Source organism: Neofelis nebulosa, chromosome 4, assembly GCF_028018385.1.
Source record: "Neofelis nebulosa isolate mNeoNeb1 chromosome 4, mNeoNeb1.pri, whole genome shotgun sequence".
NCBI classification, from domain to species: Eukaryota; Metazoa; Chordata; class Mammalia; order Carnivora; family Felidae; genus Neofelis; species Neofelis nebulosa.
This window is the reverse complement of record NC_080785.1, coordinates 7693206-7981563: the sequence shown is the minus strand read 5'-3', so window position 1 is coordinate 7981563 and position 288358 is coordinate 7693206. Positions and strand designations below refer to the sequence as shown.

The 288358-nt window shown below is 45.3% G+C and overlaps 2 protein-coding genes and 3 long non-coding RNA genes across 20 annotated transcripts; 3 read left to right on the top strand and 2 right to left on the bottom strand.

Moving 5' to 3' along the window:
• Positions 1-48436: 48436 nt before the first annotated feature.
• Positions 48437-51046, bottom strand: LOC131508799 (uncharacterized). Its single transcript, XR_009260156.1, has 2 exons — positions 49697-51046; positions 48437-49092 (listed from the first exon to the last, which is right to left on the bottom strand). It is a non-coding gene; the product is annotated as an uncharacterized LOC131508799 (long non-coding RNA).
• A 14611-nt stretch (positions 51047-65657) lies between these two features.
• LOC131508798 (uncharacterized) lies at positions 65658-72972 on the top strand. Of its 2 annotated transcripts, XR_009260155.1 has the most exons (5): positions 65658-65953; positions 66059-66340; positions 66743-66841; positions 67585-67653; positions 72565-72972. It is a non-coding gene; the product is annotated as an uncharacterized LOC131508798 (long non-coding RNA). The 2 variants fall into 2 exon arrangements; XR_009260154.1 differs by lacking the exon at positions 66743-66841 and having other exon boundaries at positions 72565-72968.
• Positions 72973-92708: 19736 nt separating this feature from the next.
• Positions 92709-207124, top strand: CUL1 (cullin 1). Of its 3 annotated transcripts, none has more exons than XM_058723939.1 (22): positions 92709-92821; positions 135601-135901; positions 163770-163944; positions 166079-166246; positions 169868-169918; positions 170380-170470; positions 171697-171860; positions 177231-177393; positions 178254-178384; positions 193091-193198; positions 193286-193392; positions 196057-196105; positions 196476-196607; positions 197752-197869; positions 199014-199090; positions 199491-199622; positions 200615-200707; positions 204183-204230; positions 204310-204392; positions 204878-204983; positions 205559-205672; positions 206599-207124. In XM_058723939.1, the coding sequence occupies exons 2-22, from the start codon at positions 135762-135764 to the stop codon at positions 206677-206679; spliced, it is 2331 nt and encodes a 776-aa protein (XP_058579922.1). In that variant the 5' UTR covers positions 92709-92821; positions 135601-135761; the 3' UTR covers positions 206680-207124. The 3 variants fall into 3 exon arrangements, with proteins under 3 accessions (XP_058579922.1, XP_058579921.1, XP_058579923.1); XM_058723938.1 differs by lacking the exon at positions 92709-92821 and adding an exon at positions 92962-93100; XM_058723940.1 differs by lacking the exon at positions 92709-92821 and adding an exon at positions 95076-95099.
• On the top strand, positions 154501-162742 carry LOC131508797 (uncharacterized). Its single transcript, XR_009260153.1, has 3 exons — positions 154501-157634; positions 161514-161702; positions 161813-162742. It is a non-coding gene; the product is annotated as an uncharacterized LOC131508797 (long non-coding RNA).
• A 4512-nt stretch (positions 207125-211636) lies between the features above and the next one.
• On the bottom strand, positions 211637-276745 carry EZH2 (enhancer of zeste 2 polycomb repressive complex 2 subunit). 13 transcript variants are annotated; one of them, XM_058723945.1, is made up of 21 exons: positions 276566-276698; positions 252639-252762; positions 251952-252080; positions 241256-241303; positions 237752-237868; positions 234474-234594; positions 233512-233655; positions 232546-232648; positions 231671-231834; positions 223626-223717; positions 222024-222261; positions 221053-221222; positions 220578-220672; positions 218907-218947; positions 218333-218458; positions 217205-217383; positions 216037-216132; positions 215319-215400; positions 214630-214710; positions 214380-214464; positions 211637-211966 (listed from the first exon to the last, which is right to left on the bottom strand). In XM_058723945.1, exons 2-21 carry the CDS (start codon positions 252753-252755, stop codon positions 211906-211908), a joined length of 2289 nt encoding a protein of 762 aa, XP_058579928.1. In that variant the 5' UTR covers positions 252756-252762; positions 276566-276698; the 3' UTR covers positions 211637-211905. The 13 variants fall into 13 exon arrangements, with proteins under 13 accessions (XP_058579928.1, XP_058579925.1, XP_058579930.1 ...); XM_058723942.1 differs by lacking the exon at positions 276566-276698 and adding an exon at positions 276392-276527; XM_058723947.1 differs by lacking the exon at positions 276566-276698 and adding an exon at positions 276392-276527 and having other exon boundaries at positions 251979-252080.
• Positions 276746-288358: the final 11613 nt, after the last annotated feature.

The following is a 288358-nucleotide window of genomic DNA, read 5'->3' as shown; positions in this document are numbered from 1 at the left end:
TCAGAGATGTTCTGCAAAAGTGGTATTCGATGACCAAATAAGTTTGGGAACCATTGCATACTCTCACGTCCCTCTGAAAATTTAAGGGATGCCTGGGTGGCTCAGTTGGTGAAGCACCCGACTCTTGATTTCGGCGCAGGTCATGATCTCACAGTTCGTGAGATCGAGTCCCTCAACAGGCTCTGAGCTGTCTGAGGGGAGCCCACTTGGGATTCTCTCTCTTCTCTCTCTCTCTGCCCCTCCCCCCGAAATAAATAAACTTTAAAATTCACATCAGTATGAAAAACTGCATCAATAACAAAATTCGTTTATCTTTGCTTAACCTAGGATTTTCAAATGTTAATATTCTCACACCGACTCTTTTTAAATTAATTAAAAATTAACATCACCATCGTCATCGTCACCAGCCCTGGGCATTACTCTTTTTAATTTATAAATTTTCTAGGAAGGAATGGCATCTCATTGTTTTAATGTGCATATCTTTTGATTCCTAATGAGGTTGGAGAGGTTTTCATTAGACTGCGACCACTGTTATGTCTTGTAACCATTTGTGACTTAGTCAAGTTTTTATTGACCTCTTACTGGAGTATTTACCTATTCCCAGTTTGCATGAGTGTGTTATGTAATCAGGACTTAACTCCTGTGTCACTTACATTGGAAACATTTTCCCTGGTTCTTCATTTACCTTTAATTTGGCTTAAGGTGCTTTTTGGTATATAAAAGTTTTTCATTTTCAAGTAATCAAATCCACTGGTCTTTCTTCTTGTGGGGAAAATCTTACATGCTTAGAAAAGTCTTCCTTTCATCAAGATCTGGTAACGTCTGATAAATATTTATACATATTTCCTTCTGGGCCTTCGCTGGTTTCATCACGTACATTTACCTCTTTAATGAGTATGAAATTTGTGTGGGTATAGGGTGTAAGTTAGAGAGCCAACTTAACTTATTTGCAAATATTTAATTATTCTACTATCTTTGTTATTTGCTCCATATAGGTCCTTCATGTTTAGAAGATTATTTCCAGATAGTGTAGATTTTTGCTGCTAGTGCAAGGAAGATTTTTTATTTCTATTTTTTTAATTTCTATTTACTAATTGGCTTTTCTTTAAAAGAATAGAAGCTATTATTTTTTTTGAGACACTAATTTTGTAACAAGCAAGCTACTAAACTTTCTAATTTTGAGTGGTATATCAGTCATCTGTCTTGGATTTTCTAGATATAAAATTATATCAATTACAATAATGATAATTTGCTTCTTCTTGTCTAATCACTCTGACGTTCCCTTTTATTGTTTTATGCATTCACTGAAACATTATTTTTTTAATGTTTATTTACTTTTGAGAGAGAGAGTGAGTGGGGGAGGGACAGAGAGAGAGGGAGACACAGAATCCAAAGCAGGCTCCAGGCTCTAAGCTGTCAGCACAGAGCCCGATGCGGGGCTCGAACCCATGAACCGTGAGATCATGACCTGAGCCGAAGTCAGACACTTAACTGACTGAACCACCCAGGCACCGCTTCCCTAAAACATTATTAAAGAGTTAAATAAAAGTTATAATGGACTATCTCATTTCTGATTTTAATATAAAATATGAAATATTTATTGACTGCCTGTTGTGTGTCAAGGACTGTTCTAGGTACTGGGAATACAGTAGCAGACAAAGAGAATAAAAACTTGAGCCTTCATATGTTTGCAATTCTAATAGTATTTGTACTTATTTTAAGATAGATCATTCTTTATAGAAAGAATTTTTGAACATCCAGAATTCTCCATAGATTCATGGATTGTCTCATGTGGCCTTGGCTTTCTGATATGTAGAAGTGTTCACCCATAGAAAAGACACCTCTATGCAGGAATGTCCTGGAAATGATTCCAGCATTGGACGGACGGTTGGGAGAGACTGTTTCGTTTAACAAGCAATTATTAAGCATCTGTCATCTGCTAGCTATAAGAGAGATAAATAGAACATTCTCTGCCCTTCTTGGTTTCAGAATGTAGTCGGGGACACAGTCGTATGGACAAATAATTGTAGTCATGGGAATTGTGGGATAAGGGTGGTTTAAATAGAGTTATTCACAAACATGAAAAGAGAAATGAATAGTTACCTCGCTCATATGAGAAAATGAAGGTGGCATTCCAAGACTAAGATACAGCATGTGCAAAGTCAAGATCATAATAGAACATGTTCATGGTTAACTACAATGTTTCCGTGTCACTGGAGCACAGAAGTTCCCTTGGAATCCTGAGATTATATTATCCACTGTTAATATAAATGTTGTTGATGTTAATATATATATTATTCATTGTTACACGAACGTGTGGGGTGTTATATTTCAAATTCCTTACTAAGCTTCTTTTCTCAGAGTCTTACTGTGCGAGCCTATGTGGTAAATCTCTAATTATGAAATATTTGCTTAACACATACAAGCTATTTGCCTTTAAGAGGAGTTACAGAGTATGAGGTAGCTAACAAAACAGGAAAAATATACAAAGATGAATGAAGTCAAAATTCTAAATCAAAACCACATTGAAAGAGGCCAACAAATGTATCAGTCATTTGGATGTGTGTGTCCCCAAAGTACATTCTGTGGAACTGAAATGGTGGCCGCCGGTAGCTGGGGGTAAGGGACGTCAGTAGTTACTAGTTACAGAAAGTTTGGGAAAATGGAAAAATGTTCGGGAGATGAATGGTGAAGGTAGTTGCACAACGCTAAGGTACTTAATGCCACTAAAGGGGACACTTGTTAAGATGGTAAATTTTATGTTAGGTGTACGTTTTATCACAATAAAAAATATACACACTTTATGGACCACCAATACCAAGAAGAGTTCATAGATGTTCTAGGGGGGGAAAAGGGCCTTCTCCTCAAATAAACTGGGAGAAAGTTGGACTGACGTGACACAGGCTTGTTTTCTACAGACTTCTCTGAGCCTTTTGTATATGAATACGTATGGTGAAATGTGGTATCCAGGAATTCCCAATTGCATGTCAGCACAGAGTGGGGCTCACTTTCACGGAGCCCGCTCAAGGCGACGCTGGTATAGGGAATAGGATATCTACTATGACTGATTATTAAATCTACTGTCGTTTTTTTCTTGACAGCTGAAACAAAAAAGAAAATATAACCAGTTATAACTCAGAAAAGGAAGCAAACATTTTTCTTTTTCTTGTGCAAAATACTTAAAAGAAGTGATTATGTGATCCTTCTATGAAAAAACAAAGCATGGGACACCTGGGCGGCTCAGTCAGTTGAGTGTCTGACTTCAGCTCAGGTCATGATCTCACGGTTCTGAGTTCAAGCCCCGCATCAGACTCACCACTGTCAGTGCACAGCCCGCTTTGGATCCTCTGTCCCCCCTCTCTCTGCCCCTCCCCGACCCGAAGTCAGACACTTAACCCACTGAGCCACCCAGGTGCCCCAGGGTTTTCATATTTTGCTACTTTACGTTATGCTGTCCCTTTCTTCATAATTTTCAGTTATCACTTTTTTGCGATAGGGAACATAAAGACAGTATTATGATGGTTTTTGTTATAATTGCTTCTAGAAACGGAAGGATAACAGTCCAGTATCTATGCTGATTTTAAATATTCTCCCATCTGAGATGCATCCAGAGTCAGCTTTTAATTGCTGCCTCTGATAAACTTTACCTATCATCACTTCCCCAAATTCTCTGACAAATTAGCTTGGAAACTCCCATTCAAAACAATCATTCTTGTTTCTGAGCCTTTCCGACAGACCAGGCTGGCTAATTGTGTCATAATGTATTGCTGTAATTAGGCATCTTGACAGGAAAGAGACGTGTTTATGTTCCTAGCTAACATGCCCTGCTAGGTTTCACACCCTGAAGACTGAAACTGAACAGAGAAGCATGAAAGAAGCAGACAAATCTTTGGAACATCTCATCCATGCATCTCTGCCAGATCCCAGGTCCTGAGACTTTCATGTTGACCTTGCCTGTACTTACTGTGACATCAACTGTATGGATCCAGAAAGCGATGAACTAACACTGTTTTAAAAGGCAGCCGGGTTGGACATTCACCTTCTGCATTTCCAATCTTGGTTAACAGTAGAACCATCCATCTGGTCAACCAAGCTAGATACCTTTGGTCAACCTTTGTCTCTCCCCCTCCTTCACCTTCTATATTCAATCCATCACATGTGCTCTCAATCCCATCTCAGGAAAATGTCTGGACAAAATCTGTCTTTATCCCCACGATCACTCTCAATACTTTGGGCCCCCAGCTTTCCTGGACTATTAGAATATTTTCATGATTTTGGTTAGATTCTTTTGCGTATTCTTTAACTCAACTTTTAATCTGCTGCCTGAGTTATTTTTCTAAAACATCTCTCCGGTGATCCTACTTTTCCTAAAATCCCCTAATCACCTGCAACAATATTTCTCTCAGTGAGGCCTGGGGAACACAAACACTATCAGACTTTGTTTAACAGGTATTATCCCAAGGGAGGATTTTAGATGGCCAGCTAACTTTGGGAATGCCACATGAAAAGATGTGTTCGCTATTCTTTACTCTAAAATTTCCCGGAGCCTTTGAAGTGCGGCCGTGCCTCATGAAGCTTCGAGATGCTGGACTATGGTTGTGGGGCTTCATAAACACATCAGACCTGGAACTCTTTTTCAGGAATATCTTGTAGGAGTGTGATTCTATGGGGCACACCTCAGGAGACCCTGACCTAAGGGGAAATCCTCACTCCTCGGTGAGACACCGTCATCTTCAAGATGTGGCCCCACACCGCCCATGATGACATCGATTGGGATATAAATGACTAGCGGTTGGTTCCTGTTCTCGGTCCAGCCCGTTCTCAAGCACGGTCAGAGGGACTCCTTCTCGTCAGGTCTTGTCTTCTGGGTGGAGGCGTGATTATCAAGTGACTACCTCCTGTGAGATGAAAATGGTGTCAGCCTCTCCCAGGAAGCAACGGGATACCTGTCTGGGAAGGCTTAGCAAATGGAAAGGTTGAGCTGACCAAATGGCTCTCTGAAGTGAGAGGGCTGCCATAGGGCTGCTTGTTCATGGTGACAACGTGGACACTGGGTGCCCTGACCCCAACCAGCCACCAGAAACCAATGAGGGTTTTTCTATCGTACCAAGTCCAGAAAACCTGCCGCCGGTGTCCTGTATCTGAAACGCTTTCAGCTCTTACTTGAGGCTATCCGTTCCAGGTCCATCAAGGAAGAGGCCCCTCCTGAACTGACAGTCACCCCCTCCCCACCGCATTGGATCACCCCCCGATGTGCAGACATCTCAGCAGGGCTGATTCCAAATGTTCTTAAAACCTGTCTTTGACGCCCTGCTTGTGAACACCCGAGAGAGAGACTGCTTACGCCTCGGTGGAGGAGACCAAGGCTGGAGAGAACAGAGCGTGCGACAACTCTGATTATATCGTTCTCCACTTCGAACCTTCCATGGCTCCCTATTATCTAACCAAGATGACTCAGCCCGGCAACAAGGACCTCCATGAGGACCCCATCCCCCAACTATCCCCCTAATTATTGGGCGGCACAGTGATTAAGAGTGAACACTGGAGGCTGACTCTCTGATTCAAACCCCACATCCATTTCCATGGTTTTCCATGGTTTCCAGGTCTGTAAATAAGAGAAAATGGTAGCAGCGGCGTCCTACTCCATGATCATTTGAGAAATTGAGGAAACGCATATCGAGTCCTTGCACAGAGTTCGTTTGTCACACGGTAACTATTCGGTAAATCAGGACTGGCAAACACTGGCCACTGGCCTGTGGGCCAAATCCAGCCCACTGCCTATTTTCATAAATGTTGTTGGAACTCAACCACACCCACCTGCCTGTGACTGCTTACACGCACAAGAGCAAAGGTGAGACCCTGCTGTCCACAAAGCCTAAAATATTTATTACGATCTGGCCCTTTACCAAAAAAACCTCCCAGCCTCTGAAGCAAATGCTAGCTTATTATTTTATTCCACTCACACTGTAACCACTCACCGTTCCTTGGATGAACGCTGTAATTTCCTCCTTTGGCCTTTGCTCAGACGCTGCCTTTACCTGGCACACCCTTTCCACCCACCTAGAGGCGTAAAACCCCTAACTCGGTGCCTGACTCAAGCAGTGCTCAGGAAATGTTTCTTCCCTCCCTTCCCGGCTCTGAAATACTACGGTTCTAAGACTCTGTTAAGATTCTATTACAATCGAAAGCAGTATCTTCTGTGCGTCTATTGCTGTAATACTTCATTCATGCAGACTTACGACACTTCTCAGCGACAGCTTTATATGTCCCTGTACCTTTAATTTTTCAACAGGACCTCAATAAATCTTTGCCGAATGAATGACAACCACCTCAGAGAACAGGTTTCTGTGCTCTTGGACGTGCTGTCCTCTGGCCTTCAGGGTCCAGCTCAAGCACCAGCTTCTACAGGAAGCCATCCCTGAAGCCCACCACTGGGAAGGGTGAGTAGTCTCAGTCCAGCATCACAGAGTCCCAGTCTGACCTGGGGGTATAAACTGGAGTCCAGAGCAGACATTGCAGAAACGGTACAGACATTTCTTTGTTACTCCCCGAAGATATCCACTCACACTGTGCTGATTGCAACTCGTATGGGGCCCAAAATACCACTTGGTGTCTCTCCTCCTCCTCCCCCTTCTTCTTCTTCTTCTCTTTCTTCTTTTAATGATGAAATAACATCATAGAGCAATTACATACGCCTACACATGTGTGCAAAGAAATACTTTAAAAAATATATCATTCAATAAAGCAAACACTCAGCTTGGACAGTGGAACACTATCAGTGACCTCGACACCCTCTGCCTGCCCGTCCCCGTCATACCCCCACACCCCACAACCTCCACTCTCCCAGTTTTCATGTTTCTTAGTTTCTAACCTTACTTTCAGTTCTACCCCACATACTCAAATCTCTAAACTGTATTTCTCATTGACTGTTGGCCTGGTGTTCAACTTTATATAAATGAGATCATACTGGATGCATTCTTCTGCGTCTTGCTTTTTCGTTTTGACTTTTGTTTTTAAAAATGCCTGATATCGGGGCACCTGGTGGCTCCACGGGTTAAGCATCCAACTCTTGATGTAGACTTGGGGTCACGATCTCACGGTTCGTGGGTTCAAGTCCCGTTTCAGGCTCCGCACTGACAGCTCAGAGCCTAGAGCCCGCTTCAGATTCTGTGCCTCCCTCTCTCCCCACCCCCCCACCCCCATTCATCTCTGTCCCTCTCTGTCTCTCAAAAATGAAAAAACATTAAAAAAAATTTTTTTTAATGAATAACAACTACGGAGCATCGGAACATATAAATCCTGAGTTAAATGCCAGAGAATATGTTTGCCCCTCACTTGTTTCCCTGCGCCCGTAGACAGACAGGGGTGCCGACTTACTGGAAAAGCCATCGGAACGCGAAGTTCCAAAGCAACAGGTGTGAGGCTGTCAAAGGATGCTGCCCAATGAATTCCCGTCTTTCATCAGAGACCACAAGAAAATGAAATGGTTACAAACCAACTGAAGCCTGAAAGGGCGTGCGTATAAATGCTTCTCTGGCAGGTGAGGTTAGACATGCCATGTCAGGGGTTCGAAACGGGGAGAAGAGAAAGGAAGAGAGGTGGAGGGTCGGAGGGGGGGAGGGAAAGGGTGGGAGAGGGAGGCGGGAGGGGGGTTCCCAGCTTGCAAATGGGAAGGAGTAGAGTGAGCCAGTGCGATGCTGAGCTCAGTGGAGGAGGAATGTGAGAACCAAGTATCACTCACTGCACCCTCTTGTCTGAATCTCCTAAACATCCTCTGCTCGCGGCTTCTCTCGGACACCCCCGTCCAAATCCAAGCCCACATCCTCTTTCTCTTGGAAAATATGGCAGCCTCTGAAATAAGTCCCCTGTCCAAAACGCGGGTCAAACCAAAACGGCTCTCCGGTGCCTACAGCACACAGTCAGAATTGCTTAGCGTGGCCCCCGAAGTTCCCTTCTGACCTGACCCTGCCCTGCTCTCTCCAGCATGTCCTGAGCGTGTTCTACAGGTGACCAGATCAGGATATTAATGGGCACACCCCCACATAATGGTTTCTCGGTTCCATACCTGGGAGGAAATGCTGGATTAGACCAAGTTAGCCCCAGGATTTCTCAGAGCCTTTTAAATGCTAATAAACATTCCGGATTTCCAAGAGGGTCTAGTGAATGCTGTGCTGCTCCAGCCAAAACCCCTCTTCAGGGTGGATGATGACCCATCCCCCAGCTTCTGGGACCCTGGGCCACTGACCACACACCGCTGACACTCCCAGCTCTTCTCCTCACCGAATGACCCTCAGCCTCGGAAAACAACCTTTTCCAAGGATATATATGCCTCCTCTAAGAGCTGCTCACAGCCGGTGATTGGCTGAGGGGGAACACCAAGGCCTGGCCCTCTTGCCTCATTGGAACCATGGTGAGAGGCCAGCCCAGCCCCAGGGCTCTCTGTAAGGTAGGATGAAGCCTAGGTGCCAACTACACTAGGGATCAGCATGGCAGCCAGGAGAACGTGCCTCTCAGAACTCCAACCCCTGAGAGCATGATTGGCCAAGGACCCGGGCGCTACGCTTTGAAATCTCTTCCATGTTTGCACCGCGGCCATCCTGCCGTGGGCCCCTGCCAGTCAGCCACTGCGGGTCAGGAGCACACAGACAGAATTCCTTTGCCAACAGACCTTCCTGAGGGCAATCTAGATGCTTCCACCCATCTTCCCCAGCTCCAGTGATGTTGGGTATAAGTGTTCACCAGCCACGTGAGTTTATGGTAAATTGCGCAAGTCCGCACGTGTAACACGCAGTTTTCAGGTAACGAAATATGCAGTACCATTTGTTGTCGGTCTCCCGTGGACACTGATCCTCACAGATGGCTCTCGATGATTGTTGCTGAATCCTGCCAGTGATCAACCTATGGTCCTGAGGGATGATGGAGTACAGTTCCAACAGGAGTATCAGTTGATGCTTTGTTTCGGTGAACGATTAAGGCAAGGGTGAAACAAGAAAAAGGAGTATTAGAACTTGGCTTGTTGGTCAAGGACCGATGAATTCTTTGTTAAATCTAATAAGGGTTTTCAAATACTGGGAGAAGAGTTCCTCAACTTGTGTGCTATTCTCAATGTAACAGCTGTAGACCTGACACGCTTTTAGGCTTAATACGTATTATTTGTGTTTCTTCCAACACCGTCTTAAGCCCGACGGTCAACAAAACAATGAATCGGGCCTTGATTACAACATTTGTCCTTATGTGGTGCACATGGTCACGATGGCTGATTTTAAGCTGCCAGAAGATGGTCACGGAACGCAGGTTGCGAAGAGATGTGTACAAGCCCGCCATTCTACAGCATTTCCATCATTTGGTTGCAACAGACGTAAATGACTTCAATGATGGAGAATAGTAACTTATAGTAAAATAAGTAGGAGGCAATGACCTTTGCTCACAACCAAAGATTTTTTTTAATTTTTTTTTATATTTTTATTTATTTTTGAGAGAGAGAGACAGAGCACAAGTGAGGGAGGGGCAGAGAGAGAATGAGACACAGAAACCAAAGCGGGCTCCAGGCTCTGAGCTGTCAGCACAGAGCCCGGTGCGGGGCTCGAACCCACAAGCTGTGAGATCATGACCTGAGCTGAAGTCAGACGCTTAACCGACTGAGCCACCAGGAGCCCCACAACCAAAGATTTAATAGGGAAACAGAAGCACTGGGGTTTACCGACTCTCTTACACCGATATGACTGTCTTATACTGAACGAAACTTGGAATACTGGTTTCTAGACCAGCCTGTGAGTCCTATTTCATACCAATGATTATTGACGACCTCGAAAATCATCCAAAGCTCGGCTGGTCCTGACGACAACATGTTCCATGATGGTGGAAACAAAACTAATGTGCTTTTAGGTTCGTACCCATCAAGATACTTTTAGAAAATTACTTAAATTTCCAATATAATGATGACTGTTTATTCTCCACTGCTTTCCTTTAAAATAATCAAAACAAGCTAAAAGTACAGATGTAAAATATTTCTCTCAGTGCTGTGCCATTTTGATGGAAGCTGACAGATTAAAATTCTTAACAAATACACCCACTGTGGAATGCTAAAGTATACTTTCGGGCAATTTTTCAGAGCCATGAATTCCATTTATTCTTGTCACCATAGCAACAAGAGGAATCGCTCCATTATTTTCATTGTAGCATTTCCAATTATTTTCTCTCACGGTTTAGGCCACAGACAAAACTAGAAAGAATGGTGTTGGCCACAAAACAAGCCATAAAGTCATAATTTTCTCTCGGGGCTCGAGGTTGCTCCTGGGTAGCTGATACCTTTAGGCCATTATGGGTCTTATACTAAAGTCCCAGATCTTTGGAGAGGAAAAAAAAAAAAAGATTTACTTAAAAACTTGTCAGATTACCTCTGTTGAGTTGGGGGAAGCAGAGGAGGAGGAGACATTTTACTGATTATGTAAACTAAGAATATTTAAAACTAATTTTCGGAGGGCATTCCTTTGGGGAGGGCAAGTAAATTACACTCCCGCGACTCTGGACTCTCAGAGTTGAAGCAACATTCTGTTCTCTGCACTTTGCTTGTCCAACGTGGTATAGTGGGTGTTAGACAACACGGCAACGATATACCCCCGAAGTCAGAGCATCAGACCTTGGCGCTCCACACAAGACACGTGGGAAGAGGAACAAAGAGCAAAACCAAGCAGCACTGGGCTTTGCCACAACACAGTACTATTTGACCCCTTAAGAGGAATGTGCTTGGGGCACCTGGGTGGCTCAGTCGGTTAAGCCTCCAACTTCGACTCAGGTCACAATCTCGAGGTTCGTGAGTTCGAGCCCCGCATCTGGCTCTGCGATGACGGCTCAGAGCCCGGAGCCTGCTTCTGATTCCGGGTCTCCACCCTCTCTCTCTGCCCCTCCCCTGCTCACTCTCTCTCTCTCTCTCTCTCTCAAAAATAAACATTAAAAAAAATTTTAGAAGAATGTGCTTGCTGAATGGCCCAAGGTAAATCAATTCCTCCTGCAGAAACGAATGCAAATGATTTTTCTGCACCTGCAACCAGCACGCTTGGGGTATACCTGAGGTATATGCTGAGGTATATCACAGCACTGGGTATAAAATAATGCAACAGTTTCAGTCCTACCCATCGGATTTCAGGAATCACACCCACCTTCGGTCTCTTCTCCTTGGTGCTGCTGGCACATCTCAGTTTATGGCACAGTGCGGCCTAGAGTTGACCCGAGAGGTACCCTTCTTTAGCCTCCTCGTCAAGTTGCTGATGTGTTTTCCTTCCTGAGAGCTTTGCCTTTTCCAGAATGTCATACAGATAGAATCACGTGGCCCTTTGGGTTTGGCTTCTTTTCTTTAGCTAAATGCATTTGAGATCCTTGCATGTTATTGCACGAGTCCGTAATTCTATTTGTATTTACTAATAGGATCAGAAGGAGAAAAAAACTATAAAATAAAACCCAAGAAGATATTCCAAGGGGCTCCTGGGTGGCTCCATCAGTTAAGCGTCCGACTTCGGCTCAGGTCATGATGTCACAGTTCGTAGGTTCGAGCCCCGCATCGGGCTCTGTACTGACAGCTCAGAGCCTGGAGCCTGCTTGGGATTCTGTGTCTCCCTCTCTCTCTCCGCCCCTCCCCTGCTCATGATCTGTCTCTCTCAAAAATAAAAATAAAACACTAAAAAAATTTAAAAAAAAAGATATTCCAAGAAGTGATGCGTAGAGAAACCTGGTAGAAACCACCTTAAACCAAGCGATCAAAATGATCACCAATAACAAAACAAGTCGCCATCACTAGGATAGGCTGAGCTCTAACTAAAGATGAGGTATTTGAGTTACGTTTAGGAGGCCGGGAACTTCCTGATTACCTGCCTGGGCTTGAATTCTGGATCACAGATTATGATCACTCTGGCTTCCCCAACAATTTTAAAGATACGCCTTTATCTCTACCTCTGCATTAATTGTCATGGCTTGAAAATCTGAAGCCTTGAAAACAGTTCCTAGAAGGATTTCCCCAATGCCACATTTTTAGAAATTCAGTATTTTTGATCAGAAAGAGATAGTCATTGTATAAATCTGGAAAGGATGGGAAAATAGAAGATTTAAATCCTGCTTTGCTGTTGACTTTGACAATCAGACATGCCCACTCAGTATGTGTGCCGAGCTCTGGACCACTTCCTGGCCCGCTGCATTTTTCTGCAAGAGAGAGAAACCCTTTCAGCTCCACAGCGATGGCTGTCTTCCCCACGCAGCTTGATTTCTGTAGGAAAAGTCACAATGCACAGCCCTAGGCCTTGTGACGGCCCTCTCTTATATAGAAGTATCAAAGCTAATTTTCAAAAGGTTAAAACCATGATTCACGCACAAATAGAGACTGAACACTTGCCAAAGATTTATTCTCCTCTTAATGAAAGAACCAGCGGGATGGCAAAGTCAGTTCAAGGCGTATTGGCAGAAGTGAGTATTTTGGGGCATTTGACAAAAGAATGTTCGAGTGAGAGTTCTAGGTTATGCAACACTGGTTAATGTCCCACAAAGCAATAAAGCAGTGACCTTTCCAGTTACCTGTTCTACTGCTCAGAAATTATTTGCATCTTTTCCAGACAACTATCTCAAGATAACATGTAACTTCATAGACGCTGGCCCTTTAATCATTAATAGATAGCAAGACAAACAAGTACTTGCCCTAAATATTTAAATAATCCTCGGGTAGACTTGTTAAATAATGCTTTAAGAATGACATTAAAAGAGGAAGCCCTCCTCTTTTTGCCTTATTTCCAAGTTTTGATTATAAAATTCATTTTAAATCTTTCGGAGTCTCTTTTCTAAATATATTTAAATATTCTAAACTAGCAGACAAATAGACTCTTTGACAGTAACATACACGGTGAGTTTTTCTACATACGGAGATAGTGCTGATGCCTTGAAAAAGCCTTTATGGTAGGGTTGCGGGTTCTGCAAATAAAAATACACCCAGGGGTGCCTGGGTGGCTCGGTCGGTTAAGCGTCCGACTTCGGCCTGGGTCATGATCTCGTGATTCGTGAGTTCAAGCCCCGCATCAGGCTCTGTGCTGACGGCTCGGAGCCTGGAGCCTGCTTCGGATTCTGTGTCTCCCTCTCTCTCTGCCCCTCCCCTGCTCCTGCTCTGTCTCTCAAAAATAAATAAATGTTAAAAATTTTTTTAAAAATGTTATTTACGTTCTGTTACATGTGAATTTCTGATAAACAGATAAGCAACAGATCATTTTTAATATTATGTAAGTATAGTAAACACATAAACGAATAATTTTTAAGTAGGTCCCAAATATTGCATGGCTGTGCTTTATTACTTCTTTGGGCCCCACCAGTTCTAATAGCCTGTGAAACTATCCCCAGCACAACAAATCATGAGCATAACACATGCTTTCTGGTTTCTCAGTGCATTTTGCATCCGTCCTGATTTTCAGCGAATCATGTCCTACAAATGCGCTGTGTGTTTGAATACTGCATTCCATTTGGTTGGCTGTACAATGAGCAACTTAAAATGTCAGGGGATCCCAGGGTTAGATGATACAGGAAGACAGTGAGGCAGCTTTTGTAGCCTTACAACACCTGGGGTTTGGTTCTCGGTGAGACAAACGTGATCACAAATACTCACTTTGTTCCCGACCTTCCCGCGCCAAGGACTTGAATAACCCCCCCTTGTTTACACTGACCTAATTCAAAGTTCTCTGCAGCTTACCTCATGGTACTTACTGACAACTGGTCCCCCGCTCTAATTTGGCTTTTGCTGCTTCTTCTGAGTCTCCACAGTGCTGGGAAGTTTCCCTGAGCCTTTTTGATGAAATGAATTTTTCTTCGATTTTTTTTTTTCAGGCTCACCTGGGAACCTGGTGCATTTTACCGCATCTCTCTTTAATAAGAGTGACAAAAACTGCAGTAAACATTTTTTTTTTCTGTGCCAGAAGTTGAAATTGAATGTGTGTACCATTCCACAAAACAAAAGAATAGCCCAGAAACTAACATCATTATGACCAGGGCATTGGTACACTCCTATCTCATTCTAGAGTCGAGCCAATGAGAAAACAAGCTCGATAGTCAGTGATGGATCCATCTCAGAGGAGCAGAAATGCATACATGTGTTGCTCTGACCACAGATATATCAAGAAACCAATCCGAGGTGCTGTCGTATTCGCCAGCTATCCCAGGGTCATGCTGTCTGAGATTCTGGAAAAATGCAAACCGTAGAGACGGTTACTCCAGCCTTGGGTGGAGTAAGAAATAAATAGTACATCGTCTACAGGGTGCCTGGGTGGCTCAGGCTGCTAGCGCAGAGCCTGCTTGGGATTCTCTCTCTCTGCCCCTCCCCCACAGGCACTTGCGTGTGCTTTCTCTGTCTCTCTGTCTCTCTGTCTCTCAAATAAACTTTAGAAATAGTGCATCATCTAGAACTCAGGGTCCTTATTCAGTTTCTGTATCTGGCGGCGTGTCCTAATTAGCTCAACCATCAGGATTCACCTTTCCCCAGACTCACCTAGTAGATTACTAACGGATGTACACCAGGTAGAGGTAAAGCGATTCAAGATAGGATTGTCTGAAATATAAGAAGATGCGAAGAACAAAGAAAGAGATAAATCTGCAGACTAATGTGAATATGGACTCCCTGACTGTCTGTAAATTAGTAGCAGCAATGTCCAGGGGCGCCTGGGTGGCTCAGTCTGTTAAGTGCCTGACTTTGGCTCAGGTCATGATCTCGCGGTTTGTGAGTTCAATCCCTGCATCGGGCTCCGTGCTGGTGGTGCAGAGCCTGCTTGGGATTCCCTCTCTCCCTTTCTCTCTCTCTGTCCCTTCCCCACTTGTGCACACACTCTCTCTCAAAATAAATAAATAAACTTTAAAAAAAATGTCTAGTGAGACTTAAAAAAGAACTAAAGCACATGACAATATGTAAGTCAAGAAGACTAATACGTTACATTAATGCTCAATACATTAGAAAAACAGTATTAAATATAAAGCCAAAGAAATAGAGCCAGCGGCGGGGCGCCTGGGTGGCTCAGTCGGTTGAGCGACCGACTTGGGCTCAGGTCATGATCTCACGGTTTGTGAGTTCGAGCCCCACGTCGGGCTCTGTGCTGACAGCTCGGAGCCCGGAGCCTGCTTCGGATTCTGTGTTTCCCTCTCTCTCTGCCTTCCTCCGTTCATGCTCTGTCTCTCTCTCTCTCAAAAATAAACATTTAAAAAATAAAAATAAAATAAAATGGAGAAGAACGTTGCCATGATCCCTAGGTGAGGTTAAGCTAAAAGAAAAACCAGCACAAAACCAAAGCAACTGGGGCGAGGTTTTCCATACCTTTGTGCCTCCATGTCTGAACCACGAAAACAAGTCACTGAGGAACAGCAACCAGCTTAACTAGCATCCAGGCATTACAAAAAGGGCATAAAAACATATCTGAAAAAGAACTCGTAGTATATTCATAGCATTGCTTTTTCGTTTTAGCAAGGTCTGCTAAATACATTTGGAAACTTTCCTTGGACTCGTCTTCTGCAGACTCTGGGTTTCGCCTCTCTGGGCGGAAGATCACTGTTCCACACCTACCTTCCCGTTCTTTTCATTCTCAAACCACTCAGATATTTTCTTTTTTATTACTTGCTATAGGAAGTACATAAAATAAACGTCCTTAAAGTAGGACTTAGGTTTATTCGCGTTTTAAAGCATGCTTAAGTCTCGTCGAAAAGTTTTTTGTATGTGAAAGAGATCGTTTGTTTTCGAAATATTTCAAATAGGGCTTCCTATGTGTAATTACATTATAATTATGGTTCCATTCATGTGCTTACTTGGTCTGTTTTTACAATATTTCTGAGTGACTGTATAAAAACAAGTTAACACATACAACATGCACGGTTTGGTGGGGAAAAAAACTGTTGGCACCCTTCGCCTAAAAATTGAGGCACTGATGGGGCACCTGGGTGGCTCAGTCTGTTGAGCCTCTGACTTCAGCTCAGGTCATGATCTCACAGTTCGTGAGTTCGAGCCCCACGTCAGGCTCTGTGCTGACAGCTCAGAACCTGGAGCCTGCTTCGGATTCTGTGTCCCCCTCTCTCTCTGCCCCTCCCCTGCTCATGCTCTGTCTCTCTCAAAAATAAACTTAAAAAACTTTTTTTAGCAAAATGTTTAAAAATTGAGGCACTGAGGAACAAATTTGAACGTTTGATTTTTTTAAGGTCCCTTTAAATCTTGACCAGTATAACTATCAAATAATTTAAATAAAATTTGTATTTTCAGTGTTTTCCCTGTCAGTGTTTCTGCCTGTAATTCCTTCTTCGCCTCCCCGGAGGAAGCGGAGCCTGTAAGAATATTCGTATCCAGCCCCCACTTTGTTATAAAATCAAACACCCGAGTAAATAAAGAGTAGTTCTGCTTTACGCTGAGAAAGCTGTCATCACGATCAGACGGCAAAACAAATTTACCAACGAAAAGCAGTGAAGCTCGAAATTCTTGTCGACATCCTTGCATCTCCTAAAGCAGTGCTTTATTCTGTTTCCTACAGTTAGGAAAATGCAGATAAAATTTCCACTACCTGCTATTATAATAAAATAAATATTGCCCCACTTCGTTTTCTGAATTCTGTCCCCATTCTCTTCAGCAAGACTGAACGCTGTGCTTACAAAAACAGACACACCTAAGAATATATTTAGCTAGATGGCATTGGGGCTCCTGGGTGGCTCAGCCGGTTAAGCATCTGACTCTTGATTTCGGCTCAGGTCATGAGCTCGCTGTTCTACAGGTTCAAGCCCCTCAGTCGGGGGCTCTGCGCTGGCAGGACAGACTTGCTTGGGACTGTCTGCTGTCTCCCTCTCTCTCTGCCTCTCCCCTGCTTGTTCTCTGTGTCTCAAAAATAAGTAAATAAACATTAAAAAAAAAATGCTGCAACTAGACACTAGACTGCATTGATCCCACCTTTTAATTTCAAGGTGAGATTTCAGATTTTAAAATTGTAGATTACCAAACTGGGGGTGTAATGATAGACTACATTTATGATTATTGATGTATCTTTTTATAGATTCATTTTTATGTGGAACTACTTATTTTATATGCATTGATGAGCCTAATTGTAATTAGTTGTCTAGCTGGGTAAATGAGTAGCTGAGATAATTTATGAGTGTTTCTAATTTTTAGTTCGGAGTTGGCATTTTGATATTGACTTAAGTTTTTTTACATACCTAGCTGGATACATTTGATAACTCACATTTACAATGAAGGAGAGAGCTACGGATATTTATAAACATAAAGGTAAGCCTTGAGTTTATCCATTCAGTGCTTATTTTCTTTAAAGTGTAGTCAGGGGTGCCTGGGTGGCTCAATCTTTAAGCAGAACCTGGAGCCTGCTTCGAATTCTGTGTCTCATTCTCTCTCTGCCCCTCTCCCACTTGTGCGCGCACGAGCACGTGCTCTCTCTCAAAAATAAATAAATATAAAAGAAAAATTAAAATTAAAGAAAAGAAAGAAGAAGAAAGAAAGAAAGAAAGAAAGTAAGTAAGTAATGAGCTTCTCCAGCCCAGAAAGGACTCTCCAGCCTGGGAAGGAATTCCTAACAATATTTTTTCTCAAGTTAAATGTATTAGAGTTATAAATTGGAAACCTAATGTCTTTTAAAGCTTTAAGCTCACTGAGGGCCCCTGGGTGGCTCAGTCGGTTAAGCATCTGACTTCGGCTTGGGTCATGATCTTGCAGTTCGTGAGTTCAAGCCCCGTGTCAGGCTCTGAGCCATCACCCCACTCAAAACCCATCTGGTATTCCATCCACCAATCCAAGTTCCTTAGCTAGGTACTGAAGTCATGTAATGCTACAGCTTTATCAGCCACAACTCTCCCAAGCTCTACTTCTGTAAGTTAAACTATTTATTGTCCCTTGCCTATGTTCTCCATACCTTTACTCATGCTGTTTCCCCCAAATGCTGTCCTCCAAACATCTTTTGCGAAAACCCTTATTAAAGCCCATTTCATATTCCATCTCCTCCCCAAAGGCTCTCCCATCTCTCTAAGAGAACTTTGACCCTTTCGCACGAGCTTAGCACTTTGTGCCTTGTATTGGTGTATCGTGTGCTTGTCATATTCCTTCCTAAACTTCCTAAACTGTAAACTCTTTCAAAGATGGTGGGATTTCAAGGAAAGGTCTTCCTTATGCCTTTTTCTCTTGCTTTTAGCAAACTGCCTTTCATACAAGAGGTGCACGGGAAATGTTTGTGGGAAACAGACCAACCAGAATTGATTCCTTGTCACTCATTAGTATCTGTGGCATTATTAGCCCAGTCAAGTTACTCTCTCAGGTCTCAGCAATCATGATCTTGCAGTTCGTGAGTTCGAGCCCCGTGTCAGGCTCTGTGCTGACAGCTCAGAGCCTGGAGCCTGCTTCGGATTCTGTGTCTCCCTTTCTCTGTGCCCCTGCCCCACTTGCATTCTGACTCTCTCTCCCTAAAAAAATAAAAAAATTTAAAAAAATTAAAATAAAGCTTTAAGCTCAATTTCTAAATCTTGCTATTTCGTTTGGAAATCTAACAAATTTTATATAAAAAACAGCAGTCGCTTTGATTTGTTCCTTTGTTAGTGTTTCAGTGAACTCAACTGACCAAATCATCCTTATGCATTTAACATTACTTAGAAAATTAAATTCCCTTAGACATTTCAAAGTCTAATAAATGCTTCTCTCAAATACTTCCAGCACCTAAGAAAATGTCTTCGGTTGGGTTCACCAATAGCACATTCCTTGACAAAAATTCATGTAAATGTGATTTATTAGGGAAAACATTGGTGGGGGAAATGGAGAATCAGGAGCAGAAAAAGGAGGCCATGTAACAGGCCTGCAAACTGCCAGGTAGGGCAACTTTGACTCAGTCCCACACAGCAGTGCCACAGGTCACGCTCCTAAATTGTCCTAATTAGGGGTTCCTGGGCGGCTCAGTGGGTTAAGCATCCGACCTCGGCTCAGGTCATGACCTTGCAGCTCGTGAGTTCGAGCCCCGCATCAGGCTCCGCGCTGATGGCTTAGAGCCTGGAGCCTGATTCAGATTCTGTCTTCCTCTCTTCCTGCCCCGCCCCTGCTTGCCTGCTCATGCTGTCTCTCTCTGTCTCTCTCTCTCTCTCTCTCTCTCTCTCTCAAATATAAATACTTAAAAGTTTTTAATTGTCCTAATTCACAGCCAAAAAGCCAGAATGCTGTATCCAGGCCTGCACCCAGCAAAATGGAAATTCTCAGACGCTTCCCGATTTGGCGGCCTGAGGGCAGCTCTCCAGCAAGGGGTCCTACCCCTTGAGAGTGAAAGCCTGCCAGGAACCAGAGCACGCCAAAATGGTAAAGGGATCTGAGGGCACGTGGGTGGGTCACCACTCAGAGCCATCCATGCCCCTCCCAAGGTCACTCCACTCGTACCTCCTTAGCTTTGGGTCACAGTTCCAAGAAAACGGTTGGGGGACCTCCGTCTGGTTGGTCCTCAGGCTGTAATAGACTTTGATCTCCCTCGTCTACTCTCCCTTTGAGATTCCCCTCATTCTAGGCAATTATTGGCTGATGAGGTGCCCCAGACCATCACCTCCGAGGAGTCCGAGCCCCTTGTCCCACCATAGTTGCTATAATTGCCTATTCGCAATTCAAAATCTAGAGCACAAAGAGATGTCCCAGAGCGTGACATACTCCTCTCTGCCCCCACTATGTGGCAATAAGCGGACCTCCTCATGATAGCCTGTCACTGTATTAACTCCCTCTTTGCCTGCCGGTCCGCCGTCAGGAGACCAAAAGGACCTTGACCAGGCGGCACTCACAGCTTTAGGTAGAGGGGAAATGTTATTCCGTCCTGCTAGAGAGCGTCCTCTCTCCAAACCCTCACCATCCCACCAGACGCAAAGTTGCAAGGGCAGGAAGCACAAATGACCCCAAGTGCATCACCAAGAGTGATGACGAGGGGGGCCACTCGTACCTTGGGTTCCCAGGGACAGTGCGCATATGACGGCTATTGGTCCCAAGGTCTATACTGCACCCTGAGGCACTCGAGCTGCACAGGGGCTCATCTCCAAGCTGATGCCTTCGCTGTGTTTTTCAGAGGATGCTCTAATGTTCTTTCGGGTCGGGAGCTGGACCTCATTCATGCCTCAGTTAGCTGAAAACAGACCGCTACTGTTCTACGACCTACCCGAGGCGTGACCCTGAAAATCGGTGGTGGGGAGAAATCCACACAGCAGACGCAGCTTTCCATCCTGTGTGAAGAGGAAAGTACCCTGAGAGGAAGATGAGACGACACATGGACTTGGTGGGGTGGCCAGGACCTTGGAAGGACCAAGACTGGATGACTGGGGAAAAGAGGTTGGGAAAGAAGCTTGTGACATGGGAGAGCCTGCCAAGTGGAGTCCTGGGGACCACCGTCGCACCTCCTTAGCAGTAAAGAGAGCTCTTGGTGCGAGGCAATGTTTCACAAGACCCCGTAGCAGTATTCTGGGCGTTTCTGTGTGTCCTTGGCTAGTGGTGGTGACTGAGACACTGAGGGCAGAAAATTATACCCGGGGGATATGCCGGTCCTGGTCGCAAACAAATCACTGCCACCTACTTCCAGGGTAGAGAGTGTCTAATATAACCAACTTGCCACCAAGTGGCTAACTGGTCTCTTCAAGGGATTTTAGCAGACCCAGAGCCCGGGATTAGCCTCTGCCACTAGCAGGCAGCTCAGTAGCTAAATTAGCCTTGGTGAGGTATGCGGTTCCATGTGGGGCCCATACGTAGCCTCAGCCTCTGCCACCAAAGCTATTCCATTCGCCAGCCCTGAACACAGGGTTGGCTAAGGACTGGGGCCAGCTGCCACCTGCAGCCTGAGGCGCGTTATTTGCCTGGTCATTTGTGCCTCCTCTGTAGTGGGTGCTCTCTGGTGAGGACCAATATACAGCACCCAGACCCTCCCACGTTGGATCCCTTGCACCCACACGCCTCTTCCCCGAACCTCCGGGCAAAGAACTTCTTCCAGGGCCCTGACCCACCAGACGTCCCTCCGCTGCTGCTCAGGGGTCCATGCGGGTCCTTACTTGTCTCTCCCCATGAGGCGGAATCTCTGTGCAGAAGGCATTTCCGCTCACCCCAAATTCCAGGGCCATTTCTGAGCAATGTCGTATCGCAGCGAGAGTCCATTTTGGACTTGCCCCAAGATCTGAAGACAACTTCCACATGAACCAGGCCCAGATTTTTGTCCTTCATCAGTTGGCCCTAGGGAGCCCCTATGAGGCCGTAGGTATAAGCTTGGGAGAAGAATGAATGCCAGAGTGGTCAGTAAGTGATGGGGTCTGGACCCACTTTTTGTGGAACTTAATCATGCCCCCTAGACATGCTCAGGCTCAGTCCTGGGCACCACTTCCATTTGGTCATGAACCTCTGTTTATGACTTGGTGAGTCTGACAGCCCCCGGCACCCCATTCATCATAGGCAACTCTGACCACGTATCAGTTGATATCTCTTTGTCAAATGCTCAGTGCCCAACAGCACCAGGGCAGGGGGGCTTTCTTCCAATGGTGGATGGTTTTCTTCTACTGGTGGCATGGCCTGGCTTCCGTCCCAAAGGTGTCTGCACAAGGACTCTTTGATTGGGGCTCGTCAGGGGCTGTGTCTTTATCTACCAAAGTTCCCTCTGGTGTCATGGGACCTTCTAGCTGTATGTTCTGCAGCCTGGACTGCTGCATGGCTCCCTCTCTTGCTCTGGAACCCATGCAACACTGATAGCTTGATGGCACTGTCCCATAGGCAGGTCCCCTCTCCTGGTCAGAGAGAAAATCACCGGGCACAGTGTGCCTGAAAATGGTAAAGGGCTCAGAGGGGAGGCTCAGAGCACAGCACTGACAGCGCCTCCCAGAGAAGGCAAATGCTCCCCGAGCTCATCAGTCATTTTTGTTAATTCTGATCAATCGTAATTATACATTTAGCAGATCAAATTGTCTTCAATGTTTCCATTGCGCCAAAATCAGAAAATATACTCAAAAAATTCAAAGATTTTCACCGCACCTTGTAAACATTATCTTTAAAATGTGAACTTTAGGGGCACCTGGGTGGCTCAGTCGGTTAAGCCTCTGACTCTTGATATCGGCTCAGGTCGTGATCTCATGGTCTGTGAGTTCGAGCCCCGCGTGGGGCTCCACGCTAACAATGCGGATCCTGCTTGGGATTTTCTCTCTCCCCTCTCCTGCGCTCTCTTTCTCTCTCTCTCTCTCTCTCAAAATAAATAAATAAAATGTGAATCGTTTCTTTATCATCTCTCCTCCCCCCCCAAATACCTTCCTAAGCAAACAGTGACTTTTGAGCAGCTATGGTTAATTGTTTCCAAAGGAACTCCAGACCATTAGGGGCAAAGCTCTGAGGAGAGCCTAACAAAATGCACTCTTCACATGGAACCCACTGAAACCATCACTTATTTGCCAGGTCAACGGACTTTCCTCCCCTCGTGTCCTTCAGCTGGGTTTTAAGCAATCACATAAGTTTCTTGAAACTTAATTCCTTTCCCCAAATGACCCATATTTTTTTAGATAATAGGGACTTCCTAAAGTCCTTAGGTTTCACTTCATCTTGCCAGTAAAACCTTTTCGTGTGACCTCCTGATTTAAGGCCTGGTGTGTGCTAATATGGCTTGAACTTAGTCCCTATTCTATCCTCTTTCCCCCTTATTAGTTTTATGCATTTCATTGGCCACCATTCTTTGGCTTTGCTAATACAAAGAAGTAAAACATATCAGTGTAATTTCGCTATTATGCTTCATACTGTCTAAAGGCGTCTATGTATCACAAAGACTATCATACCTGGAATATAGCCAGTCACAATACAATGGTAACACTTCTTGTTGGGAATACTTTGAATGTGTAAAAAGGCAGCCTCCCTTGGATAAGCACCTGAAGGTTCCCATCTCTTTATCTCCTTTCCTCTTTCCTTCTCCATCCTTTGGTTTCTCCCTACAGAACCCTACAGAGGTATATCTTGCGGAAGCCCCTGGGGCCCCGGGCTGGTAAGTACCACTCTCACAGTGTGCAGAAAACCTCTTCACACCGGGCGGGACCTTGCATGTTGTGCCCAAGGCCAACAAGGCTCACTCCCTTTGATCTCCTATACTTCAAAGGGAAGCGTTTTTGAAATTTCTTTCACAGTCATTTTTATGGCAGGCAGAAAGGATGCCTAGACAAAAGATAGGAAGTGATAACGGGAAGAAAAGACCAAGAAGCCATCATGTCTTTAGCTACATCTCTCTACATCTCTCGCTGCAGCCGGGACCTCGTCACTCCCAAAACACCTACCACAATGACAAGGCTCACGGTCCCGCTGCCTCTCCGCTGTGATCATTCTGAAGTGGTCCAGCTTCACAAGGTAAGAGTAAGAAATCAAAACGGAGAGCTGAAACCCTCACATGGCCAGATCTTGCCCCTAAGTATTTCGAATGATCCCTCCTAGGGAGTTTGCATTTGTGGATTATTCCAACAGTATATTTTATGGACTTGGGACTTGTCGCCAATCTGAAACTCCTTGAGGAAACTTGGGACTTTTATTTTCCTGCCTGTCCCCAGTTTGTTCCTCCCTGGCAAAATGTAAAACACTGCTGTGTAATCGAAATGTCGCCTGGCCTCACTGCTTGGATATCTACAATGACAATTAGATAACATTAGCTTTTTTTTTTTAAGAAATTTTAAAAATATTTATTTATTTATTTATTTAGAGAGAGGGTGATCAAGGCGGGGGGCGGGGCGGGGGCAGGGAGAGAGGGAGAGTGAGAATCCCAATCAGGTTCCTCGCTGTCAGTGTGGAGCCCGACACTGGGCTTGATCTCTCTACATGTGAGCTCGTGACCTGAGCCGACATCAAGGGCCAGACGCTTAACCCACGAGCCACCTAGGCGCCCCAACATTAGCTTCTTTTTTTTTTCAACGTTTTTTTTTTTATTTATTTTTGGGACAGAGAGAGACAGAGCATGAACGGGGGAGGGGCAGAGAGAGAGGGAGACACAGAATCGGAAACAGGCTCCAGGCTCCGAGCCATCAGCCCAGAGCCCGACGCGGGGCTCGAACTCACAGACCGCGAGATCGTGACCTGGCTGAAGACGGACGCTTAACTGACGGCGCCACCCAGGCGCCCCTACATTAGCTTCTAATGCCCAAATTATTATAATACCTAAGGTCTTTTACTAGGTTTTCTTCTATAGGTATTTTGAAAACTGCAAAGAATAATAACATGCCCCCACCAATCTATCCAGTTTGAAGCTTGCTTCCTTCACTGGCAATCTGACTTGGGATTACTGTCTCCTACTTCCCTGCAGATTACTTCCTGTCGAGTCTGTACCTGTTTCCCTAAGCTGTGGCTGTTCTCCCACTATGCACTTTACTCCCAGGATGGGTACAGACCTTCCTGAACATCCCACAGTGATGGATGAGACGTGGCTTATACATTTAACAAGATATCTTCAGGAACAAAGGACAGAAGCTCCGATTAAAACTGACAATCCAGAGGCACCTGAGTGGCTGAGTCAGTTAAGCATCCGACTTTGGCTCAGGCCATGATCTCATAGTTCATGAGTTTGAGCCCCGCGACTAGGCTCTGTGCTGACAGCTCAGAGCCTGGAACCTGCTTCAAAATCTGTGTCTCCCTCTCTGCCCCTCCTCTATTCGCACTTTATCTCTCTCAAAAATTAATAAACATTTTTTTTAAAAAGTGAAAAAGAAAAAAAAAACAAACCCGAATCCAAAAAAGAAATTTATTGCTTCACAAAACTGAAACACTGCAGGCATATTCTTAGTTTGGGCGTGGCTATATTCAGAGGCTCAAAAATGTCCTCAGGATTCAAACTTCCCTTCTAGACTGTTTTGTCCTGTACACTTTAATCTCCCATGGGCGGCCCCCAGCAGCTCCAGACTTGTTCACCCCAGTTTTAAGAGGATGACTTTTCCACACTTGAGCCGGTAAATTCTAAGGCTGGCTCTGATTGGCCCAACGTGGGTCATATGCTCAGTCAGGAGCCAATCACTGTGGCCAGGGAGGCACAGCACTCTCACTGACCAGACCTGTGTCACATGCACAGCCCTGAAGCTGGGGGATGGGGGGCAGCCCTGGCTGAGACCCATGGAATATGCGGGGAACCCAACTGCCTGCAGAAAATAGAAGGTGTTGTCCCCGGAAAAGGGTAAAATGAATATTGAGAAGGCAAAACAACAGATGTCCACCACTCTTGGGGATAGTAGAAGGGAGATGCAGTAGGGCAATCCTTTAAAACTTCATTCTACAAGTGGCTGCTTTCAGAACTTAGAGGCGCAGATCAGTCCACATGCATTGGACTCAGCCCCGTGAGGCCCAGGGAGAGGCAGTTTCTGCCCTCTTCCGGGGTAGGGCCGACCCATTCCCTGTCCCAGGATTAACCTCTTCCCAGGATGAACTGGTGGCGGGAACAGCCACTCCTTTCAGGGAAAATTCAAGTCCTGCCGATGGTGTGATCTGGCCATAGGATTCCAAGACATTCATCTGCAAACTTTAGATTTCCCAACATCTGACTTATTCAGCCTGAACCAACACCACGAATGGGGCACAGCATTTCAGGCCACATCGGGCTTAGCCAAGGCAAGCCTGGTTCCTTTTCTCCCGATGAAGATTGGGCTTATATGTCTTTCCTTTCCTCCAAAGCTATGGGATCAGCCGCTCCACGAGGATGCCATGTTACCCAAAGAACAAGCTATAAGTTGTGCGTCTGGAATGGTCTAGCTGAAGTTGTGGATAGTTTGTTGGGGGGGGGGGGGGGGAATAATTCACTCGAATCGCTTACCACTTAAGAGCTCAAGAAATATTAGCTATCGGTTTTTTCAGGGACAGTGACAATGTTCTGGGCAGGGGTTACTGCTGTGGTCATGTTGAGGCAATGCTGAGGGTGGAAAAGGCCTCCAGCTGGGAGAATGGGAGGGAGAGGGGGAGGAGGCAGCAAGGCCACTGCCCTCCAATACAGCGAGCAATCCCATAAGGAAAGGTCCCGAAGTGGCTCTTGAAGCTTTGTCCGTCCGTTTGGAGGAGGGTTCCCAGCCAGGGATCACGATCCTAGAGACTGCTGCGCCTTGCTTCTGCAACAATTCCTAGACTTGGTACATTAAGTTCATCAGGAGAAGCAAGTGACCGTAAACCTTTGTCATATTTCTCGCAAGACAAAGATCAAAGTTCTCGCGACCCCATCGATGAGAAGAGGAAGTGTTTCCGGTGATAAAAAGTGAGGGCTGCTCCTAAGTGTGTTTCAGTTTGACTTTAAATAGCTCAGCCACGATATGCTGAGTTCATCTGTGGACTTTGGATACCCGGTGAACTCTGGCACCTGCTCATGGGGCTCAATCGAAATAGCCACCAATGGCAACCACGGCATTTCTCTTTATAGCGTGCAATACCATATTGGGCCTTTCTGCAAAAATCAACTTGTAATAATGTATTACTAAACGGTGACAGCATGGGGGCGCCTGGGTGGCTCAGTGAGTTAAGCATCTGTCGGCTCAGGTCATGATCTCACGGTTCTCAGGTTCGAGCCCCGTGTAGGGGTCCGAGCAGACAGCGCCGAGCCTGGAGCCTGCTTCGGATTCTGTGTCTCCCTCTCTTTCTCTCTCTCTCTCTGCCCCTCCCCCACTCACACTCTGTCTCCCTCAGTCTCTCAAAAATAAATGTTAAAAAACTTGTAAACAATTACAGCATAAATATTAACTAGTTGCTAATTTAGGCAAAGAAACACCTCTCTTCGAGTAACAGTGAAGCACACACCATCCCAGAGCCATCTACTGTTGGTAACAACACTTACTACAGCCCTGGTTTTCCCCAGTCTATTTTTTTTTTTATAAAAAAAAATTTTTTTAGTGTTCATTTACCTTTGAGAGAGAGAGTGGGAGAGGGAGTCAGAGGCTTAACCGACTGAGTCACCCAGGGGCCCCTTCCCCATTCTACTTTAAAGGGAAACCTCAAACTCTCCCTTTCATCAACAAAACTTTGTCATTTGGGAGTCCAGAATGTTCCAATGATCATGTTCCTTAAAATTAAATGGCAGTCTTCGCTTTTCTTAGAGTCAAAAGCTTTCCAAACTTTCTCACAGAGAAAGAGCATTGATTGCCCTTCTCAAGTCCTCCAATTAGCGGTCTTGGGATCTGCTCCCTCGGGGCCTTCTGTGCTCTGTGCGAGCAGAGCGTCTGGTTTTCTGCTGGAAGAGTTGCTTCCAACCTTGTCTCCTGCCCACAGCTTCGGTTCTCTGCGTGTTCACGGCTGGACAGCATGGGGAGGTCACGCATATGCTGTAAACAAGGAGGTTTACTGCCCAGTTTCTACCAGGACTACCGAGATCTGATTAATTCAAGGGACATAAGGTACACTTCTCACCAGTAGACCAGTCATTGTTCAGATATTTAAATTTCACAATCAATGGCCTGGTGAGGCCGTTGTGGCTTACCCGGAGAGCTGGGCCATCTGTCGCAACACTGACACTTTCGGGCATTTTAGGTGACAGGGTTGCAGGATCTTTCTGTTGGTGGGTTTCAGGATAAAGTCTTCCACTAGGGGCCGCGTGACTCAACCAGGTTTGGGTTCCTCATAATGTGCCCAGATGGGGCCCTGGCTAATGAGACCCCATGCCACAGCAATGAGAAGATCATCTAGTGTAAAAACTGGTTCAAGAGCGAGAGGCAGTGTCCCTGGGGAAAGAGATTCAGCAGTGGAAGAGAAATCCAGATCTCCGTTCTAGAAGCAGAGATTTTTAGTTTTCCCTAAGAGGTCTTGGCAGTTCCCGCTCTCGGTTATGACCTGAGGAAATCTCAATGCCAACGTACCCATCACAGAAATGCCCAGATACTCCCTGAATCCAACTTGGGTCATTAAAACAAGTTAGACTTGTACCTTGGCTCGATGCACCACTGCAGTGACCAGTTGTCTCAAATCCAGGAGTATTTAGGAATAACGTCTTCCACCGTAGGAATTCTCTGACTTAACTCTCCTCTGGGACCCACTGGTCTTGACCAACTGTTAGGTGCTTGCAACCTAAGGTGTTAACCTTTTTAGAAACAGCTTGGGAAATACAACTACGAGGTTTGTCCATGGCTCTGGTGGCCAAAGACCAAGTAGCCAAAAGGCAAAACTGGAGTCAGTGTTGTTAGCTGCAGGTTCAGGCGTCCACAGAAAGTTCTTGGAGCCCCAGCCCTATCTGCTACAGGCAATCACGACCCCTGCCATCCACGGAAGCATTTATAGAAAAAAATATTCTCCCCTCGCTTTCCCTGAGGGCAACGTTGAGCCCGTCAAACTTTCCCCAGTTAGTACACAAAGTAATCTAGGGGAAAAAAACACCCCAAATTCTCTTCTTTATGTTTCTTCAGATGGCCCTAGGGCACAGACGCTAATCAGGTTCCAGGAACAGACTTAGGTATCCCATAATTCCCCAAGGTGGGTCTGCAAACTCGCTTTCATAACAACACTGCCTTGTAACGAGTCTGCCTTTCTTATAATGTTAACCTTTTTGGCACTTCCCGGAAATTCTAACATTTCTACTATTTTGACTCATCCCAAGGGATTAAATCACACTGCATGATCTTCCTGCCAAACAAACAGCGTTTCAACCGGTAACTTAGGAAAAACAGATCTTCAGTCTATAGGCTGAGCCCATCCCTGGTGATTTATGAAACTGTCAGTCCGGGTGGAGATTCTTCCATTAATTCCTCAAATTATAAGAGCAGCAATGGAGGGAAAAACCATTCGATCAAGTGACAATTCCAATGTGTACATCTTACGGTATCTTTGCATTTGTGACGTGATCCTACACGGAAAGCGCAACTTACCTAATCTAAATGAGACTTTTCAGGATGCAAGTCCCAGCATTTTACTTTTGCCTCTTGGTTTAGCAAACCCCCAACCACTTTTTCTTTAAAAAACAAAAAAAAAGTTTCTCATTAGGATCCGAGCCATTAATTCTGATTTTAGCGGTTTTGGATCATTTCCTCTAGGTGTTAATCAGTTCTGGCCATATGGTGAGGGTGAGGTAATTCATTATTACTTTGCAATGAATGCCCTTAATTACATTTTCAGTAGTAATATTAGTCCTTCTGTTTATTTGAGTTTCTAGGCGCTGCAGGCAACGTGATCCGAATTCCATGGAGGATGAGCCCCAGCTGACTTTCTGTAAACTCGCATTAGGATTCTAATCTGAGAAGACAGGAGCAGGTGGGGGTAACAGGGCCCACGAGCCTGCCCATTATCCCGCCCAACCGGCCCCTCTTTCACCTCCAGTTCGCTGCAGGCATTTTGTACTTAGCCGTGACCTCACTCGCAGGCATGCCAATCTGGTGGTCAGGAGAGGGGCACCGTCCTGTTTCTGAATCTTCCAGCTGCCCCTGGGCCGAGGGGTGACTCGATTTCAATTATTGGTGGGGGATTGTTGCCCTCCTTGGCAGCCTCTGGGAAAGGTCATTACTTTCCCAAGAGGCTAGTGGGAGCTCACAAGCCTCAGCCTTGAAAAGTGGCCCTGGGAATCTCCAGGTCCTGAATGGGAATGGGAAGAGCTCTTGCCCGACGGGGACAGGCACCGGAGGGACCTCCGCCCAGGGGGCGAGGGCAGCTGCCGTTTGGGTCTCTGGCCGTGGTGAGCCAGGTGGCTGTCACACTGCCTCAGAAGACGTAAGGTAAGTTTATGATTCTAAGATGGACCGACTGCTGTTGTAGCCGGAATCATGCAGTGACTCCATTCGTCTGTTCACTGGGCTGACGGTGTGTGGCTGTCAGCCGTGTGTCTGGGCACCGGGCTGAGGGGCATTGAAGACAACAGCGACCCATTCGCTTGCCCTCAAGAGCCTGGGGATCTCCTCTGGGAAAATGGTTCTCACGAAGCCACCCACTCGGTAGTCTTTTGCTTAACCCCTGAGTCATGGTGACTTGAAATTTTCCAGCATAAAGACTGTGTATTTGGACCCACTAAGGTAGAAGGAGTAGTGCTGTGCCGTGTCCTTCTCTGGCCAGGAACCAGGGCTCGACTCCCAGACGAGATCCTGCCCGGGACGGAAGTCAGTAGCAAGCCTCCGTCTCGGTCGCCCTTGGGCACGGGGCCAAGTGCCTTCCATACACAGGCCTTGTGCCTCTTCCGGATTTCCTTCCTAGTCCCTCTCTGTAAAGACCCAGACTTGGACCCATTGCTTACCTTTATTTTTTTTTATTATTTTTTTAAGTTTCTGTATTTATTTTGAGAGAGAGAGAGAGAGGCAGGGAGAGGCAGTAAGAGAGAGAGAGAGAGACAGAATCCCAAGTAGGCTCTGCACGATCCACGCAGAGCCCAATGTGGGGCTCGAAGTCCTGAACTGTGAGATCATGACCTGAACAGAAATCAAGAGTCTGGATGCTTAATGGACTGAGCCACCCAGGTGCCCCTGACCCAGTGCTTACCTTTGACCCCTCTCACCTCATCTCTCAGGCTTTGCCATGCCTGACTCCCCACACCTCTCCCTGCTGCCAAGCATGCATTTTTGGAGCCAGTATGAGCCCTCTCTGGATCTGTCTTGATCCCATGTGTCCAGTTCAATGGACAGGCTTTGTCATCTAGCTTCCTGCCTTTTTCCAGATATTGGCCCTTTCCAGTCACCCACATTCTGTGGCATATCGCCCCAAACCGACACATGCCACAGGCTCAGAGTATCTTCTGGGCCAGTCATTAGAGGGCAGAATAACTTAAGACCTTCCCTTGAAAACAGCTGCATGAACTAAAGGGTCAGCAAGAGAGAGAGAGATCTGCCCACCAATAAGGGCTCAGCTGAGGGCAGCCATAATTGGTCTGCTCCCAGTGTCAAGGAAAGCCCATCAAAAGAGCAAAGAAAAGAAGAAAACACCTTCTAGGCCAGGGGTGTTTTGATGTGAACCAATGAAATTCGTCTTCGAACTATGAATACGAATGATAATTAAATGACATGTGTGTTGAGAAAAAAAAAAAAAAAAAGATGAGGAAAGGGGTGCCTGGCTGGCTAGGTCAGAGGAGCAGGAGACTTGATCTCAGGGTCATGGGTTTGAGCCCCACTTTGGGTATAGACATTACTTAAATAAATATTTTAAAAACTAAATAAGATAAATTTTAAAAAGTTAAAAAGATGAGAAAAGATGATCGCTGCCCAATCCCATCTTTTGAAAGAGGCCTACAAGTGGATGGGTGGCATATATGGGGTAGATCTGATTGAAATCTAATTAAATCACTGGAATATACATCACAACCTCAACAGTAGTTGTCTCTGTATGCCACTGTGGCTTCTTTAAGACTTTTCCAAAATTCAGATTATTCTCAATTTTTAAAGTTTTTGTTTTTTTTTTTTTTTAGCATTTGTTCATTTTTTTGAGAGGCACAGAAAGATAGCATGAGCGAGGAAAGGACAGAGAGAGAGGGAGACACAGAATCCGAAGCAGGCTCCAGGCTCTGAGCTGTCAGCACAGAGCCTGACGCGGGCCTTGAACTCAGAAACCACGAGCTCGTGACCTGAGCCGAAGTCGGACACTTAACCGACCGAACCCCTTTTTATTCTGAATTTTTAAAGTAAAAGAATATAAATACAATCAACCCTTGAGCAACACGGATTTGAACGGTGCACGTCCCCTCAGATGCAGGTTTTTTTTCAGTAAATACACTGCAGTACAGTAAATGTATTTTCTCTGCCTTACCATTTTCTTAATATTTTCTTTTCTCTGGCTTATTTTACTGTAAGAATATAGTACATACACAAAATAATATGTTAGTCGACTATTTATATTATGGGTAAGGCTTTGGCTGACGGTTTTGAGAGTGTCAAACGTTGCATGCAGATTTTTGACTGCACGAGGCATCAATGCCTCAGCCCCCGTGTTGTTCAAGCATCAGCTGTGTATATGTAGGTGTGTGTGTGTGTGTGTGTGTGTGTGTTACATGCATAATAAGATTTTTAAAATTACCTTTTATTTAAAATGTTAATTAGGGGCACCTGGGTGGCTCAGTGGGTTAAGCGTCTGACTTTGGCTCAGGTCATGGTCTCGGAGTTCATGAGTTCAAGCCCCGCGTCGGGCTCTGTGCTGACAGCTCAGAGCTGGAGTCTTCTTCGTTCGGATTCTGTGTCTCCCTCTCTCTCTGCCCCTCCCCCATTTGTGCTCTGTCTCTCTCTCTCTCAAAAATAAATAAACATTAAAAAATTTTTTTTGAAAAAATAAACATTAAAAAAGCATAAAATGTTAATTGACTTATTTTTTTTTTTGACGTTTATTTATTTTTTGAGAGACAGGATGACATCTATGCAAATGTCACTCCCATCTCTGTGCCACAACAGAGAGGAGGAAGGTCACTCCCCACTCTAGACACTGCCTGGCCCTGCAACTCATCAGGGGCTCCAACAGGAGAGGCCGGGCAAGTCCCGGCCACATAACAATCACTAGTCAGGTTTCCAGGGTTATTTTCTGAACATTCATCAGGTCACTTTTGGTTGGATGCTTGTTTGCTTGCTTGCTTGCTACTTTTTTTCAGTATTTTTGACTTCTTTACCTTCTTTTAGCCTTAAAGCTGTTTAGATTCAGTATTACAAAAGGAGACTCTGCCTTAACCAGGTCGTGACCATCCAAGATTTACCTTTTCACAATTTAGTGAAAATACTGGCAAGAATTAGCAATCACAAAATTACAATGGGACGTGTGCAACTTAACATTTTTTTTCCCAAATAGATTTTGTGTTCACATGAAACATTCCAGAGTTATAATCTCTATTCTGTGGTTGAGGCATTTGGGTTTGAAAAAAGAATGAACTTCTGCACAGGAATGTGGATTTTTAAAATACCTTTTTCATGAACAAACTTTGTTTTTAGAGCAGTTTTGGGTTCACAGCAAAATAGAGCAGAAAGCACAGAGAGTTCCCATACACGCAGCCCCCCACCGTCAACATCCACGCACACAGCCCCCCACCGTCAACATCCCCCACCAGAGTGGGACATTTGTTACAGTCTGAGAACCCACACTGACACATCATTATCACCCAAAGTCCCCAGCCTACATTAGGATTCACACTTGACGTTGTACATTCTCTGGCTTGGACAAATGTGTAATGACACGTAACCAGCCTTAAAATAGCACACAGAATTGTTTCACTGCCCTAAAAATCCTGTGTTCTGCCTGTCACCCTCACCCCTGGCCACGATTGCTCTTTTTCACAGTCTCCATAGTTTTGCCTTTTCCAGAACGTCCTAGAGTTGAAATCATACAATACGTAGGCTTTTCATTTTGACTTGTTTCACTTAGTTACCCACGTTTACTTTTCTTCCATGTATTTTCATGGCTGGATAGCTCGCCTCTGTTCGGTACTGAGTCGTATTCCATTGTCTGAGATACCACGTAATTTATCCGTTCACTTCCCGAAGGACACGTTGGTTGCTTCCAAGTTGTGGCAGTTGTGAATAAAGCTGCAGTAAAGATCCGTGTGCAGGTTTTGGCGTGGACGTAAGTTTTCAGCTGACTTGGATAAATACCAAGGAGCATAAATGCTGGATTGTATGCGTGAAAATAAAATATCTGTTTTACAGAAAGTGCTAAGCCGAAATTAAAATTGAAATACTTCCTAAATGTATTTTTAAATGTTTCAGACAGAAAGACCCAAAATAACAAAACAAGAATCTTGATCCCCACTACCCAGCATACTTGACTGGTGATTCCTAATCTCCCTCCCCCACGAAGCCACTGTTCTCTTGGATTTCTTGTTGACCCTTGGAATTCTTACACTTTGACTACTCATATACATATCCCTAAATGACACGCAATGTTTTCTGCATGTTTTCAACTCTATAAAGTGGCATTACAGAGACATGTAATCTTTTCCCAGCCTGTCTTCCTCCCCTACCAGTACAAGGCCTATAAAACTCATCCATATTGAAAAGTGCAATTCTGAGTCATTGACTTTCATCGCTGTGTTGTGTTCCATCCTGTAAACATACCACCATCTGGTTTTCCATTCTCTTGTTGTTGAACGTTTAGGTTGCTCCCAGATTCTTGCTATTACAAACAATGCTGTTGGTAAACATTCTGGGACGTGACTTTTGGGGCATGTTGGCAAGACTTTCTCCGGGGCAGCACTCCTCAAAGCACGGTCCAAGAACTGTTTGTCTCGGGTACCTCAATGTCTTGCTTCCTTCATCGAGAAAGTCTTGCTGTGAAACAAATTTAAGCTACACTAAATAGTTTGCTTCATGATAAAGTTGATGTACTAAAGCTCTTTTTTCTTCCTGCAGAACTGGCTCTCTGAATACCACTGCATATATCTAGGAATATATCTATCTGGGCATATATCTAGGAATATGGTCTACTCTGTAGAACAGACCTGAATGGTCTACTCTGTAATCACCGCAAATTGTTGCCCAGAGCTTAATACCTACCAGCAAAGTATGAATTCTCATAAATCTGAAAGGCTAAAATAGGTCTACCTCAAACATTTGCCCCAGGGCCTGGGGCAAAAACGCAATTGGAAACCCACATACCGTATATCCAAATATTTATAAATTTATGTTAACAGATTATTAAGTAGGTCCTATCACCCAACCTTGACAATTATGCCTTCATAGCAACCTAGGTCCAATGCAAGTTTAGAATTCTTGAAGTCCCTAAATTTCACTCTGTAGTGTGGGTGGTTAGGGAGAGCTGGCCCCTGACCTGCAGCCAACCTTCCCCTCTCCCCATCCCCTGTGCCATCTTGAACCTCAAAGAGCCTCCTATGCTTGTGTATGGACACTCCCTCTCCAGTCCCACAAACAGCCACCCCTGGGTCACCTTGAGAGAACAGGCCTGTGTGCGGGAAAGAGCCCACTCTAGCCCTGGAAGTAAACTCAGACAGAGCTTGGACAAGAACTCTGCAGCTCTCCTCCTTGGTCTAGCAGGAGGGGACAGGCTCCAGTGGATGCATCCTCTGGTCTCTGGGTACCCCCTGGCCATCTGGGGAGAGGCAGAGCCAGAAGAGGGGCACAGTTGGGCCCTCCAAAGCAGGGTCAGGGTAGGGGCCCCTCTTGCCAGGATATGAGGACAATATTGGGAATTTGTTTCTTTCAAAAAGGTTTTTAAATGTTCCACGTTCTGTTGTTTATAGTACTCATTAGGAAAAATCTGATACTCCTGCCTTCCTTTTAATTCTTTGTCTCTTGTCATCTTTTGTGTTTTCTTGATCAATCTTGCCCATGTTCTATCTTCTTAATTTTTTCAAAGGACCACGTTTTGTTAATCGCCCTCGTGTTGCTGTTTCCTCCACTGCACTGACCTCCAAAATCCTAAAAAGATAGCTTTGTAGGCTCATTTTGTTTAAATTTCCATGTTGCCTGGTAAACTGATTTTGAGCTAAAAATTTTCCTCTAAATTCTGCTTTGGCGATTTCCCACAAACTTTGACAAATAGTGTTTTCACTGTAGCCTAATTCTACATATTCCTTATTTTTATGATTTCCAAGTCCTTCTCAACCCCATGTTTCTTTAGTAACGTGTTGTTTTCCAAGTAAGTGGGCCTCTTTAAGCCATCCGTTGGTTATTCCTTTTTAATTTTACTGCAATGTGGTTAGAAAACATCCTGTTGGATATTGATCCTTTGAATGTATTATGGCTTTCTTTAGAGCTTATCATGTGACTTACAGGTTCCTTGAAAAAGTTATCTTCCTCAAGGAGGACTTGGAAGGGAGAGGCACATTTTGAACAGTGAAAAAAGAACACCAGCAATGGAAATTAAAGGTCCAGCAGAAACAAAGGAGTCCTATAATCAAAGATACACTGACCTTCCCCAGCACCAAAATGTAGGAGTCATTTTTTTTTTTAATTATTTTTTTAAAGATGTCGGCTTTTTTTTTTTAATGTTTATTTTGGGGAGAGAGAGCATGAACGGGGGAGGGGCAGAGAAAGAGGGAGAGGGAGAATCTGAAGCAGGCTCCGTGCTGTCAGCACAAAGCCCAATATGGTGCTTGAACCCGTGAACCGTGAGATCATTACCTGAGCCCAAGTTGGATGCTCAACCAACTGAGCCACTTAGGCGCCCCAGGAGTCATTTATTTTTTTTTTATTTTTTTTATTTTTTCAACGTTTTTTATTTATTTTTGGGACAGAGAGACAGAGCATGAACGGGGGAGGGGCAGAGAGAGAGGGAGACACAGAATCGGAAGCAGGCTCCAGGCTCCGAGCCATCAGCCCAGAGCCCGACGCGGGGCTCGAACTCACGGACCGCGAGATCGTGACCTGGCTGAAGTCGGACGCTTAACCGACTGCGCCACCCAGGCGCCCCAGGAGTCATTTATTAAAGAACCCACACTTCGCTGTACCAACAGCAAGACTTCCTGGACTAAGGAACCTGGTAAGCTACTCAACCCTTCACTCACGCCTTGGACACGTGCACTACTGCTGATCAAGAAAGTGCCAAGACACTCCCATACACAGAAACAGGCCGACCAACTCCATCCCAAGCTACCGTTAGAAGAACACAGTGAGAGTCCAAATTTACCGATAGAACATTTTTTAAACAGAGGAAACAAAAACATTGTAACACGTTTCAACATGACTTACATATAACTAAACAAGCAGCAGCAACTCTGACAGAATGCGGTGAAAAAGAAACTCTGGACAGAGAGAGACAAAAAGGATGAGTGAAACGGTTGAACTCAGAGAAAAAGTAAAGAAAGAGCACCTCATAAAACGGGACCAACTTTCAAGGTGTTCAAAGGGAAAAACAGTGAAATGAAAGTATCCAAAAGAAGGAGTGACACAGACCTCATCTGGCTATGCCAGAGTGCACGTACAAGTTGGGGGGGGGGGGGAGGGGAGGAGAGAGAGGGAGGGAATGAGTGGGGGAGGGGCAGAGAGAGAGAGAGAGGAAGAGAGAGGGAGAGAGAGAGAGAGAGAGAGAGAGAGAGAGAGAGAATCCCAAGCAGGCTTTGCACTGAGCTGAAATCTAGAGTCGGAAGTTCAACCGACTGAGCCCCCCGGGGGCCCTTGAGAGATGAGTTCCATGAAACTGTAGAACTTCAGAAGGAGATCAGACCCTTCCTGCTTGATTTAATTTTTTTAACGTTTATTTATTTTTGAGAGAGAGCACAAGTCGGGGAGGGGCAAAGAGAGACCTGCTTGAGTTTCGGCAGTAAATGCTCATTGTCTGACTGACCGGGACACCACAGCCTTTGGATAAATATAACCTAGACAAATCTGCTGCTTCTAGTTTTTGGACCGTTCATTATTTTGACCAGACTTTAAAAAAAAAGAAAAAAAGAAAACAACAACAACAACTCCTGCAGGATATTTCCACTTAAGCAACCACCAATAAATGTACTGTTTGTCCGTGGCCTTGTAAAAGTGACTCAGGTTTGAAGAGGTTTCTTTAATTGTTCCCTGGTGAGCCTTGAACATCCGGACCTATTCCTATATTCTTCCCTGCTCTGAATCCATTGTTTCTCTCCCTTTTTTCATGGCTCCAAGCCCCTTCATTCTACCCCTCTCCTAAAAATTATTAATGAGTTCTTTCAATTCTTCAGCCACAGGTGCCCCCAATGAAATGCCCTTCAGTTCTTGCTTCTGCTTCCAATGGGTTCTCTCCCATCCCCTCAAACTCCAGTGAAAGGTTTTTATCCATTCCTACTTAATGAGATAGGTGGAGGAAAATGAGATCTTTCTCCCCAGAAATCCAGGGGCTTGGAACTTATGAATAAGGTAACCAGGACACGTGTCAATACCTAGCTCTCTCCCCTTGCCTACAGAATGCCTCCAATAATCACTCTGCGGACTGAAATGGACACAAGAGCGGGTTTGACTTCCCATGGAGATCGCAAAGAAAGGCAAAATAAATCTCACTGTGAAGCTGGCCTGTCCCTTTACGACATAAATGGCTCTGTTTCCTGCCTCTGACGCGCATCAAGTCCTGCTAAGGGTGCTGCGTAGAAGGTTCCTTAGGTAAATATGGCTTTGCTTTGGCAAATGCTGTTGTTGATCTGCCCTAGCTCGGAGCTTAAGGGCTTAACACTCCTTCTTAACCTTGAATGAGCAAAGGGTTCTTTGTATGTAAAGAAAAGAAAACATCTTGAAAATTTTGGAGACACTAGAAAAAAAAAAAAGGTCCAATGTAAGGGGCAAGAGGCAGTGCATAAGCAGGACCCTAGAATGAACGGAGAGCAAACCCTCAGCCCCCAGAGACTAACTGCCATAGATGATCTACGATGTTCAAGCTTGACAGGGTCTCTCTGGTATAAATTATTCTTACAATTCTGGGCCCGGGGCGAGTGTAAACATTCAGAGGGCTCTTCAGTAACCTTTGGGCTTCTGTAACAGAAGAAGTCAATGTGTGTGCCTGCTTTCAGACACAGAGTAACAGCAAACCCCACTCAAAGATCCTTCCAAACAAGGAAATACATTAGTCCCCAGGAGGAGAAGTTCAGAGATAAAGACGGGCTTCATTCAGGTCGCCCTCAGTGATGTTAGCAAGGGCCCAGTTCTTTTCAAATCCCTGCTTTGCAGTCCACGCTGACATCTCCATCGTCGAGCTGGTTCTTCTCTTCCTAGTTATAAAGTGGCTGCCAGGAATAACTGGGGCTTCTCTCTAAAGAGGGAGGCAGGACTCCCTTGGACATCACAAGCGACCCCTCTTCAAGGATCTGTGGCCAGAACTTGGTCCCCTGTCCATTCTTAAACCAGTTCCTAGAGAGGGGAAATGCATTTCCCTTCAATTATTCTAGCCCGGGGCAAGTTTCCCCCCACCCCCACCCCCGTGTTTGTCTGTGTGGGGGATGGAGGAGGCTTTGAGCAAAATCAGGGCTCTGTTAGAGGAAGAAGGGAGTAATGCCAATTAGGCCACCCACAGAGTCCCCCACCTAGGGACAGAGTCTCCACTGAGTAGGATCATAAAAATGGCTACGTTAAAAATGGAAAGATAAGGAGGACCCTTCCGACTAGCAGGTTCTGAGAAGCCTAGATAAGTCCTCATCCTCAATCCATACGTTCATCAAATATTAGCCAAGGTGCTGTCTGGAATCAGGGCTCTCTGTGCGGGTCCCACAGAGACAGGAAGGTGAATGAAAATGGTTCTGCCTCAAGAGTCTGTTAAACAATGAGATAGAATTGCCAAATCGCTCTGTCGTAAACTAATATAACGTTATATGGCAATTTAATTCAATTCAATTCAAAAAAAAAAAAAACCATAAAGAAGAAGGTGGCGTCTGCTTTGAGGTTTGTGAGAGCAAATTTCACACACAAAGGTATGGGGGACGGGAGTTCCTGGGCACAGGGAGAGAAGGGGGGTCAGTAAAGACAAGATGGAGGGATCACCTGTCTTTTTTTCCTTCTTTTGTTCTTCCTTTTTTATTTTAGAGAAAGGGAGACTGCTCACGCATGCGCACACGTGAGCAGGAGAGGGGCACAGAGAGAGGGAGACAGAATCTGAAGCAGGCTCCACACCTGACATGAGGCTTGATCTCAGGGTCATGATGTTCAACCAGCTGAGCCACCCAGGTGCCCCCAAACTCCGTTAGACCCGTTAACAGACACTTCGTCCGAATGTGTCCTGGACGAAGGCCCAGAGGGTGATGATGCCAGGCCTGGGGAGGGACAGCCAGGCCACATAGCTCCTGCCACGACGTCCCCTCCCACCAGCGCCCCCTCACCTGGCTGGCAGGGCAGGTCCCTGCTGGTTCTACCCACAACCGAGTGATTCTCTTTTCAAGCTGGACACGTGCCCCGTTCAACGCCAAGAAACCTAATGAGTTTACTCCTACGAGTCGATGTGCTTCCGAGATGAGAAGGGGCACAGCAATTCAGAGTGTTCCAAGAAATGAGCTGTCAAGACTATGCTGAGACACAAATGGAAATAGTTCTTTGTGCGATCGGCTTACAGGTAAGACGCCTCACGATCATTATTTTGCATTTTGAGTTAATCTCGTTACGCTGTATTTTCCACAAACTACTTTTAGACCATACACCGGGCTGATGCATGGCAGGCTGGGTTTTGGGCTCCCGTTCCGCACCTGCCGACATTCAGATTGCCGTTGCCAGGGCGACCCGTGACCTTCCTGCTACCTCCTCCTTCCTCCGGCTTGTATTTACTTTTTAAAAAAATTAATTTATTTTTTGCTGCAGTGGTAGTCTTGTAACATAGAATCAACTTTTTTTTTTTTTTTTGGAGAGAAAGAGAGAGAGCATGAGCTGGGGAGAGAGGCAGAGAGAGAGAGAGAGAGAGAGAGAGAGAGAGAAAATGAATCCCAAGCTGGGATTGGAGCCTCCATGCCGGGCATGGAGCCAGACTCAGGACTCGATCTCAGGACCCTGAGATCGTGACCTGAGCAGAAATCAAGAGTCAGGTGCTTAACTGCCGGAGCCACCCAGGTGTCCCCATATCCAAGCACTCCGGTCACCCCCGGAAGGAGACCCCAGACCTATTAAGTGGTTGCTCCCCTTTCTTGTCTCCACCTGCCCTCGACCACCGTCAGTCCGTGTTCTGCCTCTGCGGATTCACTATCCTGTAGAGTAAATGTAAATGGAATCATACCGTATGGGATCTTTGGGGACTGTCTCCTCTCACTTGGCACGTTCTCAAGGTTCGTCCGTGTTGTAGGCTGTGTGTGTGCGCCTCATTCCTTTCCATGGCTGTGTAATATTCCGTTCCATGGCTAGTCTTCATTTTGTTTCTCAGTCCTCTGTGATGGACATTTGGGTTGTTTTACCTTTTGGCTCTGGGGAATAGTGCAGCTATGAACAAGTTTGCACAAATTTTGGGCCCCAGATCTCGGTCTTCTGGGTAGGCACCTTGCAGTGGAATTGTTGGGTCTTACAGCAACTCTATGTATTTACTTAATTTTTAAGTTTTTGAATCCTTATTTGCTTTTTTTCAGTGAAGAAGTAATAACACGTACGTTAAGAGTGCAGATAGAACATTGGGGCACCTGGGTGGTTTAGTCGGTTGGGCGCCCAACTTCGGCTCAGGCCATGATCTCACTAGTCTGTGGGTTCGAGCCCCTTGTCGGGCTCTGTGCTGACGGCTCGGAGCCTGGAGCCTGCTTCAGATTCTGTGTCTCCCTGTTTCTCTGCCCCTCCTCTGCTCACACTGTCTCTCTCTGCCTCTCAAAAATAAACAAATGTTTAAAAAAAAATTTTTTTTAAAAGGAATTCAAGGAAAACAAAAAGGAAATATAGGAAAAGGTAGGCTCTGTCCCACTGTGACCCCCAGCCTCTTAGAATAATTTCTGGCTCCCAGGGTTAACAGCTTCCTGTGTATCCATCCATGCAGTTTCTTTCTTTCTTTTTTTCTTTTTTTAATGTTTATTTATTTATTTTAAATGTTTATTTATTTTTGAGAGAGACAGAGCACAAGCCGGGGAGGGGCAGAGAGAGAGAGAGGGAGACACAGAATCCGAAGCAGACTCCGGGCTGTCAGCACAGAGCCCGATTTGGGGCTCGAACCCGCAAACCGCGAGATTATGCCCTGAGCCGAAGTTGGCTGCTTAACCGACTGAGCCACCCAGGCGACCCCATCCATGCAGCTTCTACGTGCCTACGAATTCTATCCCCTTCCCTGTTTTACATAAACAGGAGCAACAATGTTCCCCCACTGCACAATCCACTCTCCTTTTAGGGACAGTTTCATCCATGGGGGGGGGGTGGTCTGCACCTGGAACCGGTGGACCCCCAAACATGGGGATGCCGTGTTGCCGGTCCTGGGTCTCTTCTCCCAGCCTTTCCTTCATGTGTTTCTTTTTCTTTTTTTTTTATTTTTTTATTTTTTTATGTTTATTTATTTTTGAGAGAGAGAGAGAAAGAGAGCACAAGTAGGGGAGAGGCAGAGAGAGAGAGGGAGAGAGAGGCAAAGAATGTGAAGCAGGCCCCAGGCTCTGCACTATCAGCACAGAACCCAAAGAGGGGCCGGATTGTGACCTGACGCTTAACCGACTGAGCCATGCAGGTGCCCCTCGGTCACCTCTTTCCCAGTCGATGCTGAATGACGCTTGCTCGGCCTGTCCGCACAGCCCTGCCCCGAGCGTCAGCCGGGTGGCCCTCCACTCTGCCCTCTGGGCGTGTGGCAGCAGGCTCAAGACTGCGTAATTATGCCGTGGAATGTGAGCACCCAAGACGCACTATACTCACTTAGAAGTCACTCAACACGCAGCGTTTGTTTGACCTACTTTTTGAAGAGCCACCAAGTAAAGGTGAGGGGCGGTGGGCGGTTCGAAGAGCTGCCTTTCCCAGGGAATCTCAAAGAGTTGATCAAAACATCCATCAGCTTGTGAACTCCTTGAGGGCGGGACTCCCTTCCCCTCGCATCTGTGAACGCCACACCCCCCCCACCCCGGACGATACCTTGAAACGGAGCAGGTGATCAGCACGTGTCTGTTGTACGGCCAAGGAGCTTTGCTTGGAATACAAACAACCTCTTGAGGACACGTTTAGATTGAAGATCCGGAGGTCAGGAAGTAAAGGTCCGCATAGCCTGATATTAACAAACAGGAGAACAGCTCAGGTTCAGAATGCGGAGTAGCAGAGCCAAGCTCCCAGGTTAAATGTCAGGACACCTTCACTCACAAAAGCTGTGGGAGTCAGATGTTCGGACGGGACATGAATTGGGTGGGAGGATCAGGCAGGCCAGAGCCTCTTGTTAATGTACAGCTTTGAAACGGAATGAATTTCCTCCCTCCTGACAACCTGTCCTGTACCTTTACTTTCCTCTTTGGTTAAGGCTATCAACGTCCTCATGATGTGAAGAACCAGAAACCTTGGAGATATTCTAGAGCCTTGTGTTCTCATCCGTATCCAGTTGGTCACCAAGTCGCTCCCGTTGAGTCTCTGCGAGGTCCTTGAGCTGGCAATTGCCCCAGCCTTGGGTTGTGATAATACCATTTTTTCTTTTCTTTAGGCTGTGGACACGTTTCTGGGAATGTCTCTGGCTGTCTCTGGTTTTGCTGTATTCTAGTTTAGCCCACCCTAAAACTCTGATAAATCTAACCCCCGCCCCCAAACTTAAAGTATTCCACAGCTTTCGTCATGGCAGGATGGCTGCATAACGTCTTTTACGTAACAGCTGACAGAGACAGCTGTTACCAGTAACAGGTGAATTACAGCTGTGACTTCAGTAACAGGTGAATTCCAGTGCGATTCAAGTATAAACCCTAGGGTCCCATCACTGGGGACACACCTGGCAGACGACGGTCAGGGAAACATGTCTGTCCTGGCCCTGTGGAACCTTTCTGTCCCTTACAGCCTGGTTCTTCATCAGTTACTGTACACACACCTGTGGTCACTCACCACTCCGATTTCTGTGGGTGCAAATGCATTTCGATCGGCGTAGAGCTTTAGGATTTTCCATAAAAAGATTTCATGGAAATCTTTCATCCTGAAGATGTGGAGTGATGTGGACAATAATAATTTTAGGGCAAACCTGCTGCTTCATTGCCCAACAGTATTTGCAATTTTTAGGTAAAGGTAGATGATATGAACGCTCAAGTTGATAGAATTTTTTTTTTTTCTTGAGTTGGAAGTTCCCCAGAGATACTCTAGGTGGAGGCTCTGATTTTCTGGAGCTATTTGTGCTGAGTGATTTCCCCAAGGTCACATAACTACTGAGGCCCCTGGCTTCCCATAGTGTCCTCTTTCTACAGCACCAGGCTAGCTCAGGAATGTTATTTGCATAAACAAGTTTCGCTATATGAGCTCAGTTACTGAACTCCTCTTTTGTTAAAGTCGCCATAAGTTCACTTCATAACAGCAGTTATCATGAATACAAAGAAGAGGGGCAGGATGTTAATGAGATGCTGTGGGAGGTCGGTAAAAGGTGTTTTTCTTTCATCCTAACAGAAGACACTCTGGCAAAAAAAAGCTTGTGATCAGTTCTGTTTCGTGCTGGATCTTTGAAGAATTAGGAAATACCAGGCGTGCTAGAAAGAAGCAAGCCCTCCAAGTCTTAATTTGGGGGAAGTTTCAGAGGATCCCTGAGATTTTCTTAAGCTCCTAAGTTCCAACACCCTTTAGAATTTATGTTTAGGGATGAATCATCTGCTCTCCTCTCAGGCTTCCAGGGGTTACTCACAAGGGGGGAGGTAATTGGAGGACAGAATAGAGGCTCTTCACAGAAATGTGCGACCATCATCCGGTTAATTTTAAAACTTTTCATCACCCCACAAAGAAAGCCTGTATCCATTAGCAGTTACTCCCTATTTACCCCCAAGACTCCCAAGGTAATCACTAGTCCACTTTCTATCTCTATGGATTAGGTTGTTCTGGACATTTCATATGAATGGAATCATACGATATGTGGTCTTTTGTGACTGAATCCTTTTGCTCATCCCGTCTTCAAGGTTCGTCTGTGTTGACATGCGTATTACACAGCACATTCTGTGTATCCATTCATTAGTTGTGGACATCTAGGTTGTTTCTACTTTCTGGCTATTATGAATAATGCCCCTACGAACATGTGTGTGCCAGTGTTTGTGTGAACACATATTTTCACTTGTCTTGGATGTATACCCAGAAGGGGAATTGCTGGGTCCTATGGTAACTCTATGGTTACCATTTTGAGGAAGTGTCAAAGTGCCTGGCACCTTTCTGCATTCCACTGGCAGTGCATGAGGGCTCCAGCGTCTCCACATCCTCCCCAACGCTTGTTATCTTCTTATTATCACCATCTTAGTGGGTATGAAGTGATAATCTCATGGCGGCTTTGATGTGCATATCCCAAAGGCTAATGATGTCGAGTATATTTTCATGTACTTACGAGCCGTTTGTATATCTCTTTTGGAGAAATGTCTGTTCATATCCTTTCCCATTGTTTCCGGTCCTGTGGATTGTTTTTTCACTTTCTTGATGATACTCTTTGCAGCAGTTTTGATGAAGTCTAATTTTTATCTAATTTTTCTTTTGTCTCTGGTGCAATTCCAACATTTTGAAAGATATATCTAGTTCCTCGGGGAAGAGGAACTTATAGGTCTGCTGGGAACTTAATTATTATTATTATTATCCTTATTATTACTTTTTAAGATTTTATTTTTAAGTAATCTCTACATCCAACACGGGGCTCGAACTTACAACCCCGAGATCAAGAGTCACATGCTCCGCTGTGAGCCAACCAGGCACCCTGGGAAGTGTATTATGGATGTGACCCTTTGGAGATGAGGAAACAACACTTAGAACCAAGATATACGAAAAGAGTGGACAAAGGAGATTAAAAAAAAAAAAAATCAGTGGCTAACTTCAGTTGACTATGAAGTTCTCTCTGTTATTCACGATCCTGGCGGGAAGCAGATGGGCTACTCCAAAGAGGTGACTCTGGGGAGTTTAAGGAAAGGACTTTTATATGAAGGTGTTGACAGTGTGGAGGGAAACCGACAAATGATGACAAAGCAGCCACAGCTGGTCCTGCTGGGAAGCTGCTAACTCAACTCGGTGAACAGGGAGAGCAGTCGCTGGAAACGAGTTGTAGGGAAGGGCTGCGCATGGGAAGCCGAGACTTTTAGTAAAGGAATGTGGCCACTGCCAGCCTATGGGGTGACAAGGAGGGGACTGGAAGCATAATGCCTCCAGGTCTGTTTCCTTCCGCTCTGTGGTCTCCAGCCCATTCCTTCTTTTAGTTGAACCCAACTAAGGGTCAGAAGCAAGGGGACCTGGTTGATGCAGTTCATAAAAGCCAGCCACTGGGGCCACCGAACCCGATGGAGAACCATGGGAGATGGAGACAGGGTTTGAAGGAGAAGAGCCAGTGTAGTCATTAGAATGGCGAGGTGGACATTTTGCTCCCTTCCGTTGGGGGGAGGGGAGCAATCTACAATAAGAAAGGAAGAAAGGGGCGCCTGGGTGGCCCAGTCGGTTAAAGCATCCAACTCTTGATTTGGGCTTAGGTCATGATCTAAGGGTCGTGAGATTGAGCCTGAGCGTGGATATGCTGAGGATGAAGCCTGCTTCACTTTCTCTCTCTTCCTCTCCCTCTGCCCCTCCCCCCGCTCATGCTCTCTCTCTAAAAAAAATAAAACAAAATAATAACAATACTAATAAAGAAAATCTTTTTTAACATAAAGGAGTTTGTCATACTCTTCTTGAAACTCTTCTGTAAGTTTGAAATTTTTCAAGATAAAAATACAATGAATGAATACTCTAAGAATCTGCCCCAATCCTTTTCTAAACTGAGCCAGTTTGGGGCATTGTCGCCCCTGATGAAGGCCCCTGCCACCTCTCAAGGAGACGGAGACGTTCCTTGGAGCTATCACTGGCACTCGGGGCTCAACCAAACCCGCTTAGCCCCAGACCTTCCCTGTCCAGAAACAGACCCCTCACGCTGCCGGGGAAGAGCGAGACGCCCCTGGATGGGGTGGGTGAGCACCTGCCCCACGGGCTGCCCTCTCCCTCCCAGCACCGCGGCTGCCTGCTGGCTCCCCGGAGTCCCCCACTGCCACCAAAGCCCTCCGACTGGCTTCTCCTCTAGTAGAAAGTGTCAGCTGAAGCTTCCTGGTTGGAGTAACTGAGCGTCGATCTAGCTTTCCGTCTGGAGCTGCCCCATCTCTTTGTCCACGTTCACACGTCTGTTGTCCAGGCTGTGGTCCCGTCTGCTAGCGGCTGGCTCACCTGACTGCTGACTTCTAGCCCGGCCTCCTCTGAACTTGCCCTGCGGCTCCTGGAGATTCCCTGACTCCCCATTGCTCTCTGCCTTTGACCTACCACCCCCTGAGTGCCCTGGGGTTTTCCGCCTGCTTGATTCCACTCCCTTGAACCACCTATATATTAACGTTAAATTAATGTTTAAAAAAATCAACAACTCAATAAAAGGAATTGACAAAATATAAGAATGGACAGTTTACAAAAAACAAAATGCAAATTGCTTTAAGACACATAAAAGATGTTCATGGGGCGCCTGGATGGCTCGGTCGGTTAAATGTCCAACTTTGGCTCAGGTCATGATCTCATGAACCGAGGTCTCACGTTTCATGAGATCAAGTACCACATCAGGCTCTGTGCTGACGACTCGGAGCCTGGAGCCTGCTTCAGATTCTGTGTCTCCTTCTCTCTCTGCCCCTCCCCTACTCACACTCGTGTGTGCTCACTCGCTCTCTCTCTCTCTCTCTCAAACATGAATAAATGCTTCAAAAAAAAGACATAAAAGATGTTCAGCCTCACTCATAAAATACATATGCCAGTTAAAACTACACTGAGGGGTGCCTGACTGGCTCAGTCAGAGAATGCTTCTCTTGACCTCAGGGTTATAGGTTCGAGCCCCACGTTGGGTGTAGAGATTACTTAAAATCTTAAAAACAAAAAAACAAAACAAAACAAAAAAACCCTACATTGAAACATCACTCTTACCGCTCAGTTTGGCAAAAATCAGAGTTTGGTAACACACGCTGTTGCCAAGGCCATCAGCAAACAGACCTTCTCGTGCATTGCTGGTACAACAATAAACTAGTAAAACCCCTTGGGAGGGTAATTTGGTGGTCTCTATAAAAATTATAAATGCATGTACATTTTGTTTCAGTAGTTCTACTCCTAGGAACTTTTCTTTAAAGATTTTATTTTTAAGTAGTCTCTACACCCAACGTGGAACTCGAACTCACAACCCCGAGGTCAAGAGTCACATGCTCCACCCACTGAACCAGCCAGGTGCCCCCTTCTAGGAACTTATTTTATGAATAGTCTCACCTTCAAAAAAAAAAAAAAAAGTGAATGTTCTGACCTTAGCGTGAAATGATGAGGGATCAGTTTATTCCAAAATTGTTTGTCTAGAATAATCAGAATACATCCAATGTTTAATAAAAGTGAAAAGATAAAAAATTTTGAAGACTTTTTAACTTCATTGCTGCAGGAACGTTTAACAAGATCTACCCTCTTAACAAATTTTTAAGTGAATAATATATTGCTGCTGACTACAGGAAGACTCTATTTTTAAAATAATAAGTGAGGGGCGCCTGGGTGGCTCAGTCGGCTAAGCAACCGACTCTTGATTCCGGCTCAGGTCATGATCCCAGGGTCGTGGGTCAAGCCCCACTTTGGGCTCCGCATGGAGCGTGGGACCTGCTTAGGATTCTGTCTCTCTCTTCCTCTGCCCATCTCCCCCACTCATGCTTCCTCTCCCTAAAAAATAATACAAAATTAAAAATAAATTAGCAAGTGAAATAAATTCTGAGACTCAAGAAAAAGGTTTAGAGAGTTACACCTCGAAATGTCGTGATTGTGCCATTCTGGCCCTACATCTGGGTCTGCAGATTTTCAAAACGCATTCCTCACAGAAGGAATTTCCCACAGGGTTGGTTATCAGCACTGAAAAGCCTACATCTCCAAAAAGCTGCGTCCCTTGACAAGCAAGCTCGCTCCTGTGGTGACCCACATCTCTCTGGTTTTTACTACTGTGTGGACAGTGTGGTATAGCCCTGAAAGCACAGCCACACGGGAGAGAAATCAGCCAGTGAAAAAGATGACCAAACCTCCCTCTCCGAAGAGATTCCTTTTGATTCTAGTAAAACGTGATGGAGAAATTTTAAAAAACCACAGAAAATGAAACATTCACAGCAGGTGCGTTGCTACAGATGAGGGTTTGGGGCAAATATCACAACTGGCCGTGGCTACAACGAAAAACCTTTTAAAGGCTCCCTGGAAAACCCGGTCATCTCAATCTTTCCAGCGACAGAGAAGAAAAGACAACACCCTTTTAACAGTCTTCACCTCCCTAAACGGTTTTGTTTTGTTTTGTTTTTTAAATTCAGGATGCAATTAATTTGAAAGCTTGAGCTAAATGTAAATTGAGTGGATTGGTGTGGAAATGTAATTCGAGACACCTCAGATTAAAGATAACTAAAAGAAACGGAGTGACCTATATATTCAGAACATTTTGATAATGGTTATGTGTCTCTTTGGCTCAGTGCTAGAGAAAGAAGTGGCTGGAAGTTGGCAAAATAACCACAGGGACGCTGTAAAACTGCCTGTCTGAAATCTGTTCCTTTTTGTGGTTATTTGGGCCAGGAGAGCCGGTGCCCTCAGCATGCTGGATGCACGGCCCGTCACACGCTGATCACATGCACTCCGCCCGGCCAGCCTTCTTCTCCTGGTCCGGATCCCATGACATAAGGGCGACCAGCTGATTTGGCGTGACAGTTCCCATAATTTCTCACCTGGAGACTGAAAACAAAAACAAAAACAAAACCCGGGCACTTGCAAAGAGCCACTTTTAAAGAGTTATAAGCAAGCACGAAGAGGCTTTCCTGTCTCGTTAGCAGATCTCATTCTGCAAAATACATCCTCTGGAGGCTTCTTGTTTAAGGAACAACTGCGCTAAGTCCCATGTTAAGAAAAAGCTACCAACTACCTTTCACGGTTTCAAAGTGGCCATTTTCCAATTGTCCAAAGCCAGAGTTGCTGTAACTTCTGAACATATTCTTCTAAAGTATCTGTGAAAATATATGGAACAACATATGGAAAGAACTTCTACGGTTAACGGGATGAAGTTCCGTTCAGCACCAGTTCAACACGCTCGGCCTAAATTTTTTCCAAACTGTAAAGTTTTCCCTCCTTTAGGCAGGAAGTTAGAAAAGAAATGAAAACTAGAGCAGTTTTACTTTAATTACTGACAGGAAACCAAGGTCCCCCCCCCCCTTACTTCTGGAATATTCCATTCCGTATTGGCAAAACACATATTTCATAACAAAAGCAGAAACGGAAGAAAAGGATCGTGGAAACAACGCCGATGCTAAGTTCCAAGGCTCCCTTCTACAACACTATGTACCTGTTTGTTCCCTCCCATAATGCAAGCTTTATTTCCGGTAAACCACACTGAGCCTCATCTCTCTCCTCACAGAAGGGCAGGGTTCTTTCCAGCTGTTGGTGTCAGGCAGGAGAAACAAGGCCAGAGGCAGGTTGAGCTGAGGTCAGGTGCTTGGAGACGCCAAAGAGTAGAAAAGCAGAATTGGGGATGGGTGGAGGTCAGAACGTGAGCCAATCGCCAGAGACACCAAGTTCAAACTAGGACAAGCCAAGACCAGCGTCTTGGGGGCAAATCTAAGAACAAATCAGGCACGGATGGACGAATAGGCAAGCTGAAAGACACTAAAGAAACATATGAAATAGGTGTGGCTAGATCGGCACAGCCATTCACTCTGCTCAGTGTCTGGTCGGACTTCCTCTGCAAACCAGCTTCTCCTGGACTTAAAGGAGCCGTGCTCTGAAAAGAGTAGAGAGGAGACCAGAAGCGATGAATGTAAGGTGGAGACGTTGTTATGCACAAACATGCACCACCACAACCCCCAAAGGAAGAGCTGTGAGAACCACACAAGCTAAAGATTGGCATCACTTGTTAGAACAATAAATTACACGTAAGGAAGCAGTAGCTACCCTTGAAATACAAAGAGGTTAATACTCATCCCATGATTCACTCGTTAAAATACTGGGTGAGTACCTACAGCTGGACACTGTGCTGAAAGCCGAGGATAAAAAAAGTCAAACAAAATAGAGTCTGTGCTCCCACGGAAGTCACCGAGAAAGAAACAGAAGAGTAAATAAGCAATTTCAGGACAGTTGGTGAATACATTGCCCGGGGGAGGTTGTGGGGCGTGAGATCAGATAGAAGGATAATGGTCGGTTTCCAGAGGAGATGAAATCTAAGCTGAGGACCGGGGGAGTGATGCAGGAGAACCTCTCTCCTGACTTGTGCCCTGTGTGTGATTCCTCTCCAGAGCCACGGAGAACGGGGAGGACTCAGAAGAAGACAAAACAACGGAAGCCCCAAAGACGAGACCCATCTGCCAGGAGTGAAGATAGTAGCCCGGTGTCACCTTGAGTACATTCAAATGTGTAATTCTCAAAGTGCCAAAAGGCATATACGGAGAGCATATGTCAGAGTTTCACTTAGCTCACTCCTGAGGGAACCAACAGAATGATTCCAAGGCAGACACAAGAAACGGATGTATATACAGTCCACTAAAGAAAAAAAGACCAGGGGCACCTGGGTGGGTTTGTCAGTTAAGCGCCCGAGTCTTGATTTCGGCTCAGGTCATGATCTCAGTTTGTCAGATCGAACGGCACTTGGGGTTCTGTGTTGACAGTGAGGAGTCTGCTTGGGATTCTCCCTCTCTCTCTCTCTCTCTCTCTCTCTCTCTGCCCCTCCCCCCCTCACTCCCTGTCTTTCAAAATAAATGAATTAACTTTAAAAAAGAAAACACTAGAATAAAAGTGTTGAATTAGAGGGGTGCCTGGGTAGCTCACTTGGTGGAGCACCCAGCTTCGGCTTAGGTCATGGGCTCACGGTTCACGGGTTCAAGCCCCGCGTCTGGCTCTTAGCTGACAGTTCAGAGCCTGGAGCCTGCTTCAGACTCTGTGTCTCCCTCTCTCTCTGCCCCTCCCCCACTTGTGCACACACATTCGCACTCTCTCTCAAAAATAAATAAATAAACATTAAAAATGTAAGTGTTGAATTAGATACAAAATTCATTAATATCGATGTCAATTCATCAGTATCACAGGGCAATAAACTATCATCTCCATGGTTAATTTCAATAGCGACGAGAAATCATTTGCATTGTTCTTGCAGAAAACTGATTCTTTATCTTACTCATTTCTTACATATTAACTTCTAACTTGTGTTGCGAAATGTCTGGGCCCTATTCTTTAGTAAATAGTAAGTTAAATAAAGTTACATTTGCTGAGAGTCAAATGATCCTTAGACAGGCTTACTAAGTGATGTCCTAGCATAACAATAAAAAACTCAAGGGCGCCTGGGTGGCTCAGTCGGTTAAGCATCCGACTTCAGCTCAGGTCACGATCTCGCAGTCTGTGAGTTTGAGCCCCGCGTCGGGCTCTGGGCTGATGGCTCAGAGCCTGGAGCCTGCTTCTGATTCTGTGTCTCCCTCTCTCTCTGCCTCTCCCCCGTTCATGCTCTGTCTCTCTCTGTCTCAAAAATAAATAAACGTTAAAAAAAAAATTAAAAAAAAACCTCACACCACCAAGTTTTGGATAACCTTTTAAATAGTAACCCTCTGTAATGTATCAAATATGAAGACATCCCATGAGGAGACTTGTGACCATCCTCAGTCTGCACAAGTGCTAGAAGTTAAAGTTACAGAAAAAGAAAACTTTTTTCCTACCTGATTCTAAAGCATACAGATAACCATCTACATTGCAAGCGCTGTTTTTACACTGGTTTTTCTCATTTAATCACCTCGCCCATCCTGTGTAGTAGCTTTTACTGTTTTTAATTTCTGCGGTGGAGGAAAGAAGGGGGCCAGAAATTAAATAACTTTCCCCAAGTATAAATTAGTAAAGTCGTTTGGGAGGGCAGTTGTACAGAGTCAATCCAAATCTGAAATGTTCATATCCTTTGACTCAGTTAATTCTGTTAGAATCTATTCTAAAGAAAGGTTTGCTGCTTAGTACAGAATGTTTATATTGGCAAAGGAGAAAGAAGGGAGGGAAGGAAGGAAGGATGGAAGGAAAGGAGGGAGGAAAGAAGAGAGGGAGGAATGAAGGGAAGAAGGACAGCCTATGAGTCATCAAAAGGGAAGTTGTTAAATAAATTAGGGTATATCCATATTGTGACATACTAAGCAATCTTAAAAATAAATGAGGTAGACCCATACTGACCTTCAGCAAAAGGAGCAATTTACAGAATAATGTATTATGTAAAATACAACTGCTCATTAAAAGGCTGTAAAGGTCACATATCAGCTGTCAATGGTGATTGCCTCAGGCAAGGGGAGCAGGCTTGGGGAAGTAAAGGAAGATGAAGGCGGTGAGAGGAGAATTTTCTATTTTGTTCTGTATTTCTACATTCCTGGAACCATTTATAATGGAAATTGATTACTTACACAATTTTTTAATAATAACAAATGGTACTGGTTCAGGAAGGATAACTTGCCGGAGATTACCCAACTAATAAAAGGGATTCAAGTTACAACTCAAACTCAGGTCTGGCCAACTTAAAAGCTGTGGGCTTTGCAAATTATTATTCACCTCACCGATCACCCATGATTGCATTTACTCAGGGATGTTATTCAGGATTGGTCCACCACATCTGTCGGCCAGAAAATTCCTTAGGAGTTAAGGGATGGGACCTGCTTGAATCCTTCTAAGACATTGGTGTGATTTGATTGCTTCCAGAACCATTCTGTGCCACAACATAACTGCTTTTCATCTTGATCACCAAAAAACTCAGAGCCAGACCCAGCACCTAATTCCCATATTCTGGTTTCAAGGTAGACACCCAGTTTCAGGAACAAACTGGAAGTTAGTTAAATTGGGATCCAGGTCTACAAGAAAATGTGGCCACGGAGTCAGACCCAGCATGTGAGGCTAGGTCTCCTTCAGTCACCTCCACAGAAAGTCAGGATATGTTCTAACAGACAGATTATCACACTTGAGTGTGCCTAAGAATCACCTGACGTTACTCATTAAAAATACAGATTCCTGAGCCTCATCCTTGCAAAAAAATTTGGACATGAATGTTCATAATAACCAAAAAAAAGAAGAAGAAAAAAATTAAGACAACCTAAATGTCCATCAACAGACGAAGAGATAAACTGATGTATTCATAGAAAGTTGTCTCTGGTCATCTGTAGGAAGTAGGTAGGTGGGTAGGTCTGCTGCTACATATATGTACCGAATGTCTGACACTTAGGTGACCCACTAGGACATCTCTTAGTGCCCTATGCTGAGTTTTAGAGGTAAAGTGGCAAGCAGAGTAGACACAGTCTGCGAAGAACAGGGTAACCAGAGGCTGGCACTCTTCAGGGATGAGTCAGGATCACTTAACTGAACAAACCATTAGATCAACAGGAGTGCTGGCCCAGGGACAGAGAAATCTATAATGGGTTGCAGGGGAGAGGAATGATGAGCATCAGTTATAGCCTTGCAATCAACTATAACATCAGGTACTGTAGTTCATACTACTAACTCTTCCCTTATAAGTTCCCAGGAAATAAGACTGACCGGAATTCTAGAGGAGCTATTCCTAGATAGGTCAAAGTTGCCTTAAGAAGGGAATGGAGCTGGGGCTCCTGAGTGGCTCCATTGGTTGAGCATCGACTTTGACTCAGGTCATGATCTCCCGGGTCGTGAGTTCAAGCCCGCATCAGACTCTCTGTTGTCAGCACAGAGCCCACTCCTCTGTGGATGGAGAGGGGGATCCTCATCTCCCTCTTTGTCTGCCCCTCCCCTGCTCACACTTGCTCTCTCTCTCTCTCTCAAAAATATAATTGAAAAAATATTTTTTTAAAAAAGGGAACAGAGCTGAGCAGCTCAAGGGGTGGACTGTAACGGATACTGCGGCACTCACTCAGGTTCCCTCTTCAGAGCCCGTGCATCTATCCTCCAGCTGCTGGAAGGATGAGCTGCTGAGGGCTTGCAGCTGTGCCCTTCTTTGGGAATTGCTCTCAGCCACAGGACACTAACCTGCACAGGTGGCCATCTCTTCCCAGGGGGTAGCCCATGCCAATAGTATGACAGGCTCGTAGCTGTCAGTCTTTAAAAAAAAAAAAAAAACTAAAAGCTTCTCTCTCTTTTTTTTTAAATAAATTAAAAGGGTCTCTTTTTCAAATAGGTTTCTGGATAGATATTCTCAGGCTTAAGCAAGGACATGGGCTAACTAATTACGGTGGAGCATAGCGGGGGGGAAGTGGTTGTCTCAACACTCAAGCTTGAGTTCAAAGGCCACATGGGCAGATGTTTCCAGCTTTTTAAGATTCTCCCAGTTCATGTTTGCAGCTGCACACCCTCTGCCCCAGCCCACCAGCCTTGCTAGCTGGGGTTCTCAAAAGAAGGTGCCCTGCCCTGTCCCCCTCCCTCCTTGTCTGCTCAAATCCTGGCCCCGAGGGTTTTGATCCTGACCTCGTTTACTTGATCGTCCTCCTCATCTCAAACCTTCTGACTTCTTCAGTTTGCAAAATGAGAGTCTCTGCTTGCTTGGTCCATCTTCTGAAGCCTTTCTTCTTGGGGGTTAACCGTCACGTGGCTCCTACGTACATCTGGAGCATAGTCTTCCCTCTCTCACTGGAGGAGGGTTTAGATGACGGTGATAAGGGACACAGCATAGCTTTCAGCTGTGCTGGGTAGCTTTTCAAAGCCATGTGTGGTCCAGTCCCCACAGGTGCACACCCCTGGGTCTTAAAGTCACAGTGCTGTGCTCCTAACCCCACATCCAACAAAAGATTGACAGCCTTAGAGATGCCCAAATGCCTTTTTCTTTTCAGGCAAATGACTCTTGAGAGTCAATCTACCAGCCAAACATAAGGAACTGAAGAGCCCCGACCTCAGAGGGATAATTATTTAAAAGCTGGAGCTCATGCCATCTTTAGGATATGTCAGGATTCCCTTATCTTTGAGGTAAGTAACTTAATTAGCTGGAATTCAATGAGTTTAATGGGTATAATCGAAACAAAAATAATCACTAATATGATTGCTTAGAGCCTGATTTGAAAGCCTTGCTCTGCTCCTTTTGAACTGTAATTAATTCGTATTTGTTGTGAAATATGAGTACATTTTGAGTACATCAAAATACGTTAGAGACCTGAAAACGCACACTGCAGTTGCAGGGAGGTATGACAGGGGGCGCTCTGGCCCAAGGCTTGTGTTTTACTCTTAAATCTGTTTTTGGGCAAAGCGGGTTTTGCATGAGATTAGTCGGGAATTTTGTTTAAACATAAAATACTGTGACTGAGGACATTCTCTTTTCTTTGCACACATCCTATTTTTTTTCTTTTCTTTTTTCTTTCTTTTTTCTTTTTTTTTTTAACCTTCTATGCATGATTGCCCTATCATTTCCCCCTCACCTCCTACACTACTTTTCCTCTTTTTAATGTTTCTCTCCCTCTTTCTTTGGTAGCTTCTCTCTTCATGCAACCTTTCTCTCCCTAAGTCCAGTACCGAGGACTGAAATGCACATACCAATTATCGTCAGGGAGGGAAACCCCAAGAGTCCACATGCTGGAATGGTTATCAATCAGCATGCCTGGGGACCCCCTTTTCTAAGCCAAAAATTGAGATATGCGTTCTGATAAGTATGGGGGTACATTTGAGAGCAGCCAGATAATATTTTTGGAATTGAGCCTGTTCCATAAAGTTCAGATCACGTAGGTGTGGGCTTTTTGCAGAGAGGACCTCAAGCGCACAGCCTCATGTACTCAAGAGAAACTCCCCATATAGACTGACACCAGTGGTGCCTTCTCACTTCTTGGATCTAAATCTCCTAACGTTCATGTCCTAACTCTGGAGTATACAAGAAAAATTTGCATCACGTTCACAAAGCCTTTATTAAATTGCACATAGTAGCCTGGGCAAGGAAGAACCAACTCCTTGTTGGTTCGTGGGCATAAATTGGCATGCAATGGTGTCTCAAAAGGTACAAGAGCATCTCTGGAGCATAGAACTAATATGTATTAACAAGAGAACAGAAAAGACAGGGAGCAACCAGTAGCAGAGAAAAAGGCTCGGCTAGTTGGGGTACCTAACCCCAAAACCAGGAGTGAGGAAAGAAATCTAGCTATGGGACAGGACCGACGTGGTCCCAGAGAACACATGGCTCTTCTCCTGGCCAAGAAGCAAGAAAGACGTTTACTTGTTTTTCTAGTTTTCCCTCTCCGTCTCTTTCCAAACATCTTCACCTGCCCTCATTTTCTCTTGGCTCTCTGCCTTGGAAAAAGCAGTCATAGATTCACAGAAATATGGATCTGGAGAAGGGATTTCCAATCATCCTCCCAATCCCCTGAATAAATAATCAATGAGCCTGGAGCCTGCTTTGGATTAGATGTCTCTGTCTTTTTCTGCCCCTTCTCCCCCTCTCAAAAGTATATAAACATTAAAAAATAATAATAATAAAGAAGTAGCACAGGCATATCTTGAATGCAGCCCAAGAATCAGGGCTTTTTCCATCGACACCAGGCTGCCTCTCTTGAAGAATTGTCAAGACAATGAGAAAATAGTAATAAAACACGATACTATCAAGAGAGACACGAGGAGAGAGAGCAGGTGACTTATAGAAAGAAAATAGGGATGTGGAAGAAAGTAATCAGTAGAAAAGGAAGAAGAAAAGAGAGCAAATAAGATGGATGGAGGGGTAGAGGCATGAGGTATTCTGAGCTACAGTGACATCACCATCTAGTGCTAAATTAAACCATTTAAAATCCCACTGTGGGTTCCATTCCTAGGTATTTACCCAAGAGAAATGAACACATATCCACACCAAAAAATTTGTACAAGAATGTCCGTAGCAGCTTTATATATAACATTCAAAAACTAGAAACAGACCAAGGTGCCCATTAACGGGAGAATGAATAAGCAAACTATGATATATCCAGAATGCTGGTCAGAAATACTTCTGATATTCACACGACCAGGAGATGGCTCTCACAGACATTACGCTGAGCAAAGGAAGCCAGACAAAAGAGTATATACTCTTTGATTCCATTTTATGAAGTTCTAGAACAGATGAAAGTGATCAGTAGTGGGAAAAGTCAGAGCAGTAACTGCTTGGGAAGGGGCAGATGATGGTGAGGATTAACTGGGAAAAAGCACAAGGGGAAGGTTCTGGTATGATGGTAATGCTCTATGTCTTATTAAGGGCTTGGGTTACACAGGCATGTGGACTTTGTCAAAATTGATGAAAAAATATACCTAAGATCTATGCATTTCATTGGATGTAAATTTTATCCCAAGAGGAAAAAAAAAAAAAAAAAGAGATACTAAACCCTAGTTAATGATATACATGCCCACGTGTTTAGGAGAAAAAGGATAAGACAATTTACTTTGAAATGCATCTGAAAAATAAAGGAATTGATCAATGGAGAGACAGAAAATATGTGATAAAGCAAACACAGTAAAATATTAATTGGGACAGTCCAGCTGGTGGGTATATGGGTGTTCACAATAAAGTTCTTCCAACTTTTCTGCATATTTAAATATTTTCATCAATGCATTTTGAGAAAAACTCACTAAAGGACACACTATATTAAAAAAAAAAAAAAAAGGAAAAGACTGGGGTGCCTGGGTGGCTTAGTCAGGTAAGCGTCAGACTCTTGATGTCGGCTCGGGTCATGATCTCAGTTTGGGGGACGAGCCCCACATCGGGCTCTGCACTGTCCGCACAGAGCCTGCTTGTGAGTCTTTCTCTCTCTCTCTCTTCTCTGCTCCCCCGCACACACGCTCTCTCTCTCTCTCAAAATAAGAAAAAATAAAAAAGAAATAATAAAAAAAAGACTAAGTGGTGGTGCCTGAGGACTTTCAACTGGAATTTTCCCCGAATACGGGTGTGTGGAAGGACAGCGAAGAGAGAAAGAACGTTCCTTGGTGTTTCCGGAGGTTGCATGAGATCCCATAAGCCAGGCTGTTCCAAGTTCCCCTTCCAGTCCCCTCCTTCCTACCTACGTTTCCTGCCTTTCTCATATTCCCTACCGATCAGAGTCAGATGTGCGAGTGATACGACCTTAGAATTCATCCCTTGTCACAATCCTGCGTCATTCACTTTTTCAAGAGATCTGCGTGTCACGTCCAGCTCTGCCCCAGCCAGACACTGAGCTCCGGGAGCTGGTGGCAGAACACGATGTGTGCCTCTGAACCCAAGCCGGGCAGTGGTGGGGTCTGTTGGGCAGAATAATCTCGTGGGGTGGAGCCCTGGGGATCAGGACCCTCAGGGCTCACACAAGGATGGCACGGTCGCCCCGGCATTGGCAGGTGTTGACTTATATTCACAAGAGTTCGAGTTCGTGATGGTGAACTAATTCAATGGACTTTACATTTTACTTGGTACAACATTATTTTTATTTGAAAATATCTGGTAATGTTTCCGTCACATTTGGCCGATAGAAGGCCCTGAAATACAATGTCTCTTACCAAAAATTGGCTGAAAACCCCACATATGTTTATGATAGAGTTCATGGGAATCACATACGTGTCACTAGAGCAAGCAAACATGTTGTCTGGCCCCCAGCCTGTGACCTTCACTTGTGGGAGGCCCCACGGAATCCTACCTGGAATGCCGCAAGGTATAAACAAAGACTCTTCGTGACCTGCTATTATCCTCTGTCTCTGCCAAGAGTGAAGCCACACCTTCCCTCTGATTGGTATTTTTCTTTTTCACTGTGAATCAAGACAGCGATACTCATTTCTACAAACCAAAGATAAAAAGCATCCCTTTTCTTTACAAACTCCTATAGCTACTTATGCGTATTGTAAACATTCAATAGTCACCCGGGTGATAAAATTCAGTGTAAGTGGATAACGGATTCTCACCATTAAATCCCCTTTTGAAACGTGGCCCTACCACGTAGTGAAAAAGAATCACTAATGGCATAATAACAGAAGGCAATTTTTGTATGGATCGCGGTAGCAAATACAGCAAAACCTGGGACTCCAGGTAGCTGCTTCTGGGAGGGTTCCAAAAGACAAGCACACATTTCTAAAAAGTTGCAACTTGATAGACGAGCGATGTCTTGCAATACGCATGGCACATGATGCCGAAGGTCACATGGTCGCAACGGAACAAATGGTTCTTGAAAGTTGCTTTCGATATAGATGAGTGCTTTGGATGACGAGCATGTTTCTGGAACGAATTGTGCTCGCAAACCAAGGTGTTACTGCAATTCTCATGTTTAAATATTTGGTCTCCTGACTCTGAATACCAGAAGTGAAACAAACACTTGGAAGTAATTCGTACAGCCTACATCCCATGGATGACGTGGTTTGTTTCTTTCCAGTAGGAGTCCAGTCAGATCCCTATGTGTGGAGGCCGTAAGGCAAGTCCCCAACTCCCTGAATGCCTGATCTGTCCAAGACAGTCCTCCGCCCTGCCTCATTTTACACACAGCAACAGGATCATAATCTCACCCACCCTACAAGGTGTAACTCATTATCTCGTCCATAGCGGGCAACAATCAAGAGCAGAGTGAATGAGATGTCCCAGCGTTAATCATAACTGCAAAATTCACAAAACCTTCCGCCCCACCTTCTCCCAGACCACGTTAGTATCTTTCACTCCAGCACGGAAAGAACGGCGATCACTAAAGAATTTCCCAGCCTCACATGAAAGATAAGAGGGGGGCTACGCGGACCACGGATGGCTGTGAAAGTCCCACACGCTGTCCTGCTGTACTGGAGTATCCTGGTTTTCAGGAGCCCCAGGGAACCTTGTGCCCACCCAAGTCTCCAGCAAAAGTAAGCAGGAGGCGAAGCTGGCCTACGCTCGCTTTCCTCTGCGTCTCGGCCAGTTCCCTCTCCCCCCATCATCGAGGTTTACAGCCAAGGACGTATACTGGCAGCCGAACCACAAACTTGTTTTGTTCACACCAGGATTTTCATGTTTTTAAGTTGGCTGCCTAAAGAGTGTGCAGTGTCACATGAAAATTCAGATGAACTGCTCCTCTTGGAAAACGAAATCTGGACAACACCCCTCATTCTCCTGTGGCAGTGGTCAGCTGAGCGGAATGAACAGGGGTCACCGCTAACGGGGCATGGTCTCTCCAGGGTCACAGTCGCCTGCTTCACTTATTTGTTTTACCTTCCAGAAGCATCTGAGCAGGTGCCTCCCGGTGTAGAGGAAGGCCCCAGCGCGGGAAGCCTAGGGTTGTGTGCCCACCCGGGTTCAAGGCTTTGGTTGGCCACCCTCATTCTTCTACCAGACCCCACGGGGGTCTCACGCAAGCCGTGGCCGTCTCTGGGCCTCAGTTTCCTCATAAGCTAGCTGAGGATACCTCGACAAGTTCACACAATCTCTTACTAACATGCCCCTATAGTTGAAAGTTCTGAGTCCACATCCGAATACCTTGCCCTGCCTGTGAACTTTGTCGGTGATGGTTGCCCCTCAAAATGGAAGTTGTAGAAACGTAACCATTCTTGGGCACTTTGGGTGGCTCAATTCATGGAGCGTCCGACGTGGCCTCAGGTCATGATCTCACGGTTCGTGGGTTTGAACCCTGCATCTTGTTCACTGCCGTCAGCACAGAGCCCGCTTCGGATCCTCTGTCCTCCTCTCTCTCTGCTCCTCTCTCTCTCTCTCTCTCTCTCTCTCAAAAATAAATAAACACTTAAAAAAAATGTAGCCATTCTCCAGTGGCACTGCTCATTATCCCCAAAGGCATTAGGAGGACACTGTCAGCCCCTAAGTATCTACTAATCTCCCGTCTTTCCTCGGTCATCTGCCTCTGCCTCTGAAGTCTATTCATTATCACTCCCTCCTTGAAACACTGTGCTCACTTGGCTTCCATAAATGTACATGCTCTGCACAGCCTGTCCTCTCCAACTGCTCCTGTATTTTCTTCCTTTTCTCTTGTACCAAACGTAGAAATTCCCTAACGTTTCAGTCACTCCCTCAGCCCTCGTTGCCCACGGCCACTCTCCCTTTCGGAACACATACCCACGACGGTGGTCCTCACCGCAGCCTCTGTGTGGGTGACCTCCCTCTCTTGTGCGCCGAACCCAGGCTATCGCCGAGCACTCCGTCGCCACACCTTCCCCGCACCCCAGCCGTGACTCGATGTTGACGTGTCCAAACGTAAAATATACAAACCCAAACTCGCTGGCGTGGGTATCTCCTGTTTCTGTCTGCCCCGCGTCTCGGTTTTCGCTGGCAGACTACTGCCTTTTCGTCTAGTGGGACTGCCAGTCGGTTTCCCCGCTTAGCCCGACCGGGAGGAGGCATGACCAAGCTTTCACCGATGGGCCGTGTCGCATCTTCCGGCTCACACCGATGGGACCAAAGACTTAGCACCTGACCTCAGCAGGAGTTGGCATATGGGTATGGAGAGGCAGCTGGAGGGTCTCTTCTTAGGTCATCAACTGTCGGGATGGCATAACCGCCTTTCCCGGCCGCACAGAAAACATGGAAGGAAGACAAGACACACAAAGGAAGCTAAGCCAAGACAGAGGGAGGGTCAGGCACTAACAACAGCCTCTGAGCACCTGAAACAAGGGCTGTGGAAAATCGGTGGCTCCCCCCCCAACCCCGCCCCTGGATTTCACAATGACATCAGCTAACTGACTTCATGTTTCCTGAGCTAATTTGAACTGGGTTATTTTTGTCACTCGTAGTCAAGAGTCCCCTTTTGGTACCCCATCCTCCTGGTTAACATGTTAGAAAAATCTAAAACACCTCTAGTTCCCTCTCCTCCAACGTTCAGTTTGTGACCAAACCTTGGGAGTCGCATTCCCATCGCGGAGGCCATATCCCTAGCCTCTTCTCCACCCACATGCTACTCCCCAAGCGAGTGTCGTCAGCTACCCTTCCGAAGACAAATGCGATAGTCTTCTCACGATCTCCCGGTCTCCAGGCGCTGCATCCTTCCTCCCCTTATATACCATGGCTACACCTGTTTCCCTGAAGCATAAGTTTGACTATGCAACTCTCCTCTTTAAATACCCATTGCTTTGAAAATAAGAAAAAAAAAATCCCATTGCTAGAGCTGCCATAACGGCGGCTTAAACGGCAGAAATTCATTTTCTCATGTTTCTGGAGCAAGAAACCTAGGATCAAAGTGCTGGCAGCGTTGGTTTCTTCTGAGGCCTCTGCCAGGCTTGTAGATGGCCATCTTTATGCCGTATCTTTGCACGGTCGGCCCTTTGTGCATGGCTATGTCCAAAACTCTTCTTCTCATAAGGACACCAGTCATATTGAATCAGCCCCCCTCCCCCAATGACCTCAATTTAACCTAGTTACCTCTTTAAAACTCCCATCTCTGGGACGCCAGGGATGCTCAGTGGGTTAAGCGTCTTGATATCAGCTCGGGTCACGATCTTACAATCCGATCCGTGAGATCAAGCCCCACGCTGGGCTCTGCACTGACCGCACGGAGCCGCCTTGGGATTCTCTCTCTCCCTCTCTCTCTCTCTCTGCCCCTCCCCTGCTTGTTCTCTCTCTCTCTCTCTGTCTCAAAATAAATCAATAGACATTTTTTAAAAATTTTTAAAAATCCTATCTCCAAACACAGTCACATTCTGCGCTATTGGGAGTGAAGTCTTTACCATATGAATTTTTGCGAGGGACACAATTCACTCCATAACAATCCCCCACTCAGATTTCTTTCTGTGGCTCCAAAGTCCGCCTTTTTAACCCTATCAACCTTGTCTCCTTCCCCGACTCCTATACTAACCTCTAGCAAAACCGTTCTCAGATAGTTTCTGAGAGTCTCATATTACCTGTCTCTGGGCCGTCAGCACCCAACCTCTCAACTTGCCTGGTTTCTTCAACGGAGATGTTCTCATTCCTCCTGAGCAGGCGTTAGCCGTTTTGTTCACCTCCACCCACCCCTACGTTCCTGTACTTCCCCTCTTCTCAGGAGCTCGGCTTCTCCCCCTTTCCATTAGGTCTGCTGGAACTTCCAAGTAGAGAAGCTTTGGCTATAGGTATCATCATGTGACCCAAGCTTCGCCAATCAGATCCAACCTCCTGAGGCTTTTCTCCTGAGGGGTAACAAAGCAGTCGGAGGGTGGTTGGAGCTGAGTCATTTGGTCACCACACTCCTGGATTCCTCCTGTCGCAACCATCACCACTGGCCTGGTTCCCATTATTCTCAAAGCATCTGTTAAGCTCTCCCTTTCCTCTTCAGCGAGCTACCCAGAATCCTTCGAATGAACCCCGTGTTTTTCTTTTCTCCAGTTAGCCAACGTTCATTTCTTCCCTGTGCAACTAAATATCTCCATTGATTCAGTTTGAATCCCAGAGCCCAGCACTCGTCCATCTCGTAACACACCCTATTTCTGCCTTGTATGAAATGGGGCCCACGGTTTCCCTGAATTCTTTTTCCCCTTTGCTCTTCTCTACATTCACGCAGCAAGTCCATTCCGTGTTCGTTGCCTTACAGGGATGTGATGGAGCAGAAAAGAGAGAGAAGAAGAAGCTTCCTCATGTGACAAATGGCTCGCGGCATAGACCAAAAATTTGGAAGCACGTGTAATTTGTAATAGCGTAATTCCTACCATGCCTGCCCAGTCTTCCCACACCAGAAGATTCTCAGGGCTGGAAGTAAGAAGGAAAAAAGGAGGGCAAGTGAGGAGAGGAGAGCCCAAATGTCAATTGGTCCTGGAGGGACATTTGATCTCCTGTTCCACATAGGATGTTGGGGGACGTAGTAAGATCCTCTGAGGAAAATTAATGGAGGGTGTGTGTCTTAGTCTTTTCGGGCTGCTATAATGAAGTGTCATAGACCGGGTGGCCTATAAACAACAGAAACGTATTGTTCAGAGTTCTAGAAGTTGGAAGTCCAGGATCAAAGCACCAGAAGATTTGGTGTGTGGCAAGAACCCAACTTCCCGGTTCACAGATGGCTGTTTTCTCAATGTGTCCTCACGTGGCAGGAGGATTGAGGGAAGTCTCTGGGATCTCCTTTATAAGGGTGTTAATCCCATTCATGAGGGCTCTTCCCTCATGACCTAATCACCTCCCAAAGGCCCCACCTCCTGATGCCATTATTTTGGGGGTTAGGATTTCAACACAGAAATTGTGGGAGTAGAGGGGACACAAACATTCAGTCCATAATGGTGTGTTTAAGCATGCCGGGAAGAGTCCCAGTGATTACCATGTAGCCCAGAAAGGCCTAGAAGTAGCAGAGAGAAACAAAAAGTCCTTAAAAAGTCCTAAAGGGACCATGCAGAGCAAATGAGTATGTCCCTACGGACACCTGCATGAACTGATAATGTAGAACCACAGGGGGGCAATGGATGTTTCAACAGATAGTGCTGACAGATGGTATTGAGGACCATAAGGCACCTCATAACTGATGCCTTAAGATATGTAAGTCCTGAGAATTAGTCATGACCCCCAAAATGGTGGGGACCCCCACTGAGTTTATTCCAATCTGGTAAAAAGCAGGCTCAAAACAGAAATTACGTTGTTAGAGAGAAATATAGAAAGAAATGGTTTCCTGAGTTGAATACAAAGATTTACATCCCAACACATTTATTTCCGACCGGTCTTATTCTTCCTCCTAGACTATAACAGGGCAAGGACTGTAGCTCTCTTTGTATCCCCTGCAACTGCTGTCTCGGTATCTCATGCAGCACAGACACTCATCGATCTGTTTTTAAGTTGAATCTAATTGAATCAAGTGCAGATTGGGAAGTACACAGCAGGGCTGGATCACCAACGTCCCTGAGACGGTTAGGCTTGATTTAGGGGAAGGGCCCTGAGCATTTTTCATCTTTGCATGAGAAAATTAAAGAGTTGCATCGATGGTCTAGAAACATTAATGGAATGTGCTTCTCCAGCATAGTGCAGATCGTTTGACCCCGGTGATTAGAAAGAACTGGCAGCTGTTTCTCACTCATGGTCTGAGAGTGCCTGCATTTTTGCAAAATTGAACCGCAGAACTTTGGAACTGGGAGGGATATTGACCAAACGAGCCAACACCCTCACTCACAAGCGGCGGGGGGGACCGAATCCCAGAGATCTGTGGCAATTTGCCCGAAGTAACAGAGTCCATGAGAAAGTCAGAGCAAGGATCTGTCCCGTCGCTCCCTATTTTCCCCATCCAGCTGAGACTCCACGATCTGCCCCCTCAGCCAGGCCCTCGCAGACCCCCACCTCTCTTGCTCCGTCGTCTCGTATCATCCACCCTCCCCAAGCACCCGGAAAAACCTCACCTCGGGTCATGCCACAGTTTCTGAGCTCTTTGTACACCTGGGCTGCTGAACTCTGCTTGAGAAGATCAGATGACCTCGCAGACTGGTGCCACCATAAATTCATGACTGCCAGACTCCACGGGGCCCTCCGTGTTGCCTGCGATCTGCTCTCTCACAGGGCCGCTGCTCCAGTTGACTCATGCTTCTCCCCCCTCACGCTTCTGACCTCAACACACCTCCCCTTTATGAAGTCAATGCCTCTAACAGGAAAGCCCTTGACCACCCACCACCAAGCCTGTGGACACATCCGCCTCCGCACCCACCCCTTCCAGCCGGACTCTAAACTCCACCTCGTCTCAAAGAGCCCATTCTTTGTTTGGTCCCCTCTCTGCTCCATCTGTCATTTTTTTCTGAGCCATCTCCTTACCGTCAGCACCCGAGGAGAAGAACACAGGTGGTTCCTGTATTTAAAAATCAAACCAACTTCCTCCCCCTTTCCCCGTGTCCCCTTCCCCAACCACCTCGCTCCTACGCTCATTATCTTCGTTCCCCACCGCAGTCCGCCTACTACCACTGGTCCGCTACAGTGTTCTCACCAGGGACCTCATTGCTGTTAAGGCCAGTGGAGTCCTCACCTTGCTGGACAGCACCTGACCCTGCCCAGCAGTCCTCGACTTCTGGAAACATCATCTCGATTTCGATGATGACCAAGTACTCTGATTTTCTCCGACTTCTCTGGGTACATCCTGTCAGTCTTTTTCAAGTCACCCATTCCCTACGTGTTGGAGTCTTCGGGGGGCACTAAGCTATCTTCTCCCGTCACCATACACACTCTCGCTAGGTAAGTTCGTCTACTCCCTTGAGTCTAATTACGATCAGGTTGAGAGGACTCCCAAGTCTACACTTCCAGTCCAGAACTGACACTGGAGGACTAGATCCGTAATTCAACTGGACACCTCCCCCTCGCCCCCATCCCCCACCACCCCCCCCAAAAACCTTCCATTCTCCTCCCATTGGAAGGCAATACCACCCCCGCCCGGGCATCATCCTTCCTCATGACTCCGAACCGCAGTCACTGAACGCTCTCAAGTCCACTTTCTCAATATCCCTCTAATGAGCCTCCCTCTTGAGAGAGATCTGTAGGGAAGTAGTTAAACTTGCAGCCAGCTGAAGTAGATTCAAGTCCCACATCTACCACTTGGTTATGCGAGTAACTCAGCCTCTCTGGTTTCCTCATTTACAGAACGTAGGTGGTAATAATAGACCTTCCTGGTGAGGATGCTACGAAGATTCAAGGAGATGGTGCATGTGAGCACTTAGAAGAATATTTGGCACAAGGAAGGTACTGGCTCTTGTCTTAGCTCTCGCTGCCACTCTCCAGAGCCGGCCATGTGCTGTTGTCTCTTCCCTGGCTGAATCCTGATGCCCTTCCTATCTGGGGTCTTGTCCCTCCTCCAACTCCCATCAAGAGGATCTTATGAAACAAAATTTGCCCAGTCACTTGGCTACTAAAAACTCCACGGTGGCTTCCCGCTGCTCTGAAAATAAATTTCAAGTTCCTGAACGCGGTCTACAAGGTCCCGCGTGATCTGGCCGGCAACACTCCTTCCTTCCCTCCACCTCAAACCCCCACCTACATTGGCTATACCAGCTCCTCCTCAGCCTTCGGGTCTCAGCTCAACATCACTTGCTCTGGAAAGACAGCCTGTCTCCTCTCAATCCTCTCCTTGTCCAACAAGCTCGCCACGGAGCTTTTCATTGCCTACTTGTCTGTTTCTTGATGGAGTAGGAATTCTGCTGGCTTTTACATTCATTGCTTTATCTTTTCGTTGCCTCCCATTAGGTTATGAGGTCTTTGGGGGCAGGGACTTCATCTGGTTCACTGCTGGATCCCAAGAACCCAGAAATCTGTCTGGCACACAGGATGTGTTCAATAAATATTTGTTGAATGAACTAAATGACACCAAGGCTATCATTTTCTCAATACAGATGTTAGGTTTTTAGGAAGCAGACAGCATTATGATCCATTTGGGAAATCGAACACCAGCAAATCTTCTTAAAATAATATAATCTGTTTTTGTTCAGATACCTCTCACCTTGGGAAGCCTGGTGTAATCTTCTCAGACAACTTCTACACACTCCATCATCTCTATGGTAATATATCTCACGGAATAGGCTCCAAAGACCCTTAACCTTGAAGAAACCTTAGTTCTTCTTTTTATGGAGAGATTTTTACCCTAGAAAAGCCTGTGGGCTACTTCAGCATGAAATAATGGCCTTAATCACATTGGACAACCTTTTCTACTTAAAATTATTTATGAGATTCAAGTGAGGAGTTAGTAAATTAATGACAGATTTAACTTTAAACGGTCCTTCCTTCCTAATGCTTTTGCCATAATGACTTTCAATACAAGGTAGCCTTTGTTGGTTTTAGAAAACAGAAAAAAGAGTGTCTTTCATTTTAGAATGTTCTTTTACAATATCTTTCCTTTAGGTGAAAACAGATGAGATTTTAAAAGGGTGTGTGTCATTAACTATTATGATTAAGCATTTATTCTTCTCTAATTAATGTGTGAACATTTTTTGGTCAACCCTCCTCTCTTTGTTCTCTCCCTTCCTCTTCTTGAGGAAAAAGAAAAGAAAAAATAAGAAAGAGAAAGGTATACAACATACACACATATATATGCATGTGAAGGGAGAGGGATCCCACAGGATTCTCATATATTGAGAAAGAAGGGTTTGCATATATGCGTATGTAATCTATTAATATATGCATGTATATGTGTATGTTTGTATGTATGTGCATATATATATAAATACTTAGTATGTCCCAACATGTTTATTAATTTCCAAGGCCATCTTCATAAATGGGTAAAATTTCCACATTTGCATATGAATATATGGATGTGTATATAAGGATACACACATATATACATATTATGTATGCATAACATATGTATATTCTGTAATATATGCATGTGATATACACATATAAATAACATATTCATATTAATATATATGTCCCATATGTGAATGCATATATGTAATATATATGTAACAAATATGTATTATATAAATATATAGGTATATATTTGTATATATATGTGTGTGTATTACATATGTATATTATGTATACATAATATGAATATATGGCCATATGTTCCTATGAATCTATGGAAGCTTTACCCATTTATGAAGATGACCCTGGAAATTAATACACATGTTAGAATATACTAGACATTTATGTCCCTTATGAAGCTACACTACTGTATATATTAATCCGATTTTTTTTTTAATGTTTATTTATTCTTGAGAGAGAGACAGACAGAGACAGAGTCTGAGCTGGGGAGGGGCAGAGAGAGAGGGAGACACAGAATCCAAAGCAGGGTCCAGGCTCTGAGCTGTCAGCACAGAGCCCGATTCAGGGCTCGAACTCACAAACTGTGAGATCATGACCTGAGCCGAAGTCAGACGCTCAACTGACTAAGCCACCCAGGCACCCCCTTAATCTGAATTTTTAATTCTTAGTAATCACCAACCTTGTGGGAAGTGTTGGTAACCTTTTTGTTTGATCTAAACTTGATTCATTTCCTTTCTTCCAAAAACTGCCATACTTCACCAAAGTAAATGAAATGCATTCTGGATTTGGGGGTAATTCGGTGAGATCACGTGAAAAACCCAGAGACAAGAATGTTCCAGAGGCAGGCCCAGACATCCTAGTGAGGACCACCTTGTGCTTCTTACATTGTATACTGTCCACTTGTCTCGGACAGTTCTCCATGCAGCCACCACGCTGGGTCCCTGTCCCAGGAACAGAGGGCCTTTCCAGAAGAAGCGAAGGTTCTCCTCATGTACCGCTTTTGCAGGAAGAAATAGAGAAGCCAGGTATCTTAATGCCTGACCAGGGGCCGGCCGTGGTCCCTCCGCTCCCCATCTGCTAGAAAGTTTCCACACCCACTGGTAGTCCAGCCTGCTGGGAACCAGGGTGGACCTTTGAGTGTTTCTGTGGACTAGAAGACCTGAGTTTCCCCTGAATTCGATGGTTAATTAGCTGTGCGATCCAGGGCACATCACTCTCCTTCTCTGACTCTCACTTCCTCTCTGTAATTAAGGAATTTGGACTAAATGATCTCTTAAGTTCTTTTTAGCTGCACTGTTCTATTCTCACTTTCTAAGTTGCCATTTATAGATGTGGAAAGGTAGGGGCACCTGGGTGGCTCAGTCGGTTAAGCGTCCGACTTCGGCTCAGGTCATGATCTCACGGCTTGTGAGTTCGAGCCCCGCGTCGGGCTCTGTGCTGACAGCTCAGAGCCTGGAGCCTGCTTCGGATTCTGTGTGTATCTCTCTCTCTCTCTCTGCCCCTCCCTACTCACGCTCTGTCTCTCATAAACATTAAAATAGATAGATAGATAGATAGATAGATAGATATAGATGTGGAAAGTCTACCTATCCCTCTAGTCTCAAATCCGTGTGGTAAAAATGTGGGCCAGTCTAATTAAAGTATCTTCTGTACCAAACACAAAATTAGGATTTGGGGAAGTGCTAAAAGTGACTTTCACAGTAGGTCAGTACTAGGAAAAAGGAAGATCTTGAAGCTTAATATTCCTCTACTAAAGATCTTAAGTGAAGGAAAAGGAACTAGGAAGCCCGTTTACAGAATAGCTTACCTCGTTTTTTTCATTAACATTTTTAAACACTTATTTATTTTTGAGAGAGAGAGAGAGAGAGAGAGTGCGAGGGGGAGGCCCACACAGAATGGGAGGCAGGCTCCAGGCTCTGAGCTGTCAGCACAGAGCCCGACACAGGACTTGAACCCACGAACCGTGAGATCATGACCTGAGCCGAAGTCAGACACTCAACCGACTGAGCCACCCAGGCACCCGGCTTCCCTCACTTTTGAGAGTTCTAGTAGCAACAGAGGCTACTGTGACCTTGCCTTCCTGGCACACTGATCGTTAGGACAGGCGTATAGAAACATCTGGAGAGCGAGCGCTTGGCTGGCTCAGTCAGTGGAGCGTGCGACTCTTAACTCTAGGTTATAAGTCTGAGCCCCGCATTGGATGTGGAGATTACTTGTAAAAATGAAATCTTAGGAGCGTCTGGGTGGCTCAGTCGGTTAAGCGTCTGACTCTTGATTTTGGCTCAGGCCATGATCTCACGGTTCATGAGTTTGAGCCCCGTTATCAGACTCTCTGGTGACAGCGTGGAACCTGCTTTGGATTCTGTCTCTGCCCCTCCCCTGCTTGCTATCTCTCTCTCCAAAATAAATAAGCTTACGAAAAATGAAATCTTTAAATTTTTTTTTCAACGTTTATTTATTTTTGAGACAGAGAGAGACAGAGCACGAATCGGGGAGGGTCAGAGAGAGGGAGACACAGAATCTGAAACAGGCTCCAGATTCTGAGCGGCCAGCACAGAGCCCGACACGGGGCTCGAACTCACAGACCGCGAGATCGTGACCTGAGCTGAAGTTGGCCGCTTAACAGACTGAGCCACCCAGGCGCCCCCAGAAAATGAAATCTTAAAAAAAAAAAAATGTCTGGAAGAGACTGGGAGGGGTGGGTGATGGGAGACACTCATTCCTGGATTTATTTATTTACTTACATTTACTGGATTTATTTATTTATTACATTTGACGAGTTAAACCGCGTGCTCTCCTGCTCTCCTTGAATCCAGGAAAAAGACAAAATTTACGAAATAAAAGGTAAAAAAAAGCTCACTGGTAAATATAATTAATTACCACAATGAATTTTGATCCAGCTCCTATAGGGTTTACTTTGCTCCAGTGAGAGCTCTCCAGGGTGCCCCTGTCTCTTCTCCATGTCCACCGGGGAGACTCCGTATCTTAAAGTGACATGTAATTAAGTGCACGATCACAGGCCTGTCCCATCTGCCAAGGAGAGGGGGAAAGCCACAATCCTTGTCTCAGGGAATTCTCTCAGCGTGTCCTCTGTGTTCTCTTCAGGGCACTCGGCCCACCTCATGGCATCTTCCTTCTCCCAGGCCCTGGGTTGAGACAACAGCCATTCTGTCACCAAGGCGAAAACCAAGGCAGGAGGTTTGCCTAGTAAAAGAACAGTCAGCGTGACAAACAAAAGCATAATTGAAATTTACCAACTAGTCTCTCAACGAGAGCCTTAAGCAAATGTGCCCTGCACAGCGTCATTTTGTTGATTTAAATTAGTTACTGGCACTAACCATACTGAAAGGGGAGGTGGGTGGGGAGGGAGGGGGTGAGGAAGGGACTTGCCAAAGTTAATGTTGCTAATATCTCTGCTACCTGGTGTAGAAGTTCTAGCTTTCCCCAGGATCTGTTTCACCCATCTTCTTTTTTTTTTTTTTTTTTTTTTTTTTAAATTTTTTTTAATGTTTATTTATTTTTGGGACAGAGAGAGACAGAGCATGAACGGGGGAGGGGCAGAGAGAGAGGGAGACACAGAATCGGAAACAGGCTCCAGGCTCCGAGCCATCAGCCCAGAGCCCGACGCGGGGCTCGAACTCACGGACCGTGAGATCGTGACCTGGCTGAAGTCGGACGCTTAACCGACTGCGCCACCCAGGCGCCCCTCACCCATCTTCTTAATGTTTATTTATTTTTGAGAGAAAGACAGAGACACAGAGCGCGGGCAGGGGAGGGGCAGAGAGAGAGGGAGACACAGACTCCGAAGCAGGCTCCAGGCTCCGAGCTGTCGGCACCGAGCCCGACGCGGGGCTCGAACTCGTGAACCATGAGGAGACTGTGACCTGAGCTGAAGTCGGACACTGAACCGACGGGGCCACCCCGGCGCCCCTGTTTTATTCGTCTTCTTTAGGAAGGGTCACCCTGGGGCCCAAATCCAGCCAATCGCCTGTTCTCATAAATAAGGTGGCATTAGAACGTAGCCACGAGCGTTCATATGTGTAACATCTGTGGCTGCTTTCACACACAACAGCAGAGTTAAGTAGCTGAGACAGAGGCCATGGGCTCAGAAAGCCTAAAATATTTTCTATCTGGCCCTTAACAGAAAGAGTTTGCCCTACATTAATAGGCAACTATATTAATTATAGTTTGCTCTACATTAATAGAACACGCAATTCTGAGCTATGTGCACGGCTGCCTGGAATAGGGACCTCATGTCCCCACCTGCTAGTGATGATGTCATGTGGCAAAGCGTTGCCAGTAAGATATAAGAGGAAGTTGGGTACAACTTTATCTGGAACCGTGAGATCAGCCTGAGTGCAGAGGCCGAGCACAGCAGAGCAATGAATTGGGAAGGGCCTGGTCTGGACACCACGGAGCGCCTTCTGGCAGGACTCGAACATTCTGCCCCGATTTCTAGATGAGCGGGAAATAAATCCTTAATTTGGATTTTTTTTTTTTTTTTTTTTTGTCTCTCACAACGAAATCTAATGATAATATATCAGGGTATGCCCATTTTTAACATAAAATGTAGCTACAGCTAGGATTTTTTCAATGTATCTTCCTCGAACAAAAACCCAGGTATCTGCTTTCAGATGGAATACGAGATGTTACTAGAACTTCTTAAAATGACTGCCGATAAATGACCTCCAGACCATTCAGGAAAGAGCATCATCACGGAGAGATGAATGCGTTCCTTGTTTGTATCCGAAGCTTTATTTTTATAAGCTATAATTTCTCAATTTATCATACTCGTCCTTAATTGGGTGAGGACAGGATGTTATTTCTAGTAATTACAGTAACTATTAAACAAAACTGTCACGCCCTAAATAATTGAGAATTGTCAAATTCAAAATGAGTGTTTTCCTAATGTGTCATCCCAAATTAATAGGCATTTGTTGGGGAAATCAGGGACATATTGGCTACAATTCGACTTCTCCCTCGCGCTATTTGCTTTTTGCCTTCATTGTTAAGCAGTAAAACTGTTCCGTCACAACAGGCAAGCAACCTGTGCCTGGTGACACAGCAGGTGTGGGGCACATGTTTGAACAAAATGCCTTTTTATTAATTTAATTAGCACCTGGCCTCACAGGCTACTGAAGGAAGAGTGAGAAGCTTCCTTCCCGCACAGCAAACATCTCTCAGGCTCTTACTCTCCGTCTTCTTTCAGGGTGAAGCCTCTTGTCGTGTATTCCCGTTTTCACCTCTTAGCACTTTCTCCTGGGTTGCAAAAAAAAAAAAAAAAAGGAAAGAAAGAAAGACAATATGAGCCTTTCTAGACTGTGACAATTTATCCAAGGATTTTGTTTGCTTTGATGAGAGAAGATTTGAGAATCCTACAACAAATACTTTGTGCTATGTGGGGTTTTTTTGATGTTTATTTATTCTTGAGAGAGAGAGAGTCAGAGCACAAGCAGGAGAAGGGCAGAGAAAGAGGGAGGCCCAGAATCAGAAGCAGGTTCCAGGCTCCGAGCTGTCAGCATAGAGTCTGACACGGGGCTCGAACTCGTGAGCCGTGAGATCATGACCTGAGCTGAAGTCGGATGCTCAACCGACTGAACCACCCAGGTGCCCCTGTGCTATGTGTTTAAAATGCAATCCTAGAATGTGGGGTAGTGGAAGGTGCTACCGAACTCATTTAGCCTCAGCATCTTAATCCGGAAAAGGAAACTGAGGCCCAGAGAAGTGAGACGTTTTGCCCACAGTTGTGGGAAATTCTGAATTGGAAAACAAATCCCTGGGTTTCTAACCCAGGGATCTTTCCACAAATTGGGTGTAGTCTTTTAGTTTCAAGTCTTAAAAATGTTGAGGAATTGGGGCACCTGGGAGGCTCCATCAATTAAGCACGGACTTCGTCTCAGGTCATGATCTCGCGGTCCGTGAGTTCAAGCCCCACGTCAGGCTCTGTGCTGACAGCTCGGAGCCTGGAGCCTGCTTCGGATTCTCTGTGTCCCTCTCTCTCTGCCCCTCCCCTGTTCACGCTCCATCTCTCTCTGTCTCTCAAAAATAAATAAACGTTAAAACAAATTAAAAAAAAAAAAAACCAGAAAGAATCGGTTTCCATCTTTCCACCTTGCTTTCTCCTGTGTTGGTTTCCTTCTCAGCCAGTCTCTCTGTGGTGACAAACAGGCTATCACCTGCTCCTAACTTACATCCTACTAACTTAGGGACGCCTAAGGAATAGTTTCTGCATGCTGTTCCGGGCTTGTCTCCATTCCTGGGGCGGGAACACGTGGTCCCACTACTTGAGCCACATAAACTGAGCTGGGCACAGTGGGGGACACCCAGTGCTGTGCCGGTAAATATTTGGCAACCGGTTCTGGGGGCGGGGAATAGCGTCCTCATTTGTAAAGCCTAGCAGTTTCCACGGTAGATCTCAAGCTCTCCCCAGGTGGTCCCAGAGCACCGAGTTGGGACGAGATGTGCAGGAACACCCATGAGGTAATATTTCTACCGTACAGACAAATAAACGTAAATAACCTGGAGATCAATGACAATAAAATGCAGTTAATTAGTACCTTACGAGTTTTGAGCACGTGCTGCCTTTGTTTGAAATATAATGTATTTAATCTCAAGTGTGTAGAATTTAATGGTAAGTAATGGCTGTGTCCGACCACGAGCTGGCCAGATTCCTGATATTTTCATAATTCGGCTCTTGTGAACCAGTATGAGCCAGCTGTAGCATACCAGTGGGCAAATACTGCAGAAGGAGAGGTCATCTGTTACCAGAATTAGGGAGAATGGATGCTGAGCAGCAAAGACAGTAGATGTCTCTTCCAAGCGAGAGGGAAGATTTCAGTGCAAATGGAAAATTGGTTATATTGTAGCAGAGGAAATGCAAAAGAAGAGTTTTGTCCTTGCCAAAAACGTATTTTGAGAGGAAATCTTGGAGCATCAGGAGACACATAAATCGTGTGTGTGTGTGTGTGTGTGTGTGTGTGTTTATGCCCCATGGTAGCTGGCGGTAAGAGTTCCTGAGTACTTCTGCAGCCTCAGTCCTAAGGGTTGGTGGTTTGGAACAGAACAGCCCAGAGGACATCCTGAAGACCCCAAGGACTTGCAGGGATGGAAAGGGCCTTCTGAGTATTTTGCTCCTATCTTGGTCCTCCAGAAAAGCTGATCTCAATAATTAGAATTAAACGCAGAAAAGTCCTTCGCAAACTGGTGCGAGTCTAGACTGTAATTTTTTGTTTTGATGTTTATTTGTTTTCAAGAGGCACAGAGAGACAGAGCACGAGCAGGGATGGGGCAGAGAGGGAGACACAGCATCCGCAACAGGTTCCAGGCCCCGACCTGTCAGCACGGAGCCCAACGCAGGGCTCGAACTCACGGACCGTGAGATCATGACCTGAGCTGAAGTCGGCCGTTTCACCCACTGAGCCACCCAGGCGCCCCGAGACTGTAATTTTTTTTTTTTTTACTTTTTTTTTAACGTTTTATTTATTTTTGAGACAGGGAGAGACAGAGCATGAACGGGGAGGGTCAGAGAGAGGGAGACACAGAATCTGAAACAGGCTCCAGGCTCTGAGCTGTCAGCACAGAGCCCGACGCGGGACTTGAACTCACAGACCGTGAGATCATAACCTGAGCTGAAGTCGGCCGTTTCACCCACTGAGCCACCCAGGCGCCCCGAGACTGTAATTTTTTTGAAAGGACTGAAGTTGCCTTTTCATCCACATGGCAAGCATCCTCCAGAAAGCCTGTCCGTCCTCACTACCCCAGAGCACATGGCTATTTCCCACTTGAACTTCTGCCGTACTTCATCACAACACCATTTACATACACTATGATTATATACTCTCTCATTTTGTTACAAAAATATTCATGGGAGAGAGCTCTATCCTGCCAAACACATTATTGCCTCCTTAATGTTTATTTTTTTTATCCCCAACAATGCTGAGCATAGTATTAAGCACATAGAATGTGTTTAACAAACGTGTATTGATGTGAAAACTGACATACAGTGGCAAATTACTAGCTACTAAAAGAACTTGTGTGTTTTTTTTTTAATTTTTTTTAATGTTTATTTTTGAGAGAGAGAGAGAGAGAGAGAGAGACAGTATGAGCGGGGGAGGGACATTCTGTCTCTAGAGAGAGACATTGTGTCTCTAGAGAGGGAGACACAGAATCCAAAGCAGGCTCCAGGCTCCGAGCTGTCAGCACAGAGCCTGACTCAAGGCTCGAACCCACGAACTGCGAGATCATGACCCGAGCTGAAGTCTACATGCTTAACCGACTGAGCTGCCCAGACGCCCCCCAAAGAAATTGTTTTATGAAAAGACAATGGTGATGTGATAACCAGGATAATAAGATGTGTGTAAATGGTGTTTCTAAGCCCTTCAGGGTGTGACCGGAAATTATTTCTTCACCTTGAAATCTTATCAAAAATGCTGACTTGGTTTTCACAAAGACGGTGCCATGGTAAAAGGCAAGTTAGGCCCTGTGCAAATTAATCAGGTCCAAAAGCTGAGATTGTCCTGTAAATAAAATTCATAGTGACAATTGTCTCTCAGCCAGTCCTGTAAGCTCATTGCCCACAGCATGAACGCTGGCCAAACTTGATACATTCACAGAATTTTGCAAAGGTGACTTCCAAGGAGGTGGCCTCAGTGAGCCAATGCCTTATGTTGATTATCGGAAGAGAAATGACCAGAGGCTAAGGCAGCACCTTCATCCCAGAGGCAATTTTCAAGTTGAACGTGGGGATCCATGTTGACACGGTTGATGCCATTTTACTTACCTTTAGACAAAAGTCAGCTTTCTGGTAAGAAAACTGAGGCATTTGTCACTTAATCTTCTTAATTGTTCACACTACATATTTGAAAAGTTGTAGGGTTGCAAATGCTATAATTATAGTGTCTTATTCAGACTTCAGCTGTTCCCCCAGACAATGCCCCACCCCTCACCAAAATCGCTTCTTAAAATTATGCTGTTCAGCTTCTGGTTGGAGTTTCCCAGTTTAAAGGAGATTTAGACCATAGATCTGAAGGCCTCTTCTTTCGATTTTTATTTCCCAGTCTTGTTGGGCCAGCTGCCTTCAACAGATGGAAATGTGGTCCCTTTTGAAGGCAGCATCTGCTATGGTACCTGCTGGCGTCATTTTTTCCCATTTCATGTGGAATCACATACGTTTTTGCCCATGGCCTGCTCTAGCCACACTTTAAATTATACCTAAATTTAATTTTAATTCCAAACACAATCTCTCAGAGCAGCAAATAAAAACAAGTAATTAGAAGTATGCAAGTTTCTGATTTGACAGCAATTTGAAGAAACAGAAAAATGGTGTCAATGTGGAACTTAAGAAAGGGTACGTGAAACTCACAAATGTTGCTAAACCTGTGCGCGTGCACGCACACACATTATTATTAAAAATAGTCAAATTGCCCCAATATCCAGAGGACATAGACAATGCAATTTGGTACAGCCGACTTTCCCCGACGGTTCAACAGGGATGCCTTTAAGAATCAAAACTTTGGGTGGCTCGGTTGGTTAAGCGTTCAACTCTTGATACTGGCCCAGGTCATGATCTCATGAGTGAGAAGAATACAGAACCCCAGTTTTGTGGGTTCGAGCTCCCCATCGGGATTCTGCTTGGAATTCTCTCTCTCTCTCTCTCTCTCTCTCTCTCTCTCTCTGTCCCTCTCCCACTCACACTGTCTCTGTCTCTCTCAAAATAAATACATACATACATACATACAAACTTTCCAAAAATTTTAAAAATTAAAAAAAAAGAAAACTTTAAAATCACAACGACTCTCATGTCAGTGCTTTGAGGGGTGTATTACATTCAGTTTATAAATATAATTTCATCCACTTCGTAATGACTTATTGGCATCCTTACGAACATTTGTCACCACGCTCCGCTGTTGTGACAGATAGTGTGTCCAGGACGAAAATAATTCTTATTCATCTCCATTCAGTACCACAAACGTTTGTGTGTTTGCCCTGTCCACACCAGAAATGATGCTGAGTCCTAAGAATAGAGATGAACGAACCTGGTGTTGTTTCCAGCCTCGCTCTTTCCCACTCAAGGAAAAACGAGAGGGCAGGAGACACACGATGAGTCGTCACGGACAACTGGCCTTGGAGGTGAGCAGGACCCGGATCGTGAGGGAGTTTGAACTTGGGCAGTAGGAAGCATGGAGCAGGCAGATGGAAAAGTGGACACAATGAGATGTCTGCTCTGGTCCAAACAAGAAATGACACAACCTGAGCCGGGCCAGTAACGGCTCAAAGAGATAAAACCCACAGGATCTGGTGTCTCCCTTCATGATGGAATAGAGAAGGAGAATCTAGGATGATCCCTAAGTCTCTTGCTATGGCACCTGGGGGATGATGCCATTAGCCAAGATGGGAAATTCGGAAAGAATGGGCTTGAGAAGGAAAGGTACTGAGTTTGGCTTTTCATTCATTTCTTCAACAAATATTTATGGGTCACCTAGTGTGTGCCAGTCACTGGGTTGGCACTGTGGGTACAATGGTGAGCAAAAGAGGACATGATCATGGCCTCTTCTCCGAAGGTATCTCATCGTTCTTGGATTAAACACCAAACTTCTTACTTGGCCTATAGGCAGGGAGCATATCAAAAGCTGTCCAGACACTTAACAAGTAATACTACACAGGTACTGGTCATCAGAACAGATGCCAGCATCTTGGATCAGCATTTTAAGAATCTGCATTTCCTGCCCCCTTATGCTAGGCATTACTCTCTGGTTACTGGATCACGGGGAAAATCCAGAGGAGGGGCTGGGCAGAGGGACTCATGGAGGGGGTGGGGGAACACTGGAGTAGCTCAGCGTAGCAGCTATATTTATCATCTGTACAGAAGTATGTTACTGTCTTAATGACAGCATGGCCATATTGGTACAGATTGGCTGACCATCGGGCCTGCTTCCAAGGCCTTCTGTGGTCTGGCATCTCTCCCCTTCTCTGGCTTTGTCTCCTGCCCTCGCTGTTCTAGCCACACTGGCCTTCTCTGAGTGCCTTGAAAATACCACACTCCCACTATGGAGCCCCCAGCCGTTGTTTCCTCTGCAAACAGCCTTCTTGCCCCCCCACCCCCTCAGCTAACTCCTCTACATCCTTCCTTCTCGACTCTGACAGATCCCTCAGGAAGCAGGCCTGACTTCCCTGAAGAGGGAGGCCTCCCTCCACCCCCACCGCCAATTCATCACCCAGTAATAATCCCTCACAGCACCGTGTCCTTCTCCCTTGCCATTATCACAGTTGAAGTTTACAAATATATTTATGTGGTTACTCAGTTCACCCTCTCTTGTAAGCTCCAAGAGCGGAGAGATCGTGTCTTCTTTTGACTGGGGCCAGGGGATCTGTTTCTGAGATGGTGCCCTCACGTGGCTACTGGCAGGAGACCTCAGCTTCTCACCACGTGGAGCTCTCCTCACAACATGGTAGCCAACTTCCCCCAGATCAAGCCATCCAAGAGAGCGAGAAGAAGCCACAGTGGCTTTTGTGACCTAGTCTCCTGAGGCTCACCGTGTTGCTTCCAATTTATTAGAAGCGAGTCATTATTAAGTTGAGCACACACTTGGAGAGGAATATGGCTCCACCCCTTAAAGTGAGGAGTATAAAACACTTTGTGGACGCATAGTAAAATCATCATAAGGAGCATTAACTCTGAGGACTGCTACAGGTCAGAGGTTGACACCTCTTTGAATGCAGAGAAGTGACGTGAAAGCAGATAAAATATTATACAATCGTACCCATATAGGTAATGTGTGTTAACGGATGACCACTGACTTTGGTAAAAGCCACATCGCTGCTGACTTTCACATTAGACAAACTCTTTGCATTCTTACTATTTTCTTTGAGAATACCAGTCACGATGAAAAATTAACATTCAGAAAATTCATCTCTCAACAAAGTGATATTTTCAGATAATCATATTGAAAATAATCTTAATATACTCTATGTCATGATTTATAAAAAGTATTCTAAGCATACTGAATATCATATTTATAGCTGTAATTTGGAGTTTTCTTTGTACATTATTTACTAGCATATTGAATTCTCTGCCCATTAAGTGTGTATATATTTCAACCAGACTAAAATACAGCATTGCAACCCAGACTAAAGTTGCCTCAGACATTCAGAAATTCTTGAGAAATCCTTTCTGTAACATTGTTTTCTTGTTTTTTGCATTCCTTTTGACACATTTCAATCACCAGTTTCTAAAAATTACTTGTTAAGATCTGATTTAAAAGGTGCCTGGGTGGCTTAGTCAGTTGGGCGTCCGACTTCGGCTCAGGTCATAATCTCATGGTTCACGGGTTTGAGCCCCGCATCGAGCTCTGTGCTGAAAGCTCGGAGCCTGGAGCCTGCTTCGGAGTCTGTGTCTCCTTCTCTTTCTGCCCCTCCCCCATTTGCACTGTGTCTGTCTCTCAAAAAATAAATAAACGTTAAAAAAAAATTTTTTTAAAGATCTGTTTTGACATCATGCTTATCTTATGACAATTATTCTATACTCAGAAGTTTGGGCCAAAAACACATTTAATGTGTCCCTGTTCTTTCACATGTATGTATCCTTAACTAGTTGACCTTCTAAACAGAAGAAATCTTTTTTTTTTAATTTTTTTTAATGTTTACTTATTTTTGAGAGAAAGAGACAGAGTATGAGGGGGAGAGGGACAGAGAGAGAGAGAGACACAGAATCTGAAGCAGGCTCCAGGCTCTGAGCTGTCAGCACAGAGCCCAACGTGGGGCTCGAACCCACGAACCGTGAGATCATGACCTGAGCTGAAGTCGGACGCTCAACTGACTGAGCCACCCCGGTGCCCCTAAACAGCAAGAAATCTTAAATAATGTGAACACAGCAATGTTCCTTCTCTAATATTTCCATTATATTTAGCTTCCTTTTCCTTGTCTTTCAAATAAAGTCAAGAATCATTATTTTATCTGTTATTGGGAGCGTATCTGTTAAAGTCTTTGGGGAGAGGCAGCATTTTAGATGGATGTTATGCCAGGGAGACTGCTTCTGTGCTATGATTTTGGAAGAAATCCTCCACTCTTCCTGTGTTTGAAATTTACCCAGCAGGAGTCATGGTGTTTCACTCCATGGTTTGTCTTAAGGTTAAATGAAAATGATTTCTAGTTGTTTGGAACATCATAAGGAATGAACCCTGTCGTACGCACCTCGCCATTTCACCCGCACATCAAAGCCGTGAAGCACGATCATCAGAGTGTGTCTCCTGCTAAGGTGCAATGGATAAAGTGACTTGACCAAGATGGCCCGTGTCCTGTTGAATATTGCTCAACGAGTAAATGGTAGGGGCCATACTGAAACTCTGGGCTTTTTATTTCAAGGTCCTGGAGCTTTCCACCATAACAGGCTGACTTCACTCACACCGATGCGTAAGTTACAGCTCTCAGAGCTATGACTAGGAGCATTGTGGCATAAATGGAGAAGGGACCCCGACAGATGTCAGTCGTGGCTGACCGAGTGTGCAGTCTGGGTCTGCTCAGGAGATAGAAGCCACAGGGTAGGTTAAACAGGGAAGCTGAATATAAAGAATTATTAATTGTGATGAAAGGGAGGCTGTAAGATAGAAGGAAGCTCTTTGTGGTGCCTCGGCGGAAGGGAGAGGACCCAAGGAAGGGCAAGCTTGGAAGGCGTTCGGATCTTGTTGGAGAAGGTGTGGTTCGGCCCACCCTAAGCATGATGCATAAGAGGACAGTCTAGGGGCGCCTGGGTGGCTCAGTCGGTTGAGCGGCGACTTCGGCTCAGGTCACGATCTCACAGTCCATGAGTTCGAGCCCCACGTCGGGCTCTGTGCTGACCGCTCAGAGCCTGGAGCCTGTTTCCGATTCTGTGTCTCCCTCTCTCTCTCTGACCCTCCCCCGTTCATGCTCTGTCTCTCTCTGTCTCAAAAATAAATAAACGTTAAAAAAAAAAATTAAAAAAAAAGAGGACAGTCTAATGCACTGCACATCATCAAAATTAAAAACTTGGATGACCAGGTTAAGAGGATGAAAGATGGGGAAGCCTGGAGGCTAGTGCGGCAGAAACACAGACTCCAAGAATCCACGTCTATCCCAGAGGCGCAGGCAACGTGCTTAGAACACAAAGGAGAAGGAGATTAATTTCAGCCAAGGGGATCTGAGGAGTCAGAAGAGGTGATAAGTAAACCGGGATTTGAAAGGCAAGCAGGATTGCAACAGATGGACCCAGAAGTATGAAGAGCATCCCAGGCAGAATGAGCAAAGGCCAGAAGGGAAAAAAAGTGCAAGAATGTTTACCCGGTTCGTAGCCCGGTGCGTGGGAGGAGCCAAGTGGGAAGTGAGCCTGGGAAGGTGGGACAAATAGTGCAACCGAGTGCCCTGCGCATATAGCCCCTGTGCCCAAAGCCCGCGAGGCCAGAGAAAATGTTAAGTACAGTAAGAGGTGCAGAGAACCCTGGCGGGGTGCGGGGTCAGGGGGTGGGGGGAGCTCTGGACCTAGGTAAGAAGAAGATTATTTGGCCAGGGGCCATGATGCAAGATGTCCATCTGTTCTGGGGAGCATTGCCCGAAGGGGAGCAGGAGGGAGGAGCTACAGGGCCCCTTCTGGAAGCTTTCCTGCTTCTGTGCCCCCATCTTAGGCCCAGGCTGGGACACCTGAGTCTGTCTCTTTCCCACGGGCGTCTCTTCCTTGCGTCTTCCCAAGACCTTTCTCAGACTGAGGGCGGGGCTGCAAAAACTCACCTGCTGTAGTGTTTCAGGGGGATTGATCCGCCGCGGATCCCCGCTTTGTGCAAGGGAAGAGCCACCCCTGCTTCCCAGGTCTGAGCTACGGGGTAGTATTTTAGCCGCAGGGGGAGAAAGTAGGTCAGTTAGCAAGTGGTTTGTGAAGTGCTTCCTCAAGAAACACATCACCATAAATGCTTTACTCTGCTTTTCAAAACCGTGGATACCCTGGGATTTAAAAAAAGCTCAGTTTATTTTGACCATTAGAGTTTTACATCCACTCTTTACATCTACTGACCTAATTCTATCAGGAAAACTGAAGGGTCTGTGGTTCCAAGTATATTTCATCCCATTGCCAGTTTCTTTCAGGCGGTCTTGCTGGTAGCTGGGAGGTGGCAATCCTTCTGCTCCGTCCAAGTAGCATTTGCTAATTTAAAGGCACACAAGTCAGCAGTCTTTTAACAACTAGGGGAGCACATTGCTGGACATTTACCGAGTTCTAATCTTCTGGTAAAAGGTGAGAACGGTTAGAGGGAGAAATGAAAGAAAGTATCATTGACGAAAGAAAGAACGGGAGAGAGAAGGGGCGCCTGGTTGGCTCAGTCGGCTGACAGTCAGTTGACATTTGATTTCAGCTCAGGTCATAATCCCAGGTTCGGGGGATCTGGGATGGAGCCCTGGGCTGGGCGTGGAGCCTGCTGGAGATTCCCACCCCCAACCCCCTTTCTTTCTCCCTCTGTCTCTCTGCCCCCTCCCCCCACCCCCAAAAAAGAATGGAGAGATGGATGGGCTTCCTGAATGGGAGGAAAATCTGAGTGTCTATTTTGGGTATTTAGCTGTTGCTCCCCAAGCAAGTTATTCTGGGGGGCGGGGGGTGTCTGTAATTCCTGTTCCATCCCAGAATTTCCCTTGATTAACCCCTTAAGCTCACAGAGCCACACTTGCCCCAAGTCTCTGCGACATTATCAGCAAAACTGAACTGTAGCCCTTCACTCAACAAGAGTTTGGTTTCTGAACTTGATCTGCCAGCACGACTGCCCCAGCCAGGAACTCCTCATCCAGATTCCAAGTCTAAATTAAACACACGTTCTTAAAAAATGGTCAGAGGGATCATGCAAATTCCAAAAAAGGTCTCTTCACTTGCCGTTCCCCAGAGACCATTCATGGGCAGGGGATTATTTCCCTCATAAAATGGCAGTCTAATGTCTTTGTTGGGTATTCTCTGTCCTTCGAGGACTCCAGGCTGCAGCCTCCTTTAGCTCTTTAGCGTCCATTTAGCCCTGATTTTTTCCTCCCCAAAGCGAATATGGAGTCAAAGCAACTGGCCTCCCAGACCCAGAAAACCAGGCTCTAAAGTCATTGGAATTTCCTAAATTCTCTGTACATGTTATCTAACTACAACAGCTGTTCTTTAAAATATATCATATAAACAAATGGTGCCGATGGGCTCTCAAGTTTTTCCTGGCGCAGACATCGTATGACCTGGAAAACACACTCCATCATTCACGACTAGAATGTCCTCTCCGATGTAGGCCAAGAAAAACTTGGAATACTCCAAGATACGCTTTGTACAACATCCATTACATACGAAAATACAGGAATAGTGGCTCAGCACTGAAACCCCACTGCTGGCAATCAAAAAAGAAAGTTCGGGGGGAGAGGAGATTTCTCAGAGGACTTGTGGCCAACGTTCACGCAAAAAACATCAGGACACAGAGAGGGTAGAGAAGAGGCTGAGGGGGCCTCATAGGGAAGATGGCATGAAATCAGGGACCTGGGGAGTGATTCAGCTTTCTTCAGGAAAGAGGAAGGAAGGAGGACACTCGCACCAAAGAACCCTAACAGCAGTCCCTAAACTTCCCAGGGAGATCTGCCTGCTTGGGGAGTGTGGCTGTAGCCCAGGGTCGGGGAGATGTGGCTGGGGCTGGGGTGGAAGCCGGGAAGGGAGACAGAGGGCACGTCGTGAAGATGATTGCCGAAGCTCTTCTTACGGAACATGAGATCATCGGACGTGTGTCACAGGAGAGCCACACAGCGGCGACTTCATAGCAGATGCTTGCTCTGGGCCCGATATCCCCCACTCTGGCACACTGTAACTTATTTCTTAAAACCATCCTGGGAAGTGTGTGCTCTTCCCATTTTACAGGCAAAGAAACGGAGACGTCAGCCGATGACATAACGTTTGCAAAGCCAAACGGCCGCGAAGCAGTGGGGTCAAGATTTAAACCCAGGGCGTCCAGCTCCAGAGCCCGTGCTGTTTTGCTTCCCGAGGAAGTCATTACCTATTTTAGAAAGATAATCCCGTGGCCCCGTGGGGGATGAATGAGGAGAGAGACAGGAGGCAGGGAGGCCCGCACGGAGGCCACCACAGTGGTCCCAATGAAAGCTCACACAGGCCTCAGGTTGATAGGATTTAATAAACAAGTGGATATAGGGGTGAAAACAAGGGGGCAGAAGGAAAAACTACTGACTCATCTCCCTTGAATGACTGGGTGAGTGGCGCTTTCAGTTCCAGAGATGAGAAACACGGAAGATACAGGATGGGTCAGGGGGAGAAGAAAGAAGAAAGGGTGGCTTTGTCCGAGGCCAAATGATTTCACACAGGAGGGACATTCGAGTAGAGGCGTCTGCTCACAGGTGAAATAACCGACTTGGATCGCGGGGGACGTCGAGGCTGAACACAGAGGCGGAGGTGGACGTTCCTGAAGGTCGTGAAGTTTTAGCTTCGGGGCTTCTCCCATACGTGAACCCTTCAGGCCCCTGGCCTCTTTATAAAGACCCCGCCTCTTTATTATTCGTGGGGTCAGGTGTGTTTGGGAGCCTTTCAGAGGTAGGTGGTTGGAGCTGACATTGATCCAAACCGTGACTGTTACCTTCTTCCACCCCTCCTCCTTCCCACTGACATTCCCCTCAGATCCAAGGGCACCAGAGTGCCCCAGGCATGGGGTGAACCTGTTTAGGAGGATGCCGAGTTAAGAACACCCGTAGTTGGGGATTAATGGGCTACATCTGGACGGCTTCAGTGTCTAGTTAAGTTACTGCTAGCCATCTTAGTACAGAAATTTTGTAAAAGAACACCCTCCCCCCCCCCACCAAATTGCATAAACATCAAGTCTCATAAACCTCGGTGTATCCCTGGATTGAGTTGGAGGTGATAATTTGATACAGTTGACCACTGACGCCCTGGGAATGACAAGACTGCACAAAGAGAGCAGGTAGCAAGAAAAGACCACAAGGAATAAAACCTTCGGGAACTCACGGTCAAGGGGCGAGTGGAAGGAGCCGGATGAAGAAAGTTACCATGAGACTATAGGGGCTTGGGAGCCAAAGAATGACTAGTTTCAAGAGGGGAGGGCAGGCAATTCAAGGAACAAATGCAGAAGAGAAACTGTTGAACTAACTAGGTGGGTAGAATAAATCGGTGGGTAAAAGTCGCCTTGAGGAGTGCCTAGAAGTAAGCAACTAGAGGCGATGAGTCTAAGCTATTTTCTAAAGATATAAAAATGGCTATTTGCTCTGTGCAGGACACCCTGCTCAGTGCTTACAAACGTTACTTTCACGTGTCAACTTGGCTGGGCCATAGCACCCTGATATTTAGGCAAACGTTATTCGGGATATTTCTGTGAGAATATTTTTTGGATGCAATGAACACTTAAATCAATGGACTTTGAGTAAAGAAGGTTGCCCTTAGCAGTGTGGGTGGGCTGTGCTCAAGGTAAGGCTGGAGGGTTAGCAGTGGGTAAGGTATTTGGGTAAGCAGTGACCAGGGAAAAGCAATCAAAAGGGAAAGCGTAGTTGCATGAAGAAACGCCCGGAGCCTATTTGGACATTTGCAGGAGCCCAGGCTGGATTCAGCCCAGTATGCCTAAGAAAACGGAAAGGACAGGTACGGATAGATCCATGGAAGCCAAAGCGTAGAGGGTGTTTTAAGGTTAGGAATGAGGTGCGTGTCATTCTTTTAGCAGGAAACAGAGAATTATTTCTTTGAGCAGGAAAGGGGCATGATTGGGTTTCAGAGTACAAACTATCCTAACTAATCCATGAGTTAGGCTCCTATCATTCTTTCTGTATACCATGTGCCAGGCACTAGGCTAAGTATTGTAGATGTGGTAATAAAAACACACAGTCTCTGAATTCAAGGAGCTCACAGCCTGGGAGGGAGCTGGAGATAGAGAAGGAGAGAATTATAATGCAATATTGATGAATTATTTAATAACAGTTAAGTGTATGGTGGAAAAGAATCTCACAAGGGGCGCCTGGGGGGCTCAGTCGGTTAAGTGTCTGACTTTGGCTCAGGTCATGATCTTGCAGTTTTGTGAGTTCAAGCCCTGCGTCAGGCTCTGTGCTGACAGCTCAGAGCCTGGAGCCTGCTTTGGATTCTGTGTCTCCCTCTCCCCCTGCCCCTCCCCTGCTCGCGCATGCTCTTTCTCTCAAATGTTTTTTAAACATAAAAAAAAAAAAAAAAAAATCACCCAAGAGAGGCACCTAATGCCCTGGGTTGTCACAGAAGGCTTCCTGGGAGAGGTGATTCAGGACATTTTTTTGGAACTCCAAATGATTGTCTCATAGAGGTTAGGTCGGATCACCTGAACATGAGTTGTAATTTAATGCGATCCAACCTCACAGAATGTTACAATGGGGGGCAGGTCTCCCAGGTCAGACCTCGAAGACCTTCATACCTCATGACTACCTTACCACGGTATTTTCAGGCTTATGGGTCCCCAAAGTAAGCAGCCTAGGACTTCTCAATATGCAAAATCTGAAGCTGGACGGTTTTTAAATACTTCCATCTTGTTTTCCCTTTCTGTGCTTTTGCTTAATCTCCTCTCCCCAAAACCTCTGGCCTCAAGGCCTTCGGCCCTGCTGCAAGGTGCTCATTGTTTCTTGAATCCTGATTTGCCCAAAGCTTTCCCTTCTTGAGGTGCTACTGACTGATCCGTGTTAGAAAAAAAAAAAAAAAAAAAAAAAACCAACCTGATTGAAGTAGTTAATCCTTACGTGCGAATGACTCTTAGAGCTATTTAAGTCTTTAAGAGCCGGATCCCACAAATCTCTGGTGGACTTTCAGGTAATAAAAAAACAAGGCCTTTGTGTATTTGTTTATATAGGTCATTTATAAGTCAGGAGTTGAGAAGGTGGGGCTACCTCTCCGATGTTTCCCATTCAGACTTATTTAGTTTGCCACTTGGGTCAGTAAATTTCTGCTTCTCGACTTATATACACTTACATTTAGCATCTTTTCTCATGAATTACAGTAGTAGAGGATTTAAAAATCTGCTTCTTCAAGGATGTATGACTTGTCCTCAGTGGAAGAAATGTTGATATCATTCCATCTCTTTCCTGCTTCCTTTGAAAACTGAGCTGGTTGAAGCTGTATAGTAGTTACAGCACGTGTGTAGTTATTTTTCTAAGAGGAACCGGTATTTCCAAAAAAAAAAAAAAAAAAAATCACACATCATATACATCTCATGATTTGGATTAAGTAAACGAATTTCATTGAAAAGTGTTTACTTGGCTCCTCTGCCTTAAAATACGCTCTTTCGAAATAAGACTTATTGGGGCGCCTGGGTGGCGCAGTCGGTTAAGCGTCCGACTTCAGCCAGGTCACGATCTCGCGGTCCGTGAGTTCGAGCCCCGCGTCGGGCTCTGGGCTGATGGCTCGGAGCCTGGAGCCTGTTTCCGATTCTGTGTCTCCCTCTCTCTCTGCCCCTCCCCCGTTCATGCTCTGTCTCTCTCTGTCCCAAAAATAAATAAAAAACGTTGAAAAAAAAATTAAAAAAAAAATAAGACTTATTGTAATATGTCCTAATGCTAATACCAGAAGTTTTAAGGTCATACAATTTGACACGTTAATGTTAGATCAGTGGTTCCCAAACTCAAGTCACCAGATTAGCTCTGGGCAATTCTTTCTTTTTTCTCTTTGTCGTCATCATCAGCATCATCGGTTATGTTTATTAAGTATGTAATTTACAACAACCTCCTATGAGAACATTTATCACCACCTTTTCATAGATGAAGACACTGAGGCACAGAGAGATTAAGTAACCTGCTCAAAGTCACCCACATCATAAGTAAAGCCAGGATGTAAACAAACTCTGGCAGTTTCAAATTCCCTCCCTGCCCCTGCCCACCCAATTTGGACTCAGTCGATCTGGAAGGAGCCCTAAAATCAGTATTCAAGTCCCCAGGTGATTCTGAAGCAAAGGCAGTTTGGGGAACCATCCCATTAAGTGAACTTACTTTGCACTGGATGGCTAATTCCTTACGCATGTCTTAGAAATAATAGCTCATATGGCTAGTCCAGTGGCGCGGTACCCTTTCATTGGATCAGTAAACATATATGTTTGAATATTCTTCAGTGTTCTTTAGGGACAATGCTGAGGGGCCTGGTGAACTTTAAGAAATACTGCATGACCCAAGGCACAGACCATCTAGTTTAAAGGCACTTGTGAGAAGTTGGCCATTAGGAAGAGATCACAAAAGCCTGGGTAGAAGGTGCAAACTAAGGTTCCTAGAAGGGGATGTGAGCTCAAAATGGGAGCAGGGTTTGCAAACGTATGAAAGGAAGAGGGAAATTTTTCTGTTCAAGGAGGAAGCAAGCCCTCAGAAGTAGTGCTTTAAGGCTGGTATTTATGGGCCAACAAATAGGCCCAACAAGACTGGATGAAGTTAGGACTTCCTTTTGGGAGGTGGCTGGAAATACATTTGGAAAAGTAAGTTAGGACAAGATTCTGGTGAACCTTAAGTGCCAGGTCAGAGCAACCCTGTGAACAACGGAGGGCGGCAAGGGTGTGTATTAAAAAGTTTGAAAGGACAAAATACGAGGGCAAAGCTATCAGCCAGGAAAGAACAATCTGTAGCCAGTCACTGCGCAGGCTGGAAGGAGAGAGAAGAGATCAGAGCCAGGAAAACGATGTTGAAGGAACATTCTAGCATGGGAAAATATCTTAAAGAGTGGATACACATGGACCGGGGAGTCACTGGATCGGGTTATGCCATTGACCAAGCTGAGTGATTTGGAGCAAATTGCCTACTTTCTAAGTCCTGGGTTTCTTCGCTGGAAGATGGGTATGATTATGATAATTCCTGCTCTCACAGACTGAGCGAAAATAGACAAAAGATTTCTCTAGGATGGTGCCCGGGATGGTGACAGATCAGAATTTTGAGTTTTCAGGTCCCTGTGACTTAGAAAATGGAAGACATTTTATGGAAGACAAGGAAAGAAAGGGAACCAATACTTGGTGTTTCAAGAATTATGCAGGAATTATAAACGCATTACCCTTCACAACAACCTTAGGAGGTAAGTATTTTTATCCCCATTTAACAGTTGGCTTAACTAGAGGAAAAGAGAGTCGTTTGGGTATAAATCAGGGTCTGCCTGAATCGAAAACTTGGGCTTTTTGAACTTCATCATATGGCTTTAGATTTGTAAAGTTCTATTTTACTTCACTGGTTTATACCTAATGTTCTAGTCCGAGACTATTTTGAGGTTTGATTCTGACATCTAGCCAGGTAATCATCCCTCCAAACTTCGTGTCATCTGAAAGGCGGCCATCGATTTTGCTGAGATGGGGGAGAAAGATGGAGGAAGGATTTTTTGGAGTGGAAAGAGAGTAGACGCCCTTGATCTATTAGGTATAAGTCAAGGTTACCCGCCTCAAGTAGATGTGTAGACGCAGCCTGGTCGTAAAGTGGCTATAAAAGCCAATGGAATAGTTTAACCGGCTGAGAATGATAGCGCAGGTGGGTGGCAAGTAAACGATACAAGCCAGTTAACCACGAGGCACCGAGGCAGGGAGAAGTAGAGAGGGTGGTGTAGGTGGATGAAATACTTCCACCAAAGAAAAGTAGAAAATGGGAAAAACGAACAGTAAACGGAGAGTTGGCCGGTATATTAGCGGTGGGAGGTCAAAGACAAGGAGAACATGCTGAATGCTAACATTGAAGAACACAGGTTAGGAAGATGGAAATGAGATAGACCGTTGTCGGAGGAAAGCACAGGCTCCAGTAAGGGGAAGAAATGATATCAAAGAAGCCATATAGGTATAGTGGAAACCATCCTCTGCAGGATCAAGCCTCCCAGTTTTAGCGTCCATCTTACGGCAGGCCCACAAAAAGTTGTTAAATACATCGAAGTGTTCTTTTGACGGGGTAATCTATTTATTTTATTATTTTTTAATGCTTATTTATTTTGAGAGAGAGAGAGAGAGAGTGCAAGTGGGGGCAGGGGCAGAGAGAGGGAGATGGTGAATCCCAAGTTGGTGCTGCCCTGAGAGAGCAGAGCCCAATGCGGGGCTTGAACCCACAAACCGGGAGATCATGACCTGAACGGAAGTGGCACACTTAACCAACTGAGCCACCCAGGCGCCCCTACAGATGCGGTACTTCTGAAGGTACTTAGATGTTGACAAAAGACCACATTTTGAATAGAGGGAGCCACGCGTTACCAGTGGGATACTTCTAAGAAAAACCCATGTTACTCAGGACAAACTGTGGACTCTGAGGGGCAGCTTTTGCTCGGGGCCTAGGATTTCGACCCCAAGGGGGTCCTAGAATCTCCGTCCTGTTTTGGTTTGAAGCAAAACGGGAAGTGACATGAGCCCGCATCTTTCACCCAGCTGGGATCATTGGAAATCCTTTCTTGGTCATGGAATCAGCCAGCTCTCTGGTATGTTGGGAACCGTGATATTGAAGCAGGAGCCCCTCACTGAGCCCAAGTCCATGCTTTCTCCACCCTCTCTCAGCAGAGGAAGCCCAGGGGCTCTTGGTGCTCCAAAAATTAGCGTTTAGCGTGTTTCAAGTACCCAAGTGACAGTTAATCCCGACTGAATGCCATTAACGACTCCGGGTTACACCTGAAAACAGTATTTTTTTAGTCGCCTCACCCCATCCCCACCTGTCAATCCTTATTCTGTTCTTGACTGGCCCCCCACCCAGATTAATGATAAGGTGATTCTCGGTCGTTTGCCAAAAGAGACTTGGTCAAAGAGTTGACCTAGGGGAGCCTCGCTAGCTTTTCCTTTAGAAACGATTTTAAAGAGAGACGCACACACAGAGAAGCGCAGGCTTTCAGGCGCTGCGGGCCACGGCCTGAGGGGGCAGAGGGGCTGGAGAACCCACGACACGTTTCTCTGAAGCCTGTGCCCGGTTTTCGGGGCCTCTTGCCCAGCCCGGACTTGCTCGACGGCCCGTCGGGGATGTTGCGGGGGTGGGGGGGGGGGCGTCTTCTTAACCGGGTGTCGTGGCGGTGGTGTTTCCATGCTGGTTCGGGGCGTTGTGTGGTGTGTGCGCGCACAGCGGAGGGGCGGGCGGAGGTGCAAGACCCTCTCTTCTAGGGTGTTCTGGGGCGGTTGCTCCGGTGCCCCCAACCTAAAAAAGGTGACCCCCTCCTCGCGAGGTCCGAAGTGGCGGGAAGCCGGGTCCTCAGAGGCTCCCGAGGGCGAGGGAGGCTCTAAAACCCGGAGGAGGAGCCGGTGCGCAGGGGCCGGGGAGGGTGCGGGCGCCCAGGGGAAGGGGCCGCGGGCTTTCAGGTAGAAACACGCTCCCGCTCGCGGGGCCCCGGCCGGCGCGGGGGGCGACCCCGGGGCAGTGGCCGCGCCGGGCGGGAGGTTTCCGGGCCCCTCCCGCGCCTCGGGCTTGTGGGGAGATGGCGGCGACGGTTTCCCGGCTCCCCCACCCCGGACGCCGATGGCGGTGCGTTCCGGCCCTCCCCCACCAGCTTCTCCCCCACGGTAGCCGGAGCCGGTGAGGCCGGGAGGGCGGGGAGCCGAGGACGAAAGGCGAGAGGGCGGAGGTTGCGTGGTGCAGGCGGCGGCGGCGGCGGGAGGAGGGCCGGCGGGCGGGCAGGGGAGGAGGAGGAGGAGGAGGAGGCGGGAGCCGTGTCGCACGCAGCTCCAGGCGGGGCAGCCCCGGCGGCTGAGGGACGCAGCCAGACCTTGGCGGGACGGGGATTTAACCGGGGCCCGGGCTCAGCGACCAGGTGGAGACGTCGCCCGAGCCATTTAGGCACCAAGGGAAATGAGGGTGAGTGGCGGCGGCGCCGGGGCCGAGGGGAGGCGGCGGCGGCGGCGCAGGCCCGGGCCGGAGCCGCGGTGTCGCAGTGACTGGGGCCGCGGCGGCCGAGCCCAGGCGCCCGGCGAGGCCTGAACCGCCGAGCCGCGCCGCAGCGGGGCGGAATGGCGGCCGGGGCCGGGGACTCGTGGGCGGAGGGCGCTGGGGCGGGAGGGGAAGCGAGCGGGGCCCGGTCCTGAGTCACCCCGGCCGGCTCGGGCCTGGCCGGGCCGCGGCCCCGGACGCGGACTCCGAGCGACCAGGCCTGGACTACGCACTGGAGGGGGTGGGGGGGGAAGGAAAAAAAAAAAAAAAAGCCCGATTCATCGCGCCCGAGGCGGCGGCCTGGTAGCGCCGGCCTCTCTCCTGGCCGCGACCGGCCTTGGGCTGCGGGGCTGGGCGGGCGAGCGAACGGCTCGGGGCAGCCCGGGCGTGCGCGCCTCGCCCCCCCCTCGGCCCCTTTCGTACGGCGACCCCGCGGGGCGCCCGGGCTGGTGCCCCTCCTCCCCCCCCCCCCCTCGGGACCGCTAGTCCCCCGTGCGGCGCTTTTCCCCCCGACTCGTGCTCTCAGGAAAGTACTGGGCTCGCGCGCAGGAGGAGCCGTGGAGCCGGGCTGTGCTTTCCGGTTCCCCGCCCGCAGGCTCTCGGGGTCCCCGCCTGCATTGTTGCGACTGTGCAGGACGCTATTATTGGGTCACAGTCGCCCCTTTGCCCCGTTCTCTCGGGGGAGCGGACCGGGGAGGGGCGCAGGGATGCGAGTGCGGCGGCCGAACGGGAAGGAGGCCCGCCCCCCCCCCCTCCGCCCCGGTGCCCGCGAGTCGGGCCGGGCCTCGGCGCGCCCCCGGCCCTGCGCCCGGCGGGAGCGCGCGCTGACCCCGCAGGTAACCCGGGGCGCCGGCGTGGGGCGGGGTCGCCGGCCGCCTGGTTCCGCCACCTGTGCCGCGTTGGGGTCCCTGGACGGAACGGCTGAGACAGAGGGAGTTGCTTTAGGAACATTCCTTGAGACCGATCCCCAAAGTTAAGGGTTTTCTCTCTTTAGCGAGCTCTTTGCCAAAACCGGGATTCTCTTTTCCGATTGGATCGCTGTTGTTGCTTTTAGTTCGTAGCTGGCGTTAGTGGTAAGTGTGCAAATACGGAATTGCAGTTAACTTAACTCAAGTTATTTATGTGCTGTGTGTAGTTGCCCTTCCCCGAAGTGGCATTAAAACAGTCAAAGTTAGGAGTGGAGTAAAATGGTCACGCTGTTTTTGAAATGCACTTATTCCGAGTGGCAGAAGGGGAACTAAATTCACTTTTTTAACTTTAAGCCCTGAGTTTTTAGGACCTAAACTGTGTGCAGTTTTAAGTTTAAAACCTCGTTTTGTGGCCACCTTGCCTACCTGATTTTCTGAGATCCTGGAGAATTTATTATGGCTTGTGTAGCAAACTAGGAAATGTTTGAAAAGCAAAATCAGTTTTGTCAGGGAATTTGGGGGTCGGATAGGAGATTTTCTTTGTTTAAAAAGGTTCTTGGATATTAGAATTTTTTGGTTTTTTGTTTTTTTTTTTTTACTTGGCAATGCTGTTTGTTGCTTTCCCTGGTAAGAGGAATCGCATTTCCAATTCCAAAGCACACAAACTTTAACCCTAGGGTGCCCATTTCGGGGGGTTTCTGGAGAGTGCTCATTAAGTTTGAGACGGGTGGCTGAATTACTCTCTGAAAATATTAAGCTTTTTTTTTCCGTGGTTGGCGCCATCTTTTAAAAACAATTTTGCCAGAAAAGAAAAACACGGTAGTTAGCCTAGTATTTCAATTTCTCATGCCTCCCCTCCGAGCCATGCTCAGCTCTTTGCAGCAGTGTCTCCCAGTCCTAATGTCTGGGAGACCACATCAGGAGGCCGAAGGGACACACGAATGCCTCAGCTGATTCTGCAGTTTCCTTCCACCTTACAGCCCCTAAGACTCCTTTGCGTCTTGCTGAGTATCCACGAGGTAAGTAACTTAGTGTTGATTGTCATTACAGCCTTCACACTTTTCAGACTATGAAGTCCTTGAAGGCAAGGGATATGCCTTATTTGTGCACCCCCACAATAGGATAGACCTCGGCCGTGGATACCTCGGTTGTTTTTTGAATCAATAAATCCAAAACAGTTCTGATCCCCGGGCTGTGGCCACTTCTGATGGGGGCTGCAGAAAGCACTGCGCTTGTGCTGGTAGGAATGCAAATTTCATTACAATTGCTGTTAGCCCCAGGATCGAATACAGTGCCCCAAAGGAAGAATGCCCGGGTTTTCTTTGTGGAAATCCAGGAAAGTGTTAAGAAAACAAGTGGCAAAACTTTAATTAGCATTTTTCTCCCCTTCAGAACTAGTTTTAAGGTGCAGCTTTACAGTTTTTAAAAAAACTTCTTATTTATTTATCAATTGATCGATTGCAACAAGATTGAAGTATTTTCCGCCAGGTTAAGTATTTGCAGCCTTGCCTTTGAAATGAAATCCCTTGGGAGCTGAGGCCCTTCCCTGTTGAAGAGCTGAGGTGCGCCCAGCGGAGGTACTGGAGTCTGATGTGACCTCACCTCTCCGAAAGGCTATTCTTTCCTTGAGGCCCTTTTTTGTTTGTTTTTTTGGTTTTTGTTTCTGTTTTAAGAAACTCCCTCCTAGTATCCCCAGGAGGCACAGGGGGCCTTTCTTTCAGCATCGAAAATTAAAATGAAGGTACTTGAAATTTTTTTATATTCATTTTTGAGAGACTGAGACAGAGGGTGAGGAAGGGAGGGGCAGAGAGAGGGAGACACAGAATCCGAAGCGCCCCCCCCCCCCCCCCCCCCCCCCGACCTCACAAACCACAAGATCATGACCTAAGCCGAAGTCAGATGCTCAATCGACTGAGCCACCCAGGTGCCCCAAAATGAAGGTACTTTAAATTGAGGGGCTGTTACTTGCCATTCTTCAAGTTAAAAATCAGGGCCCCCAGAAACTTAGGAATGTATCTGTGTTTTTCTTCTTTGCTGTTTCAGCCCCACATAGTTCCCAAAGCCCCCGGCCTTCTATCTTCAGCAGTAGAGTCAATCTGGAATATGAGGTCTTCAGGGGAGCATTGGCTTATTTCGAACTTCTCATTGAGATGTACCTAGAGAAAAGAGTGTCCCATTTTTAAGGGCCAATTCTGGGTTCACCTTGCTCTTTTTACTGATACCTGGTACTTTGTCAGTAAAGTGGTCATTTGTTTTTCAAAACTGAGGGGCAAACATTAAATGAAGAGTAAATGAAATTTGGAAGGAAGGCCCTTATGTTTATTAATAAGGACTTTCAGCTCCCTGTTTATAACACGTATGTTCAATCATGCTTTAAACAGAATTATGATGCCTAATGATGTTAAGGTTTTTTATTCACACAGATATTTTCCCACCATATGTATGTTATTTATTCACTTATTTTTGCCGAGGACGTTTTGCATAGAACATTTTGCTTGGTAGAGAAGACCTGGGGTCTGATTCCAGCTTAACTTTGCTGGGCCTGTATTTCCTTATTTGTAAAATAAGATGGTTTTTAATTGATACTATTTTAAGACTTCTTTAGGCCTTCAAAGTGTGTGGATGCCATGGGAATGTCACAGCTTTTAACAGCATTTGAAAAACTGTCCTCTAAAGCATAATCTTACTCATGTGTGAAAAACAGACTTGTGAAACCTCAGTTTGATAGTCATTTAAATTTTTTCCTTTGGGCAACTTGGATCAAGTAAGCAGAGTCCCCTCACTGGCTTCCACTCCCTACTCCAGCAACACTATGGCCGTTTCCCCGTGCTGGGCTTTTGTCCCCTGCTTTTGCTCGAGCTTCCCCTCTGCCACCTGACGGACTCCTGCTCCTTCAAAATGGTTCCACTTAGGCCCTGACCTCTTGTTCCATCCCATCCAGGGCAGGAGTCCCCCCGCACTCCTCCCCCCCCCCCCCCCCCCCCCCCCACCTTTCGCCATCCCATGAGGCCTGGCCTGGGTCCCTGTCCCAGCAATTTACCCTCTGATTGGACTGGGTGGTTTCTCCCCCTAGATGGACCTCCGTCAGGGCTGGGAACGTATGCCATCCATCTGTCCCCTGCACCTAGCACCCTGCCTGTGTCTACATTCATTTAACTCCTACTGTGTTTAAGAACAGACTCCCGCCTGGAATTTTTACCAGACTTCATAAAGTGTGGGTACCGCTGCCTAATCTACTTTACAGCATAGAGCTAAAGAAACTGAGGCTCTGAGTACGGAAGGTCAGACCTAGTAGGTGGTGAATCAGCCTAGGACGAGGCAGAGAAGACTCCGGAGCTCAGGACTGCAGACAGCTGCTTCCTGAGTGTTTTCTATGAAAGAGGAGAAGAGATCAGAATGGAAGTGCTTTAAAGATTGATAACCCATCACGACAACTGAATTCATTGTGCAGAACTCCACTTGACTGCCAAGAATGCTTATTCTTCTTGGTCTTTCAGCAACTGGTGGGCACAGAAGGAGAGTCATTAGGCACTAATGGGATAGAAGTGAACAGTTCAGGGGGCACCTGGGTTGCCCAGTTGGTCAAGCGTCTGACTTTGGTCAGGTCATGAACTCATGCCAAGTTCAAGTCCTACATCGGGCTCTCTGCTATCAGCACAGAGCCTGCTTCAGATCCTCGATCTCCCTCCCTCTGCCCCTTCCCCTTTTGCACACCGTCTCTCAAAAAAATAAAAAGAAAGAAATGAACAGTTCTGGAACTTCAGGACTGATAAATTGGATGTGATTCATTGGCCTTGCAAAAACGTATAAAACCATTTGAAGACTGTTCAGATCTAACAAGTTGTGATTTTTAAAAAGGCCTGTGTCAGAAAGTATTTTGGAAGACCTAGAATGAATGTGTGCAGCCATTTAAAATCTTGTGTGCATGAAGTGTGTAGGCACTGGTGAAAATATTTAAAGTAGTGCAAACTGGTTGTAATTCTAGGGTGGTGAACTCGTGTGCTTTTTAATGTCTTCCCAAAAAACGTTTTAAGAAACAATAGATAGAAAAATTTTTTAAGAAACCAAATGATCTTAAGATGGCGAAAGCCTCTCCCAGCACACTACCGAAAGTAGGAACTGTAAGGGAAAACGATTCCTGTAAAGGAAAAAATCAGAATAATTAAGTTTCTGGATGTTAAAATGCCAGAAACAGAAGGACAAATGGCAAACAGAGAGATGTTATAAACTTACAAGCAATTTAACTTTCCTTACAGAAAGAGGACTTGTAAACCAATAGGATATAGAAGGCACCTTCCTCTGCCATGGGGAAAAAAAAAAACCGTGCAAACTAGTACTTTCTAAAAGAAGGGGCAGGAAACACGGAAGTTTCAGCTCCACCAGCAGAACTCCTAGAAATGCCAATCAGGGAGATCTTGTTCTTAAAAATTTTGGCATAGAAGAAAACATAAACCGCTTCAGGTGAGGATATGGAGAAACGAGCCCACTCGTGCGTTACTAGAAAGAGTAATTTAGTATGACTTTTCCGAGAGAAATCTGTTGACACAAGCTTACAAACTATGTGTGCCCTTTGAAATCACTCACTCTAAAATTTAAGAGCGGAAATGATGAATAGATTGATGCTCTCATGAGGACACTTATTTAACACCCTCATTTGAGCGTTTGTTGTCAGTGTTTTGCTGTTAAGGACAATTATTTCATCATTTTTAGATAACTTTGCATTTCTGTAATTCTGTATTAATGATTATTCCCTGAGCATCAAGTGACAGAAACATGCTATAAAACCATTTGTAGGAGCGCCTGAGTGGCTCAGTCGGTTAAGCATCCGACTTTGGCCCAGGTCATGATCTCGCGGTCCGGGAGTTTGAGCCCCGCGTCGGGCTCTGTGCTGACAGCTCAGAGCCTGGAGCCTGTTTTGGATTCTGTGTCTCCCTCTCTCTCTGACCCTCCCCCGTTCATGCTCTGTCTCTCTCTGTCTCAAAAATAAGTAAACGTTAAAAAAAAAAAAATTAAAAAAAAAAACCATTTGTAATGTCTAAAATTTTAGGGTTGTGGTATGTGAGTACATACCTTAAATAAAAAGATGACAAACCAAAAAGTCATAGTGGTGATCTCTGAGCAGTGGATTTATGGGCTATTTTTAGTTTAGTTTTTCTGGTTTTCATTTTTTCCTCCCGTTTTCTACAGTGCACGTGTATGTATAATACAGTGGATTGATTTGTAAAAACGACCACAGAAAGAACAGTGGAGCTGGTGGGTCTCCTTGGAGCGAGGCGGTTCTGCTTGGTTTTGCGTGGAAATGGCCTTGGTGTTGGCTTTGCGCGCCGGCGTGCTGTCACTGACGGTTCAGTGTGTGCGGGGAGGGCTGCCCGATTTCCCGTTCTTTCCCCCACACCTTCATCCTTCAGCTACTTCAGGTCCCCTCACGGTTCATGCTCTCCCTGAAACCACCTTAATCTCGTGAAACTCATAATTTTGAGATTTTAGTAAATTCTCACACTGGATTCGTTACTGACCGGTTGTCTTCGGTGTGGAAGCTTCCTTTTCTTGGTGATGCTGTGAGCTTCCTATCCTTTTTTGCTGACTTCATAACTCCTAGTAATGGGTGCAGTTTTAAATTGAGTGTGTATTCTAAATGACACAAATGAGGAATGCAGTTGGACTTAGGAGAAAAGAGGTACATAGAAGAAACATGGCACCAAATGCCAGCACTCAAATGCCTTTACTATGTAGGCGTTAGTTAACCGTGTTGTGACTGAAGTAGTTAAGTGTGCCCGAGAACCAGCCGGAAGTCAGGACATGGGGGAAAGGCCGGAGCCCAAACCTCCCTCCCTGCTGGATGGAAGGAGGCCTGCCTTCCTTCCGGCCCAGAGTCCAGTTGTGCCGGACCGGAGAGAAGTCGAGTGCTTCACCACCTGCGGGAGGGTGGAGAAGAGGAAGTCCCAGAGTGGTGTTTTCTGACTTCCACCATGTGAAACATTCAGAATCCAGGAGGTTTCCTTGTGGGTTCATCTTAGGTGTAGTAACACCACTTTTTACTCAGCATTTACTCAGCGCCAGAGACCAGGCTGGACCCTCGTTGGTGACTTTGGAGGTGCTCTCCCTTGGCTTTCTGCTCCTTGGAAATGCCTCACTTGGGACGGAAGCCTGTCCTCCACCTTCCTGGTTGATGGTGAACTTGGACGCAGTGCCGGGACATTTTACCCGTGTTCAGAGACTTCCCTGGTCAGCGTCTCCTATTTGACACAGTGAAGAAAGAGCACCAACAGGGGCCTCAAAAGACACAAAGGCGGGGTCGGGGGGAGGCTTAGTGATGCGGTAGATACTCAGCCTGTTGAGCAATTTGCCCAGTCTTCCCTTCAGTGGTACTTTGTAAATGTTCTGTGTGTCGGTGACTTTGCCGCGTACGGGTTGTTTTTTGATGTCTGTAGGTGAGCTGGGGCATTCTTCTGGTGAGGCATGTCATACAATCAGCTTGATATTGTGAAGCTTCATTTGCTTTTGTGGGGTTTTGGGGCGTCACTTTTATCACGAAGGTGTTCCACTTTACACGTTTACTGCATTTTCACTGTTTTCATTTGGAGCCGTATTTGTCCATCTGTGTTCTGTGACATGTAAGTGACGGGGGTGAGAGAGAAGATCTGTGAATAAATTAGGAAATACTTGGTTGCACACTCAGGGACCTTTGACATGGTAGTATATGTTGCTCTTGTCACAGGGAGATCTAGATCTTCCAGGGGATATATGTCTTCCAGGGTGTGTATGTCTGTGTCCGTATAAGGTGGACCCTTAATACAGCCTTTGAGGGAAGAAAACCCTTCTACCATATTAAAGAATGTGTTTTGTTTTGTAGAACACATTGATTTTAGACTCATAGGTGACAACATGCCTTGAAGTAGCAAGTGATCTCAGTAAATCGACGTGTTCATTTTTGTGTCTTTGGCAAGCACCGATAATGGAGTCTGGAGGCACTTGTGTTCTTGGGAGCACTGTGTGCGAGGTGCCGTAGAGCCTGGGATCCTGACGAATACGGTTAGGTGTAGAGTTGTCTAGAAGTGATTTCTGCTTCACTTTATTCCGTGTCTGAATCCTAAATGCTCTTACAGGAAGTATCTTAAAACAATTTTTTTAAGCACATGGATTAGCATTAATTTATAGTCAGTGCTGAGGAACACCAACACAGTCAAAGCGTGCGTCACCCGACGTTTTCTTGGTGGGGTCCTGCTAAAAGTACTTTTTAAACCTGGAAAATACTGGTTTATGGCATTCACTACAAAGATAGGTCAAAAATTTTTTTCTTTATAACTTGAAACTGCCTGGACTGCAAATTTCAGTCCGTTGAAAATCAGAAGTGGTGTCCCTTTACGGCCTTGGATTCTTCCCTGCTCTCTCCCATGGGTTCTCCTGCATTTCGAGCTCGGTGGTTTCCAGAGTGTGAACAGCGTTCTCAGGAGGTGTTAGGCCGGATTAGTTTGGGAAGCATAACCAGGTCTGTTTTCTGGAGCATTTTGGCCTTTTTCAAGGAGGGAATTTAACAGGCAGTGATTCCCAAAGTTTTCAGCCAGTTCGCCCTTTTTTTTTTTTTTTTTTTTTTGCTTGAAAGATCTCTTGACATGAGCTTCTGCGGAGAATATGTTGCTCTTCTAGTTGTATCTTTTCTTTTAGTGGACGTTCAGGAGCTCTCTCCTGACTTGATTCTCTGTTCCAGTTTATTTTGCTGTGGGGCTTCCCGGTTTTGCTTCCGCGGAGGTAGTTGTGATGCTTGTGACCGTTGGCTCACTGGCTCCTGCCGAGCTCCAACCACACTGACCTCCCGACCCGTCCTCAGGGCTTTCGGTCAGCTGGACCGGCCCTTAATCCGCTCCCGCCTGCCCCAGGCGACTCCTGTCTCTCGCTCCCTGCACCGGGCCCAACTTCTCTCTCACTAGCCGCCTAGCAGAGACTCCATATTCCGTGAGCCAGCTACCCAGTTCTTCCTCCACAGTGCTGTGTACTCGCACCTTCCTTTTTGGTTCCAGTGCCGGCTTCGTGATCTCCTCGCGCTGGCGCACCTGTGTTCAGGCTCAGCCATGTGTCCCGCGAGGAGAGCCTGCCCCCAGTGCGGCTGGGAGTCCCCGTGGTTTCATGGATTGGGCTCTGCTTGCGGTTCTCGAGCGTCCTCCCGCTTGCGATCCCCCCTGCTCCCCGGAAGCTCAGAAAAACCCTGCGGCCCCGCGCTGGGCGCAGAGCCGCAGGCCGCCCGCCTCCCCGCTCCCAGCTCCCCGACGGGCTCCTAGACGGCGGGCACCAGGGGCGTGTCGGGCCGGCCCGATGCTTCTGGAACACAACTTAATGGCATTCCAGTAAATCAGACCGGTTCGTAGGAGTTCTGTTAACTTTGAGATTTTACCTATGATGTAGACATTTTCTTCTGATGAGCTGATTTTTAGAAAATGTCTGTGGTTGAAGGATTCACAGACTGTTAACCAACAAACCATGGTGCACTAAAATTTCCTTGTGAACGTTTGGGTGTGGTGTAAGGTAAACCTCCGACCTGTTGCTTTGTTGGTAGATGTATCAGGTGAGTGTGCGTGTTTGTACGTAGGACAGTAGATTCCCATCATAGTTGTAGTGAAAAGCAATTTTAAAACATTCAGATGACTGTGTTGGCAGCAATGAATGGAACTGCAGTTTCACATTAAAAAAAGGATTTTTTTTTTTTTTTTTAACGTGGAGGAGAGGGTTTTGAGGTATTGAAGGCCTAGTATAGACTTAAGTGAACACATACTCTGTGTCCAGTTTGGAAAAAATTGCTCCTAAAATGTGCTGCTTTTTACAGTTATGGCATTTATACCTTGCATAAGTTGGTTTCTTTACAAAGTGTTGATGTGTAAGTTTTATCTTAGAAAATTGAGTTGTTTGTGAAGCTCAGGCCCTCTGAAATATCCTTTTTTATACATGTGTTTTCCCCCCTTACAGAACCATGAGGGGATCTGGATTTTGTGATTTTGGTGTTCTTTAAAAAATACTCATTTTCAACTGGAAACATGGCTTGATGGTTTTCAAAATAAGCTATTTTATGCATAAGCTTGAAAGCTTTGCTTGAGAAAGAAAAACGTAAGTTAATGAAGTACATTATGTGAAATCAAGAATGTTGGTGGACATTTCTTTGAGGCTTCCCACGTTAGACTTGAGTTTGACAATAAAGACATTAGTACTTCCCCAGTCAAAACTAGTGTGTTGATAGAAATCATGGGGCTCCTGGGTGGCTCAGTTGGTTAGGCATCCAAATTCGGCTCAGGTCATGATCTCACGGTTCACTGGTTCGAGGCCCCCGTCAGGTTCTGTGCTGAGCTCAGAGCCTGCAGCCTGCTTCAGATTCTGTCTCTTTCTGTCCCTTCCCCGCTCGTTCGTGTTTCTCTCTTTCTCTCTCTCAAAAATAAACAAAACATTAAAAAATTTTAAATCAGTCACAGTCTTAATATGTAGAATGTTCTTTATGTGTATTTATGTGTGGGGTTTAATTATTGTAGAGGTGCAAAAGAGCCACTTTTCTGTTTCTTATTCTGCCTCTAAACAATAACCTAAAAATCACCAGTATCCTAGTGACTACAAAAACCAGTTGTGTACCCTGAGAGAAATTCACTACAAATTTTTGCAACTAGAACTGTCTTGATTAGGAGCGGTTCCTTTTTTTTTTTTTTTTTTTAAAGGTAAAAATACTAAATGTAAATCTGTTTCAGAATCCTCTTAGGGGTAGCTGATGTTATGGGTTTACCACATTTTTTCCTCTGTTATGCATATGGCAGGTTGTTCTGACTCTTCGTGGGGAGCAAGATTAAAAAACAACACCAAAAAGCAACCCTCACCTGCCTTCAAGAAAAAAAAAAAAACCCTCTGTTACTGAAGGTCATCATCAAATGGCACGTTTTCTGTGAGCTCAGATGATTTACTCAGATAATTGAGAGACTGGATTTATAATCTAATTACATTTGATTGACTCAAAGCCCAGGTTCGATACACGTATATTATGTATCACTCACATAGCTTTTCCCCAGTATTTATAATGTCAGAAGACATAAGTACTTGATGTTGTAATAGCTACTAAGGACTTTCTCAACAAGCTGGTATTTTTCGGGGCAGTGACTGAACATGTACACAGAAGGGGGTGTAGGTCTGACAGGTGCACCCACAGGAGCAGTAGGCGAAATCAAGCTCCTAGAAACCCTGGGAATCAAGACCCTCGTCCAGGGGTGCCTGGGTGGCTCAGTCAGTTAAGCGACCAACTCTTGATTTCAGCTCAGATCATGATTTCACAGTTGTGGGATCCAGCCCCGTAGGATAGTCTCTCTCTCTCTCTTTTTTCTCTGTCGTTCTCTCAAAATAAATAAAGACTGTTGTCCATGCACCAGAAACATTTCAGCTAAAGGAAGGTGATTCTTGATTTCTCTTGGTGTCTTCAGTAGGGTGAATACATTTTTAGAGTGTATTCAAACCAAAATGTAAAAACCCTACATCAGATAGAGTGTTGAGGTAGGACTGTGTGTCCTTTTTAAACCAATTTGTAGCGAAATGAGAAGTGTCTTTCAAAGTTCACCTAGCTCAGGGCAGTTGCTGACCAGAATTTTTGACTCAGGGTTGATGGTTTGAGTAGCTGTGGCGAGTGAAGCAATGAAAAGGCTTGAGAAAACCCGGACTAGGTAACGGTCTTGTTCGCCTGGCGATGCGGCAGCTTTGGCAGCCTGCCTTGTGGCCGATGCCGGTTAAGGACTTAGCACTGACCCACGAGAGGGAAACCGTTCGCCCCGCGTGCAGAAAATTGGGCGAGTACTTGAACGCCACCGTGGGAACTAGGAGTTGAGACTTCATTTAAACGAAAGGCGACAGGCAGTTGTGGTAAAATAAGCACCTCTCAGTGAAGCGGCCCCCGTGTATGAACCTCCCCAGGGAGGGAGAGACCGGCCCCCTGCACGCGGCCCCGTGATGGTGCCTCGCCAGCCAAGGGCGCGTGTCTGCACACGCACGCCCTCGTCTGCACACGCACGGCCCTGTGGCCTTAGGATGTTTCCTGGACCGCCAGCATCCCGCTCACCTCCAGGGCCCCCGTGACTCGCTGTGTGTATCTGTTAGCCTGGGTCCCGAAATTGCTGCGGCGCCAGCACGGAAGAGGAATCTCTTGGGTGCCGTTGAGCACTGAAAACTCTTCGGTTGTGGGTTTTCCAGCCTTCGTGGCTTCAATAGGACAGCAACGCACCCGTTAACTGGTAAGATAGGTAAGAAGCGTTCTTTAAGCTGGCATTTTAAAGCATCCTGTTGAACATATTTGGTGGTAGAATGAAAGATTCGGGTGAGTTTTAAGAGAGAAGGAGGAGGTCGATTGCAGGGCCCCTGGGTGGCTCAGTCGGTTAAGTGTCTAACTTCGGCCCCAGGCATGATCTCACAGTTGGTGGGTTCGAGCCCCGCGTCCGGCTCTGTGCTGACAGCCTGGAGCCTTCTTCAGGTTCTGTGTCTCCCCCTCTCTCTGCCCCTCCCCCACTTGTGCCCTGTCTCTCTCTCTCTCTCTCTCTCTCTCTCAAAAATAAATAAACATGAAAAAATTAAAAAGATTGAGATTTCAAAGAAAATTTGAGCTGTTAGCAACTGGATCCCCAGGTCCGTCAGAATACAAAGCTTCCACCTTCTTGATGACAGATACACTTTGAGGGGAATCTTTGGAAAGTACTGCTCTTGGTATTATCGGTTATCAAGGGTATGAAGACGTTTCAGGCAACATTAATTTACCTCATTTTGACTTAAAAAAATATATATGATCATGCTCGCTTTGACGTTTCTCCCCTGAGAAGTTTTTTGTTGTATTTTAAATTTAAGTACCACTGTTAGGAATTTCAAGGACACCTGATAACCTTTGTAGAAGTGTTACTACAAATAAAAACCAAGTGTCTCCTACGTGCAGGGTGCTCTTCTAAACATTGTATTTACGTAACTCGTCTATTGCTTTCAACACCCCTGTGAGGTCAGTATTGTTTATTGCCCGTGACACATAACTATAGGCACAGAAGGCGAGGAATTTGTGCAAGCCCACGTAGCTGGTTGGGTTGTGAAGCTAGAAAATTGAAGTCTACATACGTTTATATATTAACTACAGTATTTGAAAAAGTCATGGCCCTGTGTAACCCCGATCCACGCTTTTTTTTTTTTTTTTTTTTGAGCGAGACCGAGCACGAGTTGGGGAGGGGCAGAGAGGGAGACCCAGAATCCAAAACAGGCTCCAAGCTGTCAGCACAGAGCCCGATGCGGGGCTCGAACCCACAAACCGTGAGATTGTGGCCTGAGCCGAAGTCGGACGCTCAACCAACTGAGCCACCCAGACACCCCCGATCCATGCTTCTTGAATTGTTTCTACAGTAGGAAATATATTTTATGGGGAAAACCCGGACATACACAGGCGTAACTGAGATAAAAGATGCACTGAGTAATCCTTACCTTCTTGTTATGTTCTGTGAGCTCTTTTTTTCTATTTTACTTTATTAAAAAGTTCCGGTTGCCATTTACAAAGTTGATCTCGTGATCCGCACATCAATGAATTGTAGCCCTCAGCTTGAAAAGCGTACATGTAGATAATCGTGATTAAATCTGATGCCGTTTTTCTTTGTTTTAAAGCGAACAGAAATGCTTGGAAATAAAATACACGGCAGCACCAGACGAGATCCTTGAATAAATCTGCGGGAGCGTTGTGCCAAAGCTGAGATCTGAAATTCAGTCTTCAGCAGTGGAAACCAGTTTCTGTGGACAAACCCGTCAGTCTGTGCAGCACCTGTTAAGTAGTAACAGGTCTTCTGTGGGTTTCCAAGTTTTCTAAAGCACTTGACACTGGCGAAGCTCGGGTCGCCCTCCTTGGAAGTCACGCGGTAATGAAAGTAGGAAGGGTCTATGTGCTGGCTGAATGGAGGTTCAGTTATGAATTGAATGATACTTAGGGCTTTGAGTGCAGTATGTGGATTTTTAGGATTTGAAAGGACTCTCTTGGTTTAAATGTTCAAGTACTTAAGCTGAAGAAGAAAAATTATTTAATGCCTAAGATGTTCAGAGGAGAAAATTCTGTGCTTAATGACATCTGAAATTTCTCATTATTACAAAATCCTGTGTGTGGGTGTGTTGGGGAATGAATTGAATTAGCATGTGCACATATTTATAATTAGAAGGACAAAGATTGAACACGAGAAGGCAGCTCTATTGATTCATTTGGTACAAGTGTGAGGGCCTGCTAATTTCAAACCTCTGCGAGTTTTTAGAGAGCGGGGAAAGGCTGAGAGGGAACTAAGCTGTGAAACTTGAAATCCTTTTGTGCTTACCCCACCCCACAGCGGTGAGTCCTGGCCTTGTTTCTTAACTTTTTTTAAAGCCATCGCTGTTAGATTTTTTATGGCTCGTTTCAGTAATTCTTGTCGGAGCTGTGCCTAAGGCCTCTACATCCTGTGAACGTACCTCCTCTCAGCCCCAGCTCTGCCTGCAGGAATTGAGAGCACCCGTCCGCGGCTGGGTGACAGCATGTCCGTAGTAGTTCTGCGTGCCAGTGGGCTGCGTGGGTTTTGTGTCGGTTCGTGTTAAGTATCCTCGGAGATCCAGGCAGACGTCTTCTTAAACCCTTGGAGTAGCAGACTCACCAGTATCTCCGGAGCTCTTGCGGTGCGCCGAGGCCTTGCGTTCGGTGCCGAGGACTCAACTGTGAACGAGGCCCAGGCCCCTGCCCCCCCCAGCCCCGGCCTGGTCCCAGAAGAGACGTCCCGTTTTCAGAAAAGGACCCTTCGTTACTGCTGCGTTTTCCGTTTTGGTAGTAACAGAAAGAAGTGTCCGTTTTCTTTACCGAAACCTCTGTTACTCAAATAGCAGGAATTCTTAGCAAAGTAGCCTAATTTTGAATTCAGGAAAGCAAGCAAATACGGTATTTGATATTTGCTTTTTGTTTCCTCACGCTTTCCAGATTATAAAATATAAGTGTATTTCATGAATGAAATAGGAAAATAAAAAATGAGCCCCTACTCTCATTTTTTTTTCAAAGACTTCCTTTTTTTTTTTTTTTTTTTAAAGAGCAGTTGTAGGTCCACAGCAGAATCAAAGAGGAAGGCACAGAGATTTCCCACATACCTCTGCCACATACGCAGCCTTACCCTGTTAATCAACATCTTGCACCAGAGTGGTCCATAACCTACATTGACACATCAAAATTGCTCAAAGTCCGTAGCTGATGCTACCACCTACCTTGGTGAGGTACATTGTATGGTTTTAGACAAAGGAACAGTGACCTGTCTCCATCATTATAGTATCATGCAGGGTAATTTCACTGCCCTAGAAATCCTCTGTGTTCTATCTCCCCCAACCCCAACCCCCTGGCAACCGCTGATCTTTTCACTGTCTCTGTAGTTTTGCCTTTTCCAGAATGTCCTACAGTTGGAATTATACAGTGTGTAGCCTCTTGAGATGGGCTTCTTTGACTTCATCACATGCCTTTAAGATTCCTCTGTCTTTTCGTGACCCAAGAAATAGTTCATTTCTTTTTAGTAAAGAGTAATACTCCGTTGTCTGGATGTACCACACATTAGTGACTCATCCATTCATCCAGTGAAGGACATCTTCGTTGCTTCCAACTTTTGGAAGTTAAGAATAAAACGTGCAGGTCTTTGTGTGGACGTAAGTCTTCGGCTCCTTTAGGTGAATAGCAAGCAGCGTAGATGCGGGTCATAGGGTAAAAGTACGTTTAGTTTTCTGAGAAACCAGCCGATTGTCTTCCAAGGTGGCTGTACCATTCTGCATTCCCACCGGCTGTGTACGAGGGCCCCTGGTGCTCCATATTCTTAACCAGCATTCGGTGGTGTTAGTGTTCCAGATTTTGGCTATTCTAATAGATGTGTAGGAGGTATCTTGTTCTAATTTGCATCTCCCTGATGACACATGATATGGAACATTTTTTCATAGGCTCGTTTGCTGTCTGTATATCTTCTTTGGTAAGGTCTTTCACCCATTTTTTTTTTTTTTATGTTTATTTTTGAGAGAGAGAGAGAGAGAGAGAGAGAGAGAGAGCGAGCCCGAGCAGGGGAGGAGTAGAGAGGCGGGGAGACAGAATCTGAAGCAGGCTCCAGGCTCTGAGCTGTCAACACAGAGCCCGACGCGGGGCTCGAACTCACAAACCGTGAGATCATGACCTGAGCCAAAGGCTGACACTTAACCAAGTGAGCCACCCAGGGGCCTCGGCCCATTTTTTAATCAAGTGGTTTTCTTACTGAGTGTTAAGAGTGCTTTATATATTTTGGTTAGCAGTCCTTTATAAAATGTGTCTTTTGCAAATGCTTTCTCTCCCCCTGTGGCTCGTCTTCTCATTCGACATTGTCTTTCATAGAAGTTTCAAATTTTCATGAAGTCCAGTTTATCAGTGATTTCCTTTGTGGATCGTGCCTCTGGTGTTGTATCCAAAAAGGCATCACACCCAAGGCCCATCTAGGTTTTCTCCTGTGATCTTCTGGGAGGTGTTTCATTTTGCTCCATTTTTATTTTTAAGGAAGGTTTTACAAACACTACATGAATAATGTTTGACATATTAAAAGTGTCCTTGTATCTATGCACTTAATGGGTTTTCATCATTTTCAGACTGAAATCAGGTGAATTAGATGGGTCTTTAAGGATCATCTCCTACCCCCTTACTATATTTTTAGGGGGAAGAAAGCAAGCTACCATTTGGGGGAATTTCTGCAATGGGCCAGGCAGAGAACTAGGCATTTTTACATCTGATTTATGTCTCATCTGAATCTCCAGTTGGTATTTGGGTCTTTAATTTAAAATGAGTTAACAGCATTAGAACTGGCATTGTTGAAGGAACCACATGTTGCCTTCTAAGTGAATGTGATTGGCAGTGCTCGCTGGATTTTGATTCTCTGTAGCGGATGGCATGGTATTTTCTCAATCCCACCTGGAGGTGAACTGAGGTGGCGGGGGTGGGGGGGGAGGGGGTCATGGTGAGATCACCCAGAGGACCCCCTTGTAGAGGGCAGTAGGAAGCATGAATGCAGGCAGAATATAGTCAACTTTCTATCAGACTTTGAATTCAGGGTTACGTGAAGTTCAGCTGTGAGGCTTGCAAAGAAGTTGTTCTAGGAGACCGCTGTTGTAAGTCATTCTCGTTGGTTGTACGTTATTTTTGAATAAGGTATGTGGTTTGTTGTAGAAGCTGAAGCGTGCTGGTTGTCCTGTGCGTCTTCATTTATACGTTTGTAATATTCATGCTTGTATGCTGGCTTTAGAACTTCAAGGGAAAATTCGTGTCCTGCTCGCACTTTTATTCCGTCATGGTAAATGGGGGTGATGAGTCAGCACGTGGTCCCAGCTCGTCCCAGGAACCCCCTGCGACACCAGATACCAGGGGAGGCAGGCCTCTGGCAGGCTCCACATGGAGTCCGGCGTCCTCTTACGTCATTCTGAGCAGTGGGCCGTTTGCGCCTGGCTGTCGCGTGGCTTCTGCTCTGTGGGAGCTACATTCTCGAAGACCACCGTTCCCTGGGACTAGTGCAGTCAAGTGACTTTCTCCTCACAGACCTTTTCCTTGATGTTTCGCAGACCTTTGACGCTGTCGAGGGCTGGAATTTCATAATCCTGCCCTCCCCCTGGCTCCCTGGTTCTCCCACCCGTGTGTTCCCTCTTTGCAGCGCTCTCTCCTTTTGGTGGCTGAGAGGCAGGGACTCATTTCCCCTGTGTCCTTTAGGTGCAGGCTCTAGTCGCCACCTTTCTTTGTTCTTTATACTTTGAAGATTTGATCTGCGTTGTTGAAGACAACTTACATTTTTGTAAAGTACTAAATACATTTCTTCAGGTGTGATTTCCTTTGGAATCCGGTTCTGTATTTTTTAACTGCCTTGGGTGTTTCATTTTGGTGTTCTTTTTTTTTTTTTTTTTTTAAATCCCATTCAGTGTATGAAAAGGAAGCTCTTTATTTTCCCTTTAGGTTTAGGCTTCTAAACATAACATTTTCTTAATAATATCACCTTTCTCTCGGGGGTTCTCTTTAATCCCTTTAACCCTTGGGGTTTTGCCAGTATGAGAACTTTTTCAGTAAGTGTTGAATTTAGTGATATTAAAAATTTCATAAAGACAGATTTATGAGTGGATGATCATCATTTAACCTAGAACTGCCATGAGACTTGGCGCTTATGAGTTCGTATTTATTTACAGTGTAAATAGTATTTATTTTTATGAATACTTATTTATAGTGTTGATCCTCTGGCTGTGTCAGGAGAGCATGGGATGATGCTTGATCTTGGGGTTGTGAGTTCAAGCCTCATGTTTGGCGTGGAGCCTACTTAAAAAAAAAAAAAGTACAATTATATTGTTGCCAAGTGATTGCCTAAAGCAGGGGGTGTAATTGGTTGAGATTCCTGGGAGACACAGATGTTTTATAACTTTTTTTTTAATCATGAAAGATGTTAAATAAAGTACAGCAAACATGCCTACCACCGAGAATTACACGTTAACCCATTTAACATTATTTCCTACTTACGGTGTGAGTGGGTTTTATAACTACCGTGATTCCAAAGTAAGGATGAGCATAGATGATACTGGCAAGAACTGTCAAAGAATAAGCAAAGTATCTGTGCGTTTTTGGTGGCACAGAGGTACTGCCATAACTACTCTGGTCTGTTACCCACATTCCCGGTCGGAGGAATTGCCAAGTTTCAGCTAGAGGTTAGTGGAAAATAGGATGTACTCTTTCCCCATCTACAATCACAATCACCCCGAATTCTGTCCATGGGCCCCCCACCTCCACCCTCCCCCATGGGTAACATTCTTACTAGTTTTTGGTTTACCCTTCCATTTTTTTTCTTTCTGAAAAAGAAAAGCGTATCCGTAACGTGCGTGTTAGCATTTACCCCCCGATGCACAGAAGGAACTGTGCCGTTTCCGGTCTGTGCACCCACGGAGAAATCCCTGTTATCAGCCGTCGAGGTCTACACAGTGGCCCCTTGTGTGGACGTGCCATCCGTCAATCCTGCCCCCTGGCGGTGGATTTGGGCTTGATTTCCAGGCTTTCACAGCGACTAAACTAGAGTTGACAACCTCCTGTGGGCTTGGGCCAGTTTATTTTGGGGACACGGTGCTAGAAGTGAGGTTGCTGGGTCCGAGGGTAAATGCAGCCGTGATGTCGTCAGACCCGGCCAAGGGAGCGTTTGTGTCGAGAGTTCCCATCAGCCATAGTTAAGTTGTTGTGAATTTTTAACGTAAGGTCTGCCAAATTCTGGAATCCAGAGATAACTTTGTGGAGGTTTGTAGGTACAAGTTTGAGAAGCAGGCCTTGCCATGTTTCATTCCTTCCTGCCTGTCCTCCCGTTTCTGATCAGCCCTGCTCCCGCTGTGCCTGCTTGGGGTGGTTTCGAGCATCCAGCTTGCCTTTTCCCGTTGCTGGGAGTCGAGATCCAGCCAGTGTCTGAGCTCTGATCGCCTCCAGATCCATTCCTCTGTCTTTAGGTGCACTTGGATCCCAGGTCTACAGAGCCTCCCGGCTGCCGTCTCCAAAGTCACATCAGACGCCTCTCTTCCCTGCGCTGCCCACTCACAACAGAGGCCTGGGGTCCTGTGCCTGCACCCCCAGCCTCGTGGGATTCGTTTTCCTGCCTCATGCCCTTCGTCCCTTGTGAAGCACCCTCCTGCTCGCTCTCCTGCCCTTCAAATCCTGTTCATCCCCCAAGAAGCGGTTCAGAGCACACATCTTGTGAAGCCTTCTTGATCATTGCAGCCAGGAGTGATTTCTTTCAGACCCGCTGAGCTCCTGGTGTGGTTTTTGTCTGTGTTGTTAATGTGGCAGTAAATCATACGTGCCATAGGGCATCTCTTCTGGGACCTTCACCTAAGCCTTTCAAATTAACATTTTTACTTGCTTCTGTGTGTTGCAGGAGAATATAAGCCCCTCTCTGGGCAGCATCTTAAATAGCAGTTCTGAAAGTTGTCTTTCTGGTAGAATACTTGATAATACTGCTGCTTGGGCTGAGTGCCGTATGTTTGCAGAAACCTGGTCATTGTGTAGACAGATACATTCCTTTCTAGAAATGAGCTGAATTTGACCCATAAAAATGTGTAGCTGGCATGCTTTAAAGCTGTTTTTTTTTTCTTAACAGCTTTATTGAGGTATAATTCACATACCATAAATAAAGTTCAGTTTTAAATGCATAATAATTAATTTTTAGTAAAGTGACAAGAGTTGTGCAGCCATCACACAGATCGGTTTTAGAGCATTTCCATCACCTAGAAGAGATCCTGTTGTACCTGTTTGCAGTCACTCTTGATCCCCAGCCCGGCACCAATCTACTGCCTGTCCCTAGAATTTGTCTGTTCTGGACATTTTGTACAATGAATGGACTCACATAGTCTGTGGTCTCTTGGTTCTGGTTTTCACGTAACAGGATGTTTCGGGAGTTCATGCTGTAGCACGTATCAGTACTTTGGTTTTTATTGCCAAATTGTATTCTTTTGGGAGTAGATGATATTTTGCTTATCCATTTACCTGTTACTGGACATTTTGGGTTGTTCCACTTCGGGGCTGTTAGAAAAATGTGCTATGAGGGGTGCCTGGATGACTTAGTTGGTTGAGCATCTGACTCGTGATTTTGGTTCAGGTCTTGCGGTTCATGAGTTCGAGACCAGCAGGTGGAGCGTGCTTGGGTTTTTTTTTTTTTTTTTTTTTTTTTTTTTTTTTTGTCTTTTTTTAATTTATTTATTTATTTATTTTTTTTAATATATGAAATTTACTGTCAAATTGGTTTCCATACAACACCCAGTGCTCATCCCAAAAGGTGCCCTCCTCAATACCCATCACCCACCCTGCCCTCCCTCCCACCCCCCATCAACCCTCAGTTTGTTCTCAGTTTTTAAGAGTCTCTTATGCTTTGGCTCTCTCCCACTCTAACCTCTTTTTTTTTTTTTTTTCCCTTCCCCTCCCCCATGGGTTTCTGTTACGTTTCTCAGGATCCACATAAGAGTGAAACCATATGGTATCTGTCTTTCTCTGTATGGCTTATTTCACTTAGCATCACACTCTCCAGTTCCATCCACGTTGCTACAAAAGGCCATATTTCATTTTTTCTCATTGCCACGTAATATTCCATTGTGTATATAAACCACAATTTCTTTATCCATTCATCAGTTGATGGACATTTAGGCTCTTTCCATAATTTGGCTATTGTTGAGAGTGCTGCTATAAACATTGGGGTACAAGTGCCCCTATGCATCAGTACTCCTGTATCCCTTGGATAAATTCCTAGCAGTGCTATTGCTGGGTCATAGGGTAGGTCTATTTTTAATTTTCTGAGGAACCTCCACACTGCTTTCCAGAGCGGCTGCACCAATTTGCATTCCCACCAACAGTGCAAGAGGGTTCCCATTTCTCCACATCCTCTCCAGCATCTATAGTCTCCTGATTTCTTCATTTTGGCCACTCTGACTGGCGTGAGGTGGTATCTGAGTGTGGTTTTGATTTGTATTTCCCTGATGAGGAGCGACGTTGAACATCTTTTCATGTGCCTGTTGGCCATCCGGATGTCTTCTTTAGAGAAGTGTCTATTCATGTTTTCTGCCCATTTCTTCACTGGGTTATTTGTTTTTCGGGTGTGGAGTTTGATGAGCTCTTTATAGATTTTGGATACTAGCCCTTTGTCCGATGTGTCATTTGCAAATATCTTTTCCCATTCCGTTGGTTGCCTTTTAGTTTTGTTGGTTGTTTCCTTTGCTGTGCAGAAGCTTTTTATCTTCATAAGGTCCCAGTAATTCACTTTTGCTTTTAATTCCCTTGCCTTTGGGGATGTGCCGAGTAAGAGATTGCTACGGCTGAGGTCAGAGAGGTCTTTTCCTGCTTTCTCCTCTAAGGTTTTGATGGTTTCCTGTCTCACATTCAGGTCCTTTATCCATTTTGAGTTTATTTTTGTGAATGGTGTGAGAAAGTGGTCTAGTTTCAACCTTCTGCATGTTGCTGTCCAGTTCTCCCAGCACCATTTGTTAAAGAGACTGTATTTTTTCCATTGGATGTTCTTTCCTGCTTTGTCAAAAATGAGTTGGCCATACGTTTGTGGGTCTAGTTCTGGGGTTTCTATTCGATTCCATTGGTCTATGTGTCTGTTTTTATGCCAATACCATGCTGTCTTGATGATTACAGCTTTGTAGTAGAGGCTAAAGTCTGGGATTGTGATGCCTCCTGCTTTGGTCTTCTTCTTCAAAATTACTTTGGCTATTCGGGGCCTTTTGTGGTTCCATATGAATTTTAGGATGGCTTGTTCTAGTTTCAAGAAGAATGCTGGTGCAATTTTGATTGGGATTGCATTGAATGTGTAGATAGCTTTGGGTAGTATTGACATTTTGACAATATTTATTCTTCCAATCCATGAGCAGGGAATGTCTTTCCATTTCTTTATATCTTCTTCAATTACCTGCATAAGCTTTCTATAGTTTTCAGCATACAGATCTTTTACATCTTTGGTTAGATTTATTCCTAGGTATTTTATGCTTCTTGGTGCAATTGTGAATGGGATTAGTTTCTTTATTTGTCTTTCTGTGGCTTCATTGTTAGTGTATAAGAATGCAACTGATTTCTGTACATTGATTTTGTATCCGGCAACTTTGCTGAATTCATGTATCAGTTCTAGCAGACTTTTGGTGGAGTCTATCGGATTTTCCATGTATAATATCATGTCATCTGCAAAAAGCGAAAGCTTGACTTCATCTTTGCCAATTTGGATGCCTTTGATTTCCTTTTGTTGTCTGATTGCTGATGCTAGAACTTCCAGCACTATATTAAACAGCAGCGGTGAGAGTGGGCATCCCTGTCGTGTTCCTGATCTCAGGGAAAAAGCTCTCAGTTTTTCCCCATTGAGGATGATGTTAGCTGTGGGCTTTTCATAAATGGCTTTTATGATCTTTAAGTATGTTCCTTCTATCCCGACTTTCTCAAGGGTTTTTATTAAGAAAGGGTGCTGGATTTTGTCAAAGGCCTTTTCTGCATCGATTGACAGGATCATATGGTTCTTCTCTTTTTTTTTGTTAATGTGATGTATCACGTTGATCGATTTGCGAATGTTGAACCAGCCCTGCATCCCAGGAATGAATCCCACTTGATCATGGTGAATAATCCTTTTTATATGCTGTTGAATTCGATTTGCTAGTATCTTATTGAGAATTTTTGCATCCATATTCATCAGGGATATTGGCCTGTAGTTCTCTTTTTTTACTGGGTCTCTGTCTGGTTTAGGAATCAAAGTAATACTGGCTTCATAGAATGAGTCTGGAAGTTTTCCTTCCCTTTCTATTTCTTGGAATAGCTTGAGAAGGATAGGTATTATCTCTGCTTTAAATGTCTGGTAGAACTCCCCTGGGAAGCCATCTGGTCCTGGACTCTTATTTGTTGGGAGATTTTTGATAACCGATTCAATTTCTTCGCTGGTTATGGGTCTGTTCAAGCTTTCTATTTCCTCCTGATTGAGTTTTGGAAGAGTGTGGGTGTTTAGGAATTTGTCCATTTCTTCAAGGTTGTCCAATTTGTTGGCATATAATTTTTCATAGTATTCCCTGATAATTGTTTGTATCTCTGAGGGATTGGTTGTAATATTTCCATTTTCATTCATGATTTTATCTATTTGGGTCATCTCCCTTTTCTTTTTGAGAAGCCTGGCTAGAGGTTTGTCAATTTTGTTTATTTTTTCAAAAAACCAACTCTTGGTTTCGTTGATCTGCTCTACAGTTTTTTTAGATTCTATATTATTTATTTCTGCTCTGATCTTTATGATTTCTCTTCTTCTGCTGGGTTTAGGCTGCCTTTGCTGTTCTGCTTCTATTTCCTTTAGGTGTGCTGTTAGATTTTGTATTTGGGATTTTTCTTGTTTCTTGAGATAGGCCTGGATTGCAATGTATTTTCCTCTCAGGACTGCCTTCGCTGCATCCCAAAGCGTTTGGATTGTTGTATTTTCATTTTCGTTTGTTTCCATATATTTTTTAATTTCTTCTCTAATTGCCTGGTTGACCCACTCATTCGTTAGTAGGGTGTTCTTTAACCTCCATGCTTTTGGAGGTTTTCCAGACTTTTTCCTGTGGTTGATTTCAAGCTTCATAGCATTGTGGTCTGAAAGTATGCATGGTATAATTTCAATTCTTGTAAACTTATGAAGGGCTGTTTTGTGACCCAGTATATGATCTATCTTGGAGAATGTTCCATGTGCACTCGAGAAGAAAGTATATTCTGTTGCTTTGGGATGCAGAGTTCTAAATATATCTGTCAAGTCCATCTGATCCAATGTATCATTCAGGGCCCTTGTTTCTTTATTGACTGTGTGTCTAGATGATCTATCCATTTCTGTAAGTGGGGTGTTAAAGTCCCCTGCAATGACCACATTCTTATCAATAAGGTTGCTTATGTTTATGAGTAACTGTTTTATATATCTGGGGGCTCCGGTATTTGGCGCATAGACATTTATAATTGTTAGCTCTTCCTGATGGATAGACCCTGTAATTATTATATAATGCCCTTCTTCATCTCTTGTTACAGCCTTTAATTTAAAGTCTAGTTTGTCTGATATAAGTATGGCTACTCCAGCTTTCTTTTGGCTTCCAGTAGCATGATAAATAGTTCTCCATCCCCTCACTCTCAATCTGAAGGTGTCCTCAGATCTCAAATGAGTCTCTTGTAGACAGCAAATAGATGGGTCTTGTTTTTTTATCCATTCTGATACCCTATGTCTTTTGGTTGGTGCATTTAATCCATTTACATTCAGTGTTATTATAGAAAGATACGGGTTTAGAGTCATTGTGATGTCTGTATGTTTTATGCTTGTAGTGATGTCTCTGGTACTTTGTCTCACAGGATCCCCCTTAGGATCTCTTGTAGGGCTGGTTTCGTGGTGACAAATTCCTTCAGTTTTTGTTTGTTTGGGAAGACCTTTATCTCTCCTTCTATTCTAAATGACAGACTTGCTGGATAAAGGATTCTCGGCTGCATATTTTTTCTGTTTAGCACACTGAAGATATCGTGCCAAGCCTTTCTGGCCTGCCAAGTTTCAAAGGAGAGATCAGTCACGAGTCTTATAGGTCTCCCTTTATATGTGAGGGCACGTTTATCCCTTGCTGCTTTCAGAATTTTCTCTTTATCCTTGTATTTTGCCAGTTTCACTATGATATGTCGTGCAGAAGATCGATTCAAGTTACGTCTGAAGGGAGTTCTCTGTGCCTCTTGGATTTCAATGCCTTTTTCCTTCCCCAGTTCAGGGAAGTTCTCAGCTATAATTTCTTCAAGTACCCCTTCAGCACCTTTCCCTCTCTCTTCCTCCTCTGGAATACCAATTATGCGTATATTATTTCTTTTTAGTGTATCACTTAGTTCTCTAATTTTCCCCTCATACTCCTGGATTTTTTTATCTCTCTTTCTTTCAGCTTCCTCTTTCTCCATAACTTTATCTTCTAGTTCACCTATTCTCTCCTCTGCCTCTTCAATCCGAGCCGTCGTGGTTTCCATTTTGTTTTGCATTTCGTTTAAAGCGTTTTTCAGCTCCTCGTGACTGTGCCTTAGTCCCTTGATCTCTGTAGCAAGAGATTCTCTGCTGTCCTGTATACTGTTTTCAAGCCCAGCGATTAATTTTATGACTATTATTCTAAATTCACTTTCTGTTATATTATTTAAATCCTTTTTGATCAGTTCATTAGCTGTTGTTATTTCCTGGAGATTCTTCTGAGGGGAATTCTTCCGTTTGGTCATTTTGGATAGTCCCTGGAGCGGTGAGGACCTGCAGGGCACTTCCCCCGTGCTGTGGTGTATAACTGGAGTTGGTGGGCGGGGCCGCAGTCCGACCTGATGTCTGCCCCCAGCCCACCGCTGGGGCCACAGTCAGACTGATGTGTGCCTTCTCTTCCCCTCTCCTAGGGGCGGGATTCACTGTGGGGTGGTGTGGCCCGTTTGGTCTACTTGCACACTGCCAGGCTTGTGGTGCTGGGGAGCTGGCGTATTAGCTGGGGTGGTTAGGCAAGGTGCACGGGGGCGGGAGGGGCAGGCTTAGCTCGCTTCTCCTTAGGTGATCCACTTCAGGAGGGGCCCTGTGGCAGCGGGAGGGAGTCAGATCCACTGCCGGAGGTTTGGCTCCGCAGAAGCACAGAGTTGGGTGTTTGCGCGGAGCGAGCAAGTTCCCTGGCAGGAACTGGTTCTCTTTGGGATTTTGGCTGGGGGATGGGCGGGGGAGATGGTGCTGGCGAGCGCCTTTGTTCCCCGCCAAGCTGAGCTCTGCCGTCCGGGGGCTCAGCAGCTCTCCCTCCCTTTGTCCTCCAGCCTTCCCGCTTTCTGAGCAGAGCTGTTAACTTCTGACCTCCCAGACGCTAAGTCGCGCTTGCTGTCGGAACACAGTCCGTCCGGCCCCTCCGCTTTTGCCAGCCCGACTCGGGGGCTCTGCTTGGCCGGCGAGCCGCCCCTCCGCCCCGGCTCCCTCCCGCCAGTCCGTGGAGCACGCACCGCCTCGCCGCCCTTCCTACCCTCTTCCGTGGGCCTCTCGTCTGCTCTTGGCTCCGGAGACTCCGTTCTGCTAATCCTCTGGCGGTTTTCTGGGTTCTTTAGGCAGGTGTAGGTGGAATCTAAGTGATCAGCAGGACGCGCGGTGAGCCCAGCGTCCTCCTACGCCGCCATCTTCCGGAACTCCCCGTGCTTGGGTTTTTGTCTCTCTCCCTCTCTCTCAGCCCCTCCCCTGCGCTCGCACTCTCTCTCTCTCTCTTAAATAAACTTTAAAAAATGTGCTATGAAAAATTTAAATAAAAATGTGCTGTGAGTATTTGTATATAGGTCTTTAGGTGGACGTATGTTTTCTTAGTTTTTCTTGGTGGACATCTAGCACTGAATTGATGGGTCATGTGGTAAGTATGTTAACTGAACCTGGTCTTGTAATGCCCCAAATGTTTAAATCTTTGAGTGAAGACATAAGGCAATTCAGGCACTCAAGATACATTCAGGTCTTGGGGATTTGGCTTTGAATTGGTTGTTTAGGAAATAGAACCACTTCCCATTTGGCCATGCGGTTCTGTTGCTTCTCTTACTTTATAGCTATGGATTTAAATGTTTGAATGACTTCAAGTAAGTAGAGAGACAATTCAGATAGTGTCTCTAAAAGCCATCTATTAAGATATTCATTGAATTTTTTATACTTCTTGTCCACTGTAATTGCTTGAACTTCATTGTGATCCCTTAGTTCTATATAGAAATGTAATAATATACTTTATAAGTAAGTAAATTTGGCAAGCCTTGAATTTCAGTCATGAAGCCATGTAAACTTCTAAGGTGGTAAATGCCTTTGCTTCTAGATGTACAAGTGAAACCCTCATTCTTGAATGTGCACATTGTTGGCCTACATTTATAAGATATTAGCCCCTGTTCTAGCATCTTTAAGATTCCTTCTTGATCAAAAAGGTTAAAATTTTAAATAATTAACATTCAAATGATAATTTATGAATATTCAAATGAAACTGTTTTAAACAGATTTGGGAGTGTAAGTATAAATGTCCGTTTCGTGAATTTGCTAGTTCTTCCGTGATCTTGCGTTTGCAGTCATTTGAACTTGTCGTTACGTATTCTCATCATGCAGTTTTCACTTGGCATTTTGTGTGGTTCTTTTGGAAGCCAGGTTGTGTAATCTCTTGGTAGCATGCTTCTTAACGAAGTGGAGGAAGAAATCTCCACCTTAGTAAGGGAGCAAGCAGTGTGGGATGGGGTGATGGACAGAACATGGCTTTGGACTCTAAACATTTAGTGTTCTGAGTCCTTGCTACTTATTTGCAGCGACTTGGGGCAAACGAGTATCTTTGAGCCTGAGTTTCCTCATTGGTAAGAGATGATACCGTGCAGAAGATATAGTTATTGTGAGGATTAAGGGAGAGAAGGTATTAAAGCTCCTGTTGGTACAGAGCCTCGCATCGTAGCCTGCAGTAAATACTCTGTCCTTTCCCTACACAGATAAGACACCCACGTGGAGCAGTCCTACTTGATGCGCACCGGGGGTGGGTGGTCAGGGATGCGGTGGAGTGTAGACGAAGGTCACTGGAATGAATTCATTCACCAGAACGAATGGCTGTTGGTGTTTTAGAAAGTAACTCGGGCGGCAGTGTGGAGACTGGCGACAGCGAGGTCGGCGAAGAGGCTTGTGTTAGTGACCCAGGTGAGACGAGAGCATGGGGACTGGAGTCGTGTAGTGGGTACGGAGAGCCGTGGGGACGCGGGAGCTAGGAGGGGAGCCCCGACTTTACGACGAGGTCAGGACAGGGAGGGGTCAAAGCTGACTTGTCTGTGCAACGTGGGAAACGCGGAAGGGAGTTGGTCAGTTTGAACGTGGAGAGACCAGTCGGGAGGCCCGGGGAGGGCCCCCCCCCCTCCCGGAAGTGTCAGCAGGGGTCCCGGATGGAGGGGCGCGTCCGTGCGGTGCGGCGAAGGCGGCGAAGGCGTAGGGCCCTTCGAGGGGAAAGGGTGCTTTCGTGACCGCCGGGATTTTGAGTTGTGCAGCCGAGGCTCCCGGAACCCAGGTGGGAGGAGAGGCAGCGGGGGGCGGCGTTCAGTCCTGGACCCTAAGAGCGGGCAGGAAGGGAGGACGGGGAGCCGGGTTGAGGGGCGGCGTGCGGCTGCGAGTGTGCACAGGGTTTTGCGGCCGCGGGGGCCGCGGCGGAGCAGAAGGGCCGCCACCCCACGCTGCGAGGGGGGCCAGTGGGGCCGGAGGCGGCTGCTCTGTTTTCACCTCCTCTCAGCCGCGCGCGTCAAACCCCGGCTGGCCTCTTCAGCCTCTTGTCCAGGCATCCCGTGGGCTGACACTTCGGGGGGATTTAAGAATTAATTTCTTTCTTTCTTTTTTTCTTTTCTTTTCTTTTCTTTTCTTTTCTTTTCTTTTCTTTTCTTTTCTTTTCTTTTCTTTTCTTTCCTTTCCTTTCCTCTTTCTTTCTTTCTTTCTTTCTTTCTTTCTTTCTTTTCTTTCTTTTCTTTCTTTTCTTTCTTTCTTTCATGTTTATGAGAGAGAGAGAGACACACACAGAGTGTGAGCGGGTGAGGGGCAGAGAGAGAGGGAGACACAGAATCTGAAGCAGGCTCCGGACTCCGAGCTGTCAGCACAGAGCCCGACGCGGGGCTCGAACCCACGGCCTGTGAGATCGTGACCTGAGAGAAGTTGGACGCTTAACCGACTGAGCCACCCAGGCGCCCCGGGATTGAAGAATTTCTAATAAAATTTAAGAATATCTCAGCCTGGCGACGCTGTGGTGTCCGTTGTAAATGGCGTTGAGTACCTTTAAGTACCTTTAACCTGATGGATTGTTTTCTGGTGTGTTTCTGGACCAGCCAGATCGCGAGGAACCTGAGCCTCTGCTCCGGCTTTACGACCCTACAGACCTCTGCAGTGACACGGGGGAGCCCCCCTCCTACCTTCTGGAATAGTCCACCACCTGTTCCGCCCCACCCCCCAAGCTCCGCGTGGGCCGCTTCCCATTCCCATTCCCATTCCCATCCCCATCCCTTCCCAGCAGCCTCGGCTTGAATTGTCCTCCTTCCCATTCTCTTGCTTTCCATCCCGCTTTTTTTTACTTCGCCCGTCGGGTAGGTTTGCTCAGGTTTCTGTTAGCTTTTTATCATGGAAGATAGAACACAGTGTACAGATACAACGTACGCATCTGTCACTCAGCTTTTTCCTGCCGTATTTTGGAGTAAATCCCGGCCATCCTGTCATTTCATGCATGACAGAATGTGTCCCTAACAAATCTGGTATTTTGTTGTTGCTGTTCTTCCGCTCCAGCACCGTGAAACCACAGTGGCCGTGCCCCCCGCCAGGCAAGTGCCTTCCCGTTCTTGGCAGGCGGGGGGGGGGGGGGGTGCCGGCCCTCTCTCCTCTCCTAGACGAACTCTTGTGTAAGAAACCAGTATTCTATATAAAAACATTATCGTTCTGTACGTACTCCTTCCTCTGTCACCTGTTTTGCTTGCAAGTCTTTCCGAAACTCGTCTGTTATGTGCCTGTCCGCCGGTTTAGTTTTGATTTCTCCTGTTAGTGGACGTGTGGGTTGTTTGCAGGTTTGGGTTTTTGTTGTTGCTCATACAAAGCAGTACAGTGAAAGCACGTGTTTGGTGTGCACACACACGCGCGCACGCACACACAGGTTCCTCTGGGTGTAAACCATCCTGCGGTACGTTCGTGTCTCACGTGCCATGTTGCAAATCAGAGCCGGGGGGTTATGCGTACTTTTACCCAAGTGTTAGAAAAGTAATTCCTTGGTTGAGTAATACCCACGATCATGTAAATTTTGAATCAGATTTAAAATGTTAACTAAACCAGAAAAGCTAAATTCCGTCTCGTTTCTATGTCTTCGGTTTCTTGCGGGAAACCTTTTTCATTCCATGCGACCTCTTCCCCTGGTTTAGGGACAGTCTGCTCCCTTTTGGTCAGGATCATCCCAGACTGGCAGGAGATGCTCCCGAGGGGGTAAACCCGGCCTTGAGCTCTGGGATTTCCTCACCTGGCTGTGCTCGGTGACCAGGGAAGCTGCATCTCAACCCTTCGTTTCAGCGACTCTGGTTTTAAGCGCGTGCAGAAAAAGTTCAGGACTCTGTGGTCCACCCGCCCTGCATCCCGCCCCCGCTCCCCCTTTGGTGGCACACCTGCCCTGCTCCACCATTTTAAGGACAGAATGTCACACATTGCTTCTGCAAAGTGACCTCCTTCTGATACTTGGTGGCTTTTCAGGTGTGCATACCGTTGACGGCCGGGGCAGTTTCACAAATGTTCTTAAGGTGAACGCGGAGATTTGAGTCACTGGATTTGCATGGTTTTGTGGGGTTTTCTGGGTCGTGTGAATAACGGATCATTTTCATCAATCACCTCAGACCACTTACAGAAAGAACTTGTTTTTTTAACGGTGAATTTTATTACATTTTCACTGACTCTAATATAGCCTTTACATTTAGAAGAAACTAACATTTTTTTTTTTTTCAACGTTTATTTATTTATTTTTGGGACAGAGAGAGACAGAGCATGAACGGGGGAGGGACAGAGAGAGAGGGAGACACAGAATCGGAAACAGGCTCCAGGCTCCGAGCCATCAGCCCAGAGCCTGACGCGGGGCTCGAACTCACAGACCGCGAGATCGTGACCTGGCTGAAGTCGGACGCTTAACCGACTGCGCCACCCAGGCGCCCCTAGAAGAAACTAACATTTTAAGTCAGTGTTTGTTTGTTTGTTTTAATCTTTCTACATTTTTCAAAAGCCATCCACCTAACTGAAGCACTAGAAATAGTGTTTTTGTTTTGTTTTGTTTGTTTGTTTGTTTGTTTTTTGGAAAAAACCTTGTCGTTTGCACTCCTGTCACAACTCGGATCTGAATGATCTTGCTCTCACGTTCCTCAGTATTGGCTGCTGCAACAGTACCTGCCAGAAGTGTTCGGTCTTGAGAAATGGGGGCAAATAGGGGCGCCTGGGTGGCGCAGTCGGTTAAGCGTCCGACTTCAGCCAGGTCACGATCTCGCGGTCCGTGAGTTCGAGCCCCGCGTCGGGCTCTGGGCTGATGGCTCGGAGCCTGGAGCCTGTTTCCGATTCTATGTCTCCCTCTCTCTCTGCCCCTCCCCCGTTCATGCTCTGTCTCTCTCTGTCCCAAAAAAAAAAAAAAAAAAAAAAAAAAGTTGAAAGAAATGGGGGCAAATATCAGGACTTTATTAACAGGCAAAAGCGGTATCTGGCCTTTTGGAGCAGTTGAGGTGAAAGTGAGGCGGGGATAAGGTGGGTTTCTCCCCTGGAGTAGAGATGTAGTTTTGTTCCTTAAGGGTCTTGAGAATTTATATTCCTACCTGTTGTGCTTGAGGAACTGTCAGGGGACTGATACCTTAGGAGAACACAGAAAAGCTTAATTGCTTAGATGTCTGGTGAAGAAACGCTTGGCCCTGTAGTCCAGTTTGGGGGCCGAGTCTCATAAAGTGGAGGCCACCCTCCGTCCTGCAACTAGACGCTTAAATCGTTAAATCGCCTCTGTGTCTCCCAGTGGCCGCGGTGACACGTAGCACCCCCACAGCTGCATTGCACGGTCTCTCTGCCAGAACCGTGCCCCCCTCCCCTCACTTCCGCCCCCACCTCACTTCTCCGTGGAGCTCCCTGGAGTCTGACCCTGTGACGAGGACACCCCTCTGTAGCCTCTGTCCACATCCTTAAACTTCCTCACTCATCTCTGGAGGTGAAGCCTCCTGGAAGCCAAGCTGTGGCTGTTCGTGTTCTCCCACATTCCACCAGCCTCCAGGTTGAAGGTGGCTCAGTGCCGCCGCCCCCCCCCCCCCCCCCCCCCCCCCCCCCGGTATTGACGGCCATGGTCAGAGACTCACTCTCTGGAGGCCCCGCCTGCTCCGCTCCCAGTAGCGGTCACCTGTCGCCAAGGACTGGCGAAATTCACCGGGCAGTCTGGCGCCCAGCTCGGTCTTCCGCTCCGTTCCTCAGCACCATCATCTCAGGTGACTCACTGCCTATGGGGACGGTGCTCCTGGTGCCTTGACCTTCACTTCCTTGAGCTCTCCGCCGTGTTCCCGTTGTTCTCAGGCCGGGGCCCTCAGCCTCGGCCTTGTCACCAGACCGCCCCACTTCCAGCGTCGTCGATGCGGCGGGCCGCTGCCAGCTACTAGCGCCAGCCTTCTGTCCTGTCTCTCGGCCTTTCTCAGACCTCACACCCCTCTTCCCGCTTTCTTCACCCCTTCTTGGCCAAAACGGTCTGCATTTCTGTGTCTTCCAACCCGTTCCAGTTGATTTCTGTCCTGAAGGCTGCAGTGAGACTTTCCTTGCTGAAGCGTCACCAGTGGCTTAAATAGAACTGAAACCAGAAGCTGCATTTCAGATACGATGACGATGAAAATAATAGCCTTTATTCATTGTGTTGCCTCACTTAGTCCTGACCCCTCTGAGATACGTTAAGTGATTTACCCAAGATCATACAAGAAGTAGAGTGCAGAGCCTTTTGTATGACCACGATGAGGCCCTGCCCGCCATGGCCCTTTCTTCCCTTGGCCTCCGGAGTGGGGCTCCTCTCATTGTTTGGGGCTGTAACTTTGCAGGTACAGACTCTGTGGTTTCCCATCATCTAGTCAGTTTCTAAATGTTCTCAGGACTGAGTTTGGGCCCATCTCTTTCTGTAATTTCTCTGATTAACGCTGGTTCTGACTCCAGTAGTGCCTGTCAGAATGATCTCTCCAGAGCCCAGCTCCCAGGATGCTTCTGTGATGCTTCTCAGATCCACCGTGTCCAAAAGTAAACTGTCTCCCACCAATCTGTTCCTCCTCCACTGTGTTCTGACCTGGTAGGTGGATCCATCGTGCATTTATCCCATAGATGATACCTATAGGCGTTTATCACGCACACTCAAGTCAGCAGAAGAGAAATCCTTAGAAGGCTGCCTGCTGCAGTATCACTTACAACTGTTAAAAAAGTAAACACCTAAAGCTCTTTAGCAGGGGACTAGTTTGATGAACAATAGGATTTTAGCTCACAAAAACGAGATACATTTCATTAAGTGAGATGTATTTCATTATTAAAGAAAAAGTTGCAAAAGTGTGTGGTCAGCTCCGTGAGCCTTAGTTAGAAATGAGTAGGGACCAGTGCAGAGTAATCTTTAAAATAAATAAATAATAAATAAAGCAAGCTGCGTTGTTCCTTAAAACATTAGTTTTCTTGAAGAAACCTGTCCCGAGATCTGTTCAGGAAAAACCACTCTATGGCCAAGTCCGCTCGAATGAGAAGTGCTTTATACTGTCGTTTTGATGGAGATTCACAAGAGGCGTCCGCTGATTAAGGCCTCTCGAGTCTCGTAGCCAACGAACGTGTCAACTTCGCCGCAGTTAGCGTCTCCTGTATCCCTTGATGCTCTATTCAGTTGATATTCCAGTCAGCGTTCAGTGGAAGGCTGTTGTAAGCGCTCATTTAAAAGAGCCCTTTTATTACTACTGAAACTCTGACTTCCTCATAGCAAAGAGGAGGTGTTTTTCAGGATTCCTGGAGGTTGTTCACCTAGCACTCCTCCTCAGCAAAGACATCCTGTGCACCATTAATGTTGAGAAATCGGCTGGTTGGTTGGTTCACAGTGTGAGTTGTTAGAAAGTCTGTTTACTGCGGATTCTGTTGACTTTTCTGTCCCTTTGGAACAGCACGGTCTTTGAGGGGAGTCCTTAAATAGACCACCTCCTTTCTCCTGTTAGGCTGTTTATTCTGACTCGTGTCCCATTCCGCCGTCTTGCTTTCCTAGGCGGACACGAAGGAGAAGAGCGTGGTGCGTCTGCATTTGTGGTGATTTGTTCGGCTTCGTGAGGTACAGCTGGGCTGCCGCTGCTTCCTGTCCTTGACCGGTTGCGTTTTGTGCCTCGGTTTCCTCTACAGATCAGCATTTCTCCTGGATGTTCGTGACCGCAGACGTGAACGCTGTAACGTCAGGGGTTTGCGATACCAGAATACTCTTGAAAACTGCCTGGTTTCCTGAATAGATACCTGGTTGAGTTTTGCCATTTGTTTCTCGTATTGATTGGCTTTTTGGACCTCCAAAGGTTTTTAGCTAACATATTTTTACCCCTTACTTAAAAATCACTCGAAACTCTTTTTATGAAGTCTGCTCAAGGCCATGGGCAGTTTGGATGGCCTGGTCGTGAGGTGGAGGCTGTCCGTTTGTAAAGTGCTCTGTCTCCGAAGTTGCAGTCCTGGCAGATAAGGCCTCATGGGCGCCTGCGTCGTGGGTTATCACCCCAAGCAGTCTTCCTGTCCGTTTAGTTCACCAGACACTTGGGCGACGCACGCGCAGATTAGCCCCTTGCCCCCTCACCCCCAAGTGGAAAACCGCTTACCAGAGCGCCGTATGTCCGTTTGGACAGCCTGGTGGATACGCGGGTGCCCCACCTGGCTGCCCCTTCGAGAGGGGACTTGACTGCCAGCGTGGGCGGCACGGGCAGCAGACGGCCCCCGCTTTCAGCTCCTCCGGGCCCGCCTCGGCCGCAGAGAGCTGCCCGGCCTGGCCCACTTCGAGCCACTGAGGCCAGTGGCGGCCAGAAGGCCCGGCTCTGCGGCCTTGTGTGTAGCATTGACAGGGCTGGCTACAGAGCTGGGGGCCGGGGGTGGGGGGTGTTGGGGGGGGGGGGGAGATGCTTCATTCCTAAGAAGGATCTCCCACCCAAACTCTGTCCCCGCCTCTGCCCCAGAGGGGCCACCCGGACACCAGCAGGTGGGCTGTTGCTGTCAGCGCGTGGCCTCACCTCAAAGACATTTTCCTCATGTGCTTACTTGGAACGTTTCCTTGTCGACTGAGTTCTGGATTCCTTTCCTGTCATATTAGTAATAAATGTTGAAGCGTACGGGTGTGAGACTCCCTAGGGGATACTGAGACTACGAGGTAAGGATATCCTCTTGAAACTATTTGCTTAAATAGGTGAGGACGTTGTGAATTTTTGAGAATCTCACATCAGCTATGTATGAACCCTGAATACTCAGTGGGGACGATAGAAAATCAGAGCAGGTAGTTTCAAATAGACTAGTTTGCTTATTTTCCAGCATATTCTGCATATAAACTGAGGTGTGCCGTGGTACAAAGTTACACGTATAGAATTAGATGCAAAGTGTGTGTAGTAGAGTCAACTTGACATTTTATTTTTATTTATTTATTTTTAACTTAATTTATTTTTTAAATTTATATCCGAGTTAGCATATAGCACGACGATGATTTCAGGAGTAGATTCCTTAATGCCCCTTACGCATTTAGCCCACCCCCCACCCCACCACCCCTCCAGCAACCCTAAGTTTGTTCTCTGTATTTAAGAGTCTCTTCTGTTTTGTCCCCCTCCCTGTTTTTATATTATTTTGGCTTCCCTTCCCATATGTTCATCTGTTTTGTCTCTTAAAGTCCTCATATGAGTGAAATCGTATGATATTTGTCTTTCTCTGACTAGTTTCATTTAGCATAATACCCTCTAGTTCCAAATGGCAGTAATTGCCATTGTAATACTCCATTGTATATATGTATATATACCACATGTTCTTTATCCACTCATCCATCAATGGACGTTTGGGCTCTTTCCATCCTTTGGCTGTTGTCGATAGTGCTGCTATAAACATGGGGGTGAGTGTGTCCCTTTGAAACAGCACACCTGTATCCTGTGGATAAATGCCTAGTCGTGCAATTGCTGGGTCGTAGGGTAGTTCTATTTTTAGTTTTTTGAGGATCCTCCATCCTGTTTTCCAGAGCGGCTGCACCAGTTTGCATTCCCACCCGCAGTGCAGAAGCGTTGCTCTTTGTCAGCATCCTCGCCAACATCTGTCATTGTCTGAGTTGTTCACGTTAGCCATTCTGACAGGTGCGAGGTGGTATCTCACCGTGGTTTTGATTTGTCTTTCCCTGATGATGAGTGATGTCACCCTGACATTTTAACATGAAAAGGTTGTGTTTGATCTTCTAGAGTGTGAGTGAGTCTTGGTGTAAAGACTTAGAACTGGAATGGGAAGTGTAGTAGAGGAAGAAAGAGCACGTAAAGAACGTGTTTGGGCATATTTGGATGCCGATGCTGAGTTAGGAGAGGGGAGTATTATTATTTTATAATAAAATAAAAGTTTTTTATTTTAACTCCAGTATTAAGATACCACGTTCTGTTAGCTTCAGGCGTACAGTACGGTGAGTCAACAAATTCTCTCTTCTCGGTGCTCCTCGTGAGAAGTGTACTCTTTAATCCCCATCGGCTGTTTCATCCGTCCCCCCCACCCACTTCCCCTCTGGTTAGCATCAGTTTGTTCTCTATAGGTAAGTCTGTTTCTTGGTTTGTCTCTCCTTTTCTCTCTGCTCATTTGTTTGGTTTCTTAGATTCCACTTACGAGTGATACCATATGGTATTTATCTTTCTCTGGCTTATTTTGCTTAGCATTATACTCTGGCTCCATCCATGTTGTTGCAAATGACAAGATTTCATTCTTCTTTTATGGCTGAAGAATATTCCATTGTATATATGCACCGCATCTTCTTTATCCGTTAATCCGTTGATGGACACTTGGGCCACTTCCATAATTTTACTGTTGTAAATGCTGCAATAACATAGGAGTGCATGTATCCCTTTGAATTAGTATTTTTGTATTTTGTGGGTACTTAGTACGATTACCAGATCATAGGGTAGTTGTGTTTTAAGGAACCTCCATACTGTTTTCCACAGCGGCTGCACCAGTTTACATTCCCACAAGCAGTGCAAGAAGGTCCCTTTTTCTCCGCATCCTGGCCGACACTTGTTTCTTCTGTTTTTGATTTTAGCCATTCTGATCGGTGTGAGGTGATATATCTCATTGTAGTTTGATTTGTATTTCCCTGATGATGAGTGATGTTGAACATCTTTCCGTGCGTCTGTTGGCCAACTAGGCGTCTTTTTTGGAGAAATGTCTTTTCATCTTCTGCACATTTTTCAATTGGTTTATTTGGGGTCTTTTTGGTGTTGAGTTGTATCAGTTCTTTATATATTTTGGGTACTAACCCTTTATCACATATGTCATTTGCAAATATCTTCTTCCATTCAGTAGGTTGCCTTGCAGTTTTGTTGTTTTCTTTGCGTGTGGAAGGTTTTATTTTTATGTAGTCCCAATAGTTTATTTTTGCTTTTATTGCCCTTGCCTCAGGAGACATATCTAGAAAAACGTTGCTATAGCTGATGTCGTAGAAGTAGTAATACTGTCGGTGCTCTTGTCTAGGATTTTGTGGTTTCAGGTCTCACATTTAGGTCTTTAATCCATTTGAGTTTATTTTTGTGTATGGTGTGAGAAATTGGCCTGGTTTCCTTCTTTTGCACATAGCTGTCCAGTTTTCCCAGCACCGTTTATTAAAGAGATGGTCTTTTTCCTCTTGCATATTCTTGCCTCCTTTGCCTCCTTTGTTGAAGATTAATTGACCATATGATTGTGGGTTTATTTCTGGGTTTTCTCTTCTGTCCCACTGATCTATGTGTCTGTTTTTGTGCCAGTATTGTACTGTCTCGATCACTATAACTTTGTAATATAACATGTAGTCTGGAATTGTGATGCCTCCAGTTTTGTATTTCTTTGTCAAGACTGCTTTGGCTATCTGGGGTCTTTTGTGGTTCCATACAAATTTTAGGATTGTTTGTCCTAGTTCTGTGAAAAATGTGTAGGTATTGATAGGGATTGCATTAAATCTGTAGATTGTTGGGGTGGTGTAGACGTTTTAACAATATTTGTTCTTCCAGTTCATGAGCATGGAATGTCTTGCCATTTGTGTTGTCTTCAATCTCTTTCATCAGTGTTTTATAGTTTTCAGAGTACAGGCCTTTCACCTCTTTGGTTAAGTTTATTGCTAGGTATTTTATTATTTTTGGTGCAGTTGTAAATGGAATTATTCCCTTAATTTCTCTTTCTGCTGCTTCATTATTAGTGCATAGACATGCAACAGGTTTCTGTACCTTGATTTTGCCGAGTTCACTGAATTCCTTTATCAGGTCTAGTAGTTTTTTGGTGGAGTCTTTAAGGTTTTCTTTAGATAGTGTCATGTCGTCTGCAAATAGAGTTTTAGTTCTTCCTTGTTGCTTTGGATGCTTTTTATTTATTTTTCTGGTCTGATAACTGTGGCTAGGACTTGCAGGACTATGTTGAATGAAAGTGGTGAGAGTGGACATCCTTGTCTTGTTCCTGACCTTGGGGGAAAGGCTCTCAGTTTCTTCCCATTGAGTATGATGTTGGCCGTGGGTTTTCATAAATGGCCTTTATTATGTTGAGGTGTGTTTCCTCCAAACCTACTTTGTTGAGGGTTTTTATCATGAATGGGTGTTTATCATGAATGGATGTACTTTGTCAAATGCTTTTTCTGCATCTACTGAAATGATCATATGGTTTCGTATCCTTTTTCATTGTTGTGATGTATCATATTGATTGGTTTGTGACTATTGAAATTGGTTCCCTATTTGTTGACACCCTAAAAATGAAAGAACCTAAAATTCACACCAGGGTATTGAGGAATACTGGCTTTGCAGAATCCAGATGTCAGGCTTGTGGTTCTGACACTTTCTAGCATAACATTGGTTAGGTTTGATTGCTTCCATAAAAGGGAGGGCCAGAACTAACTATCTTTAGTATATGTGCTGCCGAAGCGAGCACAAGAACTAACTATCTTTAAAGTTAACCTCCAATCTTACGGTAATTGGTTTTTATGAGCAAATATTTTTGGTACACAAATGCGTAGTACATAAATTTTCCACTTTACAAGTGTGTCACATACCAAAAGTTAATGGGTTAGCTTCTTAGGTGCTTTATTCCACAGTAGTAGAGTTGTGTCTGTTTTGATTTACTATTAATAAGAGTACATAAGACAGTGCCTACAATAGTGCCTGGCACATGGTAGTTTCGTACTAAATATTTGTTCAGTAAGATATTACTGATCACTGAACTCCTGGGCGTCTTACAAGTCTGTTTAAACACTGTATTAAAATATGTATACGTTTGTAGTGACCAGAATAACAACATTACTAAATGAATCAGTAAGAAAAATTTCAGCCTAGGGGCGCCTGGGTGGCTCAGTCGGTTAAGCGACCGACTTCGGCTCAGGTCACGATCTCGCGGTCCGTGAGTTCGAGCCCCGCGTCGGGCTCTGGGCTGATGTCTCAGAGCCTGGAGCCTGCTTCCGATTCTGTGTCTCCCACTCTCTCTGACCCTCCCCCGTTCATGCTCTGTCTCTCTCTGTCTCAAAAATAAATAAACGTTAAAAAAAAAAATTAAAAAAAAAATTTTCAGCCTAAAATCTAGTGTTTGAAGGAAAAAGTGAAGAAACCAGATAGAATTTAATGGAGATTCTAAGTGAGGGTTTGAGGGTACGTTTAGATGCTTTATAATGGTGATACTTCATTATTTCTAAATCCTTTAAAAACATACAGCTTTTCAGTTCCCCAATTTGTTATTTCATTTATTCATATACAACATTGATCTGTGTGCCGGGCTCCGAACTAGGTTCTCAGCAAAAGAGATGGTCTCTGTGCCATGAATCCTTCTCTGCAGAGAAGGGAGAGACACAGGCCTGGGATTACCAGGAATGAGAGTTCAGAAGGGAAAGTCCCACGAGGCGGGCGCACCTCACTGGCCTGGGACTTCTAGTGAGTGTCACCTGGCTGGACGTGGGCGGGGGGAGCACAGGAGCTTTCCGGGCACAAGCAGCCTGGGGAGCGGCGGCAGTGATGATGATGACGACGACAGTGACCGCTGGGGAAGGAAACGGAGGTAGTAGTGAGTGGATGTGGCGTGACCTCGAAGGTTAAAATCAGTAGCACTCAGATGTGAAAGAACAGGAACGAGGCATTCGAATTTTCCCAGGTTTCTGGCACTCACTGAGATGGGCGGCACCGGTGAACGGGGGATCTGGGGGCAGCTCCTGCGTTCAGCTGTACGCCTGCTGGGTGTGTGAGGTCTAGGAGGGGTTGTGAACCGGGCACTGAGATGTGTAGGTGGGCCTGGACTTGAGAGAAGCAGTCTGGGTTGGAGATACACTTCGTGAGTCACTGGCAGGTGGGGGTTTGAAGGAAGGAGGTTGGGATACGTCCCCGTAGTAACCCGTTGAACTTGAAGGTACTTTTATGCGGCCCAGTGGAAGTGATACGGTGAGGAAAAGGTGAAAATGGAAAGAGTGGAACATTTTTCCCGGTTGCTGCTAGGAATTAAATGGGAAGAAAGAGGAGTAAAAGAGCATCTAGATGGGTCTGAGAAGGCTTATCTAAGTTAGAATCAACTGAAGTGTGTGTGTGAGTCCAGGGAGTTGAAGTGATGATTTCCCCTCCCGGGTGGAACACAAGGAGTGCGGGTTTAAATAGGTCGTGCCACCAGGCGGTACTACGGGTCCAAACACACTGTCAAGTGGGGTGTTGGTGGGTATGATCCTCCCAAGGGAGATGGAAGGAAAGGCAGATGGAACATAGATTACGGGAGCATTTGCGAAGTGGCTGCTGGGTGGTTGGTTTCCCTAAAACTTGAGGGAATTCTTCTGTCAGATATGTTTATGTTCTACATTTGAGCATACTTCTTTGAGCATATGCTGTAGAATACTTGCAGGATCAAGAGTGGTAGTGTGGCTTCATAAAATAGTAGGTCCCAAAGCTTAGATTGTAATTAGTAGAGGGGTGCCTGGGTGCGTCAGTTGGTTAAGCGTCTGACTCTTGATCTTGGCTCAGGTCTTGATCTCAGGGTCGTGAGTTCAAGCCCCGCGTTGGGCTCCACACTGGGCGTGAAGCCTCCGTAAAAGCTAAATAAATATTAGAGATGATTTGGTTTTCAGACTTGATCCACAATTATGAACTACATTCTCCTCAAATGTGCCTTAGGCTACCGAGAGCGCTAATGCCATGGAAGATGGAGAATGTACCGAATTACTTGCTGAACTCAAATTTGCACTGGCAAGCTTTGACAACCCATTCTTACTGCTCCAGACATCATTTACCTCCAACATTTATTGTATGGAGCCATTCAAATAATTCAGTGTTTCTTAATTTGACAACAGAAGTACTTGTTTAAAAACCTCCACATTTCAGTGTGATGTATGTAGGTGATCCTTAAGGTGTGACTGTAGTATTACGTATTGAGAAGTACTGAGTTACTAGGCTATGGAATACCTCCGGCCCTTTATCTATGGATCTGAAATCCTGAAGCATTAAATTCTATTTTGCAGGAGCCTTATACACTTGGAAATAATAGCCAGTATTAATTGTGAAGCATTGACTATGTGTTAAATATCGATACGGTAGTAAATAACAGAGGCATTATCTTATTTAGACTTCACAGTAACACTCTGAGAAAAATGATCTGCTCCCCCCCCACCCCCCTTTTGAGGATTAAGAAATCGAGGCTGAGAAGTGAAGTACCTTGCCGAAGACCTCATACCTAGTAGGTGTGGAGCCGAGCTTCAGACCCCGGCCACTGAATTTAGGGGACATTTTAAATTTTGATGATTCCTGCCAAATTCCCTTCTAAAAGGGGGAGTGACCGTTTCCCTGCACCTTCAACCTCCTCAACATCTGCATTCCTGCAAAGTGCTAAGTGAAAAACTGTTAGAATTCACAGGTAACTAGTGCGGTTGGTTTTTCTTACTTTTTAGGTATTTGTGTTTCGCTTTCTGGGAGTTAGCTTTGCATTTTTTCCTTTGAGTTTATCTTTCTAGTTGTTATGTAGGCCAGGTGGTTAAGTTTAAGTTTTGATACCTTCAGGGGGCAAAAAAGAGCCAACAGTGTTAGCTGTGCTTCTGCAGTTTCAGCCGGCGTTTCTTGTGAACACTTTTCTTGTGAGTTCATAGGATTCCAACCTAAATCCCTGATAAGTAGCTTATCTCTGTACGTAGACCATCTAACATGAGTTTGTTTCCACAGAGAAAGAGAAATATTCTCTAGATTAGAGTGGTGCCCACTAATGCCCACAGACTGAATATTTCTGTGCGCGTGGCAGGCACCCCATTACCCACCCCAGGATGTCGAGAAAGAATTAATTGGCTTTATTTCTTCCTCAGGTTTGCCTGCAATGAGATTTCATTCTCTACATATAAAGGACATCCTTTCTGAGCTGCTGTGAATAAATTTGGAATGATACTGTATATTTTCATCTGATGGAGAATTAGCTGTACCTTGAGTTTGGATTGCTGCACTGGACGACCTAAGAATATCGCTCACGATGTCCTCAAACAGGAGTCAGAATCCCCATGGACTGAAGCAGATTGGCCTTGACCAGATCTGGGACGACCTCCGCGCTGGAATCCAGCAAGTATATACCAGACAAAGTATGGCGAAATCCAGATACATGGAGCTCTACACGTATCCTACTGCTTGAGCTGAGATTAATTTGCTTAGAAGTTCAGTTATTCACTAGTATGATCTGTGAATGGTTAGAAATTTTACATCATGTTTTCTCTTTTCATTTTCACCCTGTGATATACTCAGAGTCCTTTTTTAGCTTTAAAAATTAACTCACACTCTTTAAGTTTTTTGACCAGGGATAAAATTGGCTAGTTGGTTAGTCCAAAGCAGTGCTGTGCAGTGTAGTCGTTACTGACTACGTGTGGCTGTTTACATTGGCAGTCACTAAAATGAACAGTTCCTAAGTCACGGTATCTGTACTTCAGGTGCTTGATAGATGGCACACTACTTCCGTCGCTGTGGAAAGTTCCATCGGACCGCGCCAGTGAAAGCAGGAGAGCGCTGGTTTCTGTGTTGTCTGCGGTCGCCTTTGTGCTTCAGGGCCTGAGCAGGGTGCTTGCATCAGAAATGGTCTGGTCCTCCGTGGCTCAGGACGTGGTTCAAGGTCCGCACTGGCCTCTGCGCTGACAGTGCGGGGCCTGCTTCGGATCCTGTTTTCCTCTCTCTGCCCCACGCTCACTCTCTAAAAAAATAAATAAACGTTAAAAGAAAAAATAAAAGCAGTCTGGCCCACAAAGCCAGAAATATCTGCTGTCTCGCCCTTTATGGGAACAGTTTGCTGACCCTTATCTAAAGGGTTACCACATAGAGCAAAAAGCTTGACAGTCATGACCTTGTTTTACAAATACGGTATTAAAGTATTTCATTCGCTCATTATGTGGTCCATGGTGTGTGCAAGGGACTGTCTGCCTGCCCCAAAGGTCATGAGGGTGTAAAAGACATAGCTCCTGTTCTCTAGTATGTACTTGACGATACACTTTTTAACTTGTAAGTTTCTTGATTCCATTCAAATATAAGAAATTGAAATTTAAGCTAACTCACTAGACAGCAGATTGCTACTGCTTTGCTGGTTCTAGTAGTTTAAAGTTGCTAGTTCAGTGGAGATTTAATCTTAGATTTTTAGTATGTATCCATAGTTGTCAAACTTCGCTGTGTGATATTCCAGTGTACCCTCAGCTATGCTAACATTTTAGGACCGTCCCCCCAAATAGACGTGAAGCTGCATGTCTAACTCAAAATTAACTTAAAAGTTATTATAGTTGTGTACATATTCCTACGTGCATGTACATTTACGTTGTTAAAAAACCAACTTAATTGAGATATAACTCCCATACTGTAAAATTCACCCTTTTTTAAGTGGCTTTTAGTATATTCCCAGGGCCTTGCAGCCACCAACATGGTCTCGTTTTAGGACATTTCCATCACTGCCAAGAGAAGATCCGTACCCACGAGCAGTCACTGTCGTTCTCACTCCCCTCGGTCCCTGGCAACCACTAATCAACTTTCTGCCTGTGCATTTGCCTGTTCTGGACATTTTAGAAACGTGGAATCACACAATGTTTAGCTTTTTGAGACCGGCTTTTTTCACTTAGCACGGTGTTTGTGGCTTCAGCCTTGTGTCACGTGTCTGCACATCCTCCTCCTCACGGCTGGATCGTAGGGACACATACCGCGTTTTGTTCATCCGTTTGTCAGTGATGGGCCGCCTGGGTTGATTCCACCCTTTGGCTCTTACTGAACTATGTTGTTGTGAATATTGTTTTCTTGGGTGGATAGCTGGGAGTGGATTGCTGGGTCACAGGACATAGAGAAAGCCTTTAAGGAGGATAGGATCTTTGACAGAGGAGAGGAGGTTCCTCCCCTCGAGGGTTGTGGCTTACCTAGGTGTATGACCTTTATGATCTTTTTTGTTTTTGTTTAATCCTGTAAGTGATGCAGCTGAAGGTGGTGATTTCAGTGGCGAGACAAGGCACTTGGCTGGGTTTCTGTGTGCAGAAAGCCCAGGGAGCCCCGGTGTGGAGACCAAAGACGTCTAATTGCTGATTTGTCTCTGGGGAATTTCTTAACATGTGATTTTGGGCTAAATCAGATTGGTCCTCTGTCCAGGACCATGCCATGCTCTCAGAACTCTGAGAATGTAGAGACAGCAGTTACTGGCTTCTTTTATTCTGTAAATAATTAAAATGTGTGGTTCTGCAGTTTTTAAATTTTTTCGGAAATGCTGCCCTTCAATTGAGTATTCTTTTCCTTCCAGTTGCGTTTGACAACATAACAGCTTTATACATTTATTACGAGTGGAGAGGCCGACTGAGTCTAAAATATCTTACTTTAATTCTTCGGGTATTTATGAACTAACGGCTACAGCTGGAGTCTTATGTGTCAGGCCTTGGGCCAGGAAGCATCTTCGTCTTCCTCAAGGCTGGCATTGCCCCCGAGGGCTGGTGGGAGTGACCCTCCTCTGTTGGTGTCGGAAACCGCTTCCCCAGAGGCTCATGTAACTTGCTTGATACGGCAGCCAAGTAAATGATGGCGGTACTAAAATGCGCAGTAGCCTGACCCTAGAAACCTGCCTTTATCCGCTAACTACCTTCGGATTCTGTATCTGAGTGAATCCTGTTGCTCAAAGTATTTGCAGTATTGGTGGTGTTATTGTCACAACTAGAACTTCGGGGCGTCGCGCACGCTTTTCTGGAGCATGTGGTCACTTGCGTTGAGGGTCCCCTGAGACCCGGTGCTGTTGGAGACACCACGGCAGCCCTAGCCCCGCCTCCATTTGCAGGACACTGCAGATTTTTGTAAAGTTTTCTCTTCGGGTGTGTGTTCGGTCTCCGTGTTAACCACTTGCTGACTCGCCTTTTAAAATAATCTCCTCCGGGCTGGTTTACAGTGACATCTGACACTTGGCGGTTGTCAGGTTGTGTTTCAGGTTAGCGGGTGCTTTTGGTCCTGGGAGGAGGGAGCAGACTGTGCACCCACTGTTCACTCTGCAAGGTCAGAGCGTCCTTGGCGATAGTTGCTGACGGAGAATGGGTTAGAATCAGGCGAGAGGAAAAGCTGGTTGAGAGAAAAGAGGGATCCTTTTCCTTCCTAACTCTGGCTGGGGGCTAACGGCTCAATTTTTACCCTTTGTGTATCCTGGAGAAACATATGTGACTTGCTTTCTAGAGAAAATATCCTGCTTTTGAATGTGAAGCAAATATTCTTAGAGCCTTATTATACAGTGTAAACATTTTTCTTGACTTTTTAACTCAAAATGGCAAAGGAAAGAGAAAGGTGTTTTTGGAAAGAAAACAGTCCCAGAGCATCTGCAGTCAGAAAGATCTAGTTCACTCACCTTTGTTTCCAGCTGCTACTCTCAAGGGCTTCATTTTTCTTCTACAGTTTGAACCTCAAGCCCTTGCTCCTCCCGGCATGTCTGTCTGTCCAGTCTTTGTCTCCCCGCTTCTAACTTTCCTTGATGTCTTATGTACTATACAGCCGACCCTGGAACAGCATGGGAGTTAGGGGCATTGACCTCCTGTGCAGTGAAAAAGCCGCATATAGCTTGACCCCCCCAAAATTTAATAGCCAAGTACTTTCAACTGTGGAAACCCAACTAAGAACATAAATAGTCGATTAACACACATTTATGTCATGTGTATTGTTTACTGTGTTCTCACAATAAGCTAGAGAAAAGAAAATATTAAGAAAATCATAAGAGAAAATACATTTACACTACTGTATGTAGCGAAAACAAATCACGTTTAAGCAAACCCGTTCAGTTCAACCCTCTTGTTCAAGAGTCAACTGTTGGGGCGCCTGGGTGGCTCAGTCGGTTGGGTGTCCAACTGCGGCTCAGGTCATGATCTCGCGGTTCATGGGTTCGAGCCCCGCATAGGGCGCTGTGCTGACAGCTCAGAGCCTGGAGCCTGCTTCCCATTCTGTGTCACCCTCTCTCCGCCCATCCCCCACTCACACCCTTGTCTCTCTCTCAAAAAGAAACAAACCTTGAAAATACATGTTGTTGGGGCGCCTGGGTGGCTCAGTCGGTTAAGCGGCCGACTTCGGCTCAGGTCATGATCTCGCGGTCCGTGAGTTCGAGCCCCGCGTCGGGCTCTGTGCTGACCGCTCAGAGCCTGGAGCCTGTTTCAGATTCTGTGTCTCCCTCTCTCTGACCCTCCCCCATTCATGCTCTGTCTCTCTCTGTCTCAAAAATAAATAAACGTTAAAAAAAAAAATTAAAAAAAAAGAAAATACATGTTTTTTTTTTTTTTTTTTAAAGTCAAGTTTTTTTAAAAACTCAATACAGCAACTTTTTTTTTTTCCCAGTAAAATACAGGCGTGCGTTCTGTGCTGGTGGGTATGTAATAGGTGGGTAAACAATAGTAGACTTCTTTCTTTTTGAAAAATTGAAATAGGTAATGTAATTTCTTAGTCGGTTTATTGACACTTCAGGTGTCATGCTTCGCTCAGAGCAAGCGTGGGTCTTGATGAGTGGAGCAAACGTTTATGGTGAGAACGCAGGATAATGGAGAGTCCTTGTGGCGTAACTGAGAGCGGCCCATCTGGTCGAGTGTGGTAGAAGTTTCTGGTTTCGCTGGGCGCCAGATCTGCCTGTCCTCCTTTCCAGGTCACAGGCCTTTTTTCCCTTGGTCAGTATATACCGCAAACCATGTTTTGCCTTCCCCTGGGATCCAGAGAAACCTCCGCGTTGGTGTCTTTCATTGTTTCCTTATGTCTACAAAAGTTCTCAACGCTGGAGTTCAGATTTTTCCCTGTGGTGCTGTGAGCTGAATTAGTTTATCCTGTTTTATTAGCCTCGTTTTTTGTTTGTTTTTCGAAGTCTTCTTTTTCCCCAGCAGTACACTCAGGATCCCGTTCCTATTTCCAAGTCTTGGCCGTTCACCTCGCAGTAAGTGATAGCAGACAGTCAGGATTCATATTTACTCTCTGTCCTGATGTTCTATGACACAGTTTATGGTCCCTGGGCCTGGGGGCACTTTTGCACCCAGAGTGAGCCCTCGGCCACGCGTGCTTCGCAGGCACAACGTGCCGGGACGTGCTGGTCCTGCCGCGGCCCGGTGCCTGCCAGCTGCGTGGTCACGTCCCAGCTGCTGCTGTCACTCATCAGGCTGACATGCTCTGGCCCTGGCCAGCTCTTCCTAGGAGCCGTGGGGAATAGTCCAGTAGCTCAGCCTACCTGCTGCCAGATTCCCTCTTACCTTTAGAGAAAACTCAGAATCTCCTAGAAAAGCTGATCAAACCGAAAGAATGACAAATTCTTTCACAACAGATTCATGATGACCCGTGTCTTCTTTGAAATAACCATCCAGCCCAACGAATGCATTTGGATGTTTTCGTCTTGTACTTTTTTTTTTTTTTTAATAGTCTCACATGGATATGTTTGGCTCACCTAATGAATGTGGCTAACATCAGATAAACCTAAACATAAAGGTATTTTACAGTTTTTCCAAATGTAGCTACCGTTCTCCTATGTATTTATCCAGACTTTTAGAGTGAGGTTCTAAAGGACATAACTGATTCATAGAAGAAATGCAAATGGTCTGTAGGCGTATGAGAAAATGTTACAACTTATAATTGTTACAGAAATGAAGAATTAAATTTTTTACACCAAAACTGAAAACCGTTTTAAAAGAAGTGATTGTAACCAGTGTTTGGCAGACTACAGAGGGAGGTGAAGTTCCTGTCGTCAGATGGAAACGTTAGTTTGCTGTGATCTTTCTGGGGAGACATTTTGAAATATAAAGACAGTGTTTTGGCTTTTTAACTTTTAACTCTGTTCTAAGGAAGTCGTGGTATTCAAATTGTACGTACAAGGCTATTCAGAATATTTTAGTAATAGGAAACCGTGGAAACCAACCTCAGTCTTCATCACTAAAGATGAAGTGGTATTTAAAGGTTATAAACAGCCAATAGAGATACACTGCAGGATATTCTTGGACATGTAATAATGTCTGTAACAAGGGAGAAGCCGGATGCAAAGTGGTACGTGTTCTGTGAACCCTCAGTGCATCCTCTTTGCTTGTGAAAAACCACATCGCCCCGTATTGAAGGTAGCTCTCCAGAGGTATGGGGCTTATCGCTGGTATTTTTTTTTTTAATAGATGCTAATTTCTTTTTTTTAATTTACTCTGGAGAGAGTGAGAGGGCACACACGCGAGCTGGGCAGAGGGGCAGAGGGAGAGAGAGAATCTCACACAGGCCTCACACTCCGCAGGGCTCAATCCCACAACCCGGGGATCGTGACCTGAGCTGAAATCAAGAGTCAGACACTCAACTGACTGAGCCACCCGGGTGTCCCTAGATGATACATTTTTAAATGATCTTCTGTGCTTTCTAGGTTTTCAGTGTAGAACATGCATATTAAAATACCATTTATTAGTTATTTGTTTTCATTATGCAAATATAAGTCCTAGTTACACTTACTTGCAAAACTCTGCCTTTCACCACTGACCTAATACTTTTAAAATAGTTTGTAGGGGGCGCATGGGTGGTTTAGTTGGTGAAGCATCTGACTCTTGATTTTGGCTGTGGTCATGATCTCACGGTTGTGGGATTGAACCCCTCCTCTGGCTCCATGGTAGGCGTGGAGCCCGCTTAAGGTTATCTTTCTCTCTTTCTCTTTCTCTCTCTCTCTCTCTCTCTCTCTCTCTCTCTCTCTCTCCTCCCCTGTATTCACTCACTAGCTCTGTCTCAAAAAAAAAAAATAATTGGGGCGCCTGGGTGGCGCAGTCGGTTAAGCGTCCGACTTCAGCCAGGTCACGATCTCGCGGTCCGTGAGTTCGAGCCCCGCGTCAGGCTCTGGGCTGGGCTGACGGCCCAGAGCCTGGAGCCCGTTTCCGATTCTGTGTCTCCCTCTCTCTCTGACCCTTCCCCGTTCATGCTATGTCTCTCTCTGTCCCAAAAATAAATTAAAAAGTTGGAAAAAAAAAAATTAAAAAAAAAAATAATAATAATTTTTAGGATTGAGAAACTATATTTATCTTTGAGGGAGAACCCACAGAAATGATATTGCATCATTGCCTCTAGAAGTGATATTTTGTTATTAGTTGTACAAATGTGCTATGTTCAAGTTCTTTTCCTTCTAAATGTGAATCCTGGTGTCCGTATTTAGACTGCTTTGAGCATTTTCAAACAAATTTTATAGTTAATCACTATCAGTTGCAGGCAGACTTGGCTTTTGAGATAGGCTGTGGATGTGCATTTGCTTTATACGGGACATCCCTTTTCGGAACCGTACCGACAGTGGCCCAGCGACGGCTCAATTCTTTCCTAACTTTATGGACCAGCTGTGCCAAGTGGGAGGTGGATTTGCTGCTCCTGCCAGTTGTCCCGGCACGTTTGTTGACATGTGAAGATAGATAGAATTTTTAATGAAACTTTCGGTGTAGCCTTTCCAGATGATTATAATACAAGCTAGCTGTTCAAGATTCCACTGTAAGTTCCCGTTAGGTAAGAAGCGGTGGTAGGAAATAGTTCTGTTTAGGTTTGCTTCTTTAATTGAATTGACTTTTCCGTTAGAAGATGAAAATGGTTTGCGTTTGGTGGTAACTCAGAGTCGCGGAGCGATTCCCCAGATGTGTTTAAGTCGGAGGCGTGGTGCTGGGGGTGACGGTCACCGGAGTCCCCCTCCTCTCCCTTAAGCGCTGGCAGTAACCCCCCTGTCTTCCGGCGGGACATGTCAGCAGGAGATGAATCGAGCCGTCCCTCGCGGCCCCCGCTGCGGGGAAGGTGCTCTGCAAACATCTACAGAAATGTGTGCTTGTGTGACTTGGCCCTAGACCCCTTTGTATCTGATGTGACCCCTTTCCGTGACTTGTCCCCACCAGTCACGCAGAAGTATACCTCGGAAATGGTTGAACGGTTGTGGGTGACAGAGAGTTACTTGGCCCATTTTGGAGGCAGAACCAGGCTTGGCTCCTTAACGCGAGCCGCCACCCCACCGACCCCTTCCCAGCCTGCCGTGGCCGCGAGGCTTGGACAGACCTCTGAGCGAGAGGCCCCATGTCCGCTTGGATCCCCTTCCGCTTTCTGCCGCTGGCTGTGTTGCCAAAGAAACCCGAGAGAGCTTTTTGAAAAGACTCTCCAAAGTTTTAAAAGGCAACTATGTGGGTTTGTTAGACTCTGGCTGCCTTAGCGTCAAACAACTAACCCATTGACTATTGAATGAAGCTTCAATTCTATTTTATTACTTTTTAGGCTTCTAGTTTATTTTTACCTCTAGATGGTTTCCTCTTAATTCCTATATTTAATCCTCAAATTCTATTTTAATTATTTTTGCTTTAAAAATAATTTTAGATGAGGGGCGCCTGGGTGGCGCAGTCGGTTAAGCGTCCGACTTCAGCCAGGTCACGATCTCGTGGTCCATGAGTTCGAGCCCCGCGTCAGGCTCTGGGCTGATGGCTCGGAGCCTGGGGCCTGTTTCCGATTCTGTGTCTCCCTCTCTCTCTGCCCCTCCCCCGTTCATGCTCTGTCTCTCTCTGTCCCAAAAATAAATAAAAAACGTTGAAAAAAAAAAATTTTTTTAAAAAAATAATTTTAGATGTGACCCATTTTCTTGTAAACATTAGTCCTGTTTTGTTTTTCTACTCTTCGTCTAAAGTAAATGATTTATTAACACGCAGTTCTGCATGTGTTGGAACGGCGGGTGGTAAGTGTGGTCTCTGTAAGCAGAGTAGTAGAAGGAGCCCCACTTCATGCAGAGAGAAAGCATCTGGAAGCCGGAGGGCTGCGGTTTCCCCACAGCACAGAAAAACCACACTCAGTAATTCAGGAATGCATCCGTTTCAGAGTCTTTCTTTAGACGTGGATTATTCTTGCTTTCACATAATGTGCTCGAAATAATCTGGGGATGCCTGTCCTCACATCTGACTCGAGGCTGATTCAAGGAAGGACTAGTTCCCCTGGATAGATGATTTCTCTCTAGCAGCTTCTGATACACACTAAGAATCTTTTTCCTTTTCCGATAACATTTCCCCACATAGTGCAGTTGATTGAAAGCTAAGAGTAAAAAGATACAAACTGAAGCTTGTGTGTTGTCAAAGCTGTGTAAAGTCTGTCCAGATGGGTCGGCTCTGATTTCTTGCCTTTCTGAGGACTCGGCCTGGATTCAAAGCACGATTGGTGTCATTTTTTTGTGACAGGTGGTTCACTACTCCCTCAAAAGCGTACACCTGTTATTATCTCCCATATAAGCTTCGTGTCTGTTTCCTCTGCGCAAAAACAGCAAGTAGGGGTTCCCTGGACCAGCATTTTTCATGAGGAATAGCTGGGCTTTCGGCTGAACTCTTCCACGGTCGGACACAGCCACTCACTTTACAACTACCTGTAGGAAAAACTACATGAACCCAAGAGTAGGTCTATTTGGGGGCTTTTTAAAATGGAATATTTGTTTTTCAGATCAATAATCCTGTTGTAAAATTTAGCAGGCCAAAAAGGCACACAGTGAGCAGTACTTCCTTTCCTTCTGTCTTCCATCGGAGTCTTGGCCATACCAGCGGTCCCTACAGTTCGGGCTCTGTCTCGTTCACATCTCTCTGTGTGATACCTGCACACGCGCGTGCACACACATACTTGTGCGGAGAAAATGGATGTTTATATTAACTTAAAAATAACCTTTAACACAAATTCTCAATTGCAAGTAAACAAGTAATCTGTGGGGTTTGGTTTTTATGCACATGGTACCCTGGTGGTTGATCCTTACAGAGAATTTGCTCTGAAACATCCCTGTGAGTGAACAGAGATGGTCTCTTGACCTCATAGCAGGCTTAGCTTGTAGCTCACCTCTTGTGATTGTCGTTGTGTCATCTGGAAACAAGCATCTTCGTTAAAATTTATTTTCCTTGATTACTTTGATAATATTTGCACTTTAGTCAGAATTAGGAATTGACTCAACAGTCATGTTACTCGAATGCTGTTAGAAATGCTAGAGATAAATACTCTGAAATCAAAATTACTTCTGGCAGATAGCCCTCCAAATGTGTAATGTATTTTTTTTTTTGTAATTCATATTTGTTTCGGTAGATTTTAGGATTGTGGCGTAGACATTATAATTTTTGTATCCTGTTTTATTTTCCTGTTCTTGTAGATGTTTATTCTGGCCTGTGTTTTGTACTATTATGTTGCAGGGTTTTTGTTGTTGTTGTTTTAGATTCAAATTAGTTAATATACAGTGAAGCATTGATTTCAGGAGTAGAATTCAGTGATTCATCACTTAGATACAACACCCAGTGCTCATCACGAGTGCCCTCCTTATACCATCATCCATCTAGCCCATCCCCCACCCGTCTGTTTCAGGTATTCTTACAGGTTATGTCAAATGCCTAATGAAATGGTGGATGTGTAGGTGCATGTGGGGGGGGGGGTGTGTGTGATGGAATATTTGTGGGATATTTTGGTGGTAGTGCAGACAGGAAATACTGCACAGGATGATACCGCAGGAGGGAGAAAGAATTTGACCCTGGCAAGGTTAGAAATGTTCATGAACCAGGGCTGTTGAGATGGACTTCAAAGAATGGCTATGGATGCGCAGAAAACAACGAATGAGAATCTTGGTGAATTTGGCTGGAGAGAGAAGGATGAATGAGAAAGTGGGAGTAGCACTGCTGGCGAGCATGGCGTTGGACACGGCGTCGGCCAGCTTGAATGGCACAAAAATAACCAGACGAATTGGTTGATTTAATTGGCTTGGATAAAGGATGGTGCCCCATTTGGGTGAACCTTGAAAACCAGGTAAGTGAGCTTGCACTTGTTTCCTTGTTTTTGTTTTGTTTTGAAAGTGTAGGTTCATAGAGATTGGATATATGACTTGAGAGTGAATGACTTGATGTAAACAGATTTTAGGAGGATTAATTTAGAAACAGGATTAATCTCAAAACCAAATGGGATTAAAACAGGAAGAAGTCAAAGGCAACCAGAGACCAACTTGGTCTGAGTAGTAGTATTCCACACGGGTGTCGTGTAAGTTCTGAACTGGGTAGTGGCAATAGAAACAGAAAACAAAAGCGCCAATTTCGGGGCGCCTGGGTGGCGCAGTCGGTTAAGCGTCCGACTTCAGCCAGGTCACGATCTCGCGGTCCGTGAGTTCGAGCCCCGCGTCAGGCTCTGGGCTGGTGGCTCGGAGCCTGGAGCCTGTTTCCGATTCTGTGTCTCCCTCTCTCTCTGCCCCTCTCCCGTTCATGCTCTGTCTCTCTCTGTCCCAAAAATAAATAAAAAACGTTGAAAAAAAAAATTAAAAAAAAAAAAAAAAACGCCAATTTCTGGGCTTCTGGTTAAAGATGAAAATTACGTTTTGACTTTCCCCTTTGCGACATCACTAAAACGGTAGTAAAAGAATTTTAAGATCAGTGAAGACGAAGAATGGAAGAGAATAAACACCGTAGGTGTTCTGGAATAGAAAGACGGCACTTGTTAATAATGAGCACTGGGTGTTGTATGTGAGCGATGAATCACTAAGTTCTACACCTGAAACTAGTATTATACTGTATGTTAACTAACTGGAATGAAAATAAAAACTTGAAAAAAAATTTTTTTTTTTTTGGAAGATGGAAGGCATATGGAGGCGGGGTAACTGATTACCAGAATATAGGAAGCCCTGGTTTAGAGGGTGGTGAGAGGTGCTGCAGCAGGAAAGCCACTGTTCCTGCAGGACTGGAGAGGCTCCTGCAGGACTGGAGAGGCTCGGGATCTGAAGCCTCCAGTTTGGCAGAAGGTAGTGTGAGATGGGGCAGTGCCTGCGGGATGATGAATAGATTCAAAATCGGTACAATTAACAGCCCATCATCCCCTCTACTCCCAAGTACAGATCATTTGGCGGCCAAGAGCATATCCTGTGTCCCAGGCAGAACTCTTGTGTGTACTTCGAACACATTGAATGAGACTGCGTCAGAAATTCAGGGGCAGGAGGCTTGGACGTTGGCATAAGTAGGAACTATGAGCACTGGCTATGACAGAAAGTTAGCATTTAGAGTGATTGGTCCCCAATTTCATTGCAAAACACTGGTGGTGATGCTGGAGACTGAATAGCTCTCCGGAAGAATGAACGGCCCTGAAGGGTACATCCATTTATCGCCATGCAAGGCAGCAGCAGCGAAGTGGCTGCCTCACGTGCTGTGGCCCTCCAGTCTCTCTCAGGCCAGTGGTGTTTCCAGCTGGCGTTGCAGTTCCTTATCGTTATGAGTATAAGCATGAATAGCTGTGTTTTGAAAGAACAAAATAAACAACCATAGAATGAAAAGGGATAGGAGAAACTGTTAATACCGGCAACAGAAGAAAATGTTTTGAAAGTCAGCATCATCAGATATAAGAGATTCTTACTACAGTAGTAAAGTAGGAACAGGATGCTATGAAAAAAGAACCCTTATTTCAAATGAGAACTCTGATTTTAAGGAAAGTAACAGAGCTAGGAGAATAGGCGACAGTGAAGTGAAAGGACACAAAGCTTTGGTGCCTGAGAACTAACCCAGGAGGCCTGATATCTGACCGTTAGGAATTCTGGAGAAAAGCAGAGGAGATTTTTTTTAAACTTATGGTATCTTTCTGTAAAGAGAAATAAAATCATTTCTCAGAATTGAAGATGCTAAATCTCTAGTGCCCAAAATAATGAGAAGATTGATATTAGGGGAAAAATTACGAAATTTCTGTGCACAGAGAATTAAGACATCTCCACGAACCCATGGATTGGATTTAAGGGAGCAGGGTAAAGTTCCAGGATTAGTATTGTCCGATTGGCCTAGAGAGCAGCCAGTGTGTATCAGAGCTAGAAGACCAGGGAGCCATTGTGATTGTTGCAAGAATTAAGACCATGGATACGATGAGTAAAACCCAACTTGAAATTGCCCATGTGCAAAGCCCTAAGCTGTCCTTCACAGAGGCACAGTTAAGGAAGATGAATGTAATTTAACATCCTTTTCCCCCGTACAATGTCCGAGTCTTTTATTATTGAGTCGTAGGAGTTCTCTATGTATTTAGGGCACCAGTGTTTGGTCGCATAGGTTTTGCTAATATTTTCTCCCAGTCCAATGCTTGCTACTCCTTTTCTGAATGGTGTCTTTGGATGAGTAGGTCTATTTTATTTTGAGGAAACCTAATTTAATTTTCTTTTACAGTTCCTGCCTTCTGTGACCTTTAAGAATCCTTTCCCCTAGACGATAAAGATAATGTGTTTTTCTCATAAAAATTCATGGTTTGGGCTTTGACATTTAGGCCTCTGATCCATCCATGTAACTTTTGTATATGGTGTGAGGTAGGCTTGAGGTTAGTTTTTCCACTGTATGGACATCCATTTTTATTTCTGCATTGTTTGTTGTAAAGACTTGTCCCCATAGATTGCTTTGATGCCTTTGTTAAAATTAAATGATAATATAGGTATGGTTCTATTTCTAGAATATTGTTTCATTGATCTCTATATCCATCCTAAAGGAATGATACATTATTGATTTGTTTTGTGAAATATTTTTGCATCTGTGTTCATGTGGGATATTAATTGCTGTTTGCATTTTTGTTTTTGATTACTGTCACATTATGAAAACTCTTAGAAGTCAGGTAGTATAAGTCTTCCCAACTTTGTTTCCCCCCCGCCCCCCCCACTTATTGTTAGGTCCATATTTAGCTTGTCAATTTCTTCTCTAAAATAACTGCTGGAATTAAAATTGGGATTGTATTGAATTTTTTAATAATGATTTTATTGAGATGCCATTCATAAGCCTTAGAATTCATCCATTTAATTAGTTTTTCAGTGATTTTTAATATATTCAGATGTGCTCAACCATCACTACAGAAAATTTTTGAACCATTGTCATTACCTCAAAAACCCTGTACCCTTTAGCTACCATCCCTTTACTCTCTTCACCTCCACTAATCTGTCTCTAAATCTGTCTCAATAGATTTGTCTATTCTGAACATTTCAGATAGATGTGATCATATAATATGGGCAGGATTGTGTGCTCCCCAAATTCATATGTTGAAGCCCTAGCCCTCAGTTTTATAGTATTTGAAGTTTGGGCCTTTGGGGGAATAATTAAGGTTAAATGAGATCAAATGGTGGGGCCCTAAGCCTATAGGGGTGATGTCCTCAAGAGGAAGAGACCCCAGAGAATGCGGTCGCCCCCCCAACCCCAAGTAGGAACAGAGGAAAGGCCATGTGAGCATACAGGGATGGGGCAGCCGTCTGCAAGCCGGAAGAGAGCTCTCACCAGGAGCCAACCCTGATGGCACCTTGATCTTGGACTTCTAGCCTCCAGAACAGTGAGAAAATAAATATCTGTTGTTTAAGCCACCCAGTCTATGGCATTGTTTTAGCAACCTGAGTAGACTAATAATACATGCCTTCTGTGACTGGCATCTTCCATTTACCATAATGTTTTCAAACTTCATCCATATTGTAGCATATATCAATATTTTGTTCATTTTTATGGCCCCATATAATAACCCACTGACTGGGTTTATCACATTTTGTGTATCCATCCATCAATTGATGGACATTTGGGTTATTTCTGCCTCTTTGCTATTATGAATAGTGCTGCTCTAAACATCCGTGAACAGGTTTTTATATCGACGTACATTTTCATGCTCTTGGGTAGATAACTAAAGTGGAATTTGGGGGTCAAATGGTAGCTGTATGGTTAACTGTTTGCATAACTATTTTCCAAAAGTGGCCATATCATCCTACTTTCCCACCAGCTGTGTGTGAGCCTTCCAGTTTCTTCACATCCTGACCAACATTTGGTACTATTTTTTTTTTATTCTAGCCATCATCCTGATGGGCATGAAGTTTCCTCATTGTGGCTTTGATTTATGTTTCCCTGATGACTAACGATGTATCTACCTTGCTTAGAGAAATATCAGTTAAGATCCTTTGCCTTTTTTTTTTTTTTCTTAATGAGAGAGAGCGCACCCTTGTGAAAGGATGAGGGGCAGAGGGAGAAAGAGAAAAAGAGAGAGAGTGTTAAGTAGTCTCCACACTCAGCAAGAGCCCCTCGTGGACCTCGTTCCCACGACCCTGGGATCATGACCTGAGCCAAAGTCAAGAGTCGGACACAACCAACTGAGCCACCCAGGCACCTCTCTTTGCCCTTTTTTTTTTTTTTTTTTTTTAATTTATTTTTGGGACAGAGAGAGACAGAGCGTGAACGGGGGAGGGGCAGAGAGAGAGGGAGACACAGAATCGGAAACAGGCTCCAGGCTCCGAGCCATCAGCCCAGAGCCTGACGCGGGGCTCGAACTCACGGACCACGAGATCGTGACCTGGCTGAAGTCGGACGCTTAACCGACTGCGCCACCCAGGCGCCCCTCTTTGCCCATTTTTTAACTCGGTTGTCTTTTGAGTTTTAAAGGTTTTTAATACTACACACAAATACTTTATCAGATTTGTAAATATTTTCTCCTATTCTGTGGGTTGACTTTTCATTATCTTGATTGTTCTTTGGTATAAAAGTTTTAAAAATGTTGAAGTCTAATTCATTCATTTTTTTTCATTGGTTACTTTTTGTCGTTACATTTAAGAATCCCTTGCCACATCAAAGATCATGATTTAGCGTTCTGTTTTCTGCTAAGTGGTTTATAGTTTTAGGGTAGACATTTAGGTCTTTGACCCATTTTGAGTTTGTGTGGTGTGAGGAGTAAGGGTTGAAAATTCATTCCTTTGCCTGTGGCTGTCTGAATTGTCCCAGCACCAGTTGTTAAAAGGCCATTTTCATTTTCCCCCCTTGAATGGTCTTGGCATTTTTGTTGAAAACCAGTTGTCCACAGACACCTGGGTTTATTTCTGGATTCTCAGTTCTGTTCCACTGATCTATATGTCTGTCCTTTGCCAGTACCTCTCTGTCTTGATTTGTGCGGTGTAGGAACTTTTTAAGTATTTGAAGTATGAGTACTCCACCTTTGTTTTTTCAAGACTGTTTTGGGTTCCTTGCAATTCCATATGAGTATCAGAAGGCACTTGTCGCTTCCTACAAAGAAACCAGCTGGGATGCTGATTGGGGTTGCACTGGACGTGTATATCAGTGTGCGGACTATTGCCATCCTAGCAATACTGCCCTCCTACCTTTTTTTACGGAAGTATTTGAAGGTATAAATTTCTCAAAGGAATTTTTACCTTTATTCCACCAATTTTGGTGTGTTTTGTTTTCGTTATGATTTAGTTCAAAACATTTTATAATTTTCCTTGTTATTTCTTTTTTGACTCTTACATTATATAGAAATGTTGTTTAGTTAGAAATGGTTGAGGTTTTCCAGGGTAGCTCATCGTTCCTGATTTCTAATATAATTCCATTTTGGTCAGAGAACACTCTGTATGATTTCAGTCTTTAAAAATGTAGAAAGGGCCATTTTAATGGCCCAGAAAATAGCCTATTTGATGAGCATACGGTGGACTGTTGAAAAGGATATGGAGGGGCGCCTGGGTGGCTCAGTCAGTTAAGCATCCGACTCGGTTTCGGCTCAGGTCATGATCTCGCGGTTGAGTTTGACCCCCGCATCGGTCTCTGCTGTCAGCCCAGAGCCCAATTCAGATCCTCTTGTCTCCCTCCCTCTCTGCCCCTCTCTTGTTTGCGCGCGCTCGCGCTCTCTCTCTCTCTCTCTCAAAATAAAAACTTTAAAAAAAAAAAAAAAAAAAAGGATATGGATTCATTAGGTGTAGATGGTGTTGTGCTGGAGCAGGATTGCGTCGGCTTGTGGGAGGTGAGGGTGCACTTCTCTCCCCAAGCCCCTGCTCAGTAATGTTCCATTAGGAGCTGGAAATCTGCCTTGGCGGGAGGATTACCCCACATTTGGTTTGGTGTATTTTGAAGCTCTGTTAGAAGAATATACACTCATGATGGTCTTTTTATTTTTATTTTTTTTATTTATTTATTTTTTTTTTTAGATTTTTTTTTTCAACGTTTTTTATTTATTTTTGGGACAGAGAGAGACAGAGCATGAACGGGGGAGGGGCAGAGAGAGAGGGAGACACAGAAGCGGAAACAGGCTCCAGGCTCCGAGCCATCAGCCCAGAGCCCGACGCGGGGCTCGAACTCACGGACCGCGAGATCGTGACCTGGCTGAAGTCGGACGCTTAACCGACTGCGCCACCCAGGCGCCCCTCATGATGGTCTTTTTAATAAATTGACCCTCCAATTAGTACGAAATGTCTCTCTGATCTCCGGTATTATTTCCTTCAAGTCTGTTTTGTCCAGTACTGTTACAGTCTCTTTAGCCTTCTTCGGCTTAGTTTGCGTGATCATCTTTCCCCATCTGTTCACTTTCAACCTGTCTGCGTCTTTGCACTTCTGTTGTGTCGTCTGTAATAGCATAGAGAGTCCTCCCCGTATTTGTCCCTTCCGGTCTTCCTTGTCTTTGGATTGTAGGTTTTAGTCTATCTGTTAACATTTATTGGAAGTATTAATAGGTTGATTTTTAGATCTACCTTTTTTTTTCTGTTCTTTAAAACATTTCTTTGTTCCTACTCTCCTCTCTTCTTCTGCATTATTTGGAATTGTTTAGAATTGCATTTTAATGTATCTGTTGACCTTTTTAGGTGTTCATCTGAGGTTGTGTGTGTTCTTATTCTAAGGATTACAGTGTTCTTTTTTTCTTTTTCCTTTTTGCCTAGAGTTGACCCTGGAGTTTGCACTGTGTGGATCAACTTACTGTCAGATTTTTTTCAATAAGTACAGTATTTAAATGTATTTTCTCTTTATGATTTTCTTTTCTCTACCTTACGAATTGTAAGAATACAGCATATAATACATGTAACATACAGAATGTGTGCTAATTAACTGTTTATGTTGTTGGTAAGGCTTCTGGTGAACAGTAGACTAATAATAGTCCAGTTTGGGGGGAGTCAAAAGTTATTTGTGGATTTTGTACTGCGTGGAGGGTCAGCACCCTTAACCCCCACATTGTTCGAGAGTGAACTGTACTTAGAGTTCATAGCATGTGACCTCACGGAGAATGTAGAAACCTTCAACTGTACAGTTCCATTTACTATCCCACTAGCCTGTTGTATGATACATCTACATATGCTTTAAACCCACAGACAGTATTATAAGTTTTTGGTTTAAACCATCCTCTGTATTTTAAAGAATTAAGAAAAGTAATCTTTTATACTTTATATTTACTTTATAATAATCTTGATACTTATATTTACTGTTTCTAATGGTTTTCATTTCTTTCTGAAGATCTAAGGTTCCATCTAGTATCAATTCCCTTCCGCCTGAAATGCAAGTCTGTACTATGTGAAGTCCCTTAGTTTTCTTTTTGGAGAATATTTTCACTGGAAAAAGAATTTTTGATTGATGGGCTTTCCCCCTCTTCAACATTTAAAGATGTTACTACTCTGTCTTCTGGCCTTTGTATTTGTTAATGAAAACTTAGTGGTAATTTTAATTCTTGTTTGGTATGTTACAAGTAACTTTTCCCAGTTGGCTTTCAAGAATTTCTTCTCCCTTTTGGTTTTCAGCAGTTTATTTTCTTTTTCTTTCTCTCTTCTTCAGAATCGATCATTTTTTTTTTTTTTTTTAATTTTTTTTTTAACGTTTATTTATTTTTGAGACAGAGAGAGACAGAGCATGAACGGGGGAGGGTCAGAGAGAGGGAGACACAGAATCCGAAACAAGCTCCAGGCTCTGAGCTGTCAGCACAGAGCCCGACGCGGGGCTCGAACCCACGGACCGTGAGATCATGACCTGAGCCGAAGTCGGCCGCTCAACCGACTGAGCCACCCAGGCGCCCCAGAATCGATCATTTTTGATGGTCTCTCTGTGTAAGTCTTATCTCCTCATTCTGTTGTCAAGCCCGTCCAATAAATAAGTTATTCTAGATAATATTCAGTTCTAGAATTTTTCTTCATAGTTACTATTTTTTACTGCAGTTAGTTTTCACTTATTATGACCATGTTTTCGTTCATATCCTTGAGTATAGATATAGGTACATTGTCTCCTAATTCCAACATTGGGTTCTCTCCAGATTAGTCTCTCGATTACCTCTTCTCTTGAGGGTGGGTCTCATTTTCTTGTTTCTTTTTATATGAGCAAAATTGGATTGTGCCATTCCCTCCTTCCGAGACTAGGCTACCCTTCAGTATAAACTTCTTTTTGTTGTTCTCTGGTGGCTTCAGACAGTTGGTTTTATATTTATTCTAGTTTAGTTACTTTTTGCCAGAAATTGTGGTTCGATACACTGGTACCAATCACAGAACCATGGTTTAAGTATAACTTAAAGTTTCCATGTCGACTAAAACAGCCTCCACAGTGACGTGAGTGTTGGGATGAAGTCAGATTGGAGGTAGGGGTTTGCAGTGAACCGTATTTTCTGTCAGCAGGAATTCAGTAACTTATGCAAAGGTCGATTGGTCAAAGAACAGTATAAACATGTGATTTGAAGATATGTGCATATCTGCCTGGACAAATCACCTCTTAAATTGAAAAAAAAATTAAGAGTGGTTGCTACTTAAAAAAAAAAAAAAAAAAAGGATGCCTGGGTGGCTCAGTTGGCTAAGTGTTTGTCTCTTAATTTCAGTGTCATGAGTTCAAGCCCTGCATTGGGCTCTGGAGCCTGCTTTAAAAAATAAAGAAATAAAAGAGTGGTTGCTATTGGGGTGCCTGGGTGGCTCAGTCGGTTGGGCATCCAACTTTGGCTCAGGTCATGATCTCACAGCTCTTGAGTTCGAGCCCCGTGTCGGGCTCTGTGCTGACAGCTTGGAGCCTGGAGCCTGCTTTGGATTCTGTCTGTCTCTCTGTCTCTCTGTATCTCTCTCTCTCTCTCTCTCTGCCCCTCCCCTGCTTGTGCTCTGTCTCTCTCTGTCTCTCGAAAATGAATAAATGTAAAAAAAAAAAATTAATTAAAAAAAAAAAAAAGAGTGGTTGCTACTGAAGGTGTGGAAGGGTGAACCGTAGCACTCTTGCTTTTTATTGTAAGTTTTTCTGCATTACTTACCTAAGGTGTAAGTTCTTAGAAGAAAACTCAAATTTTAGCAAGCAGGAAATCTAACCACTACTGTCTCTAGCCACTACTGACTAATGCTTTCCACGCCAGACTCTGGGTAATGGGAAGGGTAATCCTAATTTGGGAACGAATGTGAAGTTCAAGTCTGGATAGAAACTTGAAGACCGATTTTAAGAGGTTTCCTTTTGTTAAAATTGTGCCTTTTGGTTTGTTCTGTGAGACCGGGTTCCTTGCATTGTGTCCAGTCCTCTCTGAGGAGGTGAGGCTGGGAGGAATGATTGGTAGCAGGGGGAGAGTGTGTCCTGTGCTCCGGCCTTTCCTCTGGAAAGAGTACTTGGTGAAGAAGAAAGAATTGTGTGCCTAAAAGGTTTTTATTAACCCCCTCCCCCACCTTCAGAAGTAACAGCTGTTGAAGTCCAGAGGGGCACCTGGCGGGCCCAGTCGGAAGAGCATAGAACTCTTGATCTTGGGATCGTGAGTTCAACCCCACGTTGGGTGGAGAGATTACTTAAATAAATAAAAAAAATAATAAAGGCCAAGCAGATACATCAACTTTTATCTTCATGCCCAATAGCATGAAGCTTAGTATGCGTAGAATAGCATATTAGATGCTATTCTTTTAGGTTCCTTTTTTACTTGTGTCTTTTTAACATATTTTCATATGGCTCTATGAATATACCAGTTAGTGATTCTAAGGTTTTGGGTTTTGTTGTTGTTGTTGCTGTTGTTTGTTTGTTTTTTAAGTGCTTCATCCCGTGGGTGGCACAGGACCGTAGTTGGTCGGGTGTCAGTCACGACACAGTGGTCATTACCTGCACCTGTGCAAACTTGACTATCCCCTGTTCTGTCAGCATTAAGGACCTTTTGAAGAATTTGCCCTGAAAAAACCTTTTAATACAAGCAAGCTCAGGACCTAAACTTACAAAGTGGGTGGGAGCAGATGAGCAGGAAATGCTTAGTTCCTCTGTGACCGGAAGCTCACGGGCAGTACTCACGCCCTTGGTGCTCATGGAGCACGGTGACAGGTGGAAAACACAGCCCTCCTTGACAAGGGTCTTAAAGATGCAGCGGAGTGAGACTGCGTAAAACCTCCGAGGAGTGTCTTAACCATTTAACTTTTCTTTACTTACAAAGAGTGTTAGGATAAATCTGTTTGAGTGTAAACGGCTAATCTTTAAGTAAACCTAAAAATTCCATCGAAGGATGTTGTATTTTAACTGGTAGCATTTTCTTAGTGGTACTTAAAGTAACGATACGTATTATGATTGGTGTCTTAGATGAAATTTGGTCAATACATCACAGGTTTTATAGCCACTCTATGTTCTTTGACATTGTTAAAAGCTGCGTACCGTATCCTCAGATAAATCTAACAGGGTATTTACCTAATTCCCTATGTTTGCCGTATAGATTGTTACAAGGTTTTTGCCACTGTGAGCAATGCTGTGATAGTTTGCTAGCTAAGTATTTTTATAATTTTGTGATAATTTCCCCATGATAAATGCATATAGTTGTTGTATCAAAAGGAATGTGCTTTAAGGCTTTTGAATATTTCTAAATTTTATTCCAGAAAAAATCCTAACTGTGTACTCTCTGACCCCCAATGGATAGAAGCTCCCATTTTCCTGCACTTTGGCTATCATTGGGCTTCATTGTTTCTTTAAAGACCTTTGTTAATTTAATAACTGGGAGATGAATATACTGCCACCAGACAGAAGTCAGTCCGAACGAGGTAACCTAAGAAGTTCCCCGGAACCAAACACCTAGAACTGTGTGCTTGGTAAAAAGTATGAGCCTCTGTGTGGAAGCAGGAGGCTATGATATGGGGAGGAGTGCGCTCGAGGACAGAGGCCACACAGAAAAGGAGACAAAGCCTTGTGCCTGGGCGAGGAGGGAGAGAGCTGCCGTTTCCATGGAGATCTTTAGTGACAAGGTGAACTGGAAAAATGACGGACTTTCTCTCCCACGGAGGCAACTAGAAAGTAGTTTGAGATAAGTTCTGGGTGTGAGGGGGGTGGGGAACGTATGTCCCGAGAATTTGTTACCTTCGGCGTGTTTGGGGTTGGAGTTTGTATTACCACCTTAGGGGGGAGGATTTCCCCAAGCTGGGAAATTAATACAAAGACCCCACTAAAAATGAGCTGAAAAAAAGTTACCAAGCAAAGGAGAGATCCCACCAAAACAAGTCAGCACATAGAACGAACAGCAGAATGAGAGCCTCAAGAATGTCAAAGAAAAGGATCTTTAGAGTGTGCCCCTAAGTGTGAAAAATGGTTACATCAAAGAAACAAAAATACTGCGGAACAAAATAGAAATGACAGACTTTAAGAAGAAACTGGGAAACTCTACAGATGTAAACTAAGATGTTTAGAAGTAAACAGCAAATTTGACACGGTTGAAAGAATCACTTAACCAGATGATAAATCAAGAAAAATTAGGAAGTTTGAACAAAGAACATGAAAATGTCCAACATACATGTAGTAGAAAATAGGGGAACAAATATTTGAAGAGTTGACAACCCAAGAATTTTCTAGAATTAGTGAAAGGCAAAGTATGCATATCAGATTTTAAGGGTAACCAAATAAAATAATGTAACTCCAGAGCGATGTAAGAACTACAGTGGAATAAGGAAGCCATCAACCTGGTAAAAGAAAAAGGAGAAAACAAAAAAGCAAAGAAAATAGAAAATAAAATTTTTTTAAAAAATAATCAAAATAAGATGGTAAAAAAATAATCCAAATAGCAATGTATAAAACAGTATATAACAATGTATTTATATTTGGGTTTTATAATAAAACCAAATTTATCCATTGGAGACCATCAAACTCCCATTTTTTTAAGAGCGCGTTTTGCTGTGGTTTGCAGTAGACGTAAAAGTAGAAAAGTAAAGAGATGGAACCGGTGTACTTGGGGTAAATTCTAGCCAGAGAGGGGAATAACCATCCTAACATCCGGTCCAGTGGATTTCCTCAGGCACTATTGTGAGGAGGAAACATGGTTACTTCCTACTAATAACAAGACCAAGGGACCAGGAATATAATTCAAAAGTTTATATACTTGTTAACAGGGCCTCAAAATATAGGACCGATATTTTAGAGAGGTATAAGAGAAACTGACAAATCTATAATTAGGAAGATTTCCACTAAAAATTCTCAGTAATTAATACCCAGAATTGACCAGCTTACTGTAATGGGATCTTATATCCATTAGAGAATGGACGTTCTTTTCAGGCAAATGTAAAGAAAATCACATATTCAGCTGTAGGTCTCATCACATTTTATTAGTATTTTTTTTTATTTTATTTTTTTTTATTTTTTTTTTTATTATTTATTTTTGGGACAGAGAGAGACAGAGCATGAACGGGGGAGGGGCAGAGAGAGAGGCAGACACAGAATCGGAAACAGGCTCCAGGCTCCGAGCCATCAGCCCAGAGCCTGACGCGGGGCTCGAACTCGCGGACCGCGAGATCGTGACCTGGCTGAAGTCGGACGCTTAACCGACTGCGCCACCCAGGCGCCCACATTTTAAAGAAACTATCAAGGGGCGCCTGGGTGGCTCAGTCGGTTAAGTGTCCGACTTCGGCTCAGGTCACGATCTCGCGGTATGTGAGTTCGAGCCCCGCGTCGGGCTCTGTGCTGACGGCTCGGAGCCTGGAGCCTGTTTCAGATTCTGTGTCTCCCTCTCTCTCTGACCTTCCCCCATTCATGCTCTGTCTCTCTCTGTCTCAAAAATAAATAAATGTTAAAAAAAAAAAAATTAAAAAAAAAAGAAACTATCAAAAAGATAATATTCTCTGATTAATTCTAAAGTGAAATTAAGAGGTTTTTAAAAAAAGATTTTTTAAAAGTACCCTTTGGAAATAAAATTTAACTTTTTTTTTTTAATGTTTATTTCTTTTGAGAGAGAGTGAGCACGAGCTGAGGAGGGAGACAGATTCCAAAGCAGACTCCAGGCTCTGAGCTGTCAGCACAGAGCCCGATGAGGGGCTCGAACCCACAAACCGCAAGATTGTGGTGTGAGCCAAAATCAGACACTTAACCGACTGAGCTACCCAGGTGCCCTAAATTAACTCTTAAGAGAACTGTTAATAATGGAAAAAAGAATATGCAGCTGAATGTAAGGGAAACCCATACGGATCAGACTTCGGTGATGCAGCCTGAGTGGTGTGGAGAAGAAAATCTGTAGTTTTATTTTTTTTTTTTTTTTTTTTTTTTTTTTTTTTCAACGTTTTTTATTTATTTTTGGGACAGAGAGAGACAGAGCATGAACGGGGGAGGGGCAGAGAGAGAGGGAGACACAGAAGCGGAAACAGGCTCCAGGCTCTGAGCCATCAGCCCAGAGCCTGACGCGGGGCTCGAACTCACGGACCGCGAGATCGTGACCTGGCTGAAGTCGGACGCTTAACCGACTGCGCCACCCAGGCGCCCCGAAAATCTGTAGTTTTAAATGCTTACATTAAAACAAAGAGGAAAGGTTACAAAGCCAATAGACCAAAACGAGAATTTCTAGGAGGAGAACAGTTATAAAAGAGGTACATGAAAAAGAACAGAATGAATAAACAGAATGAAATAAAGATAAACAAAAATAAGTCCCAAACTGGTTCTCTGCAGAATTAATCATAAAAATATTTAAAATAAATACAAGACCTCACAGAAACAACAGGTTTTTTAAAAGAACCAATTGACAACTGGACAGTGTACTTGAAAAATTCGCTTGAAATGGGCAGTTTTCTAAAAGCAGCAATACCTACAGTGGGGAAAGAATAGACCATGTAAAATACATGGTTTGTGAACCATTGTGTATCCATGCAGACAAATATAAAATTACATTTCTTCCTCATACACAGTTTTATTACTTCAGGAAGATGAGAAATCTCAATGTGAAATCAGGTGAAAAAAAATAATGCACTAGAATTCGTGCTTTGGGAGAGAAGATTTCCTAAATAAAAATTAAAGCATAAGCCATAAAAGAAAATTTGTATAAATTTGATGATGACAAATTAAGAATTTCTCTTTACATAATGCTTTCCATTAAAAGAAGTTAGGCTGCAAACTCCAAGAATGTAAGAATTGCAATATATGATGATACAGTAGGGATTTTCACAATGAAAAACTGCCAGGTCAAAAAGACAGCTCGGTATTAATCAGTCCGTAATACTTACTGTGGGCTTACATTTTAAAAAATGTTTTCCAGGCAAAATTCACATACTGCAAAGTGCACAGATCTTAAGTGGATAGTTTGAATTCTTTTTGACAGGCATATACGCTCAGGTAAACCATACCCTAATCAAGAATACAGAAAGTTCCCTGGAGCACCTGTTGGTCAGTCTTTGCCCTTCAAGGAAAAGGAAGTCACTCTTGATTTCTATCACCATAGAAATAATTTTCCCTGTTTTAGAACTTCATATAAGTAAAACCATACATATCTGGCTTTTTTCCTTCAACATGTTTTTAAGACTGATTCATGGTATATCAGTACAGTAGTTCATTAAACTGCTGAATAGTAGTCTACTCTGTACATAACACCATGATTTCTACAAGAAACTGCCAGGGGCACCTGGGTGGCTCGGTCAGTTGAGCATCTAAGTGTTGATTTCGCCTCACTTGTGAGATCGAGCCCTGCAACTGGGCTCTGTGCTGAGAGCGCAGAACCTACCTGGGATTCTCTCTCTTCTCTCCCTCCCTGTCCTTCCTCCAACTCAGGTGCGTGCGCACTCTCAAAATAAACATTTAAAAAAACAAAAGATTTTTCTGAAGTGATTATGTATTACACTGTCATCATCAGTGTCTGAGCAAACTCTTTTTTTTAAAAGATTGTGAAGGATATGACGTAATATACAGAAGAGAACGTGAAAATTATAAACTCAGGAGAATCTTCGCCTCGCTGTAGTCAGAGAAATACGTATTAACACCGTGGCGACCCGCAGTACAAATGTGTGGAAGAGGCTGTCGGCTGTTAAACAGCACTGGTGGCTGTCCAGCGACAGCACATCTGACAACAGGTAGTGAAGTTTATGATGGACCCCTTTCTCCCATCACCTGCCCGTTCTGTAGTGTGAGAAACTCAAACCTGTATGTATGCGAGAGAACTTAATAGTACTATCCTTTGCAGCTTTGTTGGGAACTACCAAAACCTGGACCTCAACCAAAGTGATCGTTCGTAGGGTCCATCAACAAGAAAACGGAGGACTTACTGTAAGGGCTAAGCTGTATCTAAAACTTGAAAACATACGGAATGGTAATTTCAGGTACAGTGTTACAGTAAGATATAAAAACATACGTAGGAAGTGCTGTGCACCACATCATGGGGTATTTGCCCCTAGGGAAAGCAGAAGGAAGGGAGACACTGGGGAGCAGTACAAAGCAGGTCTCTTGCAGAATCTGTACTATATTTAATTTCCTAAAAAGTTGAGGGAGGTGTAGCTGGAATGAGACCATGGGAGTAGGAGATTTGTCCAAACTGCATCATCAGTTTATAAGAGTTCATTGTATGTTATAAACTGTGATTCCCTGTACATTTGAAACGTTTAATGAAGTGATTGGTTGTTTTAAGGCAGAGTTCTTTGATTACTGAAGCTAAAGATTTTTTTTCAGCTTTTTAACCACTAATACGTATTTCTTTCAGCTTTGGGATTTTCTGTTGGTATGCTCTCCCCATGTTTCTGTGGAGGTTAACTTTTTCACGTTTTTAATTCTCTTAATTGATTAAAGATAATTAACTCGTTAGAGATCTCTTTTACTAAGATATTTTCAGAATCTCAGATTAAGTGCTTAGATTACTTTGCTTAGAAAAGCCTTCTCCAATCTCAGATCAGGAAACAGTTCGTGGGTATTTTCTTTGTTTTATGGTTTAGGTTTGTATATTTTAAGTCTTAACCCTTCTGTGTCATGTATTTTGGAGTATGGAATGTGTTTTGAAATCACCTCTGTCTTTACGCACTAACCTGAAACAGGCCAGAATTTATTGTCTTAATGATTTTTCTTTCTGAGTCCATGTTGTCTGTTCGTTTTATCCAAGTGGTAATATGTGCAGATGAACTGAAATCGTGCAGATGAACTGAAATCGTATGAAAGGTTGTATAACAAAGTAGCGTGGTTCTCTGCCTTCCCCGCCTCCCAGTCCTCAGCAGCTCCCTCCAGCTGTTTCAGACTTCCGCTGTCTATCCTGTGACTTACGCAGCTCCCTCCCTGTCAGTACTGCACACGCGTGCTGCACATCTGTGATTGATCAATTTTAGACATTTGTGACTTCCTGTGATAAGAGGTTTCTTGGACTGCCATTTCTTCTGCTTTTTGTCCTTCGTCCACAAAGTGTAGCTTTGTTTACATTCGTTTATGAATAATTTTAAAATAAAGCTTTAGTTATTTTGATATTTATAATACATGCTTCTAGAAATATAGCTAGGCATCAAAATAGACTCTGGTTATAGCTTTTTGTTTTTCTTGAAGGAGATAATTACTTTTTTTTCTCTTGTATGGAACCTTTGTACTGATTGCCAGTTTTTTTCATGCCTTCTGAAGGACAGTTTCCCACAAGGTCAGTCACATTACGTGATCTTAGAAGGTCCTGTGTTTCCTTGGTGACCTTCCTCAGAACATTCCTTCATTCGCAGCAGGCTGGTCCCTGGGCCTGCTGACAGGCTTGTAAGTGGGGCTGGCTGATGTCTAGCTTCATTGCTTTGGTGGATGGGGTCTTATTTTCACTGTAGTTTTTTTTTTTTTTTTTTTTTTTTTTTTTTTTACTATTTATTTTTGAGAGACACAGCATGGGCAGGGGAGGGGCAGAGTGAGAGGGAGACACAGAATTGAAATAGACTCCAGGCTCTGAGCTTGTCAGCCCAGAGCCCGACGCGGGGCTTGAACTCAGAAACCATGAGATCATGACCTGAGCCGAAGTCGGACGCTTAACCGACTGAGCCACCCAGGCGCCCCCTTCGCTGTTGTGTTAACAGACTTTTGTTGATATATTGTAAGCATATTGGTATGAACATATTTTCTTTAAAAATATTTCGGTATTAATCACTGTTGGCATTGATGATGCATGTTGATTTCCTTAACTTTTCTCCAAGTCACGTTTATAACTACTGCACGAGTGTTCACCAGTCAAACCAGGCCCGAGGGGCTGGCGTCCCTCCCTCCAAATCGAAAAAGGGTCAGACGCCTGGGGGAGCTCAGTTTGTTGGCTTGGAATTATACAAACGACTTAAAGAATTTTTGAAGAATTACTTGACAAATCTTCTTAAGGTAAGACGTTGTACGTGTATACTTAATACTTTTTATAATAGAATGTAAAAGAAAATAGAATACAATAGAATACAATTTACAATAGAATGTAAAAGATGATTCTAACTTGATTGAATGCTAAATCTCTCACTGTTATTTGTTCATTGTTTTCGGCATTGATGTTTGCATGAAGCTATTTTGCTCTTGCTTAGTCTTTTACCTATTACGAAGATGAAGCTTTCCTAAGCTATATTCTGTCTTTTAATTTGTTAAATTAGAAGGCTTTGATAGCTTTATATCCCATTAGTACTTTTCCTTAAATCACTAACCATTTTGTATTTGGTTGTTGGAAATTAACGGACCTTTTCACTTCGAGCATCTAATTATGAATTCAGATCACCTGTGTTGTATTTTGACCCCAGTGTGTTGTTTTGTCTAAAAATGTACAAATGATCCTAAGGTTATCTAACCTTTGGTAATCACGTTTTTCCACTGTGACCTCCTTTTGCACATGGTCATGTAGTGTATTTCAGAGCTACGATGAAATCGTGCCCTTGGCTAGGATGGGTTTCTCTGCGAACATCCATGGCCTTCGAGTATGGTTCCTCCTGCTCCGAGCCGTTGCTCGGACGATGATAGTTTTTCCCCTTCATCTTCTGCCTTTTCCTTCCTCAGTCTCCATCCTCTGTAGGAAAGGCAGTGTGATGCCTGCTTTCCATCCAGCCACAGGATGGGCAAGTGCTCCTTCATCTGGTGCTACACATGTCACATAGAGTGAGTGAAGACACCTATACTCTCGACCCTGGGAAGTCTGTGCTCTGTGTATATGCTTTAAAGATTTTTTGTTTACACAGACATTATGCAAAATTTTCAGCCTGCTTCAAAATTGTTTTTCTTAATCTATTTCACAAGGCAATTGGAAACTTAATATCATTCTAACAGACCATAGTTGACTGACCACAAATTGTGACTAAGATAGCATGATTTTCATGTTTCCTAAACCGTGTGTTTCGTAGAGTTTTGCTGAAACCGCTGTGTCCTTCTGTTTATTCAGAACACTTTGTAAAGTGAACGCTGGAATTGATTATTCTTCAGCATTAAAGTGAGGAACAGGAGTATATTGTGTTGTATGAAAGTATTGGGAGCTGTGCTCTATCAGTGATATCTTTGCATTTTGGAAAAGGTCCTGTGCTATAAGCCAGAGTGGCAAACCTTTACATTTGATAGTTCATTTCTTACTGAAATTTAAGTGAGCAAAAATCTGGTTGTATCAAGATCTGGTCAGATTTTCCTGTGGCTTATGGGCTCACTTGTGTGCCACGTGTTTGTGGGGCCTCAGTTCTGAGGTTGACGACACTGAGGCAGGGCGAGCGGGTGGCCTTCCCAGGCCCTTGGTTCATGGCGGGGCTCCGTCCCTCGTTTGTCACCTCTGTGCTTTCTTGCTGCAGCGTATTTCAGGGACACTGAAGTGGAATATACAGTTTTTAAGGAGGCAGATTTACCTTGCGGATGTCATTAATACTGGAGGAAAAAAATCTCCGGTTGATCCTTCACATAACAATTTGTGGTTTACCTTGTGGAAATCTGGGTAAAAATAATTTTGGTGAATGCACATTTTCCCCTTGAGATCTTGTTAAAGAAGAAATATTGTACCGTTACACTTATTTTTACAGAAATGCAACAGATTAGTGTAAAAACTATTAATTTATAGTTTTTAAGTAAATTTAATGAAGGAAGCAGATGCATTAAAAAATCGAGTAGTATTGGCCCTGTGGTCTAAATTGCTAATAGGACATTTTAATTAACTTTAACTGAAAAATATCAAAAACGGGGCTGATTTTGAGGTAAATTCTTTATTCCCTTCATTCTAAAAGTTGAAGGTACTTCGTATGAGTGTATATGATACATAATATTCCACCGTGGAAAGTTTCCATTTTGAAAGAATTTTCATTAAAATTCTCTCTATAGTCTGTTCCTCACAAGCTATATTCTTATGAGAATTGGTGTTAATGAGCATGTTTTTGTATACAAAATAAAAAGCTCATCTAAAACCGAACACATGGATGTATTTTTAAAGCCATAGGTTTGTTTTAGTGAACTTTTAATTTATCATGTGACAAATTAGTCCTTAAAGCTTGGGTTCACTTGTTTTTAGGATGGAGAAGATTTGATGGATGAGAGTGTACTGAAGTTCTACACTCAACAATGGGAGGATTATCGATTTTCCAGCAAAGTGCTGAATGGAATTTGTGCCTACCTCAATAGACATTGGGTTCGCCGTGAATGTGACGAGGGACGGAAAGGAATATATGAAATCTATTCTGTAAGATTTTTTTAAATACCTTTCATGTGTGTGCTTTCTTAGTGCTGCCTCATCTGTCAGTAGGGGGAGCTAGGCGAGTAGTGAAGCTGTTTTCAGACCCGGAGGCTAATTTCCTTTGCTTTAATTTATCGACAGATGACTCTTAAATATTTTGTGGCAGGAAAGGATGAGTAAATTGGAGTTCTGAAATACAGCCTCCACACTTCTGCATTTACTGATAAGTTTCTTCCGCAGTTCCTCGACCAGCCGTCCAGTCTAGCCTGGAACTGTCCCACTTGTAGCCCTGGGCATCCCACGTGCTGGCTGTGTCAGGCAGATCCAGTCCCGAGCCGGGGACCCGGGCCTCCCAGATCAGCCCTCGTGGCCTCTGTGGTTTGGGAAGCTGTTTAGGGAGAGGACCGTGTGGTGAGATGCCCTGCCCTCTCTCTTTACAAAATAATACGATACTGACAGAGTTGAAAGTTGAAGGTTCTTTTTAGACGGCATGAAAATAAGATTGTGAAAAGGCAGAAGTCGAGTGACTGAATCACTTTCATTAATATGTTTCTTAGTTCCATTGGTTTTCAAGGTGTGGTCCCCAAACCTGCCACATCATGGACACCTGGGAACTTGTTAGCAATGCACATTACTGGGCCCCAGCCTCAACTTACTAGAAACCCTGGAGGTGGGGGTCAGCAGACTGTTGGAGTCCCTTGAGAGGACTGTGATGTCCAGTCAGCTTTGGGGACTGATGTCGTAGACCAGTGGAGGGGAAGGACTCAACAGAAGGCCTGTCTGTTCGGAATGGGCTATCAGATGCACAGACTGTCCTCTTCTTGAACCAGTGATGTGAACATGTTAACTTCTGCATAATGAGATTATCTCCATCTCCCAGAATGCTGGTATATTAGCAGTACTTTATTTTGGACAGATTTAATAAAAGGAAAATGTAATGTATCATAGATTCATGACAAACTAGTATCATTTATATATATCCTATATATGTGATATGTATAATGAACAAAACTTTGTGGATTTAGTATTTTGAGTTGAGCCTTTTGTACTTTCCTTTTTCTTTTCCACTCACAAATGCTTTCTTTACGAATCGGCATGATTTGGGTGATTTCTTCTTGGATGCACCTTGACCTAAAACACCACACGAACCCTGCAGTAATGTCACAGACTCCTAAAAATCGTTACACCTGAACTTTTTGTGTGCTATATTCAAGAACAGAGAAAATAGAAAGAAGTTCAAGTATACTTCGTAGGCTACGATTTTCAGCTTCTATTTTTTATTTACTTTGAAAATTCATACCTTCTACATCCTTAAATACTGTCTGTAGTAACCGTTTGGAAATACAACATGCAGCCGTAAGTTTTAGCAAAGGCCAGTGAATACCCCTGTCTAGAAACAGTATTTCCTCTGTGTGCTCTTCAGTGAGCCTGTTGAATTCATAAAGTTCAAGCATCAGTTGACACAGAGGAACAGTTGGGCACAGTGATCTCTCATTGTATTTTCCAGGAGTTCCAGAAGGTGGGGATGCTTTGTCGCCCAATATAAAGTTTTACCTTTTTTTTCCTAATAATCCTTTCTTCCTTTTTAATTATAGAAAGTTGTTGTTTTCCTTTCATGTCCACCAGAGGACGTAAATTAATTTCATTATTGATACATTAAAGTGATGGAGCAAGATTTTTTCCTGGACTCCATTCCTTGTTCGTCCGAACTTTGTTGTCTGGTGTACATTTGGCCTTGCTTTCTTATCTTGGCATCTCTGCTTCCTTTCTTCCTTCAAAGTGACAAGTTATCCAGAGTCAAATTAGACTTGCCTAAGGCTGTCTTGATTTAGAACAATGTTTGGAAAAAAGTTATTTTTAAAGGTGTAGTATATCTTTACTAGAAGTTCATGGCCATGGCATTGCATTTTCCCTGCTTACTCTTGCTTTAAAGAAGTCTAAGACTCGAGGCGGCAGAATTTGCACAGGGAAAATCGTCCCAGGCTTGCCTTTCTCCTGAAAAATGAGGCTCTTCCCTTCTAACATCTTCTTGGACATCATAGTTTCTAATTCTGAAATCTTATTTTTATGGAAACATTACATGAGTATGTGTTGTTCATGCTTAATTAAAAAGTAGTTATCTCTTAGAATTAAATCTTGTCTTTTGCAGCAACATGGATGGAGCCAGAGAGTGTAATGCTAAAGCGAGATAAGTCAGAGAAAGACCAATATCGTACAGTCTCACTCGTATGTGGAATTTATGAAACAAAACAAATGAACCAAGAAAAAGAGACAAACCAAAAAACAGACTGTTAACTCTAGGGAACAGGCTGATGGTTCCCAGAGGGGAGGTGGGCCGGGGCAGGGCTGAAATGGGTGAAGGGGATTGAGAGTCCACTTACAGCGATGAGCACCAGGTCACGCATAGAATTGTTACACACGCGAAACTGGTATAACACTGTTAACTGCACTGGAATTCAAAAAAAGTTTTTAATTGTTTAATCTTTATTTTTTGAGAGAGAGAGAGACAGAACGCAAGCAGGGGAGGGGCAGAGAGAGAGGGAGACACAGAATCTGAAGCAGGTTCCGGGCTCCAAGCTGTCAACACAGAGACCGATGTGGGGCTCGAACTCACAAACCACGAGATGATGACCTGAGCCGAAGTCTCGGACACTTAACTGAGCTACCCAGGCGCCCCCCAAACTTTTTGAATAATAAATAAACGAATTTAAAAAATAGTCTTCTCTTAAATATTGCTTTTCATGTTGCCTTTGTTTTGTGTGTGGTAGGAACATTACTCAGGGTTTATTGCATAAATTAAATTACACATAATCTTCTCTGAAACACATCTTACATCAACCTAGTCTTATCTGTGTTTAAATTTAGGAAAAATAAGACTGAAAGCATTTATGTCTAAGTGAGTTCCTCACCAGTTTATATTTGAATATTGAATTGTTAAAATTTTGAATTTTACTCTGAATACTACCTCTCTCCATAAACAGCTGAAAATCATTTATGAATTATAACCATTCCCCTTGGGGGGGGAGCATTTTTATAGTGATTTTCTGGCATAACTTCTGTGGAAAGTTTTAGAAATGCATCAAAGACTCCAACACACATGAGTGCAAGTAAAATGGGAAATCTGAGCAATTCCTATATAATGAACCACGTCTACTTAAAGTGTGCAGTTTGGTACGTTTCCAGCCGTGTGCATCCGTGCAACACAAATCACCACAACTAAGATACACAACATGCTGAATTTTTATCATCTGTTACTTGATTTATCGAGTATTAGGAAACTATGATAGCTGGAATTATCTTCATTTAGATGACAAATTAAATTTGGGCCAGGGAACAGTGTTAGAGGTTGACTCCACTGACACCCTGTAAGCTGATATGTTTGGTCTCCTAAAATCCAGGTTTTCTTTGTGTCTGAATTATTAAAATGGGAGCTGATAAGTGGCTGTATTTTGAAACCTCCTGAAGTTGCTAACTCGAGCATCTCTGATGTCGTCATGATAGGTTTTTACCCAGTTATAATCTAGAAATACTGATAGATGAGATTCAGGCTATTCCTATGACTTCAGTCTTAGAAAAACGTGGTAAAAGTGTAGACCTCTTACACTTCTCCTTTTTCTTTTCATCCAGCTTGCGTTGGTGACTTGGAGAGATTGTCTGTTCAGGCCATTGAATAAACAGGTACGCACTTGTGTGAGAGTGTGCGTGTTGTCCTGTTAAAACCCCCTTACAGGGGCGCCTGGGTGGCGCAGTCGGTTGAGCGTCCGACTTCAGCCGGGTCACGATCTCGCGGTCCGTGAGTTCGAGCCCCGCATCAGGCTCTGGGCTGATGGCTCGGAGCCTGGAGCCTGTTTCCGATTCTGTGTCTCCCTCTCTCTCTGCCCCTCCCCCGTTCATGCTCTGTGTCTCTCTCTGTCCCAAAAAAAAATAAATAAAAAACGTTGAAAAAAAAAAAAACAAAAAAAAAAAAAAAACCCCTTACAGATTTCATTTCTTAGGCGTTGTCTCCTCACAGCTTTAGAATGCCCTAAGAGTATCTGTCACCTTGCATTGTGTAATGTTCTCAGAGTCCAAGAGATGTGTGGTAATATACGTGCTGTAGTCTGTAATCTACAGGTCTTTTCCCTTTATCCTTCCTAAAGGTAACAAATGCTGTTTTAAAACTGATTGAAAAGGAAAGAAACGGTGAAACCATCAACACAAGACTGATAAGTGGAGTTGTACAGTCTTACGGTAAACCATTTCCCTTTCACCTACTCAGAGTTTTCGTGTCAAATGACAATCCTAACCGTGTTCTGACAGATGCGTTGACAGATATTTTAGCTGTTGTGAAAATATTGTTTGCATGTACAAGGGCCCTCAAAAAACTCTCTTTAAGTGAGTGTGATTCTGTTTGATTTTACCCCTCACAAAAATTGTTTGATCTTTGTTTCTCATGGGACTTTTGAGGAATTCGACATTTGAATTATTTTCTGCTCTCATACTGCTGAATGACTGGATATATAATATGATGGAGTGTCATTAATGGAGTGGGAAGAGGACCAGAGACCTGGGTCAGCCTGAAAAGTTGAGATTGAGCAACTGATGAGCTAATGCAATGTTTGGAAAACTTCAGTGGCCTCGTGTTTCTCTGAAAGTTTACATTTAGTCCTTGTGGGGAGGCAGGTGAAATCAGTGAAGGTGATTAAGAGATAAACCTGTAGTTATAAAAGAAATGTCATGGGGGGTGTAAGGTACAGCATAGGGAATGTAGGCGATAATACAGTAACTTTTTAAGGTGACAGGTGGTGGCCATACTTCACTGTGGGGATCATTTTGTCATATTCACAAATATCAAATCCCTGTGACGACCTCCTGGAACTGATAGGCTACGTCAGCTACACTTCAATTAGAAATAAATGTCGTGTTGGGACACTTGGGTGGCTCTGTCGGTTAAGCTTCTAACTTCGGTTCACGTCTTGATCTCGCGGTCTGTGGGTTCGAGCCCCGCATCGGGCTCTGTGCTGACAGCTCAGAGCCTGGAGCCTGCTTCGGATTCTGTGTCTCCCTCGCTCTCTGCCCCTCCCACACTCGCTCGCATACATTCTCTCTCTCCTTCTCTCTCTCTCTCTCTCTCTCTCTCAAAAATAAACGTTTAGAAAAAAGAAATGTCATGTTTAATAAGTTTTTTAAGTGAACTTCATGATAACTTTGAAGCATGCTTGGCCACGGGTCAGAATTACTTCCTTTTATGTCTTGGATTTTATTTCTTTTTTCTTTCGTTGAAGGCGTGTACTTTAGTGCACGCCTGTGAATAGCAGGCTTACCTTATGTCCTGCCATTTTCCATTTACCTTTTAAACGTAACTTAAGCTGAATGTTATTTTAAACGTAACTTAAGCTGAATGTTACTCATGGGTATGTTGGGTAAAATGTGACAAAAACTAGGGTAATTGAAATACAGTTCCTATCTGTTTCTAGTGGAGTTGGGGCTGAATGAAGACGACGCCTTTGCCAAGGGCCCTACGCTGACAGTGTATAAAGAGTCCTTTGAATCTCAGTTTTTGGCCGACACGGAGAGATTTTATACCAGAGAGAGCACTGAATTCTTGCAGCAGAACCCAGTGACTGAATATATGAAAAAGGTACGCTTACATACGGCGCATACGGTAGGCTTCGGCTAACACGGTTCTCGCCGCTCCAGTGGGTTATTCTCTTTGACGTGCACAGCTCTTTCCACAGATCATGTCTTGGGCAGTGTTCCCCTGCAGTGTCCGTAGCCCATACAGATGCTTCTCCCCGCCCACCAAGGAGCTTTCATAATAACTTCATCTGACCGTCGCGGCTCCGTGTTCTCTCCAGGGCTCTGAGGATCTAACTGTCAGAGCTGTGTGGCTTCTGTGTTTTGAACTTGCTCTCCTAGCATGGGTAACTGTAGCTAATGGAAGCCACAGGCTTCAGTCAATGAGAAGATAAGTTTCGAAGTACCAGCTGTTGCTAGGTTTGCAAACTTTGCTGTTTTCCCTTCTGAACTGTTCCCTAACAGTCTCCGGTACAGCCTTCAAGTTTACGGTAGAGGAGATCGGGCTGAAACCACAGGATCTAAGATTGGTCACAAACTGTACCGTAAGTCTTTTTCAGTACTGAGTGATGTTCCAGCGAAGTTCTGGTGTAATTTTTTTGGTTCTCTTTCTCGGGAATACAGGTGTCCCGGACTTTTCTCCGTGAGGAGTGACCTAGGTTAGGAATCAGCACACCTGTTCTGTAAAGGGGCACAGGGCAAATATTTGCGCCCCACGTGGTCTGGCAGCTGTTCAGCTCTGCCATTGAGGGAAGAGCAGCCATGGCAACATGTAAGCAGATGCGTGCGGCTGTGTTCCAGTAAAATGTGACTTAGAGGCAGGATTTGGCCCGTAGGCTATAGTTTGCTGACCCCTGAGCGAGACATCCAAGGACATCTCCAGGGAGGCTGGGCCGACCGTGCCTCATCTCTGCTTTGCCCTTTATTCTCTGTTGGCCAGGAGAGGAGGGGACCGCACAGCCACTCAGGGCAGGTGCTGTGATGGAGGTAGCCGGTCAGCCCCCCAGGGCAGCAGTGTGAGTGAGCAGTGTGCCTCTCTAGGCACACAGCCCCGCCCAGTGTGTGTGACGTTCTGGGTGCCTTTTCCCCTAGGACGTCGTGGTTGTCAGTGGGCTTGAGAAGTGTGCAGTTGAAAGTCCTTGATGAACAGATTTCTGACATCTCAAAACCTGACAAAAATGGAAGTCTTCAGAAATACTATCCTTGGAACAGTATTAGCTCTTTGTGTCTATCTGTGGGTTAAGTTAGCTTTTTGGTGTGCCGACCCGGGACCTAACCAGCTCATTCTGAGTGTCGGTCGCCTGACAAATGAACTTACGGAGCAGAATCTGTTTTCAGTCTTAGCATCGCCTGTTATTGTGGGTTTTTCGTTTGGCAGTGTCGTTTTCATGATCACATCTCTTCTCGACTCTCCTGCATCTGGTGATTCTTTTAAAAGTGGGGTCTTTTCTCAGGGTGCACATCGGCAAGAGCGACGCTGGGTTCCCGTCACCTCCGTTATCCACCCCTGGGAAGGTGGTGGTGACATGACGGGGTCTGCTCTTCAGGCCAGAGACTTGAGCGCCCCCACAGCGGGGAAGTCTCATTTTTAGGTCAGGCCTGGAACCCAAGGCAGCTTGAGGAGCAGAGATTTCCAGTGTGAGCCCTGCCTTTGGGGCTGCAGCATGCTTCCTGTGCCCCGGTGGTGCTCTTAGAGGGGGTTCCTTCCTACGGGGGTTACAGGTTGGGCCCGGATCCAGTTGGATCTTACCAAACATGACTTCCCTCACATTCTGGAAGTCCATAACATAGAGGATCTATGAGCATAAAATTGGAATTTAGCTGTATGAACAATTCTACCTAGAGCCTTGGGCTGCAAATGTCATTTTAAATCCCTATTCAGTCATTTCCTGGGGAGTTGACCTAACCTTTCTGGTCCTCAGTCCGTCCCTCCTTCCCTCCCTTCCCTCCCTCCCCTCCCTCCCCTCCCTCTTTCCCTCCCTTCTGCCCATCCATTTATTTTTGAGAGCAAGAGAATCCAAAGCATATATTCAAGCTCTGACAGTGCAGAGCCTGATGTGGGGCTTCATCTCATGAACCGTGAGATCATGACCTGAACCGAAATTAAGAGTGGACCCTTAACTGAGCCACCCAGGGGCCCCTGGTCCTCAGTTTCTTCATCTGTAAAATGAGGTAATAAGTTTTAGTTTGTTTTTAAGGCTTTATCTTACTATTATTATTATTTTAAAATTTACTCAGTTTTGAGAGACAGAGTGAGTGGGGGAGGGGCAGAGAGAGGGAGACACAATCTGAGGCAGACTCCAGGCTCCGTGCTGTCAGCACAGAGCCGGACACGGGGCTCAAACTCACGGACTGTGAGATCATAACCTGAGCTGAAGTCAGACACTTAACCTACTGAGCTGCCCAGGTGCCCCAGGTCCTCAGTTTCTTCATCTGTAAAATGGGGGTAATAATTTTTTGTTTGTTTTTAAGATTTTATTTTTAACTAATCTCTACACCCAACATGGAGCTTGAACTCACAACCCCAAGATCAAGAGTCACATGCTCCACCAACTGAGCCACCCAGGTATCACGTAATAATTTTTATTTTGTAATACATATATGTTTGGTGCCTGGCAGATCGTAAGCATGATATGAGCATTCATCATTCAGAACCTCCAGTAGATGCCTGAGAATATGCAAAACCAGAGGATAAAAAGTGGCACGTTTTATTCAATAACTTCAGGGGAAATTTTGTTTATATTAAAACAGTCTGTCAGGAAATAATATACAAAACTCCTGAGCAATATTGAGATAAAGCATGAACCTTTAAAAAATACTCTGCTTTTAGCCACTAGTTTGGGCTAGGTGTGCAAATTCCCTGAGGGGTCTACGTTCCCTTTTCTGTGATTTGAGGGATATTTTAGCGGAAACATTTGAGAATCTTCAGTAGGGATGGCTTTGATGAATTAACGACCCAAAGCCACAGTAGGGTTTTTAACACATCCTGCTGTCTCATGTGATTGAGACTCATGTGAGCTACAAAAGATTTGTTGACTGTTCTAGGTTACTGATGTCAGATGTTCAGTATTCCATTAATTTCCTTTTTTGGCAGGGAGTGGGCCCGCTTTTCCTTTTGTTTTTCCTGCGGAACCCATCCTAGTAGAATTAACAGGGACAGTCTTTAATTGCTTCGCTTTATTTAGTCATTTTGAACTTGGTCCTGGAGGCGCCTGGGTGGCTCAGTCAGTTAAGCGTCCGACTCTTGATAGTAGCCCAAGTCATGATCTCACGGTCCTGGGATCGAGCCCTGAGTTGGGCTCAGAACAGAGTGCGGAGCCTGCTTGGGATTCCCTCCCTCCCTCCCTCCCGTCTGTCTGTCTGTCTGTCTGTCTGTCTCTCTCTCTCTCTCTCTCTCTCTCTCTCTCTCTCTGCCTTTCCCCCACTTGTGCTCTTGTGCTTTCAAAATAAATAAATTTTTTAAAAAATTGAATTTGATCCTGGTGTTCTGGACAGTGATGGTCAAGAGCTTACTTGACCTAGAATCCACAAACCTGATGACACAACACTGGATACTTTGGTTTCTTTATATTTAAAACAAGCTATTACTGAGGCCCCTCTGTCCTTTAATGTTTTTTAGTCACTCAGGGGCCAGTTTACTCTCTCCTTCCTTCTCGGCCCCTGTGGGAGGGTCCTGTGGCGGAATGCTGCCCCTACCACAGTGCCTGAGCTGGAAAGCCATTGTGACCCCCCCCAGAGAATGAGTCAGCAGTCCCACCAAGGCTGTACCTTTCATCTGAGCAGGGGTAAAAGTTTGTTTTAGGAGAAAGCAGAGTTTGAAACAGGAGTTTCTGCTGCCCAAGGTGATTTATGTCCTTCTAGGAAACAGGTATAACTTCAAACAGAAAAAGAAGTGCTTTTTGGTTTGCATGTCCTGTATTTTACTATATCGCTTGCATTCTTGAGGCTTAGTGAGTATCAGATCTGAAGCAGTACGCACTTAACGTAGAACTTCTCAGTTAAAGCACAAATGATCCCGTATGGTTTAAAATAACTTCATAATCAGAGAATATATACACATTAATTGTAGGCTTTTTGGAAAATACAAGGAACATAAACCTGCAAGCTTGGAACACTAAGTATGTATATAAAACCAGATAGGAATAATTCTGTAGGTTTTTTGGTAACTTGTCCCCCCCACCCCCCCCAACTAATTTGTTACATTAACATATTTTATTGTTACTTATTTTACTGGATAATAGTATTCCATTAGCCAAATATGCTATGCTTTCATTACTTCCTACCAGAAACTTGAGGTTTTTTATATGTCTTCTTTTATAAATTGTTCCTTTTCCTTTCATGTTTTTTTTATTTGGAGGAACTTAACTAATTTTTCAGGGATCATTCTGTGTCGAGGACCTTGACATTTTGATAAATACTCCAGATAATTTCCAGGTTTATTTTGTTGTTCACATTTCACCATTTGGAATGTGTAATAAGGTTCTGACTTCTGTTGGTTAAATAACCGTTTCATTGTTAGTAATTCTTGACAGCATAAATCCCGCCTGCATTTTTTGTTTCTTGGCTCTTGAGTGTTTATTCTTCCAGTTGAATTTTTATAGATTTCTCCCAAATTATACCAAATCTAAAATCATTTTGGAAAGTAGGGCACTTTTACAATACTAAGTATAGTATTTCTCTTTCTCACCTGATTAATTTGAGATTATCATTGAAATTTCATCGTTGCTTTGATAATTTAGTGGTTCCTCGGTGATACTTTATACCACACATATTTCTGTTGATACACTGTAAAATATATGGACTTCTATTTATTTTGCTGCTCTGTTAGATTACATCTTCGTTTTCCTGTCTTCCTTGAAGGGAATGGTAAGAAATCGAAATGCATAAATAATCCAGTAGTTACAGAGGTATATACTCAATGGTTGGCAAGAGAAGGCCATGATATTTTTCCTTAAAATTTGTTTAAAAGTCTGATTACTAATAACTCTTTCCATGTGGTCATTTCAGGGAATATACTCATGTGACTCTTGACTTCAGGTGGCTTTCAGTCAAAAATAGGGGTTCTGAACATGGTGTCCACGGATAAGAGAGGGTCCATAGGTGTCTCAGAGTGTAGAATAGGGATATTGCCCCCAGAAGGTGAAAAGCCACTTACCTGAAGGACGAAAGTTGACGTGAACACATCTGAACTAACAAAGATAATCTTGTGAAGTCATTTGAAAAGGAGCTAGAGGTGGAAATCTCTATGCAGAGAAATGCAGAGAAAATGGAGCACGTCAGTGACCACTTAAACGTGGTTGGCATTCACCTAACGTCACAGGACCCCTTCCCTTTTCTCTTAATGTATTGGAGCTTGTGAATTTAATTTGCCATTATTCGTGTAGCAGTTCTTTAGAAGTGAATCCAGACGGTTCACTCGAATTCATTCCTGCAGGCAGAGGCCCGTCTGCTCGAGGAACAACGAAGAGTCCAGGTGTACCTTCACGAAAGCACACAAGATGAACTAGCAAGGAAGTGCGAGCAAGTGCTCATTGAAAAACACCTGGAGATTTTCCACACAGAATTCCAGAATTTGTTGGATGCTGACAAAAATGAAGGTGAGCCACTCAGACTCCCTCCAGACCTGGGTTTCTCACGATCTGCAGTTTTGAGGTTGGTTGAAACTCTAGAGTCAGAGCTAACAGCATCACCAACAGCCGGTTTTGAAGAGATTAGTGCGCGGTCAGCCTGGTTGTGCACTGATTTCAGAGCTCTGTGGAGTGTTGTGGGGAGGACTTTGGGAGAAGAACATCTTTTCAGTCGGCGTTCTTTGGAGGGTTACTCGTCCCGTATACTCTGGCATTGACTGACGCTACCCCTGACTTGTCCTTGACTGTTTTTCTTCTGAAAATTCTTCAAGATGAGAAGGCTAGTATTTTGTGAAAGCATTTCTCTTACCCTTCAGGTTTTACTGGGAGATGCAAGGAGCTCAACGAAAGATTGATGTTTGGGTTCAGAAGTTTTCTCTTTGGCCTTCATAAATTAACCATATGCCATTCGAAGAATTTGGGGGCCCTTTTGTGACTCGTTTGTATAGTTGGGATAGATACTCAAATACTCTTTAAATGTATTCGTCTTTTAAAATCAGTACATGAGTGCCTGTTATGTATAAATAATCCCTCGGTCTTGAGAATTTGAGGAAGTATCTGATGCAGCTTCTGATAAAAAGACTTTTTTTCTGTTGTTAGATGTTTCTCATAGTAAAGGGAAAAATAAACTTTCATGAGAGGACGGTTTCATTGTTACTTTCAGCTAACTACATGTATACAATTCAGTTACAATTAAAACGATGATGATTTCGATCAAAAAACACCATTTTATCTCAGGGCATCTGGGATCACAGTATACGTACATACTTGGCGGAATGGATATGCAAAGTTTGTTTCAGTGCATAAGACGTGGCACCTTCTTCTTTCAGATTTGGGGCGCATGTATAATCTCGTATCTAGAATCCAGGATGGCCTAGGAGAATTGAAAAAACTTCTAGAGACACACATCCATAATCAGGGTCTCGCAGCCATTGAAAAGTGTGGAGAAGCTGCTCTAAATGTAAGTACCGTTCCTGAGAGTAGTCGGACTTCACCGTTTCCGCACACGAGCTGCAGGTGCGTGTCGTAGGCTTGCGTTGACCAGTCCAGGTGGTCAGGTTTTCCCCAGAACTCTCGTGAGGAACCTTCGTTTGGTGTTTTAATGTAGAAGGTTGATAGGCCTCTTTGCTTAGGAAGTTTCTCCACAAACTCTTCTCGGGCACTTTTTAGGCATTGAGGATGTCATTTCTTGATTTTTTTCTCCCCTTTCATTTCTTCTCACGCTTCCATTCCTTGCACTAGAAGAGCAAAGATCTTCCATAGAACGAACAGGCCCAAGCCTCCTAGACATGTGGCTCTGGCAGCCACAGACCACAGGCTGCACCTGTTGGTGACTTGATCTGAGGGCGACCCTCCAGCGGAAGGTAACAGGGCTGTTTGCCCTGGATAGGCCCTGTAATGTGTAGCATTTCTCGTGATCCTCGCCGCCGCCACCCCAAGGAGGCTCATGGAATATTCCTGCTAGCTGAGCTATGATTCAGGTGATAATTTTACATAGGGAATACCTCGTATTTCTAAAAGATGGGTAAGTTGTCATAGGGTTTTGGCCCTGTCGTGAACTTCAATTTTGATAGTGTTTTGGAGAACTAATGAAGAAGAAAAGCTTCTAGAACATGGTTCTTATATCTAAATCAGAAAACTCTCTGATTTTATTGTTTGATGTTATTTTTGACAGTACTGTCTTTATACATTTTTTAAAGTCTTCATGGGGCGCCTGGGTGGCGCAGTCGGTTAAGCATCCGACTTCAGCCAGGTCACGATCTCGCGGTCCGTGAGTTCGAGCCCCGCGTCAGGCTCTGGGCTGATGGCTCGGAGCCTGGAGCCTGTTTCCGATTCTGTGTCTCCCTCTCTCTCTCTGCCCCTCCCCCGTTCATGCTCTGTCTCTCTCTGTCCCAAAAATAAATAAATAAATAATTTAAAAAAAAAACCATTGGAAAAAAAAAAAGTCTTCATTTCCCTGTTAACTTTGCAAGGTTACTTTTAAAGTTTGTTTATTTTGAGAGAGAGCATGCATGCGCGTGTGAGCAAGGGAGGGGTGGAGAGAGACAATCCCAGGCAGCCTCCATGCTGTCAGCGCAGAGGCAGATGCAGGGCTCAATCCCATGAACCGTGAGATCACGACCTAAGCCGAAACCAAGAGTCCGATGCTTAACCAACTGAGCCACCCAGGTGCCCCTGCAAGATTCCTTGTAATTATGGGGTTGCTGCCTCCCTTTTGGCACATCCATGAATTATTAAAGGGATAGATGTAAACCCCTTCCTTTAGGTTGATAAAATAATTAATTTTACACTTCTGAGACGGAAGGGAACTGGCTTGATGGTGGGTGTTGTGAAGGAGATCTCCAGGTGTCAGTAGAAGCCTTAGTGTGATGTCCCAGTGTCGGGACATACTGTCACCTGGCACGACTGAGTCACATCCCTGACAGTCCTCCTGGGTTCACATCCCAACCCCACTTGTGGGACCTTGCTGCTGACATGGTTTTTCCTGTCTGTCAATTGGGTTTTTGGTTTTTGGTTTTTGGGTTTTTTTTAATGGAATGGTGATGATGGCTGCCTCATAGGGTTTTTGCAAACACATGATCCTTGTGAGGTGCTTATTGTATCTGGGAACATAAGTGCTAAGTGCTCCGCAGTGATGACAGTTTTATTTAAGTTCAAAAACTCATTTAAAAATCATCCTTCCATCTTGATGACCTTTCTTATTTCCAAACTAAATGTTCCCTTTTAAAGGGCCTGAGACACATACACACACATACATGTGGCTCAGGAGCGGCCAGCTTGATGAAGGTGGTCGCTTTTCAGCCACAGTGTCTGGTGTTTCCACCGTGGTTAATTCAAAACTCAATTGAGCCATATGAGCAGCAGAGCCAAGTAAATGACTTCCTTTCCTTGAAATGAGTTAGGTGGTGGGGAGTCTGTTATTTGGTCAGACGCAGGTTGGGAGAGCAGCTGTGTGAAGCAGAGTTGGCTTTTTTTTTTTTTAATTTATTTTTTAATCTTTGTTTATTTTGAGAGAGAGACAGAGCATGAGCAGGGGAGGGGCAGAGAGAGAGGGAGACACAGAATCCCAAGCAGGCTCCAGGCCCTGAGCTGTCAGCACAGAGCCCGACCCCGGGGCTTGAACCCATGAACTGTGAGATCGTGACCTGAGCCAAAGTCGGAGGCTCAACCGACTGAGCCACCCAGGCACCCCTAGAATTGGCTTTTTGACTTGAACCATTGCGAATCACGTCTGTGCTATGAGAGGCCCACAGCGGTCCATGGTGTAGATGAACGCAGTTAGATAATTTTCACGGGAATGATGGGGCATTACTTCTGATATCCACCTTTTCCAAACCAAAGTAAGGTCCTAACTGGGGAAATAATCGCGCTATAATTCTAAGTACTGCTGTTCTTTTTGATACGATCCCCTGCCAATTGACTTGGTCAGTGAATCTCAAATCTGGCATTTACTTTTTCATGGCCAGTTAAAGCAAAAGTGTAGTTTCTAAGTAAAATTGTTTCTTTATGTGGGGAACCTTCGTCTGTCAGCAATAAACAGCACAAATAAACCATGCTTACCAGCAGTTATATTTTACTGGAAATTAAACTGTTATAAAAAAATGTTTTTAAGTTTATTTGTTTTGGAAGAAAGAGAGAGCATGCTTGCCCTCACACAGGCCTGGGAGGAGCAGAGACAGAGATAATCACAAGCAGTCTCTGCACTGACAGTGTGGGGCTCAAACCCAACAAACCCTGAGATCATGACCTGAGCCAGAATCAAGAGTCAGACGCTTAACCGACTTGAGCCGCCCAGGCGCCCCAAAAATTAAACTTTTAAATAATCCTTTTATTACTTGAACATAAGCCAGTGATTCACATGAACTTAAAAAACAAACAAGGTTTTCCTCTGTGGAGAATAATCTATATAGCTTGATAAATTTAGGACATCTGCTTTAACTTTCAGAAGTCAGACATTTCTTTTTTTAAATACATCATTGATCATAAAATAATGTGAATAATTATAATTATTTCCATAAGAACTATTTTTATATTGAACTCGTGAAACTGGTTTTCCAAGTTATTCTTGTGAAGAAAATTGTTTCTTGAGGATAGCATATACATTCTCTGTTTTCTGCAGGAGTGTTTCCTCAACTTCCATTTTATTCTTTTATTTCTTAAGTTTCAGTTGAACTCATGAGGTTGCAGTGCCATCTAAGTGGTGCCTGAGTTTCCTGCAGAAACTTCCCCAGCCTGCCGCCCTTAGTCAGCAATGAGGGAAAGCCCGCAAAGCTTGAAGAAGGTCACACAACAGCATGTGTACCCAGCGCTTAGCCTGGCACATAGGAGGTGCTCAAGTACTCTTGTAAGAAAGAATAAATACCACTGCTTAAAACAAATAATTTTAGGGGTGCCCAGGTGGCTCATTCGGTTGAGCGTCCAACTCTTGGTTTTCTCTCTCACTCTCTCTCGCTCTCTTCCTCCTCCGCCCCTCCCCCACCCGTGCTTTTTCTCTCTCTCTAAAGTTAAATTAAAAAAAAAAAATAACTTCAGGTAGGTATTTTTATCATGAATGTGGTAAATGTAAAAGATACTAGAACCCAAACCATGATGGTTTTCCAAAGCCCATTGATGCTGGAGAAAAAGCAGCAGAGGAAAGAGATTGTTTGCGTTAGTTTAAAGGGGGAAAAAAAAAAGCTATTATACATAATTTTAAGTGGGATGTAATTACTTTTTTACAGTTTTTAATGTTTGGAGTTGAATCGTAGTGTGTGAAAATCATTTACAGTGAGCGTATTAAATGTCATACAAGGCACTGCTTAAATGATTTTTTTTAATGTTTATTTTTGAGAGAGCACGAGCGGGGGAGGGGCAGAGAGAGAGGGAGACACAGAATCCGAAGGAGGCTCTAGGCTCTGGGCTGTCAGCACAGAGTCTGACGCAGGGCTTGAACTCAAACCGCGAGATCGTGCCCTGAGCCAAGTCAGATGCTTAAGCGACTGAGCCACTCGGGCTCCCCTTAGATGATTTTTTAAGGACTAAAAAGTCCTGTGCTTCCATTTTTACCAAACAAAACAGGTGAAGTTTTCACAGAGAAATGATTTACTTTGGACTTCTGGTGGATTTCTGTTTTAGCTGGTCTTGAAAAAGTATTGCTTAGAAAATTAGATTAACTACCAATTAGTTTGGCCTAGACTGTAATTATCACAGGTTCCAAATTTGTAGTGTGATTTAAAATAACATTTCATGTATTAGAACCTTCAAAACCTACCTACCTGTCACAAGGTGAATCTCCCTCTCTTTACCTAAGTAAGAACTGGCAGTCCTCGTGTCCTCGTGAAGCGTCACTGAAAGAGAGCCCTTCACACGCGCTATTTTTAGATGTGTCGCTGCTCGTACCTGCCCCGACACCCAGACCAGTGAGCACTTGGGAAGGCGGTGTGGATCAGGGCTCGTCAGAGCACAGGGAGCTTCAGACTGAATGGCACCGGAGCAGATCAGTGCAGGCCCATCTTACCACCAGTGTGCAAAGTTCCACTGTATTGGGAAGAGCTCTCTAGCCTTTAGAGGTCTTCGTGATTCAGCACATTGATGCTTAACTAATACGCTAACTGATTTGTGTGTAACTGATGCAAGGTAAGCTAGCATATTGCATTGGGACACCCAGCAGGACTTTGGGAACCTTGGACACAAAAAATGTTCAAGGATGGGATTTAAAGCTGGTTTGGAGCTCAGCGAGGAACTGGATAAATCATTTTTAAATAGACGGGTTTGTTTTATAGGCGAGTTTCCCATACATGGCTTCCGGACTGAAAACATGGGGGTGGCTTGGTAAGTTAGCCTATTGACGTGGCCCTCACACTCTTCTTGAAGTCAGGATTTGAAAGATCGTATGTGCTTATTACATAGATGGGCCACAGCACTACGTTTGTGTTCAGACATTGGCAGTGTCATAACTAGAAAAATAATCTGTATTAACATCTAGAGGGAGGATGGCCCTGTCCACTTAGGTCTTAAGGGGGAGCATCCTGAAAGCAGAGCCCACACATCGGCCCCCGTGTTGGTTCTCGGGTTGTCTAGCTGTCAAAGCAGCTGGCTCGTGACGCTGGGCACTGGTGCAGCTTAAAGGGCCAGCAGACACCACAGATCAAATTGAAACCACTGTTTTCATCCATTGAGCGAGTATTTATGGCATTCCTGTGATGGGATTGATGACAGGGATCTCACGTTGAAATGCTTCACCTCTGCCATCTCATCCAGCCCCCATGACTCCGTCTGCCTAGGGCCTAGACTGCTCGCTCATTTTTACACTCACATTTTCCTTCCTCCGTGTAGGGCGTGCCACTTTGCCCATGACAACATTTGTAACCTAAAATGGTGTGATTTTCCGCCGAGCCCGGACCTGGCCTCAGCGTCCTCTCAGACCAGTAGGGCCGCCTGCCCACCAGCCCTGTCTCCGCTCCGTCCTCTGTGATGAGTCCACAGGGCGTGGACACGGCCCCTTCCCCGCCTGCGAGGGCTCTCTGTCCGGGCCCGGTGCCACCGTGTTCACCTGGGCCCCGTCCCCTCGTGCTCCACACGGTCGTCTGGCTCTCCTTTCCCGTTCGTCCCCCATGATGCTTCGCTTCAGTCCTCAGAAGTCCTCTGCACACTGACCGTGTTACTCCACGATCATCTTGTTTTTAACAAAGCAAAATAAAACCTCTCCTCTATGATAATCTATTAAATCTACAGTATTCTGTTAAGTCAGAACCCTCTTCATACTTACCCCATTCTCTTCCCTGCCAAATCACTGCCCTCTCCGCTGGTGACACGTCCTCCTTGCTTTCTGCTCGCTTTGTCCTGCTTTCGAGCCCAGCGCAAACCCTCTTTGCTTAAAACAATTCTCTGCTAGCTCTTCTAGCCCGAAGCACTGCCCCCCATCCTTTACTTTTATGACATTTCTAAAAATGTCTCCTGTGCCACTCTGTATTTGTATGTCACTTCTGTGTTTCCTGTCACTCCACTGTTGATTGTAACTCCCTGAGGATACAGCTGGCACCTCATTATAGTTGATACTCTAGTTTTAGTGCTGGTGTCTTGTGTGACAGACATTTCTTGATGATGCTGACGATGATAATGATGGAGGAAGAGCCATTTGCTACGGGGCCAAAATGTCCTTTCCGTTTTTGTTTTTTTGTTTTTTTTTTAAATTTTTAATGTTTGTTTTTTACAGAGAGCACATTCGAGAGAGAGCAAGCGAGCACTAGTGGGGGAGGGGCAGAGAGAGAAGGGGACAGAGGATCTGAAGTGGGCTCTGTGCTGACAGCCCGATGTCGGGCTAGAACTCACAAACCGGGAGACCGTGACCTGAGCTGAAGTCACATGCCCAGCCAGCTGAGCCCCCCAGGCGCCCAGCTCTCCCCTTTTATCCTGTGTTACTTTGCATCTTCGTCATGTCCCCATCAGCACCTGGATGCTCACCGTTTGTGATTATGCCTTGCTCTACCTGCCTCGCTCTTCTCTCTACTCAAACACATTCCGTTTTCTTTTTCCTACGCGTTAAACACCTGTTTATCTTCCAAAACCCAGCTCAAATGACATGCCATCCACCAGCCTTTCCCAATCATCCCTTTGAAATGGTAGCATGTTGGACTGTTCATATTCACACTACTTTATATGTTAGATCTCTGTGTAAATGTCTTCTATAAGGATGGCTTTATCTGTCTTCATTTCTGCACAACTTAGCACAGTGCCTTGTACGGTATGGGCTCTCCGCATACAGTACTTACGTTTGCTAGTGCTCCTCGTCGTTCCCAGCAGGATTCAAGGCTGCTTACACAATACGGAAAAGACAAAGGGATGTAAGAGAGGGAAGCAAAATAAGGATAGGAAACACAAACGAAGCTAAGTGTTAAGACAGCGGAGTCTAGTATTTTTGCTAGAGATGGCTCACACACGTGCCTCCAGTTCTTTGCAGTCAGTCCGAGTGCTTAGTGGTAAAGGCAGTGGGTAATGTGAGGGACAGTCAGCTCCTAGATTCATGGTGACCATAAAGAATAAGCCTGTAACTCAGAATGAGTTTGTTGGCATTCAGAACTAAGAATACTTTCCCCCGTGGCCCATCCTAAAGAAAACACCAGTCATGTGGGCAGTCATCCACATTACACTTAAAAGTAAATGTGACACCGGTTCATTGGACAGCTTTGCGATTTCCCTTGACAGTAGCTTATCACAAAATGCCAAAACAGAGTTTAGGAAAAGAGTCCGTGCAGACGTGTAAGTACTTGCTAATGAATGCTTAACGATACAGTTGGTTCCATGTTGAATTTTTAATCAGCGCACGATCTCCCAGCAATCCGGGTGCTATTGTACATCCCTACAAAGGGGGCTTCGTACGTAAACATAAACCAGGTTAGAAGAGAATATCTCATTACTGTCTGTCTTCAGGGCAGAAACGGCAACAGATAAGCGCAAAGCTGTCTTTGAAACCATATCTTGATTTAGTAACCTCAGTCTAACTGGGATTGAAGTGTAATCCAGCAAGAGTAGGCTTGTAGATACTTTGATGTCCAGTGGGGCCGTTGGTCTAACAGTGGGGGTGTCGGGCTGCAGAGATGGGCTGGGGAGCACAGCCACGAAAGTGTACTTGCAGCCTGGAGAGAGAGTGTGTGCTTACAGTGGGGGGAGACGTTTTCAGGAGCTGCCTGGGGCTCTGGCTCCAACAACGATCAGGGTTAAAAAAGGGAGCACTTGAAATGGACAAATGTACAGGCAGAAATACAGTCAGGAAACTCTTACAGCATATTTTTCTGTGTAAGACTAAGGAGTGACAAATCTAGGACCTTATCAGAATTACTGTGTTTGGGTTGAGAAGCTGAGTTAGAAATAATTACGGGAACCCAACTGTTCGTATCAACTTGCACCAGAAGCAGCAGGGTAGCACAGCACAGGGTGCTTCTGGCAGATGTGGGTTTCATTCATACGTATATCCAAGACTCCCTTTCTCTTCTGGACCCAAATGTTTAAATAACTTGGTTCTGACTCAGCCATTCTGTGGATGCCGGTAATAGAAGAAAATTACCCACACGGTGATAAAATTGTCCAGGGAACCTTACATTTGGAGTCTGACCTGCTTCACCTGGTCAGAGGGGATGGGGTGCACACCCCTGAAATCTTACATAGGAGGAGGGTAGGGTACGAAGATCCTGGGCTTGCACAGCTACAGGCTGTCCCTCAAAGCTGAGCGATGGAGTATTGGGACTGACTTTACTATTCTTTCTTATGTTAATTAGGTTTGAAAGTCGTCCATAATAAAACATTTTTTAAAAAGCAAACGGAAAAAAATGTACCAGTTTTGATGTAGTAGATGTGGGAAAGGAGGAAGAGCGGGGTGGGGATCAAGGAGGTGTTTTAGGACAGAACAAAGCAGCTTTATATAGTAATTCACACTGACAAATTTAATTACAAAAAACTGATAATATGCTGATAATGGAAATCGGTTCAGAAAGCCTAGAGTTGAATTTGTGGGTCTGTTTTCTGTCTTGACGTGAGATGAAAAGAATTACCATTTTCTTTAAAAGGAAAAATACACACGTGTTCATTTTTGGTTTGGGATAACCAGGCTCTGAGAAGACTCACTCTTGGATTTTTATATCCAGGCTGTACCTTTTCCTTCTTTGAGCTGCGGGCAGGTCTGTCATCTTTCCACAGGCAGACCAGTTATGGAAGCCTCTCGCTACCCAAATCTGAGTTTACATCCCATATCAAACTACATTTTGGTTTAATCTTTGCTGTATGTTTTTAAGTCGTGATGGCCCTTGCTTGGCCTTCAGACCAGTTCAACACCACCCATGAACTTCTCTTACCAACTGCCCCTTGTGGAGATGAGCAAGACCACCCGGTCCCCCACTTAACCTCCTAGGTGTACCGCGTCTGTTTCTGAACTAATGTAATTACTTTCTGCAACGGCATTCTTTCTCTGAGAGGAGTGATTGCTTTTCCTGGCAAGTCCCACTTAGCTCTGCTTTCAGAATTTTCTATTACTATCGCTCTGTGCCTGAATGTAGTCAACTTAGGGCTTCAGTGCCGACCAGGGAGTACCGAAGGGGTGCGGACAGGGCCTCCAGCCTTGGCTCAGATCAAGGGGAGTAACCAGGGAGGAACAGAGGCCAGGGTCAGTGATGAAAGCCCACCCAGTTACATAACGGGAATCAGAGCCATGATTACAAGATAAATATATGTGATTGAAGCAAAAAGTAGCAGGTGGACAGAAGTTACAGTGATGAGAACATGGAGCCCTAGTTAAAATTGGTAGGTCTTTTGGTCTTGGTATTTTCAACTCTAAACTACACTCAGAACAACTGGTGATTTCTGCTTATCAGAAGAGATTAGATGATGGAAGAGAAAAAAAACAATAAAGTAAGAGACTGTCACATCGCTAGGTGGTATGTGAGGCGCCTCTGTTGTCTCCAGTGTTTGGGTTTTGCCTATTATTTAATACAAAAATTAGTCTTACTCCCTGAGCGCACAGAGACCCGTAGAGGAGGGAAAACCTCAGATACAGGGGGAAGGCGGAACGCCAGCCTAGGGTTAAAACTGCCCACAGGTAATGGTCACGGTAGTAATCTGTGTGCCCACGGACTCTTACCTGCTTTTCTCTGTAGTGGCTGGTTTGTGATTGTTCCTTTCCTGAAACTTTGGCTTCTCTGTGTTGGGTGTGGAGATGATGTTCTCCAGGGACCAAATGCTAATGCTTGGTGGCGGGGGGGAAGAATTACTCTGCATAGTGTGTTTTCATTAACCGAGACTTGGTTTCTTTTCCTTCTTCAAGAATAATCGTCTCCAGGTGAGGTTGTGGACACAGTGTCTGGCAGGGCCCCACACATCCTGTGGGTGCTGGGTGGTGACGGCCATCCTCAGAAGGCTCTCGTAAAGCTGCCTTAGTCCCGGCTGGACAGGAGGTGTGGGGGTCAAGTGTCCCTCAGAGGTAGCTCTAGGTGAGAGCACATCTCTGGGGATGAGTCACATCCGATGCTGGCCTGGAGAGCACCACCTTACGTACCTGAAGTGGTGAGGGTGAGCCTCTCGAGCCTGTCACCCCCCAGCCTACCTCTTTGGGCAGCGTTAGAATGTTAGGGTCACAGGTGATCCTGAGAACTCCTACCACATACCAGCTCTCCGTGAGACGATGCCCTCAGACCTCAGCTGCTGTGTGTGCGGTGCTGCTTTAAGGAAGATGGGAGACGGGAAAGTGGAAGTGAGGCTCCATATGTTTCTTTTGGTGAAACTGGTCTTTAGGATTATTTTTTTAGTGGCCGTGTATGGGATGAAAGGTAGTATTTCAGTCACGATCATCCTGGTTTCTGATCCAGCCGTTTAAGAAGAGTTGGTGAGTGCCACTACCCTGTATGCTTCTAAGCAAGGTGGACACGGTCCCGGCAGGCTTCTTCGAGCTTACGCCCGGCAGGAGAGGCCGCCGGTAGCAGGGACTCACAAGTGTGGTTGGCCTTCCAGGGGGGGTTCGGGTGTCGCGTGTAACAGGAGGCCTGCCCTGTCCTGCCAGTTCCAAGAGCTTCCCCGAGGAAGTATTTGAGGCCAGTGGAGGAGCTGAAGCGAACTAATAAGCAGGGGGTCCTAGACAGAGCAAAGCCCCTCAGTGAGCATAAGCATGGCCCATTCTGAGAACCCAGAAGTCTGGTACGACTTGAGAAGAAGGGAAGGTGGCACAGGGAAAGTAAAAGGGTAGGCACCGGCTGGCCAGGCCAGGAGACCTTGAAAGCCATGTTAATGACACTGCCTTAGTCCTAGGGGCAAGAGGAAAGCAGGTCATGGTTGTAACAAATGCGAAATGGATACAATCAGATTTTTATTTTTTAAACGATCTGTATCACATAAAAGAGAGCTTAAAAGGAAGAAGAGTGTGAGTGTACGGCTAGGCCTGTTTGGGTGGTCAAACGCAAGATGGCATGGGTTGGTTAAGCTAGGGGTGGGGAGAAGAAGGCCTTAGGAACTTAGACTCTGAGGTACCGGTGTTTGTGCCCGATCATTGTTGATGCTGGATGATGGGTTCATGGAGTGTATTTTACTATTCTTTGTGATTTTGCGGAGATTTGAATTTGTCTACAATAAAACGTTGAAAGAAAGGAAATGGAAAGAGATCCAGAAGAGAGGCAGGTTCAGGGCGGAGACCGCGTCAGCTCTGACGTGTAGAGTTTGGGAACCCCATGAAACAGCCAAGGGCAAGTAGTGTGAGCTGAGTGGGGAAGTCTGGTCTGGGCTAGAAATAAATGTGACCGTCACTGGCATAATAAAGACAAGTGAGATCATGTAGGAGTTGGGTGACATCCCTCAGGGACAAGCCCTGAGAGGTGTCGTGTTTCTTACGCGGAAAGCCCTCACGTACTATCCAGTAAACAGGTGGTCATAAATCAAAGCAGTTACTACTCCGTTAATTTTTTAAACACCAAAAGTTTGCAGGTTTCATGAAAAACATGCATTTGTTCTAGCTGCTCTGTCCTCTCTCCTCGCCTCTGTTGCGATGCGGTGGCCTCGGAAGCACCTCCCGTTAGCTCTTTATGACCCGGTGTGTTTCTGTCTTTGTCCATTCTTGCCAAGTTCCCGAGCGGCTTCTCTCAGGACTTCAGATTCCCAAGGCTGATGCTTCATATTTTACCCTCTGTGGGTTCCTTTCAGACCCTCTCTTCTCACCAGCGAGACTGCTGGCTGGGTCTCCTCCTGTAGTAGAAAGAAGCTTGGAATCGGAGTCCGAAGCCTTCTGTGTCCTAGGGGAGGATATGTCTCGTTGGTCTTTCCATGGGGGAATTCCTTGCTGGCAGTCAGTGGGACATTGATGTTTTTCCAAATTCTGAATCTGAGAAAAGTCGTTAAAGAACTCAGGAAAAGAGAGAACAGCATCATTCTCCTCCACGCGTGATGGTCCACACAGATACGTTCCTGGTTCGGAAGAGCCCACTAATGGCAAGGGCAGGGGGTGCTTACGGAGTCGGAGGTTAAGGCGGACGTCTCTGGGAACCATGGTGAATGCACATGCCGGAGAAGCAGCGGTCTGAAGGATCTTCTTTGTGGGTGATGCCGGGTTACAAATGGGTGTGCGCTCCCCTCTTACAAATAAAATACATGTTAGTATGTTTATATAACATACTTCACGTAAATCCTTTTGAGTGGTGTTCCAAGAAATAGCACACGTTGGAGGCACAGTAAGTGCTTACGTTGGCAGTTTTGACATGTGATTCTCTGTAATGCTGTTGACCTTAACCTTGAATGTTACCTCATTCAAATACTACCCAACGACACTTACTGGCATTCTCCAGTGCTTGAATACTCACTGTAGGCTCAGGTTCTTTGTAAATACTTTTAACAGAAGAAATGCAAAGGAAAAACACATGCATGTTGTGAGGTCATTTGACATGAAATCAGAAAGCAATCTCAAACCCAGATGAGCAAAATGCAATATCCATTTCAGTGGCAAACCCAAGATTAAGTCAGGCAGACAGTATTTTTGTTGTTAAAAGAAGAAATGAGTTTATACGAAATAAGATGTATGCCAATTGGAAGATGCCTTCGGAGGCAGTTGTGGATTAAACCCTGAGGGCAAAATGGGAGACATTTTTCCACATCTGGAATAGTTATCATGAAACAAGATTATCTGATGGGGCAGTCAATGCTGTGTTGTAACATTTTAAGGTAGATAATTTTTAGATCTTACATATATGTGATAGTAGCTTCCAGTATTTTAGGTAATTTTTATTTGGCAGTTATTTTGTGTTCCCTTTTAACATTTTCTCTTACTAAATGTCTTAACAGGTAGAGGCCACTTTACATGTTGATGTTATAGTCTTGTCACAGTGTATTCATAGTAAGAATAAACTTTGCATTTTTATTATATATTATTTTTTAACAGAGGACCTGTGAAACTCTTAGTCCAACCCTATCACAGGAGAACGATTTGATCTCAGTGCTTTCTCATTATTTTTTTAAAAAACATTGGGGCGCCTGGGTGGCGCAGTCGGTTAAGCGTCCGACTTCAGCCAGGTCACGATCTCGCGGTCCGTGAGTTCAAGCCCCGCGTCGGGCTCTGGGCTGATGGCTCGGAGCCTGGAGCCTGTTTCCGATTCTGTGTCTCCCTCTCTCTCTGCCCCTCCCCCGTTCATGCTCTGTCTCTCTCTGTCCCAAAAATAAATAAAAAATGTTGAAAAAAAAATTTAAAAAAAAAAAAAAACATTATAAGATGGGGGCGCCTGGGTAGCTCATTCGGTTGAGCATCTGACTTCGGCCTAGGTCATGATCTTGCAGTTCGTGGGTCTGAGCCCCACGTCGGGCTCGCTGCTGTCAGCCTATCAGTACAGAGCCCACTTTGGATCCTCTGTCCCCTTCCCTCTGCCCCACTGCCACTTGCGCTGTGCCCCAAATAAATAAATATATATATTTTTAAAGTATTACAAGATACAGAATAATTAAATTTGGGGAATTCTGGTTTCTCATCCCTGAATCCTGAGAATTCCTATCTGTCAGAAATTTGCAGTCACCTGCCGCCATTTAAGCACCCCACCCTCGGGCCTCCTGTTTGTGAAGGGCCAGCCTCCGGTGCCCTCCTGGCACAAGCCGTCTGTCCATGGTGCTGCCTGTCCGCACCACCCCTCCTCCGACTGGTCCCGGTCCTCCAGGCCTTGTCCCTTCTCAGAGCCGAGGAGATGCCGGCTCGGGAGTCAGGCTGCCTGGGGTCCGGCCTGACTGCCATCCCTAAAGCCCTTGGCCAGATGCCTGACTTAGTTTTTTCACCTGTCGAGTGGGAATGCAGACAACACTGACCTCATAGTGCGGTTGTGACTGTCCCCTTGTGGGACTTGGCACCACGACTTGCAGTGAGTCCCCAGCATCAGCCGTTCTGTGGTTATCACTGAGGCTGGTCTCCATTGTGTCCCTGTCCCCACCCTCCCCTCCGTCTTCCCCACCCTCCCCTCCGTCTTCCCCACCCTCCTGTCTTCCTTGTGTGTCATTCCCAGGGCCTTTCCTGTGGCTCATCTTTCCATTGCATTCCTGTTACTTGTTTCTTTGTCCAGAGCTCCCACGTGCCCACCCTGCCAAGTCCAACCCTTCCCCCCCCCCCCACCCCCCCTGCAACGTGCCCTGCCTATCTCCTGGGCCCCGGCCTGTCCCATCCAGTCCTGCGATGTGGTGGCGTGTGTGAGTCAGACCTTCTTCTCCGCCTCGTCTGACTCTCACACCCTTGCCTGCAATTCCTCCGACCTTAACCCTATGCTGTTCTCACATCTGCCCAGCCAAGTGCAGGATAACCGGCTGATTACTGAGCTTACTGGCTGATCGGTTCGCCCAGCAAAGTCCAGAATTTGAATTTTTAACAGCAGCAAAAATGGGCTAAGCAGACTATCACTTTGAGAAATTTTGTTTTCTGTGATCCTTTCAAATTTTCAAATAATTTGAGAAATCACTTTTATACAAAGCTTGAAATCAGTATTTAATTTCAAGCATGGGAATGTATTTTATTTTGTATCTGTAAACAAAATGCCTTATGTGTTTTGATGATGGAACCAGAACTATTACTTAGTCTTATTCGTTGGCATCTATGAAGCAATTTCTAAACCTTACGGAATATTTTATAGTAGCCCATTAATATACCATTTAATCCCCAGTAACCAGCTTTTGTTTCTGTTTTCCCCCACTGGAGGACCCCAAAATGTATGTACAGACAGTGTTGGATGTTCACAAAAAATACAATGCCCTGGTGATGTCGGCGTTCAACAACGATGCTGGTTTCGTGGCTGCACTTGACAAGGTGGGTGTGTCAGAAGGAGTCTCTCCTGCGATGCAGGTGGGGGGGGGGGGGTGCGTGGCCTCTGACCGTGTTTTGTGTGCTCCACAGGCCTGTGGTCGCTTCATCAACAACAACGCAGTTACCAAAATGGCCCAGTCGTCCAGTAAATCCCCCGAGCTGCTGGCTCGATACTGCGACTCCTTGTTGAAGAAAAGGTATTAAGTGACATTGTGTTTTATTCTTAGTAAATCTATTTAAACTCTCAGCTTATATATGAGGAATTGAACTTTATATTACATTTTACTTCTGTTGTAATTTTTGTACCTTTGAGAAAACACTTCAAACCTAATACATCTTCCTTGTCTCTTTGAAAGATACTTCAAGTCCTATACTCTAGGCCCAGTTCATCTTTTTTTTTTTTTTTTTTTAATTTTTTTTTTTTTTCAACGTTTTTTATTTTATTTTTGGGACAGAGAGAGACATAGCATGAACGGGGGAGGGGCAGAGAGAGAGGGAGACACAGAATCGGAAACAGGCTCCAGGCTCCGAGCCATCAGCCCAGAGCCTGACGCAGGGCTCGAACTCACGGACCGCAAGATCGTGACCTGGCTGAAGTCGGACGCTTAACCGACTGCGCCACCCAGGCACCCCAGTTCATCTTTTTTTAATGTCACCGTTGGGTTGGCTTTGAGAACTGCAAGCAGTGTGGCCCCTTTAGCTGAACCCAGTTCCGTGGGCGGGCCGAGCGGTGGTTACAAGGGCGGAAAGGACGCGGGAAGTCAGCGTGTCTCGTGTGCTCCCCGGTTCTCTGGGCCCAGCTCGCTTGTGTTTCCGGGCGAGGCTGCTTCGGGAGCTCCCACTGGCCGTTCCTGACACGAGACTCAGCGCTACTCTGGCACTTGCATTGTCGTGTGCGCTTCTAACGTTGATCTTCGCTTAATGAGTTTGTTTTATTGCCATTCTCTGTTTTCTCTACGTTTTTTAAGTTTATGTATGTACGTAATCTCCACACCTCACATGGGGCTCCAACTCATGACCCTGAGTTCAAGGGTGGTGGGCTCTTCGACTGAGCCAGCCAGGGGCCCCTCGTGCTCTTTGTATTCCAGCCGCCAGGTTTCTCACCTGCTCTTCTTCCTGCTCGGAGTGTGTGTGTGTGTGTGTGTGTGTGTGTGCGTGTGTGTGTGCGTGCGTGCGCGTGCGTGCGTGTGTGCAGGTGTAGTGAGAGCTAGAAGCACGACCAGCGTGGGTCTCTCTGTGCCTTGTGCTTCCAGCATTCCGGGTTTTGCGTGTCTCTTTGGGTGTTCTTAGCTTCTCGTTTCTCGTTCACTTGGACGGCTCCTCTCGGTTCGGAAGCTCTCAAGGCTTGTCTCACTTTTCCAGAGATCTCTCGGCAAATGCTGCTGCAGGCGTTGTCCGCGCTTCCACGCGGTCCTGGTTTTGATGTTAACGTACTAGCTCTCAAGAGCTTGCGTAGCCCCCTTGCGAAAAGACGGAGAACGCCTGCCCGTACCGAGAAAAACACTGCAAACAAGTCTCCCCTAGAGTAGAGTCAGGGAAATCTTAAGTCAAATGTTAGCAAGCTAAATTTATCAGGGAACTAAGAATAATTCTCCAGAACACAGTAGCTTTCTAGCGATGGCTCAGTGGTGGCAAATTTAACGTAACTTACTGTGTTAACGACTGTGTGGTCTTCCTGACAGACATGGGGAAACCTTCGATGAGGTCACTAGATAGCTCTTGAACTTTGCCAGAAAGCCATTTCCCCAAGGCCAGTGAGAATGGAGTATTCGGGGAGTTTCCTCTGTTTCTTGCAGTGCTGGTCAGTGTAGTATTTAGCAGTTCTAGTCAGATCCATGCAGGTATTCTTTCCAGGAATAAACATGGACTTCACATTGGAATGCCTCTTCTGACCTGCTGTTAACTTTTTTTTTCTTTAGGCTATTACATAAAAATCTTCAGTGTTTTTTAATTACATGTTTTAGTAGGCCCTCATTTCGTTTGGCACTTGTCCCTTTATGCATTGCCTTTTCCTAAGGGGCCCTCATCAAGTCTCTTGCTATGTTGTAATTGAGGCTGGGGCAGCAGACAGATGGCAGGCCGCTGGGAGCACCACGTCCGTGAGCACACGCTCCTCCCGAGTGAAAGGGGCTCAGAAGAGAGGCTCTCCCGCAGGGGGCAGTGGCCCCGGCCTGGCCCTGCGAAGAGGGGGGCTGGGTTTTCTGAGCCACGTGTTCTTAGGTAGAGGCACCTCTCCAGAGCTTGGTTGGTGGCTGGATCGTTCGATGTAAATTTATGGGGAATCTGTCTATGAGGGACTCATAGACCCTGAAAAATTGCATTTACCCTGAAGTAACCTTTCAGTTAATACTTGTTCATAGAATAGAATGAATCAATCGGTTGTTAAAGACAACTCTCTGTTGTGTAGGCATAACCCCAGAGGAAGGTGGTGCTTTAGTGCTTGAGATCCTTTCATTATCTTTAATGTTTAGGCCACTCAAAAACTAAATGCCTTTTTCATTTTTTTCAAAGTTAGAGCATATTGGAGAAGGCCGTCGGCTTTTATTTATTTGTATTTAAATAGATTATCTGAAAGGAAAACTTGAATGTCTGGGGGAGCTTTTTATAAGTGTCTTCCATTGCTTTTCATCTTGGATGTCGATTATTTTGTGAGCGGGTTCTTCCGCTATAGTTTCAGCGTAAGCTCGCCACACAGCCGTAGGTAAGACAACTTTGCCTCTGTCTTCACGTGTTCATCTGGACAGAACTGAGTGTTCGAGTGTTCACAGCCACATTCTGTTGTGTTAGCTGAGTGGTGCTTGCTCATTAACAACTGTTGGCTGATGTGTTTGAAAACAGTATGCCTTCTTTTTACATTTCAGTTCCAAGAACCCAGAAGAAGCAGAGCTAGAAGACACGCTCAACCAAGTGGTAAGGCGCTTGCTAACGCACCGTTCCCGGTAGCCTTGTCTCTGCAGCTTTTAAGGTTATTGGTACAGGGTGTCTGGAATGTGAAAAGTCATTGGGTCATTTATTTTGCTTTGAATCTGTGGTTTTACTCCCTAAACTGAGTCATGAATTTTAGCGTTTGTACTTTCCTCATTAGTGCCGAGTCTAGACCAAGTTAATGTGGTTTCAGTGGTTGACAAAAATATTTCAAGACTACGGGTGGTATTTGTAGCCGTCGTAAACGTTGGCACACAGGCCGGACAAAACAAAGCACGCGTGTCAGCTGCCGGCGTGTGTTCGGTGACTGTGGCTTTTCAGTGCACTAAGTGTGCTCTCTCGGTGACTTCACTAGATGGTGGTCTTCAAGTATATAGAGGATAAAGACGTGTTCCAGAAATTCTATGCAAAGATGCTGGCCAAAAGACTCGTACATCAGAACAGTGCCAGTGATGATGCCGAAGCAAGCATGATCTCTAAATTAAAGGTAAATTTCATCATTTCCGGAAAAAAAAAAAAAAAGTTTTTAAATCGCTGTGAAAGATTTTCATTGTCCCAGGTTGTCGTCGGTGGCCTGTAGCTAATGGAGTTCGAACGGCACGGGCTGTCCTCGGCCCCGCATGCTTTGCTGACCATCCGCCCCGCCCTCGGGGGCCCCCTCGGTTCTGTTGGCCGGGCTGTGCTGCACTGGCCACCAGAGCGCCTGCTGGTTCCCACCCCCCTCCACCCCCCCTCCACCTCCCCCCGAACTGCTCCAGTGGCTCAGCCCACACGTGTGTCTGGTCGACTTTGCGTTGGTGGGTGTTTTGTTTTGCTCCGGGTTTACTTGGCATCCTCAGTGGTCGCATCCTCAGGAGGACAGAAGGCATCGCACTCCACCGTTGAGCACCTGTTTTCTCATTCAGCCACCTCTGCCCTCTGCCTGCTCTTGTTTCGGTGCCTCCTGGCCTGCCAGGCGCTGTCACGTGTCTGAGACCTGAAATTACTGTTGTGTGGGTAGCTAATTCTGCTCAAGCTGTCGTAACAAAATACCACAGACTAGGGGCTTGAACCACCCAGGTCTATCCTCCCAGTTCTGGAGGCGGGGAGGACCAAGGTCGAGGGGCCGGCTGAGTCCGTTTCTGGTGAGGACTCTCTTCCCAACCTGGTGACGGCTACCTTCTCGCCGTGTCCTCACAAGGCAGGCAGAGAGCACGCTGGTCCCTTGTTACACGGGCACTAATCCCATCACGAGGATCCCATCCTCGTGACTCCATCTGAACGTAATCATTTCCTCATGACCCCGCCTCCAGATACCATCACACTGGGGGTTAGGGCTCTAGCGCCGGAGTTTGGGGGGCACACGTGTCAGCTGATCACAGTGGGTAAGAGTAGTAAACAAAGTATGTCCTCTTCGCATTTCGTTAGAGATCCTTGCTCTTAGGTGCTCAGATGATACTTACTGTGTGAATAGTAGCCTACTGGTTTGAATCTGCACATACTGATGCTGTGAGATGTGGTTCAGTGTTACTAGCTTCAGTAGTCATTTTCTACGGTTAAGCCTATGTCGTGTGTGATTTCCGTCAGATTCCCTTATATACACTTCTGTTTCTAATAGAAATTAATGAGATGGTTGTCTGGGTTCATTTCAGCAAGCTTGTGGTTTTGAATATACCTCTAAACTTCAGCGGATGTTTCAAGACATTGGTGTGAGCAAAGATTTGAATGAGCAGTTCAAAAAGCACCTGACGAACTCAGAACCGCTAGACTGTGAGTACCCACGTGTTTATGAGCTGTTTTTGCAGGCAGTGTTCTTCGGGAAGTCCGTGTCCTTTGTGGCAGGCAACAGAGATGACAGAGTGTGGTGGTGCTTTATCAGGGATTCAAGGACGGACAGACAGCAAGTGCCACCTCCCAGATGGTCTTCCTGAGTTGCGTGTGAGCCTAGGAGATGACCGTCCTCTCCCAGGGGACCCAGGGCTGTGCCCTGGGCTTTTCCACTTGCTGGTGTGGCCACCCCACCCGGGATATCTGCCAGCTCAGGGCTCCACACGGTTTAATACTTCATACATTTCTTTAACCTTAGTTGGGATCAGTTCTTGCCTTTTTTTTTTTTTTTTTTTTTTTTTTTTTTTTTTTTTTTGGTAAATTATAAGAGACTGACTTGGTGTATAGATTACAGAGTCAAACTAACCAAAGGCTCCATGGCTCCCGATCGCAACGGCGCCAGGACTCGCTCCCAGGGCCGCGCCCGCCCCCCGTCAGGTCTGCTCTGGGGGATGTTGGTGGATGATGCAGACATCATTACTTGTTAATGTTGTCTTTTCACATGAAAAATGCGAATTTCATTTCTCCCCAAAGCTGAAGCGCTATTCCACTGTTAAACTTGGCAATTCTGCCAGTGAGCTCGTCAGCTATTGGTACTGATGAGACTTTTGTTCTCATTTAGTTTGTGTTACGTGTAGTGTTGGGGGGGGCGGTGGTGTCGGCAGTAGTGGGTATACAGGAAACATGCCGAAGGTAGCTGTTCATGTCTGGGGATTTTGCTTCCTGAGTTGCGGCTGCCGCGGTGTCCGTGCCCGGCGAGCTGGGGGCGCCTGAGCAGACCCCAGGCCGGCAGGGCGCTGACGCACAGGAAGCGGGGCGGGCATCTGATGTCGTAGCTCTGAGCTGGAGGCAGAACGAAAACTGCCCCTGTTTAGAGGAAAAGAGTTTCTGTTTCTTTGACCTTTCACTAATTTTCACAGAGTAAAATCATTTAACTGAAATACATCCGGTTCTTAATTTCCTACTGAAGCAGAGTGTTTTCATTCGGTGTGTTTCTTTTAATACGAAGCAGTCCACGTTTATTTGAATGGCAGCATCTTTCAGTGTGTGGGACTAACCGTGTTCCTGCCTTTTCACCCCGCCTCAGTGGACTTCAGCATCCAGGTGCTAAGCTCCGGGTCGTGGCCCTTCCAGCAGTCCTGCACGTTCGCCTTGCCGTCAGAGGTGAGGGTGGCTCCGTCTCGTGTTCTGCTAGTGCCCAACGGAATGCAAAGGGCAGGCAGGGCCGGGTGTCCGGAGGCCGGCCTCCTCCGCGCCAGCCCACACAGCCCGCGAGCTGGCTCACGGACACGGAGCCTCGTCGGTGCTCTGCCGAACCCCGTGGCGGTGGCCACCTGCCTGACCGTTAAAGTGCGTTTCCGCGTTCTCCTCTCATGCCTCAACCAGTGTGCCTTGCGAGAGTCACACCCCCCACCCCACCCCCACCCCCCGCCGTTCGGGTTTCACGTTTATGTAGTGAGCGTTTTGTACCGTACGTTTGGAGGTGTGTTTATGTGGAAGTGCTGACTATGACTACGGACTGGGGTGAGATACGTATTCCACACAATGCTATCCTTTTATCCAGCTGGAACGCAGTTATCAGCGATTCACAGCTTTTTACGCTAGCCGTCACAGTGGCAGAAAACTGACCTGGCTGTATCAGCTGTCCAAAGGAGAATTGGTAACCAACTGCTTCAAAAATCGATACACTTTGCAGGTAAGATCACCCTCTGTTTCGGAATATATATATATATGTATTTTTTTTTTTTTTTTAACGTTTATTTATTTTTGAGACAGAGAGAGACAGAGCATGAACAGGGGAGGGGCAGAGAGAGAGGGAGACACAGATTCGGAATATATTTTTTTAGTCTAAATGATAAGACAAGTTGTAGAAATCGGAATCCAGTGATTCGTGCGTCAGAATCTAGGGTCGAGCTTCTGGCAAAGGGCGGTTCTCAGAGTCAGAGGAGTTCGGACACTTTCCCTCTGAGGGGCAGGTGATACACCGATGCCTCAGTTTTATTCTCCATAAAATGGGGGTGCCAGTGCTTATACCTTGGAAGTGATGTGAAGATTAAGTAAAATAATGTGTTTAATAAGCATTTGGCACAGATCCTGCCCAATGCACACCACGTAGCTCAAAAAGCCAGAGTTTCCTGTACTGAATTAACGACGATAGCCCTTTTCCTTTGGCAAAGCAGTTTCCTACTAATATTGACCCTCGGTGCTCTCGGCAGCACTGATTACTAAGTGATAAGAACTACGTGACTCCCGTTTCAGTTCTACAGGAGAAGCTGAGGCCCAGGGTAATTGTAGCGGCCTTCTCGAGATCCCGGTGTATATGTGGCAGAGGGAGGATGTCCGTTAGGGTCTCTTCCCCTAAAGAGGATTTGTGTGTTTTATGCGTGCTTATGTAAATGAGTGTGGATGCATAAATAGTGTGTATTTGCGTAGACAAAACGTCGTAGAAGAAAGTTCCAAATTATTTTAACCTTCGAAAGGCGGTAAATGACGTCTTTCGGGAGAGCGGTGCATCTTGGTGGAGCTGTGACGCTTTGTGTTCTCTTAAATAGATCTGCTTTCTGTTGTGCGTGTTTTGCAAGAATTTGTTTCATATGTAACTTCTTCAGCCTTAAGCTGTGTATTTTTGGAGGCTTTTCCACGCATTTAAATTCCGTTTCTCTTTCTCTTATATGGGGGGCCTCGAAGGCATCCACCTTCCAGATGGCGATCCTGCTTCAGTACAACACAGAAGACGCGTATGCTGTGCAGCAGCTGACTGACAGCACTCAGATCAAAATGGTACCTTCCCGTTACTTGGTCCCTGTGACGTGTCCAGTTCCCGTCTCCTCTTGTGAGCATTGAAGGGAGGGGGTGGGGAAACGGCGCGGAGGTCTCTGATTTCACACGGATGCACATGACCTGCTTTCGCACGTTCGTTTAACCCAGCGTTAACCCTCTTCCCAACTAAGCTTTTCCTTGGAGGCTTAAACGTCACTTGATTACAGTGTCTTTCTTCCTGTTTATTGGCCGTATTTTTTATTGAGCTGTATTTCACGTACATAAAATTCAGCATCTTAAAGTAGACAGTTGAGTGTTTTTTCACGAGGTCGTACAGCCACCATCGCTGTCTCGATTCCCGAACACGCCTGTCATCCCGAAAAGAGACCCGTTAGCCGTTAGCAGGAACTACCCTCTGCTCCTCTCCTCAGCCGCTGAGCGCCATTAACTTACTTCCTGTCTCTCCGGATTTGCCCGCTCTGGGCTCTTCATGATAATGGCGTCAGAGCGTGTGTGCCTTTGACTTGGCATGTTTCCAGGGTTTCTCCACGTGATGGCATGTATGTTTCATTCTGTTTCCGGCTGAAATACATTCCAGCATCTGCATGGACCACGTTATGTTGACCCGCTCATCAGTTGGTGGGCCTTGGGGTTGTTTCTACGTGTGGTTATTGGGAATAATAGTGCTCTGCACATTCACATGCGCGTCTCTGTAAGAACCTGTTTTCAGTTTTCTTGGGTGGATGCCAAGGACTGGAACGTTCGAGTCATGACAGATTTAACTTCCGAGCCACTGCCAGGCACCAGTTCACGTGCACACCACCAGCAGCACGGGAGGGCCCCTCCCCCCCCCCCGACCCTGGCTTCCTTTCTTTATGGCTATTATGGCCTAGTGGGTATGACGTAATACCTCGTCGGTAGTTTGATTTGCATTTCTCCAACAGCTGATGACGTTGAGTGTCTTTTTGTGTTCTTCCTGGCCGTTTATATCTATTCTTTGGAGAGATGTCTATTCAGACGCTCTGCCCATGCCCATTTTTTGTTTGGGTTGCCCTTACCGTTGAGTTGTAAGAATTCGTTATATATTGTGTACCCAGAGCCCCTTTTTCTTTTGTCGTGCATGCCTTTAGGGTCAGGTCTAAGGAGCCGGTGCCTGATTCAGGGTTAGAGACGTCTTTCCCCATTGATTGGGACTGCCCTGTTGAAAATCAGATGGCCGTAGGTGAATGGGCTAATTTCTGGATTCTTCCTTCTTTTCCTTCCGGTGATCTGTAGTTCTTTAAACCACAGTGCCTTGTTTGCGGTTATTTTGTAGCAAGTTTTGAAACAGAGACCTCCAGCTTTGTTCTTTGTCAAAATTGTGTTGGCTCCTCTGGGTCTCTTGCATTTCCATGTGAATTTCGGAATTAGCTGGTCTGTGCCCGCAAGAAGGCAGCTGCTGCTGTGATAGAGACGCATCGAAGCTTTGGGCTGCTTTGGGGGGTGTCCCCGTCCTGCCAGCGGGGCCTTCCAGTACGTGGCGTGAGCGGCTTTCTCTTTATGTAGGTTGTGTTTCATTCCTTCATTTCGTTCACGTGTTTCACTTTTGAGTGTGTAAGCCTGCGCTTTGGTTAAATTTATTCCTAAGTGTTGTGTTTGGTACTTTTGGAAACGGAATTGTTGATTTTAATTGATTATTGCGTATTGATTTTATATGTTGCAACCTGGCTGAACTTTTTTTTTTTTTTTTTTTTGAGGCTTCTTTAGGGGTTTTACAGTATCATGTCATCTGCAGATACAGCTAGTTTTACTTCTTCCTTTCCCTATTTGGATGCCTTTTATTTTTTCTTCTTGCCTGATTGTTCTGGGTGGAATTTCCCACGCAGTGTTGACTAGAGGTGGTGAGAACAGGCACCCTTGTCTTGTTCCTGACCTTGGGGAAAGCTTCAGTTTGTTACTATTAAGGGTGACAATCGCTGTAGGTTTTTCTTAGGTTCCCTTTATTAAAGAAGCTCCCTTCTAGCCTTTTTTTTTTTTTTTAATCTTTCCATGATGAAAGAGTGTTGCATTTTGTTCAACTGCTTTTTCTGCTCTGTCGAGGTAAAAATATGCTTTTTGTCTATTAATATGGTGTGTTATAGTCATTGCTTTTCTTACATTGCCACCCTTGCCTTCTTGGGGTAAACCCCACTTGTGCATGTATATGATATTCTTTATGTGCTGGGCTTGGTTTGCTAGTATTTTCTTGAGGAAGTTTACATCTACATTCATAGGAATGTTATCAGTCTGTTCTCTTGGGATGTTTTTGTCTGGTTTTGCTGACAGGGTAACTAACACTGGCCTTATTGAATGTCACTTAGGGAAGTATTTATTTTTTAAGTTTGTTTATTTATTTTGAGAGAGAGCAAGCAGGGAAGGGTCAGAGGAGAGGGAGAAGCCCAAGCAGGCTCCAGGCTGCCAGCACAGAGCCCGATGTGGGGGCTCGAACTCACGAACCGTGAGGTCATGACCTGAGCCGAAACCCAGAGCCAGACAGCAGAGCGACTGAGCCACCCAGGGGCCTCAGGAAAGGGTTTATTTTTTGATGATGCTTCAAGTCAGTCCAGAGTCCATCTTCAAATTCTAATGACAGAGTGAATTTGCCCCTTTGTGTGTAAGAGTCTGTCTGATCTCGTCAGGAGGGCTGGACTCAAGTGGAGGCTCAGGCCGCCCTTGGCCCCGCCCAACGGGGCTGACAGGGCCATTGGCCTTGGCCTCCGAGCTCAGCGCTCCCCTCGTCAGGTCGGGCTCGGAAGTGCGGCCTCTGGTGGCAGCGCCGTGGACGCGGCCGGCAGTGCCCCAGACCTGCAGGGGGGAGGGGGCGGGGGTGTTTGAATCTGGGCTGGTCGTGACCAGAATGGGTGTCCGTGAAGGGCGGGGGGTGTTCCGTGCGCCGGGGTAGGAGGTATGGGGTGCGTCCGGGGGACTGAAGTTGGGCAGGTGGTGGTGTCCACGTCACGGGGTTACAGAGTTGGAGGAGGAGGAGGCCGAGACCCGCCACCTGCGTTTACAGGCGAGGAATCTGCCGGCGGCCCTGCGTGGCGCCTGGGGCTCCCCACAGGAGGTGGAGGACGGGGTCGGCTGCCGCCGAGTCCGTCGCGTCCGTGAGCAGCGTCCTCCGCCGTCGTGTGGGAGCCCTCGGACGTTGCTTTTGTGACCGTGTCCAGGATGGACGGATAGGTTCCTGTAGATTTAAGTGACGAGATCAGCGTGGCTTGTAACGTTTGTAACCGAATCGACAGTTTTTACCACGAGGTGGTCAGAGCCACAGAGGGGTTGGCTTCCCTTTGAGGAGTAGGCACTGGCGGTAGTGAACTTAGGGGACCTCCTAGTCACCACCTCCTTCTCCCTGGGTGGGTACATTCTCCTGTCTGGGGGGGGACTCCTGTGTTCCTGCCAAAAATCAACCATGTGGTTGTGTGTGTGTGGTTTGTATTGCAAAGAAAAATGTAACTTACCTTTTTCTCTTCAATTGCAGGACATTTTGGCACAAGTCCTACAGATTTTATTGAAGTCGAAGTTACTGGTATGTCTGTGCACGTTCCGTGTTGAGCTAGACGAGAGCCTTTTCCTGAGATGATGTGGTAACAGCTGTTGTCCTGTAGGTTCTGGAAGACGAGAACGCGAACGTTGATGAGGTGGAATTGAAGCCAGACACCTTAATCAAATTGTATCTCGGTTATAAAAAGTAAGGAAAATCTGCCAGGTGGATGGTCCTGGACCACAGACTCGTCCCCTCGCGTCCGTGCGGACGGAGGCTGGGCATGGCGTGGGCCTCGGTCGTCTGCCGCTTGCCTCCGGTTCCGTGTCTGGCGGTTTCTCCACCGGGCAAGCGTCCCCTTAAATGGCTGGCCGGGGACCTTTGGGCCTCTGTCTGTCCCAGTGCCTCGAGTTTGTCTCATTTGACGAAATTTGGGAGAGCGGATGGAGGCACTGGCTCTCCCGTGACACGGGTGGCCTGTTACCGGCCGGGCAGGAAGCCACCGAGTGGCGGCAGCCTGCTGGGGGCCGAGCTTCTCACATAGGTGGAAACTACCGCGGGGGGTGGGGGGGCCGGCCAGTGGTACGTGGGGACGGGGCTCGGGTAGCAGAGGCTTCTTAAAGGTCACACACGGGCCTTGAGCACCTGTCCTTTAAAGCGACAGCGATCGGTCTCCTCCTTTTTCCCGGCAGTAAGAAGTTAAGGGTTAACATCAACGTGCCGATGAAAACCGAACAGAAGCAGGAACAAGAGACCACACACAAAAATATCGAGGAGGACCGCAAGCTGCTGATTCAGGTGACTTGGGGCCCGTGCGGGGTGGCGACCCCTCACAGAGAGTGACGCCGCTCTGGCGCCCCGCATGGGTCGTGGGGTGGCTGGGACTTGGGAGCGGGTGCGGGGACGGTGACGGGCCCCGAGTGGAGCAGAGGAAGGAAGCAGATGGACGCAGAGAACGTGGCGAGTTCGCGTCCGACGGGGCAGGGGAGGGGGGTCACAGCGAGGCAGCTTCTGCGGCTCTGCAGACTCGTGTTTTCTCCCCCCCCCCTTCCTCTATATAAAAATGAATTTTTTAATTGACATCCAAGTTAGCCGATAGTGCAACAGTGATCTTGGGACGTGTTTTCTCATTTTTAAAACGCTCTGTAGTCGGGTGAAATTATTAAAACTGCCGAGGAGACCAAAGTATGCCGTGTTTATTCTGTTAGAGTTGAAACACATATCCTGCCGTGCGTTTGTGACCGTGTATAAAATCGCAGTCCTCTGCACGGACACGGCCCTCGACGACCCGTTTGCTAGTTGTCCCGAATGTTCCGGAACGGTTGTAACCGTGACATGTACCGGTTTTTCCTCCCCGGGTGACGGGCGACCAGGCGGCCATCGTGAGGATCATGAAGATGCGGAAGGTCTTGAAGCACCAGCAGCTGCTCGGAGAAGTGCTGACTCAGCTGTCCTCGAGGTTCAAGCCGCGGGTCCCAGTGATCAAGGTACAAGAGCCACACGGCAGAAGCTGCCCGTGTGTCGTTTTAGGAGAGAAAGGTGTAACGAAAACGAGGCCGACGGCCCTTGGCATATCCATACGTACTAGGTTTCTACAAAAGGAAATGGGCTTAAGCTTAAAACCTTTTATCGAAACACGTACACAGAGCGGTGCACGCGTCCTGAGTGTCCGGTTTGCTCATTTTCCCAGAGTAAATATACTTGCACACCAAGATCCGAATCGAGAGTTAGAAGGTGACCAGCGTTCCCAAAACTTCCCCTCGCTGCCTCCCCCACATTGCCCCCTGTGGCCCGAATCTCACTCCCACGGCAGTTCCGCCTCCCTCAGGACTCTGTAAACGACCTGTAGAGTTCCCGCTCGGCTGTGTCCCAGTTGTAGCCCGGCCACGGGGTGCTCCCCCTCGCTGTGTGAGCACTGGCTCCAGGGGCAGCCGCAGGCTTCTTCCAGGTAGCAAGTCCGAGGCGTCCTGAGACCGCTCGGGTCACCGGCAGCCGGTGCGGGGGCCCCGACAGTCGGGAGGAACCCCCTCCAGCTCCCGGGATGGCATGTAGCCCGGGCGCTGGCTTGTTCAGGAGTCCCCATGGCCCCCCAGTCCCTGCCGGTGACTCAGGTAGGACAGAGCCACCGCGAGGTTCCCACCCCGTGGCCTCCACAGCACCCGGCCCGGCCGGCCCGGCGCCTGGGGTGCTGGGAGGCTGTGGCCCCGTGACACTCGGTCACCTCAGCGAGGCCGTTAAGGAGACGGGCACTGAGGGGACTCCATTCGGGGACGCAGTGGATGGGCTGAATTGCCCCGACTGGGCTCTCGGTGGTGCAGGGGAGATCCCCGGTGAGGGTGGCCCATCTCTTCGGTAATACGTGTGGTTTTTTTCCTCCTGTCACGACTTCTCTCTTTTTTAAAATAATGCCCAGAAATGCATTGACATTCTGATCGAGAAGGAATATCTGGAACGAGTTGATGGGGAAAAGGACACCTACAGTTACTTGGCTTAGCCCTTCCGGAAGGGGTCTGCCTGTGCGAGCCGCAGCAGGTAGTTCCGGGCCGAGAGAAGAGCTCCATCCAGCTCGCAGCAGCCAGCCTGGCGCCGTCCGGACCTCCCTTTTTAAAACCGAGACCGAGGCTCCCACCGGCCGGTCTCAGACGTACATCAGAACTGCTCAGGATTGACACGTTTCAAGTCTGTAAATACGGACACCGACGCCATTTAACCTAATTTAAGAAGAGGGGCGTTGCGCCCCGAGGGCTGCATGCTACCGCATTTAAACCAGTCCATTGGCTGCGAGGCCGACGGCCGCCGTCCTCGGGCATCGGCGTTGGCAGCACCCCCTTTGAGAGCAAGTCTCACGGACCCACGTGTAGTCTGCTATGAAAAACCATTTGTATAGTGTGTTTCATTTTTTAATGTGTGAAAATAAAGAGAATTAAAGAATTTCCGTACAGGTCGCATTTGGTTTTGTTTCAAGTCTTACTGATGTCTACATGTAAATAAAAGACGTAATGATTGTGCGGGTTTATAATCCCGTGTCTTCCTGTAGTCTAAGGCTGCATCCTGTGGATTGAGACTCGAAGCTCTTAAAACTTGAAGGCCTCTTACAGTCTTTTCCCCCAGACGCTCCTGCTCATTTCTAGGACCTGCCGCAGGGACCGGAAGGCAACCGTGTGTTGATTCTGTTTGACGCTTGGGAGGACCCGGTGGGTTAATCCTGACGTCCTCACGTGGTGGAGAAACTGAGGCCAGAGGAAGGGGCGCGGCCCCGGCCTGGAGAGCCTGGCCCGGGACCTGGCTGCTCCCTCCTGGTTCCAGCCGGTTGTCTGCGCGCAGGGAGCAGCCGTTCGGGGCGAACTCGCCAGCTTTTCCTGGTAAGACCACCCGGCCCCCAACCAAGGCCGGTGACCCAAGGCAAGCACCCCGGGGTGGGTGGGCCACGCAGACGGAAGCTGTCGCTTCCAGGCGCCTCCTGGTAAGCGGAGGGGAGACCAGAGGCCTGGGGAGCGCGCCCTGCGCCCATCCGGTCGCGGGGGCCCCTCCGAGCTCTAGGCCGCGCTCCCCCAGCTGCGTCACTTGCTAGTGAGCCCCTTCCGCAGTCCCTTCCTGTCTGAGGGACAGACGAACCCGGGAGGTGGTGGTGGAGACTCTCCCCGGGCCCTGCTGCGTCGTCGTCCTCGCGAACCCCACCTGACACCTCTCCCCGGGCCCTGCTGCGTCGTCGTCCTCGCGAACCCCACCTGACACCTCGTGGCCTCGAGCAAGCCCGCCCTGCGCCCACCGTGGGTCAGGGTCACAAGCCAAAGAAGTGACAGGGAAGTTCTCCCAGTTCCCTGGAACAATCTGGGCCTGACAGGTTAGTATAAAAAGTTACAAGTTGGGGGCGCCTGGGTGGCTCAGTTAAGCAGCTCTGGTCATGATCGCAGGGTCCGTGAGTTCGAGCCCGGCCTCGGGCTCTGTGCTGACAGCTGGGAGCCCGGAGCCCGCTTCGGATTCTGTGTCTCTCCCTCTCTGCCCCTCCCTCACTTGCACTTCATCTCTTCTCGCTCAAAAATTAAAAAAGTTACAGGCCAAACGGGTTAAAAAGTAGCAGTGGAGACAGAGTTTCAGTTTCCACAGCGTCTTCAGCTTTTCCAGTTTTACAGACACCACCCCCACCCCCCGCTTTGAAAACCAGGCAGAAAGCAGGACCCCCCCCCCCCCCGCCCCCCGCGCGCACACCCACGGCACCCTCCCCCCGGCTCCTGGGGTGGCGGGCTCCCCGCGCACGTCGGCCTCCCCCCACCGCCGTGCCTTGACCCGCTCCGGGACGCACGTGCTGCGCAACCACGGGGCCCCCGTGCGAAGCTGTGTTGGAGCCCCGATGAGGGCAGGAAGCGACCTCAGGAGCCGGTGCCGGGTCTCCGGTCCCTCCGGGCTCGAGAGCACCCCCGGGTGTACGGCGGGACGCGCAGAGCCGCCGGCGAAGGGGCCCCGCGGACGGCCGAGGCCGGCGGCCCCCCCACGTCCGCGCCCCGCCCCCGCCCCCCTCACGCCAGGCGTGCGCCGTCTCCTGGCGGGGTGGGGGGCAGGCGGGGGAGGAGCCCCACGCGCTTTGCCTTCGTGTCTCCGCTGCCCTCCGGCTCCGGTGTGTGCTGATCCACCGCATGTCTCCTACCAGGAATGGACGAGCGAAAGCGCCGTCGTCGGAAGCTGCTTCCGGGGAGACACCCGGCCGTCGCGAAGGGCGCCGAGGAGAGAGAGGCCACCGGGCTGTCGGTTGAAGCACCACCACCGCCTTCCAGGCTGCGCGCCCAGGAGGGGGACGGACGAGGTAGGGCCGTGGTCCGCGGCCTGTGACGGTAACGGGTTCGCCGGGGTTGGGGCCGCGGTCGGACGTGCCTGTGTAGACAGACGGCTGGCCCGTCGCTCGCCGGCGCCTTCGCGGGACAGTGGCCGGGAAGGCGGCGGGTACAGGCCCGAGCAGCACCACCAAGGGGCGGGGGGGACCAGTACGTACAGGAACGGGCACCTGCGGCCTAAACGGTTTCTGTTCGCTAGACGTTAACTCACTTGGATTTGAGTCTACACAAAAAGGCAACAAATGTTGCCACGGCCTGAGCATCTCAAGGTGGCCGGTCTCCCTGCCGGACACCGGTATCTGACGTCCCTTTGAAAGAACTCGAGGTTTTACCACACGCGGACGAAAACGCAAACGTGCTTGCCGGTCTCTGCACGGACCCTCCCTTCCGAAGACCGCTGTTCCAGGAATCGCAGTAACGCGGCCGGCTGGGCGACCTCGTTTTATTCCCTGAACGTCAGCTTTCTGGCTCACGCCCTCGTCCGTGGCTGACCACACGCTGACTTGCCCTGCCCCGAGTGAGTGTGGGCTCTTCTTAAGCCGCTTGATGGAGGTCCTAGTTCGTAAAAAGCTCTGCCTACACGATGTCTCAGACCGCTTCTGATACCCACCCTCCTGGAATCCTTTACCACAGGGGGCCGAGGTAGAAGCCAGCATTCGCAGCGATTTCCGTGTCCGTGAAGGGCCCAAAGCTCCTAGAGTTTTCAACCGAATACTCAGGGTCTTTGACAACGTTCACTTGGGGAACCTGTCTCGATGACCTGTCTACGAGTGTAAATCACACGATTCGTTGGTTCACGTGGGATTGAGGACCTCTTGGGCAGAGGTGGGAGCCAAGACTCTTGAGTCACCGAATGCATACTGCGAAGGCCGGAGCCTGAATGAACCAAGATGATACTGAAAAGCAAGCAGCGTCTAGATGGATCGCAGTCTGCACGCTTTTGTAAGAACCACTAAATCCGGACCGGAAAGAATTTTGACAAACCGGTTACTCACGGTGCCCTCAGATTTGCCTGGGCGTCCGTCTGTGGGCAAGGGGCCACCGCCTAGACGTGGATGTTGGGACCGTCGTCACCGCCCTGGGGCACCTGCCTGGGGTTACGACCAGCGGTGGGGCGAAGAGGTCAAGAAGGGACCACAGAAATTGGCCGGCAGGGCCACCTGTTGTCATGTCAGGCTGTCATCCGTTCCAGCATCGGATGTCCCTAAACTGTCCGAAGCCTCTCTGTCCTGGTACAGCCGCTACCCACCTCCTGGTCCCCTCCGCCGGGGAGGCCCGTGTCCGGCTTCCTCTCCGTGGGGGGTACGGCACTGGGGGAGGCACACGATTTTTAAAGTTCGTTCTTCCCCCACGTTTTGGCTTCGTTACTGGGTACTTGAATATGTCACGTGTCTAGCCCTGTGCCCGCCTGCACGTTACAAACAAAGGCGAATCTAAAGCCGACCGGATCGGACGTAAGAGGCCCTTGCGACTGGGTGCGTGGCCGGCGTTTGTGCTGAAAGAACTGGTGTAGGGACACCGGAGACACGCGTTTTCGGATGCGGGCACGAGAAGCTCGCCGTGCTGTGCTCACAACTCCCTGCTCTCCACTAAAACAACTCGTCTCGGCCACGGATCCGGGTGTCTGGAGCGTCGAGCGAGAACCTCCCTGGACTCCAGGCTCCGCTCCCAGCTGTTCACACGCGGGGACAGGCTGGCGGCGGTCAACGGCAGGAAGGCCGTGGCCGGTAGAAACTCCGGGCCCGTAGACCCCACTGGGGCAGTGGTCCCCGCTCTGTCCTCAACGGGCCCGCGTGTGACCACGGGGTGGGGGGGGGGGGGGGGGGGGGTGCGTGCGCTCGCCCTGCGTGGGTCCGTCCGCGACGGCCCCCCGAGCGTGTGGCGCCACTTCCCGGACACGGGGGTTGGGAGACCGTCTACCCCAGTGTCCTTCGTCACCAGACGTGGCAGAGAATGAAAGCGCGGCACGGGAGATTGGCGCGTTGGGCCAGGTTTTCTGGCCCCAAAGCGAAACGGCCAGTTAGCGCTCAAGTGAGGACCGGCGTTGCCAGGGCTGACGCGCCCACATGCGGCAGAGACCAGTCTCGTCGAGGTTTGCGTGGTGGGAAAGGGAAGATTTGATTAAGCTTCACACAAAAATAGCATCACGCTGTGTAAATCCACAAAAATGTCCTCTAATTCCGGAAAAGGCAACTGGACCGCGCAGACCGATCACAGCTGTCATGACGAGTCCAAGGCAAGCGCCCCACTTCCGGGACACTTGGAGGGGTTTACCAGCCTTCCTTTAAGACCTGACACCGGTCTGGTTGTTACCCATCACCTTTCGTAGGCAGGAAGGCAATCTCCCCCTGCTATGGGGTTCCCGAACGGCCACCTCGTCCAGCTCCATGATTGTCTACACAGAGATCGAGGCTTCAAGGCTCCTGTGCGCCAGGCCGCTGGGACCCGCCCGGGCCCCAGGACGCCAGCTATCTTGTCACGTTATATGAAATAATAACTGGGCAAGTTAATACAGGTAATAGCCTTTAAATCAGGACCCAGAGAAAGACACCCCAGGATTTCAGGGTGAGTGTGCTGCCCCCTCCACGGACAACTCGGTATGATCAATGACAACACCAGGGAGAAGTTCAAGTATTCTTTTATTCAAAGTTGAAAAATGTACCATACTGCATTATTGCAAAAATTCACTGGTACAAAACACTTTGCAGCTGGTGAGAAGGCAATAAAAAGTTGATTTTTAAACTCATTACTATAAATTATTCTTACAGTACTTTGCAAATTCAGAATTTCAAACTGCATTTTATTCTTCTAAATTGCCCACAGTACTCGAGGTTCCTGAAGCTAAGGCAGCTGTTCCAGAAAGGAGGAGGGGGGGGAGGAGGTAGCCGATGTCAAGGGATTTCCATTTCTCTCTCGATGCCCACGTACTTGAGGGCGTCGGCCTGGCTGTATCTGAAAGAGCATGAAAACGCGGTGACCCGCGAGCCAGCACGGGGGAGGCCGGCCCCCACCTCGCCCGCCTCCCGCAGCGTGGGCAGAAACACGCTTCTACTCTGAGAACTGGACAAGCCTGTTGCAACGGCCCCCACCCCCTGCCATCCCCGAGGGCCCGGGAAGGTGGGTCCGTGTCACCACGGCCGGCCCCGCACCAGACCAAGCAGGAGCCCCAGCCTCCGCGTGAAGAACCTGGACCCAGGGGACAGGACGCCCAAAACGGAGCGCCGTGGCTGCCGCGACCTCCCCGGGGCAGGGGTCCACTGGGGACCTGTCGGATGTGGTGCCACAGGCCACCGTAGTAAGTGGCGACACGCGGCACGGTTTTACCGCCGCCGCGCCCCCCCGGGGGGCGCGTATTTGGCCACAGGATGTAGTTTGCTCAACAGGCATCTGCTCGCATCTAAATAAGTTCTCGGCAATTTACCCCGCAGAGCCTGACGCCGTGTCCCCACCACCGGGGGCTGCGTGTCCTCCGCTCCCTGACGGCCCGCGGGACTTGCCACAGAAAGGACCCGGAGGTGACCAGGTAGGACGCTGGCCAACAGTGCCTTAACCGTTAAAATACTAAACACTGATGACCTGGCGGGCGCTTGGGCCGTCGCAGGCAAGGACATCGCTCTGACTGAGCTGGAGGGAAACAGAACCTCTCCTAAAAGCGAGTGCACAAGGCTGCACGAAGGGCGAGGGTGAAAGTGGGCTTTCTCCACCCTTCATCATACAGGCATACCTCGTTTTATTGCGCTTCACAAACATTACTTGTTTTTGGCGGGGGCGGGGACTGAAGGTTTGTGGCAGCCTCACGGCGAACAGGTCGGTGCCATCTTTCCGTGTCCGGCACATTTGGCCACGCGTGCATTATTTCAAACCTTCTCATTAACATCAGGCCCGTTCAGGTGACCTGGAAGTGACTGCTGGCACTGTCACGGGGCATCTCGAACTGCACCCATGTCGGGGGGGGGGGGGGGGGGGGTCTAACGGCTACACGTTACAGGTGGTCTGGCCTGGCTGCTCCCCTGCCCGGCCCCCCACCCCTCTCCCTCTGCTGGTGGGGGGAGGGGGAGGGGAGTCCCTGAGATGCACCAATATGGAAATGAGACCAGTGAACCATCCACTGGGGGCCCCTCAGTGTGCAAGCGAAAGGAAGGGTCATGCGTCTCTCACTTTGAATAAAACAACTAGACGCGACTGAGCTCGGCGAGGAAGGCATTTTGAAAACCAAGACGGGCCAGAAGCTAGGTCTCGGGCATCAGTGAGCCAAGTTGTGAAGGCGGAAGGAAAAGAAAAGCGCTCCTCCGGGAACACACAGGTGCTAAGAAGGCAACGCGGCCTCCCGCTCGTGTGGAGAGGGTTGCAGGGGTCTGGACGGAAGGTCGCACCAGCCACACGTCCCCTGAGGCCAGAGCCTAATCCGGAGCCAGGCCCCGACTCTCTCCGATTCCGTGAAGGCGGAGAGAGGTGAGGCAGCTGCAGAGGAGCAGCCTGAAGCTGGCAGAGGTGGGTCAGGAGGTTCCGGGAAAGGCGCCGTCTCCACAGCACGCAAGTGCAGGGCGAAGCCGGAAGGCCCAGCGGCCGGAACGAATGACGGGGGCCGCGCGACACCCACCCCTTCGGTGGAGACACAACAGCCTTCTCCCGGAAGACGCCAGCCGGGCCTTCGGAGCCAGAGAGGGGAAGTCCGTGCCCAGGGCTGACGCGGCCGTGACCTGGACCGGCAGCCGGGGCTCGGTGACCGTTCCGAAAACCCGAGGCCCCCGCGAACGGCGGGAGGCCTGCTCCGCCTGCGCTCTGTGAACGCACGACGAAGCCCGTCGGTCTCCAGCACGGCCACTGAGCAGGGGACGCTGGCTGCGGAGTTCTGCTCAGCCGGAGATCCCTTTCAAGACGGGGCAGCTCCCTGGCGGTGCACCCGGTCACAGCCCAGAGCTCTGACGGAGACGGACGGGATGAGGGTCGTGCTCGTGCCTGCCACCACCCCCGCCATCCTGCAGCCTGTGCCTCAGGCGGCCGCCTCGGCCTTCGAGTCTAGTATTTAAGAAACACGGGTCACAAGGCGACTGAAAGCCACAAGGTTGAGCCACTGTTCTAGATGCCGTCGCTGTCTGGCAAACACCCCCCGGCCAGAGGATTAGGATTCGCTTTAGTGCAGGGGCCTGGAACCGAACCCGCGATAACGCCGAGGTATGCCTGTATTTCTAAAGTAAGCCTTACTTGTGTAACTTCCCCCCACACCCCTGACAAATAATGACCAGAAATCAATCCCTCTAAGACCGGAAGATCCAACAAAGAGCTAAAAGCCAGGCTTTCCCCACAGCTTAGAGTCCAGGAAGAAAAAGCCCTCAGGTCACATTAGAAATACGCTGTTACCAACCTGTAATCAAAAAACAGCTCTTCACCAGTCTGGATGGCTCTCTTAGCAAAAATCCCTATCCTGTGATCGCCGTTAACCATCATAACTGGAAAGAGATACACACACTAGGGTCAGTGAGCTGGATGAGGACGGGCCCCAGGGAGGGTCTGACTTGGGCACATAATCCACCTCTGTCCCAGGGCTGTTCAAGTTCACGGTCACTGGTCTGAAAGGGGGTTCTGTTGGCAATTCTGGTTCCTCCAGCACCTACCTTTTGCATAGCAGTTTGGATTTACTGAATGATTTGCAAAACGAATCTTGTTACCCTTGCGGGTTGCATCCACCACGAAATCTGAAGAGAAAAAGAGAACCTAATGTAGTGAACAATTTCAGTCCTAAATCAGTAAACACAAAGTTACTACGGTTCTGGAGAAGCCACGGGTCAGGGTTGTTCAGGGCTTTTCCGAAAAATGTGCTTCTTGATATGCCATTTCACCTTTTACTTTTTTTATTCGACAGCCTGCAGAACGTGTTCGCAGAAAGACCTACTTCGGCGGAAAGTTACTCTGAAGGTATCGGGGGTGAGGGGTGCCCCCACCCCCCCACGGCCTCACGTTCGCTGCCCCAAAATAGCGTCTGGAAAGCAGCTTCCTCATTCTCACAGACCTTCTGAGAACAAGCAGGGAAGTTCTGGGGATGCGTCCACCTTCAGGGCTCCCCACCCTTCCCAGGTCAGAGGCCCCAGATGAGACCTGGCAGACTCCCCCCCGCTGAGGCCCCGGGGCAAAACCGCAGCACGTCTCTCAGCTGGAGCCGGCGCAGCCCTAGCCATCCTGTTCAGCCTGGTCGCCTCGCCAACAGCCTGTTTCCGGGCGGTGAGAAACGCCCGACGCTTGGAAGTGAGACGGAGACGCTCCCTGCAGCCCCCCTGGCTCGCAGATGCCACCCCATCAGACCTACCATTGTTCAAGTTGAACAGAAAGCTGCACATGTATTTGTCGTATACTTTCCCTCTTCTGTCTGCTTCATCTTGAGAAATAATCTAAAAAGCAAGACGGTTGTGGGTTAGGTGACCCAAGCTCAAAGGGGACTACAGACATTTTCCCACCTTCCTGACGCAACCCAACAGACGGTCCTACGGCTGGTTCCTCTCCTGCGTTCAGTCTACGTGCTGATGTTTCAGAACAGTGTTGACCCAGAAACACCATTCCCACATCTAAAGGAATCATGCCTGGAGAAAGTGATTGACTGACCAAAAATACAAACGGGGGGCGGGCGGGTATTTCCAAAACGATGCCAACCCAATGGGTCTTCTGTAACTCTGCGACTACAAAAGTATATAATCAATGACACTGTTGTTTCTAGGTCCTTATCAATCAGCCTCTGGACCGAGCAGGGTGGACTCTCCAGCATGAAGCTCTGGTTCTCCCCCTTGTCCCCAGATGCTAAATGCAAAAGGTGACGAGGACCGAAGCAGCCTATGACCGGGCAGGCCAAGCCCACCGGCAGGAGTTAAGTCCAAGCTGAAAAGGCATTTTTTATGACTTCGTGGCTAACTGAACCCCACAGACCTACCCCGTGAAACTCCATCCCAGGCAAGGGCAAGTTACTACACATGACGCGAGTCCCCACGGTCTGTACGTGCTGTCCCCCCGAGACCGGGTGAGCCCCGCCTTACCTCTCCACAGTACTCCGAGATGAATTCATTTTTCTGTACGGGATCTTTGATGAAAATCCCCCAGCCCGCCACGTCGGATGGCGCCAGCAGCAGGTGCTAGAGAAGAAAGCGCACGGCACCGACCGGTCAGCAAGGAGGGCAAAGCCCGAGGACTCAGACCTGTCCTCACACAGCCACTGAGGCAGGAGACGACGGGAGGGCTCCACCGAGGGGCCGGCTCCCCGGTGCTGCCGGCAGCTCTGAGAAGCCACAAAAACAGTGGGCTTTTTTGGGTAAATAAAGCCATCTCTGGTAATGCCCTTACGCGAACGAAACCCGGTTGGTAAAAAGTATGTTCTTTTCTGTTTGAGGAGCTAAAAGGAGGCTGTCATGCAGTGGGAGCGATGAGATTCTTAGGGCTGAGCAGGGGTGCCGGCGGCCCTGTGACGATGACACGAACTGCCTAGAATACGACGGCCCAACCCCTGAAACCGTCACAGCATCTGGTGGGAGGGCCCTATGCCCAGCGGTGCAGCCTCAGTTACAGCACATGACCGCTCACGACAGCTCGGTGACCGGAGCTGTGCGTGTCCTCCCACCCCGCCCCTCCCCCGCTTGCGCTCGCTCTTTCACAAATAATTGTAACTGAAGAAGCCCTTCATCTACCTATCCTAAAAACAGAAGATACAGAATTTCCCAAGTACGCGTTGTCAATTTCTTTTGTTCAGCAATAAACCTGGTTGCTACGGTTAAAAGCACCCGCATGAAATTCCCGCTGTGTCGTTTTTAAAGAAACTGCAACTATTTCCAGTGTGCAAAGTCCTCTTCCTTTTGCACTCTGCACAAAAAAGAACCTTGGATATTATTTGAGAAAAACAAGTCTCTAGGTTCTGATAGGAACACCATTTATTTTCGTGGAGACCATCCAGTTCTAGAAACAACTAGCAAAATCCCTCCTCTAAATCTGATGCCTTTCACAGCTGCTTGGCAGAATGGACTGGTTCAGGTGACAGCACGGTAAGGCATCCCGGACAGAACGGAGCAGCCTGCCTCCGGGCACATTCCCCAAAGAAAACCCAACCCTTCTCGGTCGGCCGAACCATGTGATAATCGCTTCACTGACGGCCCTTAAGAGCCAGGCAACCCCCAGCACCCGGGGGGGGGGGGGGGGGGGGGGGACGAGCCCTACCTTCTTGGAGCCCCGCTGGATGCTACAGTTCTTGCAGGACACGTTTTTGCTGTCCCAGTGGTCGGCCGCACCACAGGTGAGGCAGAGGTCGGGGTCGCACTCCCGCACGGCCAGGTAGCACGGGCACTGCTTGGTGTTGCACTGGGCTTTGCAGCGGCAGCCGGGAAAGCGGTTCTGACCTTCGAGAGAGACGGTCCTGTCACCACCGCGGGGTCAACGTCTCGTGGAGCCCTGACTCCTGTGACCCGCCCCTCCCGCCCTCCACCCCCCGGACAGAAGAGGAAACACCAGAACACAAGTTACAGCGGTCACTACTGAGAACCACCACCCCGGGCTCCTGCTTTTCCACTTTTACTTGCCGAATGGCATGTGTACTTCAAAGCTCTCTGATGCCCTAAGTGTGAAGGAAAAACGTGGGCTAAAGATGAGCCACGGAGGGGTGCCTGAGGGGCTCAGTCGGCTGAGCGTCCGACTTCGGCTCAGGTCACGGTCTCACGGCTCAGGAGTTCGAGACCCGCGTCGGGCTCTCCGCTGACGGCGCAGAACCTGCATTGAATTCTGTCTCCCTCGTTCTCTCTCTGCTCCTACCCCGCTTGTGTGCGCACGCTCTCTCTCAAAAATAAACATTTATAAACTAAAAAATGACAGTAGCAGCCATGGTTCGTAACCATTTTAAGAGTCCAGATTCTAGGTATTTCCCTGGAATCCGCACTGCCTGTGCAGTTTCACATGTGTGCAGTCAGGACGCTGATGCACACGTTGCTTTATGCTGAGTTCTAAATCCCGCTGACGGTTTCTGGTAGCCAGAGTATCTGGGTAGCCAATTCTAGACGCCCTGTAATCTTACTATTCCATGCAGCCTTACTGCGATTTCATGTAAACGATCAAAGAACAGCTCCCGTATCAAATCCACTTTTGCCTAACCTGCCCACAGACACGCACCGGCCAGGAGACCGGCTGGCCCCTAGCACGGAGCCCGTTACGGGGGCCCATAAATCCTCGTAGGATAAGTGGAGGCCCTAAAAAGGAAACCCCAAGCAAGAGCTGCCGTGTCCTTGCTTTGATTTGGTCGGCAATTCAACATGACTAAATTCTCATGCAATTCATCAAAGCAAAACAAATACTTACACTCTGAACTACACTGACAAAACTTCTCACAAAAATTTTGTGCTATCACACAAGGGCACGAACTGTCACAAGGCTGACGCGGATGGTCACAGGGCTGGTAGTTGTAAACGTGGTTAGAGGAGCCATCTGCACAGAGAGAACAACGGCACACAGGTCACCCGGAGGTGTGGCGGGATCGATCGCACATAAAGAACAGGAGTCTCTTCCGCGTTACACTCAAGGGCGGCAATTTTCCTCCCTGTATTTACAACGTGACACACGTTTCTGTTTACAGAGCGATGGCAGACGTCACCTCCCATCCCCCAAGTGCTGGGGAAGTCCAGAGCACTACCCCCCAACCCCCCGATCCCAGAGTCCTCCCGTCACTGACTGACTGACTCCCTCCATCCGACCAGCTCTCACTGCACCACAGGACTGACCGGAACTTCATCAACAGACATCTTCCATTTAAATGGGTTTAACGTACAGAAGTCAATTCTACCAGAATATTCCCCAACACTAATCCAGTTACTGATCGGAAACAGATGAGTAGACCTTTTTAAGTTAATTGTAAGTTGAACGGAAAGATGCTAACCCTTTTTCAGCTGTATCTTTCTGCAGTGTGCAGCCCACAACCTGTAAAACACAGAAAATCAAGGTCGTCTTTGTGAAGCCAGGGAGTAGCCACCGCACAGATCCAACAGAAGCCGCTTCAGCGGGTCAGTGTGGGCCACGAACGTAGCTGTGCTTTGAATCCCAGTATGGCTGACCCTTGAACAACGCGCGGTGAGGGGTGCGAACCCCCCGCACCATCAAAAACCTGCATCTACCTTTTGACTCCCCCGAAACTTCTAAGCCTTATGATACTAATTGGTTAATACGTATTTTGTACAATATATGTACCATATACTGTGTTCTTACGATAAAGCTGCAGAAGAGTGTGTTGAGAAAAATCATAAAATACTATTTCCAGGCCTGTACTTATCCCTACCACCCCCCGCAACACACATGTATAGGAACCCAGGCAGTTCGGACTCGTGTTGTTCAAGGGTCAGCTGTAACCACAAAAAAAAGAGACCTAGCCCCCCCACCCGGCCATGGCCCTTCCCACCTCCCCCAGTCAGGACTCGGGGTTGGGCTTATTCAGATGCGGATGAACCAGAAATAGTACAGTTTCTCTAACTTTAGGCATCTTTAATAATTCCATTGAGCCGTGTGATCGGAATTCAAGCAAGAAACTGACACCCAGCCCAAATTCCTGTGGGAAGAACTGCTAAGTTCTTCAAGTTCTAAATCCAGTGGGCCCTACCTTTCTTAAAGAAAGACAACACGAGCACATACACAACTTTCGAAGTGTGGCAGTCCTTTACTTCACACCCAACCCTGTTTCTCTCAAGAACGCAGGAATGGGGATGGAAATTAGACCGAGACTTCCACGGTTTCTGGCTCTGCACGAACAAATCAAGTCTGCCTTGGGGCGCCTCGGCAGCTCAGTCGGTTGAGCATCTCACTCTTGGTTTTGGCTCAAGTCATGAGCTCGCTCACAGTTTATGGGTTCGAGCCCCACAGGCTCTAGGGATTCTCTCTCTGCCCTTCCCCTGCTTGCTCTGTCTCTGTCAAAATAAATAAACTTCAACAAATAAGACAAGTCTTCATGAAAACATTCCCTTCCAGGCAAGCCTTTGTGAAAGGTGACCTTCACAGAGGCTTAATGCAAGGTGTCAAGAGTATAAAATGACATGGGACACCTGGGTGGCTCAGATGGTTAAGTGTCCAATTTCAGGTCACGTCATGATCTCACGGTTCGTGGGATGGAGCCCCGCGTCAGGCTCCGTGCTGACAGCTCGGAGCCTGGAGGCGGCTTCGGGTTCTGTGTCTCTCTCTCTCTCTGCCCCTCCCCTGATGTGCACTCTCTCAAAAATAAACATTAAAAAGAATTTTTTAAGAACAGAAAGTGACACCACACACATAGAGAATTCAGGCTCCTAGAATAAAAACCAGGTCGGCACCCCCCTCAGCTCTCAACACTCACACCCAAGAACACGTTAGAGTAAATGCTCAAGCGCTGATGGAGCCATTACTACAGAAGCTTCTATTAGGTTCTCCTTAACACACCACATCGATTGCAGGGTACTGTGTTCTTAAGAGAAAAATACCAGCGACTACCGAGGCCGACAAGACTCCACATTCTGTCACTGACTGAAGGTGGACCGCTGCCCTCGGAAGTGTCCGGGGGGCCTGTCGGATCGGCCACACACTGACTTACCGGTGTTTCCTCTTCTTCTTCCTTGGAGGGGTGTCCACATCCTCGGCCGGCACCGGAGCTATGATGCTGGATTCTTTGACACGGAACTCATACACCTGGCAAGAGGCACAGCCACGGGGCCACGAGGACCATGTGTTTAGTCAAACCAGTGTTACCATCCCCCATCCGCCACCCCCCGCAGCTGCCAGGCGTTGGGACAGAGCGGAAAGTCAAAAAGACACTGACCCAACCCACACTCTGACCGAGAGTCGCAAGGCTCACCACCTAGTCTTCCTGGCCCTTTAGACCAGCCCTGAGAGATCTAAAGTGGGAAGAATCATTTTCCGTCAGTTCCCGCTCAGTGAAAAAAAGATCAACATGCTTTTTGGGAGATGAACAGGAGCTTAAGAATAACCAAGAACGTTCTTCTGTTTGGACAGGGACTGCCTGTTTTCGCTCTGAAGTTCTCGAACAGTGTTTTACCAGATATACTTACCTGCCTACAAGTTTTGGTCCCGATGAGCCTGGCAATGGCACAGAAATTGTCATAATACGTGCCAATGAGGACCCTGAACATCGAGGCCTCGGCACCACTCCACTCCACGTTTTCGGGAGGCTCGATATTTGGCTTCATCTTTATTGGCGTCTGACATCGAGAATTCGCTTCTAGAAAACCGAAATTACCCACTGGTCACGAAATGACAACCGGGGGCACCTGGGTGGCCCAGTGGGTTCAGCGTCTGACTCCTGATCTGGGCTCAGGTCATGACCTCACAGTTCGTGGGATCAATCCCCACGTCGGGCTCGGCACTGACAGCGTGGAGCCTGCTTGGGATTCTCTCCCTCCCTCTCTGAGCCTCTCTGCGTTCTCTCTCTCTCCAAATAAAAACAAGGATGGGAAGGAGGGAGGAAGAGAGAAAGAAAACTCAGGGTTGTGCTTAGGACAAAAGCAGGAAGAGAATCATCTTGAGAAGGCTGGAAACAGTCACTAAGCCTCCCACGGAACACAAGGCTGGGTCCCCTTTAACACAACATTCTAAATGCAAGCTGGGGGGCGCCTGGCTGGCTCGGCCAATAGAGCAGGAGACTCTCGATCTTGGGGTTACGGGTTCACACGCCCCACCCTGGGCATAGAGCTTACTCAAAAAGGTAATAATAAATAAAATGAAACCTGTTGTCACTTTTGGGTAAGTCACAGAGCCAAAAGCACAGAAACCTCGCACGGAACGTCAACACCACTAAACCGAATGAGAAAGGAATGCGACACGGAACGTGACCACAGGCCGGACCCTCCACCTCCCCAGCACGCGGGCAGCGGTCTCCGCAGGCCGGGGTGCGGGCAGGGGCGGCAAGAAGTCAGCTCCACACCCTGAACGAGTCCCCCGGTCTGAGAGTTGTCAGCGTGCTGACGACTAGCCCACTAAGAGAAGCACTCGATCCGTCTCCTAGCGGTCACCCGCGTCTCACCCGAGGAACTGGAAGTCTCGTCTTTTTTCTCCTCCTCCTCTTTATCGTTGTTCTCCCCGCCCGTCTCCGTCCCCGCTTCCCGGTCGCTGTCTGTGTCTTTCGATTCCAGCACGTTAATGGTGGGGGTGCTGGGCCTGCTGTTGTTGGGGAGCCGTCCTCTCCTGCGGCCTCCGGGCCGCTTCGGCGGTGTCTTTATCCGCTCAGCGGTGAGCGCAGCGGCAAACTCCTTTGCTCCCTCCTACAAAGTCAAGGACGCAGACATCAAGGTCAAGTTCTCCAACTTGTTTTGTTGCATGAGAGAAAAAGAACTGCACCGTCGTCAGTAAATTCTCACGGTACCCACTTTTACCAATAATCATTTGCACATCCTGGTTTTCTATCTGCTTTTGACAGTTTGAAAATTTCCGAAAGATCGATCTAGGTGCTCTTTTGTGCTACAGGGGTACGAAACCAGGCACGACAATTCTGTGTGAACTTGTGAACCATATTAACTGGTTATAACAAAATATAAAAAATAGGTGAGTCTCTTTAAACACGAACATTCGTGAGAAGCATCACACTCCGTGCATGCGGAGCCAGACTTTCCTATTTCAGGGTTTAAGAAGAGTCTCTGGTGATATTTAAAGAATACCAGAAGAACACGAATCACATAAGCATGCTGGGCTTTGTCCCATCCTGCCTTACTATTAAAAAGAACATCCCCCTTTTTCCTGGGAGGGATGCCCAGCCCCCCAAAATCGTGAAAGCAGCACATTTCCGCAGCAACAAGTCCAGTAACCCGGTCTCAGAGAATATGTGCCAACAGTAAGATCACAGATTATAAAGACCACAGAAACATCTTAGAGGAGCCCAGTAAAATTCGGCCTGGCACAGAGCATTATAAAACTGTGCTCAAGAACTCCGTGTTTACAGTGGCAGGAGAAGGGAGAAGTTTGAGAGCAGCCAACAGTTTTACACTTCATTCTACAAAAACCAAAATGCTTAAAAATAGGATACCTTCTGCAGGTGCCATTCAATGAATCTTCTGTCCAAAATCCAACAGGCAATATATACCCATTTAGTTCCTAGGTAGGAGTGGCTTGGTTCAAAGAGGGGAAATGGTAAAAATAAGATAGTGCCCATAAAACACTTTTCTACCTCTTCCTAAACCCTTATCTTTTCTTCATCATTAAAAAAAAAAAAAATCTGTGGGCCCGATCACCTCACTCCAACCACCATGGGTCTGTAACTCTGAAGAAGGCTCCGGAACTACCCCGTACAATTACCGAGCTTCTGGGGCTGAAGGGACTACCTGTGCTTCTCACGCTCACAAACCCTGTGGCGGGAGGAAGAGTCCTGCTCCTAACAACCTCGCAAGGTTGCTGAAGAGATTAATGCAGACAAACCAATGAAACAAGACTGATGAAGGACTAAACCGTGCAGTGTGTAACCGCGACGAAAGCAACTTGGGCAAGGGAGAGAGTCCCTGCCCCCCACACGGCCGAGGTACAGGAGCAAGAGCGTCATGTCAGCGCTGGCTCCGCAGACCTCACCACCGTTCAGCGGGGACATCGGCGGGGACACTCTGCGAGTGCCTTCCGAGCGTGCAGCCCTCAGGCTTACCAAGTGCTGGTAACACTGTGGTCCACACGGCTTGTTGTCTAGAGCCGTTTCTGTGTTCTTCCGCTTATAAGTGTTGGGTGTTGCATGAAAAGCTGCAAAATAAACATAAAATACCCAAATATAACTATATTTACTCGTCGTTTCCAGTTTCAGTGGAAACAATTGGTACATTACAACCTTGCCAACGTATGCTTTACCTTACAGAACTTTCCTTCGAGCTCTTCCTAAACTGAATCATCTCATTGTATTCTTCTCAACTCTCCCCTGAAACAACCTCCTCCCCACCAGCCCCTAACCAGGGAGGAAACCGTAAATTCTGGAATGATTAGGGATTTCCTCCTTTTCTCCTTGCAAGTATAATTGATGCACATAAAACTCTCAACTCAGATCACGAACATTTGAGTCTTTAATTAGAAATAACGGATATATCCCTTCTACGATGAAATCAGGTTTCCTATTTTTACCCAAGATTTCTGGCATCTACAATTTCTTGATTTCTAAATAAAGGTCAGCAACCAGCTTGTCAAATGGGACAAGAATGGGACAGCACTTGTTTAAAACTAGTTTTTAAAAATAAAGAGGATGGCAGCTGGGGGGGGGGGGGGGCGGTGGCGCGCCTGGGTGGCTCAGTCAGTTAAGCATCTGACTTCATTTCAGGTCATGATCTCATGGTTTGTGGGTTCGAGCCCCACATCAGGCTCTGTGCTACAGCTCAGAACCTGGAGCCCACTTCAGATTCTGGGTCTCCCTCTCTCTCTGCCCTCCTCCACCCACACGTGCGCGCACGTGCGCGCTCGCTCTCTCAAAAATAAATGTTAAAAAAAATTTTTTACAAAAATTTAAAAAATATAAATAAAGAGGACGGGGCACCTGGGTGGCTCAGTCAGTTAAGCAACCCTCGGTTTCGGCTCAGGTCATGATCTCAGTGTGCGGGATGGAGCCCCGCTTCGGACTCTGCGCTGACAGCGGGGAGCCTGCTTCAGACTCTCTCTGCCCTTCACCCCTCTCAAAATAAACTCAAAAAAAATTTTTTTTTAAGTAATAAGAAATAAAGAGGACACCCTCAGCCTACTGAAACTCCATTACTTTGGATCAGACACAATTCAAGAACCTAGAGACGGCTTGCGGTCAGCGCCCTTCTATAGGAAATACGTGGTCACACAAAACAGGTTCCAGAAACAAAAGTGTTTGAAACTTAAAACCCCCAAATAACCTGACAACAAAAAGATTCAAAGTATAGCAGAGTGACAAACTAATGAAGCGTGAATGCACAGCAGTGAGAAGTTGGGAGAAACCTTCGAGAAAGCCTGTTCCAGCTACCAAGGCAAATGCTACAAATGCCCTGTTCAGAGTTACACAAGACGAAAACTATCTAATTTGGACAAAAACAAGTGACACATTCATGAAACAAACCATTTAAAAAACATCTGTAAAAAGCCATACTTCTATCCATAGAACTTAAATGGGATAGATGAACTGACTGATGAGGAAATCAAGAAAACAAAGACACAAAGTGATGTTGGTCTTGAAGTAGAAATTCAAGGCTCAAATTCTGTTTCAAGTGAGTTTGATTTCCCTGGAATGAAGAGACCAATACCATGACTAATTTAGCACTGGATTATATTTTTGAACAGTTGAGGACACCGACCCCTAAAATACAAAGTCGGAGCCTACGGAAGGTCAAGGCCACATCAGCAGAACATACTGAGTGATATATTTTTGGTAAAATTTGTTTTTAATCTGGATGTCTCCTCTGCTTAAGGACTGAAGTTCTCGATTTCACCTGAATCAGTGAGAAACATAAGACACGTGCGCAAGTGAAGACAGTGGCCGCAGAGATGCCGCAGAGGCCCAGAAAAAAGCAACGGACGCTCACGAGTCAAGTTTCAGCTCTAAAGGAAAAATTAACACACTGATGATTAAAGGTACTTTAAAAATTGCTTGAAGTACCACTGTTCATTTCACATTGCATTTAGCTCAAAAAAGAGAACTATTCTCATTGTTAGCCTTCCCTCAGCAGAATTTCAAACTTCAATTGTTTAAGAAAACTAAGGATACTCGGGGCGCCTGGGTGGCGCAGTCGGTGAAGCGTCCGACTTCAGCCAGGTCACGATCTCGCGGTCCGTGAGTTCGAGCCCCGCGTCAGGCTCTGGGCCGATGGCTCGGAGCCTGGAGCCTGTTTCCGATTCTGTGTCTCCCTCTCTGTCTGCCCCTCTCCCGTTCATGCTCTGTCTCTCTCTGTCCCAAAAATAAATAAAAAACGTTGAAAAAAAAAATTTAAAAAAAAGAAAACTAAGGATACAAAGAATTCCCTCTTCCAGAAATGTCTGGACTATTTTAGATTTTCAGAGTACTTAATATTTTCACATAGGTGTCTTAAAGTACTAATATTTCAACTAAGTTATTAAAATATATTTCAAGCTAAATATAATCTGAGGGGAAAAGATTACATAAAATAACCTGATCAAGAAAATTATTAAAAGAAAATTCAAGCAGGGCACTTTTTCTAAAACTTATCAGAAAGGAGAGAGCAAAGAACGTGGAGGGCTTTTTGGTTTTGTTTTTTTCAAAAGCAACCTATAAAATCTTGATGAAAAATCTTACCTTACAGTTTTTGAGCAAAGGTAAGAAGACTGTTACATATCCAGTTCCAATACCTGTATTTGAGTAAACTGGCGATTCTAAAAAACGGCTGCAAATACTAAGTAGCCCCTCAGAATCTTCTAACGTTTCACCAAATATTGATGCCTCAAATACAGAACTGGGGAATCCAAGGATTACAGAGCTGGAGCGAACCTTCGCAGTCACCTACTTCCGGTGGTGATTTTACAGATTAGGAAACAGGACTAAAGAGATAATCTGAGTAGCTGGTTAGCTGGCGGCAGGGGTGCTGAGACCTGCACCCAGCATGCTTCGCCACGTGCAGGAAGAGCCACCTCCCCTCCCTGTAACATACAACACTTCTCAAATACTTTAGCTCATTGTCATGTGATAATTATGACAAAATAAATGATCACAGGGAAGTACAAAGTGTCAAGTTTATACATTAACTTCTGCCCAAGGTACTGATCTTGTCTGCTCCGATTAGAACTTGGTATTCAGAATTCTTACTGAATATACATACTTAATAGTTGTAATCCTATAAATTCTCTGTACATCAGAGATCTCAGACTATTAAGTATCTTACAAAATGACTGTGTCAATGCTCAGAGCATAGGACAGTAGTAACAGCAGGCAGTGACGGGAGCCAACAATAAAAGTTTCTGTGTTCAAAGCACACAGGAAGAGGCTCCAGGCATGACCTCACTGAATCCCCCACAAAATCCTGCAGGCGTTAGGATCCTCACCCCCATTTATAGATGAGGAAAATCAAGATGTAGGGAGGTTAAGTCACTCTGTTAATTACATGGCAAATATGAACTCCATATGTCTCAATTTTAATCATTACACATCTGAAAACTAAAAAAAAAAAAAAAAAGTCAACCATCAGCTACAAACTTTGGAACACTGTTTCTCAAATTCTAACCATTAAAAATGTTAAAAGCTCTACAGTTAGCATTAATACGCATTCCGAAAATAGACTTACATAATATCAAAAATGACAAATGGGTTTCATGCTTAAAATGGATTCCTCTGTAGGCCACTCAGATAATAGAAAACCCAACAAAACATTTATTCCAGGGTTCTACTTTTGATCCTATGTAAGCACATAAAATTTCCCAACCTTCATTTCTCAGCCTGCCTTCCTTCCCTCCCTATCAGAAATGTGTTACCTCTCTAGACCCACCACAATCAATTCAGGAGCTGACCCTGGTTCTTCTAACAAGCGTCAAAGACAGACTAGGCAGCCAATTTTAGGCTGAAACTTTTATAAAGAATTTACATCGGGGCGCCTGGGTGGCTCAGTCAACTCTTGATTTCGGCTCAGGTCACAATCTCATGGTTTGTGGGACTGAGCCTTCTCTCTCTCCCTCGCTCTCTGCCCTTGCCCCACTCGCATGCACTCTCTCTCAAAAATAAATAAACTTTGAAAAAAAAGCAAGCAAGAAAGGAATTACAGGACTCCCAAGTTTGCAGAACAACCCGTTTCCAATTTACAAAATGGATCATGGTCTAAAAGTTATTTGGAATACAAAGTGGAATTTGTTCCCAAACCAAAACCATTTATCCTTCAAGGTTCGTTTGAACATGTAAGTCTAAGAAAAAAGACCATGGTCAGACAGATAACTCAGCTTCTGGCTCGGATGAACTGCAAATCCCCCTAACCATCGAAACTTCTTCCTTACAGACAGCCATGGCAGACACCCCTGACATCTAAGTAACAGGTGAGACCAGGTATCAGTGAGGCTACCACACAGAAATAATTAAAATGGAGAACGTTCAAAAAGGCCCTTCTCCCCAGAAGTTTAAAAATCCCCCCTTAGACAACGAGTTAAAAAGAAACCTAAAACGTTCCTTAAAATTCCTGAAGAATAAACAACAGAACCTAAAAGAGGCTGAAACAGTGCTCTAGAGACGATTCATTGTATGTTAACCACATATATCCAAAAAAGAGGGAAGAATGAAAACAATGCAAAAATCTGACTCATAAAGAGAAACACAGTAAAACTAATACAGTAGCTGATTCTGAGGGAAAAATATAGGAAACAGATTTTTAAAACAAAATACAGAAACCACTTAAGTTCGTCAAGAAAAATGGGAGAACGAAACATTTAATTAAGCAGGAAAAAAAAAAATCACTGGAGCACTCGGGTCAACTTTATCCAAATAAATTTCAAAACTTGGGTGAAATAGGTAACTTTTCAAAACTGATCCAGAAGTGATAGAAAACGTATCTGCTAGCACCACTGTTATTTAACACCGTACTGAAGATATCAGCCAATGTAATTAGACAAGGAAAGAAATTAAAGTCATAAAGACAGAGAATCTCAGTAATTGCCGACAGTCTACCTACAGAGCTAGAAAACTCAACAAAGAATCCACCGAGAAATTATTATAAACAAGGACAATTCAGTAAGGTATCAAGGTATTAAACATGTGACATTTAAAGAGAAAAAGTCCAGCAACAATCCATTAATACCTAGAACTCATCTTACAAACGAATGTACAAGAACTACGTGAAGAAAATTCAAGGTTACTAAAGGACACAAAAGGAAACTTGATCATATGGTTACACTTAATCCTCATTTTAAAATGTCAATTTCAGGGGCGCCTGGGTGGCGCAGTCGGTTAAGCGTCCGACTTCAGCCAGGTCACGATCTCGCGGTCCGTGAGTTCGAGCCCCGCGTCAGGCTCTGGGCTGATGGCTCGGAGCCTGGAGCCTGTTTCCGATTCTGTGTGTCCCTCTCTCTCTGCCCCTCCCCCATTCATGCTCTGTCTCTCTCTGTACCAAAAATAAATAAAAAGCGTTGAAAAAAAAAAAATTTTTAAATGTCAATTTCCCCGTAAGTAATTTATACATTTAATGGAATTCCAATAAACATACTACCTAGACTTTTTTTTTTTTTAATTAAACAAACTGATTCTAAAAATTTACATTAAAAAAACAAGAAAGAATAGGCAGGAGATCTCTGAATAAAGCCTCCTGGAAGAGAACACAAAAAAAAAGACCCAAGCACACGTGGTAACAGGCAAGGAGGGTGGCAAAGCAGTGAAGAGGGAACTTTCCAATAAGCGGCATGGAAAACGACTAGGCAGCCTTGGAGGTAGGGAGAAGTGGATCCAAAACTCTATCAGAATCACTCGCTTCCAAAGGATCAAAGAGTTAAATGCAAAAGAGTGAAGCCAATACACAGTGGACCAGCTTAACTTGCACTTATGGCAAATGCTGTGCAGGTACAGCCAAGGTCATTCACCGCAGCGCCGTGGGAACGAAAGGCGCAACACGATCCAAATGCAGGGTTCCGCTGCCTCCTACGACAGAAGGCTACGCAGCTCTCCAGACAGGAAGAGCGTCTACACCATGAAGTCATAACAGGGAGAAGAAGCCTCACTAGTATGGCACCTTGTGAGAAGGACAGTCGGGAAAAGAACATCTTTGCATTTTGCCGGAAGATACTACAGAAAGATACAGAAGAGCTGATGTTAGTGGTCTAAGGAGTGAGGTACAAACGCTACGCACGGGGGCAGAGGTGGCAGGGAGAATTCGCTGGACACCTTTTAATACATTTCTGAAGTGTAGGTCATGTAAATGACGACCTGTTTAAAAAATAACAATAAAAACAAGCCAAGTACTGTTTTAAGTATTTTACACATAATAATAAAATTAATCTTCACAACAGCTTATGAAGCACTATGTTATTCTATCAGAGAGAAAAAAACTTAAGGCACAAAATGCTATAGCTAACGTGTATCTAACAATGTATTTACAGGTTCATTTTGCCTAAGAAACATTTACAGTCTGTGAGATTCTGCTGAAGTTGATGGAAAGCAGTGAATCCCTACACGATCCGTCGAGGCGGAATCCCAAAGAGACCGGCCCTAGTGAACGAGGAAGCAAGGGGCGTAGCAGCTGTGGACCCCGCCGCTCCACGTGCCACGGGTGGGCAGCCTCGCCTCCCACCGGAGCGAAGCTCGCTAGTCAATGTCCCCCGCCTGACGGAGGAGGGACTGATCAGGTTCAAGGTTCATCACTATTACTCAAATCTGAAGATCACAATAAAATAACTCATGTGATCATGTTCAGAAGCAGCATCCACTTCCTGATTCATTTGCACAAGGAAGGTACGAGAATGCTACGTCTACAAACTGGATGGACCATTTCACTGACTTCCACGTAGAGCTTCCACGCGACCATTCGCTATGGTGACACTTGGATGCGACTCATAATATTCTTAAGAACTGGGCATAACTTTATAAACCAGCTGGGTGTAGGGATGCCTGGTTCAGTCGGTGGAGCTTGCAACTCTTGATCTCAGGGTCAGGAGTTCAAGCCCCACACAGGGGGTAGAGATTACTTAAAAATTACAATCTTTGGGGCGTCTAGGTGGCTGAGTCGGCTGAGCATCTGACTCTTGATTTCAGCTTAGGTCATGATCCCAGAGTGGTGGGATCGAGCCCCACACTGGGCTCCACTCTGAGCACGGAGCCCGCTTCAGATTCTCCCTCTCCCCCCAGCTCATATCCTCTCTCTCACTCTAAATAATAATAAAATCTTTAAAAAATAAAAAAATGAGGGGCACCTGGGTAGCTCAGTCGGTTGAGCGACCGACTTCACCTCAGGTCATGATCTCAAGGTTCGTGAGTTCAAGCCCAAATCGGACTTGCTGTTGTCGGCCTGTCAGCACAAAGCCTGCTTCAGATCGCTCTCTCTCTCTCTGCCCCTCCCCCACTTATGCTCACTCTCTCAAAAAATAAAACATTAAATAATACATATTTTTTTTAATTAAAAAATCATTGTAAAGAGAGAGAGAAAGAGGGAACAAGTGGGTATGGGGCAGAGAGAGAGGGCGACAGAGGATCCAAAGCAGGCTTCGCGCTGACAACAGAAAGCCCAACGCAGGGGCTCAAATTCACAAACCATGGGATGGTGAACTGAGCCCAAGTTGCACGCTTAACCTACTGAGCCACCCAGGCACCTGTCAACTGCAGATATTTTTAAAAGAAACTTACTCAGAGAACAAAAAAAAAAAAAAAAAAAAAAAAAAAAAAAAGGAACACTAAACTGACAAAAATACCTACAAACATCTTTTTAGCCCATTTCTTATTCAACAAAATGCATTCAACCATACGGCAGTGCTGCTCTAGGCTCTGAGATGGTTCACGGTCACAGCTTCGCTACAAACAAGTGCTAGGTGAGCCTTTATGGGAACACCACTGACCCGTATTCCACATTAGTGGGAGCCGGGCGGCCCAAGTCAAAGACTCCACAGCAACCGTCAAGCAACAAATTGCAAAACGACGGTCCTCTGATCCTAGCACAGTTCTCCATCTTAACCGCCAGGCGAAATGATCGATTCTAGCTGCGATCAAGGACACCGCTTCCTGGCACTAGACGACGGGACCCACGACAGACCCCAACGAGGGCGCGCGGCGGCCGCACTTACGGTGCAGGAAGCAGTCGTACTTGAAGCACCGCCTGCAGAAGAGCGTGTGGAAAGAGTGCAGGCTCTGCTCCCTCTGCACGGACTTGGCGTTCGGCCCATCGATGTTCGGGGTGCACTCAGGAGGAAGTGCGCCCGGGAGCTGCTGCTCGGTCAGTTCTTTATACCTGACGGCGAGCAGGGAAAAGGGAGGTGAGGACACGGCAACAACTCCTTCTCTGAAAATAAAGTTTCCGAAAGGTCCCATATAGCATCTGTGATGTTCATCGTGCCTCGGCCACACACAAGGAAAAGGTCTGACCTAAAACCATCCTTATTTAGATGAAGAGCCAATTAAACATTCTGTCCGGTATATCAAGAATCAAGGCGCAGTCAGTTAAGTGTCCGACTCCTGATCTTGGCTCAGGTCATGATCTCAGTTTGTGGGTTCGAGTCCCTCCATTGGGCACCATACTTGGGATTCTGTCTCTCCTTCTCTCCCCCCCCTCCCCAACTTGTGCGCGCTCTCTCTCTCTCTCTCTCTCTCTCTCTCTCTCTCAAAATAGTAAATAAAAAAGAATCAAGTTCAGGGATGGGATTCAGATCATGAAAAATGTTACCACATTAATTAAAATAAACATCAACTACGCTGACATTTCTATAAGTGTCCAGAGAAGTTCTCCTCTCCAAGCGCTACCGGAAATCACGCGTGTGTTTACTGGCACCACGGTAAGCGCCGTGCAGGGAAGCACCTCACGGACATGGTGTCGAGAACCCGCAGCACCATGAACATAGGAAGCGCGGGGGGCCGTCGGCTCCGTGAGTTCTACTTCTGATAAACCAAAACGCTGAGCTACGCACCATACAAGGCAAGACTGCCTCAAAAGAGCAAATCTTACTTTTCCTTTAGTTCTTCTGCTGTGCCCTTATCCGGAAACATTGAAGAAATGGCTTCAAAAATTTTATCGGAAGGAAATTTCCGAGGCGGGCGGCTTTCTTTGTCTGTATCAGGAAATAAGAAAGGGAAAAAAGATGAAAGAAAAGCAAGTCTTTCAATTTTGCATTTCCTCCACACAACTACATCTAACAAAGCTAATTTTCTACGAAAATTATCAACTCTGTGTTTCACTTACTTCTGACATAGGTCACATGTCTGCATGGAGTGTCAGTAGGCCGGACGAACAAAACACTTAAAATCAAATATGGGAAGTTTCAGGTGCACCAGGAGGGAGAAGCCCCAGGGGCTAATCCCAGCTCGGCTACTGACTGGGTCTGTGACCTTCTTGCCTGGTCACCTACCCACTGGGGCCCGATTCTTCTTTGTAAACTCAAGGAGATGAACTACATGACCGCGGCCCGTTACAAAAACATTTCGCTTCTTTGAAATCACAGTTTCTCCCCCACGCTCTTCTGTGCTGTTTACCGATGAGCTCTGCCAAGTCTCCACGGACTATGGACTCTGGATCGGGCCGCTCTGTCCGAGAAGCCGTAACTAGCATAGGGCTCAAAAGCAGGGCTCTCGAGCCATTCAGAGGGGTGACCAGCACGGGGTTCTGGGTTCTGTTTCTTCCTCCAACAGCATACTAAATAAGCTACTTAAGTGCACTAAGCCCATCTCTTCGACTATAACAGATCTGATGCCAACAGCCACCGCTGGTGCACGTCAAGTGACTGGCACACTACCTGTGTGCAACGATCAATATATCGGAATGACGATTCTGATAACTACCCTGCAAAATCCCCCCAAACAGTACATTCTTTTGTTAGGCAAAGAAAGTAAAGACACTCAAGTACAGGATGAAACGTTACAAAGGACACTCTAAGATGCTGTCAGGACTGCACACAAACCTAATGAAGAAACTTACCATCTCTGTTCTCCTCCAGATCTTTCTGTTTTTCTTCTCTTTCATCAGGGTCATCGCCATCATCATCATCATCATCATCATCATTGTACTGACCAAGAGCATTCACCAACTCCACAAAAATTTCATCATTTATAAACCCGCATTCTGAAATTCATCAAGTCAAGTATCAGAAATATACAGAGGAAGGTGGTAATGCCAAGTTGACGCCATTTCTAACGTGGAAGAAACAGCCAGAGCCTGTTAGCACTGCAACACTGCTGTTCAAATGAGGAGGGAGATCACCTTCAAGGCTGGCCTGAGGCAAAGTCAGGAAGAATTCATCTTCAACACCTGTCATCCTCTCTTTACTCACCCCCCAACCCCCGCCAGAAGTCTCCAGTGCCTGCCACTATAACCTGATGCCCTAGAAACGAACTGTGGCCTCGGCCTCCTCCCACGACCGCAGCTGACAGCCCTCACTTTCCCCAGAAGAGAAGGGACCATGACGACGTTACACACGCTACCCTCCTGCCAGACACTGACAGGGTCCCCTGGACACCAAACGCAGAGGCCTTGAACGCGGGGACAGAAATGCAGGAACTGCGGGAGCTAAGGGAGACATCTTTCTGAGCACAGGCCTTCTGGAGCCCATGTGTCACGTAAGCAGAGGCCCGGTCTTAATTTTACTGTGAAGGAATCTTAAAATCTACATACACTCAAACCATTCTATCTAATTTACATGTTACTGACATTATAATTTATGATATAACCAACTATGCATCATTTTCAAGTTAGCAAAAATGATTCTTCAATTTAAAAGTAGGGAAAACATTACAATTTTTAGGCTGGTAAGCCCAGGCTAATCCAGCAATAAACTTACTTTTAATATTAAAAAAAAGCCATGTTCACACCTATGCTTACAAATTCAGAATCTCTCTCAATGCTTTGGCCCCTTTTTCCAAGAGATTAAACACATGGCTCACCTCTATCCCCGTGTACTTTTCCATCATAGTTTTTTATTAGCTCTTCAATGAAAGTCCCATCCTGGTCTAAAACTTCATCCCCCATATAAGGAATGTTATGTAAAACCGTTTCATCTTCCACCTAAAAATAAAAAATATATTTTAAAAGCAGGCTTATCCTAAGTATCAAAATATTTTTTAAATCAACGTAGGGGCAAATGGGTGGCTCAGTAGGTTAAGTGTCCTACTCTTGATCTCAGCTCCTGATCTCGCGGTTCGCGGGTCCAAGCCCCACATCGGGCTCTGCGCTGATGGCGCGGAGCCTGCTTGGGATTCTCTCTCTCTGCCCCTCCCCGGCTTGTGCTCATGCTCTCTCTCTCCAAATAAATAAACTTTAAAAATAAAATTAAAAATCAGTGTAATGTAAAATACAATTTCTAAAGTAGATGTCTTTACTCAGTTCTCCAGATCTAAACAACAAACTCAAAGCTATAAAAAAAAAATTAAATAAAAGACCCCTCCCACCAAGAAGCATTATATGAGAAAACAAACTGTTCACAGCGGAAAAATTTTAAATTTTTTTTTTTGTCAACATTTTTTATTTATTTTTGGGACAGAGAGAGACAGAGCATGAACGGGGGAGGGGCAGAGAGAGAGGGAGACACAGAATCGGAAACAGGCTCCAGGCTCCGAGCCATCAGCCCAGAGCCTGACGCGGGGCTCGAACTCACGGACCGCGAGATCGTGACCTGGCTAAAGTCGGACGCTTAACCGACTGCGCCACCCAGGCGCCCCCACAGCGGAAAAATTTTAAGAGAAAATACTCTATTTCCCTAATCTAACAGGTCATCAATCATTAAAACTTACCATTATTTTATGCACCTCAAGAAAGGAAAAAGTGTCGCACATTACGCTGTGACCCATCAATTTTAAGGCAAACCCAGAGTCTTAGAATCGATAAAATAAGGCTTATTAAAACCACTTATAAATAGCCATACAAAGTAAAAAAGGTAAGGATTTCCAAACTTCACTTAATGATCTAGTTATTCGGAGACCTTCAATATAATAAAAATCTGGGGATATAAAATAGATTATCATAAAGGTTATGCCAAAAGGATTTACTCTTATATGTAAAATAAGAACATTCTACAATGACATAAAATATTTTGATACAGAGATAAACAATCTCTGTATAGTGCTAATCAAGATGACAGAGGAGTTTCTATAAAGGTCTGGAAGACAACAGGGGGGAAAAAGGCACTAACTTAGCAAGGAAGAACTGATCCGAGAAAAAGTTCAAGCAGAAGGGAGAACTCAAGGAAACCAGAGGCTGAAAGCAGATGTGTGGGAGGAAGAGAATTTTCAATAAAGAATAAAAAAGACAATAATTATAAAGGCCAGAGGGTTCTGAAGTCCATATTTAAACAAAGTAGGACGGAGCTGTCTTAAGAAGCCTTTCAAAGGGCGGCGGGGGGGCGGGTATTGGTTAAAAACAGAATTTTAGAATGATAGCTCCAATCAACAGAATGGACTGGCTGAGGGGCCAGGAAGAGGTGGCAGCCAGGGAGTGGTGCCACGGGCTGGGCTGGGACCAAGACGGAGGGGGAAGAACACACCAGGAAAAGGCCACCAGGCACTTGGACTGTCACGTAGCAGCAGGCAGGAAAAACCAGAAGGGGAAAATCTCAGATAATCCCCAGGTAACAAATTTAGGACAACCGCAAACTTCAGAAAGACAACAGGATCTTAGACAAATAGGGAAAAGGGAAATTGAGAGAGAAAGCACACAGGGGGATAAAAAAAAATTAAGATTTAAATTTTAATGTACTGGTCTATCCAGATCCAAATTTACAGACAACTCAAGAGTCCACTTTTCACTAATCCCATTTACACTAGGAGTATTAGGGGGTTTTTTGGATAAAAGCCACAATTAAGTGACAAACTGCTATTTTGTCTTCCCAACTGTATTCCACGTAACCTTTGCTCCCTCAAACGTACCCTAACCACAGGGTCTGCCTAATTTGCCTCGGTCAGTAACCAGCAAACCCATGGGTAACCCTAAATAATTTTGACTTTAAATACTATCTGCTTTCAGAACTTGAGTCTATGAATATCTGAAATCTCCCTTCAGCTCTTGCAATAGGATTCTTAAACTAAATGTTTTTGCAGAGGGCCTTAAACACACAAGTTTCAGCAATTATAGAAAAGTATCTGAACTTCGTCTTTAATCTTCCACTATAAAATCTTTAAGTTACTAAAGACATTAGAAACATCTATGTAAAAAAAAAAATCTAAGGGTGCCTGGCTGGCTCGGTTGGTACAGCATGGGACTCTTGATCTCTGGGTTGTGAGTTCAAGCTCCACCTTGGCTATGGAGCCTACTTTAAAAACAAAAAAATTAGGGGCGCCTGGGTGGCTCAGTCGGCTAAGTGTCCGACTTCGGCTCAAGTCACGATCTCGCGGTCGACGGGTTCAAACCCCGCATCTGGCTCTGTGCTAACACCTCAGAGTGTGGAACCTGCTTTGAATTCTGTGTCTCCCTCTCTCTCTACCCCCCTCCCCAGCTCAGGCTCTGTCTCTCAAAAATAAATGTTAAAAAAAAGAAAATTTAAAAACAAAAAAATTTAAAAACCTAGTAAGCAATTCCTAAAGTAGGCTCACCAAGGACTTGTATCAGTACTTGTCCTTACTATTTTACATATCAAGTAAATAATGAAACTATTGTTTATTTAACAGTCTAAGTGAAGAATTCATACTCAAATTTCTTTTGTTCCATCCTCTTTCATCCTACGTCTATGAAGAATTAAACACCAGCATTTCTTTACAAAAGCTACTGGGCCAGTGTTATCTGTGGAAATATGCTTAAGTTTGTGTTTTATAAGCCCTGAGAATATTTCATACTGTTCAGTATCATTTAATAACACGCTGCCTAAAACTGTTCTCAATATAAAGTTCTCAATTAACAAAACCTCAAAATCATACTGAAATTACAGAATACTGCCTGACCTTCCCAAGGATAAGAACTAACCATAAGCGTCGATCTTTTAACCGTTTTTAATCCCAGGTATGATTTCTCCTTAACACTTTTCCTTTGGAGAATATTTTAACTAGAAAAGACTAGAAAAACCACAACACCGTGAAGGCTTAAAATATATCTATCCATTAAAAAACACAAAGTGTTCTCATTTCGATAACTTTTTTTTTTTACTTATTATCATTCTTGATTCACCTCGACAAGAAAATTGTTTTATTGAAAATAAATGATTATCAAATAAACAGATGATACATGATTTACATACCATAAAATTCTGCTGTAGGGGAGACCAAGAATACATTATGGGTACTGAAGCGACTGCATTCAGAGTCTTTAATGGGATGATTTGCGTTGGAAAATCCAAGTCACTGGTCACTGAACACTAGAACAGAGAAAATAAAATTGACTCATAAGAATAAAAGGACAGCCTTAAACTGCAGCCATATTCTAAAGGGACACTGCCCACTTAAATCATTTTGAAAAGGAAATTCCTTTACCTAAGACAACAAAGTTCCTAAAACCATGAAGGATTCTCTCCTTTTTACTCTTTTACTTAGGGTGACAAAAATGCTTCAGATTTTGCAAATTTCCAAAAGCCTCCAACCCTTCCCATACTTACCAACATCAATCAGAATCAAAAACTGTATTTGTTAGCCTCAGGTCGGCTGCTCCTTGCTTTCACTATAAATTTCCTAGCTTGATGCTTAGTTTCTTTTCCATCTCAACCACATGGAATAATAACATATAACACCAAATATGCCTCTTAAAAATCTCACTTAATAAGAATATGGAAACTGTTAGGTTCACCTTTCTTATTTTTATCTTCCCTTAAAAACGAAAACAAAAACAAAAAAAAAAAAAACCCCAAGCATCATTTGCTGATACTACCGGACGGAAAACAAATACGAAGGGTAAGAACAGATCTGAATTTCGATCACAACAAAACAGAGTGCTATCAATCCTGCAAAAGTATAATCTCGACATTAATAATAACAGCTAATATTATCAGGCACTTTCTACGTGCGAGGCACTATTTTAAACACATCACATGTCTTATCATATTCTGTCCTCAATACAACACTGTAAGATGGGGACTAATTCTTAGCCCCCATTTTACAGGTGAGAAAAGTCAGCTTAAAATAAGGTAAGCCATACGTTAACTAGATAGGGCTGGAATTTAAACCCAGAAAGAGAGTCTGACTCTGGAGCCTCTGCTCTCTTCCCCACTACACATACTGCCACGATACCATATCTCTATAACGTGTAAGTGCATATACTCTCTTGAAATACCGTATTTCATCCAACCTACGATGACATCAATTTCAAGGCATTCCATTACTTTCTGTATCACTAAGAAAATAATGTTGCCAGTTAAACTGTAACATAATGCTTTCTTATCACAGCAATTCTAAGATGCATTCCAGTTTCAGATGTTAAAATGTTCAAAATTTTGCATCTTTGATTCTATGAAATACGGTAAAAATCTGTGCCCAACTAACCACAGCACCTTCTATCCTGTCTAGGAATCCACCTTTTCTTAAGGAGCACCATTACCCAATTATCAGGCTTCCAAGAACCTTCTCAAAAATACCCTTGGACATCTATCTGTGATCTACAATCAGTGAAAATCGAGTAAAAAGAAGTAGTAAACAAAATGGAAAATCCTATGTATACACACATAATTATTAAATGTTTCATTTCTATTTGAGAGGTGTTAAAAATAGCAGGGCTAGATTTGGTGAAATCACAGTGAAATCTCTGGCGCACAGGCCACACCTGGCCCTCAGCATCTCGTCAGGCCAGGGGGATAATGGTGCAATGGTCGGTCACAGTCACTGCAGCACAATAGTTCCTTCCTGGTGGAAGCCGGTTTAAAGATCAGAGTAGTTAGAACTGTGACAGTGATTAATCCATTAATTTGCTTTCCAAACGGCAAAGACAAAGATTGTAACACTAGAAAGCTCACTGCTCAAGTAAATGAGAAGGTAGGGAACAGTTCACTAAAACTCCAGAGCCACAATCTTCCCCTGTTCCGCACTTTGGCCTCTGATACAATTCTTCATCCATCCGTCCAATAATCCAATAATATTAGCAGTTAACATTTATTGAGCACGTACTATGTTGCAGGCACTGTGCTAAGTGCTTTATATATATCTTAACCACTCCTCGTGTCAGCCTTTAGCATCGCCACCTCACAAACGAGGAGACTGAGGTTCGGAGAAGTTCAGTAACTTGCCTAGTCAGAAAGGTACTAAGTTACCAAGCCGGGAAGGAAGCCGAAATCTGCCTCCGACACCCAAGAGCTTCCTGGCTGTGCGAGGCTCCCGCCGTGGAGCGGCTCCCGGGGTCAACGAACAAGCACAACTGTGCACTGGGCGCCACACGGGAGGGGCGCCTCTTCCCCCAGGCCCTTCTCCTATTCCTGGTACTACCAAGGCGCCTCTCTTCCTCCTACCTAACTGGGTAAGCTTTGGGGCAAGGAGTGGTTATAATTACTGAATCAAGTACGATACACTGTCCAGTGATCTGAAGTGCACAGTAACTGTAATTTCTTACCAAAAAAAATTAGAGTTTTGAGGTTTTGTTTTACACCTGGGGGAAGTAAATTAACACTGTGACTTTCACTCTCAAGATTAGCCTCCTTTAAAGCTCAGGGGGTGAGGGAGAGCGTGCTGCCTCTCCAACTCTCACGTATCCACCTGCGTTACTCAGCGTCTGAACCCAAGGTCATACTTAAGGTCAGACGACTTACTATTCGATTCCACCACTAGACAGGAGGGACGCTGGCTCTGCCTCATCTGTTTGCTCTAAGGATGCAGAAAATACTCTGAATCTACTGAATGAGGTCCGCTGACGTTTCCCCCTGAACAGAAAGAACTTCGAGAAGCACAAAAGATGGCAAAGGCTGTGGCACTTAGTACCACCTCCAACCCCACGACGCTGTCATACCATGACCCCGTCACCTCATCCTGCGCCCTACAGTCACCAAGGGGCCAGAAATCAGCTCTCTGAGAGCAAAAGCAGCTGAGACAGTGTGGTTTTTACCTCTCTGTCTCGCAATGATACTCAGCACAGTGTCTCAAAAAAGAGTAGGCACTCAAAAAATGTTTCTGAATGAACAGACTGCATTTGCTAATTTTGCCTAATGGAGATTCGCTCCAATTTCCCTTTAAAGCTAAGAGAGCACCTCCTTAGAAAACTGAAGGCCTGTACCCACACCTCATGATCTATGTAGTTATGTCTAGAAACCGATCCCATTCCTTAACTATTAACCTTAACTAATAACCATATTCCTTTCATTTATGAAGTAATATTCAAATGCAAAAGCATTTGTTGGTAAAACAAGTTTGGGAATTCTTATTTATTGACTTAACAGAAAAATTACTCAAAAAATTCCAGTTACTTACCAGTAACTTTTTTTTCTTTGAAAATGTATCATCCTTGACAGTTTATGTAATTAAGTCTCATATCACTCAGAATACTGAAAAGGATTTTGACCTCACGGGTCTCCAAAGCATTTTACCTGATCACAGTCAAGGGTCCTGGACTCAGGAACTCACTAGGAGACCTACACATCAACAAATAAAGTTCTCCAATTCTAGTTCCTACTTGAGGATCACACAAGGAAGTTACTATAGATGATTCATCATCAATGGTAAGTAAAGAAGGAAAAAAAAAAAAACTATTGGGTTATCAAGGATGCTACATTTTCAGAGAAACACAGCTTACTGGTAAGTAACTGGGTTCCTCTGAGGATGGATAGACTTACATCAACCAGCTGGTACAATAGGCGACTGTGTGGCTGGACCACTGGGAGCTGGAGAGGGAAGTCAAGCCAAAAATAGTAGTTGTAGGAGGACACAACCAAACTGAGACTCTTGGCAGAAGGCTGGTTCCAAGTAAAAACTGTGTTATGGAAAATCGTAGAGGGAAGAGCAGGTGAATGGCCTGCAGGGAAGGGAAAGAAATTAACACACCCTACTATGTGCCAAGCACTGTGCTAGAGACTTTACCAAAGTTAACTTCTTTAAAATTCACCACTACCCTATGAGGTCGGTATGACTCCCCATTTCACAGTGGGACATCCCAAAGGAAAATTGCCATGGCCATTTGGTCTCTGAACAATCTTTAACATCAGAAGGGTTAAGTCCAACTTCCGGATAGTAGGGGGAAAAAAAATACAGTCAGTTAGCCAAGTTAAAAATATTCTTGGATACTGGTTGGTCCATTTAATTCATGCCAGAGACACAATGAACTGTTGATATCATCTTTCCAAGTAAAAACAATAAGGAACCATCTCACACCTAAGGCGTAGGAAAGAAAGGGTCAACTGCCACCCAAACTAGAGAAAAGCCAAGGAGGATTTCTGACACTGCCTCTATTATTCTTCAAAATCACAGCAGAGAAAGGATAACACACCCAAATTTTAAATTAGCCAGCCCTTCTGGTGAAAATGATAGCATACACAATTTAATTTCAGACTGTTTTCATGCAAAGGAAGTCCTGAAGACAAAAACGGGAATGAGACAAATACCAAGTTTGGGTCAAGAGAAGTGAGAGAGAAGGGAGTCCCTAACCAGGTCTCGGGAGCGGATCAGGAGAAGGGGGGTCCAAGAGACGAGAGGCTCCAGCAGGACAGGGTCAGAAAGAAAAACCGGGAAGAAAAATTCCTGACCAGAGCCTGACACAGACATATTTAGTACAAGGAGCAAATCGAGGGTATTGGAGCTAAGAAATCAAAGAGTGGCTCATCCCAGGTCATACAGTGCTTCCGCTGTTCAGTATGTGATAAAGCCGGCCGACCCAACTGGGGAGAGGACCTCTCTACCTGCAGCACAGGGGTCCTGTGGGAGTTCACTCGAGCATCACAGAAAGATCCTTTGAGGGCCAGTTCCTATGCTTCTTAGAAAACACACCACACACACACACACACACACACACACACACACACACACACACAAATGCATTTAACACAGAACACAGAACATTTGGAATGCAATTTCAGGAAATTTCAACTCTTAAAACTCTCCCCTGCATCCTAATTTCAAAAGCCTGATTCTGAATGAAAGCAACCATAAAAATACCACCTCGTTAATCCTATTAAAACCCAATGCACAGGGAAAACCCAATGCAGTCTGGGGCCAGAAGGGGGCTACTGTAAATCATTCCTCATAATCCGCAGTTTTGCTACAAACTCCAGTTTTGCTAATGTAATTGGAAATCAGAAATTGAACAAGTCAATACATAAGTTTTGGTAAAACTACAAAACACACAAAAGGCACAGAAGCAGGTAACTAGAGCCATGCAAACTCAAATACCTAACTCAAGAACAGTCCTATGAGCAAGAAATATCACTTGTCACTGAAAAAATAAAAACAAGCAAAAACTAAGAAATGGAAGACAGAGGTTTATTTAAGTCCCTGGTTTCCATAAGCCGTGGCACCACGATCATTCTGAAGCCTTGCTTCCAGGAGCAGACGTGAGGCTGAACAAGTCAGGGCACCAGAGGCCCGAGTTACGTCGGAGACACCAGACCCGCACTAGGCCTGGTCTCTGAGGAGAGGCACTAAGTCCTGGCTCAGGTGGAGATCTGCTCTGGGGACCACCACTCAGGTAGGCCAATTCGGTTGATCTTTGCAGGAAAGATTTGTGACTGCTCCTTTACTGTCCACTGACTACTCAGTTAAGTAGTGTTGAAACAACTAGAAAAGCTAAAAGAGAAAAGTATTAAAAACCAAATCCCCCACTCATTTTTCATACCAAAGGAAATTCCTAACAGGTTAAATATCAAAATATACAAGTGAGGGGCATGTGGCTGGCTCAGTCGGTGGAGCATGTGACTCTTGATCTTGGGGTTGTGAGTTCTAGCCCCATGGTGGATACAGAGATTGCTTAAAACTAAAATCTTTAGGGGCACCTGGGTGGCTCAGGTGGTTGAGCGTCCAACTCTTGATTTCAGCTCAGGTCGTGATCTCATGCAAGATCGAGCCCAGTGTCAGGCTCTACACTGACATCACATAGCCTGCTTGGGACTCTCTCTCTCCCTCTCTGCCCACCCCCACCGACACACACACATGCTCGCTCTCTCTCTCTCTCTCGACAATAAATAAATTTTTAAAAATATAAAATAAAATAAAACAAAATCTTTAGGGACACTGGGTGCCTCAGTCAGTTAAGCCTCTGACTTCAGCTCAGGTCATGATCTCACAGTTTTTGAGTTCGAGCCCGGCATCCAGCTCTGTACTGACAGTATAGAGCCCGCCTGCAATGGTCTCTCTCCCTCTCTCTCTCCACCCCTTCCCACTCTCTCTCTCTCAAAATAAATAAACTTAAAAAAAATTTTTTTAAATAAATAAAATATAAACATGAAAACTAAAAGGAAAGATAGAGAGGTAATTTATAATCTTTACTTTCTAAGCCTTTAGAAACAAAGAAATCGAAAGAAATTCTAATTTGACTATGTAAACGTTTAAAACTTCTATAAACCGGTATTTGCCTAATAGCATGAATAAAGAATTTCTTCTTCTCTCCCTATAAGGTACATCCTACTATTTTGAAATTCTAAATATGCCCAGTCATCTTTTAAAATGTTGGACAGTCTTGGGGTGCCTGGGTGGCTCAGTTGGTTGAGGATCCGACCCTTGATTTCGGCTCAAGTCATGATCCTGGGGTGGTGGGACTGAGCCCTGAGTCAGGCTCTGCACTGAGCACGGAGCCTCCTTGGGATTCTCTCTCTCCCTCTGCCCTCTCCCCCTCTCAGGCTTTCCCTGTCTAAAATTTAAAAAGGGAGCGCCTGGGTGGCTCAGTCAGTGAAGCGTACAACTCTTGATTTTGGCTCAGGTCGGGTTCATTGCTGAAGGGTGGAGCCTACTTGGGGTTCTCTGGCTCACTGCCCCTCCCCACCTCACACACAAGCTCTCAACACATGTGCATGTGCGCTCTCTCTCAAAATAAACTTTAAAAATTTTTTTTTTAATTTTTTTTTTCAACGTTTTTTATTTATTTTTGGGACAGAGAGAGACAGAGCATGAACGGGGGAGGGGCAGAGAGAGAGGGAGACACAGAATCGGAAACAGGCTCCAGGCTCCGAGCCATCAGCCCAGAGCCTGACGCGGGGCTCGAACCCACGGACCGCGAGATCGTGACCTGGCTGAAGTCGGACGCTTAACCGACTGCGCCACCCAGGCGCCCCAAAAATTTTTTAAAAATAAAAATTGAAAGTGACATTTGCCCACATCTGAGAAAAATTAAAAATAACTAAAGCTTTGGGGTGCCTGGGTGGCTCAGTCGTTTAAGCATCCAACTTTGATTTCAGCTCAGGTCATGATCTCATGGTTGAGGAGTTCAAGCCCCACATCAGGCTCTCTGCTGTCAGTGCAGAGCCTGCTTTGGATCCTCTGTCCCCCCCCCCTCTGCCCCTCCCCTGCTCACACGTTCTCTCTCTCTCTCCCTCTCAAAAATAAACATTTTAAACGTTTTTTAATAAAAAAAAAATAAAACTTTCATGAACCAAAATATACCAGGAATAACATCAAAATGGGAAGAAGAGAGTGGGAATCTGCAAAACATGATAAATAACTGAATATTTAACAATATACAAAAAGTCCTTAAAAATCCTAAGAAACAGTCCAACCTAATTTTAATAGATCCAACACCCTAGCAGTCACTTCAGAGAAGAAATATAAACAGACAATAGAAACTCAGCCTCACTGAATGAGTAAAGAAAAGCAAGCAAACTGTAATAATGTCTTACCTATCACACTGACAAAGATCCAAAAGACTGGTATTATGTGTTGGGAACAGAGAGGAAGAGACACTACCATAAACAGCTGGTAAGGTGAAGACGGAAAATCTTTTGGGGAAACAATGTGGTAATATCTATAAAAATTTAAATACGCAGGGTGCCTAGGTGGCTCAGTCCTTGGTATCGGCTCAGGCCATGATCCCAGGGTTGTGGGACTGAGCCCAGCTTTGGGCTCCGCACTGAGAATGGAGCCTGCATGAGATTCTCTCTCTCCCCCTACCTCTGCCCTTCTCCCCGCCTTGCACTCTAAAATAAAAAAAATTTTTTAACTTAATATGCATATCCTCTTGACTGAGTAATTCTATTTCTAGGAACTTCTACAAAATTACTCAATGATACAAAGATGTACAATGAAGGGTATTCGCTAAAATACTAATTGCAAAAATAAAAACTAAAAAATAAATGTTTATCAATTAAGAATAGGGCAGGGAGCCTGTGTGGTGGTCAGTGAGTTGAGCCTCAGGTCAGGCTCCGCGCCAAACCTGAAGCCTGCTCGGGATCTCTTTCTCTCTCTGCCCCTCCCTGCTCCCACTCTCACTCTCTTTGAAAACTAAATAAACCTTCAAAAAAAAAAAAAAAGAATAGGGCAATAAATGATGTTATATCCACAGTCATCAAACACTGAACACTGCATTCTTAGAGAATGAGGACCTGGACAGAGGATTTAAAGTGACAGCCCAAATGTGGGGGGTGGGAAGATGGGCAAAATGGGTGATGGGGGGAGAGATACAGGCTTCCAGTTATGGAAAAAGTCACAGGAATAGAAGGCACAACATAGGGAATATCGTCAATGATACTGAAAATAGTATATGGTGACAGATGGGGACTACACTTGTAGTGACCACAGCATGAGGTATAGAGAAGATAAATCACTAGGTTATACACCTGAAACTAATGTAACATTATGTCAACTATACTTTAAAACATAGTTTTTTTGTTTCAGTTATGGCCCAAATTGGCAGGCACATTTTATCTGGCCAGTAACCTTTTATTTTTTAAGTAAGCTCCACACCCAACATGGAGCTTGAACTCAGGACCCTGATATTAAGAATCCTGGTTCAGACTGACTGGGCCAGCCAGGCATCCCTGGCCAGAAACCTCTTCAAATAAATAGTGTATTATTTATACATGACAATTATTTATACAAAACTTACAAAATTATTTGTATAATGATAATAATAAATGTTATCATTATTAACATGTTATCATATATAGAGAAAGAGATCAGAAAAAAATCACAAATCACAGGAGTCGTGCTACAGAAACTTTTGCCGTCTGTTTTATATTATTTCCGTGTTATCTGAATTTTCAAGAGTCATTTTGCAATGGCCTTTTAGTTGAAGAGAACAATAAAAAGTTTCATTAACCCAACAGATATTCATGTGACCTGGTATAAAGCTGCCTCAATCGATATAAGGTAGCTGAGAACTCTGCCCAACCCCCCCAAACGGTACTCAAGTGGTATTCTTTTATAAAATCTATTAAAAGAAGATAAAGCAGAATCCTAAGCAGTAAATTTCAGTCAATCCATGTTATCCCAGAAGTTCAAGGTCTAATAAAATCTTATTTCTTCAGAGCAATAAACAATTTTTAACAATGCAAGCTAGACAAGCACTTCTTCTGGCTCCACTGGTTTTTTAAATGGCTGTCAAAATTTGGTCTTGCATTTTGGGAAAAGAACTAGTCTTTGTAGATCAACGATTTTTGGTCTTGATCTTTGTAGTCAACTAAACAGGTGACAATGTATGTAAAATACCAACTATTTACACAATCTTCTAGCTGAAAACCAGCAAACTAAAAGCAACTTCTGGTTTATTGCACAAAATAAACATTTGACATTTTTGAAAAACTCACTTTTGAAATAAGATAGAGAATCTTAAGTTTAAAAAATAAACTCATACATCAAGTGTATGATATATATTTAATTACAGGATATTGATAATATAAACTCCGACATCTCAAGTGACCTTTTTTTTTTTTAATGTCCTTTTGGAAAAGCATTATAAAACCCATTAGTTTCCTTTCAAAAAAAATAAATAAATAGATAAATAAAAGGAAAGCCTCCTTTATGATCATTTCAGAAAATGCTTCATCTATTTCAGCCTAAAGAAATCCAGAAAGTATGGAAAACAATTTGACAATAAACTTCATATATTGAAAAAAAAAAAGAAAGAAAGAAAGAAAGAAAGAAAGAAAGAAAGAAAGAAAGAAAGAAAGAAAGAAAGAAAAGAAATCCAGAAAGGAAGCAAAGGCTGAAGTGATGTGAGAAGTTAATATGGTGGGAAGGACTGGCAGAGTTAAGGAAGACAGGACTGAACTCTCCAAATAAACATCACCCAGCGCTCAAGAGAGGCAAAGAGCAGCAGAAAGCGACTAAGAAACCAGTTCCTTGAGGCAACAAGAAAGGATGGCTATGTTCAGACTGACAGCCATCCATCTATTTCTAAGACATGAGAAAAATGACCCAGCTCGCTACTATATTTGCTCCAATGGCTGAGAACCTAGACCTCCTGGTTCCACAATCTCAACATTTACAAAGGAAAGAAAGCACGTTACTGTATTTAAAGTTGACGGTGTACTGAAGAGGGCTAAATTATGTACTAGGTACACTAGCATATCTTTGTAAATAGTAACTAAATTTCTATTTACAATTAACGGAGGAAAGTGCATTATGAGTCAATAAATAATGCAATCACGTGTTTATGTCTAAAGAGACCATGTTTTTGTCTCCTTCAATAAAAACAGCAAGTCCAAACTGCAAACATATAAAAGAACGTACACTGTTATTTTGATAGAAGCCTCTTCCCCCTCCAAAAAATAATCTGTAAACATTAAAATGTTACGTGATGAACTCATAATCATTTCAAATATTACTAGGAAAGTCAAAATTGTTAAATTGTTAAAACTGTTTAACTCTTGGGGCACCTGGCACCTGGCTAGCTCGGCTGAGCGGCTGACTTTGGATCAGGTCATGAGCTCGCAGTTCGTGAGTTCAAGCCCCGCATCTGCTCGCTGCTGTCAGCGCAGAGACCGCTTCAGATCCTCCGTCCCCCTCTGTCTGCCCCGCCCCCGCTGCGCTCTCAGAAATAAAAAAAATGTTAACAATTTTTAACTCTTCATAAATGAGGACTATGATGTCTTTCTAATGATGCTGCTTGTGTCAGACATCCTGAAGTAGCTCCACATTTAAATTGACAAAAAGTTCTCGCCATTTTCATCAGTAAACACGACACAAAATTCTTACAAGAACATTAAATTCTCCTGAGAATCTGGAAATGCATATTGGCGGGCTATTTTTAAATTACTAAACCAATCCTACCACTTGCCCAGAAGACACGTCATTTGCACAAGCCTCTTTCAGTCATAATACACACGGATGATAAAAATCTCAACATGAACAATCGATGAAGTAAAGTGCCTTCCGGTTTTTAGCAAGAAATGGACAAATGTTCAAAAGAAATGCACTAATAAGAACTACAAGAGTAGCTCCTAAACCAGTTTCTTCAGTGAAAACTGGAAAACAGACACGACAAAGATCAGGACTGCCGACGCGAAGGCTTACAGGAGATCAAGTTTTTTGACTGAGAAGACAAACTAATGAAAGTCACCTACAAGCAACTGATTGTATTAAACAGCCACATATTACATCAGTAAGGTGCACAACCCTTGGTGTGTATTTCTCTTAGTGACATTTTTCAAATGAAAGCTCCTTCAAAAGATTGACTGAGGGGCAAAGGAGATCAATGTCAAACATACAGCCACTGTCTTCAAGAAGTCAGAACTACTTTTAAAAAGAAAACTAGGGGCCAACGTTCGACGGGCACTTCCGCACAGGCTCTATAACCTCGACGCCGGGAAGTGAGCGGCCACAAGCGCCTTCGGGACACACGCTAAGAAAACGGCACAAGGAAGATGTGGCCTCTAAGTGCAACTGCAGAGCCCCTTGATCTGAAGTCAGCGTCGAGGGCGGTCACCACATCAGGTCACAGCAGCCTGTGTCAGACGGTCTCCGCTAAATTAACCCAGACAAAAACCTGTCGTTTTAAAACTGAACACATCTACTTTACAAACACAGAAGGGACTGAAGTCTAAGACTTGAGTGAAAAACTGAAAACTGTCATTGAATGGTGCTCAGGCCACAAAAGATTTCAACTGAAGACGCAGCACTTGCAAAGGATCAGCTTATAAAAATAAGCAGTTAATTAAAACAATGTTATAACAGCACTTCCCAATGTTGAAGGCCACAGACGTCAGGTGTTTGGAGCGACACCGCAGTCTGAACTTCTGCCAAGCCTACTACTAGGAAAGGCTTTGCAAAACACACTACGTCTTATTTCTCCTCCTGCTTCTGACCTACTTCGGACTCCCAACTTTTAAAGCATATAAAAGAAATTGACGTACAGCTGGGAATGCTTAAACCGAAGAAAGATAAACACGGATATACTCTCATCTAAAAAGTAAGGAGATCAGACAGAGATCATTAAAGTCCTTTTCAGTCCTAAAATTTTATTATTTTTATTGTGAGAACGCCAAAAAGCTTATCACAAACTGTATAAACGTTCAGCTTCCAAATGTCCGCGATGATGGTTTTAAAGGGGAAGTAAAAGATGAATCATTTGAAGCAGAATCAGCTCTCAAGAGTAGCTCGAAAACTAACAGATTTGACCGGGTCAGAGTTCCAGGCAACAAAAACAGAGTTCCTGAGGCTGGGGGTGATTTTCCTCCTTTCCCATCATCCTATTTTGTGAAAATGGTTTTTCCTCAACCTGCATGGGGCACTAAGTTTAGAAAAGAATTTTGTTCTATTAAAATGCTAACTTCTTCTACAATTTCTCATATAAACTCACATTAAAAAGTTAGGTATCTTTACACTCAATAATTTATCTCCATTTGACAAAATTAAAAGCAAAATTCAATCAGTAAGTATTCATTTGAATAATCTGTACTTAAGGTTACATCATGAACAATTCAACTTGGACATAAACAGCGAACTTGACTCCTTTTTTAACGTGTCTGAGCAAAGTGTACTCTTCTAGGCCCACATCAGATCATTAGAGCAAGCAAACTGACTGAAGTCTTCCAAGGCTCAGTGTCCTCATGGGGTGGGTGGGGAGCATAAGATGACCATCACAAACATTAAATGAGGTTCACGTGTGCAGAGTACCCAGCACTGGGTCAGAAATCATTACTGCCATTAACTTTTACTTATGAATAAAAGCTGGACTTTTGGTAGCATTTTGAGATTTGCAATGGGTGGCAAAAAGCATGTACTCCGTGTCTCTACTTCCTCCTCCACATTTCTAAGATCTATTCCTCTGGGGAGAAGGAACAAGGTTTCTTTTTCCTTTACCTCAAAATTTCCAAAAGGTCACCAGACAAAACTTTCACATAATTACTTAGAAGCCCCATCCTTATTCCTTTTGAGAACATTCTGACTAGCATAGAAACGAATTCCTTCCACCCTTAATATATGAATAAAAGTCATTTACCCCTAACACACGGGCCCTGACCTATCCCAGATGGTGCGGAAGGTGTTAGCAGCATATGATATTTATCTACACAACTGCGAGCCCAGGCTTTAAAGAGGGGTCACCTGGCAAAATGAATAAATGACTAAGAATCATTCCAAGTCATGTGTCACCACCGAGACCACCACACCGTGACCCAGTCACTAGGACCGGGCTACTGTGACAGCACCGACAAGTTGCTCTGAAGCCAGCGTGTCACAATCTCAACAGGTCTCACGCGGTAGCAAATTCTTGCTTATTACAATATTTCATAAATATCATAACCTCACTGAACAGAGCCCACTGTCTAGATGCTTTTTCCACGTCTAGACATTCAGATAAACAATTACCCACTGCACGGTGTAACTTCATAAACTCCAAAGCGCTTTCTTCCTTCTGTTTTGATGCCCTTTCAAATAGCATTCCACCTCCTATGCCATCTTCTCCTATATAAAACAGGTACTTAAACCAAAATGCTTTGCATAAAACCCTACTGACTGGGTTCTATAGTTTTTAAGCTTCTGCCATTTTCTTCTCATTTTGCTGCCACTGTGTTTTATGTGTCATTTAACTATAAAATCTGCCATACGTTTATTACCTTCTTTTGAAAATAGGATTAAGATCTACTTTCTTGATTTAGAAAATGCTATATAAAAGGACTTCTGATCTCTCAACACTGAATTTAAAAATTCTTAGAGAGCCTTAGAATTTGAACAAAATGTTCCAATAACAAATAACTTTCTTAGTGCGTGAATATGCATGAAAAGGAAACATTTCTTGTAGCATGGCTAATTCACACTAAGGGGCAGAAAGAAAGATAACTACGAGTCAGAAAGCCTTGCTCTAAATAGTGATCTGATGAGGACATTAAAGAGTATTTAGTTTAAAAACTTTTTAAAATCAACCATCCTATAAAAATCTACGAATCTACCTGGTAACAGTGAAAATATATTCTAAACGCTACAGCTCTCTTACAGGAGTAGCTCGTAGTGTTACCTAAGGCAGCCACCAACAGTTAGTTGCACATTAAAAAGAAATAGCAGTGAACAGATGGACTTCCAGAAGTGAGTGACTTCCTATCAATAACCAGCCAACATTCCAACAGCAAAAACCAGAATGCACTGATAATCACTCCAGTGCGTGAGTTAACCAACCTCCCTGGTCCCGCGCAATGAGCTCACAGAAGTCAGGATGTGGACAGGCTGTATCCTTCGCTGTTTCCATTCTTGGTTTAAGATTTCCGTTCTTTCCAAAATTTTCTGACGATTGGAACTAAACATACTCTTTAAAAAAATGGAGGAGAGGAGAAGAGAAATTGTTCATTGTTAGAAAATTGGTAGTATCTCCAAAGCAGGTTAAAATCTAGTGATTTCTCAAAAATATCAGGAGCATTCCTGCAAACACATATAGGTTTTACACTAAACTGTAGTTTCCCCACATTCGAGTAACACAAACACACCACACCTATTATTTTGTCAACATGATATAAAAATGAAATCACAATGACTTTAGAAACACAAAACCATGAAACACATTCCTTTGTATGGGGGTCCGGAGTCTACACATGCAATACAAAAGATACACTAAAAAGACAGTGATTTCTAAGCAGATTGAACAGCCATTAGATTACAATCTTTCCATTATCATTACGGTTCCTGGTACAATCTTTATGCTAATTAAGACAGATCAAGGCCCTTGGCTTCCAAGCCTTCGTTTATCTTTACTATAAACATGACCTTGGCTGAAAATGGACCCTTTGCAAATTGAAACTTCTCTTTGGGGGGCGGGGAGGGGGAACGACCCTTAACCGTAGGTGCACTGCACAAAAGATAAAGCTGTACCTTAACTTCGTCAGCCCGCCTGAACCTCTTGAGCTGCCGCAGCCGCATGTACTCTGATTTTACACGCTTGCGCCAACAAACCGGTCCCTTCTCAGATTTCTTCCCAGTCTGGCCCATGATTATTCTAAAAGCAATGGTTTCATATTAAAATCACTAATCTAACCAGCCTGAACATGATCACTTGCGTTTCAATCCCCAGCAAACTAACAAAGTAAATAATACATGACACTGTTGATACTTCCAAGAAGGGGGGATGTTCATTCGTTCTGTAGGGTTAAATGTAAAACATTTCATTCAAAGTTTAAACGTTTACTTAATACAGCTTTTAAGAGGCGTTTTGAGTTACAAAGGTTCTCTACTCCCAAAGGACAACCGTCTTACAGAAACGTGATCGACCCCATTACGGAAATAACTCTTACAGAAATACTCGAACAAGCTGGGTTTTAGTCTATGAGACTTCTGGAGCAAAAAAACAGACAAATACTTTAAGTTTTTGATCATTAAATTAGCAGCTACAGGCATAAATGAAGAATGTAACTGAAAAAGAGAAATCTGAAACAGCAAAATATACACACAGCACTCACAGTAGGAAGTACACAGTACATCGTCTGGTGCAAACTCAAGCATTCTCCCCGCACGCTTTTAATTAACCAGGCTTCTCACCTTCAGCACAGGGAGAAAAGTCTGTACTTTTGCCCCCTGTGCCACCTCTCCTCACTCGAGGGATGTCCCGGCCAGCAAACAAAAAATGCAGCAAATGCCGAGTAAATTCTTCCACCTTATCTGTAGTTGCGGGCTCTAGGAAGCAATTATGTTTGCATGTGGGGACAGCCCATCATTCCCCAGATGCCGAAGTCGTAACACAGAGTCCCCATTTTAAGTCTAAACCAGAACATCTGCTTCTCAAAGTATTAAAATCAAACTTGTGAAAAAATTAAATATAAATAAATAGAAAATCATACTTGTATCTTCAAAAGATTAGGACAGTTCTCTGTCAGACGGTGCAAGGTGCAAAGCCGTCACACGAAGGACGTTTGCTTTAGTTTATCTAAGAGCAAAGGAAAGCCAGAATAAATAAAAGGGGCGAGGGAGACTGACATTTGGCAAAGAACAGCAGACCAGCAGAGAGGAGGTTGGGGGGGCTGCAACACGGTCTGGGCACCAGAGGTGAGGGCGGCTTCTGAGACCACACTGGTGAGGAGAGAAAAGGAACAAGAACTACTGAAAACTCAGGGAAGACTGAAGTACAGGAGGGGATGACGCCCCGGCTTGAGCAACTGACGACTGAGCAGGGCTTCACTTCCCCGTCGGAGAAAGCCCTCGGGCAAAGAGAAAGCGCCTAAGGAGACAAGATTTGCAGGAAGGCAGGGAGCCCAAAGGTCAGCGGGTAACTTTCTGTCAGAAGAGTCACCCACCGATGACAAAGCAAGCAGATGTGTGGATTTCTCAGGCTGAAAGAGGGGCAAGACAAGCGCGCGAAAGACTAGATAGGCCAGACCGTGACTACACAAAGACACAGAACTTGCCCTTAGGGAACTTAGGTCCCACCCAACAAGGCTGAAAAGAAGAAAACACACTGAGACTTACAGGCAAAAGGGGGGGGGGGGGGGTAAGGGGCAACAAAGGTGACAACTCAACCTTCAAAGTTGGGCTGGATTTCAAAAGGCCAAGAGAAATCGGAAGGGACCCTAAGGTATGAGCAGAGGACAGCTAGATACTGGACTCTGAAGGCGGGAAGGCCAGCGGGCAGGCCCCATGAGCAAAGATGGTCACCAAACTAGCTGAGGACCCCATATTACAGGCACTGAGGGAATGAGGAGAATAAACAGGCTTCAGAACTTGAGAGAAGTCAGCTGGAGGAGGCCACAGAGATAACGTGAAAAGGATAGTGTGACCTCACCTTTGGGCTGCTGACGTAGAGCAAAGATAACAGCCCTAAACCCCGAGAAGACTGCACTCAGGAGGGCGACCCCATCTTTGAGGCAAAGCACACAGTGTGGAAGACAGAAGATGCTGAGGCAGAGCAGAAAGACACCAAAGGCAGGAAGATACTGGGGCTTTATTTAAGAAATAACTTGGTGGCAATCGTTTGCTTTCCTATCTGCCAGTTAACAGATGAGCTCAGGTAACTCCGTGCAAATCCTTTTCAGACTTACGGCACTTCAAAGGCCTAGGAACTAGAAGGGAAAGCCATCAGATAAAAAGGGATTATCTTGCTTCATTAGCTCATAAACTCATCATGACTACCCCATCTGCTGCCTTGACAAACTCTTGGTCCTTGGAGGTAGCACCCCTGCACCTGAGGAAAGTTCCAGCAGAACATGGCACTTCTGATGTGAAGACAGGGACTACCACAGTTCATTTTTTTAAGGTACACATTTTATGTGCTGGTGAAGGGGCATCATTCCATCAATCACCATCAATCACAACGAGAATCCTCCTTGTTGAATAGTCTGGAATCCCTTCCATGGCATTTCTACCATTAGTAACTTTATCTCTGATAAAGTATGTCACAGTAAAACAGCCTCTCTGACCAAAGGTATAAATGTACAAGTTGCAAGATCAATAAGAGAACATTTCAAAATTGATTCTGGAACCAACCTCTGTGTAAGACAGCATGTATGGATAAATTTCCACGTTCATAAATTTCACACAGCTCTTCCAAATAAAGAAGCACATCAGTGAAGGCTTTAAGCTATAGGATGGTCTGGTACATACGCCCAATAGAGAAGAAATAGGTAAAATTATGGTAATTCACTTACAGGAGATTATCCAAATACAAGGATCATGACCTCTGAATAACAATCTAAGAAATAAATCTAAAAATGTTTGGACTGTTTGAAAGCACAGGGATAAACAGGCTGGTCCACTAAAAAGTAATAAAATTTAAGGCACCATTTATAAGAACGTTTTATATAAAATAAACCCTCTCCCACTATCACAGCATTTACAACATATTAAAATCCTATTTTCATGTTTTTCAATCCAACACATCCCCACTGTAAGTTCTTCAGTAGCAAGAACCATTTTTATTCATTTGTAAAATCGCAGAGCCTGGCTGTGTGCCTGGCAAGTACATTTTAAAACAAACGCAAACAACAGGTCTATTAACGCATGCTGACCGTGAACTGCTCAGAGTCCAGCTGTGCCCAGGTAGGAAAAGGGCAGGACTTTCCACGCAGGGGCACGGGAACTGTGCCCCACTCCGGAGAAACCCCCAAGGAGATGAGTCTCAGAGACAATTAGGACCCTATGGTCCAGATGTCCCACCCATCAACAGGTCCGGAGCATACGACCCGGAGCTTCTGGAATTCTTTTTACTAAGGAAGTTGACATGGCCTTAAAGATCTTTACCAAACTAAGGATAACATCAGTACCTCACAGCTGGCCGCCAGCACCAAACACACGCAGAAACACGTAGTGAGCCTCCAGATGTCAGGCGGCCCTCACCCTTCCCGGCGAGTGGCAGCCTCGGATCAGGTTTTCCAACTGTTTTCCACCACACCACAGCCCAGCAAATATTAAGCTACAGTCCCAAATATTCATACATCAGCAGAAAGAAACCTATATGAAAATGACACGGCAGGGTGCCTGGGGGGCTAAGACCGTTGAGCGTCCAACTCGACTTGGGCTCAGGTCACGACCTCTCGGTTCGTGGTTTTGAGCCCCGAGTCAGGCAATGCACTCACAGTACGGAGCCTGCTTGACATTCTCTCTCTCTCCCTCTCTCTGCCCTTCCCCTGCTTGAGGGCCCTCTTTCTCTCTCAAAATAAATAAACTTGAAACTTTAAAAAATAAAATGACATGGCACTAAATGGATGAGGATTTGCGAATACATACAATTTATGAATTTCTCACAGATCTGTTTAGTTCCATAGGTGAAATGGTACTATATGACTTTTATCCAGAATATGAATAGCTTCTCTCATTCAAAACAGAGAGTACAGCTGTCGTCACTAAAACAGGATTCCACCCATATGCAGTAAAACCAAAACAACAGGTATTCTTTAATTCAAAAGACAGACCCGATCATGGCAGGAGACCGTCGAAACCGTAATACAATGCAGCAAAACCTTACAGAATAGCCTACCTACATATAGGTTAAATAAAATCAAGGAAAATTACATAGTCTCAAGGCTATTGTATGAATCAACCAAACCCCGATATTCGGAACACAAGCCCCGGCATCCAGCTGTCCCCCTAGAGCAGACGTGGCGCTGTTCTGCCACCCGGCATCAGCTCACTTGCTCCAGACCTTCCCAGCAGCCCACCGCTCCCGGCACACAGTCTGGACACGTGACCAGACTGGTCTGGTCACAGGGAAAATCTCAGGAGGCTCCCTCCCAAGCGGGGACAAGAATGCTCACTCCTCCACTGAGACTCGAACCTGGATGGACACTACCAAACAACCCTGGAAGCAAACCCGCACGCTTGAAAAGAGCCTGCAAAAAATGGAGTCAGTAACGGCAAAGGAAGAGACACGCAAAGCCGCGACCTGGGCTCTCATCACCTCACTGAGCCCTGAGCCAGGCGAGCTTTGCCGAACCAACTCCAGAACCTCAGTTACACGAGCCAAGTGTAACTTTTTTTGGGGGGGTCGTAAACCAGTTCGGCTCGGGTTTTCCTGCCACGTGAGACAGAGGGGCCTGAGACACATTCTTCGTGTGGAGGGTACGCGCACAACCCTGCCCAAATTAACAATGTGTTCTGGTGAGCATCTCCTCGCGGTCACGGTGAGGGCATCACCAGAGGGCTGTTACAACAGTGGGGCTCTGCTGCCCACGTGGTAAGGAGCCTCCTCCATCCTCAGGTCTGTACAGCCCCTGCGACATGCCAGGACACACGTCTCCACCTCTCTGGGGACAGGACACACAGCCCAAAGAACCAGCGTGCCTGTCCCCCGGGTCCAATCTGCGAGGGCCCTTTACTGAAGATGGTATCCCCGCCCCTCCCTCCTTACTCAGTCAAGGACAAGGAATTTAAAAAAAGGAGTTCCCTAGGCATTTTCCGTTCCCCCGATGCCTCTCTTTAAAGGTTCTTCATTCCTAAGTGATTTGCTGAATCAAGACACTAGCCATGTAGTTAGTCTTGCCCGGTTCTGTTCCTACTTGTCTTAAGAAAACTAAATAATAAACTACATGTACTACTTATCCTCCCTAACTAAATTAATAGCACTAACTCGACTCTTTACGGACTACCAGACTCAATAATGTCAAATCCAAACCTAACAAAATTTAAATATGACGACGGCAATATTCTTGATGTCCTTCCCTAACTAGAATGTCTTTTTACTTGAGTAAGAATGCCATAAAATTGCCCATTTTGAAAAACTGCCAGTCTTCAATAGTGCTTTTATGTTTAAAATGCTTTGAGGGCGGCTGTCTCATTTAACAATTTCATTCATTTTATTTTTTTCCAAGTTAAACTCTCAGCCAACGTTGAGGCTTGAACTCACGACCCCAAGATCAAGAGCCGGCCAGGCGGCCCAATTTCATTTATTTTTCCAAGTTAAAAATCCACTGCTTTAATAAACTCAAATATAAGTTAACAGTAATTAAGATTTGTAGGTAAGAAGGAGACAGATACAAAGAATTTAGAGCGACATGTCGATGTTACTCTTGGTAAGACAAAAATTAATTGCCCGAGAAGCAGATCTCCTGCCTGAGGGGAAATAAAGACCCTGTGTCCTATGAAAGGAAGGGAAGACGGTGAGCGAGGAGCCCGGAGCCAAACCAGTCAAGACCCCGTCTCAGGCCACACCCCCCCCCCCCCCCTGCGGAGTGTTAGGTCCGCAAGGATTCAAGCTGGGTTACTCAGGCTGGGTTACGGTCCTGCTCAGCCAAAGCTGGAACTTGAGTAGCAAACTAAATCACAATGGGATTAGAGTAACCGAATTAACAAAATAAGTATCCATGAGTCCATGACAGAAATAAGTGGTTAATAAATTAATGGGGGGCGGGGGAGGGACAAATCTCCCTTACAAGGAATTCCAAATAATAATAATTCTGTAACAGGAGAGGGAGAGCTCAGGTCCCTTCTCCGTGAGCACGGGCTGGACTCAGTAACTGGCTGCCACAGGAGAGTATGGCTCGGGAAACAGTAAGGTCACAGCACAGAAGCCCAGAAGGCACCACCCTCAAGTGATTATGGTTAAAAGATCAGGGATGAGCCATGCGGTTGTCATGCACAATATAACGCGATGTGATGAGAAGGGTATGTCACTTCTGTGGTATTCTTCCCCCAAACCTCACAGCCCATAGCCTCAGTCTAGAGCAGGAGAAAAAACAAAAATCAGACAAACCCAAACCAAAGGACATTTCTGCAAAATACTTGACCAATATTCCTCAAAACTATCAAGAGGACTTGAAAGCAAGGAGAGTCTGAGGAACCGTCACAGATGTGCGGGCCTAAGATCATTCAGTGTGGTATGGTCTCTGGCCTGGATCCTGGGACAGAAAAAAAACAAACATCAGTGGAAAAACTGGTAAAATTCAAATAAAGTCTCTAGTTTAATTAACGGTATCATACTGATGTTGCTTTCTACATCTTGACAAATGTACCAGGGTTACCGAAATCTAGTTATTCCAAAATAAAGTTTTTTAAATACACACACACACACACACAAAGAAAGAGAATTAAGTTCTACAACAACCAAATATAAAGACATTCACTTTTAAAATGACATCGACTTGGATGCCTGGGCGGCTCAGTCGGTTAAGCATCCGACTTCAGCTCAGGTCATGATCTCACAGTGTATGAGTTCAAGCCCCACGTCGGGCTCTGTGCTGTGCTGACAGCTCAGAGCCTGGAGGCTGCTTTGGATTCTGTGTCTCCCTCTCTGCCCCTCCCCTGCTCATGCTCTGTCTCTCTCCGTCTCAAAAATAAATAAAAACATTTTTTTAAAAATTTTTTAATGACATCAACTTTTGGGTAGCCTGCAGGCTCAGTTGGTGGAACATGTGACTGTCGATCTCAGAATTATAAATTTGAGCCCCACGTAGGGTGGGGTATAGAGATTACTTAATAACAAAACCTTAAACACACAAACAAAATGACATTCACTTTTTAAAATGCTAAACAGGGACATCAGGGTAGCTCAAGTCATGATTTCACAATCATGAGATTGAGCCCCACGAGGGAGGGGTCTGCGCTGGGCATGGTGTGGAGCCTGCTTGGGATTCTCTTTGCCCCTCCCCTGTGCAAGTGCACAGCGTCTCTCAAAAAAAAATAAAAATAAAATGATAAACAGAAAAATACATTAAAAAGTATTAAGATCTGATATAAAATGTTAAATAGGAAAAACAACAAAAAAAAAATGATTAGAACTAATTTGAAAACAAAGTTAAAAAGAACAGGCAGTAATCAAGGGCAACCGGCACTTTTATAAACCTTAACTTCAAACAAAATTGAGGGGAAGATTCCCACATATAATTGTACTATTTAAAAACTGAGATAACCTTGTATTTGAACAATTTAAAAGGAAGAAAAAAAAAAACTCCATAAAAGCTTTAAGATGATGTCTACTTAAAAAGATAATGCACATTTAGGCTGCACTAATAGAACTACAGAATCTGAACCAAGGAAAGTAATTGTGCTCTGATACACATGCACTGATCAGACGAACCAAAAGGATTCTATACAATTCAAGTCCAGTTTAGGTGTGCTTAAGACAGCCAGAAAAACAGATCTTTGCCCCAGCTGCAAAGACAGCATTAAGCACATTACACAGAAAAGAGCATTTGAGTTTAGAATCTGAACAGAGAGAAGTGTTAATATACATTCACTCATTCAACACACAGTGAACATCTAACACATACCGGGTACTATTACAGAAACTGAAGAATTAGCAGTAAACAAAAGAGACAAAAATCTGCAACCCCATGAACTTAAAATCTACTTGGATGGAAATGATCAAAAACAAAGTGAAATGTTTAGTATGTAAGATAGTGTTAAGTGCTATGAAAGCGCCCAAACCAAAGACAGGGGTGGTCAGCTGACAAAAAAAAGGAACCTGGGCTAAAACACTTAAGGTAAATTTCCCGGTAGAGATTCCCAAATAATTGGATTAAGTATCTATCCGATGTAGATTTCAGTACTCTACAATTCTCCAGCGATCAACACAGCCTGATAGGCTTTTCCACTGACATTAAAGACGGCACTCAAGGATTGCTAGGTGCCACTGTTCAGGTTAACTACTAGGTCTGATTATCCCGAACAAATAAAAAGTTAACACACCATTTCATAAAATATATTTATGCAAATATCCATTATCTGCGTTAGCGTTATATCAAGCCAAATTAAAGAAACAGATTTGTGGGGCGCCTGGGTGGCTTGGTCGGTTAAGCGTCCGACTTCGGCTCAGGTCATGATCTCATGGTCCGTGAGTTCAAGCGCCGCGTCGGGCTCTGTGCTGACAGCTCAGAGCCTGGAGCCTGTTTCGCATTCTGTGTCTCCCTCTCTCTCTGCCCCTCCCCTGTTCATGCTCTGTCTCTCTCTGTCTCAAAAATAAATAAACGTTAAAAAAAAATTTTTTTTTTTTTAAAAATAAAAAATAAAAAAATAAAGAAACAGATTTGTAAAACTGGTCCTGAGGCTACAGCATTGTTACAAGCTCTAATGTTGGCTATTCAGTTTTAACCAAACAGTATCATTAAATACGTGCTCATCTGACCGTATTTAATTTCTAACTCTGCTTTGGTTTTACCGTAAGAAGTTTTTAATCTATAACATCTCCAGGGAATATATAAACAAAATTAAAGTCAAGTCAACTCTCAGATTCCATTTAACACTCGAGTTCCAAGAACATATTAGGAAAATCCGGGGCAATGAAGTAATTCAGGAACAGAGCACTATGTGCTCTGACTGGGTTAACGGCAATGTGAATGCAGAAAAAAGATACCAAGAGACATTCTAAAATTAAAAATCAGATGTACTTACAGGAGAAGGAAAAAGGACAGATCAAAAGAGGTTAAGGCCTTAAGTGAGCCATCTAGATGACAAAGAATTTGGCACTTATGATGCAGATTGAGACGTTAATTGCTCACAGGGTTGTCCCCAGCAGAGAGAATGATGGGACCGTTCACAGGAAGGTTCACAGGAAACATACACACCTTTCTTCTCAAGCATCTGGTCTCAGGACCCCTTTAGTTCATTTGGGCTCTCTCTAACTGCAGGTATCCAGCATCTTAGAAATTACAACCTGAGGGGCACCTGGGTGGCTCACTGGTTAAGCACCTGATTTCAGCTCAGGTGATGATCTCACGGTTTGTGAGTTCGAGCCCCCTGTCAGGCGCTGTGCTGACAGCCCAGAGCCTAGAGCCTGCTTCGGATTCTGCATCTCCCTCTCTCTCTGTCCCTCCCCTGTTCACACTCTGTCTTGCTCTCTCTCAAAAATAAATAAAAACATTAAAGAAAGAGAGAAAGAAATTACAACCTGAGAAATTTTTAAGCCACCAACTCATTTGGGGCACATGGGTGGCTCGGCAGGTTGAGCATCTGACTTCAGCTCAGGTCATGATCTCACAGTCCATGGTTTCAAGCCCACGTCGGGCTCCATGCTGACAGTGTAGGGGCTGCTTGGGATTCTTTCTCTCCCCCTCTCCACCCCTCCCTCATTCATGCCCTCTCTCAAAATAAATAACTTAAAATCAACTCATTTAAAAATAATAGCAAGCTTATTACATGTTAATTGAAATAACACCTTTTAATTAAAAAACTATTTTCTGTTAAAAAAAAAAAGTCAGCAAGTGTATGGTTCTACATTTTTGCCAATTTTTAAAATATCTGTCTTAAAAGAAGACAGCTGGATCTTATCTGCTTCTGCATCCAATCTGTTCCAATGCTGTTTTGGTTGAAGAATATGAAGAAAATCCATTTCCAAACACGTATTTAGCTAGAAAATGGAAGTGTCTGAACAGCCTTGAGGTCATTGTGGATCTCATTACACTTAAATTGTCCTATGAAAAAAGTAGCTAGTTGAGTTCCAACCTCCTAAGTACTTGTCCTCAAGACCACACTATTCTTCCATAAGCAGTGGTAGTTCCTTAACATCATCCCCCATCTGAGAAATATTGGTCCACAGGGTCATGCAGATTTTCCAGGAATTGACCTATTTCCAAAAATCGTATTTGGTAAAGCCACTGAGCTCATCAAAAAAGTCTTTTTATTAAGTATTTACTGGGAAGCTGTCAAGCTCAGTGACAGATACACATTTTCCGAAAATTCTAATTTTTGCTTGAAAGGTCGAACATTATCATCGGCGACAAATACAGTTGTTGTTCTCCTTGAAGGACAGGCTCCCCTCCCTGAAAAATGTTTGCCAAATACCTGTCTGAATAATCTTAGTCTGTCTGTCAACCCCTCTTTCAAGTAAAAATGTTCTCCATGAAAAAAGCGGCCAATGCAGCCTGCAGCTCGATCACGTCAGCGCCGTCCTGGAGGCCAGACCCGGCATACTTTGGGCCACAGCACTTTACACGTTCCCATCCTGTGCAACAGGATATTTAAAACATGCACACTCAGGATCAGAGTTAATAAAATCAGCGACTTGACATTCTCTATAACTGTTTTTTGGTGTTTTGTTTTGTTTAGCTCTAAGGTGCCGTGGTTTTTACCCACTATTGCTTCTCCACCACAGGTGCGTATGTCAACACAAGGAAGGAAGGAAGGAAGGAAGGAAGAAGAAAGGACGGAAGGAAAAGAAAGAGGCAAATGACATTTTAGTATTTTACAAAGGTAACTTCACAGACCCTCTGAGGTCCACAGACCGTGCTTTGAGAACAGCCACCGTAAGTATATCCAGACACCGTATGAATCAGAACCCTAACAATCCCTTCCTTTCCATTTGCCTCGCAAAGCACCTAGGATGGACAATATATTCCAATTACATACTTCTAAAAGACACACTTACAAGAACGAAGGCCTAGAAATCACCATTCTTGCAACTAAAAACAAAAATCCACATGACGAATATTTAATGAGGGATACTTTGCCCTGCCAAACTATGGAACCTAAACGGTAAGATTTGGCATTCGTCTGTGCCAAATTAAGAGACTAAGGTCTAACAAAATGCATTTTAAAGAAATTGCTTATTTTCAAAATTGAGAGGCCTATGTCTAGCAAGATGTATTATAAAGAAATTGCTTATTTTCACCCATCTGTCCGTCCTACCCTTCACCACTGTAAGAAAGCATCATCAATGGTCACGGTCACTCTTCTGACCCTCCAGCTACCTAAAACCACCTCGTCCTACCAACCAATGCCCCACGTATTCACACTTCACCCTGCTCCCATAAAAGAAAGATAAAATAAAAATCTTGTTCCAGGGACCTTTTCAATTCCTAGGATGCCTCTACTTGTACTTAAAAAGGAGAAAAATGACAAAAATATGCAAGCTCACTACTGCTGGACACAAGCATTCCACCCAAACGACACACAAAACACTAGCAGAAGAAACTTCCACAACTTCTGTTTGAAGGACCTGGGAAAGCCAGAAATGAGAGCTATTATCAACCAGAATTTATGGAGCATTCTGAAAATCTAAACACCGTGTTGCAACAGGCATCTTGGTGCCTAAACTTTAGCAGACCACTCGGACATGCAACTACAGATAAGCAAGTATCAGGAACAGCATTTGTGGTCAAGTGTTGAGGAAACAGATGAGCCAGTGGCTACGGAGAGAGAGAAATAAGGGCAAAAACACGTATCTTATTTGCAGCCCTGGTTTTAAGTAATACTAAAAACGCACAGTACTGTTAAAAGGCTCAGAAAAATTACGGTAACGTGGCATCTTGGCTGAATAGAAAACAGTGACTTGATTGTTACAGCGAATGTGAGTAGACCCTAAACTAATGCATTTTCCACAAAAATAAGATCACTCTCCTCCTCTAGCAGAAGAGTAAACTAAACTCGAAGTTCAACATGGAGGCTTACAGACCAGCATTTCTGTGTTTATCTGAAAAGGCTATCAGTTTACAAAGACAAGTCTTAGAAAAGAAACAGCCATCTAAATTTAAACCAACTGGAGGGGGTGCCTGGCTGGCTCAGTCAGTGGAGCATCCAACTCTTGATCTCTGGGTCATGAGTTCGAGCCCCATGCTGAATGTAGAGATCACTTAAAAAAAAAAGTTCCATAAATTTAAACCAATTGGAGAATTGAACTATCATAAATATTGTAAAGAAGTTGCTTCAACTTTATAAAACAGATTAAAGTGACACTCAGAAATTAAAGTTTCCTTTGGGGCACCCAGCTGGCTCAGTCGGTGGAGTATGCAACTCTTTCTTGATCTCGGGGCTGTGAGTTTCAGCCCCATCTTGGGTGTAGAGATTACTTAAAAACATCATCTTAATAATTCTGAATTGAGAAAAGAAAAAAAAAAAAAAAAAAAAGGACTGGGTAGTTCAAACTACTAAGCCCAAACCGTGTGCAGAACCTCTCAGAATTTCCAGGCATCCTGCAAGCCAAGTGACCATCATCTGGCAGTTTCGGCACCTGCACGTACACCACAGGGGGATAAAACGTCTGCGAGTGCCATCGCTTTCACCTGTGGACACCAACAGAAGTCTTCACTGAGTGAGACCTTCAGAAACTCCTCTGGCTCATCTCGGCCCTAAAGTTCATTTTCTTGCTAAGAATGATAGTAGTTTCGGGACAAGATGGAAGTCAAGGAGGTAGGTAGGGGTAGTTAGGAGCTACAGACATTTCCATGGCTTTCCTACACTTAAGGATTCTCACGAATAGAACTATACTGCTGAGGTTCTATATTAAGGTACCAGGTAACCTTACAGCATCATTTACAACGAATGATATTTTTCAGTATGTTTCACCAAACATATATGTTATCTATCTAATTTATGAGTATAACATCACTTATCACTAATATTTAATGCCCTGGGGGGGAAAAAATCTCTTTTTCAGCCTCCAAATATCTATGGAAATGCTATAAGGAATTCATCAACTGCAGGGAAACCCATCATATAATCCCTGCAGTTACTGCCCTGGAATTTCCACAGTGACACAAAGGTTTTTAAGCAGGAAAAAAGACTTCCATCCCAGCACTTCCATGTGGCAGAGGAGAATGAGAAGGCTAGGACGAGCACCCGCCACCTAGGCCTCTGACTGTGGGGCCAGGAAACACAGCACTTTGGGGAGTCCAGAGTTAAACACTGGTATTTTCACTAGCACAGAAGGTCTCTTTACACAGGGTAAGGAGGCGAACATCTCACCCTTTATCTGAATAGTCCTAACGGGTGAAGACTGAGGCAACCAACAGTGGGAAGAAATTTCCTTTCCAGAAAATGTGTACGGTACAGCCGGTATTTGGTTGCATGCTGTTAGCAGCTAACAAATGACACCAGACAAATGGTGAAGAAAACTATTTCATTTCTTTAAATACAAGAGTAAATTCTGTAAGAAAAACTGGAAAATAGTAACTTTGAACTTGCCAATGCAGTTCTGTGTGGAGAGAAACTATTTTCATTACACACAATACTCTCCGAATGGTACTGCACTTTGGATACTTCTGGTCACCAAATGTGTGGCGACACCAACTGGCCGTCCTACAATTTAACTCAATGCTGCCGCGAGCTACCTGGAGAGATTTGTCCCACCCTACTTCAGATGCCAACCGCAAGTCCAGATTGTCACCTGAGCTCCTACCAACTAGCTACAGACTGTAGGCTCCCATGATCCCCTTGGGTTCAATTCATTTGCTAGAGCAGCTCACCAAACGCAGGCTAACAGTTTCTTTACTAGGCTACCAGTTTGTTATAAAAGGATGTAACATAGGAAGAGCCAGACAGAAGAGATGCACGGGGTGAGGCACGTGGAAAGGGGGCGGGGCTTCCACTGTGGGGAGGGGGAGGGAGGCGGCAGCAATCTCCCAGCAGCTCCTTGTGGGCACCAACCCAGCCCTTTTGGGTTTCTCCAGAGGCTTCCTTAGGTTAGCATGACTGAACTCCATATCTCCAGCCCCACTCCCTCCCCAGAGGCAGGGGACAGGGAGGGTCTGCAAGTTCCAACCCTTCTAATCCCAATATTAGTTCCCCCAGGAACTGGCCCCATCCATAGGTGCTTTCCCAAGTCACTTCATTTGCACAAACTCAGGTAAGGTTCAGAGGGGTTTGTTGTATCAAGACACCTTCATCACTTACAAAATTCCAAGGGTTTTAGGTGCTCAGTGCTAGATACAGGATAAACTGATTACAAATCACAATATACCAATCTGATTGTTTACAAAGTTAGTTTAGTCAGATCCATAACAGTCCTAAAAAAGCTTTTAGGTGCTCTTATTCCTATAATGCAGAGACAAAAAAAGAGGAAAAAACAGGCTTATAATCACCATTAGAGATTTTATGAATGAATTAATAAAAAGAATTTGAGAGAAATGCGTATCATGTAACAACTCAGTTAAATGCCAGCCAAGAGGAAGCACAATCACCTGCGACAGGGATGTGACCTCTGGCCCAATGCTTCTCAAACTCCCCACAGAAACGGCTCTAAATTGGTAAAAAGAAACCAACCACCTTGAGTCCTACAAAGGACCCAGAGGCAGCAAAAGCTAAGGGACTTTGGTCCTCCTAGCTGCGTGAGCCTATACAAGTTACTTACCCTCACACCAAGGTCCTACTTCTTTACCTCCGAAACCGACTTCCTCTTTGAAGGCACATGGAAGTCCTCAATAATCACAACTTGCTCAGTTACTTGTCCGTCTCCTTTTTGCAATGAAGATCAAGTCCACAAAAGCTCTTTGCTAAGGAGACACAAATGGTTTAACGCAGAGCCTAGACTGAAGCCGAAGTTCTTTGCACAAAATCTAGCTGCCAATGGAAGCTGCCCTTTAAAAACACCTTCTTCACAGAACTTGAGCTCTGTGTTACAGGCAGATATTCTCCAAAGGCCAAAGTGCTTACAGGCCAAAGCGGGACAGCAACTCATTTCCTTCCCAGCCTGTTCAAGCAACGTTTCTGCCATTCATAAGTCTTCTTGATTTCTCTAGAAGGACATTTCCCAACCTTTTCTGACTCGTCAACATTTTGCATAGGAACATATCCCATAGTACCCACTGGGACTGTTTTAAACAGTTTTGCTATTTTTCCTTGTACTATTAAATAATTTGAATATGGAAACAATTTACATCAAAAGTTTATAAATAAGGATACTCATTGCAGCTTCTTCCCACCTAGTAAGATGACAGATCAGTACACTGGTAAAAAACTTCTAAAGTTCATCACACTAAAATCTTTAAAATATTCAAAGGACAGATATTTCATTTAGCAAATATATAGTGCTTATTTTAAAATAATTAAAAATGCATGATTTTCAACAAAATTTAAAAGGAAAATGTTTGGTTTAGAGACCCCATGTTTATGAGGCACAAGGTAGATTCTCACTGAACAGTTGTTAGTTCTATTATTTGTAGGCACATGGCAGGCATTCGTGTATCTACAAATAAAATACGGTGGACATTTCACTATTAAGCTATGGCATCAAAAACGTACAAAAGCTGCTTTAATGACTGAAACTCTTTAACTGTTTAAAGAAAATTATCTTATTTTCCTAAATTTGGGGGTTTACTTACAAAGCACTTCTCAGTCTTTAGTACCAAAAACAAAGGCACTATAGATAAAACAGCCATGATGTTTTGTCTTTTTGACACATTTTTAAAACTCACTAGACATCTTGATGTATGAATTTAGCTCACATGAATGCAACTGAGGGATAAAGATCATCCTGAGATAAATTTTCAGAATTACTATCTGACACTCCTCACTTGCTTCCAGTTTCTCAACCTTTTTGCCCTTAATCAATGGTATGTTAAAGATATAAATTAAAATCTTATAATAATGCCTGACAATAAGTAACAAAGTTCACTGAGTGATACATAATATAGCCGTGTAAAACTCACTTGATAGAATCTAGAAGGCTCTGCTTTAGGGGCAGGGGTGCTATTTAAATTACTTACTGAGTTCTAAAGAAGCGACCTACCAAGTTTTCATGGCTGCGATCGTAAATCCATTTCACAAAAACTTTATTTCTATCCACTATGTACAAAACCCTTTTCTACCTGCACCACGTAGATGAGTAAAATAATGTTTAAAATGAAGGAGAGAGGGAAACACAAGAGATGTTCTGTGGTATTGCTTTCTACGCAGGAGATAAACTATCTGGTTTGGTTGGGAAAGTTTAAGGGTGTTTTGAGCCAAACAAACTAAACAGTATCTTGAGATGCTAAAATGGCAGGGAAGGCATTCCAGAAAGAAGACAGAGCACAGACTTTCCACAGGAAACTTCCTGGAGCCTAGAAAAAAGACCAATCGAGTGCAACAGAGGAAGGGGATAAGAAAGCTATCAGAGAGGAGACCAGTTAAGATACAAGAGTTCAGGCTGCTCTGCAGACTGCCTAGCTTCAGGAGTGTCTTACAGGAACTGACACCCAGGGAAAGACTGAGTTGGGCAAGGGCATGGTAACTGGCAGAGGTCTAGGACGCCCGACTGAAGCCCAGAGGCTTGCGTCCCCCATGCCCTTTACTAAATAAGGAGGGGGAGGAGTAATGGATTACTTGTATGATGAAGAAAAACTGAAAATTGTGAGGGTAATCCAGCTGTTGAGCAAAAGAAAGAACGGATACTCTGCAGGGATAAAACAAGCAGATGCAGAAATCAAGTATATATGCTCTTAAAAACCATCTGTGTATATAACAAAAAATCTACTTAACTGTCAAAATAGGTAGACCAAGCTTGCAGTCTTACACTTTTACACACCAGATTCTAAGATGAGGATTACTTTTGATTGACTCTTAATATTCTCTTTATCCTTTAATTCTAATAACTGAAAAGGTCTGAATTACCCAAAATTGAAAATTTAAAGAACTACTAAATATTATTACTTTCAAAAACAGCTCAATTTAAAAATTCCCAAAAAACTTAATAAAAATTCCAAATTAAAAAACTAAAAAATTAAAATCCCCCATGCCACACACCTAATATTATTCGCATAAATAATATCCTTTTCATTTTCAGATCTCTGCAAACACGTAACAGTTTGTTACAGTAAGAACTAAATGACTTGTGGAATAAGAATAAATTCATTTTCACATAATTTAACTGAATTTAAACAATTATGCCTCCAGCATTAACAATTCTTAACTTGACCTATACATTGTCAGTAACACACAAAAACCAAAGCAAAAAATTTAGTAAACATTTGCAATATATACATGACACAGAATGTGTACCAAGAATATACAAAGACCTCTCAACAACTCATTTAGACAAAAAAACGCAGTTTAAATGGGTAAAAGTCTTGATCAAAAAAACGTACACGAATGGCCAATGAGGCAGATGAAAAGATACTCAACATCACTGATCACCTGGGAAATCTAAATTAAAACCACAATGAGATACTTAACACTTTTTAGGGGCCGACCAAGTGCACTCAGACCCACGGAGCTGGAACTGGAACCAGAACCCTTCATGTAAAATGGCACAAACACGTGGGAAAAGAGTCTGGCAGTTTCTTCCAAAGTTAAACCAGTATTTACCGTATGACCCAGCAATCCACTACGAGGTATTTACCCAAGAGAATTTAAAAGATGTGTCCGCAAATATGACAAATGGTCATAACAGCTGAATTAATAGCCAAAAAAACTGGAAACAGCCCATGTGTCCACCAACACGTAAAGGAATTAAAAAAACAGTACAGTCACACAATGGACTACTACTCAAATGAAGAAGAAACCTGTTGCTGCAACAGGCAACAACATAGATAAATCTGAAAAACATGCAGGATTAAAGAAGCCAGTTACAGAAGAGAATACACTGCGTCACTCCGTTTTTAGGACACTCTTGAACGAGAAAAATGGGATCAGCAGCAAAAGAGGGAAATGACTGTATAAAGACCATAAAAGAACTCTGAAGACACCAGCGTCACCCCTTGACAGAGGTGGTGGTGACACACATGTATACATTTGTCAAAACTCTGCAGCCCGTAGTCTTCAAATGTGTTCATCTTACTGTACGTAAGTTATACTTCAATGAAGCTGGTTTTTCAAAGTAAAAAACTGGTACCTTTCCAGAAAGCAACTTGACAAGGTCTACTAAAACTTGAACTGTGCATAATCTTGAAACAGCAATTCTCCTTGTAGAAAGTGGTCTCACAAATGATCAAAGATAGAGAAAGATGTTCTCTTGAGGAGAGAACAGTGTCCATCACAACTGGTTTACCGTGTGATGACACATTCATAAACTGGAATACGATGTATTCTACTTAACAAAACGGCCTAATAGCTCAGTGTTGGAAACGGCACACTTTTTCTATCAAGGGCCACATCGGAAGTATTTTAGGCTTAGCAGGCTACACGCAGTCTCCTTGCGAATTCTTTTTTGGGAGTCTTGTTGTTGTTTCAGACTCTAAGAAATACTAAAATCATTGGCAGTTCATTGGCCCTACCAAAAAAATAAAAAACAGACAAAACCCAGGCTGGAAGTGAGAGACCATAACTCTGAAAACAAAGTGTGCAAATCCAAACCCTTAGGCTACCGCTACCTAGCTGTCACCCGCCCTCTGCACTTCTCATTATTGCGATATCTATATAAAATATATAAACAGAAGCACTGAGCACAGTGCCAAGGACACAGTGAGCACTAAAGAAATATCCGTTATTTTTTAATAAGAACAGGTCTCTACTGACCTAAAAAAGCTGTTCTCAGACAAAAGAACTTGATCCCATTCTTGTAAAGTTTATGTATAAATGCATATTCATATGAATACATTGAAAAGTTGGGGAAACTGTTACGGGTAGGGACTAGAATTGGAAGGATCGAGAAAGCTTTCACTTTGTAGTCTAAATTGTTTCAGTATTTTAAACTGAACACCTATTACTGAAGCAATAGACATTTCTTTATTTTTTTTATTTTTTAAAGATTATGTGACTTTTTTTTTTTTTTTTTTTTTTATTTATTTTTGGGACAGAGAGAGACAGAGCATGAACGGGGGAGGGGCAGACAGAGAGGGAGACACAGAATCGGAAACAGGCTCCAGGCTCCGAGCCATCAGCCCAGAGCCTGACGCGGGGCTCGAACTCACGGACCGCGAGATCGTGACCTGGCTGAAGTCGGACGCTTAACCGACTGCGCCACCCAGGCGCCCCAGCAATAGACATTTCTAACATAAAGCATATGTAGTACCATATTCTTTACTTATAGGTCCTTAGCACATTATTTCAACTTGCTAAGTGTTTAGTTCCATTCATGAGAAAGTGTATTAATTCTCAAAATCAATACTGGCACAATAACTAAAAATCAACCATTTAACAACTTGTGCCCAAACAAAGTGACTCCACAGACCACACTTAAAACTCAACCGTACTCCTCCCTAGAGCAAACACCATTCAAGCTCTGGCTGAGAAAGAAATCTGCAAAGACATCTTTTAGTTTGTCTAGGGCATCAGACTGTACCTCCCAGACAACTACAAATTACCTACTTTTAAATATACCTTTCTGATGAAGTCAAATAAACTCTCTTCTTGGGACCAACAAGTCTTTAATCATCCAGGAGACCAGCAGATAATATGGAGTAGATGATATGGAGTCCAACAATTTAAACTTGGATCCTGACTACAAATCCCTAGGCTGGATGATCCTGGACAAATTCTTAAGCCCTTTAGACCAAAGTTTCCTTAACCGGTAAAGGTTTGCAGAGTGCAATGCTATCACCATTGTTTAGTTTTTTCCCATTGTAAAATATACACAAAATTTAATGTTTTAACGATTTTTAAGTGTAGAATTCAGCGGCATTAAGCACATTCAAAATGCTGCTTATCTATCACCACCATCCACGTCCAGAAGTTTTGCATCATACCAAACAGGAACTCTGTGTACCCATTAAACGCTAATTCCCCAACTCCCCTCTGCTCTCGGCCCCTGGAAACATCTATTCTCCTTTCTCTCTGTGAGTTTGCCAATTCTCAGTATCTCCCATGACCGGAATCACACAATTTTTCTCCTTTTGTGTCTGGCTTATTACCCTCCTCCTGTTTTCAAGGTTCATCAACACTGCTGTATCATGTGTCAGGCAGGATGTCACTCTTTTAACGGCTGAGTACTACTCCATTGTATGCGTATACCTCCATTTGTTTATCCATTCAGGTTGATGGATGCAGGGTGGTTTTAACAATAATCAAAAATAAAGCATCTCACGTAAATGTTACAATAGGAAACAAAACCAGCCAATGAATAAAGCATCTGGCAAACAGCAGGTGTTTTAATGTCTTTTTTCATCTTTGTTTTTGTCATATCTTTGTACTAAGTAGTATAGTGGCAAGATATGGGACCATCTTAGAAACTTATCAGCTATGCCTTTTGAGAGGTTATTGGATTTGCTAATCTATATTTATCCTATCATTTTAAAAGAATGAAGAGGCTACACCAGTAAATAATCTGTAATTACACTGGCACGACTTCCTTCAGTTTTAGCTCCAAAACCCACCTCGAAGTATTTCGATAAAGAACTCATCAATTTAACTAGACACCTTTCAATTAAAAGATTTACTACTGTCTCCAACACTTTCCCCTCCTTTTATTTCTGTACAAGGACCATCAATACTGACATCAAATCAAATTAAGCAGATAGTGTATGCAAGGTACCCAGACATTCATCAAGTTTCTCTCTAGCTGCCTGAAATACCAAATCTGAATACCAATGGAATACCTAAAGGATACACAATTTTCAATGTCTTCGAGTATTAGAACTAGGAGAAACCTTGGAACTTATCCACCTTGACAATTATTTTTCTTTATAATCACTGCTTCTCAAAGAGGGACAAAAACACCTCCCAAAGTTCACAACGGAAGGATTAACATACCCTATGTGCTTTGCAAAAAGTTCCTTTGTCAAATTATTTTCATATTTTGAAATGAAAATGATAGTTCGCTATTCTCTAGCAACTATTAGGTATACAAAGAAAAGCCTCTGCCTCAAAGCGCTTAGAGTGCAGTGAGGGAGACGGATGCATAAACAAGTGATTACAATACAATCTGATCCATGCTTTAATAATAAAGTATGAACAAAGCCCTGTGGAACACAAGGGTGCCTGGGAATTCAGGGAAGGCCTCTAGAAGGTAAAGGTATCCTCTCATTGTGAACCCTTCCCTGAATTTAATGAGCTGTTCCTCTCCACGGAGGCTCTACTAAAGATCTCACCTGTGTCCAGAATCCTTCACAACTCACAGAAAATGTCTTCATCATTTGTACTGACACAAAGACTTCAAGGCAAATCCATAAACCATTTCTCATTGGCCCCAGAATACATTAAACCACTGGAGAAACTTTTGTCAGTTTTTAAAAAGCAGATCAACTTTCTTAATCACTATTTATTTAGACCAATACAGAAATTAATTCACACTCCTTGAGTATACCAGTTCAAGGGATAGAAGATATCCTAGAAAAACTTGTGACCTGGAGAAATCCGCTTAAAATTTTTGAATGGCTGATACAAAGACAATTACTTATATATACGCATGCAAGGCAAAGCTGGTATGAAGGTATTAAAACTTTTTGGGGGGGGACCTAAATCAACAAGTGTTGTTGTTTTCTTTTAAATCAGTGCTACTTAAAACTGATTTGTATACATTCACAATTCAACCAGAAATAAATTAAAACAAAAACTTTAAGCCAGCTCCCCAAAAAGGCTTTTTAAAAAAAAATCTTGGGGCAAGTTTGAGGATAATAATTATCAATTACAGAATACACAAGAGAAAAACTAGAATTTATCCCAAAAGATCCAAATTTCTGCCAAAACCTGCGTAATGCATGTAACGACAGACAAAAACTATCAGGATTTTTTAATATACAATTATCAGCAACTAAATGCAAACATTATTTAATAATCTCAACCCTGGAAAGTCTGTTCAGTGGTGTCTAACACGGCAAAATACGGACAATAAAGACTTTTACACTGCATTTCTTTGTCTCCCATTTTTATGAAACCATAAAAAAATAGTGGGTGCACATTAGATCTTTCTCAGAACACAAATCAGAAGAGTGCCTATGTGTTTCTGAATTCCTTTTCTTTGAATCTATTCACCTTCCAAAAAATCAGAACCGAAGATGCAATTTTTCTAAGTGTTTCCAAGATTTTAAACATTACATACCCTAATGCACCTCCAAAAAGACAGGATTCCTTATATCCAGGACTAGAATGCTATCATCTATCCCCAACTTAGAGACTATGAAAAGAAAATCAAAATATATCTTAATTTTATTTGCAATTAAATGAAAATGCTTATCAATAAACAAGCCGTGTTTGAACACCTGTTCATTTTATTCCTAAATATGATCTAATTGCTAATGCTCATAAATGAAGAGTAATGGAAAATAAACTCCAAAACCCATAAAAGCATATCCAACTGTACCAGCATGAGTTTTCCAAAGGTTTTTTTAAATGGTGTTTTATGTAATATTAAAACGCCATAAAATTAAAGCGATCATCTTTGAAACCAAGAAAAGTAAACCTTGTAGTAAAATATTTTTAAATTCCAAACACAGATATTTATTTCCAAATGAATTTAAGTTTCAAAGACCCTGATAAACAAAGGAAGTTTGGCTTAACTGTGGACAGCACACATCCAATTTCTTAGGCAACAAACATTTCTGCAACCAGCCTTTTCTAACTCGCCAAAGCTATTCTTCACGGAAAATAAAACCAATTAATAAGAAATTGCAAGGCGTATCATCTAAATGCGCATTTGTCATAAGCATTTTATTTTCGTCAACTATTTCTACCTTTCATCCTCATTCAACCCCTAGGGATTTGGGGAGTAATCGCTTCCTAAATGACAGTTGATTTCGTTAGCACCTGTCGCCATTCTCGGACGCATCACACAAGTTGCCCCAAACAGCTTGTAAATTTTTTTTTTTTTAAGATTATGATTCTTTAGAAAGTGGGAACTCCCTGGGCGGGAGTTCACCAAGTTTTCCAAAATACCGTGCTTCTCAATTTCTCCCGTTTTCAAAAAGTGACCCCGTGGCACGGACTTTCTGGTGGTTGGAAGGGGGTACGCGAGGACGCGGGAACTCGACGGAAAGCCCTCCAAACGAGCCAAACCAAAAAGGAGGCGAACAGCCCGACCCTTCCCGAAAACTTAACCGAAAGCCAGACAAGGAGGCGAAGGCGGCCCGGGACTGCCCGGTCCGGAGAGGTTTCAGGCGGCTCCGGGGGAAACGTCAGATGCGCGGCTCCTCCGAGTCCCGTCTCCGCACGCCGTCCCGGCCGCCGCGGCCCCGCCGAGCCTGCGCGCGCGCGGGGAGGGGGCGTGGGGCCGAGCCCGCCCACCCGCGCCCGCGGCCCGGGCTCCCCACGCCCCTCTCCCGCCTGCTGTCAGGCCCGGTGTCACTGCCCCTTTCTCGCGCCGAGCTCCCCCGAGACACAGTCCGTCCTTTGTCTGAGTGCGCACTCGGCGGCGAGGTCCCACCAACTTGTGTGTGTCCCGTCCCACCCGGGCGCTCCCGCCGCGACGCTCCACACAAAGGAGACTTGGGCTCCGGCGGCCAGCCCGCCCCGGGCACCGGAGCGCCCCCAGCCCAGCCCCGGCGCCTCGGGAGGGGCGGGCACGCGAGTGGACCCCTCCGCACGCCCCCCTCGGGCACCCGCCCCTGCTCCCGCCTCGGGTGTCCGGGGTCCGACGCTGCCCGCTCGCGGGGGCGCGCGGGCCAGCCCCGACCCCCGCGGCCCCCTGCCGAGGGGTCTCCTCTCACCCCGCCTCCAAAAGCGGCGCTCGGGAGAGCCCGCTCTGGGCGACACCCGGCCGGGCAACGCGGCGGCGGGGATGTCCCGGCGCCGCCGCCGCCACCACCGCCGCCGCCGCCGCCGCCGCCCCTCGCCGGGCTCCAGCGCCCCGCCGGCCGGCCGGCCCGACAGCGGCGCGTTACCTGCGCCCCGCGCCCCAGCCCGCGCCGCTCCCGCGCGCCGCTCTCGCGCGCCACCGCCGCCGCCGCCGCCGCCGCCGCCGCCGCCGGGGCCCCACCGCCTTCTGCGTCCCAGTGGGTGTCGGACGCTCCCGGACCGAGCGCCAAACCCGGCAGCCCAATCGCCATCGCTTTTATTTGGCCCCCCCAGTCCAACCAAGCGCCGCCCCGATTGGCGGGACGCGAGGCGGGCTCCCGTCCAATCACAGGGCCCGCCGGGCTCGGAGGCGCCGAGCCAGCCCCACGCAGAGGCGCCCGCGGGACTCGGCCGGGCCGGGCGGGCGGCGCGTGCGCGCGGGCGCGGGCGGGCGCTGAGGGACGCGGCCGCCGAGTGGAAGCGCCGCGCCGTTCCTTTGTTCTTTCGTTGAACGCACCGCGCCTCTCTGGAAGGCGGCGGGCAGGCGGGCAGGGACGGGGGCGCCTCCGGAGCCTGGAGCTCGGAGCCTGGGCGGGGGTGGGGCGGCGAGGGTGGGGTGGCGGGAACCGGCCGGAGGGCGGGACGGCGCGCTGGCGGCGCTTGGCGGGAACCGCCGCCTCGGAGTTCCCGGGCCGGAGAGGCGGGGCGGGGCCGAAAGCCAAGTTTGAACCAGTTCAAAAACTCGGGGGTGGTAACGGTTTCAACTGCCGCGCTCTTTTCCCCGCGCGCGGAGCGGGGGCCGGCGGGCGGGCGGGCGCGCGGCCGGCGAGGAGCCGCGAGCCGCCCGCCCGAGCGACCTGCCCGCTACTTCTGTCCGCTGGGTCCCTCGGCCCGAGGGACTCTGGCTGCTGGAGCCCGCAGTGCCTATCGCCCGAGAGACCGGGGCAAGAGCGACGTTACAGCTACTTCCCATTCCGCATTCAAGACGCCTGGTTCGGAGCCTTCCAGTGCACGTGTCAACGTAAAGAATCATTTATCAAGGATGAGTGTGTTTCACTTGCGTCCTGCTAATGCCCCTGGAAAACGTTAGGATAATTGCAACACTTTTCAATTACTACAAGATGGTCTGGGACTAAACCCGCCTCGACCCAGACGAATTAGGAGGATTCGGTTGAGGACACAAGCTCCCCTTTGGTTTTATCTGTCAGTGAAGTTAAGATCAGTGCGAATTTATTTTTAGTTACACGGGAAAATAATCACCCATGTAAACTGGGATCCCATATTGTGCGTTCAGACAGGGTCCACTATGAACTGCTGAGTTAAAAGCCTAAAGAAATCGTGTTTGTTGTATTTTTAATTGACTAAGGGTTTTCTGTGGCCATAATTCTTCGTTTGATGATTTAACCCGTAATTTTCCCCTTTTCCTAAATCACCATCCCATTCCTCACATGTATTCCGAACCAATTCAGTGTTGGAATTACATGTGCAGGGGAGCCACAGAGAAAACAATCGTGTGCCCAAATAAAAGCAAAATTATGAACACATTACAAGAAGAGTGCAAGAGTTAATGTACCTGAGATGTAACCGTAAAATAATGTAAAAATCCCATCTATCATACCCAACAGTCACCAACACATTCATATTTCAAGGCAAAAAGCTTCATCTAGACCAGCAATTTACAATTGCTTCATTAAACAGCAATTCAAACCTCAAAAGTTACTCATCCCTAAGTTGCTTATCACATTAGTTTTACCTGTACTTTATATATTAAATATTAAAACAATCTGGACATTATTGAAAGAAAAAATCAAGAAAATTACATTAACAGATTATCAGAATGCAAATCAAAGCCATATCTAAATACATCCAGCATGGTGTGAAACGGCATATGAATTGCTAAGGCATTTAAAATCAAGGAATGATGTTAGATCAAAACGCTCCCACCCCTCCCCCACCAAAACTCCGAAAAGGAAATTTTAGTTCAACTGAAGAAAGCATACGATCTAGATTGAGGCAGGGAGGGCACTGGAAATGGGAATAAACATCCACTCGCAGAATATAACAAAGGGGAGGGCCCCAACTGGGAGAATAAGGGAGTAGCTTAGAGAATAAGTGGGGCTGTATTATAATATTTATAATATGGTACATATTTAAGTTCAATACAATATGCAGGCTGACTTGGACCAGGAAGTAGGGATGCCAATGGGTGACAATATTGTCTTCGTTCAGTGCTGACATTCGGGTAAGCGAGACATTTTAGGTCACGGTGATGGCAGGAGAAGGGGATAATTTTCAAACATTGCAAGAGAACTTCATTATATATGGAGGGCATACAGTATGCTGCAATTCTATTTTGTATATGGACATATACAGGAAAGTTGGGAGAGGGAGGTATTTTGTGGTCAATACTAAGAAGAATTTTCTGAAGATTTCCAAGCAGGGAGAGCAAGAAAATGTGTGTGTGCTGGGGGGGGGGGGGGGGGGGGGGGAGTGGGGGGGGGGGGAATAGTAGCTACTGTGGGGGCTTAAAGAAACAGAAAGCCAGGCTGAACACGAGGTGAATGTGAAGGGTGAGAGTCCCGAAGCTTTTTCGTTTCTGTAAAGACGTTCAGATTACAACTGTACTACCCCTGGCAGGTGATTCTGTCCTCTGTTGAAGACAGAGATGCACTATTTCAGTTATGGGAGCAAACCAAAACTGGGCAGTTCAGCTCCGAAGTTGTGTTGTTACCTCTGCTTTATACTCCCAAGGGCCTATCACTGCAGGCGCACAATTTATCCCCAGGGTTTTCCTGGGGGAACGGGAGAAGGTCAAGTGCAAAGTTAAGGCTATTAGCATCACAGAGCATTCCTTTCTACCCCATGAATGGGATTTACTTCCTACACATTTCATTTATTCACTCTGCATTCAACAAGTGTTTATGGAGGAGCTTAGTAGTTGAAAGACACTGTCCTGGGTGCTAGGAATTCAACGTGAGCAAGGCAAAAATCCCTGCCAAGGTGAAGCTGACATTTTGGTGAAGAGAAACAAACAAAAAACAAACGATGTGGCATGTGAGGTAATGGCAAGGATATGGCAAAAAACCTGGCACGAAAGGAGTAAATTGAGTGCAAATGCAGTAATTTTAAAATAGCTTGGTAGGGAAGACCTCTCCAAGAAAAGGACATTGGAAGAGATACTTGACAGAGAGGGAAGGGTGAGTGCCTGGCCCCAAGGGGGAGCCTGCCTCGTGTGTTTTGGGAACTGGAAGGGAGAGGGGACCGGAGACCGAGGCAGAAGAGGTGAGGGGGCACGGGCAGACCTTTTAGGACCTCTGAGGACCTTAGTTAGGACTTGACTTTTTTTTTTTTTTTAATTTTTTTTACCATGTATTTATTTTTGAGAGAGAGAGAGAGTGGGAGCAGGGAAAAGGGCAGAGAGAGACAGAATCCGAAGCAGGCTCCAGGCTCCGAGCTGTCAGCACAGAGCCCAACAAGGGGCTGGAACCCACGGACTGCGAGATCGTGACCTGAGCTGAAGTCGGACGCTCAACCGACTGAGCCACCCAGGTGCCCCAGGACTTTACTTTCTACTTAAGGGAGAGGATTTTGAGCAGAAAGGTGATGGCAGCACTTAAAACAAGAGCATTCCAGTTGCTGTGTTGAGAGTAGCCAGTCGTGGGGCAGGGACCAGACCAGAGGAGCAGCTCTGAGCCTCTCCTACCAATCCAGGCAAGAAGTGACCGTGGCCAGGAGCCCGAGTGGTAACAGTGGAACTGGTAGGAAAACATCAGATTCTGGATGTATTTTGAAGAAATAGGCAATAGGACTTGCTGACAGATTGGATATAGGATGCAAAAAAAGAGGTTGAAAGCAAGCCTGTGGATGAGCAAGTGAGTCATAACTGAGTTGGACGCTTCAGGGGCTGTAGGACCAGGAGGGGTTGATGGGGATGGAGGTTTGGAGATCAGAGTTTGGCTTGGGACACAGTGAGTTTGAGAGGCCTATTTTAAAACCAAGTAGCAATGTCACGTGGTAGCCGGGTGCAGGCGTGCACAAGCACCTGGCCCCATGGGTCCCAAACCGACTGGTTTTGGCCACTCACTGCTGACAAAATCCAAAGACAGATGAGCAGTGGTGAAACAAGAAAGGAGTGTATTTCAGTGAAGCCAACGCAGGGAAGACTGGCGTTTCAAAGACTGGCTCCAAAGTGCTGAAACTACTTCCGGGTTTATATAAGGAAAAGGTGGAGCAAGGGTCGTTGAGTACAGGCAGCAAAGGTCAAGTCGGATCATTGTCCTGGGGTCAATCACAGGCGGGGTCTTGCTGGCCCAGGGGCTACAAAGGATAGTTTGGTTCCCCTCAGGGGATGCTTCACCCTCAGGGTCTTGCCTGAGTTAGAGATAAACTGGCTGGGCGCCTGGGTGGCTCAGTTGGTTAGGCTGATGACTTCAGCTCAGCTCATGATCTCACGGTTCATGAGGTTGAGCCCCAAGTGGAGCTCTGTGCTGAAAGCACAGAGCCGGGAGCCTACCTCAGATCCTACGTCTCCCTGTCTCACAGCCCCTCCCCTGCTCATTCTCTCTCACTCTCAAAAATAAACATTTTTTTTTTATGCTTATTTATTTTTGAGACAGAGAGAGACAGAGCATGAACGGGGGAGGGTCAGAGAGAGAGGGAGACACAGAATCTGAAACAGGCTCCAGGCTCTGAGCTGTCAGCACAGAGCCCGACGCGGGGCTCGAACTCACGGACTGCGAGATCATGACCTGAGCCGAAGTCGGACGCCCAACCGACTGAGCCACCCAGGCGCCCCTCAAAAATAAACATTTAAAAAGAGAGAGAAACTGGAAAGAAGAACTGAATTAGAAAGTCTGAGATCAAATGGAGGTATGAAGTCCTCTTTCGAAGTAGGTGGTAAGTTTTTGTGAGGAGGAAAACTTTTCCAGCAACAATTTAGGCCCTAGTTATCGGGGCCTGCAGATTAATTGACAACAGATTAACGAGACTGTGTTGGAAGGGGGTGGGCTCCAGACCTTGAACAGGTGATAAGGTGTCGGTCCTGGAGTTTGAGTGGAAAACTTGGCCTTTGCCAAGAGCATGAACGGGAGAGTATGTGGACGCAAGGCAGGTACGTGGGGAGATTAGGTAGAAGTTTACGTGTGATTACAACAGACACCCACTCGTGATTGAGAATTGGTCATTGAGAATGGGCTTACAGCTTGTTAGGGTGAAAAAGTTATGTTGTGACCTTGCATTTATATCAATTCATTCTGCTTGGTGTTAAAACAATGTACGAGTCCTCGCAGAGATTTTGAAAACTGATGGCTTTGGGGTGCCTGGGTGGCTCAGTCGGTTAAGCATCCAACTTCAGCTCAGGTCATGATCTCGAGGTTCATGAGTTTGAGCCCCACATTGGGCTCTGCACTGTCAGGGCAAAGTCCGCTTTGGATCTTCTCTCTCTCTCTCTCTCTCTCTCTGCCCCTCCCCTGCTCGTTCTCTATCTCTCAAAAATAAACATTTTTATAAAAATAAAATAAATTAAAAATTTTTTTTGGTTTTAGGCATACAGAGCACAAAGCAAAAGTAAAAACTGTAAAAGTTCCGAGAACCGTTCTCTCTGAGAACAGAGAGCCATGGGATATAAATTTGGGTAAGAGACGTGAGCTCGCCAACTAGGAGTGTCTGTTTAAGGTCTGAGGAGAGATGCCTCTCCTGAGACACAAGAGTGGCCTTACCCTGCAGGCTGGAAGGCAGCCCTGGTTGGGCCAAGGAAGATGTGGCGTAAAGAGAAAAAAAAATGTACTCCAACTACATGGATGGAACCAGAGGGTATTATGCTAAGCAAAATTAGTCAGAGAAAGACAAATGTCATATGACTTCACTCATATGTGGAATTTAAGATACAAAACAGATGAACATAAGGGAAGGGAAGCAAACATAATAGAAAAACAAGGAGGGGGACAAACCACAAGAGACTCTTCAATGCAGAGAACAAACTGAGGGTTGCCGGAGGGGCTGGGGGAGGGGGGATGGGCTAAAGGGGTCAGGGGCATTAGGGAAGACACTTGTGGGGATGGGCACTGGGGGTTATACAGAGGGGGTGCATCCCTGGATTCCACTCCTGAAATCATCAGTGCACTATAATGCTACCTAACTTGGATGTAAAAAAAATGAAATAGATAGATGGATAGATACCTAGATGAAGAAAATTTATAAAAACATTAAAAAAATTTTTTTTAACAAAAAAGTGTACACCTAATTTGGTCATCATGTATTTTTTTAAGTTTATTTTGAGAGAGAGCCCGTGCCCATGTGTGCGCGTTGGGAAGGGGCAAGGAGAGGGGGAGAGTGAGAGCGTCCCAAGCAGACTCCTCACCATCAGCACAGAGCTCTACCCGGGGCTCAAGCTCACAACCCCTGGGACCAGGACCTGAGCTGAAATCCAGAGTGGGTCCCTCAACCAGCTGAGCCATGCAGGCGCCCCAGTCATCACCACCTCTGCTACTCACGCCCTGTGCCATCCATTCCCCTTGAGTGCAGGTGGGACCCACCTCTAACCGAGAAAATACAGCCACGCGAGCGATAGAACGTCACATCTGAAATTAGGACCTACCCCCACCTCTTTTTTCTCTCTCCATCTCTCTCTCTCTCTCTCTCCACGGCTCTCTCGTTTCTTCTTTGGATGAAACAAGCTGTCATATCGGTTTCGTCTCATATTTCCACTACGCTAAATTCTAGCCATATTGTACTATTCGCTTTCCTGAACACAAACTCAGCTAAATTGATCAAGATGTTACCATTTCATTTTAAGACTTTTAAAAGAGAAATTTGATCAAGTTAAATGAATGGATTATAACCGATTTCATGATTACAACAGGGTTAATGAGTACATTTAGCAAGGTCACTGGATTCAAGGCTAGTTTACAAAAATCAATTTCTATATGCCAGCAATGAACAGAGAAACTTAATTTTTTTTATTTTTTTTTTGTTTTTATGTTTTATTTTTTATATTTAAGAGACAGAGAGACAGAGACAGACTCTGAAGCAGGCTCTAGGCTCCAAGCTGTCAGCACAGAGCCCAACACGGGACTCGAACTCACGAACCGTGAGATCATGACCTGAGCTGAAGTCGGACACTTAACCGACTGAGCCACCCAGGCATTCCTTTATATTTTTTTTTCATGTTTATTTATTTTTGAGAGAGAGACACAGAGCATGAGCAGGGAAAGGGCAGAGAGAGGAAGACAGAGGATCCGAAGCAGGCTCTGTGCTGACAGCAGAGAGCCTGATGTGGGGCTCAAACTCACCAATCATGACCTGAGCTGAAATCAAGAGTCGGACACTCAACAGACTGAGCCACCCAGGTGCCCCGGAAATAAACTTTTAAAGTGAAACCACTTCCCTTTGGAAAACCATCAAATACCTCGTGATAAACCTGATGAGAAATGAATATACAAGACCTATATGCTGAATATTATAAACCGATATTGAGGAAAACTAAAAACAGACTTAAGTAGAGGCAATGTCATTTTTATGATGTAGAAGATGCATGGATTGAACACAACGCCGATCAAAATCCCTGCAGTGTTTATGGGTGCATATGTGCACGTGTACATTGACAAGTTGATTCCAAAATATATGTGAAATACAAAAGGCCAAGAAGAGCCGAGATAATCTTAAAGACGAGCATGGGAGTCAGCATTACCGGATATCAAACCAAGCTTTTTAAAGTTATAGTAATTAAAACAGTGAGAGTGGCACAAAAATGGACGAAGAGTGGCGCTAATGGCAGACAAAACAGAGCCTGGCAGCGGGCTCATACCTTTTTGGCTACTTGATTTATAGCAGAGGTGAGCCAGCAGTGTGTGGGGAAAGGACGGCCTTCGTGATAATTGGTGCTAGATATCCTCATGGGGAAAAATCTTGGCCTTCTACCGCACACCAGAAGGGTTACGGATCTAAATGTGTAAGAAAACATAGAGAAACATCTTCATGATCTTGGAGGAGGCAAAAAGTGCTTAAACAAGACACAAAAAGTATTCACCATAAGGGGGGCAATGATCAATTGAGCGAAATTAAAATGAGGAACTTCTGGGGCACCTGGCTCAGTCGGTTAAGCATCTGACTTCGTGTCAGGTCATGATCTCACGGTGCATAGGTCCGAGCCCTGCGTCCAACTCTGTGCTAACAGCTCAGGGCCTGGGGCCTGCTTCGGATTTTATGTCTTCCTCTCTCTCTGTTCCTCCCCTACTCATTCTCTCTCTCTCTCTCTCTCAAGTGTACATTAAAAAAATTTTTTTTTAATTAGGAACTTCTGTTATTTAAAAGACACCATTAAACGCCGAAAAAGCAGGCCAAAGATTAGAAGAAATCCACTATACTCCTATCTGACAACAGATTTGTCATCATATTATATGAAGAGCTCCCACAGAACCTAAATTTTTTAAAAAGCCAAAATATTAGGAAATGGCCAGGAAAGAAAAAACACAACACCTGAAATGGGCACCCCAAAAGATACACAAATGTCCCATACACGTACAAAAAGGTGGGAAATATCACCAGTTATCAGAGAAATGCAAATAAAACCATAAAATAATACACAGTCCTATGTACCTACTAGAATGGCTAAAGCAAACAAACAAACAAAATACAGAAGATATCAAGCATTGGCAAAAATGTGGGGCACCCAAAATGCTTAATAGACTGCCAATAGGAGAACTGGTTTGCAAACTGGCTTCTGTACTCAGAGGGCAGAGAGAGACCAAAGAAAGAGGCAGACCAGTCCAGATTGGTGACTGGAGGTTTTAATAAGCAAGGGAACTTACATATGAGGCTTGTCTTGAGCTGCCTTAGGTCTCCGCATCCACTTGCCAGAATCTTAAAAGTTTATAGGGGTGCCTGGGGGGCTCAGTTGGTTAAGCGTCCGACTCTTGGCTTCAGCTCAGGTCACGATTTCATGATTTCCTGAGGTCACGATTTCATGATTTCCTGAGTTCAAGCCCCACATCCGACTCTGCGCGGACAGCATGGAGCCTGCTTGCGATTCTCTCTCTGCCCCTCCCCTGCTCGTGCTGTCTCTGTCTCTTTCAAAATAAACTCAAAAAATTAGGGCCACCTGGATGGCTTAGTTGGTTAAGCATCCGACTTCGGCTCAGGTCATGATCTCACGGTCTGTGAGTTTGAGCCCCACGTCGGCTCTGTGCTGACAGCTCGGAGCCTGGAGCCTGCTTCGGATTCTGTGTCTCCCTCTCTCTCTCTCTGCCCCTCCCCTGCTTGTGCTCTCTCTCTCTCTCTCTCTCTCTCTCTCTCTCTCTCAAAAATAAATAAACATTAAAAAGTTTATATAGAAGCCTTACTGGGGTTCAGCACCCTACTCTCTCAACACCCTACTCTCTCAAGGCTGTGTCCTCAGAATAGCTCCCGCTGTAGGAACAACGGGTGGGGCATCAATTCAAGTGCAGGGAAGGGGTTGAGGAGCCTCCAGCTGCCCAGGTCCAGCTCTCAAGTCAACCACAGTCACGACCTCTTAATTACCTCCTCCAACAAGGGGTGTAAATTGGTACAACTATTGTGGAAGGTTGAGAAGAAATGAACTTGAACAGATATTGAATACTCTATAGGCTAGTCATTCTGCTCAGTATAGATCTAGCAGGTATGTACATGTGGACATAAGTAGGTATGTGTACATATTTACCAGAAGACCTGTACCCGAATATTCCTAAGAGCACTATTCCTAAAAGCCACAAACTAGAAACCATCCAAATGCCCATCAACAGCAGACCCAATAAATTGTGGTAAATTTACATAATGGGATGTCCTACAACATTGCGAATGAACAGTCTACAGCTACATGCAACAATATGAATAAATCTGATCAACAGAACATTGAGTGAAAGAAATCAGTCAAGAGGGGCGCCCAGATGGCTCAGTCAGTTAAGCAGCTGACTCTCGACTTGAGCTCAGGTCATGATCTCACGGTTCATGAGGTTGAGCTCGAGTCAAGCTCTTTGCTGACAGCGTGGAGCCTGCTTGGGACTCTTTCTCTCCCTCTCTCTCTCTGCCCCTCACTCCCTCTCTCTCTCTATCTCTCTCTCTCTCAAAATAAACAAAACTTTAAAAGAAAAGAAAAAAGAATTGAGACAAGAAAAGAAGACCTCTCGGCCATCAGACGAAGCCTCAGAAAAGGCACTTGGAAAGACAGTTGTTTATAAACGAAGTCCTACGGCCTAAAAGGCAACAATCACTGCTTGTCTTTTACCATCAAACTGAAAAAGCAAAACCAAACACAATTTCTGAGACAAGAATCTGTTCAGAGACACCTTTGCATAATTCAGGAACATAAGCTTTTGCCACCAAAACGCTTTATCCTTGTTTCAGGTGGTTCAAATATTTCACTACCAGTTACATACTAGTTCAAGTTCAATTCCAGATAATGTTATACTTATTAATGGCAGAGGGCCTGTTACATTCATCTCTGTATACTTCGCTGTACTTAATGTGTCTTGTGTATGGGATGTGCTTGATAAAAATCAATTAAATAAAGGACTTCATGAATTAGTCAGTCGGTGAATAAAAGAATGAGTGAATGAGCTATATGAATACTTGTTTTTCCAAAATCCCCTGTATATATGCCTCCTTTTCACAAGTCTGACCCCGGTAGCTAAAGAAATAGAGAATATCTTCTATATGGTTTCTTCTAATTTGGTGGCATATTTTATTATAACTTGGCTACCTGAAATACTCAGGCAGTATCGCTATGGAATTTTGTTTAGGGCTGTTCATAACAAAAACAAAATCTAAAAAAAAAAAAAAAAAAAAAGCCCCTAAAAGCAAAGCCAAAACACTCCAAGGTGTCCACAAAAGGAAACACAACAAGCATTTTCGATCACTGTACCTGGAAGGATTAAGAGAGGGAGAGAGGGAGGTGGAGGCCAGGGAGGAAAAGAAAAGCAATTCTGCCCAATAAAGACAGGCAGTGGTCTTCTGAAGACACAAAGGAGGAGAAACGAATCAAGAGTTCAAGTTCTCTGAAAACACATGCCATCTGGATAAAGGGAACCTAGGTTTTTCCAATGACTCCCAAGATGTTTCGATTAAAAAGCACGCCTTTCGTTCTCTACAATGTATATTGAACACAACTGAGAATGACTTCATTCGGTAAGTAGCAAGCTTAAGGAACTCATTACCCTAAAATACAGTATAATTAGACACACATAAAAGTTTCTTTACAATGTTTGCATAAATGTTTAAAAGTCTGAGCCATACATGATCATTCATGTATGTATTCAAAGGGCGTTTACTTAACGCTTGCTTTGGTCCACACCCTGCTTGTACCAGATCAGAAATACAGATGGGGGAAGAGAGAGGGAGATGACACAGAGAAGGATTCCTCAAGAAACAAGAAGAGGGGTGCCTGGGTGGCTCAGCCGGTTAAGCGTCCGACTTGGGTTCAGGTCATGATCTCACCGTTCGTGGGTGTGAGCCCCATGTCGGGCTCTGTGCTGACGGCTCGGAGCCTGGAGCCTGCTTCGGATTCTGTGTCTCCCTCTCTCTCTCTGCTCCTCCCCTCTCGCTCTCTCTCTCTCTCTCTCTCTCTCAAAAATAAATTAACATTTAAAACAAAACATCAAAGAAGAAAGGAAGGATGGGATGGGAGGAAAGGAAGAATGAAAGAAATGTGGGGTTTGCAGCAGACGAGTGGAGTTAGCGATGCCAAGGTTCAAAGTTGGCCAGGTCAGCAATGAGGTGAGGTAGACACCCCCAAGAGCAGAGTGAACTGGACCCATTCAGCAGCCCCTTCCTATGACCAGTGGGAATGGTGGGGGTGGAGGCGCGAGCAGGGGCAGCTAGAAGATTAAATTCTCTGTCTTCCAGAGTCCTCGTTGCCTACGATCTCAGAAGCAGCAATGTGTGTGCCC

Coding starts and splice junctions, on each gene's coding strand:
- CUL1 (XM_058723939.1), top strand. CDS start 135,762: ATGTCCTCAAACAGGAGTCAGAATCCCCATGGACTGAAGCAGATTGGC. Junction 178,385..193,090: donor GTGGAGAAGCTGCTCTAAAT/GTAAGTACCGTT, acceptor CCCCCACTGGAG/GACCCCAAAATGTATGTACA. Junction 200,708..204,182: donor ACAGCACTCAGATCAAAATG/GTACCTTCCCGT, acceptor CTTCAATTGCAG/GACATTTTGGCACAAGTCCT.
- EZH2 (XM_058723945.1), bottom strand. CDS start 252,755: ATGGGCCAGACTGGGAAGAAATCTGAGAAGGGACCGGTTTGTTGGCGC. Junction 252,081..252,638: donor GGCGGGCTGACGAAGTTAAG/GTACAGCTTTAT, acceptor ATTTTTTTAAAG/AGTATGTTTAGTTCCAATCG. Junction 241,304..251,951: donor CATTGCGCGGGACCAGGGAG/GTTGGTTAACTC, acceptor TTCCCTCTCCAG/CTCCCAGTGGTCCAGCCACA.